Source organism: Pituophis catenifer, unplaced genomic scaffold, assembly GCF_029215685.1.
Source record: "Pituophis catenifer annectens isolate HBS135680 unplaced genomic scaffold, rPitCat1.0.hap2 SCAF_9, whole genome shotgun sequence".
Lineage (NCBI taxonomy): Eukaryota > Metazoa > Chordata > Lepidosauria > Squamata > Colubridae > Pituophis > Pituophis catenifer.
In genome coordinates this window covers 15,148,854-15,400,628 of record NW_027256889.1, presented here as the reverse complement: position 1 = coordinate 15,400,628, position 251,775 = coordinate 15,148,854, and the positions used below count along the sequence as shown (strand labels likewise).

Here is a 251,775-nt window from a genome sequence, read left to right as displayed (position 1 = left end):
AAACTTTTCTTTTCTTGGATTTATCCATGGTTAGCCTACTGGGGGTCGAAAAGCTCAATAAATCGCATGTCGGCAAGTGTCACACATTGGTGGTTGTAACGCACATTTTGAGCGACAGGGAGCCGCAGCAGAGGGATGAAAGAGCCACATGTGGCTCCAGAGCCGCAGGTTGCTGACCTCTGACCTAGGCAGAGGTGTAGCTTGATGGGAGTTTGATGGCAGACCATCACAAAATCCCAGGTGTGTGCAGACTAGACTGGGAAGTTAAAATACATCCCTGAAGCAGGAGCTCACTTCTGTATTGTTGCCAAGAAAGCTACATTGTCACACTCAGGTAATTAACAGGTATCTCAACTTAGGGACATTCTTACCTGTTTATACCTGTTCCTTGCCATATTAAGTGCAATGGTGCATCCTAACTGCAGGAAAGGGCAGGTAAGGTTTATGAGATTTGTTTTGGGTTTGGTTGTTTTGTTTGCTTTTGCTTTTTGTTTCTTTAAAAAAAAATAGACCCCTGGAATCTTTCTGTGGGAAGTTAGTGCAAATGGTTGATGCCTTAGAATTAAGGAGCTCTATTCTCACGAACAAAGATAAAAAATGTAGAAATAGAATGAAATAGATAAACAGGATTTTAAAGCACAATTTTAAGGAGAAATGCCAACATTTTAATTATTTCCAACAGTTCTGTTCAAAATATTTTACAGATGATGGCAATGGTTAATATAGCTAACAAAGGACAACCTTTGAATATAACGTATCCTTCATTGTAAGGTTTTCTAAACTTGTGGCTTGGTTACTTTTTTAGCAAGAACAATTTCATGATGTTTAAATACCTCTGAAAAATGTAGTTTAGCTTTCCAGTATTTTGTGAAGACAAAAAAAGTTGAACCATTTCTTATATTTATACGCTTAAGGAAATGTGGATAAAAAACCAAAATCAGAATTCGTAATGAAATGTTGGATGCTTGCTTGTTTTCACGGTTGCTTCAGGCTATTTCCATTTTGTTTTTACTATCACTAACACAGTCCAAAAAATAAATACACTTAAATGGAGCATTATGCCATTAATGGATTATTTCCTCACTTTTTGATGACGTACTGAAATAGAATTAAAAGGAATTCTATATTGCAAAGAGTTTGAGCAAGCCTCATTGGACTTCAGATCAGTGTCTCAGAGTTTTTTTTAAAGACTTTCAAGAGGATTTATCATTTTTAACTTATTATTTATCACTGATAAAGTTGGCATTAAATGAAGTTGATGTACATCATTGTTCAAATATTAATGGTCTTAATTGATGAGATTTAGAGAGCTTGTATAAGAATGACTGAACTTGGATTATCCGTAGCCAATTTAAAACTTGTGACCAATCCTTTCGCAAAGTATATTCAAAGTAACAGCATAATCTTCAGCTCTATGAAATTCCCATTCCTTGTGCTGAGTAAATTTATCCTCATAGTTGAGAAGAGAATAATTGGAGAATAAGAAAATATCAGGCACTATTAATAGATTCTATATTTCCAGACTTCTTAAATAATATTTGAGGATTTTGAGATAGTAGATAATTAATGTCTTTGTATTCAGGTGAAACAGTATCACTTTAATCAAATCCAGAGGGAGGAATGCATTTATCCTTTAATTATTATTTTAATATGTAATCATTTTTCATTTTAACTCCATAGCAACAAAATAATATTCCAAATTGGGTACGTCTAAGCCGCGCTCATGTTTTTATTAATATTCTGTGGTCAACCTAATCCGTTTATCACTGTATATAATTGAAGGAAACTTGCCAAATACGAAATCAAGTAGGTAATAAATTGGGATGCTTGGAATAACATAGAATTATAGATGAAAAGACATTTTAAGCTATTTTACCAAATAATGAGAGCGGAAAATATTGCCCTGACTTAAATCCTCTTTTAATCTTGTGCAGAAGAGAATCATTAATCATTAAAGCTTCTTTAGCTGGTGCCAGTTGTTTGAAAAATTATGCCTATTTAAATTCACATGAATTAACATAAAATCCAGTAACTTTTTAAAGCCCATTTTATGCTTGCTTAATGTTAATTGAATGGAATTGTTTGTTTATTCTGCTACTCTGTGCTAATCATTTTATAGTAATATTCAACAAAGTAGTCAGGTTCAACCAAATTTATTTGGAACTTTTATTTTTTTTATTAAAAAAACGGTATATACCATGTTTTCCTGAAAATAAGACAGGGTCTTATTTTCTTTTGCACCCTGAAATAAGTGCTTGGCCTTATTATTGGGGAGTCTTATTATTTTGGGGGTGCTCATGGTGGCTGCTTTTTGCCTGAGGCTGTGCCTGTGTCCTCACATCCCTGTTCCCAGCTCTTCAGGAGCCTGCTCGCAAGAGAGCAGCAGTCCGGCATCTCTTGCCACTTGGTGCCTACCCAATGGACACCGTCCGCTCTATGGTTCCAGGTCCGTGCGGCTGTCCTGGCTTCCGGAAGACTTGGCAGCAGATAGCTGGCCCGACTGGCCTCTTCTCTGCTTCCAGCCAGGGTTTGGAAGCCGCAGAGGAAGCCATCCTCAGTGCTGGGATGGCAGCGGTGCGGACTCCTCATGCGGGACTGTGGTTCCCTTCACCCTTCGCTGCCTCTCTGCCCCGGCTGCCGGAAGACATTCTGCCCTTGGCTCCTGAAGACTCGGCAGCAGGTGGCTGGCCCGACCAGCCTCTTCCCCGTTTCCAGTGGCTTCTAGCCAGGATTTGGAAGCCGCAGAGGAAGCCATCCTCAGTGCTGGGATGGTGCTGACGTGGACTCCTCAAGGACCTGGTGTTCACTGGCTTCGGCCACATCGTGATCCTGGGACACCGCTCAGTCAGTGAATGGCGCTCTGCCTGGCCAGGGGGGGGGAGGTGTCCACTGGGTGGGCACCAAGTGGCAAGAGGTGCTGGGCAGCTGCTCTCTTGCTAATGGGGTGTGAGTTTTCAGGCGAGGGGAATGGATGGATGGGAGGCAGGCGATCGCCAAGAATGCTGGGGAGAGATAGAACGAGAGGCAGCTCCCGATCAGCTCAGCTTATCCGCGGGTTGCCGTTAAGGAGCCCAGCTGCCATTAGCTGATCGGGGAAGGGAAGGGCTGCCTTCTGTGCTGCCCATGCCCAACCCTTCATTAGGGCTTATTTTTTGAGGAAGGAAATTTGTGCCCACCCCAAAAATCAGGCTTGGCCCTATTTTCAGGACATGTCATATTTTCAGGGAAACAGTAATCAATTGATGGTAATTGCTACTCTACTTAACATCTTCAGAACCTAGGAATTAGATCAAAGAACTACTAATTTAGTAGGGAGGGGAATCTATTCCTGATTAACTTCCTTCATCTCTGTAAGTTCTGAGCCAATAAAGCTACAGTTTCCCATCATGCCTGACCTGAGGTATACTCCTCTTCACCTGTCACACAGCTGGCAGCTCCCTGGCTCTCTCCTCCAGTGACAGGATGGGTTGCATTAGCCAGCAAGAGCTGGGTTTTTGTTATTGCTTAGCTTTGCAGTCTGTCCCATGCTATAGCAGGATTAGGGCAGTGAGCTCATTGGGAAAGGATGGCATGCATGTTAATAGCTGTCTGCTGGATACGCTTCCAACTGTACTATCTAGTAGCTGACTTGTCCTGTTACAAAGAAATGGTAAGTGTGAGAGTCATCCAGCAGATTAAAAAATATAGAGGGGTAATCATTAAAGGAATATAGTGCCCCTTAATTCTAGAGTGTGACCAAGCCGCATGGTGGCTTAGAAGTGGACCTCTCACCTCACAATCGGGAGGCTGTGAGTTTGGTCCTTGGGCAGCAGCAGATACTTCGCTGTGTGCAAAGAGAAAATATCTGCTGTGAACTCTGCCTAGGCATCAGGAAGAGCGTCCAGCCAGGAAACGCTCAGCTCCATTCAATGGCCTCAACTCCATCCCGATGCAAGGGATTATAGGGTCATTAAAAGAGAAAAAATTCTAGAGTGTGACCATTCTGCCCAATTCTGAGGTCTTAACTGGGCTTTTCAAGCTCTGAAGCAGGTCATCCTCTGAGATTGAAGGAAAGATCCAAGAAGAAGCAAAGGACGCCAGGGTACTGATTTCTATTCCCCATCTCTCGGGTCTTTCTTAAAATGGTCTGGAAAATAGACGTTCTTCAGAAGCTTTCACATTGGAACTGCATAAGATGCTTGTCCCACTGATGAGTCCAAACATTGTCCTTTCAAAGAGATGGGTGTTCTGCTTATGGGTAAGATTGCAATAAGCAAACTGGGCATACAGGTTAAAGAGAACAGAAATAACAAAATGTATTAAATCCTAAAACACCACCCTGGAGTTTTCATTTGCAGACTCTAATTGATGTTAATCTTGTATTATAGCTTGAATGCAAAAAACGGTTCCAAAGTAGCAAACTATCTAGAACAGGGGTGTTACACTCAAGGCCCTGGGGGCCGGATCCAGCCCTCGAGGTGCTTAGATCTGGCCCACGGGGCCGGCCTGGAAATAGTGAAGCATTGGCCTGCGGTGCTTCTGCCAGTGAAAACGGAGCTCAGGAGCCCGTTTTCGCTGGCAGAGCGCTTGGACCACAAACGGGCGCTTTTGACACGAGTGACATTGAGCTGGCCACGCCCACCCTGACCCCCCGAGGTCAAACACAACCCTGATGCAGCCCTCAATGAAATCGAGTTTGACACCCCCAATCTAGAAGTTACGCCTCCTTTTTTCTTTGCTGCCCTCTGAGAGAGTTCTCAAGGCCAAGAGGTGCTTAGCCAATGACCACTCCCTGGTTCTTGTTTCAAGTGAGTCACAACCTAGAGCTCGGAACTGAAATGATAAAAAACAGATGTTCTTGGACCATTCACAGCAAGATTATATAGAATAAAGTCTATAGGTACACACCTTATTAGGCATTGCACATATGCCACATGTATTCATTGCCAGCACTCGTCGTAGAAGTATTTTTTTTCAAAGGAAAGCTTGTATATTTTTAAGATACTAAATGGTCTGTTCCAGTTTCTCTGTTTGCATGATTGAGCCAAGAATTCACAGTGCAGAACATAATGAATTGATAAGGAAATTGAAGAAGACAATCGCAAAAAGAAATAAAAGTTTATCCCCCCCCCCACCTTCGTTTATTGTAGATGAGCCTCTCCAGAGCAAGGCCTGGAAACTTTTCCTGCAGTGTTTCCGTGTAGAGCAGAAAATAGCAACTATTCCATGGCTGAGTCCATGCAATATGTTCAGCTACTTAAAGCTGAGTTATAGATCTAGCAGCTGTTTTGCAGAAGCTAAGCTTGGTTAGATTTGTTTGTGGCTTAGTGCATTGTGCAAACCCTGTCTATCTGGACAGTGGTGTGAATACAAAACACGAATAGTTTGAGTAAGCAGATCAAAAGCATTTTGTGAATTCAGCCACTGTTTTTTTCCTAAGTAAGGCAGCTGTATGAACCACCAATACATGGTATCACCGTATGACAATTATGCATATTTCACCTAGCTTTATTTGGCACTCGGGATAGAATGATACTTAACACTTCGGATATTCCCCTTCTAACATTTTTTTTAATTTTGTTTGTTTGTTTTATGTTCATTATTTATACTCCCTCTTTAAGGTTCAACAACCCAAGTTGCTGTGTTATTTAAAAAAAAAACAATTGCAAGAGAGTGTAGTAAAAGGAACTTCCATTCTTCAAAATTTAGCTCCTTGCACAGAATTTCCAGAAGAAGCAAAATGTGCTGAACATGGACTTCCAACTCCCAAACTTCCCAGCCAAAAGCTAGCTGGGGTTTTTCTCTGTATGTGTGTGTGTGTGTGTGAGAGAGAGAGAGAGGGGGGGGGGTAACAGTAACAGTTGGAAGGGACCTTTGGAGGTCATCTAGTCCAACCCTCTGCTCACACAGGAGACCTATACTAGGGATTCGAACCGCTGACCTTTCTGATCGACGGGGGGGGGGGGGGAGATACCGGATCCTTAGGAAGGACCCGTCTCTGCAGGCCGATATATCCATTGTACAGAGCATGCTGACCCTGGAAGCAGAGGCCAGGACAAGATAGAAGGACCTGTATCAGATGCCTGTTTACTTGAATGAGCAGGATGGATGTGGAAATCAGATCATTCCTTTCCATTTTAGATGTGGGGCGTTTAACTTCTAGGAAGCTGATATTTATAACGGGCCAGTTCTTCTGTGAGGTGATGTCTCTTTTTAAACTTGATTCACATACGCAGTGTGTGGTAGGTAGTGGAGGAACTGTGAAGTGACAACAGTAAGCTTTTGTGCAGCTGGGCAGCTGAAATTTAATAAACTGCACTTTCCTTTAAAAGGAATATGTATGGTAATGTACTACCGACATAAATCTGTGCAAACATATTGATGTGCTCATCAATGTATAATCAACTGTTTAATTTTGAATTGGTTTCTGAAAATGGTTTGCTAAACCAGGAGTCTCCAACCTTGGCAACTTTAAGACTTGTGGACTTCAACTCCCAGAATTCCTCAGCCAGCAAAGAAATTCTGGGAGTTGAAGTCCACAAGTCTTAAAAGTTGCCAAGGTTGGAGACCTCTGTGCTAAACAGACTTCCCCAGTGTAGAGTCTTGAACATTGGAGTATCTCTAGTGAGCACCATCAGTGGGCATTACTAACTGCATGATGAGACCTGTCAAAGAGCCCCCCTGGAGGATACTAACCTAGAGGAAGCTGTTGTGACTTGGAACAGCCTGGCTGAAGATTATGGGAGCTGCTGAACATCATATATGGCATACATCTGGTCAAGAAAGGCTGCCTTATAAAGTTAGTGTTCCTCTTTCTGGATTCCTATATCAAGCTAAACCATAACCCACGGTTTACCAAATAAAAGAGCTGGTGTGAGAGAAATAGCTGGGCTTACAGACTGCTCAGAGTCAAAAACCAAAGAAACTATGGCTAAGCATAATGCACATTAATTAGAAGCCTTTGTGTTGGCATCCGCTTCTGCTTCTGGAGAGCTTGTGGTTAAGAGTTTCCACTCTCAAGCGGTCTCTGATAATTTCCTTGGTAAACCCTTGCTTGGTTCTTCCAAGGTGTTTGCAGTTTCTGTATACATCTGTATGTTTATGTGTGTGTATACATATGCACACACCTATCTCTTATTTAGTATCATATAACTCACTAAGTGATGTATCTTACATTTCATGATGAATGTATTTATGATGACTATGATCGTGTTTCATCACTTATATCTTTTATGGACACTGAGAGCTTATGCACCAAAGAAAAATTCTTTGTGTGTCCAATCACACTTGGCCAATAAAGCTATTCTACTCTACTCTACTCTACTCTACTCTACTCTACTCTACTCTACTCTACTCTACTCTACTCTACTCTACTCTACTCTACTCTACTCTACTCTACTCTACTCCACTCCACTCCACTCCACTCCACTCCACTCCACTCCACTCCACTCCACTCCACTCCACTCCACTCCACTCCGTATCAGGTGAAACCTGTCAAGCTGAACTTGGCCCCTAATAACTTTTTGGGTACATCCCTGTAGTTTCCTCAACAATCATATGGAAGTGATTTTCCATGGTTCCTTTTGACATATTTTTTTAATTTCTAGCCTTGGAATTTTTTTGTTGACTTCCATCCAAGTTGAAATCGGCTCCAATCCTCCTTCACTTTTTCAAGATCAGCCAAAGTGTTGGCTATCCCTTGCCCCCTGTGTGTTCGTATGCAATGCATCCATGTGTTTGCATCCAGTCAAAAGGTCCCACCAGAACGGCTCACTTAAAACAGCACAGTCAGGATAAATACCTAGTCCACAATCTTATCTGGTGCCAGAAGACCTCATTTCCTCCTTCTCCCCCTCCCCAACAATTCAACCTTGCTCGACGACAATCTCCCTGAGACAGTTCACAACAACAGCAACTGGTTCAACAAGTTCTTTTTCCAGCTATGTTGGTAAATCCTTATTGAGCCACTGTTGAGTAATGGTGAACTGTGGTTAAAAATAGCTCTTAGGTAGATGTGTGTGTGTGTGTGTGTGTGTGAGAGAGAGAGAGAGAGAGAGAGAGAGAGAGAGAGAGAGAAGGAGGGGGCCTTTTTTTCTGTCCTTGCAGCTACAGTAAGAATTCAAGGTGCATTGGGACAAGCCAGCTTCAGCTAAACCACAAATCCGTTTCCCTGCCCTTTTCTTTGTACCCAAAGGCACACACCACTCACTATCCCTTTGCAGTGCAATTTGCCCAGATTGGAGGAAAAGCCCATAGAGCTGGGGTCTTCCTCTGCCCCTCCTCTGCTTCCAACTGCTCACTCATTGGCTCTGCTGCAAAGCAGGAAGGCAAGATACAGAGGCATGTTGCTCTAATTGGCAGACTGGCTTGATTCATATATAGAGAAAGGCTGTTGCTGGGCAAAGCCAAAAAAAAAAAAAGGCACTGAAATACTAGTTACAGCTTCTGCTTTATGGACTGTGCTGCGTAGAGCTCTTAAAAATCACAAAGCAGAACTTGTTATGGGGCGTTGCCCTGATTAGAAATCCTTTTCTCCTGCTGAAATGAAGCGCAAGCTAAAATAGGGCGAACGGTGTCAAAGCTGCAACAATCCACATAACCATTAGGTGGCGCCAAAGAGAAAGAGCAAATTTTCATTCTTGGTGGCCATCTGGTGGTCATCTGGGATTTGGCAGCCCAGACATAACACTGTCAGAGTAGCTGGGAAAGGCAAAAGCCAAGTAGTAGCGTTTTATTATTGCTGCTGTTGCTTCTAACCATGATTTTCTGGAATCAAAATGGAACAGTTACACCCACCCTTATTTTGGAAAGAGACAAAATAGTTTTGCACTGCTTGCAGAGATTTGTGTAACTTACACTTCTGAGGAAATTCCTTGGGACTCTCAAGAAATAGCAGCCTGGCCAATGTACACTGATACAGTGATGGGCACAAGTTCCAAATGATCACAAGATATTACCAAAGAATTCATTTTATTTGATGCCATCTTGATCCTTGCAGCCTGTAGGTGAAAGCCCTACATTCTGGAATTTTATCCCACTGAAATATGTGGAGCTGACTTTGCAGTATTCTGACAAGGCTGTCAGTCAACTACAATCCTCTATGTTCACTTTTTATTTCACAAACATTGTCTGAACTGCTTTTCTCATTTTTTTAATTTTTTTTTTTTGAGCCCATCATGAATTTATTTAAAGGCCAGTTTCTAGTCCCGTCCCCCGTTTTATCTTTCTTTTCCTCTGCCTATACTCAAATCTTTCAATCCTCCTTCTTACTCGCTCTCCTTTACTGGCTTTTCACATATTTCTACTGCAAAAGTGCCATACGAAAACACACTTGGCCATTCCTCGACGAGGCTTCTGTGTTTCTAGCATCCTCAGCTGCTTGAAGATTTGTCCCTAATGTTTCGGGAACAGAATTTAATTATGAGAGGGGGCAAGGAGAAGGCCATGGTTGCTCTTATTTTCTGTTAACATTTCTTCCCATCACTTGAGAATCCTCTTCCTGCCTTCACATTCCAATTTCAACACACAAACCAGGATTTTGCTCCTGATGTTTTTCTTGGGATCCAAGGGGTGGAGAATTGTCTAATGAAGAAGAAGGCATTCACACACACACACACACACACACACACACACACACACACACAAAGGCCGTGACCACCTTGTTGTTAGGGAAATGCACGCCTATTGCTTTCCACTTCTGTGAATTTCACCGAAATTCTTTGCTCCTACAAAAGACATGTTTGAAACTAGATCTGGTGTAGGAGTGTAATGTGCCTTCAGGTGAAACCCAGCTCTTGTGTTCATGCCAGCCACTTAACAGTGATACTGTTGGAAGAAATATCCTTCTGGGTCCAGCTCCAAGTGGGGAAAAAGACACTGGAAACATGGAGACTGCTTGGAAAGATGGTTTAATGGTGGACAGGATCACATGGTTTGAGTTCCTGAACAGAAAAAGGGGCGAGATATAGCGAGTCCCCGGGTTTTATGCTCTCTCTGGCTTTGAACTTCCTGGGACCCAGAAAGAGTATCCTGATTGGTTGTCAGATTCCCAGGGGATGGGGGTCTTAGCTAGCCTTGCTGGCTGATGTAATCTTCCCAGGTGCCATGTGGTGAGTTTCTGTTGCTAGATGGGTTCTATTGTGTTGCAGATGATGGTCCTTTGACAAAGGATTGGGTTTCTGCCTCTGGCCCATTAACAAAGGGTGGGGGGCAGGAAGGTGGGAGCTGCTTTATCTTTAAAACATGCTTCTCCATTTCTCATCCAGGGAAACGTAATATTCTGCCTTTTGAATATTTCACAAAATATTTCATTCTTCTAGGAAAGGGGTGGGTGCTAACTTCCTACAATACCAATTTATTTTGCCACTAATTCAGAATGCATCCTCATCTTTCTAGTCTTAATTTACAGCCCTGTTTTTGTGGGATAACCCCCAACTCCCCCCTCCAAGTATTAACTAGGATCAACCCCTCTTATTCAAGGTCAGGTTGACCATCCCATCCCAACAGCGGGGTTGGGTGCCCCGCCCCATTCTCCTCCGCTGAGTACCCCACCGCAAATGCACCAGCATCTTCTATTAATTACTAAAGGGTGGGATGAGAGAGGATCAATCTTAAATTAGGTAATTTCCACATTGCACTTCTTTTCATTTAAACACATCCCCCTTGAGTACAGATGGTAACAAATTAAACATAGCTTCTCACTTATGGCTTCTTTGTGCCTTTTTAAAAAAAATGATGATTGATTTCTTAATCTCATTAGAAATGCCCAACTATACTTATCTGACTGTACCTTCTTGGAATTAAATTTGTTTTAGCAGCTCACAATTACCTTTTAATCTATCTGTAAATATCCACCTTCAGGAGAGTTTCAATCTGATGAGTCACGAGCTAATAAAAGCAGATGATTGCATTTTGTTTAATGTTGCCAATCCAGTTATATTTGGGGGGGACGACTTTAATCCAAGGTTGCCATTGATAAACAATATATTTAAACTGATTGAGATTAGAAAGTTAAAAAGTGGGGAGGTAGAAGAGGAAACCCAGCAAATATTAAAGTGATGTTATACCAGTGAAACACGGTTTTTAACCAGTGCTAAATCCAGAATTCATGGATTAGCTTCATAATACAGTAGTGCAAAATGTGGCACTCTCATAATGAAATTCAGGTCCGAAACATTAGGAATGAATCTTCAATACCACACCAGCATAACATACAGGTAGTTTATTTATTTATTTATTTATTTATTGGTTCGATTTATATGCCGCCCTTCTCCGGAGACTCAGAGCAGCTTACAATGCGTTAAGCAATAGCCTTCATACTTTTGTATATACCTGCTTAGTAGGGCTTTCGGGGGGGCCCCCAAAGCGGTGTTCTTTTTTTATACAAAGTCAGCTTATTGCCCCCATAAACCGGGTCCTCGTTTAACCTACCTCGAAAGGATGGAAGGCTGAGTCAACCTTCAGCCTGGTGAGATTTGAACTTGCAGTAATTGCAGGCAGCTGGTGCTACTTAATAGCACTTTAGTCTGCTACGCCACCAAGGCTCTTTTCTTGACTTACAACAGTTCATTTAGTGACCATTCAAAGTTATGTCATTGAGAAAAGTGACTTATGACTATTTTGCACATTTACAACCATTGCAGTATAGTCATGTGATCAAAATTCAGATGCTTGGCAACTGGCTTATATTTATGACGGTTGCAGTGTCCCAAGGTCATGTGATCACTTTTTGTGATTTTCTGACAAGCAAAATCAATGGGGAAGCCAGAATCACTTAACAAACATATTACTAACTTAACTGTAGTGATTCACTTAACAACTGCGGCAAAAAAGGTCATAAAATGGGGCAAAACTCACTCAACAAATGTCTCTCTTTTTTTTTTTTAGATTTAAAAACAAACTTTATTCAATATAAAAAGATAAAAATTATACAAAATGTTCTTAACTCAACAAATGTCTCAGTTAGCAACAGAAATGTTGGGCTCAATTGAGGTCTTAATCAAGGACTACCTGTAATCAGTGGTGGATTCCAACAGGTGTTATCACCAGTTCTCTTCTCGCACACGCTTTGCGCGTGATTGCCATGCGCATGCTTGCTTGGCTCGCATGCACAGCAAACTTGCGCTCCGCGCAAACGCGTTAGGTTTCTGCCCAGCTGATGCACAGCAATCCACTCTGCCGCACCTATCAGCTGGGCTAAAAAACAAGAAATAAAGGTAGGAATAACGCGGGGGTGGGTGAGAGGGCTCAGCTCCCAGTCAAAGAGAACTGGTTCAGTGACGTCACATCGTCACCACTACCGGCTCGAGTGAACCAGGAGAAACCCACCACTGCCTATAATCCCAATTCTTGAGATGCTAAATTGCTAATTCCACTAAACTTCCAAATCAATAAAATACAGCTCCAAGATATGCCACTTACTGCTAGGACTCAGCCATTTATTTACAAAAGACTTGTAAAAGGTCTCCTCCAGGGGTGGGTTCTACTTGCCTTTACTACCGGTTCACAACGGGATCGCATGCATGCACACGCGCCTTACTTCTGCGCAAGCGATCGCTTCTGATGACATCAGGGTCAGTGGGCGGAGCCTCCCACCGGTTTTACTACCGGTTCTATAGAACCAGTCCGAACCGGGGGCAACCCACCACTGGTCTCCTCCTTGTAAGGTTCATAGAGTATCGATCAACAACTAGCCTGTTAAAGCCATCTTCTCTGTAAAACATGCTCCCTGAAAATACAGATGGCTCAATCCTGCCTCAATATCACCAAAAGGTTAAGACCATCTTGACTAAGGATGCTTTTGGTTCTTCGTTGTTATTGGTGCCTTGTTAACATCTTTTACATTTTTCTTTTTTTTCTTTTTGTACTGTGTTGCTTTATCTTATTACTCACCCAGACATTTTTCAAGATAGAAATAAAATAAATACTGGACCTTTCCCCCCCCCCCCAACCATTTAATGGATTGTCCCACTCTCCTGGGCCTTCTTTATGGCATTCAGCACCACTGTGGTATTCCCTACATAAAAAGATTAACCAAACTTTTATCTTAGTTTCATTTCAGGCAGCCTGTGTAAAACATGTCTATTCCCACAGGACCTTAGAACGATTATAATATGAACAGGAATTCATTCCACCCTTTGTTTTTAAAGCTGGTCATCTCTTATCCTCAATTTATTCCTAAGAACTGGAACTGAAGACCATGAAACTTGTCCTTCTCCTGGAAGAACCTTTTTAAAGAACCAAACTGTGATCCATAAACAATGATAGATGTCAAGAACAAAACTTGTTTATAAGGTGATTTACTTGTTTCCTGGGATTGCAGAAATGTGGGTTTTTAAGCATTCCCTATCTTGAAGACAAAATTTATGAGTTGGAATTAGCACTCCCCATGAACAAATATTATTCGAGGAAAAGAACCTTTGGCCTCTCTCTTCATATCCTTTATCCCTTTAATCCCTCGCTGCACTTGTTTTTCACATTCCACAGACAAGACTGTCCCAACACATATACACATATGATCTGTCTATGTTTGTTTCCTTAGCATATCTCAGAAACAGAACGGAAGAAGAGACACCTATGTTGTTTGTCACTCACAAAAACATCTCTAGCCCCAGCTGAGTCATAGCAAAGCAATATGGGAAGATTCTTAAATCCATGTGTGGAGCAATAGCGGTAGCAGAGAGTGAGTTGCGGTTCAGGCTGTTACAATTCAGTTCAATTCAGTTCCTCTGCATGCTTACTCAGAAGTAAGCACCTTAGTTTAGGAAATGCTGATTGCTAAGTAAGAGTCTACTGAATTGTATCTCGGCTGAATAAAACAGCTGTTCTAATATGTCATTAATTAGGAGCCCATCCTACTCGGTTTACCTGAGGAGATACATGTTGGACCATAGAGCATTTCAAACCACTCAGAATTTCCGCAGGATGCAGTCTTGCATACCTCCACTTAAGATCAGGTTGTACAATTTAAGGCTTGAACATTTAGGTTTATTTTTATTTATTTCACCTGTCAAACAATGTTTGTCGCTGGAGTCTTTCAAAACAGTTTACCTAATAAAAGTAGGTACAATCCAATTGCTGCAAATTAAAGAAAAAATATTTTTAAAAGGCAGAAAATGGGAAGTGTGAACTCCCTCCCTGACAATTAAAATGGAAGGAAGGAAGGAAGGAAGGAAGGAAGGAAGGAAGGAAGGAAGGAAGGAAGGAATACTGGTGTTCCATTAAAAGAGAGAGGGAGAGAGAATGAACTCACTGAGCAATGACAATTACTAAAAAGGCCCTGTTTCTTCATTGCAAGCTATATTTCCAAGGGTGGCATGTCACAGAGAAAAAATCCAGTATGTGACATAGGCTTCCTATAGGATGAAGACAGATCTCCAAACACAATGATACCACACTCCGTAGGTTTTAAAGTATAGGGCAGCGTTTTCAATTCAGAGCAAGTCAGCAGCCAATGTAGACCAAGTGAGCATCCAATCCAACTTGGCCCTTGATATTAAGCCAGAAATGTCCACTTATCCTTTTCCAGGGTATTTATATGATGGAGTCTAGCTGAAGGTCATCAAGGCATGCACAGCAGGAACAGAATAGTCCACCTTACCTGCAATTCTTAAATTGATTTGTGAATCAATGTCATCAAAGCAAAAAGTGAAGACCAGATTCATGGGTTTGTGTGGTCTTCTCTGGAGATTACCATAATGGTAATTTTTGTGGTTTAGGCTGATTCTGTATTAAGAATAAGACTGCTCACACAGTGCCCCAAACCACAAATTTTCAAACAGATTGTCAACCCTATCAAGCACTCAGTCTGTGTGATTAATCTATTGTGCAAATCCAGACAAATTATTGAGCAAACTATGTTTAGATTATGCCATGGGTTGGCATGTTATCTGAATATAACCATAATAAACATTTTCTATATTATTCTGCATTTAAATTTTGAATCTTATAGCAGATACCTTGGAGGTGTATGTTTCTCCCCCAAATCTTGAAGATTACTATATTAAAAAATTTAATTGCCATACTATAACCTTTATTACAATCTTGAACCAGCATGCAATTAAATAATATGCATTTATTACAAATAAATTCTATCAAAATTAGCAAGGCTTGCCTTTTAAACACAGGTAAGTTTGTACTCATTAGGCAACTAATGTTATTTTATTTTTTTAAAAAAATAACTTAATGGCAGCTCACTGGCACATTTAAGCTTTGTTCTCTTTAAAAGCCTTTTGCTTCAAATGACATTTTAATATCTGTTGACCAGATTTTAAACTTGGCACAAATGACATACAGATGCCAGATTCTTCTTGCATGTGTCAATAACTTGGATCACTGCAAGAAATATTTCTATTTTTGTTTTCCTGCCCCAGAACAAATACATTGTGCAGTGAGATTCTTCCTTGTGTATTTATGATAGTGTTGCCTTATCTCTTCTAGTTTATTGGAGTAATAGCACAATCCTAGACATGTTTGATTTTTTAAAATCCTGATTTTATTATTTTAGTAATAACTCAAGGCAGCAAATATACATAACTCTCTTATTTTCCCCACAACAACGACAATGCTGTGAGATAGACTGGGCTGAGACAGAGGAACTGGTCCAAATCTATCCAACTGTTTTTCATGGGTTAGGCAGGACTAGACTCACCATCTCCTGATTTCTAGACGGGGGCCTTAACCACTAAACCAAGCTGGCTCTCTGTTATTCTATTAATACTGCATACATTTGCAAACATTTTGATTTCATACTATAGTATCCCTCCAAAGGCAAAATGGAAGTCTTATTGAATATAATCGCTCTTGCTTTTGAATTATGTTTCATTTACAAACCTGAAAGCTGACACTCTTAGGAATATTACCCCAAATTATAGTTGCAATCAAAGATACACTTATTAAAGTGTAAATCCATTATGCTAAATGGATCTCAATGTTGAGTAATTCCACATATTATTTTCCATTAAGATTTTAAGGATACCCTCTCTCTCCCTCCCTCCCTCTTTCCCCCTCCCTCTCTCTATAATGTTTTTCTATCGAAGCACCTGGTCTACCCCAATATGGGAGGGATCATACTGCTTCCCTTTTGCCTTTCAGCTCCAATCCAGGAGTCCTCAAGCAGTGCATGGGAAGCAGTATGCTCTCTCCTATTTTGGGGTAGACCAAGTGCTTCCATAGAAAAACACTTAATCTCTCCCCTGGCTCAAGCTGATAAAGGGAGGAGAACCTGTGGCTCAGAGGTTAATACAACTGCCTAATATGCAGGCAGCCTAAGTTCAAATCCGAATAAGGGTCTGGCTAGCTGATGAGAACTAAATAGTTTGAAATAGATCTTTACCAGTCTCCCTTTATTTCTTTATCAGCAAATATAAATTTGAAAAAAAGTGATTATGGTATCTAGTGGAGAACCAGCTTGATTTGCTCCACGTAATTGTTTTCCTTGATCTTGGATGACTTTGTCCAGCACATTTCCCCCTGGTGGTTTAAGTATGCAAGACTGCTTGCAGAATTAATCATGCCGCATCTTCTCTTTTTGATACGTACATTTTGCCAAACTGAATGAGATTCAGTATGCTCAATACACAATGAACCCATGTAGATTTCACTCCTGTACCAAAAATTTAATGTAGACATTTCGGTGGTATAAGAAATTTTGTGCTGAATTCATAACCAGATTGTTAGATCCTTTGAATAGACATAGTTGGATTGTATTTTATTGATTCATTGGATTTATTCCCCCATCACTACCACTTCTCTGGAGATGGAGAGCTCCAGGCAATCTGCATCAGTAGGACTATTACTTTTATCTCCACAACCACCAGGTGAGGTGGGTTGGCTGAGAAACCGTAATTGATCTAAAGTCCAATAAAGGAGAATATTTGTAGCTCAGGGTTGAAATGAGGGGTCCTGGGTGGTCTCTGAGCTTGGTTGTTTTCTTGCAGGCGTTTCATTATCCAAACTAGGTAACATGCAAGAAAACAACCAACCTTAAGAGAGCATCAAGGACCCTGATCTAAAGTCTTCTACTGAATTCCAGGTTAAAAAAATATTCCTATCCAACATTCTATTCCTAGTACATTCTAAATATGTCAGTCTGTGACTATGAATCCCCTTCTCTCCCGTTATGGTTTTCTCAGGATTAAACAAAAAAACCATAAAACAAAGCCTAAACACAAGCACAGTTTTTTTCCCCCTGAATGCCATCACTCTGCTTAACAACTAATTCCCGCAACGCTGTCAAATAATTTACTAAGACTGTATTACTATTATTCACCTCTTCCTTACTAGTATTTATCTCTTCCCACTTATTACTATAATTGCTTTCAATTATATTGTTTTTACTTGTTTCCTCGTACGATTTGATAGCTCTTTAGTAACCTTGACTATCACTAAGTTTTGCATCTTTTTATTCTTGATTAATGTTGCTAAGATTGACTCAGCCTTCCATCCTTTCTAAGGTAGGTAAAATGAGGACCCGGTTTGTGGGGGCAATAAGCTGACTTTGTATAAAATATACAAAGTATGAAGGCTATTGCTTAACGCCTTGTAAGCCGCCCTGAGTCTCCGGAGAAGGGTGGCATATAAATTAAAAAAAAAAAAAGTATTTTATTCTCCTTATGTACACTGAGAGCCTATGCACCAAAGACAAATTCCTTGTGTGTCCAATCACAGTCGGCCAATAAAGAATTCTATTCTATTCTATTCTATTCTATTCTATTCTATTCTATTCTATTCTATTCTATTCTATTCTATTCTATTCTATTCTTTCTTAAATTACACGGAAGATCCATTTCTTTGTTGAATAGCTCAACAAAGGCTAAGGAGGTTAAGCGAAGAGTTCTCTCCCTGCGAACCTTCATCGGACCTGCCCCTGAGGAAGCAAGCAGCACTCCCCACCCCCGCCGCTCCCACACACACACACATATTCCCTCCGCACCAGCATTCAGGGTACATGTGTGTGAATGCGCGCTCGAGAGAGAGCGAGAGACAGCCCTTGAAAGAGATCAACAATCAGGATGGGAACTACATTTCCCATGGCCCCCAAGCGTGCTGCCTTTCCCCCCATTGGTGGAGAAGGTCGGAGGGGCGACGCCTAACTAGAGAAAGGACTCCGCCTGCTCCGACGCGATTGGCTGGAGGGCGGGTGCCGAGGCTTCCTCGGAATGATCTCAGCGCCTCCCTGCCACTTCTCGACAGTATGAAAGAAGCGGCCGGAGAGAGCCGTCAGGGCGCTGGGCTCTTCTCCTCTCCCCCCTTCAAATCACCCCAACCCAATGCCGCTTTCTACTACAGTAGTTTGACTCCGGCCCGCCGAACAGCCGCCCGAGCGTTCTAGAGTCCCCCCCAGATGCAACTGGACGTTCTAGAACGTTGCAACTTCTTTCGGACGTTCTGTCTCTCGGCTGCCGACGCTGGACATCCCCCCCCCCTCCTCCTCCTCCTCCCAGGGACCTTCCTCTCCTTACCGCCGGAGCAAGTTTTAGGGGAGGTGGAAGAGAGAAGGGACGGGAGGCGACTGACCGACCGCTGCTTTTTTCCCCTCCGGTGCCTTTGCTCTCCGTTGATCGCGTTACAACGGGGACACCATGATCGTCGCCGATTCGGAGAGTTGCGACCCCGCCGGAGTCGAAGGCTATTTGCCCTGCCAAGGCTGCGAAACGTTGAGGCGTCAAAAGGTAATATATACATATATATTTATTTTCTTTTTTTTTTTTTTGTACGGTGTGTTTTAACGTTTGAAAATTGAATAAAGATTATTTTTTGAAAAAAGAAAAAAAAAGTGGAAGAGAAGAAAAGATGCACGCTGCTGGTCTCCCGATCTCGGACGTTTCGCCTTTTTTTATTATTATTATTGATTTTTTTTCCTCTTTTTTTTCCTCTTTAGTTGGCTATTTGGTCTTTTTTTTTTCCATTTTTCTCTTTATTTTTCTCTCTCCTTTTTTGATTTGATTTTAATTCAGTGTATTTTTGCTACCAGTGGAATTAATTAAAAAAATTATTTATTTATTTATTTGTTTGTTTGTCTTTTGCTTTTTGCTTTTTGCTTAAGTCTCCGGCTGCGATCCGGGTCTCTCTCTCCCTCCTCTCTCCCTGTGTGTCTGTGTCCCGCCGCGTTCTTTGCCATTTTCGGGGGAATGGGGCGAAGGAGGGCGGGCGCTCCAGTTGTTGCTTGCTCCCGCTGCAGAATTGCGTAAAAAAGGAGGGTTGGTGGTGGTAGCGCTTGGTGGTTGTCCTTGTCGAAGAAACATGCATCAGAATGTCGTAGTTGCATCAGCCGGAGAATGGGGGAATAGGAAATACAAGCGGGGGGGGGGGCGATGGAGTAAGGAGGGCTTGGTGGTGGTGTGGGGGGGGGGGTAAGGCTGGGAATGCAAGCGGGCCGGGCGCTTGCAGTGTGATGCAACTCGGTGGGAGCAGCGGATTCCCCCCAAGGCGCGAGAGTGGAGATCTATTGCTCAGGGTGGCAAAGGATTCAACTGTCAGCGGTTGACTTTGCAAAGGTTTAGAGCAGGGGTCTCCCACCTGGGCAACTTTAAGCCTTGGAGGACTTCAACTCCCAGAATTCTGGTTAGAGACCCCTGGTTTAGAGCCAGCCACAAGGATCTCCTAAGGATGAGGACCAACACTCCCACCCCCAACACCCCCGCACCCCGCTCCTATTTCCCTCCACCAAGTATTGGCTCTCCTTAAATTCCACTTTCTTTCGGGACCTCGAATCCTCCTTCCTCCAGTTCTGCCCCGCAAAACTCGCGCGTCCCTTTAATCCATCTTCCCCACGAGATGGGGACACGCACACACACAAAAAAGTCGCCCCCTCCCATCCACCCCTGATCCCGAATCAAAGTCGGCTCTTGGTGCCTGGCAGGGAACCTGGATCTGGGTCGGTCGATTGGGGATGGGGGTGGGGGATGCGATCCTAAACTCGACCGAGCGTTGTAAAGCGAATCGTTTTAGTAGTCGCTGGAAGACGCCAGAGAGAAGTTCAGGATCAGTTCCTCTTTGGGTAGGTCGGGGTTAGCGGGCGATCGCTGGGTCCCTTTACATGCACGGGCATGTCCGACACGCGCGGACCGTGTGTGTGTGTTTGCGCGCTGGATAAATCTAGCATTTAGAAACCCGGCGACCTTTTTCCCCAGTCGTTGCGCTGCGCTTCTTTGCCCCTTTGGGCGACCGATTTCCTTGGCTCGTGTAGGGCGCGCGCTCCCCGAAAGGGCTTTGTTGTTTCGCACGAATCCTGCTTTTTAAAACTCCCTGCTGGAGTTGCAGTTTAGTTTGTTTTTTTTTCTCCCCCACTTTGCTTACTTGTTCGTTGCATCATGTGCGGTGTGCGAAAACCCGGGCTCCGCGCGATGAGTTTACAGTTTTGATAGGATGGTGGAAAGCCAGGTAATGGATTTTAATTTAATCTCTTTTTTTTGTCTCTTGCCATCTTTTCTTTCTTTCTTTCTTTCTTTCTTTCTTTCTTTCTTTCTTTCTTTCTTTCTTTCTTTCTTTCTTTCTTTCTTTCTTTCTTTCTTTCTTTTCTTCCTTCCTTCCTTCCTTCCCTCCCTCCCCTCCCCTCCTCCTTCCTTCCTTCCTTCCTTCTCTTCCTTCCCTTCCTTCTCTTCCTTCCTTCCTTCCTTCCTTCCTTTCCTCTCCTTCCTTCCTGCCTTCCTTCCTGCCTTCCTTCCTTCCTTCCTTCCCTCCCTCCCTTCCCTCCCCTTCCCTCCTCCTTCCTTCCTTCCTTCTCTTTCTTCCCTTCCTTCCTGCCTTCCTTCCTTCCTTTCTTTCCTCTCCTTCTTTCCTGCCTTCCTGCCTTCCTTCCTGCCTTTCTTCCTTCCTCTTCCCTTCCCTTCCCTTCCCTTCCCTTCCCTTCCTTCCTTCTTTATTTGTCAAGCACGTATAAGATAACAGATATAAGTACAAACATGATTATGAATACAGGATAAGGATCAGGGGTGAAATCCAGCAGGTTCTGACAGGTTCTGGAGAACCAGTAGCGAAAATTGTGAAAATCAGTTCGGAGAACTGGCAAATACCACCTCTGGCTGGCTCCAGAGTGGGGTGGGAATGGAGATTTTGCAATATCCTTCCCCCAGGAGTGGGGAGGGAATGGGGATTTTGCAGTATCCTTTCCCTGGAGTGGAGTGGGAAGGGGGATTTTGCAATATCCTTCCCCCAGGAGTGGAGAGGGAATGGGGATTTTGCAGTATCCTTCCCCCAGGAGTGGGGTGGGAATGGAGATTTTGCAATATCCTTCCCCCAGGAGTGGAGCGGGAATGGGGATTTTGCAGTATCCTTCCCCTGGAGTGGGGTGGAAAGTGGGATTTTGCAGTATCCTTCCTCTAGTAATAGGGTGGGAATGGGGATTTTGCAGTATCCTTCCCCTGGAGTGGGGTGGGAATGGGGATTTTGCAGTATCTTTCCCATGGAGTGGGGTGGGAATGGGGATTTTGCAGTATCCTTCCCCCAGGAGTAGGGTGGGAATGGGGATTTTGCAGTATCCTTCTCCTGCCACACCTACCAAGCCACACCCACAGAACCGGTAGTAAAAAAAGATTTAGATTTCACCACTGATAAGGATACGAATAAATGGGGATAGTAGGACAGGGACGGTTAGGCACGTTGGTGTACTTACACACGCCCCTTACAGACCTCTTAATCTTTGTTCAAAATTTGTTGAAATTTCAAAATTCTTGTTGATTTTGTTTCAGTTCCCCACCCCCCCCACCCCATCTTTTTGTAAGCAGCCCGGAATTGCTTCTTTAGTGAGACAGGGTGCCATCTAAATTAAATAAATAAAGGGGGAAATTCAGTGAGTAGGTCAAGGAGGTGTTTAAAACATTGCTCCTGAGGCGGGAGGTAATCCTTTGAAACTGCTGTGTCAGCTCAATTTCAGAGGGAAGCTTTTCAAGCAATGATGCAACCAGATCACTTAATTGAGGTCCTTTTAATTAGTGCTTTTAAAGGAAGTCAACCCCACATGTCCATTCAATTAAGAAATATGCAACCGACTTGTAAAGACATTGGCTATCTTGCTGTTAGTTTTAAAAAAGCATTTTTATCCTTAACGTTTTATATTTTATTGTAGAAGTAGGAAGAAATGTTAATGAAATATCTAGCATCTCTCGGTGATCGTAAACTTGTGCATCCAAGCAGCCCTTGGTGGAAATAAGGAAAGCAAGCTTGACCCATGGTTTCTTTATATCAACTCAGATAATACAGGTAGTCCTCGACTTACAACAACTCATTTAGTGACCATCGAAAGTTACAACGACATTGAAAAAAGTGACTTAGGACCATTTTTCACAGTTACGACCTTTGCAGCATCCCCGTGGTCACGTGATCAATATTCAGATGCTTGACTCATATTTATGACCGTTGCTATGTCCCGGGGTCACATGATCCCCTTTTGCAATCTTTTGACAAGCAAAGTCAAGGGGGAAGCCAGATTCGCTTAACAACCGGATGACTAACTTATCAACAGCAATGATTTTTCTTAAGAACTGAGGCAAGAAAGTCGTAAAATGGGGGCAAGACTCACTTAACGAATGTCTCGCTTAACAACAGAAATGTTGGGCTCCATCGTGGTCGTAAATTGAGGACGACCTGTGTTTTGCCCATAATCTGTTACTCTTTGGATGTTTGTAACCTCCCCTGCTCCCTCCCAAGAACCAGAGATAGCAGTGTGGCTATTCTCTCAGCAAGCTTGAAAAAAAGGATATTAAAGAGTAGCAGGCAGGTGTCTCACCAATTGAAGTGTAGGCTTATGAGCCAATAGTAATAGTAAAGAAGGAAATATTCAGCACTTTTTGTACCAATTGCCAAGAGGGTCCCCTTGGCTTGGCTTCAGTCCCCTCCTGTGTAAGAGCTGAGAAGTGTGTTTGGCTTTTCTGTGGTATTTGTGCAACTGAGAGACACACCCCTCTGGATTGTGGTTTGGCCCGTTAGGCCCCAAGGGAGGGTGCCCTAGGCATTCTCCATGCCCCTTTTTCAGACTCCAAAGGGATGGAGAAGTTTCTGGGAAGCTCTCCCCATCATCACACAGCTGTAGGCACAGACTGGGGGCTCTTAATTTCTTCTCTTCCCCCTCCTCCATTGCTCTATACAGTAAATTCCCCTTGCACATATGTACTAGTCGTTCCCGACTCTAGGGGGCAGTGCTCATCTCCGTTTCAAAGCCAAAGAGCCAGTGCTGTCCAAAGACGTCTCCGTGGTCATGTGGCCGGCATGACTTTACACCAAAGGCGCACAGAACGCTGTTCCCTTCCCACCAAAGGTGGTCCCTATTTTTCTACTTGCATTTTTTACATGCTTTCGAACTGCTAGGTTGACAGAAGCTGGGACAAGTCATGGGAGCTCACTCCGTTACGTGGCAGGGATTCGAACCGCTGAACTGCCAACCTTTCGATCAACAAGCTCAGCATCTTAGCCACTGAGCCACCGCGTCCCTGTATTATGCAGTATTTATATATTAAATGGACAGCTTGCTTTTCCTTTGGTAGCTTCAGACAGCACAGTATGGACTTGTTCTTTTACAACAGCAGCAGTCAGGAGAGAGATGATGTTTAAAGAAAACGTGAGGGGCTCAAATTTACTCCCTGAGATCCAGGAATTTAACAGTTTTGGTCCAGCACTTTTAACAAACACACAAAACTGACTCCCCTTGGTTGAATTGCATAGGTAGTTATTTTTGTTGCTTCTCTTTGCATCCCAAGGTAAGAAGATGATATAAATAGCCTTAAACTCTCTTGGGCCTCCCCCAAGCCTCAAATTTTTGGTTGTTCTTGCTGAATAATTTCATTTCTCTCTTATCTTTTTTCTATCTGATTAGATAGTGTCATGGATTCACACAAAATAATTAGCCTGGTTTATTAAGCCATTTTCTGGCCTTCCTGAGCATAGAAGCATAAACCAACTAGATATCCTGTGTTGTACAATACGGCTATCTCAGATAATACAATCAACTGAGTTTATCTCTAAAAGAGCTTTACATTTGTGAAGCTTTACATTTGTGCACTCAGTTGCTGAGTTGATGGATGGTTTGGCTAAGTGCCTTGGTGGTGCAGCAGACTAAAGTGCTGTTAAATAGCACCAGCTGCCTGCAATTACTGCAAGTTCAAATCTCACCAGGCTCAAGGTTGACTCAGCCTTCCATCCTTTCGAGGAAGTAAAATGAGGACCCAGATTGTGGGGGCAATAAGCTGACTTTGTATAAAAAAGAACACCGCTGGGGGGGGGGGGCGAAAGCTCTACTAAGCAGGTATATACAAAAGTATGAAGGCTATTGCTTAACGCATTGTAAGCCGCCCTGAGTCTCCGGAGAAGGGCGGCATATAAATCGAACCAATAAATAAATAAATAAATAAAGTAAGTAAGTAAGTAAGTAAGTAAGTAAGTAAGTAAGTAAGTAAGTAAATATGTGCTGTGTGAACCCAGGCAACAAATACCGGTAACAAGGGTTAAAATCACACAGTACACATAATGTTGTTTTTTTCAGCAGTTGCGTCAGGACTGAAGCAGTTGTGTTACCAGGCCTGGAGATCAGGAGGTGTGGTTATGTTGACTTGCGATAGATGGGTGTTTTTATCCCGACTGCTATTTCTATCTGTGTTGTTTTTCTGTTTTTCTCAGTGTGGTGTTTTCTTTTTTTTTTTTAACGTTTTTATATTTTCTTTGAATATTGTTCGCTGCTCGGAGTCATGATTTTGAAACTGGCGGCCTTGCAAAAGCTAAGTAAATGATGGGATTGGTATCATGTGGATTTTAGAGCAGTAACAGAGTTGGAAGGGACCTTGGGGGTCATCTAGTCCAACCCCCTGCTCACCTGTACAGGAGACCTGTACTCGGGATTCGAACCACCGAACTGCCGATCTTTTTGATCGACAAGCTCAGTGTCTTAGCCAACTGAGCCACCATGTCATGATGTCATGTCTAACGATATAGGATGCAAATTAAGTGCCAGTAAATGCCTGTAAATCACTTACCAAAACAGACACTTGTGAAGAACAGGAAAGCGGGAAATTATGATCCTGCATAAACTGGAGACAGAGTTTAAAAAGAAAAAGAAAAAAACCCTTTGTAGCTGTGAGTCACCCAACTGCCAAATGCTTGTTTGGGGATGGATATGGACTCTTCTATGAACCAAGCAGTCATGATTTGCAAATCATAGTTTAGGGCAGGGGTATCAAACTCAAGGCCCAGGAGACAGATCCGGCCCATGGGGGGGCTTAGATCTGGCCTGTGGGGCCACCTGGAAACAGCAAAGGACCGGCCTGCACATGGTCCTCCCGAGCTCCATTTTTACTTGCAGTGGGTTGTAGGAGGCTGTCCTAGCCGAAAGCAGAGCTCGGGAGCCCATCTTCACTGGCAGAGCATGTGTGCCACCACACATGCCCCCCCACATGAGTGATGTCATACTGGCCATGCCCCCTCCCCCCCAGGTCAAACACAGTCCTGATGAAACCGAGTTTGACACCCCTGGTGTAAGGCTTAATTTTTAGGAGAATCTAGGCAACTGTGACCGAGTCTACCAAAATCATTACTTTTGTGTGTTATTCAAAGACAGCCACTGAATCTGCAGGTGTGTGTATGTGTGATGTGCTTTTTGGCTTGTGCAAATACATGCACGCAGAAGCAACGCAAAGCTCATGCATGCACACACGCACGCACGCACGCACGCACACACACAGGCACAGATTGCTCGCCCTGAGGAGATAAAATGCAACCTAAGGAAATAACAGAAGAAAGGGAAGGAAGTGTGGGTAAGAGTAAACAGGGAAACTTGCCTGTGCTTGTTTGCTTGAGTAAGACATGTATTAGCGTGTGCATGCACCAGATCACAGCAAGGCATTTCGGAATTAAGGCTTTGCACACACAAAAGGAAAAAACCACCAAGATTTTTGAAGAGGAATTGAAGGAAATAGAATGACAAAATGCCAGACTTGTGGATGAAAAGGGAAGAGTCTTCAGAAGATAGGAAGACGCCTCCCGTCCCTTGAGAGACTGATTGGCTTCTGCCATTGACTTCACTTGTCTGGAGCTGTCTGGGAAGGTCACAAATGACTCTGGGATGCTGCAACCATTGTAAATACATAGTGCCCAAATTTTGATCACATGACTATGGGGAGGGTGCAGTGGCCATACGTCACTTTTTTCAAGGTCCCCCTTGTAACTTTGGTCAGTAAACAAATAATTGTACATTGAGAATTGCCCACATCTCTGTTGCAATAGGTACTAGAAATACTTGTATCCCCAGCATCCTTGACTATTAATCTCACTAGCTAGTTTCGATGGAGATCAATACAGGTAGTCCTCGACCTTACAACAGTTCATTTAGTGACCATTTGAAGTTACAATGGCACTGAAAAAAGTGACTTGTGTATGACCGTTTTTCACACTTATGACAGTTGCAGCATCCCCAGGGTCACGTGATTAAAATCCGGATGCTTGGCACCTGACTCACAGTTATGACGGTGGCAGTGTCCCGGACTCATGTGATCCGCTTTTGTGACCTTCTGACAAGCAAAAGCAAGCCAGATTCACTTTAACAACTGTGTTATTAATTTAGGAAGTGCAGTGATTCACTTAACAAAAAGTCGTAAAATGGGGCAAAACTCGCTTAACAAATTTAGCAACATAAATTTTGGGCTCAATTGTGGTCAGGAGTCAAGGACTACTTTTTGGAAAGCCAGGGACTATTGTAAATTGTACATTTATTACAGAAGCTGGGTTTGCACGCATACTTTGGGTAATTGGTGGATACACTGTCATGTGAACGTACCAGAGTTTGGAATATGGTAGACTGACATTGTGACATTGAGGAAGATGCACCAGTTTCAAGTAATTTGGAGCTATTTGTTGGAGTGTCATTTAGAAGCTAGTTTCACAAATACATTAAGTCATCACATGATTTGCTTGTATTTTGGATTAGCATGTTGTTTGAGATCGACCACTGTGGTTTATGGCTTACCTTGTGTTACAAACCCAGCAGTTTATTGTTCGATCATAATCAAACATCTACCTAGGGGAGGATGAATAAATAACATTATTCAGTTTGCACTGGCTTTGCCAGGTTTTTTTTAGATGTCTTTCCATTGAAGGAGAGATTATCCTTTTTTTTTAAATCAAATTTTTATTATTATAACATAATATGACAATACAAAATGTACAACATATGTACATAAACTTTCTTCACAGCTATTTCATGATGGCCTCCTTTTGTTATTCACATTTCCCCTTAATTTCTCTTCACATTTATTCCGTTAACTGCTTGTTCCATTCATTCTTAATTACAATATATTTCTCATCATTCATGCCAATTTTCTAGTTTTTATCTTTTAATAAATTCTTACAATACTAGACAATACTACACAGTGTCAACAGTAGAGATCTTCACATTTCTAGGTTCTATCATATTGCAAAATCTATCATGGACAGCTAACATCAGAAACATCAACAAAAGAGCACAACGAAGAATTTGCTTTCTTTCTTTACTTTCTGGTCTTTCTATCTTTTCCCCCTATTATCCTTTTCTTTAAAATGTGTATCCAACTTGAACGTAGGAGCCTTGATAGTACAGTGGTTTACGCACCCTGTTATTAACACAGCTACCTGCAATTTCTGCTGGTTCGAATCTCTCCAAGGCTCAAGGTTGACTCAGCCTTCCATCCTTTCTAAGGTAAGTGAAATGAGGACCCAGTTGTGGGGGCAATAAGCTGACTTTGTATAAAATATACAAAAGAATGAAGGCTATTGCTTAACGCATTGTAAGCCGCCCTGAGTCTCCGGAGAAGGGCGGCATATAAATCAAATTAAAAAAAAAAAAAAAAACGTTCGTGCAGTGGTCCCTTCTGCATCATTAGAGTGACTTTCAAACCTTGATTGTTGAATCAGCAGTGGAGTTGATTGCCTAGTCTGGAAACATTGTAGGAGGAGAGCCATGTTAGTTGCTATGTTAGTCAAAAATCAGAAGCCGTCTTGTAGCACTAACAGATTAAAGTTATATAAGGTGCAGCTCACAAAAACGTATGCCTTTTAATAAAATTTGCTAGTCTGAAAAAGTGCCACGAGACTTCTCCTCCAGCAGTGGGTTTCTGATATTCTTACCACTGGTTCGCCCCGTGCGCTCCCGCTCTCTTCTGCACATGCACCCAGCCTTCCGTGCACGCACTTTGCTCGCTCGCATGCCTTCCATGCATGCGCCTGGCCTCAAAAATGTGCCTAAATATAGGACGTCATAGAGCCAGGGCGGATGGACGGGTCCACCCGCGATCTTTGCTACCAATTCACCCGAACCGGTACAAACTGGCCTGAATACCACCTCTGGTCTCCTCCTGATGTTGGCCTGGAAAGTAGGACAAATGCGGAATTAATCAGAGAAAGGAAGAAATTCTATGACAATATTATATATTGCACACCCCAAGATGTGCAATTTCAGAAGGCAGAATAAAGAAGAAATTTTTGGCAGTGTTTGGCTCTGGGAGAGGGGAGGAGGGAGAGATTGTAGCAATGTCTGTCTTAGAAGATTATTGTAGTTGCCTTTATCCATTATGATCTCCAAACATATTTACCGTGTATGTATTTTGGGGAAAAGGTGCTTTTGAGTCAATCTTCACTCCTGGAAACTGCCTAGACTAGTTCCTGCAAGATTTCACAAGTCATTTGTCATTGTCTCCTTCCTAGGGCTAAGAAAGAGTGACCGGCCCAAGGTCAACCAGTTGGCTTCATGCCTAAGGTGGGGCTAGAACTCACCGTCTCCCAGTTACTAGCCTGATTCCTTAACCACTACACCAAACTGGCTCTACAGTACTGTATGTCTTTTATGAAACAGATTTCTGTGCCACTGCAATCAAAACAACTCTTGATGGCTTAAACAGAAAAAGAAATACCATATAAAACATATCCAGTACAAAAATACAATCACATGACAGTAAAACAAAGAAGATAGTTTCAAAGAGATGGCAAGGTCAACTCAAATGAGAAGAAGGCTCTCAAAACAGTTTGTCTTCAAGCTGATAATATAAAGGGGCTTTGTTAGCTTGCATGCAACTGGATCTATTCTTCCAAAACAACACAAATTGGATTTCTTAGAAGATCCTTCAATGTAGAATTAGGGAATCAGTGTTTCAGACACACTGTTAGCATGCCTTGATATCTCTTACAAAATAAATGCAATTAAAATACCAGAAGTCATATGAGGATGTTAAATAATCAGACTTGAGTCAAGTAGGGAAAGCTCAAAACACATCAGAAACTGAAAAATAGAAAGCATAAAAACAAAACATAAATCTTCTTCTGCTCCAGTGTTTCTCAACCTTGGCAACTTTAGAATCTGTGGACTTCAACTTCCAGAATTCCCCAGCCAGAATTCTGAGAGTCGAGTCGAGTCGAGTCGAGTTGAGTCGAATTGAATCAAATCAAATCAAATCCTTATTGGCCAAGTGTAAAGCCAACACTTCTTAAAGTTGTCAAGGTTGAGAAGCACTGGTTTAGAGAGATATTTGACCCCAATTTATTTATTTCCAACACTGAGTAAACTTGTTAATAATAGCAACTGTGAATTCCTAAACCAGAGATTTTCAAATGTTCAGGCTGCATAACTTAATATTTAAAATAATAAATATAGTAAACCAGAGCCCCGATCAAGTATGTTCAACCTAGCTATGGGGTTGATTTTGTCCCTGATTACAGATATCTAATGTGAACTGCAGAAATCCAGGCAGTTATTAGATAGTATTAGATATCTAGGATATTATATATCCGGGCAGATATTAAATAGTAGCTTTTTCTCTGTATCTTTTTGTTGACATCTAATGGTGATCCAGATTACTACAGTCCAGAATTGATGGCTCTAGTTTTGAAACAAATAGAACAGATGTGATGGCTCCGTCTGTCATTTTGATGAGCAGTATGTTTACATGGTGAGAGATTTCATATCTGCCTTTAGCATTAGTCATTTTCTAGGATCTTTCTTTTCTTTTCTTTCTTTCTTTCTTTCTTTCTTTCTTTCTTTCTTTCTTTCTTTCTTTCTTTCTGTCTTTCTTTCTTTCTTTCTTTCTTTCTGTCTTTCTGTCTTTCAAGTTTCAGTAATGAAAATATAGATCTAAACAGCTGATTCATCAATATTTGGTTTGCTTGCATTGTCTCCAATAGGTTGGGTAAACTTCGGCCTTCAGAGTTGGTGACGATATAATAACCTTGTTTTGAAGCCTGGCTTGCAATTTGCTTAACCTTTCCTGACTTGCTTATCAGGAATGTGGGTGCCAAGTCCTGACTAAGTACAAGTGGCATCATCACCTCACTTAGTCAGCATCTTGGTACTTGCCTGGTTATGTGGTTACCTGATATCAGCTCTAGGAGGGGGGGAGGGGCGGGAGGGAGAATTAATTTTGCAGTCTGAGGTGGGAGATGGCCTGATGGCAGATTAGCTCTCTCTGAAATAATTCTTGTCTATTATTGGATAGATATTACTGCTGGAGGAAGTGGTTGTGATGGTAGATTAGTTTTATTAAGCCTTAATTATTCTGTAGGTGTATTTTCATAAACCTTGGGCCCCTTGCCAGACAATTTCTACATTGAAGGGGATTAGTTCAATTAGGCCATGTGTGGATCTCAATGCATTCATGGAATGGAATGGAATGGAATGGAATGGAATGGAATGGAATGGAATGGAATGGAATAGAATAGAATAGAATAGAATAGAATAGAATAGAATAGAATAGAATAGAATAGAATAGAATAGAATAGAAATTTTTATTGGCCAAGTATGATTGGACATACAAGGAATTTGTCTTGGAGCATATGCTCTCAGTGTACATAAAAGAGAAGATACGTTCATCAAGAATCATAAGGTACAACACTTAATGATAGCCATAGGGTACAAATAAGCAATCAGGAAACAATATCAATATAAATCGTAAGGATACAAGCAACAAAATTACAGTCATGATTCATTGCATTAAATCGTGATTTGTTTAAGTATGATTTGCTAATTAAACTTCCATTGCTAAGCCATAAACTTTGGTGTCCATCTCAGTGGGGTGGTTTACTTATTACGTAACATAACCTGTGAACCCAGCCTTTGTATAAATTAAGGCAGAAATAATATTTAGAACGTCGAATAATATGGTGGGAAGCAATGGTGGGATTCAGCCGGTTCGCACCACTTCGGGAGAACCGGTTGTTAACTTTCTGAGCAGTTTGGCAAACTGGTTGTTGGAAGAAATCATTAGGGCAGAAAACCGGTTGTTAAATTACTTGAATCTCACCACTGGTTGGAAGGGACCTTGGAGGTCTTCCAGTCCAGCCCCCTGCTTGAGCAGGAGACTCTTAATACCATTCTGGACAAGTCCAGTCTCTTCTTGAAAACCTCCAGTGATGGAACACCCACAAGTTCCAGAGGTAAGCCAGAAATTTAAATATTTAAATTTAGAAGACCATGTTTATGTCATTTTTCTCCTGTCAAAAGTGTCTAGATCGGGGGTGTCAAACTCAATTTCATTGAGGGCTGCATTAGGGTTGTGTTTGACCTCAGGGGTGTGTGTGTGTGGCCAGCTCGACATCACTTGTGTTGGGGGTGCCTGTGGTGGCTTAAGTGTTCTGCAAGCGAAAACAGGCTCCGTAGCTCCGTTTTTGGCTGCCACAGCCTCCTGCAACCCTCTGCCAGCGAAAACGGAGCTCCGGCAGCCGAAAACGGAGCTACGGAGCCCGTTTTCATTGGCAGAAGCATTGAGGGCTGGTCCATAGCTGTTTCCAGGGCGGCTTTGTGGGCCTGATCTAAGTACCCGGGGCCAGATCCAGCCCCCGGCCTTGAGTTTGACACCCCTGGTCTAGATCAACCTCTTTGTTTCTTAAAGGGGGGAGGGATGGAATAAACAATAGCTGGTTTGCCAGTTCTTTGAACCCGACCTGATAAATTGAAGTTTTAGGTTTTAGTGTTACCACCAAACTGCTAAAAATACAAGTACTGAGACTTGGGAAGATTTTGAACTCTGTTATCAAGGGTGCTGAAATCATTAAGAGTTCAGAGCAAGCTGAATGATGATCAACTCTGATGAATAATAGGTAGTCTTTGACTTACGACCGTAAGGGAGCCTACTGTTTAAGGGTCGTAAGTCGTGAGGTCATACAGTAGGTTACTCAACTCAACAGACCAACCTGATCGTATGACCTATTTTGTGGTGGCCATTAAGTGGCCATCATGATTGTGAAGTGGAACAATTGTTGGTTAGGGGCCAGTTTTGGTGAAAACTGGAAATAAACGCGGCTTTTTGGCAAAAACGTCGTAAAACATGGTCATGTGGCTGCAGGCTGCTCCAAACAGCCATAAATGTGGGCTGGTTGCCAAGTGCCCAAAATATGGTCACGGGGGGAGGGGGCCAGTGGAACTTCAGAACCAAGTCATAAGTTTTCCCGGGGAGATCCGTCATAACCTCAAGCAGCCACTAAATGATGGGTCATAAGGCAAGGACTACTTGAACACAAGTTTGTACTCATCTTGACTTGTATTCCATATTCCTCTCTAAGATCTTTATCTTGTTCTACATCTGCTTCAAAAAGAAAAAAAGCATAGCAATTAAAAGTATTGAAGCGGGCAAAAGATGAAGGATAGATAATTTTTCGTTTTTTGTGTTGTTTTGATTTGCCTTCCTTTTCCTCTCTCTTTCCTTTCTTTCTTTCTTTTTTTGTAGGTAGGTGACAGATTAGAAGTTAGGTAGGATAGAAAGAAAATGTTTTTTTTTAATGAAGGATGATATGATTAAAAGTTAGAATAAGAGATAGAAATAAGAAAATGGGAATATTAGTGTATACAGCTTTATATAACAAAATAAGAGTAGTAATAAAAGAAAACATGGAATAATTGAATAATGAAAGATTGCAACTTTATATAAATACGTATCACTATTAGAAATATATAAATTGGATTGAAAGTAATAACTATGACTAATACTATTAGTTCTATTTGTATTAGAATGTATGACACCCAGGCACCACATTGTTCACGCATTGATATGTTTGTAAAAAAAAATTAAAAACTTTTAAAAAAAAGTTTGCACTCATCTTCAGCAGGGGACAAAGAACAGAAGAGATCTCTCAGATATTTTGTTCTATATTGAAGAATAGCATGACATTTCTTCCCTGTTGAATGAAAACATTCCAGCTGGGCTGAGGGTAGAATCTTATTCCAGCCATAATGGCGGAATACATCTCCAATAGAGGCAAACCAGGGCAGGCTGTGTAACATTTATAACTGCCCTCCAACACTAAGACAACAACGGGGGAATTCTAGAGGAACAACTCGATACTACCCCTCTGTCCCTGAGCATCTGTAATTCATGGTAGTACTAGCCTGTGGTAGTTATGGGGAAGACATTATCCTTTCCTAAGAATTCAGGGTTAGCCTGTTAATGCATGTTTTGTGTTGACTGATATTTGTGAGAAGGAGTGATGAAGCGAATCATGGGAGCCTCCTACTCATGGTTATCTGAGGGGTTTTTTTGAGCCTTCTCTCTTTCCGTGTAACCCAGATTAAATCTCGGTTGTTTGGGAGATATTAAACCAGAGATCCCTGATTTTATGGCACTTTGAGAAATACTTATGAGTCTTTAGCTCAGGGAAGTTGAGGGATGTTGGATCTGCAAGTAGAGTTATCAGTGGAGGTTTTTCTTTGGTTTCAGTATTTCTACCAACTAAGGGATTGTCTTCTGTCAGGAGAATCATCTGGTGGGAAGTGGAATTATTTTGGAGTTAGACTGGATGCATTTCAACTTTTTTTTTTTAGCTCTTGATAGAAAGAAGTTGCATCATAAGGATGAGAAGCAACCATAGGCAGACACAGGACTTTTAAAGACTAGAGGAAGAATCTGAAAAGCAATGAAGATGGGAAGAGATCAAATTAGAAGCAATTGTTTTTCCAAAGTCGTGAGAAGCTGCTTCTACCTGCTTACCTTGAACTGGTTTGCAGACTTGAATATCAGTAATTGGGAGTCAGTCAACCAATTCTGCATATGTCTATGTTCTCCAATCTAATGTCCTCTAGAAAATTGACCTATATGCTAGGATGAGGATGATGGGGTTGCGGGCCAGTACGCCAAACTGAGGAAGACTGTCTTGACTTCTCAAGTTACTATTATGTACTGGTAAGTGATAGTATCTAATATCTTTAGATCTTGTCCATCCTTGAAGAAAAGGGTTGAATGGAAGGACTTGTGATTGTAATGCAGGATGCCAGTGTCTCCCTGTCCCAATCCAGTGAGATCAAGCACAATATAAGAGGTTAGCAACTAGTATCCCAAGATTGACATCTAGCTCAATATGGAGAGTGATTTGGCTCCATGAGTGATAACTTGATAGCCAAGTGGTTGGTTGAGATCTGAAATTATGAGGGCCACAAATCATATATCATCACACCTTTTGTGGATTGGGAGAGAAGAAATAATTCTTGTAGGATCCAATCTGGGCCATAACCAGGACCAGAGATTTCAATCTTCCAAGCTTTCAGTCTCGTGCTGAAGCTCATCCTCAGGAAACGTCTCTCAGAAGTTTGGTCTTCTGAGCTTCCGGACTTGTGCTGGAGCCCATCCTCAGGGACCTTCTCTCTCATCAACTTCTGTCTCTCTTCCTTGTGAGAGAGAAGTTCCCTCAGGGTGGGTTCCAAACAGAGGTGGGTTTCAGCAGGTTCTGACCAGTTCTGGAGAAATGGTAGTGGAAATTTTGAGTAGTTCGGAGAACCGGTAGTAAAAATTCTGACTGGCCCTGCCCCCATCTAGTCTCTGCCTTCCAAGTCCCAGCTGATCGAGAGGAAATGGGGATTTTGCAGTGCCCTCCCCCTGGAGTGGGGAGGGAATGGAGATTTTACAGTATCCTTTCCCTGGAGTGGGGTGGGAATGGAGATTTTACAGTATCCTTTCCCTGCCACGCCCACCAAGCCACGCCCACAGAACCGGTAGTAAAAAAAATTGAAACCCACCACTTGGTTTCAACATGAGTCTGAAAGCTCATCAGAAGATTAAACTTCTGGTTCTTGGTGACTGACCCAGATTGGATCCTGCAACATTATCCCGGGACATGTATATTTGCCTTCATTCGTGAAATAATTCTTATTGGTTGCGGTTGAAATACGTTTAAAACTGCCTATTTGGTGAAACCATTCTCATGAAGCTAGTGTATTAATAGGGGATCAGAAATTTGGAATATGGGGGTTGGACTGTGGGGGTTGGCCTTTGATTTTTTTTGCCTTAGGTACTGCAAATCTTGTTTTAGCAAATCCAAGCCGTGCAGGCAGATTTTAGCCTCGAGTGACTTGTGTGAAATCAACTGTTAACTGGCAGTAAAACATCAAGCATAAAACAACATCTTTGTGGTGTGAATTAATCAAAATTTAAAACATAAAGGAGCGGGGGAGGCAGTCTGCTGCCAAATTGAAATTAAGGTGCGGTGTCGTTGCATCTAAATCTAGCTGGAGAAAGAAGCCGCTTGCCAAATATTAAAATAATGTCGATTTAAGTATTCAGGATTCGAATATTTGCTGCTCTTGGCTAAAATACACTCTTAGTGCTGTACAGGTAGTCCTTGACTTACACAGTCGTAAATTGGGACTAGAATTTCTGTTGCCAAGCAAGGCAGTTGTAAGTTGAGGACTACCTGTATTACATTCATATAATAATATGCAGTCACAATGCAATATTGTGGATGCTCCATCACTGCAGGAGATTGAACAACTGTTTGTCTGAAATGGTATAGGGCAGTGATGGCTTATGTTTTCCAGACCGAGTGCCCAAAGCATGCGAATGTGTGCTCCCGTTCCCAAACCCCCAAAGTACAATGTGTGCATCTCCTGCCCCCTGCACATGCGCATGCCCCCCGCATGCCTCTTTCCCCCCATGCATGGATGCATGACCCCCCCTCCCCCTGCATGTGTGCTTACCCCCTCATGCACCCCCCCAACATATGTGTTGTGGCCTGCCAGCGGCCTGCGCAGATTGTAGCTGATTCCGACAACGAGGAGGCTGGTGTGGTGCTGCGCCAGCAGCCTGTGCAGATGGCGCTCAAGTCGGACAGTGAGGAGGCTGGAGAAGATGTGATGCCAGAGGCAGGGATTCAGCCAGGGCCTTCAGAACCTCCAGAAGCTCCTTTAAGTGAAGAGGATGAAGAGGAGGAGCCTCTTCTCAATACACGGGCATGCAGAGAGGCCAAAAGGCAGGAGTGATTCCTCAGGAGGAGGTCTCTTCGAGAGTAAGGCTTGGGGCTAATTGGCCACTCCCTTAGCCTATTTAAGGAGGAACGCTGATTGCAGCAAGCTGTACGGAACAACTTTAGTTCAATCTCCTTCGCGTCTGGATTCTCTGCAACATTGCTTCTGGGCTTTCTGCCAACCCTAGTAAGACTGTGATTACCTTATTTTAGGATTCTTGCAGGCTGTTAAGAAAGTTTATTAACAGCCTGCATTTGCAAAAGACTGAATTATTTGAGTAAAATAAGCTTTGTATAGACTTTATGTGTGCTGCTTTCTTTGGGGTCCGTAGCTTGGGCAGAACATATATGCGGCATAGACCCAAAGACCAGCTAGCTGGCGGGAGGCACAGACGCATGCACGATGGAGCTAAACGGGCGACGACTCATGTGCCCACAGAGAAGGTACTGCATGGCAGGGGAAGGATACTATAAAATCTCCATTCCCACCCCACTCCTCTCCAGGGAAAGGTTACTGCAAAATCCCCCTTCCTCCCGATCAGCTGGGACTCGGGAGGCAGAGAATAGATGGGGGCGGGACCAGTCAGAATTTTTACTACCAGTTCTCCGAAGTACTCAATATTTCTGCTACCGGTTCTCCAGAACTGGTCAGAACCTGCTGAAACCCACCTCTGGTCATAGGTCACTTTTTTTCAGCACCGTGGTAACTTTGAACCAGTGGTGGGATTCAATTTTTTTTACTACCGGTCCTGTGGGCGTGGCTTGGTGGGCGTGGCAGGGGAAGGATACTACAAAATCTCCATTCCTTCCCAACTCCAGGGGAAGGTTATTGCAAAATCCCCATTTCCTCCCAATCATCTGGGACTCGGGAGGCAGAGAATAGATGGGGGCGGGGCCAGTCAGAGGTGGTATTTACCAGTTCTCCAAACTACTCAAAATTTTCACAACCGGTTCTCCAGGACTGGTCAGAACCTGCTGAAACCCACCTCTGCTTTGAACCGTCACTAAATGATCTGATGTAAGCCGAGGACTACCTGTACTTGTTTTGAAATATAGTTACCCTTTTAGCCAAAGCACCTGGTGACAGAGGAATAGTCCTGAACTAGCAATTTGGCAACCTGTGCCAGCTGCTTGGCTGTTGCCCTGCTGTTTTCCTTTGATGGATCACGTGTGCGCTTGCTCTCGCTGGCTGGCTGGCTGGCTGGAAAAGACGCCTGCAGAGTCAGCAGTTCTGCAGGCTTTATTTTCCATCAGAGTCGTACTTGCTCACTTCAGATATGTGTGTTGCAGGGGGGCGGAGTGGGGCTGGGGGAGAGGAGGGCTGATGGTGGTGGGGGGAGAAGAGTGGTAAAAAGCTGGTCTTCCAGAAAACCTTGCTTGGGCTTCCAGCTGTGGGTTGCTGGCTTCTCTCCATTTTTTTTTTTCCTTTCAGATTCAGGAGTCAGCATTTCTATGAACTGTTGACTCAGATTGCTTTTATCTTCCTAGTGAACCATGAGTGGGTAAAATGTGGAGATCTTTGCTTCGTGAGAAGGGGAGGGGAAAAATGAGTCCTGTTCCATCCCTCAGTATCCAAAACAGCTTATTACTTATTATTACTTATGTTGTAATGTAACATCTCTAAGAGGAGAACAGTTTCACACATTACGTAGCTGACACGGATTCTGCCCGAACAAATGTATCTCTACTGCATTTTAGTTTGCAAGTAGACTTGTGTCTTTTGATTGCCAGTTTCCAAAAGTGTGTAACTATTTTAAACATCTTGCAGGCTGGATTCATGCGAAATATAGTTCTTCTTAAACATGATTCTATTTGTTAATGATTCTAATTGACTAAATCAGGAGCAGGGACCTACCTGCCCAATAGTCTAAGTCAGCGTTTCTTATTTTTTCTTTCTCTCTCTCTCTCTCTCAAGACCCCTTCCCACTTTTAAAAATTACGTAGCACCCCAAAAATCTTTTGTTTGTAACAGTGTGAGTTAATATTTATCAATATTTACTATATTAAACGTTGAAATTGATGTATTTACTGTTACCTCTTCTCAGAATTACAAGATGGGGGGATAGGATAGGATAGGATAGGATAGGATAGGATAGGATAGGATAGGATAGGATAGGATAGGATAGGATAGGATAGAGTGGGAAGGGACCTTGGAGGTCTTCTAGTCCAGCCCCCTGCTCAAATAAGAGAACCTATACAATCTCAGACAAGTGACTGTCAAATCTCTTCTTAAAAACCTCCAGTGGTGGAGCACCAGGGGTGAAATCCAGCAGGTTCTGACAGGTTCTGGAGAACCAGTAGCGGAAATTTTGAGCAGTTTGGAGAACCGGTAGTGGAAATTTGGAGTAGTTTGGAGAACTGGGAAATACCACCTCTGGCTGGCCCCAGAGTGGATTGGGAATGGAGATTTTGCAATATCCTTCCCCTGTCACGCCCACCAAGCCATGCCCACAGAACCTGTAGTAAAAAATATTGGATTTCATCACTGTGGAGCACCCATGATTTCTGGAGGCAAGCTGTTCCGCTGGTTAATTGTCCTCACTTAGAAGTTTCTCCTTAATTCCAGGTTGCTTCTCTCTTTGATCAGTTTCCAACCATTATTTCTTGTCCTGCCCTCAGATGCTTTGGAGAGTAATTCGACCTCCCCTTTTCTTTGTGGCAGCCCCTCAAATACTGAAATTTTAATAATATATTATTTTCCAACAAGGGCTGGATTTCAAGGATCCCCGAGAGGGTTTTGGGGGATTCCCAGGGCTCCTAGGACCATGCATTAAGAAACAGCATAGTAAGCGATAACCCCATAAATTACCAAACTCGGTTGCCTCATTGTACACGATGCACTAAAGCCAGTACCTCACATGCTGTAAAAACTGCTGGGACTGTTCACCTCTTTATAGTGCTGTAAGATTTTAAAAACAACTACAAGAGGAAAAAACAAACAAAGGATGAAGTTTGCCTAAGAAATCACAAGGCTGATTGTATCCCTTGATTTCGTGGCAAGGAGTGTGTTTGCTCCGGAGCCACATCAAAAGAGCCTTTAAAAAGCCCTCGATCGGCTTTACATCTCATGGCTGAGGATAATTTTCTTTGTGAAAGTTTCTCTGTGGTAAGAGATTGGAAGCTGCGGTTATTGAGCGCATAAAAACCCTCATTCTTGAAGAGACATGCTTAAGGGAAACAGATCTGTAAGAAAGGGCGGTTCTAGGGTGTGGTTAAGAAGATGTCAGCCAGTTCAAGTTTGCTTAGAACAGGGGTGTCAAACTCAAGGCCCGCAGGCCAGATCTGGCCCACGGGGCCTGGAAACAGTGAAGGACTGGCCGGCAATGCCTTTGCCAGCGAAAACGGGCTCCCGAGCTCCGTTTTTGGCTGCGACGGCCTCCTGCAACCCTCTGCTCCTCCTACCTGGAAAAACTCTCCACCGTTCAATAGGAACAGTGATGCCTGGCAGCTGCCTGAAAATAAAAGGAAAATATTGTAAAGGAACTCCCAAGGGCAACCTGCGAGGATCTAATGCAGAGCTGCAAAATATGCCCAAGTATCAGGGCAAGGGACACGGTGGCTCAGTGGCTAAGATGCTGAGCTTGTCGATCGAAAGGTCGGCAGTTCAGCAGTTCGAATCCCTAGTGCCGCGTAATGCGATGAGCTCCCGTTCCTTGTCCCAGCTTCTGCCAACCTAGCAGTTTGAAAGCACGTAAAAAATGCAAGTAGAAAAATAGGGGCCACCTTTGGTGGGAAGGTAACAGCGTTCCGTGCGCCTTTGGCGTTGAGTCATGCCGGCCACATGACCACGGAGACGTCTTCGGATAGCACCGGCTCTTGTCCCAAAGGTGCTTTTCCAAAAGGCAACTGGACTTCCTTGGTTTTTTTTCTTTTGAAAACATTTCGCTTCTCGTCCAAGAAGCGAACTGAAGAAACTTCTTGGATGAGAAACAAAACGTTTTCAAAGAAAAAAAAAAAAAACCCCAAGAAAAACGCAGGTTGACTTTTGGAAGAAGCCCCTTTGGGACATTCGGCTGACTCTCATCATGGCAATTGCTTCATGACCTGTCACATTTGGTTGCTGTGAAATTTTAATGAAGATTTTCTTTTTTAAAAAAATGTCTGAAGCAGAAAAATGAGCCATTCCTAACCCAGGCAGGTGATTGTTCTAGTGTAAATTTTCACCGGCAAATAGAAAGCATTTGAAAGCACAGAAGTGTTTCCGTCTGTATTTTTCCATAGGAGAAAAAATAAAAATTCCAGAGAAGTGGCTTACACCGTCAGAGCCCTCTTGTTACACACTGCGCTGAACCATACCTATGGGCTAACTCTGGTTTTTAAGTAGCTCCCGCCTTCTGTTTTGGGGTACCATATAAACCCACTTATGCAGAGAAGAATTTTGGCAGAGATGAGCCAGTTTAGTCTTAGTGGTTAAGGCAACCAGGTTAGAAAGCGGGAGATGGTGAGTTCAAGTCCTGCCTTAGCCATGAAAGCCAGCTGGGCCAGTCCCTCTCTCTTTCTCTCTCTCTCTGCCTGATCTACCTCACAGGGCTGTTGTTGTGGGGAAAATGGGGGGGGAGGCAGTGGTGAAATCCAAATATTTTTTATTACCAGTTCTGTGGGCTTGGCTTGGTAGGTGTGGTGTGGCTTGGTGGGTGTAGCTTGGTGGGCGTGGCAGGGGAAGGATACTGCAAAATCCCCATTCCCTCCCCACTCCTGGTGGAAGGATATTGCAAAATCTCCATTCCTACCCCACTCTGGGGCCAGCCAGAGGTGGTATTTGCCGGTTCACCGAACTACTCAAAATTTCCGCTACCGGTCAGTGGTGGGTTTCAAAATTTTTTACTACCAGTTCTGTGGGCGTGGCTTGGTGGACGTGGCATGGCTTGGTGGGCATGGCTTGGTGGGCGTGGCAGGGAAAGGATACTGCAAAATCTCCATTCCCTCCCCACTCCAGGGGAAGGTTATTGCAAAATCCCCATTTCCTCCTGATCAGCTGGGACTTGGGAGGCAGAGAATAGATGGGGGCGGGGCCAGTCATAATTTTTACTACCGGTTCTCCGAACTACTCAAAATTTCTGCTACCAGTTCTCCAGAACCTGCTGAAACCCACCTCTGCTACCAGTTCGTCAGAACCTGATGGATTTCACCCCTGGGGGGAAAGGTGTGTTGGATATGTTTGCTGCCTTATTTGTAAAAAATAATAATGGTGGGATACAAATAAATAAACTTTGTGCCTACAATATCCTGGAGCTGCTAGCCTGTATAGCCTAAGGTAGAATTGGTGCCACCTTGAGTTGGCGGAGGAAAGGCGTTTCAAAGAAAGAAACATCTGCTTGCTGTTTACTTAGTCATGGAATTCACCCAGCAATGGGTAGGATCAGCTGTCTTGATAGTCTAATAGCCTGGAGGTCTTTTTTTTTTTCCCCTTCTTCTTCTTTTCATTTGGCACCGTCAGCTGTGTGAAAGAAGAAAGGGAAACTGGGTTAAAGATCTCCAGCTTCTCCAGAGCGGGTGGAGGGGGAAGTGAAGTGAAATGATCAGCATCTCCGGCTGATGTAAGCCTGAGCTCCATTGCACAGCACGGATGTTTTACCCCATACCAAGGAAACCTGGTCCTTGGTGGTGGTGGTGATGGAGATTGGGGCAGCAGAGGTAATATTGGAGCTTGTTATTTGGGGGTTTGGTCCTCAGCCTCCCTGCCGTGCACCTGGCTGCCGTCTTAAAAGTGGGTCTTTCTGCTGGGCTAACCAGGTTTGGGCAGGTGCCGCTGATGCAGTTCCTGCAGGGGAGGACAAGGAACAATTTATCAACAAGCGGGTTTTTTTTCCTGAGAAATCAATATAAGGCTTGTGCTGGGCTAGGTGTGTGCCTCTCTGCCCCCCACCTTTGCTCTTTTGGCCTTGTGGCTTTGTCTTCCTCCTCTCCCCCCACCCCATATCGGATCCCGCCGTTTGATCCTGGCTCAAGAGAGCAGGGTGGGGAGCTTCCCCTTTGAAGCCTTGAGGACAACAGGGGTGTGTTCAGGATGGGAGTGTCTTGTAACATCCTTTCTTTTATTCCCAGGATAGAGGGATAAAAATCCCCCAGCAGCTGGGAAGAGGCCCCAGTTCTTTCATCCCAGTGGAAGAGGTAAGGGGATAAAGCACAGTTTCTCCTCTCCTTCTCTCCTCTCTTATGCCTCTCCTTCTTCTCTTCTCCCCATCATCCTCTTCTCCCCTCCCTCTCCTCTTCTCCCTCTCCCCTGCCTCCCTCTCATGCTCTCTCCCCTCTCTCCCCTTTGTCCTTCTCCTCCTTCTCTCCCCTTCATCCTCTTCTCCTTCCCTCTCTTCTCCCTCTCCTCTTCTTCCTCTCCCCTCCCTCCCTCTCTCCTCCCATCTCCCCTTCCCTCTCCCCTCTCTCCTGCCCTCTCCTCCTCTTCTTCTCTCTCCTCTCTTGTCCCTCTCCCTTCTTCTCTTCTCCCCTTCACCCTATTCTCCCCTCCCTCCCTCTCCCTCTCCTATCCCCTCTCTTATCCCTCCCCTTCTCCTCTCCCCCTCCCTCTCCCCTCTCCTCTCCATTCTTCCCTCCCCTCTTCCCTCTCTCCTCCCCTCTCCCCTCCCCTCTCCCCTCTCTCCAGCCCTCTCCTCCTCTTCTTCCCTCTCCTCTCTCCTCTCTTGTCCCTCTCCCTTCTTCTCTTCTCCCCTTACTCCTCTTCTCCCCTCCCTCACTCTCCTGCCCTCTCCTCTCCCTCCTCTCTTGTCCCTCTCCTTCTCTCCTTCCTTTCCCCTCTCCTCTTCTCCCCAGCCTGAATGCCAGGGTCATCTCTTCTAAGGCACACCTTTGACATGTTAACTTTGCTTGACCAGGCAGAGGTTGGGTGTGTGTGTGTGGGGTGCAATTGGTGGGAAAGGGGGATTCTCCATTGCTGGGAAGGAGTGGGCAGGGATGGCTTTGCAGAAAAAGAGCTCATCATTCAATTAAGGGTTTTTCCTGGCCGCTTAAAGTCCAGCCATGTCCTTCTCCTGGAGACTACAAACCACTCAGAGAAAAAACATTCTTTTTGTTCTGCCGTCTCACTTGTGCACCATAACTAAAGCACAGCTTGTGTAACCGTAGTTTGCAGAATGAATTCCAGTTTACGGCACGATACAAAGAGAGCATCTAGATCAGGGGTCCCCAAACTTGGCAGCTTTAAGACTTGTGGACTTCAACTCCCAGAATTCTCCAGCCAGCATAGCTGGGAGTTAAAGTCCACAAGTCTTTAAGCTGCCAAGTTTGAAGATCTCTGGTCTAGATTCACATAATACCCTAATCCTGGTTTAAGATTTTAATTGATTAATTTTATGGGTAAGGGGTTTTAAAATTGGGAAGCCAAATTGGATTTAATTATTTTTAAATTATTTTAATTTTCATATTGTATGTATTTTAACCCTGGCTGTTCACCGCCCTGAGTCCTTTGGGAGAAGAGCGGCATAAAAATTAAATAAATAAATAAATAAATAAATAAATAAATAAATAAATAAATAAATAAATAAATAAATAAATAATCCATGATTACTTCAGTCATGGCTTATTGACCGTGAAGGAGGAGATCCGTCCTAGACTCGGTTAGCCAACATCAGAAGGAGTTTGGTAGCACCTTTTATGACTGTCAGGTTTATTCAAAGGCATCTGCGTTCTTGAACTGCCGCTTGTTTGATCAAAAGCGGATAGTGGTTAAATCAATGTAGGATTTAAATTGGAAAGTGATGGGAAGGAGGGTAATGGGTGAGGAGCGGATTCCGTGTTTCTCCTGAGGGAGTGTTGGTTAACTGAGTGTTGGGTAAACTCAACTAGGGTGTTGGGCATTTAGAATTCACTGTTCTGTCCAGTTCCCAAGGACGCGGTGGCTCAGTGGCTAAGACGCTGAGCTTGTCGATCGAAAGGTCAGCAGTTCAGCGGTTCGAATCCCTAGTGCCGCGTAACGGGGGTGAGCTCCTATTCCTTGTCCCAGCTTCTGCCAACCTAGCAGTTTGAAAGCACGTAAAAAATGCAAGTAAAAAAATAGGGACCACCTTTGGTGGGACGGTAACAGCGTTCCGTGCCGCTTTGGCGTTGAGTCATGCCGGCCACATGACCACGGAGACATCTTCGGACAGCGCTGGCTCTTCGGCTTTGAAACAGAGATGAGTACCGCCCCCTAGAGTCAGGAATGACTAGCACATATGTGCGAGGGGAACCTTTACCTTGACCTTTTACCAGTTTCCCTGCAAATGTGTTTGCACTCCATCACCAAAGTCCTTTGGGGAGTGCCCCTCTTCCAAAGTCCTTGAGTGCAGGCCAGCAAACAGAAGCTCCCTTTGGAAAGGGAGGGTGAATAGCCAAGGCAGTGGTTTGCTTTGTTTCCCTTCCTTCTGTGAACCCATGCCAGTGTTGCAAGAAAGTGGCGGGCTGGGCACCGTTGGGAGGTGTTAATTCGCCAGTAAGCCGGGCATCTCGCAACATAGGATAGACGTGGTGTTTACTTATTGCAGCAGCTAAGACCTTGGCTTCCTCGTTATTTTTTTGGCTCGTGTGATGAGAGAGAGGTGATAGCATTGCCCCGAGGGTTTCGTCATCTCCGTATTTATCAAATGACCTTCCCTCCCTGTGTGCACAAACAACTTATCAGAAAGCCAGCCATGACTGCCTTTCCTCCTGGCTTGCTTGCTGGCTGGCTGGCTAGCTATCCTGCTCCTCTCCCCGTTTGCTGGATGCCACGGCTCCTTCCCTTTCCAACTCAAAGGACTTTCTCATCCAGTGGAATAGGGTTTTCCCCTCTGCCAGCTCTCTGGGAGAGCTGGTCCTCTCCCTCCCTGCTGGTGCAGGGCCAGGGCCTCTGCCCCCTTTCCTGCTGAATTTGTGGCTCTCGGCTGGAAAGGGGATCCTTGTGTGTTCCTGGACAGCTTCTTGGCAATGATAGTTGCAGAGAGTTTGGGGTTTTTTTTTTGTTTTTGAGAAATTTGCTGTAATCCGCTGGGGTTTGGGACACCCCTATCCTTTCCCCCAGTTTTATTTTGCAGACTGGGACTGAGCAGACAGCAGAAGGCTAAGCATCTGTGTTGTAAAGGGGGAAACGGCTAACTTTTTCTTTTAATTAGTTTTTTTTTTTCAAGCTGTCCTTTATTATTATTATTGATAAATAACTCAAATTAGTGACCATAGCTAAATACTCCTTCTTCCTCCAGTTTTCCCCACCATCACAACCCTGTTGAGAGGGACAGCCCCAAAATCACCCAGCTGGCTTTCATGCCTAAAGTAGGACTAGAACTCAGGGTCTCCTGGTGATTGGCCCAAAGTACCCTAGTTGGCGTCATTCCTAAGGTGGGACCAGAACTCACAGTCTCCTGGTGATTGGCCCAAAGTCACCCTAGCTGGCGTCATTCCTAAGGTGGGACCAGAACTCCCAGTCTCCTGGTGATTGGCCCAAAGTCACCCTAGTTGGTGTCATTCCTAAGGTGGGACCAGAAGTCACAATTCTCCTGGTTTCTAGCCTTTACCACTAGACCAAACTGGAGCTCTCTTTTTGGTTCTCTCCCTGTTCTTATAAGTTGTTTTAAATGATGCTCGCCCAAAGGGGGCGGGCTAACAGCTGACCTCTTGTCTGATTTCTAGGCAGCTGGCATAAGATCAGCAAGCATTTCTGATGTCCATAATATTTCTCGTGGCAGCAACGAAGTAACTTCTCTTGAAATTAAGTTCGGGGGGGGGGGCATGGCCAGAATTAGCCTTTAAACATTGTCTTTCTGCACCAACCAACCTTGACACTTAAAAAGACATTCCTGGGTTTCTGCATGTTGAGTTTGTGTCTTTTGTATGGGGCTTCAGCATCTGGATATTGGAGTTTCAAAAAATAATCAAGGAGGATGGTCTTGAATTCTGCCCATCCCTTCTTTTAGAACAGCAGTGGCAAATCGTGTCCGGTGGGGAGTGCTCCAAACAGGTGGATTTAATTTTAAATTAATTACACCCACGTTCCAATCATCATTTCATACAATTACTCCCAGGATATTTAATAACTTTTTCTTTTACAATAAACAACGACAGCTTCTTAGTCATGACTTTGGAGGGGCTCTGGGCAGCTATTATTGACTGGGCATTCATGCATGAAACGGATTGGATAGAGAGCATATCTTGTTTTTCAAAACAGGAAGAACAATTTCAGAGTCGGGCTAATCTTAGAACTGTTGACTAGTAGCATCCCAATTTTGGTAAATAGCCGATAGGCTATGGAAAGCTAGGGCTGCAGATAAATCAACTTCAGTTTGCAGATCTTTCCGAATAAAAACCTTCTTCTCCTGTTTTTTCTCTCCACCCCACCCTCTTCCGCTAATGTTTTATTTCTGCAACTTCACTTTGGTTGCTACTGTTAGATTAATTAGGAATAAGGCAAGTGGCAAATGATCCGAGAGAAATCCCTGAAGCCTGCTCTGCCTTGCATTCACCCCAAATTGAATATGTTCATTGTACATATTTGAATTGAATAGTAAGTAATACAGTATTAGTAAATAGTTTGACAGTGTTGTGAGAATTAGTTGTTTAGCAGAGTATGGCATGCGGGAAAAAAATTGACACGATGAGGGGAAAAACTTGACAAGAAATCTTGTTTCTTGACAAGATTTCAGAAGGGACAAGTGTGTGAGACTGGCCCACGGTTGCCCAGCTAGCTTTGTACCTAAGGCAGGACTAGAACTCACAGTCTCCTGGTTTGTACAACTAGTACGTTAATGGCTACACCAAACCTCACTGTTTTCTGCCTTTCCACCATTTGAGCTAGTAAAATTTATCCCAAGGGATCTTTGGACAAGCCAACTATTTTCCTCTCCTGCTCCTCCAGCAATAGAGAGTATGATGGTGTTCTACCTTACAGGGCCTTTTTTTTTTTACCAACTTGCTCATTCTCTGTACTGTAGATCCTACAAGAAGGAGTGGAAAGCGCCCAGCGACGGCTCTTCATAGAAGCCTTTGTTTCAACGGGCAGAGTGGATAACATTACCATGGTGATGGGACTACATCCAGAGTACCTGACAAGCTTCTGGAAGACTCAGTACCTCTTGTTGAGGATGGATGGGCCTCTGCCGTATCACAAGCGCCACTACATTGCAATCATGGTGAGTGGGGGAGCACCGCAGGGACCTAGATTCAAAGTCCCAGCAGGCAGGGACATGCAGCTCCATGGGAAACTGGGCAAGCGATGTTCTCAGCCCAACCCTCCTTTACTGGGTGGTTATTGTCAACGTCAATAGAACTTGCTGTCCACACCACCTTTTACCCCATGAATATCAGGTGTGAAGAATCAGGACCATACTTTATTTATTTATTTTTTATTTATTTTTAAATTTGTACACCGCCCTTCTCCCTGAGGACTCAGGGCGGTGAACAACCAAGTAAAAGCATAAACTACAAACATTAAAATACAATTAAAAAGATATATATAAATTTGGCCCCATGATTAAAAACAATAACAAACAATTAAAAACATTTTAAAAAGTGTTAGGCCAGCCCGGCTTGCTGGAAAAAAAAAGGTTTTAAGGGCATGGCAGAAGGCACCAAGGTCTTGGATTCTCCTTATCTCTGGGGGCAGCTGATTCCAGAGGGTGGGTGCCCCCACAGAGAAGGCCCTCCCCCTGGGGGTCATCAGCCTACATTGTTTGGCTGATGGCACTCCGAGGAGGCCCTCTCTGTGGGAGCGCACAGGTCGATGGGAGGCCGTCGGTAACAGCAGGCAGTCTCGAAGATAACTAGGTCCTATGCCATGGAGCGCTTTAAAGGTGATAACCAACACCTTGAAGTGCACCCGGAAGACCACTGGGAGCCAGTGCAGCTCACGCAGGAGAGGTGTTATATGGGAGCGCCATGCGGCTCCCGTGACTACTTGACTTTAAGTTGCAATGATTGCTCAAGCCTAGAGATCTAGCCAACTAAGGTTCAGTGCTAACTTGGCGCCAGATAAGGGTCAATGGAATTCAGGAGGGGTTGAACATGGACCATTTGTGGCAATGTAATGATTCCAGACCAGGGTGTCAAACTTGATTTCATTGCGGGCCGCATCACGGTTGTGTTTGACCTCTGGGGGGAAGTGGTGTGGCCAGGATGGGCATGACCAGCTTGACGCCACTTGTGTCAGGGGTGCCTGTGGTGGTCCGAGTGCTCTGCCGGAGAAAATGGGCTCCCGAGCTCCGTTTTCAGCTGGGACGGCCTCCTGCAACCCTCTGCCAGCGAAAATGGACCTCGAGAGGGCCGCCTCCCAAGCTCCGTTTTCGCTGGCAGCGGGTTGCAGGAGGCCGTCCCAGCCGAAAACGGAGATTGGGAGCCCTTTTTCACTGGCAGAGCCACCGTGGACCAGTCCTTCACTGTTTCCATGGTGGCCCCACAGGCCAGATCTAAGCATCCCGTGGGCCGGACCTGGGCCAGGGGCCTTGAGTTTGACACTCCCGTTCTAGACTGATGACTCACTTAACTCAGCCCACCCAGCTCTGTCTGCTCTTGTCCGTTTGCTACAAGGAGTGCCATGCTGGATGGGGAATTCTGGGAACTGAACTCTACCCATCCAAGTTGCCAAGGTGAAGAAACACTGCTAGGACTAAAATTACAAATAGAACTAAAAAAAAAAATAATAGACCCTCATTTTGATTCCCTGCTGTTGTTGTAGATACGGTAGCACCATGCTGGATGGATCAAAGTCAGTCTTGGTATAAAGTTGATTCCTAGACATCTTTCCCTTCTTCTGGAAATTACGTCTTGCCCACATGGGAATGTTCAAAGTAACAGGGCCTCTACCAGCCTCTGATTCCATGGTTGTCCTGATACTTGGGGATATTTTGCACCTCTGCATTAAGTCCTCGCAGGTTGCCCCTGAGAGTTCCTTTACAATATTTTCCTTCTATTTCAGGCAGCTGCCAGGCATCACTGTTCCTACCTGGTTGGCTTCCACATGGGAGAGTTTCTCCAGGTAGGAGGGGACCCAGCCTGGCTGCGAGGTTTGCAGTATGCCCCGCAGAAACTCAGGAACCTGAATGAAATCAACAAGATCCTAGCTCACCGGCCTTGGCTGATCACCAAGGAACACATTGAGGTGAGTGCCGAACTTGGTGGAAAGTGAGTTGGATCAAAGCATCTTGGAGCTATTTTGGTTTCCTGCAGTCGAAAGAAGGCAAACATTTCATTTTCCTATCATTTTTTTTTGTAAAACCAGTTTGTCCGGCAAGCACAGCAGCTTGGTTCTTTCCACACTAAGCCATAAACTATGATTTACAGTCCATAATGCCTGGGTTCATGTGACAACACTAAGACAAAACCAAATAAACTAATTTATAGCGTTGCACAAGGAAGGAGACATCTCAAGCCTTAGATTCTGGTTGAAGTGAATTCCTTTGGGGAATTTCCTTGGTCCATTACAATTTTGTAGATGGCTTTGTATCTTCCCTAATGAGACAAATAATGATTTAGGGTAGGCTGGGTAGTTCTGGGAGTTGAAGTCCACAAGCCTTAAAGTTGCCAAGGTTGGACACTCCTGCTTTACAGGAAAGCTGTTGTCTTATCCCTAAAATACAGAATAACAGAGTTGGAAGGGACCTTGGAGGTCTTCTAGTCCAACCTCCTGCTCAGGCAGGAAACCCTATACCATTTCAGACAAATGGTTATCCAATCTCTTCTAAAAAACTTCCAGTATTGGAGCATCCACGACTTCTGGAGGCAAGTCGTTCCACTGATTAATTGTTCTGTGTTTTCCCTGATAATAAGCCCTTCCCTGAAAATAAGCCCATCCTAAAAATATTTAAACACATGTGTAGCCGGTACCCACCATTTCCACTGGTTAGGGTTAGGGAGAGAGAGCTGGAAATCAGGTAGGACGGCAAGAGGAGCCCCGTCTTGCTCCACGCACCCCAAAATAGTAAGACCTCCCCGAAAATAAGGCCAAGCACTTATTTTGGGGTTCAAAAAAATATAAGACAGGGTCTTATTTTCGGGGAAACACGGTAACTGTCAGGAAATCTCTCCTTAGTTCTAGGTTGCTTCTTCCCTTGGTTAGTTTCCATCCTTTACTTCCTGTCCTGCCTTCAGGTGCTTTGGAGAGTAGATTGACTTGAGGCAGAGCGCTGAGAGATATTTTGGATTTGTTTCTTCCAGGCCCTGCTAAAAACTGGGGAAAACAGTTGGTCTCTAGCCGAGCTCATCCAGGCCTTGGTCCTGCTGACACACTACCACTCGTTGGCTTCCTTCGTGTTCGGCTGCGGCATCAATCTGGAGCTTGACCAGGAAGCTGGGCACATCTTCCGGCCACCTTCGCCACGCAGCTGCGACAGTAGCCCCAACTCGGAAGATGGGACAAACAGTTCCAGTGTAAGCCCATTATGGGGAGATGGATCCTCATTTTTTTTTTAAAAAAAAAATGCATTTAGGGAGCTCTTAAAATTGGAGAAAAACTGGCCCCAAAGTGGGTGGACTCTGGTAGGCACAGGGCAAGGGTGAAATGCTCCCGGATCAGCCCAATCCGGTAGCAATTTTTCTCTGTGGTTCGGCGATCCAGTAGCGATCGCCACCCGGGTGTCATTACTTCCTGGTTTTAACCAGGAAGTAATTTTTTTTACCTTCTGCACATGCACAGAAGGTTTTGCGCATGCGCAGAAGGTGTGCGCGCACACATGATATTGCGCGGTGCATGCGCTTCCGAACCACTAAGCAAGGTAAGTAGATTTCACCCCTGGCACAGGGGCCACAACATCTTATGAGGTAGGCAGTCCCACTGCCTTTGCCTGGGAATCCCAAAGGTGCTTTTTCAAGAGGCAACTGGACTTTTCCTTGAAGACGTTTTGCTTCCCATCCAAGAAGCTTCTTCAGTTCTACCGAAGAGAACTGAAGAAGCTTCTTGGATGAGCAGCGAAATGTCTTCAAAGAAAAAACAGAAAGTCCAGTTGCCTCTTGAAAAAGCACTTTTGGGACAACCATGACCTGGATGACTGAGAATCTCCATAGATGTTTTGCCTGGGAAGTTAGACAATACAGGTAGTCCTTGATTTGCCACCATTCATTTAGCGAACAATCTAAGTTACAACAGCACTGGAAAAAGGCGACTTAAGACCTGTCCTCAGACTTACAACTGTTGCAGCATCCCCATGGTCATATGATAAAGCTTCGAGGGCATGTATCTTTCTCCCCCTCCCCTCCCCTTCCTTCCCCTCCCCCTCTTCCTCCTCCCTGGATAATCCCAAAACAGACAATATAGTATAGTGATGGTGTGAAATTAACGACTGGGGAGATCAGAGGTGGGTTTCAGCAGGTTCTGACGAGTTCTGGAGAACCGATAGTGGAAATTTTGAGTAGTTTGGAGAACCGGTAGTAAAAGTTTTGACTGGCCCCGCCTCCATCTATTCTCTGCCTCCTGAGTCCCAGCTGATTGGGAGGAAATGGGGATTTTACGGTATCCTTCCCCTGGAGTAGGTGGGAATGAAGATTTTACAGTATCCTTCCCCTGCCACGCCCACCAAGCCGGTAGTAAAAAAAATTGAAACCTACCACTGGGGGAGACCCGGATTCAACTTAATTTTCAGCCACTGAATCCAGAATGAATTGAACAATCCTGGGTCCTTCTCCCATAACAACAATCTCTATCCCCAGAAAATAAATAATAAGATGCCACCAATGGAGAGGCATTTCCTGACTTCTGCTGTCTATGGGCCGGATTCAGCCGCAAGATTCAAGTTCACAAAACTCACACAGAATCCAGCAAATGAGGGCTTAGCCCAGCATGTAAACCCCACTTGCTGAGTTGCAGTGAAGGGACTCTTTTAATATTAGCAAAACCAAGATTAAGCAATCAACGGAAACTCGGTTGTTTACTATTGCCTGGCGGTTAGAGAGAAGGGGAACTCTTAAAAATTCTGGCTGGTCTTTGCTTAGGGTGTTGGGCAAACTTGCAAGAATTTCCTGGTGGTTTTTCTGTGGTTTTTCAGGGGGAGGTCCAAAAACCATGTCATCAGGTTTAGAGAAGATGGGTACCTTCTTGCAAAGCAGGCAAGAAGGTAGATTGTTGGGACCAGTTTTTAGAATAGAATAGAGCTGGAAGGGACCTTGGAGGTCTTCTAGTCCAGCCCCCTACTCAAGCAAGAGAACCTATACTATTTCAGATAAGTGACTGTCTCGTCTCTTCTTAAAAACCTCCAGTGATGGAGCACCCAAGGTTTCCTGAAGGCAAAGCTATTCCACTGATTAATTGTCCTCACTGTTAGGAAGTTTCTCCTTAATTCCAGGTTGCTTCTCTCTTTGATCAGTTTCCAACTATTGTTTCTTGTCCTGCCCTCCGGTGCTTTGGAGAATAATTTAACCCCCCCTCTTCTTTGCGGCAGCCCCTCAAATGCTGGAATACTGCTATCATGTCGCCCTAATTCTTCTTTCCCTTAGACTAGCCAGATACAAATCCTGCAGCCATTCTTCATAGGTTTTAGTCTCCATTAACTAATCATCTTAGTTGCTCTTCTCTGAACTTTTTCCAAGGTCTCACCATCTTTTTTGTAGCATGGTGACCAACATTGGTTGCAGTATTCCAGGTGTGCTCTTACTAGAGTTTGCTTGGTTCCCGGCTAGTCGTCCCCACCAGGCTTTCACCAGTGGTAGAAGAGTTCAACAGATAGTAAAGGCAAAGCATAGTAATGCAACACTGCCGCAGAATTGTGAAGCAAGGCCGGTGGATTGTTGCCCTGAAATGATCTTCCCTGTTCTCACTTTTTCTCAGAGCAACGATGCTATGGAGGATGTGGAAATGCTGATGGAGAGGATGAAACTGCTGCAGGAATGCCAGCTGGAGGAAGAAAGTGTCACCCAGGAAGAGATGGAGACCCGCTTTGAGATGGAAAAAAGAGAGAGCCTACTTGTGACTCCCTCAGGTGAGGCAGGGCCACATCTGAAGGGAGGCGAGACTTCCACCCATTCAGACAACCTGGTGGAGAATGGCTTGGAGACCTGGAATCTTTCGGTCTGCAAGCTTCATCCAACCCCTCAAAAATCCAACCAAACCTTTTGATGTATGGGGCCGTGATAGCGCAGTGGTTAGAATGCAATATTGCAGACTAATTATGCCGACTGCCAGCAGTTCGATCCTCACCGGCTCAAGGTTGACTCAGCCTTCCATCCTTCCGAGGTCGGTAAAATGAGGACCCAGATTGTTGGGGAGGCAATATGCTGACTCTGTAAACTAGCATCCCCCCAACCAGGGACCGGTTCCATGGAAAGAGGTTTTTCCACGGACTAGAGGGGGCATGGTCTTTTGTATTGCCTGCATCCCATGGCTGGGGCTTTGCTTGTTTGCGTGGCACGGTTTCTGGCATGCCACAGATCAGTGTCGGTCCATGGCCTGGGGGTTGGAGACCCCTGCTGTAAACTGCTTAGAGAGGGCTGTAAAGTACTACGAAGCGGTATATAAATCTTAAATGGTATTGCTAGTGCTAAGTGCTATCGATGGCATCACATTATGGTTTACGTGTGTTTGCTTTGGTACCTATCTCCAGCAGACATTGCTGAACACTCCCTGCCCCCCAACGTCCTGTGCTTTGTGGAGGATCCAGAGTTTGGCTACAAGGATTTCACCAGGAGAGGAGAGCAGACACCTCCCACTTTCCGAGCCCAGGTACCGTGAGTCATGCTTTGGATATATGCTTAATCCCCATCCCCAACCGAATGTCAAAAATCCCACAGCACACGCTAATCAAAAGGTGAATTGTTTGGTTTGGCTTAATTAATATGTTCTGTAAATCCACCCTTTGGCTGTATGAATTACGGTTCATATTTTAATACTAGATGTGAGCCAGGTTATAAATAGCTCAGCATGATAATTTTGTGCACTGATTTATGGTTTAGCTTTCGATATGAAGTCAGCTGTAGTGACTTCCTGGATGGCATTGGCTTGAAGGAGATGTCACCTTAGCTAACCCTAGTTTAGCGCAGACTGTAGATCCAACCTGTATTTCACCTTCTGCAGGACTATACGTGGGAAGATCATGGTTACTCGCTTATCAACCGTCTGTATCCTGATGTGGGTCAACTGTTGGATGAGAAATTCCAAGTAGTGTACAATCTGACTTATAACACCATAGCTATGCACAGTGGGGTGGACACATCCATGCTCCGAAGGGCTATCTGGAATTACGTCCACTGTGTCTTTGGCATTCGGTAAGTTGCTTCAGCTTCCTCTTTTTCCATCCCCCCCTGCAATTCTTTTTCTTCACGCTTGCCAGATTTGGGTAAACGGTATCCAGATTTTTCCTTCTGCCTTGCTTTTGATATGGACCAATTACCAACGTGCATCCTTTTTTTTCCTAACTGGCTGATTAATCATTGGAAAGAAGAAAATCGCCCAGCTACAGGTGGCTCTAAACTTACAACCACAACTGAGCCCAAAAATTTGTGTCGCTAAGCGAGACATTTGTTAAGCACGTCTTGCCTCCTTTTACAACCTATCTTGCCACAATTGTTAAGTGAATCGCTGCAGTTGTCAAGTTAGGTTGTTAAGTGAATTTGGCTTCCCCACTGATATGTTTGCCAGAAGTGATCCGGGACACTGCAGTTGTCATAAATATGAGCCACTTGCTAAGCATCTGAATTTTGATCACATGACCATGGGGATGCTGCAACGATTGTAAGTGTGAAAAGTGCTCATAAGTCTCTTCTTTCAGTGCTGTTGTAACTTCGAATGGTCACTAAACAAACTGTTGTACATCAAGAATGATCTAATGAAGCTGTTTTGCCTATTGTGGCAAGCCATGCTAACCAGCAATAGGAGTTTGGGCCTACTGTACTGCTTCCCTTCTCTTCTCCCCCTGATCTGTATAGCTAGTTACTTTCTGGTTTTTAATCATGCTGGTTCAGCCATCCTGGCTGAGCTATTGTTTGCCAGCATGTACAAAGCAGGAGAAGGTTTGCTTCTAAGCAGGGAATAACTGAGCAAGCCGAGTGCACCAGAGAAAGATGGAGGCTGTGAATCCAAAATTCAGTGTATAATTCAGAACACACGACCTGGCATTGCAGGTGAACAAGTGACTGAGCATCCTTGTCCCGTCAAACGAATTGCCTGAGGTAAAACAGTTGTATGTGGTTTGGCCAGGTGACTTTAGGATGGATGGCTATGCAGGAATGGCAACCATTGGTGTGACTAAAGGACGTGAATCATCTAATTTACAAGAAATAGGAAGTAACGCATGCTCAAAGCATGAGGGAGAACTTGTTTTCTTCTTGCCTGTGTGTAAACTGAGGAAACCTTTACAGCAAGGACTGGATCGGTCATGGATTTCACACAGTCTCCTTCTCCATTTTTAAAAAAGTTGTTTCAGAAGGCTTTCAAGACCAGCCCGCCAAAATGCAATAATGAATCGCTGATTTGTGAGCCATGATTTCCTTCTGAAATCAAATCTTTGCTAGTTTTTTATGAGTCTGTTTCTCTAGGAAGCCCCATGGACCAAACAATCAATCTCAGCCATTTCATTGATATCTTTGCACTACAGGTTATACAGTTCCTTAGATATCTAGTTTTTCTTTTTCAATTAAAAAAAACTCACACATGCCACTATTACCTACCAAACCCTTCCCCAATAATACTAAACAAAAAACAAAGAAAGAAAGGAAAGAAAGCGGGATGATGCAAATGTTGGCTTGCTGGGATTAAATTGGAGACAACTTCTCCATGCAAATTCTCCTGACCAGCTGCTTTTCATGGAGAAGTTCCCAGTTCAAGTTCTGGCACTGTAAAATTTTTTTAAAAAGCTTGGCAAGACCTCAGCTCTAGGGCTCTTGAACTAGATCCCTGGATTACTTTCAGAAATCCTCTAGCAGCAATTTTTCCATGCTTCCTGTGCAAGAAGATATATAAAGTGGCAGAGAGAAAAATGGAGGTGTAAATATAATTTAAAAAGTGGTATTATTACTGGTTTAGATTTGACTTTGTATTCATGGCCTGCTTTCAGTTGACCATTTCCAAGGAAGACAGTACAGGTAGTCCTGGACGTACAACAGTTCATTTAGTGACCATTTAAAGTTACAACAGCACTGAAAAAAAATGAGTTGTGCCCAATTTTACAACTTTTTTTTTTTTGGCCGGGATTGTTAAATGAATCACTGCAGTTGTTAAGTGGATCATGAGGTCATTAAGCAAATCCAGCTTCCCTCGTTGACTTTGCTTGTCAGAAGCTGGCTGGGGAGGTCACATATAGTGGTCATATGTGGATCTTGCAACCATCATGAAGACATGTCCAAATTTTGATCATGTGACCGTGGGGATGCTATAACGTTCATAAATGCGACAACCGGTCATAAGTCTCTTTTTTTCAATGCCATTATAATTTTGAATGGTCACTAAATAGCAATAGCAGACTTTACAGCCCTCTCTAAGCGGTTTACAGAGACAGCATCTTGCCCCAAAACAATCTGGGTCCTCATTTTACCCACCTTGGAAGGATAGAAGGCTGAGTCAACTTCGAGCCGGTCAGGATTGAACTCCTGGCAATGGGCAGAGTTAGCCTGCAATGCTGCATTCTAACCTGCCGCCATAGCTCTTGATATTGTTATAGCAATAGCAATAGCACTTAGACTTATATACCCCTTCACAGTGCTTTGCAGCCCCCTGTAAGCGGCTTACAGAGTCAGCGTATTGCCCCCAACAATCTGGGTCCTCATTTTACCGACCCGAAAGGATGGAAGGCTGAGTCAACCTTGAGCCAGTGAGAATCAAACTGCTGGCAGTCGGCAGAATTAGCCTGCAATACTGCATTCTAACTACTGCCCCATCACGTCTCATACATCAAAAGACTTGATTGGATTTTTGAGGGGTTGGGTGATGTTTGCAGACTGAAAGATTCCAGGTCTCCAAGCCATTCTCCGCCAGGTTGTTTGGCTAAAATTCTGAATGAGGACATTAAATGATCCCTGATTGCTGATTTAGGATTCTGATGTCCACCCAGCCTTCGCTAACCTGAAGGCAACAAGCTGGATTTTCCCATGCATCTTGGCCAATGATATAATTGTTTTGCCATTATAACCCATCATATCTAAAAAAAAGTATTTGGGGTGTTGGAAAGTTGATCATCTGTGCTGGCTGATATATTGTAAACCCCATATGTGGTCTCTTGTAGGTATGATGACTATGATTACAGGGAAGTGAACCAGCTTTTGGAACGTAGCCTGAAAATCTACATTAAAACTGTGGCCTGCTACCCGGAAAAAACCACTAAAAGAATGTACACTCATTTCTGGAGACATTTCAAACATTCGGAAAAGGTAAAGCGAGTTCTACTGGGTGATGGGTTGTTTGGCTTCCCTACTTGAATCGCTGATTGACCAACATTGGGGTTGCATGTCACATTTAGTGAGAATATGTTTCCTTTGATTTTGGCTTCACCTGTAGATTAACTCAGCCACTGCAGAATATAGATCCCAATTCATGGTTTAACACAGGGATCGGCAACCTGCGGCTCTGGAGCCGCATGTGGCTCTTTCACCCCTCTGCTGCAGTTCCCTGTTACTCAATCGGCACGTGATTTATTGAGCTTTTCAACCCCCAGTAGGCCAACCATGGATAAATCCAAGAAAAGTTTCAGAAAAAAACAGAGCATTTAGTTCAACTACATATGCTAGTTTTGTGGCCGCTCAAGAAATAGTCAGGCACTGGAAGGGTTTTGTGGCTCCCGGTGTTTTCTTTTCTGTGGGAAACGGGTGCAAATGGCTCTGAGTGTTTAAGGTTGCAGACCCCTGGTTTAGTACAATCTGTTTCAAACCTGGCGACTTTAAGATGTGTGGACTTCATGGCTGGCTGGGGAATTCTAGGAGTTAAGTCCACACATTTTAAAGTTGCCAAGTTTGAAAAACATTGTATGTTCTATGACTTCCACTCATGGTGGATTCAACAATCAAACTGTGGTTTAGCCAATGTAGGAAACTGTTCACTATGAAATAGGAACTGGCCAATTATCACCTAGTGAACTTTTGAGGTAAGCTGAGGACTTTGTTCCCTTTGGCGTCTATTTGTTGTGTTAGCATGACACCATTTCTTTATAGCTATATTAAGGACATTCCTACATTAATGATATCATATTGACTCTTGCCAAGAGTTCTGATTTATGGAGAGCAAAGGGGACACAGAACAGGCCTTGTTTTGGAGAAAGGAAAGAAGAAAGGAAGGAAAATTGTATCAGGAGGGGTGTGTTTCAGAGGTGGTATTCAGCAGGTTCTGACCAGTTCTGGAAAACCGGTAGCGGAAATTTTGAGTAGTTTGGAGAACCGGTAAATACCATCTCTGACTGGCCCCGCCCTCATCTATTCTCTGCCTCCCGAGTCCCAGCTGATTGGGAGGAAAGGGGATTTTGCAATAACCTTCCCCGGGAGTGGGTGGGAATGGAGATTTTACAGTATCCTTCCCCTGCCACGCCCACCAAGCCACACCACGCCCACCAAGCTGCGCCCACAGAACCAGTAGTAAATAATTTTGAATCCCACCACTGGTGTGTTTATATTAATTACCTTCTTCCTAATTAACCACAATAATATTCTGGGATGTGGGCAAAAGATCCCAATTGCTCAGAAGGGCCCGGTTTTCTGCTTTCATGATTTTCAGCTCTTTTGGGACAGGAAGCACATAACAACCGAAGCATAAGCCTAACGTACACATAAAGCAGCAGAAAAACAAAAACAGAATCTTTAAATTTCACCTGCAAACCCACGAAAATAAGCATCTGCACCCCCACCCATTAAGTTGCATCACCAACCTAATCCAGTATGATCTTTTGAGTTCCTCCCAGGTGTTAAGGGTGCAAATCCTCAACTGCCAAAATTTTGCCTTAGGGACATTTGAGAGTTGGAAATGAAGCTGCACAATACTCAGCTATAATCCTGAAAAGGAAGGAAAACAAGAACCAAACAAGGGACATACTAAGTAAAGAAGTGGTAGTGGATCTTTTTGATATCTAAGTGTTAGTAGTGGATCCCTTTGTGTGGTAGATTCACTGGCTGAAGGAGAAGGGGTTCCCTCTAGGGGGAGTAAAGAGACATTCCAGCTTGGGGTGGGTGGGGGGAAACATTGGAGGGCAAACCTTTAAGTCTATATCTGCCATTTCCCAGACAGTCTGGCAAGTTTCCTGTAATATAGGTGATCAACAATAAAGTATCTATTTAGGCCCGTTCATGGAGTGGTTCTGGTTGCTCGTGCCTATTATTTTGAGATCTAAGTAGTTTTCTGGGGTGTCAGGTTTTGGTGCCAGGCCTCTCTGCTTCAGTGGTGGGTTCCTCCCGGTTCGACCTGGTTCTCCCGAGCCGGTAGCGGTGACGATATGATGTCACTGAACCGGTTCTGGGGCCCCCTGCCCACCCCCCACCCCCTGCGTTATTCTTATCTTTTATTTGGCCCCACCCCCAATCTATTGCTGCCTCCTGAGTCCCAGCTGATGGCTAGAGGGAAAAAAACTGTTTAAACTCTTGCGGCAGGGCTTCAAAGGACCGCCCTACAGCTGATCAGTGTTAAAAGAAAACAAATGAGTAGACCAGTGCCTGAAAAAAATAAATGGGAAGATCGGTACAGCTCTGCAAGCTGTTAAAAGCCTGGTAGACCAGTACCTCTGCTAAATCCTAAATAATCGTCAGATGACCATCAAGCCATGCCCACAAAATAAGCCACGCCCACATAACCGGTAGTAAAAAAATTTAGAACCCACCCCTGCTCTGCTTGTTGCAAGTCTCACATTGCTTTCTATCAGGCCTCTTGTTGGGATGGAATGGAATGGAATGGAATGGAATGGAATGGAATAGAATAGAATAGAATAGAATAGAATAGAATAGAATAGAATAGAATAGAATAGAATAGAATAGAATAGAATAGAATAGAATAGAATTCTTTATTGGCCAAGTGTGATTGGACACAGAAGGAATTTGTCTTTGGTGCATAGGCTCTCAGTGTACATAAAAGGACAAGATACATTCATCATAAGGTACAACACATAATGATAGTCATAGGGTACAAATAAGCAATCGAATCAAACTAGGAAACAATCAATATTATCAAACAATCAAAACAATCAATTCTTGTCTTTTAGGTGCACGTCAACCTACTGCTTTTGGAGGCCCGCATGCAGGCAGCCCTACTGTACGCTCTGCGTGCCATCACCCGTTACATGACCTGACCGGATTTTATGGGCAAGGCAGCCTTGCTCCTGGGCAAGGGAGCTTTCTTCCAAAGACCTGTTTCTGGAATGTCTGGTGGAAAAAAAAAATCGAGTTACCTCACCTTCTACCTGTGGCTATTTTTGGAAGCGTTTTGTATGGGGATGGACTTTTCAGTCACTCTGCCAAAAAGCGACACTGTGAGGCAGAGGTGGTTTCAACATGAACTGTTCCCTTGATGTGTGAAGGAAACCGACCTGTTTCATCATCGTTACCTGGGGAGCCATCCACTGGTTTTGCCAATGGAGGCCAAGGTTTCGGAGTTCAATGCTGAGGTGGCCAGCTCCTGTTCAAAAATTCGAGCAGGTCTTGCCTCCCATGCTGATGTCTCTTGATGACTACCTTGGTGTGCACCAAAGTTGGAGACGGCAGCATTTTAATGAATTGTGCAATGAATACCCTCTGCCCTGTCTACATCTTCATCTTCTTCTCTTCTTTTTTTGCAATGAAGATGGTCCTGAACCAGCTGAAGCAAAGACCGCCAAAGAGATCCCCTCTGCCATGGATATGGCTTTACTCTTTCTCTTTGGTCTCAACTTGCTACAGAACACTGAATGTAGAACTTTGAACATTTCAAGCGGGTAACCCCTGAAGCTCTCTTAAGACTAGGGAGCAGTGATATGCCCTGGGTGTGTATGTGATGATGACAATGTACCGTGCTGAATTTATAACAAGCTGGCCACTGGCGTAACTGGTGATTACACACTACATTTCTTTTTTTCTTTTTTTTCCTAAGCTTCAGATCCCAAGATCTTTGTGTTTCAGATGTTCTCCTTGCGAATGTGGAAATCTCTCGGCCGCAGAGTGGGTGGTGGCTTGCAGACGAGGTCAAATTAGAAAAAGAATGTGGATTTGTTATTAGTTGGCTGGAATATTCTCTCCTCCTGTTGTTCCCACTACAAAACAAGACAGAAATAAGACTTATCTTAACATATGATTGATTTCTCAGATTAAAAAGGTAGCTTCAAGTTCACAAAACTCTCTTCCCAATCCCCCAGAACATTTGCTTCTGTCCTCTTTTTTTTTTCCTGGTCCTTTTCTAAGAAGATTTTTTTTTTCCTGATGTAAAGCTGTGTTGTTTGGCTATTAGGTCCCATTATCTCCTCTTGCTCAAGGCTTTGAGCTTTGGACATTGTGAAACTCTTATCTTCTTTACAGTCTGCTCCTTGCTATTCGGAAAGCTTATATTGATGGCTGTAGAAACTGGAGTTGTCGTCTCTCTCCATCTGTCAAGCCCATCTCCTTTTTGATGAAACAGTCATAAACATAGTCCAGACGACTTAGAAATCTGGGGGCTGGAAGAGAGAGATTGTTGAACGTCTGTGGAGATTCTCAATCGTCCAGGTCATGGTTGTCCTAAAGGTGCTTTTCAAAAGGCAACTGGACTTTCGTTTTGTTTTTTATCCCTTGAAATTCAAATTCAAGGGAAAAAAACCAAAGTCCATTTGCCTTTTGAAAAGCACCTTTGGGATCTTCACCTGATCTATTCCATGCAATGAAATGAGACTCTAGATTTAAGAAGTAGCCTGAATCATTTCAGATTATAGGCTCCAGAACTGCAGTTTAAACTTCTTTCTTATCATTTTTTTTTTAAAAAGTACCCTCTGTAATAAAATAATTTAGCATGAAAGTGTTGTGGTCCGCCAGCAGCTGTGGCGCTGGCAGCAGAGTCGGACAGTGAGGAGGCTGGGGAGGAACATGGGCCAGTCCTGGAGTCTGGGGAAGGCTCGGACGAGGGCTCTGCGTCGGAGGCAGAGAAAGGGCCATCTGGGAGGTATGTGCTGCCTCCGGAGCCTCCAGAGTCAGACCTCAGTGAGGCAGAGGAACAGGGGGAGCCTGTTCCCAGTGTGCGCATGCGCAGAGCTGCCAGAAGACAAGAACAGCTAAAACAAAAGGGACAACTCGGGAGTAGGGCTTGGAGATGTTTGGCCCATCCCATAAGACTTAAAAGAGGAGCAAAGGCATGTGGGCCTTCGCAGGAAGCAACATTGTTAATTCTGTGCAGTTTAAAGTCTGAAGCTCTGTTTGATTCTGGACTCCGTGTGGCTTTGCCAATTAAGTCTTCGGCAGCGTGTCAAGGGAGATAAAGGTGGGTGATTATCAGCCTTATCCCAAAGGACTCTTTACAACTATTTGGGACTCACCTGTGAATGAACAGAATTCACAGCTGTTAAAATAAAACAGGTTTTTGGGACTATTCATGTGTTTTACTGACTCAGGAAGCCTAGGTCAGAACAGAAAGAAGCTTGGCTTAGCTTCTCCCTTGTGCTAGGCTAGAATTTTATTTGCAGAGAATTTTAGACCTTGTTCCTAGAAGCCAGCCCGAGTTACCACTGCCTTGAGCGACTGACTCATCCCCTTGAGGTAGCAGTATGTGATGACTGAGGACATGGCCAGATGGGGAGTGGCCAAATTTGTTTTCTCCCTAACTACCACTGATATTTGCTGGCGGTGACCTCCCTAAAGGTTCAGTACTGCCCCAATCCAAATAAGAGTGAGCTTTATTTGTCTGCATCCCTTATCCTGCCCAGTTTGGAAGAGTGAGGGAAGAAATGAAGCACTAAGACTGTTTGTTTCTCAACCTTGGCAACTTTTAAGATGCTGACTCTGGAATTCTGGGAATTGAAGTCCACGCGTCTTAAACATTTGCTAAGGTTGAGAAACACGGCCTTAACCTTTGTCTGTTTTGTCAGCCAAATGGCAGACTGACCTTGCATCAACTCTCTTAGTGTTCACAGAACATAGCTTTGTGCTGGTTAACCTGATCATGTGAAGTCTCCGCTGAGCTGCCAGGTCCCTAAATCTGATTGATTGGATTCCACTGCTTCTTGAAGCGCTTGCCATGTGTGTGTGTGTGTCTGTGTGAGTGTGTGTGTGTGTGTGTGTGTGTGTGTGTGTAACAAGACCTTTGTTGGAATGCTCAGTTGCAAAATTATGATCCCCGAACCGTAGTACAGCAGATCATGGCTAGTATTGATGATACAGGGGTTTCTGTTACGGTCAAACGGATCTTCTAAACTTCATGCTCTCATTATCATCAGGTTATTGGCAACTAGAGAGTAGGATGGGGAGGATTTGAACTATGGGTCTTTTTGTTCCCCTGCTGTTCCCTTTCTACTACTGCTTCAAGCAATATTTACAGAAGTGCATGTTTTATTTAACTCATTTCGCTGTCAAAGCTAGCAGTCCCTCTAAAAAATAAAAGTTGCTCATTAGGCAGAACAAAAAGATGATTGAGCTTGTTACTTCTGTCAAGCAATTTCTCCTTCCTGCTATTACTCCCTCTTCCTACTCTGAGAAGGAATTAAACGTCCATCATTTCAAATGTTAGTACCTAGGAATGGGAGGGTTTAAAATATTTTTATCCCAACTCCCATAGACCCATTGAGGTCAGGAACTGGTAGGAGTTGGAGTCCAGCAGCTAGAAAACTATATGTCGGTTAGATTCTGGCCCTTGGCTCCCTTTTTCATTTTTCACCCTCAGTATTACATTTCAGTTTGGTCCCATGTGAGTTTTCTAAATCCTGGAAAATTTCAGCTCTGGCTTTTTGCTGTCTCTGCATGCTTATTATAGAAGATCGAAACTTCTTTAGGTATTATGGGTTGCTAAAACCCATCCACTTTAGCCCTTGTGGCCTAAAAGTTGGAGATTATAGAAACCATATGTCAACATCTAGAGAACCACAAGTTCCTCAGCCCTTGTTCCCAGTTCCTTTCTTTTTGAAATCTTGGGATTCAAATCTGAATTTTTAGACCGGTACTAAGCCCTCAGGTCATACAATGCAAAGCAAGCAACAGTCTGCCGCCTCCTTTCCCCCTTGGTAACTTACAGCCCAGCAATAACCAGCTTCAAATAGCAACTGTTATGAAGTTGGGTTCCCAGGAAAATGTGAAGCTTTCCAGGCATTTCTGAAATATACATAAAATTCAGTTTGGAGCAAACAACTCGGGTTACAAGAGCTAAATTTAACTATTGCAGGCCTAGTCAAAGGTTGCCCCAACTAGACTGTACAGTTGGAGAGGGAGGTGAATTTAGCAGCCAACACAACTTTGTGTGGTACCTCCCTGATGCAGAGTTTGGCTTAAAGACAAAACCTGCATTATTTTGTCCATTGGCCAGATTCCTACAGTAGACATAAGTTCATGAGAGAAGTCCAAATGGGATGATTTATGCTTGTTGTTACTCTCAGTGCCAGGAACAGTTATCCCTGAAGTTAAGGAAATCCAGAACATGTTTTAAGGCATTTTATTTTGTTTTAAACCAAAGAAAAGAAACCCAGGATTCATTTGTGGAACCCAGCTTATAAAACAGGATAATCAGATGCCACCCAACAAGATTTTTCAGACATTTTGAGAGCCAATTTGATTTAGTGGTTGAAGCACCAAGCTATAAAGCATAAGACTATGAGTTCTGGTCCCACCTTAGCTATGAAAGCCAGCTGGATGACTTTGGGGCCACTCACTTGCTCTTGGCCCAACTCACCTCACAGGGTGGTGGTTGTGGGGGCGGAGGGAGGAAAGGAGGAGGAAGACGTGTTGGATATGTTCGCCGCCTGACGTTATTTGTAAAAATAATAAATGCAAATAAGTAAATAAATAAATGTGGGGTACATATCGCAGGTTTCCTTTCAGGAATTCCTGTTTGGCATAGGGTCAATAATAGATTTACTTCAGGGGTGTCCAACTGTGGCAACTTTAAGATCTGTAGATCTTAACTCCCAGAATTCCTTAGCCAGTATGGCTGGCTGGGAAATTCTGGGAGTTGAACTCCAAGTTTTAAAGTTGCCAAGCCCTGATTTAGTATATTTTCTTGAAAACTCACAAGAACCATGGTCTAAAATTTGCAAATTTTCTGACAGACCTTCTCTGACTTGAGAAGATGGTCAGAGTATTTCCAACTAGTTGAAACTTCTTAGACTGAAACAAAAGTGCTTGGGATGGGGGATTATTATATTGTTTGATTGATTTTACTTCAGTTTTATTTGGATACCTGCACATTTAATGGTTGTTACCTGCCTTGAGCTGCAGAGCAAAACTTTAAAAATATCTTGCAGTCTGTGAAAAAAAAAATCACCATTTTTGCAGGTTCTTAAGGCTTTTATCTTGTCACTTCAGACTTAATGAAAGGCCTGTAACCCTGAGCATCCAACTGATAACTTTCTTTTGCCTCTTCCTGAGGGATGTTTGCCTTAAAATGGAACAATTCTGTGTGCGTGAGGCAGCGAGAACATAATGTCTGGAGCATTCGCCTGAGTGTGCCGATACATTTCACGTTGGTGCCGGCTTCAGTGAAATGATCCCTGACGGACACCTCACCATCTGGTAGCCTCTTTTCCTCCAGGCCTCCTCCCAGATGGTATCCTCTTCTTCCTCCCCTACTTATCACCCAGTAATCTACAGATCGGGCAGCCCTCAAATCTCCTGAATTCAATCTTTTGCTCTGCATTAAGTTATGTTTTTTTTAATGTATTTTCTTTATCGGCGCTGTGACTCTTGATTCAAAGTGTTTGTTTTTGGAAAAAAATAAAGTTGCCTTTTTGTTTACCAGATACCAGATTTCTTTTATGTACACTGAGAGCGTATGCACTAAGACAAATTCTTTGTGTGTCCAATCACACTTGGCCAATAAAGAATTCTATTCTATTCTATTCTATTCTATTCTATTCTATTCTATTCTATTCTATTCTATTCTATTCTATTCTATTCTATTCTATTCTATTCTATTCTATTCTATTCTATTCTATTCTAATGTTGCTGGTATCCTTAAGATTTATATTGACTGTTTCCCTTTGACTATCATTAAGTGTTGTACCTTATGATTCTTGACGAACGTATCTTTTCTTTTATGTACACAGAGAGCATATGCACCAAAGACAAATTCCTTGTATGTCCAATCGCACTTGGCCAATAAAGAATTCTATGCTATGCTATGCTATGCTATGCTATGCTATGCTATGCTATGCTATGCTATGCTATGCTATGCTATGCTATGCTATTGCTATCTTGCCAAACTAAAGCTGCAATATGCTAACCTACTAGATATATCTTGAGGGATTCTAGGGTATGGCTACCCTGAACCTCTTCCCCTCCTATCCCTTCCAGTTTGGGACTCTGCAGTTTCTCAATCTACGCCTCTTTCCAGGAAAGCTCTGTTGCCAAAAGCTGTGGCTGCTCCATCACTGGACAAAAATAGACTGGACAACCATTTCACTAGGATGGTATAGGGCAAGGGTGTCAAACCCAAGGCCTGTGGGTCGGATCCGGCCCGCGGGGTGCTTAGATCTGGCCTGCGGGGCCACCCTGGAAACCGCAAAGGAGCAGCTTGCGGTGCTTCTGCCAGAAGAATTGGGGGGGGGCATGCAGAGGGCTATCAAAACAAACTAAAAACAAAACAAAAGGAGAAATGTTTTCCCTTTTGCATTTGAGCATGCAAGAAGGGACAGGAAAGGAGAAAGGGAAAGAGGAAAGGCAAAGAAAAAGAAGGAAAGATGGGAAGAGAGCAAAGAAGGAAAAAATAAGAGTGGAAGGAAGAAGAGAGAATGAAGAGGGAAGGAAAAGGAAGGAAGGAAGGAAGGAAGAAAGGAAAAGAAAAAGGAAGGAAGGAAGGAAGGAAGGAAGGAAGGAAGGAAGGAAGGAAGGAAGGAAGGAAGGATATAATGAGAGTGAAGGAGGGTCTGAGGGAAGTCCTGCCTTGGCCACCACAGGTGCCCCCGACACGAGTGACGTTGAGCTGGCCATTATGCGGCCCACAATGAAATTGTTTGAGCTTTTAGTAATGTGCTTTGTCTGGAATTGATGAAAAATAGAGGTATAGCTTTTTCAGATCAGCAAAAGGGATCTTATCGGTTATGTGCAGAAGAGTAGAAGATCTCCCTTAGTCTTTGGGATCCATGAAGCAGGTTGCATTCCTATATAATTTGGTAATGCAAATCTCCATGTCAGCTTGGTGACCCATTTTGCTAAGACAACGTGAGTATAATTTCAACACATTCCTGGTTGTATTTGAGAAACTGGTATAACTCGGTGCTTGAACAAAATGCATGTGGAGAAGCTCCAGATTCATTCCCCGACTTCTTCTGGACTGGGGAATTCTGGGAGTTAGAGTCCATACATCTGAAAGTGCTATGGTGGAGAAACGCTGCTGTTGATAATATAAAGTTAGCTGCAGCTATCCTTCCCCTAAAGCAGCTTCTTATGTTTGCCAATCAGCGTATCTTGCAACTGACTGGATAATTTATCTCAACAAACTATTGCTGGAAGTCTTGCAAAGGCTCTTGAAAACAAAATCTTTGCCAAGCTTATCTTTTAACCTTCTGAAATTCCCTGAACAAACATTTCAGCTCTTTTAGTTAAAATCCACCAGTACTCAAAAGCAAACTTTTGAGAAGATAAAGTGCTGAAAGGAGTGGCCTAGATAGTTTATGGGCTCACATGTGAATGTTTCTCAGAAACGGTTGTTTGTGGCATTGAGCTGCCTAGCCCAGCCCAAAAGAGATTGCCGATTGGCCTTAAGATCACCTAAAATAAATCCCTGGTGTAGGCCAGTTTGGTGGTAGTGGTTACGGCAGCGGTCTAGAAACTAGGAGATTGTGAGTTCTAGTCCCACCGTAGGCATTAAAGTCAGATGGGTGACTCTGGGCCACTCTCTCTCTCTCAGCCCAGCTCGCCTCATAGGGTGGTTGTTGTGAGGAAAACAGGAAGAAGGAATACTAGGAATGTTTGCCACCTTGAGTTACTTAAGGAGTTACTTAAGGACCCTATCCAGTGGTGAAATCCAATTTTTTTTACTGCAGGTTCTGTGGTCGTGGCATGGTGTGGCTTGGTGGGCATGGCTTGGTGGGCATGGCAGGGGAAGGATACTGCAAAATCCCCATTCCCACCCCACTCTGGGGTGGTACTTGCCGGTTCTCTGAACTACTCAAAATTTCCACTACTGATTCTCCAGAACCTGTCAGAACCTGCTGGATTTCATCCCTGACCCTATCAGAAAATATTATACCTGTACGGGCAAGTAATAAAGATGGAATAAAAATAGGAGTGAAATTCACTTACTTTCCCTACTGGTTCGCCAATGTGCGCATACCATCGTCTGCGCATGCGCAAAGCCTTCTACGCATGCGCAGAGGCTTAAAATGTCGTAAAAAAGCAACATGATGTCCTCGCGGGTGGGCAGCCTCCCGCAGCTGCTGCTACCAGTTTGCCCGAACCGGCTGGATTTCACGTCTGGATAAAAATCTAAGAAATATTGATTCTCTACATAGGGTCAGCCCTATGGAGGAAGGTGAGAGGTGTCATTAGTTTGGTGTTAATGGATAACACTATATATGCCACAAAGTCCGTTCTTCACCGACACCAGTAGTGGTCTGCTACTACATATAAGTTTGAGGGAATGTATTGCTTAAAGGATATTTAATTTGTACTCCATGATGCTGGATGTGCAGTGGAAGTGATATGTCATCTTCTATCTCTGGCAGCTTAAATTACCAGTATGGGACCCTATCAGAAACTCTGATATCTGTATGGGCAATCCTGTTCTTGAGGGCTGCGTGCAGTTTGGTAAAACATGTTGGGAATGTAATGGATATGACCAGTGGTGAAATGTAAAATTTGTTACTACCGGTTCTGTGGGTGTGGCTTGGTAAGGGGGTAATGTGACTGAGTGGGCGTGGGCAACTTTTTTTTTCTTTTAAAAGCATTTTTTTCTACAACCTCTTTGGCCGAGGTAGAAAAAAATGCTTTTAAAAGCCTCTGACGATCCCAGCTGAGCTGCGCGATTATCAGAGGCTTTATTTTTTACTTTTAAAAGTATTTTTTCAGCCGAAGAGGTTGTAGAAAAAAATGCTTTTAAAAATAAAAAAAAAAGCCTCTGATGATCGTGCGGCTCAGCTGGGCATGGGTGGGAGGGCAGGGATTTTTGCTACCAGTTCTCCGAACCACCCGCTGCCATCGCTCCCGGATCGGGTGATCCGGTCCGAACTGGGAGCATTTCACCCTGGATATGACCAAGAGATTCATGTATGGAGTCAACCATGGAAAAAAGTTAAAACAACCCAGAAAAAAAAGGCAAGGGGTATTTTAATAATGTCCAAGAATGGATTCCATTGTGATTTTGAGGAATGTTACTGCCTAGCAAAGAACTTTTGCATGAATCAGGAATAATCCTTGAAATTTGGTCCTTTATATTCCAGTTGAAGTTTTCTGCTGCAGGTGATGGATGATCTTACATCAGGTCTTTGTGACACAGATGTAAGGTCAGTGTAAGGCCAACTCTTAAGCCTTTAGCAGTCTTGGTCAAGGAAGCATTGGAACTTTTCTCAGAACTACTTCAGGCTAGGAAACAGAAGTACAGAAGAAAGTCTTTGGGGTATGTAAATAAAGCTAAGCTTGATGTTCCTTCGTAAGAACATCCAGTGCTGGCCCTAGGATTTGGAGATGCTTCTCCCCTAAAACAAGTAGACATGCAGACTGAAAATTCTCTGGCCCTGTGGCCAAACATCTCTAGGATGTTATGCGGAAAGTATAAATAGTGTAGTAAAGTTGTTTTATCATCTTGAGGCCTTCTGCTAATCTTGAAGTCATGGCACATGTCCTGCCTTGTCAGCCTCTGAAACTTTATTACTTTATTAAGACCAAGGGTGGATATCAGCTCCATTTTATCCGCTTGGGAGTTATAGCCAAGCAAAAGTAAATATGTAGAACTGCTTTCTGGCAGTAGGAATCTTTATGACATGCAACTGCAGTGTTGCACTCACTTGTCCTTGCCAACTTTTGGGACTCGCTATGAATTGATGGATTCACAATAAATCAAATGACCTTACACTGACCATCACACACAAAAAATCCAAAGACAATATATTTACAGCCCCAAAGCTGATCTAAGCCCCAAAGCTCACTCTAACAGCATTGCCAAAAAGGCATTAAAAGTTGTTAACCTAATTTTGTGAAGCTTCTACTCTAGTAACATTGTACTGCTAATTAAGGCATACAAAACCTTTGCCAGACCAATTCTCGAATACAGCTTGTCTGCCTGGAATCCACACTGTATATCGGACATTAATACAATTAAGTGGGTTGACAGGTATTTCACGAGAAGAGTACTCCACTCCTCTGCTCACAATAGAATCCCTTATGCCATCAGACTCGAAATTTTGGCCCTGGAACTACGCCGCCTACGGTCTGACCTAAGCATAGTACACAACATTGTCTGCTACAATGTCCTACCTATCAACGACTACTTCAGCTTCAACCTCAATAATACTTGGGCAAACAATAAATACAAACTCAAGGTAAACCGCTCCAAACTCGATTGCAGAAAATACGACTTCAGCAACAGTGGTCAGTGCCTGGAATGCTCTACCTGACTCCGTTGTTACATCCTCAAACCCCCACAGCTTCAACCTTAAACTGTCTACCGTGGACCTCACCCCATTCCTAAGAGGTCCGTAAAGGGGGCATGCATAAGTGCACCAACATACCTACCGTCCCTATCCTACTGTCCCCATTTATTTGTATTCATTTCCTATGTTCATGTCCATGTTTATACTTATACCTGTTATCTTGTACATGCTTGACAAATAAATAAATAACAAATAACAGCATGGCATAAATTTAAGTTTACACATCTGACTTTTCAAGAACTCATGGGACAAGTTACCTAAATATCTGGAGATATAAAAAAGAAGCAGGGAAATAAAATGTGTCTGAGATTTAAGTTGCATTTATCCAAGGATATAGCCTGAGATTCAGTCCTGGAACAATCTGTATTTACTATGTTAAGGACACAAGGAGTGTTAACTTGTCCTTGTTCCTTCTGCATCTAACAGGCAAGCAAATAATAGTCGATCATCATCCCCACCTCTACATCTCAAAATAGATTCTAGCAGCTAAAGTTTAATCATTGGACCTTCTAATTCTATTATGGCTATATTAGGTTGCATTTGATAATAGGTCAGAAACCTGGAGCAATTTGATACGCTTATTTGGATGGCCCTTGACAAATCATTGCTTCTCTTGTGTTGCGAATACAAGAGATAAGAGTAGCAAACCTCCCCTTCTTCAAGGATTACTTTCAACCAGAGCGGCTCTTGTCTCTTGTTGACAACTACTGTTTACACATATTAGAAGGGCGAGTTGCTGACCGAGCCAGTACGTGATGGAAGTCTCAGATCTGATCCCACTGACCACATGATCACTCTGATCAGCATGTAGCTCTCCCATTAGTCTGCTGCATACGCTTTCCTGGGTGCCAAAGACGTGCGCTCTTCTGAATCAATAGGTTAATCACCCATTCTCCACCCCCAAGGCCTGTTTGCAAAGTGCGGTTGGAAGCCAAGAGAATATAATTGCTGCGAAATGGCTGTTTGTGCTTTCTAATTTTGGAAGATCTGAAATCATGCATAACGAAAGTGAATTTGGACACTAACTTTCCAAAACAGAAAGGGAGGGAATATGCAAGGATAACAGCTTGACATGTCAGATAAACACCCGAATGTACTTTTTGCTCCTTTCATTTTATTGCTCGGGTTAAATTTGGATCACACCCTGCTGCAGAGCATGGACTAAAATAACACATGCTGGTAGGTGAGGCTGCAAAATAGTAACTGAGTATTTATTACACATCCAAGCCAGCACCTGGTTTGGTTGGGTTTGAAAGAGCACATTCAATGGAGGAACAAAACCAAACCTTCATTACCGCAATTGTTTGCCATTGGTGAATACGCCATAAGAAAAGCATAGGGAGCACTGTACTGTGTATTTGTCATACATGCAACTGCATTACTGTGCTGCCTTAAGATACAGTGGTGGTTGCTGTCCTTTAACCCAGTGCTGGCTAGGGAATTCTGGGAGTTGAAGTCCATACAACTTAAAACTTTTGAGGCTGAGAAATACTGCCTTAGTCAGCTGACCTGTCTCCTCACTTACAAGAGATGTATTTATTAATTTTTATCCCACCTTTATTACTTTATTACTTTACTTTATTACTCAAGGCAGCAGACCAGTGGTGAAATCCAAATTTTTTTACTACCGGTTCTGTGGGTGTGGCTTGATGGGCATGGCTTGATGGACGTGGCAGGGGAAGGATACTGCAAAATCTCCATTCCCACTCCACTCCAGGGGAAGGATACTGTAAAATCTCCATTCCCTCCCCACTGCAGGGGAAGGTTACTGCAAAATCCCCATTTCCTCCTGATCAGCTGGGTCTCAGGAGGCAGAGAATAGATGGGGTCGGAGCCAGTCAGAGATGGTATTTACCGGTTCTCCGAACTACTCAAAATTTCTGCTACCAGTTCTCCAGAACCTGTCAGAACCTGCTGGATTTCATCCCTGCAGCAGACTTATGTAATACTCCTTTCTCCTCCTCGTTTACCCACAACTACCTTCTGAGATGGGTTGGGTTGAGAGAGAGTGACTGGCCCAGGGTCACCGAGATGGCTTTTGTCCTTAAGGGGACTAGAACTCACACTCTCCTGGTTTCTAGGCCAGCACCTTAACCGCGACATCAAAATGGCTCTCCAGCAGTTCTATCAAAGGAACTGTCTTCCCCACCTACCCAAACCTGTTGCATTTAGCTCAGTGGTGGGATTCAAAATTTTTGACTACCGGTTCTGTGCGCGTGGCTTGATGGGTGTGACGTTGTTGTAGAATGAAGAGACCAAACAACATTCCTGGGTCAGCCAGAGACAGTTTTTATTGAGCAAGGTTGAGAGCCAGATTTGTACCTGCAGCTCTGAACCAAGGAAAGAGAGCTAATACCCCTGTTTTATACTTTTCCAAGACAAAGGATTTTGCTAGCACAGCAGTTTTCCATATATGGTTAACATACATCCATTACATGATAATTGACATTTTCTAATTACTAAATTCCTGCCCTAATTTATAGTACATGAGATAATTTTTAGCTAAACATCCTCCTTAGTTCTGTATCCGCTGATGCTTCGATTTATGGCTTCCTTTGATAAAAAGTAACTTCTTGTTCCATATGGATGTCCTTACATTCTTGACAACTAGGTTCTTCAGAAGGTATATATATTTACTACCCAGGATGTAATTTAGCTGATTTAGTGTAATCTTCCAAACAAGTATTGTTCTTCCAAATCAGCACATTTCTTTCTTACAATAATGTGAATAAGGAGGGCCCTTCAGTGTTCATATAGCTGATCCTGCATCATTCACATTAACGTGGCTTGGTGGGCATGGCAAGGGAAGGTTACTGCAAAATCCCCATTTCCTCCCGATCAGCTGGGACTCGGGAGGCAGAGAATAGATGGGTGCGGGGCCTGTCAGAATTTTTACTACCGGTTCTCCAAACTACTCAAAATTTCTGCTACCGGTTCTCTAGAACTGGTCAGAACCTGCTAAATACCACCTCTGATTTAGCTCCGTGTTTCTCAACCTTGGCAACTTTTAAGATGCGTGGATTTCAACTCCCAGAATTCCCCAACCAGCAGACTTCCCAAGGTTGAAAAACATAGATTCAGCTGGATTGCTTTCATTTCCCCATCTGCCAGTCTGATGTTTAGAGGTTGGCTGTGCCAGTTTGTACCTGCATTCTAACCTAGTAGCTCTCAGGTACATAAATCTCTGTGTTAATGACAACACAGTTTTTAATAAAACTAAAGTTGTTTTTTAAAATATTATCTCCTTATTAAAACTCACATGAAATCCAAAACAAAAAGATACAACTTATCTCCCTGGCCTAGGAAGATGGCTCTGATGCCAAATCTTCTTGAAAATAGTGTATCTTTATGGAGAAAGGAAACAACTAAATTGTTTCAGCTATTTGTTTAATTGCCAGCTATAAGCTTCTCAAGGTTTTGGATTAGTAAAGCTGAGATAAGGAAGATGACACAACACTGGGTATGTAAGTTTTTATCTCTATCGGAGATAAAGTATTCTGTGTGACTCAAAGATTTGTCTATTTCTTTATAGACAGATTTTGCGCTAATAGAAAATATTCTTTTGCGTATTTCAGGACAATCTTTTTAGCTATTTGATAGATATGTGTTATCATTGGGAACTGAGTTTGAACTAGCACATCTATTAAACAAAACTTTCCAGGTTCATATTTTTCTTTTGTAGAATTTTTTTAAAATTAAGTTTCATTATAAAATAAAAATAAACAGGAAACAAAAGTCAGAAAAAGAAAGAAAAAGGAAAGAGAAAAGGGCAAAGACAAATGAAAGAAGTAATGATTTCCAACTTCCTTTGGTGCAGTAGATTACAAAAATAATATAATTTCAAGCTATTTCTATAATTATAAAGTCATTCTAATCGTGAATATCAGGTTCATGCTATCATATGAGCAACCTGTTCCAAGTCTAGCCATGCATTGACTGTAAATGTTAATACAGGGTAATTGCTTTTGAGATGGTCAAAGATTGCTAGCTGTAAAGCAATATAACAACTTTCTATCTTGCCATCCATATGATGAAGCGATGTCTGAGACAGATGGACTATGAACAAAACCTAGAAGCAGTTTACTGGGGCAAAGACCAAGAGTCATTTTAAAAATTGAAAACAGGAATATATAAATCAGTGTATCTGATAGCCTGTTAGAATAATAAAGAGAGAATTGCAGCACAACTTAGCACTTGCGTCACTGCAGCACAATTTAGCACTCTCGTCAGCCAGCTCCCCACTCAGAAAATTTTGTTCTGGTGCCAATGTCATTTCCCTTAATCCTGGAGCATAGAATAATAGGGCTGGGAGAGACTTTGGAGGTCTTTTAGTCCAACTTTCTGCCCATTGCAGGAGATCCTGAGCTGTGGTGGCACAGTGGTAAGAATGCAGTGATGCAGGCTAATTCAGCTCATTGCCAGGAGTTTGTATTCTCACTGGCTCAAGGTTGACTCAGCCTTCCATCCTTCTGAGGTCGATAAAATGAGGACCCAGATTGTTGGGGGCAAATATGCTGACTCTGTAAACCACTTAGAGAGGGCTATAGAGTGGTATATAAGTCCAAGTGTTCTTGTTGTGCTATTCTATACCATTTCGGACAAATGGATGTCCAATTTCTTCTTGAAAGCCTCCAGTGTTGCAGCCTTCACAATTTCTGGAGGCAAGCAGTTCCGCTGATTAATTGTTCTCGCTGTCAGGACATTTCTCCTTAGTTCTAGGTTGGATCCCTTTTTAATGATTTTCCACTCCTTATTTCTCATCCTGCCCTCAGGACAAAACTGTATAATATTTTCTTGTTTTCTCTCCTCTAATGCTTAGTCAGCATCCGGAGCCCACCAGGGTTTGTGGCAGTGTGAGGAATTCCTGACTCAGGAGGAGGTGGGTTGGGTTTTTCCCTCCTAAGGATATTTTTGGACTTCTGTAGAATTTGGGTTTTTCCCAATGCCGATTCCTGATACTGAAGGTCTGGATTTATACAACACACCAAGTTAAGGAAAGATTTAGCAGCAGTATGTTTACCAAGGGATAAACTTGCTTAGTTGTTATCTTGGTTCATTCTTTTTCAGATAAGTAGATTGTGTGAATCCGGGTTATTGGCTTAGTTTATAATCCAGAGTAATTTGTAAGGCCAGAAATTAGTTAATCAGAAACCAGGTTAAAGGTTATTGTGCAAATATTAAAAGTGTGTGTGAATACAGTAGTGTCTCAAGATTAAGTATATATATTGCAGACTTCAAATAACATTAATACAGGTAGACCTCACTTAGTGACTACAATTTTGACCAGTAACTCCCACACTAAACACTACAGACGCTAATGGAAAACCAGATGACTGTGACTTATATTACTTCCTATTCAGTCATTAAGTGAAACATCATGTGATTGCAACTTGCAATTTTATTGCCATGTTCTACATTAATTCCACTGGCCAGGTGCTGATTGGGAATCATGAGACAGTTGTAAATTCAAGGATTGGTCACAAAGCTTTTTTTTTTACACTATTGTAACTTCAAATGGTCACTAAATGAGGCAGTCAGTAAATGGGGCCAGGGACTGCCTGAAAACAGAGAAATGACATTATACAATCCAACAGATATTTTCCCCATAACACCACATGAGGTAGTTGTGCTGAGAGAGATGGACTGGCCCAGTCACCCAGCTAGCTTTCATGCCTAAGGTGAAACTAGAACTCACAGTCTCCTGGTTTCTAGTCCAGCACCTTCACCACCAAAGTGATTGTACATTAAGACATCATATAAAGCTATTATTTTCTTCCTCTCTTAATGAGAGCAGGGTGGGGGCTGAGGAGAAGAGAATTTGGCAATTAAATGTGGAAGAGGACAACTTCTGAATACCCTGGAAAAGGTCTATAAATAATGTAGACTGACTGTACAGTAAAAATTATCTTGGGGACCACTCAACTCCCTCCATCTGTCTGTCTCTGTGTGTGCATGCATGTGTGTGTATGCGTGCGTGCATAAAGTTTCTGTAGTTGCACTTGATGGAAGTTTCAACAAATCATAGTTCTTGTTTTGGTGCCTGTTGTGAGGTGCAGTGAAAAGTTAAAGACAGGTTCCACTATTTTTATTTTCTCAAGTGCTATCAGCAAGTCAGATATTCCTCACCCTGTTATCTGGGGTTTGATTTGTTTTCAAAATGAAAAACTTTGCATTTGTCTCTGAAATATCAAGTTAAACCTGCTTTTTTAACCTTGGTAACTTTAAGACTTATGGACTTCAATTCCCAGAACTCCACTGCAGATTTCTGGGAATTGAAGTCCACAACTCTTAGAGTTGCTGATGTTGGGAAACACTGCTCTTAACATATCAAATTTAATTTGAAGTATGCTTGTCTTTTAATGTATTAGCACTATGCAATTGTATGTTATCTAATTTCCTCTACACCTTCATCCAAATCATTAATAAAAATATTGAGCAGTAAAGAGCCCAACCTCAATTGTATGCCAAATCCCTGAATATCTCACTTGTTTCATGAACAAGTGAAAAGCAAGAGAAAACCCACATTTTTTTATCTTGACCAGTAGTTACTTTCCCTAGTCTTCCTCCTAAGCATAATTTATGGTGTTTCTGTTGCTCCCCTCTGAGAGGAGGTTTCGACGTACTTTAGGACTACCAGATTCTGTAATAGCTTTGTTCCCTATGCCAATCCGTCTAGTAAAGTCGCAAGATTCGTTTTTCTCGCCATATACATGAATACATCCAAACTAGACTGTGCTGTTTCTTTGTGTCATATATGTGGGCATATGCATAATTTTGTATTTATTTATTTTGTCATGTTTATGTAGTGTGTATTGGAGGTGATGACCCTTTGAGAGCTCTATGAAACGAAATTTCATTTTAATGCATGACAATTAGTGTACGTTCAAAGTGACAATAAAGTTTATTCTAACTTTATGATTTGAAATGGCCTCAATTCAAGATCTGGAGCATTTAATATCCTACTCCAGCATGCCTTGATCTCAGGGGTGAAATCCAGCAGGTTCTGACGAACCGGTACTGGAAACTTTGAGTAGTTCAGAGAACCAGCAAATACTACCTCTGGCTGGTCCCAGAGTGGGGTGGGAACGGGGATTTTGCAGTATCCTTCCCCTGGAGTGGGGTGGAAATGGAGATTGTGCAGTATCCTTCCCTTGGAGTGGGATGGGAATGGGGATTTTGCAATATCCTTCCCCTGCCACGCCCACCAAGCCACACCACGCCCACCAAGCCACGCCCACAGAACCGGTAGTTAAAAAATGTGAATTTCACCACTGCTTGATCTGAAGTAAAGCACATCAACGAAAGCGCAGAATCCAGCCTCTTTTGTACACCCATGTCTTCTGAGCGGCGCAAATATTAAACGTCACACAGAGCCAAGCCAGGCTTCCCCCGGGAGAACTCCGTTACTGTAAAGCACCATTTTCTTTTCTCCCTTTCAACCAGGCCGGGCACGGGCTGCAGCTTTCCGTACAATGACGTAATAAGTAAGATGGCGCCGCCCAGACCAGGCAGAGAGGAATACGCAGGCGTGAGCGTGGAGTGCTTTGCTGGGGTCCAGGCGGAGAGACTCTCCCGCTTTATCGGAGAATCTTTGACTGTGGGATTCACACGTGCATCGACAGAGGGTTGCTCCACCGGGCGGACAGGTGCGTGTTGGCTGACCCGGGAGCTTTACCCTTTAAGCGGAGACTTGGGGTCTGGGGGCCTGGGGGGGGGGTCTGGGACCCAGTTGCAGCTACATGCAAGTTTCCCCAAAGAAGAAGCAAGGCAAAACGTTTGCATCTGCCCCAGGATACTTGTCGCAGGATAATGACGCCTTGCTTCCTTGTTTTAATGTTATTGAGCCGAATTTCTTTCTTTCTTTCTTTCTTTCTTTCTTTCTTTCTTTCTTTCTTTCTTTCTTTCTTTCTTTCTCTTTCTGCTTTCTGTCTTTCTATCTTCCTTTCTCTTTCTTTCTGTTTTCTTTCTTTCCATCTTTCTTTCTTTCTTTCTTTCTTTCTTTCTTTCTTTCTTTCTTTCTTTCTTTCGTCTTTCTATCTTTCTTTGTTTTCCTTCTTTCTTTGTTTTCTGTCTGTCTTTTTGTCTTTCTGTTTTCTTTCTATCTTTTTCTCTGTTTTCTGTCTTTCTGTTTTCTTTCTTTCTATCTTTCTGTTTTCTCTCTGTCTTTCTGTTTTCTGTCTTTCTGTTTTCTTTCTTTTTTCTGTCTGTCTGTCTGTCTGTCTGTCTTGCTTTTTTGCTTTCTTTCTTTCTTTTTTTGCTGTTTTGATTTATGAAACGTCCGGAGTCACGAAAGTGGAAGGAATTAAAAAATAAAAAACTAGCAAAACAGTTCAGGGGAAAACAGTTGCCCTGGTTCAGACTTTGTTTCAAATCGTGCTTATTCTCCTCCTCTAGAGAAACTGGGCGCTACAGCAAATGCAGGAAGACTTTGATAGAAGTTTTGATGAAGTGGTGCATTGTGGAGCAAGGGCCTGGTGGAGTTTTACTTCGTGGTGGGTGGAGTCTTAGGCAGGTGGGATTTAAACTTGCATCAGGAAGGAGCCCACCATGCATGTTGGGTAGTAGCCAAGATAGACTGAATACATTCTATTGTCAGGATTCATATAGGTGGTCTAAGCCAGAGGTCTCCAACCTTGGCAAACTTTAAGCCTGGCGGACTTCAACTCCCAGAATTCCCCAGCCAAGTAGCTGGGGAATTCTGGGAGTTGAAGTCCACCAGGCTTAAAGTTGCCAACGTTGGAGACCTCTGGTCTAAGCAGTAAACTACACTTTGTAAAATATGCCCAACCCACTTCACAGAATAATGGGAAAAATAGGCACGTTTGCCTCCTTGAGTTTTTTTCTTATATATTTTTGTGTGTTGTGTGATTAAAATCTAATTTAATAATAATAATGCTGTCTGACTTCACACCACCCAAAAAAGCCAAAATATATTGGCTTAGCATGCATGACATATTAACCTAGCCACATTTCTGAATCACCTTTTAGTCTGCGACAGGCTCTTGTTTCTCATCTGAAGGCTAAGCTAGTCATTTTCAAGGGGTTATTTACAAGGGTTGCCTCTTTTCTTTACAAGAAAATGATCTGAGTGTCATCATTTGCCTTCAGATTGTATGACACCACAGCAATGTTATTAAATCTGTGATTCTATACATCATTTAAAAAAACACACCACCACCACAACCAAATGTTCATTCAACTTCTAATTGACTTTGAATTCCTAATTGACTATTAGACAGTAGAAGATGTACGGGCAAAAGTCATAAAAGGAGAAAGGCATATCAGCTATCTTTTCCTTGGATAAATCCTTCCTTTTTGTTTGCAGAGACAATATTGAAGCTTTGTATTTTGTTGACTAAGTTATCTTTCTCCCCTCTGTGTTGGAACTATAGATCCCACATTGCTTGGAAATTTTGGGAGTCAAAATTGTAACAGGAAAGAAAGGTATCACATAGGAGAGCCAGGACTAGATTTTTAAATATATGTTCTGGTATATGTTGTGTTCTTTGCTGTTATAGAATGGAGGCCCCACCTGTTACTATGATGCCAGTTACTGGCGGTACCATTAACATGATGGAACATTTGCTTCAAGGTGAGTTATAGGCAAGGATTTGCTTGATTAATTTTACAGTATATGTCAGTCCCTTAAAAGAGTACAAAGTTGTTTAATCATTCAAGTACCTTCCTTTTATAACTGCACTACTAAAAATATAGAAAGAAATATTATCTAGGATTTGAGCTGGCAACCCATGGGGCTGTTGGACACATTGCACATTTAAAAATACAGGTTGCTCTACAGTATATACCCGTGATGGCAAACCTATGGCACGCGTGCTACCTGTGGCATGCGGAGCCATATCAGTGGGCACGCGAGGATTGCCCTAGCTGAGCTCCAGCATGCATGCACGCGCTGGCCAGCTGGTTTTCGGGCCTTCTGGGCCCACTAGAAGTCAGGAAACAGGCCATTTCCGGCCTCTGGGAGGCTGGGGAAGGCCGTTTTTGCCCTCCCCAGGCTTCTAGAAAGACTCTGGAGCCTGGGAAGGGTGAGAAACGGGCCCACTGTGCCATCATGTGCCAAAAGCAGGGGGAGCATGTGGGGGGGGCGCATTGAATTATGGGTGTGGGCACGCAAGCATGCGACACACACACCCCCGTGCAACCCCCGCTTTTGGCACGCGACGGCAAAAAGGTTAGCCATCACTGGTATATACTCTACTGTGAACTATCCATGACTATCTGAATACAAATAGTCGTCGACTTACAACAGTTCATTTAGTGACTGTTCAAAGTTACAATGGCACTGAAAAAAGTGACTTAGGACCATTTTTCACACATGTGACCATTCCAGCATCCTCACGGTTACGTGATTTACATTTGGATGGTTGATAAATGGTTCATATTTATGATGACTGCAGAGTCCCGGGGTCATGTGATCACCTTTTGCGACCTTCTGACAAGCAAAGTCAATGGGGAAGCGAGATTCGCTTAACAACTGGGTGACTAATTTAAAAACTGCAGTGATTCACTTAACAAATGTGGCATGAAAAATTGTAAAATCAGTCAAAACTCACCTAACAAATTTCTCACTTAGCAACATAAATTCTGGGCTCAGTTGTGGTCGTAAGTCGAGGACTACCTGTACTTAATTTGGCACCCAACAACTACTTTACATTCAGATTCGCATATGTTTGGTATGTACATAGTATAATTTGTGATTAGGCTCCTTTGTTAAGAAGAATCATCATAGCTGTATCTTTTGTGAAGGATTGTAGCTTTTTCTACTCAGTACAGTTTCTAGAGACACCCTGGTACTATTTGTGGTTCTACATAGTTTTTAGAGGGGATGCAGTGGCTCAGTGGCTAAGACGCTGAGCTTATCAATCAGAAAGGTCGGCAGTTCAGTGGTTCGAATCCCTAGTGCCATGTAACGGGGTGAGCTCCCATTACTTGTCTCAGCTTTTCCTAGCAGTTCGAAAGCATGTAAAAATGCAAGTAGAAAAATAGGGACCACTTTGGTGGGAAGGTTCTGTGCGCCTTTGGCGTTTAGTCATGCCGGCCACATGACCATGGAATTGTCATCAGACAACGCTACCTCTTCAGCTTAGAATTTAATTTAATTTAATTAATTCAATTTATATACCGCCCCTCTTTGAAGACTCAAACAGAGATGAGCATTGCCCCCTAGAGTCAGGAACAACTAGCACATATGTGCGAGGGGAACCTTTACCTTTACAGTTTTTAGAAGATGGCAGATTGGTGGACAAGAAGAAACTTTGCTCGTGTCAGTAAAGACCAGTTAGCAATTCAGTGTTGCCTTTTCTCCAGGTAGCGTTTTGGATCAAAGCCTGGAAAGTCTTCTTCATCGACTCCGTGGCCTTTGTGACAACATGGAACCCGAGACTTTTGTAGATCACGAGATGGTCTTCCTTCTCAAAGGCCAACAGGCCAGCCCATTTGTCCTCCGTACGCGACGCTCCATGGACAAACCTGGTGCTCCTTGGCACTTGCGGTATCTCGGACAGCCGGAAATGGGAGACAAAAACCGCCATGCCTTGGTACGGAATTGTGTGGATATTGCCACCTCAGACAACCTGACAGACTTCCTGGTAGAAATGGGCTTCCGCATGGACCATGAATTTGTAGCCAAGGGGCACGTGTTCCGCAAAGGCATTATGAAGATTGTGGTCTACAAGATCTTCCGCATCCTTCTCCCAGGAAACACCGATAACATCGAGCCTTTATCTCTTTCCTACCTTGTGGAGCTCAACATCGTGGCCCCAGCGGGACAAGATATGGTTTCCGATGACATGAGGAGTTTTGCTGAGCAGCTAAAGCCCCTAGTCCATTTAGAGAAAATAGATCCTAAAAGATTGATGTGAGATGGATTGTAACGGCAGAGGTATTCCTTTTACAAAGATAGAAAGATTTCAGAAATTCATATATCCTAAAGAAAAATACATTAAGAGAGTCTGGTTGCCTGACGCTAATCTGACTGTAGGTTACTTTTTCAAACGATAAACAATAAAGAAGATAATTTTGCTGTTGGCTTCCTCTTTGGACAATAGTAGTCAAATCTTCTTTCAGCCAGATTAATTTGAAATGGTTTTGATTTTAAAATTGGTTCTTTTTGTTTGTTTTTACGTTCGCTGCAAATTCTGTGTGACTTAAAATAATGCCCTGTTTCCCTGAAAATAAGACATCCCCTGATAATAAGCCCCATCAGGCTTTTGAGTGCATGCCCTAAAATAAGCCCCTCCCCCCCCTTAGAAATAAGTCCTCTCCACATGTGCAGCCGATCCCTGCCATTTCCTCTGATTTTCTCCATGCTGGAACGCTGACAACGTGCCCCAAAATAATAAGACCTCCCCAAAAATAAGGCCAAACGCTTATTTTGGGGTTCAAAAAAATATAAGACAGGGTCTTATTTTCAGAGAAACACGGTACATATTCATTATTTTTGAAGTATTTGCTAACCTGCATTCAAGTTGCATTTATTAGGGAGACTTGTCTGAGTTTAGACTGATTCCTATTGATTAGGGTGTCAAACTCAAGGCCCTAGAAACAGTGAAGGACTGGCCCGCAGTGCCTCTGCCAGCGAAAACCAAGCTAGGAAGGGCCACATGCGGTCCCCCTAAGCTCCATTTTTGCTGGCAGAGGGCTGCAGGAAGCCATCACAGCTGAACATGGGGCTTGGGGGAGGGCTGAGTGCGGCCCCCTCAAACTCCGTTTTTGCTGGCAGAGGGCTGCAGGAGGCCGTTGCGGCCAAAAATGGAGCTTAGGAGCCCGTTTCACTGGCAAGAGTGCTCAGGCCACCACAGACGCCCCTGACACGAGTGACGTCAAGCTGGCCACGTCCCCCCTGCCCCCCACTCAGGGTCAAACAAACTCTGATGCGGCCCTTAATGAAACCGAGTTTGACACTCCTGCTATTGATCTTTCATCCACGGAGAATAATAGGTACAGGTAGAAGTAGTAAGTATTTTAATAATAGATGGACCTTATTGGTCCTGTGCAGAATATTTCCCATCACCTTCTGAGAGGAATTACTGTGGTTTCACAGAAATGTATAAAATGGCGATGGATAGAGAGGAAGCCCCTCGACTTATGACCATTCATTTAGTGACTATTCAAGTAGGTCACTATAGCACAGAAAAAAAGGAACGTGCCACCAGCCATCATACAACCATTGCAGCATCGTCTTGGTCACGTGATCACACAGCGGTTGCAACATACCAAACTCACCTGATGACGTTTTCCAATCTTCCCAGCCAGCTCCTGACAAGCCAAGTGTCAACATCTGAGACGGTGACATTGCGCTATTTCGGAGTTGCCACAGCCAGGAGGGGAAAGGGGGTTGCATCGGGTGCACTACTGGGTTTCGGGTACTGGGTGTTGTGACGGGTGCATGGAGGGGGGGAGGTGCAACAGACTCCGAGGGGCCCTGGAAGGGTGAAGTGGCCATGGCCAGAGAGCCTTTGCTGGAGCCTGGAGCGAGCCATTGGGGCCTGGGCTTGCTGTGCCCTCATAACCAGTTGGCAGGTGGAAGGAAGCCTGTAATGCTGGCTAGATTCCCATTTTACTGTGTGCCAAGTCGAGAGAGCAGTAAAGGGGAATTGCTCTACCAATGGTGTGGCCTCGGTTCTTACTGGCTACCTCGGAACCATGACAGGTAGCCAGCATTACCGTGACATAAAGTTAATGGGGAAACTGGCAAGGAAGGTTGCAATTTGTGTGTCAGGGTTCCAAGTAACACCCCCAACGCAAGAAGACTCAAAGGCTAGAAGTTCCTCAAAATTCCATTTTATTAGAGATGTCCTATTGTCACATCTGGGAAAAGCCGAATCTGAAAGCTTCCAGGTTTTCCCCACCCAAAGGGAACTCCAAGTCCCTTCTGCACCCACATATCCATCACATGGTCCAATCCATGCACTGTCCCAACTGGAGATGCCTCCCAGTCACACCCTTCCAGGTGCAGGGCAAGATGTCCTTGACTCTCAGAGAAAGGAATGTTGTTATGCCTAGATATCCCTGCAACTCCATGCAATCCCCCTTCCCAGTTTCCCACAGCACTAAGTGTGGCATCCCTGAAGATCCAAAGAAAAAGATGGCCTCCGGGGCTGACATTGTGATCACATGATGTCTCACTTAACAATTGAGGCAAGAAAGGTGGTAAAATCAGGTGGGGTTTCACTTAACAACTACACCACTTCAAGACAGATTGTCCGGTCCCAATTGTAGTGATACAGCAAGGACTACCTGAATAAGACACTTCTACATTAAAAGCATCATTACGCAGACTTAAGATATCCTGGCTTCAACTATGAAATAATTACGGTAGTCCTCAATTTATGACCACAATTGAGCCCAATGTTTCTGTTGCTAAGTGAGATATTCGTTAAGGGAGTTTTGTCCCGTTTTACAACCTTTATTGCCACAGATGTTAAGGGGATCACTGCGGTTGTTAAGTTAGCAGCACGGTTGGTAAGTGAATCTGGCTTCCCCATTAACTTTGCTGGTCAGAAGGTTGCAAAAGGGGAAGCCAGAAACATCAGTGGTGAAATGTAAAATTTGTTACTACCGGTTCTGTGGGCGTGGCTTGGGGGGTGTAATGTGACTGGGTGGGCATGGCCAACTTTTTTTTTAAAAAAAAACCTTTAAAAGCATTTTTTCTACAACCTCTTTGGCCGAAGAGGTTGTAGAAAAAAAATGCTTTTAAAAGGCTCTGACGATCCCAGCTGAGCCGCGCGATCATCAGAGGCTTTTTTTTTTTTTTACTTTTAAAAGCATTTGTAGAAAAAATGCTTTTAAAAGGCTGACAATCCCAGCTGAGCCACGCGATCATCAGAGGCTTTTTTGTAGAAAAAAATGCTTTTAAAAGTGAAAAAAAAAAAAGCCTCTGATGATCGCGCGGCTCAGCTGGGCATGAGGGGGGGCACCCACTGCCATCGCTACCGGATCAGGCGATCTGGTCCAAACCGGGAGCATTTCAGTTTCCTGTTCCCGGGACACTGCGACCATCATAAATTATGAGTCAGTTGACAAGTGTCTGAATTTTGGTCACATGGTCATATGACCCTGGGGATGCTGCAATGGTCTTAAGTGCTGAAAATGGCCATAAGTGGCTGTTTTCAATGTTGTAACTTCGAATGGTCACTAAATGAACTGTTGCAAGTCGAGGACTACCTGTAATTAATTAATTATTGACTCAGATTAAAATCCATCTAACGTGGGTCCTTGAAATAGGCTGCTCTAAATTCTTGCATATATAGGAGAGCCCCCACTGGAAAGCTGTCTCCCGGGCTTCGCCTCAGTTTTGGAACTGGCTCTCAGAAAAGCTGCCTCAGAATTGTTGGATATGAGATGGGCAGCATATAAATTTCATAATAAATAAAAGAATTGGCTCAACCAACAGAGGCTAAATTGGAAAACTGGCCCTTGCTTTCCGAAAAGAGATTTCCACGACTGTTTTCCTAGTATCAGTAATGAATAAGTACAGATTGAAGTACTGGTGAAAATTTAGCTGCTGCTTCAGTCATCGCGAGTCTGTAACCTTTTCAGATTTGAATTAATCCTCTCGTATGTCAGCAATAATTAACCTGCCCTTCCTCCTGATTGCTGCAATCTGATATCATGCCACCTGGTCAGTTACGGGACTGAGACAAGTGGGGTGGGGTGAACGTTGCGCCAGGAAGAGTCTCCTCAGCATGTGACTGATGCTACCTCGTACTCCAATCCCTCACCGAGAGCCACCGACAGTTCTTATCCTTTTTTCCATTATTGACCGTACATTGTTATGGGATGCGTAGAACATAAAGTGGTGTTGATGGAGCTCAAAGCAGTTGCGTAGACATGCTTGAGTGATACATCACCCCAGCCCTGCTTTATTTGAGGTGAGGTGCCGCTGTGCAGCATGGTAATGCGAACAAGGAACAGAATGTAACATAGCCTACAGCATTCTTTGTTCTTCTTCTTTGGAGAATGCAGCTCTTCTTTGTTATGTAATTGACATAACACTCACCCTTCTGAGCTGCATCTCACAAAGCCAGAAATAATTGTTCCGCTAAATACCTTCCAGGGTATAGATGCAAATCATAAAGATGTGTCTAATCATAACAATGTAGTGGGTAGTAGCATGCATTTAATTACTCCCCTGTTTTTTTTTTTCTAACTGTGATCTGGAATTACCAGAATGTTTTTCCAAGATTCTTTAAAAAAACAACCACAACAATCTATTGTGTCTTGTCTCTTGGGAAATTGTCAAGGGGTGGGGACCAGGAGATGGGCCTTCTCTGCCATAGCCCCTGCCCTCTGGAGCAGGGGTCTCCAACCTTGGCAACTTTAAGATGTGGATTTCAACTCCCAGCTTTGCTGGCTGAGGAATTCTGGGAGTTGAAGTCCACAAGTCTTAAAGTTGCCAAGGTTGGAGACCCCTGCTCCAGAGGGTATTCTCCCTTCAGAGATCAGGTTGACACTGTCTCTGATAGCTTTTTGTAAGGCCGTGAAGACTTGGTTAAGTGCTTGGACTGCCCAGGGTCACTTGTTGAGATAGGTGGCCATAGAAATTAAATAAACTGCAGGACTATCTGCATTGCAGATAGAATGCACCAAGGTGTAGAAGATTGATAAAGTTGCATTTGATTTCAAAAATCCTCAGTGCATAGCATGTTGTTGATGTTGACATGCGCCCCATCTTAAAAGTTGCCAAGGTTGAAAAATAGTGGCACATATTTTTATGTATTTATAGTATTTGTATCCTGCCTTTATTATTTTTACAAATAACTCAAGATGGGGAACATATCCAACACAACTGCCTCCTCTTCCCCACAATAATAACCCTGTGAGTCTGTAGAGATTCTCAGTCATCCAGGTCATGGTTGTCCCAAAGGTGCTTTTTCCTGAGGCAACTGGACTTTCTTATTTTTTTTCTTTTGAGGACGTTTTGCTTCTCATCGAAGAAGCTTCTTCAGCTCTGACAGGATAGTGGGGAATGGAAGGATTTATAGCCCTTGCAGACAGTTGGTCATTTGCCTCCTTTAGAGGGTCATTGAAGCACTTGGAGGTTTATCTGTGTCCTCAGGATCACCTGAGTGGTGCTCCTGGTTCCTGTCGTCTGCAATTTTTCTTCTGGAAATCCATTCCCACACCATTCAAAGGGTGTTCATCCCAAATTGTATAATTAAAAGTCTCTACAGGAGACCCTCTAAAAGGATGCAAATGGCCAGCTGTCTTCAAAAGAAAAAACAAGAAAGTCCAATTGCCTCCTGAAAAAGCACCTTTGAGACAACAACCCTGTGAGGTTGGTTAAGTTGAGAGAAAATGACTGGCCCAAGGTTGCCCAGCTGACTTTCAAAGCTAAGGTGGGACCTGAACTTAGGGTCTCATGCTTTCTAACCTGGTACCTTAACCACTAGACCAGGGGTCTCCAAATTTGGCAATTTTAAGACTTGTAGATTTCAATTCCCAGAATTCCTCAGCCAGCCAATTCTGGGAGTTGAACTCCACCAGTTTGGAGAGCCCTGCACTAGACCAAACTGGCTCTCATCATCAAATTTTTGTAGTATTCTTCAGTTAAAGAAACCCCTTTGAAATATTGGAACATTGCTATCATGACTAGGGGTGACATGGTAGCAGTGTTCCAATATCTCAGGGATTGTTACAAAGAAGAAGGAGTCAGGCTATTCTCTAAAGCACCTGAAGGCAGGACAAGAAGCAATGGGTGGAAACTAATCAAGGAGAGAAGCAACTTAGAACTAAGGAGAAATTTCCTGATGGTTAGAATGATTAATCAGTGGAACAATTTGCCTCCAGAAGTTGTGAATGTTCCAACACTGGAAGTTTTTAAGAAGATGTTGGATAACCATTTGTCTGAAGTGGTGTAGGGTTTCCTGCCTAAGCAGGCGGTTGGACTAGAAGACCTCCAAGGTCCCTTCCAACTCTGTTATTCTATTCTATTCTATTCTATTCTATTCTATTCTATTCTATTCTATTCTATTCTATTCTATTCTATTCTATTCTATTCTTACAATAAGGAAATATAACAAAGCAGTAGTGCTAAGGAAAAAAAGGTTGAATTGATCTACATTTCTGATGACTCTATAGACATGCTTACATTTACTTGCCAACTAATATAGAAGTGGTTTGCTCCTATCTTTCTGGGAAGTTTTTGAACTTCCTAATCTACAAGCTAAAATCTACTTTGAGTCAAGTCGGATTCTTCGTGACCTCATGGGTGTCAGTGCTTTTCTTAGCAAAAATAAGGAAATGCTTTGTCCTTCTGGAGTCCTTTCTGGACTTCCCAATCCAGCTACAGTCCTGGGATTCCACATGGCAGGAGAACCCAAAAACATTTTGTAGAATGTACCACTGCACACCTGGATACAGATATAGCAGCAGGTGAGCTGATCTGACTCACCTGAGCCAGTTGTCCATAATATCTAAAAATAAACAAAGTCAATCCTACACTACAAAGGAAACATAAATACACAAGAACGGCAAGTGCCAATACCAAATGTGTCATTGTTTCTGAATTTTACTCACAGGTAAATTACACAACACATGCATGTTTGCCAGCCTTTTTGCCACAAACAAGTAGCAGTCATCACAAGTCAATTCAGGATATGTTGATGCAGGAGAATATAAACAATGATAGCTGAGACCTCACCATCTAGGCAAGTTTCATAAATCTGTGATGTGAAACTAAAGTCCAATGAGTTTTTAATATGATTTATAAAGCAATCATGATTAGAAAAAAAATAGAAACACAGACCCAATAGGAATTTTAACAAAACTCTATTTTGATATTTGACAGATTGTGATGTGTAAATTCCTATAACAGAAATTTAATTGTGATCAAGTTCACACGTTGTATTTAATATTCATATTTTGATTTGGCTTCATGTGTAGTATGAACTCAGCTACTATAGTTTATAAATCTTTATGACTTAGGACTTTGAATATTGTGCAATTTCAGCTCTCAATTAAAAAGCCACGTTTTCAGTAGTAATGTCAAAAAAACAACCATGGAAAAAAATCTTCAGATCAAAAGATAGCTAATTTTTATCCTTAAACATTATGAATATATTTGTAAATGTGTACAAATATACATGTGTCCATTTCTGCCATTTTACTTACTAACAGTAATGTCATTCTCTTAAAATAGCTTGGCTACCCGCTTAAAACTAGCTGATTTGCCCATATAAATTATATCAAATTGCAGTAGAATCTTGACAGTTCAAAAAGTTCTAGCGATTTGAAACTGGAGGTAGTAAGAACCGAGAGAGATTGTAGAATATACACTCCTATTCTTGATTCCCAGAACTTCCAGCTATTCCATTGGCAATAACTACATTGGCTGGGAATTCTGGAAGGTGTAGCCCCATTGCAACCTAGGGGAACAGTTCTTCCAGTATTTCCATGAAAGTTGGCATTGGGAGTAGTTCAACATTTTCTTAACCATTTCCTTTCATTAAGATACTGATTGGGTGTGTGCTAAACCAAACTGTGGCTTAATTCTGGCTTAGAGACCTCGGGTATTTGATTTATAAGATTTAATACATGTTAATAATACATTTAATACATCACAGACCTATGTGATGTCATAGCTCAGTTAAAAATATATTCCTATCTTTTATTTTATCATGCATGCAGATGATATCTCTGCTAGTCAATTTAAGATGTTTACTAATGATATGGAAGCAGGGAAATGGTGCTTCCACAAAGTATGGGCCTGTGTGGAACTCCCTTTTAAAAGTTAGCTTCCTTCTAATTCAGCTTGACTCATGGTTGGGTTATGAAGTTTCCTTCATCATGATTCAGAAATGGTTGTCCACAGTTTGTTCTGCATACAACAGAATTGCCTATACCATTTCAGACAAATAGCTATCCAATCTCTTCTTAAAAACCTCCAGTGATGGAGCACCCCCAACTTCTGAAGGCAACCCTTTCCACTAATTAAATTGTTCTCACTGTCAGGAAATTTCTCTTTATTTCTAAGTTGGTTCTCTCCCTGATTAGTTTCCATCCATTGCTTCTTCTTCAGCTGCTTTGGAGAATAGGCTGATTCCCTCTTCTTTGTGGCAGCCCTTTAAATATTGGAGCACTGCTACCATGTCACCCCTAGTCCTTCTTTTCATTAAATTAGACATACCCAATTTCTGCAACCGTTCCTCATATATTTTATCCTCCTTAATCATCTTTGTTGCTCTTCTCTGTACTCTTTCTAGAGTCTCAACATATTTTGTATATCGTTGCACCCAAAACTGGATGCAATATTCTAAGTGTGGTCTTACCAAGGCAATATAAAGTGATATTAACACTTCACATGATCTTGATTTTATTCCTCTATTAATGCAGCCTAAGATTGCACTGGCTTTTTTTTTCTTCTTCATCTTCTAGCCCAGAGCCCTAGGATTCCCAAGTTGTCTCTGAATATTAACCAGACTTGGTGGTACTTAGCTTCTGAGTCCATCCAGGTTCAGCCAGATGCCACCACTTGCCAAGATGGGCCTCCTCTGAAAGAAAAAAAGCCATGGTTGGGTAGTCAGAGTTCAAAAGAGGACATTTTCCTGTCATTCTGCAAACGTGTAGATTCTACAATCTTCCGGATGTTGATCCCAGCAGCTTCTGTCAACCTGGCCAAAGGTAACGATTGTTGGAAACTGAACTGAGCAATGTCTGTGAGAGGACAGAGGTCTTCCTTCCCTGTTTGTGTTGTCTGGATGAAGACTGAATGGTGGAAGGGCATCTGAAGGCAACTGCAGGTCGTCCTCGACTTACGACCACAATTGAGCCGAAAATTTCTGTTGCTAAGTGGGACATTTGTGAAGTGAGGTTTGCCTCATTTTACGACCTTCCTTGCCACGCTCGTTAAGTGAATCGCTGCAGTTGTTAAGTTAGCAACACTGCTGTTGAGTGGATCTGGCTTCCCCATTGACTTTGCTCATCAGAAGGTCGCAAGAGGGGATTGCATGACCCCAGGACACTGCAAATGTCATAAATATGAGTCAGTTGCCAAGCGTTTGAATTCTGATCACCTGACCATGGGGATGCTGCAATGGTCGTAAATGTGAAAAATGGTCATAAGTCCCTTTTTCAGTGCTGTTGTAAGTTCGAACGGTCACCTTTAAAGCGCTCCATGGCATAGGACCCGGGTACCTTCGAGACCGTCTTCTGTCACCAGTAGCCTCCCACCGGCCAGTTCGCTCCCATAGAGAGGGTCTCCTCAGGGTGCCATCGGCCAAATTATGTTGGCTGGCGACACCCAGGGCGAGGGCCTTCTCTGTGGGAGCCCCTGCCCTTTGGAATGAACTGCCCCCAGAAATTCGTAAAATCTCTGATCTCCGTGTGTTTTGCTGTGCCCTCAAAACCATGCTGTTCCGCCAGGCTGGGCTATCAATGTAAAGATTTTAATTGGTTTTAAATGGGATTTTAAATTTGGGGTTTTATAAATTGGGCCTATTATTTAATAATTTTAATTATTTTTAAATTTTGTCTGTCTTTGTGTTTTTAATTAGGCTGTACACCGCCCTGAGTCCTTCGGGAAAAGGGCGATATAGAAATAAAATTAATAAATAAATAAATAAATAAAATAAAATAAACATTGAATGTAAGTCGAGGGCTATCTGTAGAGTGTTGTTTCTTTAGCAGTGGGGCCAAACAACACATTTTCAATCGTCTAAAAGCAGAGGAATCTATTAGTATCTTAAAGTAACCCTGAATTAAAGTTACTGTATACTTCTTGTATATTGATTCTATGGCACGGGAACATTTTAAGATTTCTTAGTTCAAGACAGCCACCTTCTGGATGTTTGCAGTACTAGTTATGGCATTTCTTAGACAGACAATGCTAATTATGAATATCATAATCAAGGACATGTTCATTTAAATGAGCTGTGGTGGCGCAGTGGTTAGAATGCAGTACTGCAGGGTTAACTCACTGCTCACTCCAGGAGTTCGATTCTGAGCGGCTCAGGGTTGACTCAGCCTTCCATCCTTCCGAGGTTGGTAAAATGAGGACCCAGATTGTTGGGGGGCAATATGATGACTCTGTAAACCGCTTAGAGAGGGCTGTAAAGCACTGTGGAGTGGTATATATTGTAAGTCTAAGTGCTATTGCTAGTGCTCTGAAACAGGTGGGTTCTACTTACCTTTACTACCGGTTCGCATTGCGCCTGCGCGCACTCTTCTGCGCATACGCAGATCACTTATGATGATGTCCGGGTCAGTGGGCGGAGCCTCCTGCCGGTTTTACTACCGGTTTTACTACCGGTTCTTGAGAACTGGTCTGAACCAGGGGCAACCCACCACTGCTCTGAAATCTCCAATGGTGTTTATTTCTCTCTCCATGACCCTGTAGCTAACTGCGCATGTTGAAAGTTAAGACAGGCTGAAAGAGAGAAGGTTGATACAGCATGCTACGACATCACCTATTGTTTGCAAACTACAGGTAGTCCCCGAGTTACAACAGCTCGTTTAGTGACTGTTCAAAGTTACAATGGCACTGAAAAAAGTGACTTATGAGCATTTTTCACACTTACGACCATTGCAATATCTCATGGTCAGTGATTAAAATTCAGACGCTTGGCAATTGACTCATATTTACGATCCTAGGGTCATGGGATCATCTTTTGCGACCTTCTGACAAACAAAGTCATTGGGGAAAGAAGATTCACTTAACAACCGTGTTACTAACTTGACAAGTGTAGTAATTCACTTAACAACTGAAGCAAGATGGATTGTAAAACGGGGGCAAAATTCACTTAGAAACTGTCTCACTTAGCAACAGAAATTTGGGGCCATAAATTGTGGTCATAAATCCAGGATTACCTGTACAGTGCCTGAGCTGATTTTATTTGCAATCCAGATTTCTAAGCCATCCAGTTTCACTCTGGCTCTTGGTGGCATCTCAAATTAAAAACCAAAGGAATAAAACAACATCCAATTGCAGAAAAGAAAGATGAGCATCCGGATGGAACAGACCTAAGAGTCCCTCCCAAAGAGAGCCCATATCTTCTGAAATGAAAATCTCTCTTCCACCCTCCTTCAGTACATGTAGTCCTCAACTTACAACACTTCATTGAGTGACCGTTTGTTTTTCAGGCACTGAAAAAAGTGACTTATGACCATTTTCCACACATGATCTTTGGCCACGTGATTTACATTCGGCTGCTTGACAACTGGTTCACATTTATGACAGTCGCAGTGTCCTTGTGTCATGCGATTACCTTTTGTGATCTTCTAACAAGCTTGTCGATCAAAAGATCGGCAGTTCAGCAGTTCGAGTGCCATGTAACGGGGTGAGCTCCCGTTCCTTGTCCCAGCTTCTGCCAACCTAGCAGTTCGAAAGCACATAAAAAATGCAAGTAGAAAAATAGGAACCACCTTTGGTGGGAAGGTAACAGCGTTCTGTGTGCCTTTGGCGTTTAGTCATGCCGACCACATGACCATGGAGACGTCTTTGGACAGCGCTGGCTCTTCGGCTTTGAAACAGAGATGAGCACCGCCCCCTAGAGTCAGGAACGACTAGTATATGTGCGAAGGGAACCCTTACCTTTACCTTTATTGAATAGAATGGGGGAACTGCACTGAGTCCCTTTCCTCCCCACCTCTCCAATTATATCTATCGGAAAAGCCCACTCAGAAAAGAGCAGAACTATAGTAATGTCAAACAGTCTGGTGTTTACAGCATTATTAATATAATTATTGTTTATTTTGAACACACCCACCTCATGTCGTGACACAACACACAAACTCTAAGTGATCCTGCAGCAATGGTGGGTTGCCCCCGGTTCGCACCGGTTCTATAGAACCGATAGTAAAACCGGTGGGAGGCTCCGCCCACTGAGTCCGATGTCATCAAAATGCTTCTGCACATGCGCAGAAGAGCGTGCGTGCGAATGAAGCAAGTGCACACGCGTGGCCCCGCGGCAAACCAGTAGTAAAGGTAAGTAGAACCCACCCCTGTCCTGCAGCCTAACAGATGGCAAATGGTGTTCAATAGCACAACTGTTTCCAGGAAATATTGTCAAGCTGCTGTTTTGGGGAATTGTACAATTGTAACCAGAACTGATTGAATTTTATCTGAAGTTATAAAGTCCAGGGCAGGGAAACTCCTCCTTCCTGTCCTTCATTCCCTTCACAACCCTGCAATTTTTTTGTTTTTGTTTTTCTACTTAGGTTCTCCCCACTTATGCCATTTTTCAATGTACGGAAATATTCTAAAACAATTATGTCATCATTGGACTATGGGCAGGGGTGGGCTTCAAAAATTTTAGCAAGGGTTTCTCTGCCTGGTTGCTGGGTGGGCGTGGCCATGGTGGGTGTGGCCTAGCCAGCCTCCTGCACCATGGGGGGGCATTTTTGCCCTCCCCAGGCTCCGGGGGCTTTCTTCGAGCCTCTGAGAGGGCAAAAATGGCCCTCCCCAGGCTCTGGGGGCCCTCTGAAGGCCGGAAACGGGCCCATTTCCAGCCTTCTTGAACTTCTGGTAGGCCCATTTTTCGCCTTCCCCGAGCCTCCATGCACGCCCTGCACTTACTTGCATCCAAAATGGGCCGTGTGGGGACTCCTGGGAGGGGTGGGGTGGACGGGGCCAGCCAGGAGTGGGATTTGGGGGTTCTCCAAACTGCACAGAATCTTAGCTAGAGATTCTCCCGAACCCCTGTGAACCCCCAGCAGCCTACCCCTGACTATAGGTATTCAGCTCTTGTTGCTTATAAATCCTGGTTTATCAAGGACTGTTGGATTCAGTTGGGGCTGAAACAAGTGCAAAATTAGAAATTTCTTGTATTTTTTTTTTCCTCTGCAAAAGAGGCTTCCGGTTTTGTGTCTTCTCAAGTCCTTGAGAAGGTTTGGCGGCTTCTTTTATGGTCAGACGATACTATGGTCCTGTTGCTGATGGGATTACTTTCCATTATCCGTATCTGCCAGTCTGAAAAAGTTCCATAAGGGAGGTTTTTTTGCCTCAAATCTTCCCTTGGGATTTAACAAAAACAAGCGAAGCTAGGAAATATGAACAACATGAAGGAATATTTTATTATGCTGGGTGAATAAAAAAAAAAACACTAAAAAACAATGGATTCAAATACATACATTGATACTAGTGTAAGAAGTTAGCACCCACCCCTCTCCTAGAAGAATGAAATATTCTAGGAAATATTAAAAAGGCAGAATATTATGTTTCCCTGAATGAGAAATGGAGAAACATGCCCTCACCCAAGATCCAACAAAGATCGGATTAGCCCTCTACCCATCTAGCAACAGAACTCATCACATGGCACCTGGGGAGATTGCATCACCCAGCAGGGCTCAACCAAGCCTGGGACTCGAAAGACAACCTACAAAGTTACCCCTGCAAGGCCCCATGGGAATTCTTTTCACGGATTTTCAAGGGTTTCTAGAGCAACTTCCCTCCGATGAACTCCAGTTTAAACAGCAACATAACTGTGACGCACTGATAGGAAATTCTTTGCAATGGTGCAGCATCCAAGTGTAGGACCATCTGGTTAATACCTCTCTGAAGTTTGCCAAAATATAAAATGTCTCAGAGGAAAAGATGATATATTGGAGGTATGATTCTGGAAAAACTCATGAAGACTGTTTCGCCTGCGTGTCCTGAAGGCGTGAGATGTGAGCTGTTAATGGAGGAAAAAGAAAAATGGCAGGGAGGGGAGGGGGGAAAAATAGAGGGTGTATCCTTGAAACATATCTTGGCTGAAACACTTGGTTTGAACATTGAACATGATTTTCACCAATGACATTAGGGAGACTGGGATCAGAAAAGATGGTAGCCACAACTTCATGACTGAAGGCTCTGTGGACATTTTCATTTATTTATTTAAAATATTTATATAGCCACCAGGGGTGGGTTCTACTTACCTTTACTACCGGTGCGCAGAAGCGTTTTGATGACGTCAGGGTTGGTGGGCGGAGCCTCCCGCCGGTTTTACTACCGGTTCTATAGAATTGGTGCGAACCGGGGGCAACCCATCACTGATAGCCACCCATCTTTCAACCAAGCCCCAATCAAAGATGAGACACAGTGGTCACTTATGATGAGAGCTCCCATCACAAATGACACATAAAAGGGCACATGTCTCTACAGGCAGTCCTCAACTTACAACAGTTTGTTTAGTGACTGTTCCAAGTCACAACGGCACTGAAAAAAGTGACTTATGACCATTTTCCATACTTACGACTAGTAATGGTTTTCACTTACCTTCACTACCAGTTCGCTCGCTTCGGTCACATGTGGCGCTTCTGTGCATGTGCAGAAGCTTCTGCGCATGCACAGAGCACCTGTGATGATGTCCAGGCGGGTGGGCGGAGCTGTCTGCTGCCACCACTATCGGTTCACTCAGACCGGGGTGAACCAATAGAAACCCACCACTGCTTAATCCCCATGGTCACATGATCAAAATTCAGACGTTTGGCAACTGACTTGTATTCATCACGGTTGCAGTTTCCTGACCTCATGCAGTTTCCTGACCCTTTTGCAACCTTCTGACAGGCGAAGTCAACGGGGAAGCCAGATTCACTTAACAACCATGTTACTAACTTAACAACCGCAGTGATTCCCTTAACAACGCGGGGCAAGAAAGATCGTAAAACGGGGCCAAAACTCACCTCACAAATGTCTCACTTAGCAACAGAAATTTTGGCCTCAGCTGAGGTTGTAAATCGAGGATTACCTGTATTGCGTGGTCACAGCTGCCATCTTCATATTTTTTATTCTCCCCCACCAACAGATGTTATTTTTGATTCCTATAAAGGGTGTAAAAAGTGTTTCTAAACTCTTTCTCAACATTATTCTCTGCTGATAACATAGGATTGAACAAAGTGCAATACCCATTGTATGCATTTCTTTGTTTTCCGTTGGGGGCTTAACCCAACAAAATAACCCCCCCCCTGCCTGGGGGGTTATTTTCCCCCCCAGGCAGGTCTTGCAAAAGTCATCTTACTGCTTTGTCAGTTGTCTGTTGCTGCACAACAGCATTCTCTTCCACGGGGACAAGGTCAAATGGATTTTGCTAAGAGCAGCAGGTTACTTATTTACTTTGTCCTGCAGTGAAAGGTCCTGAATTTTCTCTGTTCCCATCATTTATTTTTGTTTGTTCCCAGCCCAGGGAAAAAAATAAAAAATAAAGCCAGTTTAGTTGTTCTTAAAAAAATAATGTGTGTCAGAGCAGGCATCAAGCGAGCCAAGATTTTCATCCCCGGAGATAGAAAGGGGAACTTCTAGGCCAGGATTTTCTTTTTTTGGCTTCGTTTATTCCTTTGAATTATTTCTAGAAATAAATGGGATCCAATAGGCTGTGAAACAGTTTAGCCTCTGTTTGGGAACAAAATGGAAAACGTAGGACAAATCCATAATCCAAAATTCAAATTTGGATATTAATATTGCTATTATATTTAAATTAGGGGACCCGGTGGCTCAGTGGCTAAGACGCTGAGCTTGTAGATTGAAAGGTCGGCAGTTCAGCGGTTCGAATCCCTAGTGCCGCATAACGGGGTGAGCTCCTGTTACTTGTCCCAGCTTTTGCCAACCTAGCAGTTCAAAAGCACATAAAAAATGCAAGTAGAGAAATAGGGACCACCTTTGGTGAGAAGGTAACAGCGTTTCGTGCGCCTTCAGCGTTTAGTCCATGCTGCGGAGACGTCTTTGGACAGAGCTGGCTCAACGGAGATGAGTACCGCCCCCTAGAGTCGGGAATGACTAGCACATATGTGTGAGGGGAACCTTTACCTTTACTATTTAAATGAGATAATAAGTAGTTTTCTATTTGCCCATTTTGTTTAGTGACCATTCAAAATTACGACACTGAAAAAAGTCACTTATGGCTAGTCCTCACACATATGACCATTGCAATATCCCTGTAGTTACCTGATTGTGATTCAGGTGCTTGGCAATCAGCAGGTATTTATCATGGTTTCAGCATCCCACAGCCATGTTACCACTATTTTGCAAACTTCCCCAGCTGGCTTTTGAGAAGTAAAGTCAATGGGGAAACCAGCAGGAGGTTGTGGCGATTCCCAGTGATCCCAAATCATGGTTGTCCCAAAGGTGCTTTTTTTCAAGAGGCATCTAGACTGTCTGGTTTTTCTTTTAAGACTTTAAGGTCCAGGTGACCTTAATGACTCGCTAAAAGGATGCAAATGACCAGCTGTCTGCAAGGAGTATAAATCCTTCCATTCCCCAACCATCCAGTCAGAGCTGAAGAAGCTTCTTGGATGAGAAGTGAAATGTCTTCAAAGAAAAACCAGAAAGTCCAGTTGCCTCTTGAAAAAAAACACTTTTGGGATTCTGGCAAAAAAAAATGTGGCAACATTGGGTGCGGTCATATGATGCCTCACTTAATGACCATATATACAGTGCTTAACAAATTTTCCAGTCCAAATTGTGGTCATAAAGCTTGCGGGTGTAAAGCTTGGGGATAGGGAATTTATGATCCTTAAGTAGTTTTCCACTCGATTTCCAAATTACGCTGTAAGTAGTTAGTTCAGACACAGTGTCCACAGCAGTGTTGGGTTGCCCCTGGTTCGCACCGGTTCTATCGAACCAGTAGTAAAACTGGCGGGAGGCGCCGCCCACCGATCCCACCGTCACCAAAATGCTTCTGCGCATGCTTCTTTGCTTCATTCGCGCGCACGCGCGGCCCCGTTGCGAACTGGTAGTAAAGGTAAGTAGAACCCACCCCTGGTCCACAGGATGTGTGTTCAAAAAAAGTCAAGATGGTACCCTCCTCCCCCAAAAAACCTCATACACATAAAAATCAGGCAGAACGTGTGGGTGCAATCCAGGGGTGGGTTCTAAATTTTTTTACTACTGGTTCTGTGGGCGTGGCTTATTTTGTGGGTGTGGCTTGGAGGTCATGTGACTAGGTGGGCGTGGCTAGCTGGTCAGAGTCATTTCTGGAAAGTCCTCACACTTACGACCAGTCCTCGCACTTACGGACCGACTCATTTGTTTGCTTTTAACACTGATCAGCTGTAGGACGGCCCTTTGAAGCCCCGCGGCAAGAGTTTAAACAGTTTTTTTCCCTCTAATCATCAGCTGGGACTCAGGAGGCAGCAATAGATTGGGGGTGGGACCAAATAAAAGGTAAGAATAACGTGGGTGGGTAGGCGGGCGGGGTGGGGGAGAACCGGTTCGGTGATGTCATATCATCACCGCTACCGGCTCGGCCGAACCGGACTGAACCGGGAGGAACCCACCACTGGTGCAATCTTAACTTTTTTGACTGCACCCCATAGATACTCCTGAGTTCAGACCAGCGGTAAAATCCTTCTCACTTTCCCAAACAGCCTGCCAGCCTAGAAAAGTAGAGGAAACTGAAATGGTCGGAGAAAGAGAAGAGATGAAAGTACTAGCCAGTGAATGAAAGAGTATTGTTGGCTCCAACCTTACTGCTTCCTGGTATGTATTTCCTATTTTATCTTCAAGAAAACCCAATCCTTCCTAAGACAACTGTGTAGCCCTACTGTGCAGTGAACAGAAAGACCTTCAATAATAACCTAAGAATTCATACCTTCTCATAAAACACTGTTGGTCTAGGAATTTAAGCCACAATAGTTGGACAAACTCTGGGATCTGGTTCACACAGCACGATCACCAGCAGGCATGATAATCTATGGTTTTAGGACAATGTGTGATTGAGGTTTCTAAACTGAAGAAGGAATGGTTTCATATTGCTGAGGAACGAAAAAGCTTCTTGTCTTCACGTTTCAGTGAGCTGGAAATACTGGGACTATGTTACTTAAGTCCTTACATCTGGACAGCATTAATTAGGGGAAAACTTGTATATGTACATGCTTTGTTGTTGTTAGTTGCTAAGTAGTGTCCAACCCATCACGACTCCATAGACAACTTTCCTCCAGGCCTTGCTGTCCTCTACCATCCTCCAGAGACCATTTAAGCTCACGCCGACTGCTTCAGTGACTCCATCCAGCCACCTCGTTCTCTGCCGTCCCCTTCTTCTTTTGCCCTCAATCGTTCCCAACATTAGGCTCTTCTTCAGTGAGTCCTTCCTTCTCATTAGGTGGCCAAAGCATTTGAGTTTCATCTTCAGGATCTGGCCTTCTAAAGAGCAGTCAGGGTTGATCTCCTCTAGGACTGACCAGTTGGATTGCCTTGCAGTCTAAGGGGCTCGCAGGAGTCTTCTCCAGCAGCATAGTTCAAAGGCCTCAATTCTTTGACGCTCAGCCTTCCTTCTAGTCCAACTTTCACAGCCATATATTGCAACTGGGAAAACCATGTATATGCTTACCTGAAAGTAAATTCCAACTGCCTTTAATAAAAGGTATAATTCTTTTGACTCTATGTGGGTGAAAGTGTGTTAACTACAGCTAGTTCTTAGACAATTCTGGCATATAATTGAAGGCTGCAGCCTGAGTTACAAGCTCAATGATCTTATGGTTCAAAGAATATTAATATGTTTCTTGTGATCTTGAGATGAGATTTAATTATTCAAAAGAATCCTTTGAAGTGTATTTCAACTACAGTGCATGTTTAGGAAAAGTTGTGTGTGAACCTCTGTGTTGTAAAGATAATTGTGAGGAAGATGGGCGCTTGAGAAGTTTGATATATAAATAAATAATATTTGCAGAGACTTTGACACATATGATTTGGGCTTGTGCTATGGTTATTCCATTTTGGTTTAATATTCATGTTGTTGTTGAAAGGATTTGGGGAAGAAAAACACAGTTTAAAATATTAACGAAAGGTTGAGTTATATACCAAAAACCTGAGGAGAAAATGGAATACTTTGGATTTTTCAATGGTAGAATGTGGCTAAATGGAATTGCTTTGTTAAAAATCTGCTATTTCTGACTTCATATCCTGGATTGAAAACATGTATTTATCCTCAGCCTTTGAACTGGCTCTTTATTCACATAAATGGAAGGATTGTTTAATATGATTCTGGGTGGCAAGGTTTAATTTGTTTAAAAACGGATTGCTTTACTTTAATATCTTATACCATACATATAAGATGCAATATATTTCTTTGTTATTATTCTCTATTTGCGTCTCTGTATAAATGCCTGTGTATGTCTATGTTTTGTTGCACCAAATCTCTTTTTCTTACATTATTATACATAATTTAAAAACCCTAAGGTAAATAGCACATATGTTTTCCCCATTCCCCTTTCTGCTCTACGAAGATCTCCTGGGCAAATATATCTACAGTTGTAACTAATAGCTCACTTATTCCTCACTTTCTCTATGAAGGATGGCATTTTTATAGGCTAATAGCCAAATCCACCCAGGAGGGAATATAAAACAAAACGGAGGAAAAATTGACTTGCTGCTTGAAGTCTTTGCTCTGTACCGTATAACTCAGTAAAAATGTCTTTGCTCAGAGTGCGGTAGATTAAAATAATATTTCCTATGTGGTTTTTTTTCTTTACAACCACTGTACTAATTAATCCCCCAAGCTGTTAGAACTGGTAAAAGACTTGTGGTTGTTAAGAAGAGGCTGAATCTCCTTCGCTATCAGTTGTTGGTGAAGTGCAATGCATTGGTGTGAGTGTGTGTGTCTCTGTGTGTGTTCCCAGTTACCACCACCCACATGGACTGAGAAATAAACCACCTCAGGCTTCTCCATTCACTTTATTAAGCAAGTGATGCTGGGGCAGGGGTGAGATCCAAAATTTGTCCCTACTGGTTCTGTGGGTGTGGCTTGTTGGGCATGGCAGGGAAAGGATGTTGCAAAATCTCCCTTCCCATCCCACTCCAGGGGAAGGATACTGCAAAATCCCCATTCCCTCCCCATTCTGGGGCCAGCCAGAGGTGGTATTTGCTGGTTCTCCAAACTACTCAAAATTTCCGCTACCGGTTCTCCAGAACCTGTTAGAACCTGCTGGATTCCACCCCTGTGCTGAGGATTATAGGTATCAAAGTGCAACCGGTCTGAGGAAGGAGAGAGAATAACTATCTTGATTTTAGTAACAGTACAATAGCAGTAAAAAATATGAAGTGTCTTAGTGGGATGGGCAGGAACCACATTCTCTTTCCAAAGGTGCTTCTCGCCCCCCTCCTCAAAGAGGCAACTGGGCTTTTATTTTTCCTTGAAGATATTTCACTTCTCATCCAAGGAGCTTCTTCAGTTCAGAACTTCTTGGATGAGAAACGAAACGTCTTCAAGGAAATCCAGTTGCTTCGAGAAGAGGAGAAGGAGAAGGAGAAGGAGGAGGAGGAGGAGAAGAGGAGGAAGAAGAAGAAGAAGAAGAAGAAGAAGAAGAAGAAGAAGAGAAGAAGAGAAGAAGAGAAGAAGAGAAGAAGAGAAGAAAAGAAGAGAAGAAGAAGAGAAGAGAAGAGAAGAAGAGAAAGAGAAGAAGAAGAAGAGAAGAGGAAGAAGAAGGAGAAGGAGGAGGAGGAGGAGAAGGAGGAGGAGAAGGAGGAGGAGGAGAAGAAGAAGAAGAAGAAGAGGAGGAGGAGGAGGAGGAGGAGGAGGAGGAGGAGGAGGAAAAAAGCACCTTTGGGACAACCATGACCCTAGAATCTCCAGACACATCTCCGTCCTTCTTAGCAGCCAAACAGCCAAGAATCAAGCGGGCGCTTTGCTAGAGAACAGCGACATACCTATTACACCGCTTGCAACAACAACAACTTCCCAAAGTTTACAATAATAACAACGCGGTCATCATCATCATCATAAATTATAGTCCCACAAACCCCAGGTCACCTTCAAGCGGCTCAGTGAGATAATCGGTCCTCTTTATACAACAGCCCGCATAAGCTTAATGAATTCGCCATAACCTGGCACCCGCAGGTGCCTAGGATTGCATGGTCTTTATTTTGGTCTTTTTTGTGGCCGTTTCATTACACACCCACACCCACACACCCACAGTTCTTCTTAGGAAATAAATACAGCTAAAAGAAGAAAGAAAAAAAAGCCGTTTTAGAGGCCGCCCAACTCCCGGCCCGCAGCCAATAGCCAGCCACGCGCCCTTCAGCAACAAGCCGCCTCAACCTCGCCGGACCTCACCTGTCCGCCCGCCCCCCCACCTCGGGGGAAAGGGCGTGGCCTCCCCAGCCCCTTTCCCGCCGGACTACAAGTCCCGTCATGCCGTGCGCCGGCCGGCCTCCTCGCTCTCTTTCTCTCTCCCTCTCTCTCTGCCTCTCTCTCTCTCTCTCTCTGGCAGGAGAGCCGGGGCTTCCGGCGGCGAGGACCTTGAGCCTCCGAGGGACTGTGCGCGGCGGCGGTCTCGGGAGACGGAAGGAGGCGAGGCCGAGCCCGTCCGTCCGCCGGGAGTAGCCCAGGTGAGGCGGCTGCTCTCCGCCTTCTCAGGTGCGTGAAACAAGTTCGGTCCGGACTGACTCCAAACTCGCCCCTCCCAAGAGGGGAGGGGTCTTGCGGCGACCCCCCCCCCTCACCCTCCTCCACTTCAGCCCGTCTTGACTGGGCGAGGGTCCCCCTGCCCTCCCTTCCCTTTCTGCGACCCCCTCCCCCTCTGCCCTGTTTCCCCCCTCCCCCCCCCACACAACAACCCTGCCTTCCTCCTCCTCCTCTTCCTCTTCCTCCTCCTGCCTTCTTTCTGCCCATTCTCCAGCCTTCCCCGAATTCCTCCGATCGCCCCTTTCCCCCTTCCATTCTTTTGGAAGCTTCTCCACCTTCTTCTATCCTCTAGTCCCCCGCTTTTGCTTGCCCCCCACCCACCCACCCCCACCAGCAGTTGAAGGGCAGGAGGGCACCGATTCTTGGCTGTGGCTGGGTGCCTGATGGGCTCTGTAGTGCCAGGCATCTAAGAAAGCGTGGGGGGTGTGGGTGTGGATGTTTGTGTAGGGTTTGTACCCTGTTTCCCACCCAAAATAAGACATCCCCTGATAATAAGCCCAATTGGGCTTTTGAGCGCAATGCAATAAGGCCAAGCACTTATTTCAGGGTTCAAAAAAAATATAAAGACAGGGTCTTATTTTCGGGGAAACACGGTAGTCCATGTGGGAAATGTAATCCAAGGCAACCAGAAAGTGGTATGTGTATGGGGGGATGAATTGTAGCACAAAGCATCCAGAAAGTGAGATAGACAGACAGACAGACAGATATGGTCTACCCCTCCCATATTGGGGTACATCAGGTGCTTTGATAGAAAAACACTTTATATATATGTGTGTGTGTGTGTATGTATATATATGTATATGTATATGTGTGTGTGTGTGTGTGTATGTATATGTATGTGTTTTCTGAGGTATGTGTTTTCTGAGGTTATGTATATGTATGTGTGTATATATATATGTATGATTACAAACTATTCTTTACTAATACACACACACACACACCATATATATGTATATGTGTATGTGTATGTGTATATGTATATGTATATGTATATGTATGTATATGTATATGTATATCTATTGGGAGGAGACAATAGTGGGATTCAAATAATTTAACAACCGGTTCTCTGCCCTAATGATTTCTTCCAACAACCAGTTTGCCAAACTGCTCAGAAAGTTAACAACCAGTTCTCCCAAAGTGGGGCGAACTGGCTGAATCCCACCACTGGAAGGAGGGTAATGTAGCCCAAGGTATCCAGAAAGTTGAATGTGGGAAATATAGTTCAAGGCGTGGGGACAAGTGGCATCTGTATGTGGGGGTGGAGATGGGAAGAGACTGCTGGAGGGGATTTCTCCTTTGACTTCATAATTGTTCTTTGGGATTCACTGCCACAAGATGGTCACCCTTTTGGATGCTTTGCAAAGAGGGATCTGCATAGAGAGGGGAGGATTATGCCACCAAGTGGCACTGAGTCCCAGGGTCTGCATAGGGGAGGATCATGCTACCGCCAGTGGCACTGAGTCCCAGTGGTACTGAGTCCCAGGGTCCACATGCTATTTGCACACTCCTTTCTTAAGAGTGCATGTTAACATACCTGCTGGTCAGAAGGGGAAGCAAAATAAAGCGTCCCTCCCCCTCTCCCCCACCACATCTGCACTGCCAGGAGGAACCAAAATGTTATACTTCAAAGGCTGATGGCCTAATCCAGCCATCTCTTTATTGTCTTGCTCATGCCTTCTAGGCATGTATATCTAAAGATTAAGCTTCTGTATCTCTTTTTTTTTTCCCTAATGAGTCAATGCTTCTCCACCTTTTGTGCTTTTTGTGTAAGCAGCACAACATTGAATAATAGCAGTTGTTGGGAAATTATTAAACGTATAAAGGTATTTTTAAATTGTGTAAGACGTGGCTTGAAGGGAAGTTACACATTGGTTGTCAAATATCTGCACTGTATTGAATATACTGATTATATTTTTAAAAGTTATTGGAAAGGAATAGCCTAAGAGAAAAATTTTGAGGCACGCTAGAAATAAGCCCATGGCATGCCTGTGTGCTATGCCATTGAAAACTATTGTAGTAAGCGATCTACTATTAAATTAGGCAAAAATTCTAAATTTCTAAAAATGTGATCACTTACCTGGATGCTTTAAAGTGGAATTTCTAGGAGGATCTGTTATTACTTTTTAAAATTCTTGCAAGATTTGTCATTACAACCTTTGAACACATATCATTGCTGTTATCAGGGTCTCCCTCTTTCCCTTTTACCTTTATTGCTCTATTCCTGGTTGGCCGCAGCACAGGATTAGACTCCCTTGTCGTTCCTGTCTCCTTGTGCTGCAGGGGAAAATGCTTGAACTGTTAGGATGAATGAACACTTCATTTCAGGATAGTCCGCCATTAAATCTTCCCCATCCCAAATCCTTCAGTGATTTCCCATACCTTGCCAAAATATGGGAGGGGACCCAGAGGTGAGCTAATCTTTATCATTTTACCCTTGATCACTTTGTGGAGAAAGAATTACAGTAATGGATTTTGAGAAAATGAAGAACGTGCATGTTAACTAGGTCAAATGAAGAAGATATCTCCTGCTGTCTGGGTGCTGAAAATCAAGAATGAAAATAATTACAGTGATTAGGTAGGAGTAAGTGTAGCTTTCTATAGATTAGTTTTCTCTAACTTGGTGTCCTCTGTGTATCTTAAATTGTAGCTGTTATCTTCCCATATTGATAAGATGCTGATGGTTTTTTTTTTTTTAGTTGCCCGTTTTGGAAAATTCGTGATAGGTTGTATAAGAATTACAGACAATAGAGGAATAGTAGAGAAGAAATGTGGATTGTCACACAGAATCTAGCAGGGCTGTGTGTTGTGATTGTATCTTTTCATGGGTTCAGATTAGTAGCCTTTGATTACTCAGATTTTCCATTTAAGCTAGATAAATAATAAATAAATTCAAATCTGTGGAAAGCCAGTTTGGTGGTGTGATTAAGGCATCAGGCTTGAAACCAGGAGACTGTGAGTTCTAGTCCTGCCTAAGGCATAAAGCCAGCTGGGTATTTTGGGCCAGCCACTTTCTCTCAGTGCTACAAAGGAGACAATGCCAAACCACTTTTGAAAAGCCTTGCCAAAAAAGCCTAGGGACATATCCAGGCAGTCTCTGAGAATCAGAAATGATTGAATGGAAGGGGAAAAAAAATCTGTACTTTAATTGATAAAAGCAAAGGGCATTTATTGCGGTAAACAGAATTGTATGTTTGTCATACATAGCTCTTGTTAGGTTCTGGTCTTTGTATTCATTTGAACTATGATAAATAGGTGGCTCAGTGGCTAAGACACTGAGCTTGTCGATCAGAAAGGTCGGCAGTTCGAACCCTTAGTTACAGGTCTCTTGCATGAGCAGGAGGTTGGACTAGATGACCTCCAAGGTTCCTTCCAACTTTGTTACTGTTAAGTCATTTAAGTGAAGTTCTAGTGGGATAGCTAAGGAAAGTCTGTGGCATAACCAAAGCCAATTAAAGTATTGTGGCATAAACATACACTAATTCATTTTTTTTTAATGCAGAGAAAAGAAAGATGGGTTACAGGAAGGTTTCAGTGGATATCTGAAATGGTGAACTGTTCTTAAATAAGTGCAAAATAAATAAGTGAAATTGAGGTAAACAAGCCATGCAAGGATAAGTTTAAATATTAGAAATTTGGCAAGGCAAGGCAATGCAATTCAGTGTACATGGAAATAAAGTTTTCATTTGTAAGAGGAAGGATTTTTTTTAAAGGTCTGCAGCATACAATGAATGCTTAGTAAGCAAATCTGTGGGATATATAGACACCCCCCCCCCAAAATAAGAAAAAAATCTAACTTATTGTTGTAAAAGTTAACATTAAAAATACTGAACATTGTATAAGTGTATTGAAAATATATATGCACTTGAATAATATTTACATTAGATAAGTATATACAGAATTATAACTATGAACTCTTGTAACATCCTGTTGATTTTAGTTAGTGTGAAAGAGCGTGTAGGTGTAACTCTCCTGTTGAAATTGGTGGCACTTCACTTTGGCCAAATTGTGGCCTCTGATGGCTGCAGCTCTGTGTCGAATGTGGCAACCGTCTGTAAGACCAATTACCCTTTCTAATGCAAAGAAAAAAAAAGTTGGGGAATAAATATATTCTGAGATTGTAGCAGCCACATAGTGTGAAGAACTTGCTTTTCTAATGTTTATTTTTAACTGTTAGTCATAGTCACCGATTAGAGAGTCCCTTCTGATAAGGATGGTTGCTTAGTACTGTTGTTTGGAGCTAGTGGTAATGATGTCACAAATGCTTTTAAGCAGTGGACTTCAGCAGAAAAAGAAATTATTTCACTTCCCCAAAACTTGTTGCTGTATTTTGAGAAGCTACTGAAAGACTTCCCCCCCATGTCATTTATGACAAGAGGCCTCCCCTAAGTAATACGATGTTTGTATGTTAAGTTGGATTTTATGGCATGAATAAGGGATGGCAGTATGATGAAAGGGAATGGAGAGGTGTGACGACAATTTTGTGAGCGGACCTGCAGTGGTCATTTTGTGAATTCACCCCATTGTACACGTTGAAAATCCCAAATGCATCTCTGGTCCCCAAAAGTTGCCTTACTTTGGGTTTAGGTTTTCTGCAGGTATGAATTTTATGTTGACTTCAGTCTAGTTGGGAGGTCTAACTAAAGCTTCGCCCTGTGACCATGCTAAAAACTTTATTGACACAATGATCTTTGAATTGATGTCTCTGTTTGCTAAGTGTTTGCTGTTGGTCTCCTCTAGCCCTTCTCCTGAGCTGTGACTGAAAACAGCTCTCCCTCCCTCTCTCCCTCTCTCTCTCTGCCCCCCTCTCTTTTCTTTCAATAAAAGATTGGACTGCCATTTGTCAGAAATGATGTAGGGTCTCCTGCTTGAACGGGTGTGGGGTGGGGTGTTTGTACTAGATCAGGGGTCACCAACCTTTCGGACCTCAGGGACCACTAAATTCATAATTTTAAATCCCACAGACCACTAATATGATCTGCCTAATGATCAACTGGGTGGGCGTGGCCACATGGTCATGTGACTGGGTGGGCGTGGCCAACTCAATGTCACTCACGTCCAGGGGTGCCTTGCCAGTCTCTACTCGCTACTCCTTGCCTCCCCTCCCGGGCTCCTTAGGGCCTCAACAGGAAGCAGTTGTTGGAGCTAAGCAGCCACCACGAGAAAGAGTTGGCAAAAGAGCTCAGTTCAAATTGGATCTGACCGGGAAGGAGGCTTAGCAGAAGCATCTTACTGAGGACTACGAGCATAGGCTTTCCAAACAGAGGGAAGACCTGCAGGAGTGCAAGGCCAGGTACCGGTGCCTGGAGGCTCAGCAGGCTGAGATGGTCAACCAGTTCCAGGCAATGATGCAGTCCCACTGGAAGAAGGCCCTCCAGCTCCTTGCCACCAGCGGCGCTTCCCTCCAGCCTTTGCCCAAAGCCCAGCACCAGGAGGCTGAAGCAGACCCCAAGTCAGAATTTCTGCCCCCCTCCAACCCACACAAAAAGACCCCGAAGGGGGAGACTCTCTGCAGCAACACAAGCGTTCATTGCATGTATCTGGCCCAGGGGCCGTAGTTTGAGGACCCCTGATTTAGTGCAATATAAAAAATGCAAATAATTTTTCTGAGGATCACCAAAAATTTCTCATGGACCACCAATGGTCACTGCTGGATTAGATGACCCTTCCTATAAAGTCCCTTCCAACTCTGTTAATCTGTTAATCTCTCTCTGTCTCTCTCCCTCCCTCTCCCTCTCTCAAGAGCATTTTCTACTGATGTGAGCCAGATTGTGTACTAGAATCTGTGAAGTGCCTTAAACCAGGGGTAGGCAGTGTTCACTGAGATAGCAAAGCTAGGATTAAAAAAAAAAAGAAATTGTGGCTTAATGAATGAGTTTATGATAATTTATGGCTAGGTCCTTGGTACTTTCCTGATGTTTTGGATCATACAACTCCTTACCACATGTCATATTGGCTAGGATGGATGGGAGCTAAATCTCTGGAAAGCTTGGTTGTCTTCTCTCGCTTAGATTGGTTCAGATATTTCATTAGTTGATCAAAATATAAAACACAGAAATGAAAATAAAAATGAAGGTATCAGGAAAATAAGGGAAAAAAAGAGGAAGAGAGAAAAGTGTAGGGTGAAGGGGAAAAAGAAAAGTATTGACTTCCAAATGATGGAGTAGAATAACATAGCAAAATGAAACCTCGGCTTTTTACTTTTCTGTGATAATATACACTAGCCATTTCTATAACAACAAACCTATCTAATCAGCAAAACCCAAAAATCAAAGTTTGATTTTTTTTCTCCACTTCAAGCACAAGGTTTAAAAGCGACTTCCAAATAGAAACCAATTTAACTGTGTTCTTTTCTTTAATCAAAGCATCTTTGCTAACTAACTCCATCAGCCTTTGCAGCCATTCATTCATCCATTATGGGAATCAAAGTATCTTTCCGTTTTGTGTTCATAAAATATTTTTGCTGCCATCAACATACACCCCTCCCCATCAAAATTCCATTCCCCCCCCGAAGTTCTTTATCCATTAAACCTAAAAGGAAAGCCTCTAGTTTTATCTCTATATTCACTTTAAGTATCTTCTGCTTAGATTGGGTTAAATAGTGAACCTGGCCAGCATAAAAACAAATATTGCCAAGTATGGGAGATTCCCCCCCCCCTAGAATCTACCGTAAGCCAGGGAGTTCTCATCACCTGTTTCCTAAAAGATTTCTAGGAATGACTGTGTCAGAAATGCATTGTTCACATTGATTGATTGATTGATTGATTGAAATGTACTACTCTGGGTGGCTGTTCATGTTCATAGAATGGAGATGGGGGGGAGCAATCTATTTTGTAGCTAGATATTCCATTTCCAGGAATATAAAATTTTGTAGCTAGATATTATATTTCCAGGAATATAAAATGCGGCTCTTCTTGTGATGTCAGTGCAGAAGTGCAAAGGTAAATAAGAGAAATCGGGAATGAACTTAAAGAGAAGGTGCAGTTTTGAAGTGCACATACATACCTGATCTGTCTTCATTCTTGTTTGAGGATTGATGATGAAAAGGAAAGAGACGCAGCACAGTTTTGGTTAAAGTTGGTTAGGGCAGGGGTCTCCAACCTTGGCAACTTTAAGCCTGGAGGACGTCAACTCCCAGAATTCCCCAGCCAGCAAGGTTGGAGACCCCTGAGTTAGGGCATTGGACTAGGAGCAAGTAGACCCATATTGTAGTTGACGCTTAACCATAGAAACTCACTGGGTAACTTTGGATCTTTCTCTCTCCCTCTCTTCCCCTCTCTCTGTTTACTCTGCCTCCCAAGGCTTTTATTTTGTGCCTTCCAGCAATGGTCTGGACAAATCCCTGCAATTTTCTTGGCATTTTTTTTTTTTTTGAAATGGTTTGCCGTTGCCTTTTTCCTCCAACTAAGAGAGGAATGGCATTATTAAAGACCTTACAGTCTTCCAGTTTTTAGCCTGGTGCCTTAGCTATTACATCAAACTGGCTCTGTTTGAAAACTGACAGGGAGCAATATATTGTATATATCACTTGGCTCCAATTATAAGAAAGCAGGCAAGTAAACAAACAGGTTTGTTTGTTTATAAATAAATCTGTTTATTGCCAACTGCAGAAAAAACAATTACTACCAACCTGCCTTCCGTTGAGGACCTGTATACTGCACGAGTCAAAAAGAGGGCTGTGAAAATATTTACAGACCCCTCGCATCCTGGACATAAACGGTTTCAACTCCTACCCTCAAAACGACGCTATAGAGCACTGTACACCAGAACAACTAGGCACAAGAACAGTTTTTTCTCGAACGCCATCACTCTGCTAAACAAATAATTCCCTCAACACTGTCAAACTATTCACTAAGTCTGCATTGCTATTACTTTTAATCTCCTCATTGTTCCTATCACCCATCTCCTCCCACTTACGACTGTATGACTGTAACTTGTTGCTGTATCCTTACAATTTATATTGATTGTTTCCTAGTATGATTCGATTGCTTATTTGTGCCCTATGACTATCATTAAGTGTTGTACCTTACGATTCTTGACGAATGTATGTTCTTTTTTTATGTACACTGAGAGCATATGCACCAAAGACAAATTCCTTGTGTGTCCAATCACACTTGGCCAATAAAGAAGTCAGTCAGTCAGTCAGTCTGTCTGTCTGTCTGTCTGTCTGTCTGTCTGTCTGTCTGTCTATCAGATCTGTTTATTGTCAACTTACGTCTGGATAACTTTCATTCACTGTCTTGGGTAGGAAAGATTGGAATTATCATACTAATTTCATACAATTCCCCTGATGTAACTTTGTCCTGGAGTTTGTGGGAAAATGGCCTCAAGCTGCCTAGGGCTAATTGCAATCCTGCCATTACTACTAAAAGCATTTTAAAAAAGGAGTTTTTGAGACAGCTGTGTGTTTGATAGCCTGGGCTTATACACTACTAAAGCCAGGGGCCTCTGGACTTCCATTGGTTTATTCATGCAATTCAGTGGATATGATGCTGTTGCCTGACTTTCCTTATGCGATGCCAAGAATGCCCTTTTGCAAAAACGCTGTAGTCCTTTTATCCTTGTGTCAGTGGTATGCAAATTACAAAGTAGAATTTGCAGTTGCATAATTAAAACCGAGCTGTCATCAAGTTCTCAAGAGAGGAGGCAAGGCAGGACGGTCAAACACTGGAAGTTAGCTATGAAAGAAATCTTAACATCTTGACTGATTTGCCAATGTTGGTTAAAAAAAAAAAAAAACCTCATGCACAGAGACAGACTGTCACCTGAGATCCAAGTGGCACTGTAGTGCATTTCATAAATAAAATATAGAATAGGGAATTAGTGCAGACTAGTTGACAAATCAAATTACGAAGCTTTATGCCAATAAATTGTGCTACTGCCTGGTCTGGTTGCCGATTTGTTTGCCTTGCTTGACGGTGCTGGGCATGGTACCCTACCAAGTAGCCAGTAGTTTGAGGGCAAGAAATATTGTAATAAGTCATGGAAAGAATTCAGTGAATCAGCCATCCCTGCTCCTATCCAAACATGGACTCACTTCACAACACCTTTAGCTAAAACTGTAGTCCAGTCAAGACTCTTTTGGCTGAAGCCCAACTCCTGATGACTTCATGGGCGTGTCCACTTAGTTTTCTTGGCAGTTATACACAAGTAACTTGTTATTCCTTCCTGGTTCTGGGATATTATTTCTGACTTCACAGGGTCGCTTATATTCATTGTTAACCTTTACATAAAATCTCCTTTGGATCAAGATTGATGGTTTCATGGACACTTCCTGTAGTTTCAGTTTATAGGGCAAGACTTTAAAAAGTGGTTTGACATTTTCCCTCTTCAGGGTTTTTTTTTTTTTTTAAACAATCCAATGTATCTTAGATTGTTTGGTAATCTCCCAGCAAGTATTAATCAAACCTAATCCTTCTTAGTTTTTAAGCTCAGATAACTGAACCCATTTTCTGGATTCACATAAAAGATTGAATCGTATCCCGGTCAAATGGTGGATTGACACAGAAAAAAATTACATACACTTAGCATGTTGTCCAAATGCCAATGTTAACCGAGCAGGTTAAGGATGCTGTAGGAACCCAGCCTAAAGTGATAATGAGAATGTTGAAGATAGAAAAAAGCTGGCCGTTACCTCTTCCTATTCCCCCCCCTCCTCTTTTTGGTTAAGTCTAAATTGTGACGCTTGTGTTAATTTGTTGCTGAAATTGGATGCAGCTAGTGCAAAATTGCAAACTTGTAATACCTGTGTTCATTTTTAGCCTTAATTGTAACATGTCTGGAGATCATACAGTTTGAGCCTGGCTGTAGATTGGAGGAGCTTGGGATAAAAGTTAATCAAATGGGCGAAAATTACATTCACAGCCTGAGCGCCATTGTTAGGGAGCCATTCTAGCTATCTATTTGCATTATTATTTCTGGTTGGAAATAATTACAAAGCACTAGCACTAAGGCATATCTTTCATCTCTCTCTTGATGTCTGTGACTAGTGATAACACTGCAGCTTCTTAGAGAAAGGATTTTTTTAAAAAAATTTGATTTATATGCCGCCCTTCTCCGGAGACTCAGGGCGGCTTACAATGTGCTAAGCAATAGCCTTCATCCTTTTGTATATTTATACAAAGTCAGCTTATTGCCCCCACAACTGGGTCCTCAATTTACCTACCTTAGAAAGGATGGAAGGCTGAGTCAACCTTGAGCCTGGCGAGATTCGAACCTGCAGTAATTGCAGGCAGCTGGTCTTAATAACAGGGTTCTTTAGACCACTGTACTACAAAGGCTCCTTGGATTCTGGTCAAACCTGAGATTTGTAATTATTTATTTTAATTTTTATTCCACCTTTATTATTTTTATATTAAGGAGGCGAATATACCTCATATTCCTTCCTTCTCATCCTGTTTTCCCCAAGTGATAACCTGTGAGTCGGATTGGACTGAGAGAGAGAGATTGGTTCAAAGTTACCCATCTGACTTTCATGCCTAAAATGGGACTAGAACTCACAACCCTCTCTTGATGATTAGCCTAAAGTCACCTAGCTGGCTTTCATGCCTTAGGTGGGACTAGAACTCACAAACTCTTGATGATTGGCCCCAAATCACAAACCAGTTTTCATGTCTAAAGTGGGACTGGGTCTCACAGTCTCCTGGTTTCTAGCCTGATACTGTCACTTTGAGACCAAATTGGCTCTCTGTGTACTCTATTTGCACAACATTTGCGAGGGGCTATGGTCCAGAGGTGGGCTGCTGGGGGTTCGCAGGGGTTCGGGAGAACCTCTAGCTAAGATTCTATGCATTTCAGAGAACCCCCAAATCCCACTCCTGGCTGGCCCTGCCCACCCTGCCCCTCCCCTCCCCTCCCAAGAGTCCCCACATGGTCCATTTTGGATGCAGTTAAGTACAGGGAGCGCACGGAGGCTCTGGGAGGGTCAAAAACGGGCCTATCAGAAGTTTGGGAAAGCCAGAAACGGGCCAGTTTCTGACCTCCAGAGGGCCTCCGGAGCCCGGGGAGAGCAAAAAGCTCCCCCCCCCCCGCTGTGGTGCAGGAGGCCGACTAGGCCACACCCACCATGGCCACGCCCACCCAGCAACTGGGTAGAGAATGCCTTGCTAAAATTTTTGAAGCCCATCCCTGCTGTGGTCCTGTAGTCTGGACAGTGGATTTAACGTGCCAATTAACAGCATGTTTTCAGCAATGTAGGCTTTGGGAAAATGCAAAAACGGGGATGAAGCGAAGAGACAGAAGTGTTTTATTTTTGTAGTAGCTGAAAATCCACCTGAAATGTTGACATGTGGATGCATGCATGTTTCAAATATGAGTAGGCTATGGAAACTATAAAAAAATGGCGTTTAAATTAAGCTCCATCCATTCTCTTTTTGTGACTCAAGCGTGGAAAATATTTTGTTTCGCATGCCATAGCCAGCTAAATTTGCATAGAAAGTTGAGAAAAAGTTTAAAAAAGCATCCGCTTTCAAAGCACAGGAGTGTCGGCATGTGAGCGACTCTTAACATACCATATCAACCGGCATGAATCAACAAGTTTCACCTACTCAGTCTTGAACTTGGTGCTCATCTTGTTTACTGGCCTTGACTCTAAGGAATAGAAAGCGGCTTTTACACCACAATGGGCAGCCAATATGAGCTATTTTGATATTTATTTTATTTCTCAAATTTATATACTGTATTTTTCGGACTATAAGATACACCGGACTATAAGATGCACCTAAATTTACAGGAGGAAAACAAGTAAAAAATTAGGTTTTGGCCTCTGCACGTTGCGTTTTTGCCCTCCCAGGCCCCCAGAAGCACTCTGCAGTGCTGCGCATGGCCTGTTTTTTTCCAAAAATGCACCCGTTTATGGCCTGCAGAGTGCTTCTGGGGGTAGGGGAGAGCGAAAACTCGACAGGCAGAGGGTTCGGGAGGCCAAAAACGTCCGTATTCAATCTATAAGACGCACCTAAATTTTCACCCACTTTTAGGGGGAAAAAAGGTGCGTCATATACTCTGAAAAATACGATATGTTCCAAGTTTGAAACAAATGGAGAGTTTGTTTGAAGTCAGGATCCCTAACAAATCACACTTGCATCTCTGAGAAGCCTCATTTAGCAACTTGAATTGCAGATTAAAAAACTGGAAACCTTTGCGCATCTTCCTCTTTTGAAAGGATTTGTTCTGTTTTGACAGCGTTAATGGCTGTGAAATAATCATTTTTGAATGTTGGCTTTGTTGCCATTGATAGGCTGCAAAGCAGGGATCAGGTCTCCTCAGCTTTCTGACTTGGAAGCAGGCCACACGGTGCGTTATTTGTGATGAAGGTAGTTTAAACACTTGAATATAAAATCTGGGTTTGCACAGTGTCCCATGCTAGGCTGAACTGGGGCCGTGCAGTTTGTGACTCATTGTGATGTAGGAACCCAACCTTTGTTAAGTTACAATTGTGCTTTATTTTTTGGAGCATAGCCTAATTTTTTTTTTTTTGAACCATTACAATTCTGTTTTGCTAACGTGGCTTTAGGATTTAATGTGTTGTTAAAAAGTCATTGAAGTGGCTTATCCTAATTGCTGAGATGGACAAGGCTATGGGAAAGCGAACAAATGTTTGTCTTCTTTCTCTCTAGCTTGCGGACATTTTGTTTAATGTACCAAATCACTCAAACAAATGGCAAAGATACCTTTGGAGAATAGCCCACTAAATATAAGAGCTCTTTGGAAAAAAACAAACAAACAGAAATTACATTTCTAGTCTTTAAAATGCAGAGCGGGCATTGAAAGTATGAGGGGAACAACATTCGAGGAAGAGAAATTAGGAAGAGAAATAAAAAGGAAAACACAGATTCTCTATTTTAAAGTTTAGCCCATGTCAATATGTTCTTTGAAGTAGAGGTTTTAAATATAGAAACTGCCCAATTCCAAGCATCATATTGCCTCCCTAGATGCACTAAATCAGGGGTCTCCAACCTTGGCAACTTTAAGACTTGTGGACTTCAACTCCCAGAGTTCCTCAGCCAGCAAAGCTTTGCTGACTGAGGAACTCTGGGAGTTGAAGTCCACAAGTCTTACAGTTGCCAAGGTTGGAGACCCCTGCACTAAATCATTGCTGACGGCTTGGAGATAGATAGACAGCATCCTGATGCAATAAGTTGTTTCCATTTGAGGTTCTCCAATCATGAGTTAGATCAGGGGTCAGCAACCTTAAACACCCAAAGAGCCACAGAGGTCCTAACCGGAAGCCCCTGTTCAATTCTGGAGCCGACCGGAAGTCCAGTTCCCACATCATAGTCTCCTCCTAGCACGGTGTCCTTTTTCCTCTGTTGACCGGAAGTCAGTTCCCCCACCATAGAGTTGCCTCCTTTTTCCCCTACCTGTCCTAACCTAAAGCCCTATCAATTGTGGAGCTGACCAGCAACAAGGAGCCGCAGCAGAGGGATGAAAGAGCCACATGCGGCTCCAGAGCCGCGGGTTGCTGACCCCTGAGTTAAATAATGACATTGTGCAGCTTGTTGGTTTGTGGTGGATAGAAAATTGCACTTATATGTAAAATGTATTTCTAGTACAGGCAGTTCTCAACTTACGACCACAATTGAGCCCAAATTTTCTATTCTTAAGTGAGACGTTTGTTAAGTGAGTTTTGCTCCATTTTACAACCTTTCTTGCCACAATTGCTAAGTGAATCGCAGCAGTTAATAAGCTAGTAACCTGTTAGTTAAGTGAACCTGGCTTCCTCATTGACTCTGCTTGTCAGAAGGTCGCAAAACGTGATCTTACATAACCGTGGGACACAGCAGGAGTCATAAATATGAACCAGTTGCCAAGCGTCTGAATTTTGATCACGTGATCATACAGATGCTTCAAAGGTCGTAACTGTGCAAAACGGTCACCAGTCATTTTTTTCAGTGCCCTTGTAACTTCGAATGGTCTAAATGAACTGTTGTAAGTCGAGGACTACCTGTAAATTAAGAGAGGCAAACCAGCAAACTCATGCAAGCCCAAAATGCATTTCCTGGGAGGAATTATGATCATCATCAACTCTGAAAATCTGATGCATTTTTCATTCTGAGCTATTTAGAACTACTGTACAGTGACATCAAAATGAAGGCTGATACAATCAATATTTTATCTTGAATTAAAAGAGACCTCTGCTCTGTCCGCCTCATGATTAAATGGGCTCTCATGCTATTATTAAATTTGTAATCTGCAACAGTGGTTCTCAGCCTGTGTTCCATGGCACGATGTCATCACAGAGAGTCCATGAAGGCTTGAGGAAATGTTATGATTTAAATGTTGAATTAAGTCTTGGGGGGGGGGGTGTCCATGGCCACAAAAGGCATTTAAAGGGGGTCCATGGTGAAGAAAAGATTGAAAATCACTGATGGTGGACAGGACCACATGGCTTGAGGTCCTGGGCAAAAAAGGGAAGAGATGCTGAGACTGCCCCGGTTTTATTCCCCCTCTGGGCTTTTGAATTTGAGCTTGTATTCTGATTGGTTGTCAGACTCCCAAGGGGCCATGCAGGGACAACTCTGTAGGCTTTTCCTGAGTCCCAAGCTTGGTTGACTCTTGCTGGGTGATAATGTAATCGAAGGGCTTTGCGATTCCTATTAGGGCTCTGCCTGAAGGAAGTAGATCTTTGTTATGTAGAGTAGACTGGCCCAGGCCTTAAGGGCCCATTGACAAAGGTGTGTGTGTGGGGGTGGGGGGCTGAGTTTCTGCCTCCCTTTTGAGGGAAATATTCTGCCCTTTTAATATTTCCTAAAATATCTCATTTTCCTCACAGAGGTGTTAGCATCCTACACTACAATTTAGCATTTTCTTTTCCTCTGAAAAGAACCAACATTTGACATCTCACCACTCTTACTGCTGCATTTCAATGCTGTAATAAAAACACACACACCACAAAGCAAAACAAAGCCTAGTATTTTTTTAAATAATCTTTATTTACATTTCATTTAAAAAGAAAGAACAAACAACATAAAATTACAAACATAACAATACAACAATAAATATATATAGTACCATAGTAAACAAGTATTCGGTACTATAACTCTAAATTATATTCTGGAGAAGGCAGAACATCTTATATCTCTTAATGCATCACTTAGGTCTGTCCGACCACACTTATCTTATATAGTATAAATTTCTCTTCAAATACCAATCCTCAACTAATGTGGGTTATAGATTCCTCTTTTCTAACCATTTATAAAATTTGTCCCAAGCTAAACCTACTTGTGTTTGCTCTCTATCTTGTAATTTTTTAGTTAGCGTATCTGCTTCCGCACATTCCAAATTTTTTTTTTTTATAATAGCCTCCTCTGTTGGGATATTTTGATTCTTCCAAAATTGTGCGTATGTCAGTCTCGCCGCTGTAATGATATGTAATGCCAAATACCATAAGTCCAGTACTGTCGAAGATTGCAATTTCTTTATTCTTTGTTTATTTTTATCCTACCTTTATTGCTCTTATGAATAACTTAAGGCTGCAAACAAACCTGATACTCCTTCCTTTTTCTATTTTTCCCCTCAACAACATTCCTATGAGGTGGATTTACCTGAGAGAGAGGGGGGGGGGACTGGCCCAAAGTCACCTAGCCAGCCAACATTTATGTCTAAGGCAGGACTAATGTGGTGAAAACACACACGCACAATAAAACCTTCAGTCTCATTCCACGAAATCCCTCCTACTGTATGGCATAAAGGCAGTGTCTCACCTTCACCATTACAGCTGACATTTGGTGGTGTTTTATGCTTGAGCTCCCATGAATTGCATTGTTCAGTAAGGCACAGCATTGATACTCATTTGAGAGAGAGCGGCTGGCTATTGAGAAAACACTGTAACTTTCAGTTGCAGCTGCTGAATCATACATAGAATATCATAAACTGATTGCAAAAACTTTACTAAGAGGGTGGGGTTCATAGTTCACTGAAACCTGGTTTGAAACCTGTGTTTTATATCTAATTCTGATAAGGACTTTTAAGTAGGCAAGCTGGAGCAGACAGCTAGTATTTTCCCCCCTGATCTAAATGGTTTTCCTCTGAAAGCGTTGATACACACACACACACACACACACACACACACACACACACACACACACAAAATTTATATTTTGTTGAATTTGGTATAAAATGGTTTGTCGTGAATGTGACTGCTTGAGGGCTCCTGGATTGGAGCTGAAAAGCGAAAGAGATGCAGTACGCTCCGTCCCACATGCTGGGGTAGACCAGGTGCCTCGATAAAAAAACACTTTATATATATATCCCGCGTCAGAAAACAAACAAACAAACAAACATATATATATGTGTGTGTGTGTGTGTGTGTGTGTGTGTGTGTGTGTGTGTGTGTGTAGGTCTTTGGTTATTCAGGTTTTCTCCCACGTAAAATTGGAAGTGTGTTGGTGACGTTTCAACGAAGTCTCATTCGTCATCTTCAGGCTGGTGTTTTCAGCTTCGTGCTTCTAGGAGCAATGTGTGATCGCAGCTGTTTCTTCCTTTTAACTGCCAGTCGGGGTGTGAACTGATTGGGTGGGAGCTTGGCTGTGTTCTGATTGGCTGGGGGTGTGTTCTGTTTGGGTGGGGGTTTGGGTGGGAGAAATATATGTATTTCTCTTTAGCCAGGTTCTTCCTACATAAACCAAGATGTTTATGCAGCCCTAGTTCAGTGAAATCACAATCCACTGGTTTCTAGGCTTTTTTTCTGGCAGCCAGCAAACACTCTGCTGCCCATTGGGAGACTAAAGAGACAAAGACAGATCTATTTCCGACTTATAAGTCCTCATCAGTTAGCCATACCCTCATCCCATGTATCCTCCCTGTAAAGGTACAGTATTTGTTTTCCTTCCTTTTCGTAGGCTTTATGTGTATTTCTCTTTAGCCAGGTTCTTCCTACATAAACCAAGATTTTTATGTAGCCCTAGTTCAGTGAAATCACAATTCACTAGTTTCTAGGCTTTTTTTTCTGGCAGCCATACTTTACCTTTACAGGGAGGATACATGGGATGAGGGTTTAAAAATCAGGACTGGCATTTTGAATTGGGCCAAGAAATGATGTGTATGGATTGGTGTTTGTGTGTGTCACATACAGATAGTCCTTGACTTATGACTGCAATTGAGTCCTCCTTCCCTTCCCTTCCCTTCCCTTCCCTTCCCTTCCCTTCCCTTCCCTTCCCTTCCCTTCCCTTCCCTTCCCTTCCCTTCCCTTCCCTTCCCTTCCCTTCCCTTCCCTTTCCAATCCCCCCCTTCCTTTCCTTCCACATATTCCAATAATCAAGGATATTTTTCCATTTTAATTCAAGTCAGGAATCCATGGGTAACAATTTCAGGGTTTAAATCCAGTGTTATAGCTACAATTGTTCAAAAGCCAGAAACTATTCTCAAGTTTTGAATGAATTGGGAAACTCAAGTAACTGAAGCCTTGGCTTGTCTCCCAGCACACACAAGGGCAGAAACAGCGTGCTCTTAGTCTACCGAGAACACATGTTTTCAGCTTTAATAAGCTAAGTTATGATTGTCCAAGTGTCCATTTCCCTGCTTCCTCCCCCACTCCCCTCCCCAATGCTTTTGGAAAAACGAATGTTGGAAAGCACAATATGCATTTTTTTTTAAATTAAGCATTTTATTCCTTGGAATTTGAATAAAACTTCAGGTTGTTGGAGTGCAGAATCTGGTTTTGACTGGCAGGTTGACATTTTTTAAAATCACACAACAGATTCACAAATCAGTCCACTTTTGCCAGGAGAATAGGTTGTAGTTTGCTGTGGGCACAGTCAGCTGCAATTGTTTTGCCATATGTTCAACTGGGGGAATTAACTCTCCTTCGTACACCCTAATCATTTTAAGCATACACAAGCGGTACCTGGCAAGATTTTTGTGCCAGATACTGTGAATAAACACAAGCTCTGTGGAATGGCATCAAGGGCATATTTGGCGGCAGAGTTTTGAATAGTAGCAGTGTCTAGAATTTTTAAACACTTCCTTTGTGCGAGGGCTATTTGTGTGTCAAAGGCGTCACACTAACATTTATACAATTCTGACACGCTGTTCCAAATCTGGGTCTTTTTTTAGCCGTCTCATTTCTGTGTGTGACTTCGTTAGCAGTAGGCCAGTATAATTTTCATGTGAAAAGTTTAGAGCGCCTTTGTTTAAATATCTCCATTGCGAAAGTCTTGAGTAAATATTGTAAACCATTTGAAAATTTAAAAGTAAAGAGGCCCCATTCTTCCCAAATAACTGAAGACAGTTGCACAAATTAAAAGACATTTCCGTAAAAGAGAAGGGAGAACAAATCCCATCAGGTATCAAATGTCCCAGATATCAATAGTAATTGATATATAACAGTGATGGTTAACCTTTTCGGTGCCGAGTGCCCAAGTGTGTGCGGGAATGCACGTGCACATGCCAGAACCCCAAAATGCAATGCGAGCTCCCCCTGCGCATGCGCCCCACCCCGTGTATGTGTGCATGCCCCAGCACATGTGCCCTGCCCCCCCATGCATGCACCCTGCCCCCCCGTGCCCTGTTTTGCCTTCCAGGTTGGTGCAGGAAGCTTTCCAGCCCCAAAATGGGCACGGGGGGCATCACGCAGACCCCACTCCCCATTTTGGCTTCCAGGTTGGTGCAGGAGGCTTTCCAGGCCCAAAATGGGGCACGGGGGGGGCGTGCCAAGCATCCCCCGCATGCGCTCCCCCCGCTCCCCGCACATGTGCGTCAGAGACCTAAAGACAAGCTGGCCTGCAGGAGGCGCTGTGGAGCTGGGCTGGGGCAACAGCTATTGTTTTAAATGGTCTTTTAGAGATTTCTGAATAACACAACTGCTGCTTAGAACAGTGGATATGGTAACTCTCCATTGCCCCAGAAAGGAATACCCATTAAGTATGCATTAGAATATCAAAACTTTTGTCTTGAATATGGCAGAAGATTTTATTTGTATGCGAGAAATTATTACAGCTACTTCTCTGAACTTCCTTATTAGTAGCATCTGAAACGTTTCCTATTTTCTGCATTTTAAGGCCAGCTCCCTGGTGGAAAGCCGTTCTGTTTTCTTGCTCCTATTGCTGTTCTTCCTTTAGGCAATTGTGCGTAGCGAGCAAAGCACCAATTTTGCGGTTATGTAGGAAAATTGGTAATTGGCCTTTCTGCAAGTATGTCAAACTTTCTGGCGGAGACGATGATGCAGGAAGCTAAAATTCAACATAACATCCAAATCAATTCTGTCAGCTTTCTGAAGTGTAAGCTGAAAAGAATGTGGCCGATTCAGGACACATTAGTTCTGAACAAGTGGTAACTTGCAATGGTTGTTTTGCATGGCTTTATTGTAGACCAGTGTTTCCCAGCTCGTAGCCATTTTAAGATGTCTGGACTTCAGCTCCCAGAATTCCCTATAGCTCTTGCTTAATAAGCTAGATTTGGAGGTTCATGTAGCACATTTGCTGTGGTCATAGGATCCAGTTAAATGCCATGAAAAAAAAAATACAAAACAATAACTCTTGTCTATCTACATTGAATCTGAAACTGAGAAACTGCATTTCTTAGGTTAGATTCATCCTGGTAACCCAGCCTTAATTTTCCATTCTAACACTGAAACTAGTAATCCTCCTCAACTGAAACCACAAAGAAAAGTCCCTGCAAAGCAAAATAATAAGGACTAGGAGTGACATGATAGCAGTGTTCCAATATCTCAGGGGCTGCCACAAAGAAGAGAGACTCAGGCTATTCTCCAAATCACCTGAAGGCAGGACAAGAAGCAATGGGTGGAAATTAATCAAGGAGAGAAGCAACCTAGAACTAAGGGGAAATTTCCTGACAGTTAGAACAATTAATCAGTGGAACGACTTGCCTCCAGAACTTGTGAAGGCTCCAACACTGGAAATTATTAAGAAGAGATTGGACAACCATTTGTCTGAAATAGTACATAAGGTTTCCTGTCTGAGCAATTGGACTAGAAGACCTTCAAAGTCCCTTTCAACTCTTTTATTCTGTAGTAATCCCCCCGCCAACATGGGGAGTGGTTGATGGGAATTCTGGGCATTGAAGTCCACAGGTGTTAAAAGTTGCCAAGGTTGGACACCTCTGCCTTAAAATTCCATTTTCATTTCATTTGTCCCTAAAACATTAGTCTATTAGGCAGCTGGTTCATCCAGGGTGGCCTTTGGCAAACTTGAGATAGAGAGTACTGGTAATCCTCGATTTACGACCACAATTGAGCCCAAAATTTATGTGGCTAAATGAGACATATGTTAAGGGGGTTTTGCCCCATTTTGCAACTTTTCTTGCCGCCGTTGTTAAGTGAATCGCTGCAGCCGTTAAGTTAGTAACCCCGGTTGTTAAGTGAATCTGGTTTCCCCATTTGTCTTCGCTTGTCAGAAGGTTGCAAAAGTTGGTCACATGACTCCAGGACGCCACACCCGGTCATAAATACGAGTCAATTACCAAGCATCTCAATTTTGATCATACGACCATGGGGAATGCTGCAACGGCCGTAAGTGTGAAAAACGGTCATACGTTGTAACTTTGAACAGTCACCAAACGAACTGTTGTAAGTCGAGGACTACCTGGGAAGTGATTTCTGGAGAGGAATTGATTCCTTCTCGGTAGCCTCTCGCACGCACTTCTTTCTCTCAGCTTTCTTCTCGAAGAGTTCCTGGAGGGATTCATTTTCCAAGTATAGAAAAGCCTCTGGGTATGGTAGAAGCCGAACTGGGTAAACATCCTTTTTTCTTTTTTTTTTTTTGAAAAAAAGTTTTTTATTTGTATTTTTCATCAACATGTTTAAATGTACAGTCTTTTACCCATCCTTAACACATTGTTCGTTCATCTTCTTCTTTAACTTTCATTAGGTAATTAATTAATTATTTGTTCGGGTCTGTTCTTTTACCATTTCCTTCTTTTGTTTTGTGACAACCTTTCCTTTTTCCCTTCCCTTCTTTCTCCTCCTTTCTTTCTTCTTTCCTCATTCCTCCTCTCCTTTCCTTTCCTACTTCCTTTCTTCTTTCCCCTCTCCTCTCTTCTTCCTCCCCTTCTTGCCCTCTCTCCTGCTCTTCTTTCTCCTTCCTTCTTCCTCTCCTTTTCCCATTCTTCTTTTCTCTTCTTCTCACCTCCCAACTCCCCTTTGGGTAAACATCCTTAAAAAGGAAGTGAAATTGAGCTACTTTGGAAGCATAGAAACAGAATTGGAATGTGGGTCATAATGAAACCACAGCAAGGGTATTTAATGTGCCTTTTATTTTTTCTGGTTCATGGGTTTGTGTTTCTGGTTCAGAGTGTGATCCAGGATATGTGCCTTTCTCACAGTTCATGGGATTGTGGAGTTGGGACTGCAAGAATCATCTAGCCTGGGGTTTCTCAATCTTGGCAACTTGAAGATGAGTGGACTTCAACTCCCAGAATTCCCTAGCCAGCTGGCTGGGGAATTCTGGGAGTTGAAGTCCATTCATCTTCAAGTTGCCAAGGTTGAGAAACACTGGACTAGAGGTTTTTTTTTCTCCCTCTTTGCAAAATGTCCAGTTTTGGAAGTTCCCCAAGTTCACATTCAACATACTGTAATTGGACATTTTTTTTTCCTAATTGCTTTTTTCTTTTGTAGGACTGGCTCAGCTCCTCCTCGGAACTCAAGATGTCACAGGAAATGGAAGATACCATTGGTAGGTGCTCTTCGGGGAGTTGAGTTTCATTGTTTCTGATCATTGATTATCTAATGTTTGAATCGGGGGGTGGGGGGTTCAGCTCAGCTTTGAGAGTTTTTATTGTGCCGTGCAAATGGCATGGTTATGTTTTGAATAGGCTAGCAGCCCTTATTCAAAATAGGTGTGTTGTTGTTGGCGACTGAAGAATTGGATAGTTGCCCATGTAGCTCTGAAACATTAATTCTTTGCAAGAAAGTTGCTGTCGCCTTAATTTTATTACTCTCTTTACTTTTGCTTTTTATACTTTATAACTGATCCAGAAAAACAAATGTCCAGTGCTTTGCGTCTGTGTACAGACACAAAGGTCTGTGTACAAACCTTAGCTTTTAACATATTGCAATTATAAATTAACCAGGTATTATTACACAAAAGTCGTTAACTTTTTTCCTAATTGGCAGAAGAATGAAGCTGATCGTTAAATTTATTTGTGCCAAGAAAGCTTAAGTTTTAGATCTATCTGATTATTTGGTAAGTTTGAACAAATGCTATGAATCAAACCCCTGACCCTATACACGAATCTATATTAGTAATGGTTGTCCAGAGAAAATTAGATACTATATATTGTTTTAGAGCAGGGGTGTCAAACTCAAGGCCGGATCCAGCACGGGGCCACCCTGGAAACCATGAAGGACTGACCTGCAGCGTCTCTGCCAGCGAAAAAGGAGCTTGGGAGGGCTGTGTGTGGCCCTCCCAAGCTCCATTTTCATTGGCAGAGGATTGCAGGAGGCCATCACAGCCAAAACCGGAGCTTGGGAGCCTGTTTTTGCTGGCAGAGCCACTACAGGCACCCCTGACATGACGTGGAGCTGGCCACGGCCCCTGGTCAACCCCCCGTCACCCACCCCACCAAGGTCAAACACAACCCTGATGCGGCCCTCAATGAAATCAAGTTTGACACCCCTGCTTTAATGCTTTCGGATTTTGACTTTGAAAAGTCTGGAATAACTTTTCTCCTTTGGTTTGAAAAATATGTAACATACAATTTCAAAAACCTGTACAAATCCTAGATACAAGTCCCACTTGTTGATCACATGACCACAGGACACTATGACTATTATAAGTGCTAGGACTGATCATAGTTAACTCTTTCAATGCTGTTGTTGTGGCCTGTCGGCTGCCGGCTCCTCCAGCAGCTGAATCAGAGGAGGAGGAGGAGGAGGAGGAGGAGGAGGAGGAGGAGGAGGAGGAGGTGGAGGAGGCGTGGGAGTCAGGGTCAGCAGCAAGGCAACCTGAGAGCTCCGAGGGGGAAGAGGGAATGGAACTGGGAGAGAGAGAGAGAGAGAGAGAGAGGGAGGGAGGGAGGGAGGGACGGAGACGGAGCCTGGGCCATCCGTCAGCCCTCAGATGGAGAGAACGGCCCACAGGTCTGGAGGTGGCTGATGAGGAAGAGGAGGAACAGCTGGGTCCAGTGCCTGATGCTCAGAAAGCAGAGGAGAGGAGAGCAGTGGAAATCCATGGGCTGATCCTTGGGAAGGAAGAACCACCCTAGCTCTGGGGATAAAAGGCAGGGGGTGGAGATGAATAAATGTGGCAGACAACTATTCATCTTTCGGGCAGATGGACGTTAGCCTGCATTGAGAGAGAAACTTTTTCCCAGGGCTGCCGGTGCTCCTAATAAAGGAATTTTTGAGTTAACTTCAGAGGGTTTGTCATGTTTGGGGAGCTGGGTCAGAACAGCTGTCATAACTTTGAACATTCACTAAACAGAGTGATTGCTAAGCAAGGTTGTGACTTGCCTAGACGTTGCAGGCACAAATTCACAGTGTGGGTCTTTTGCTGTCCCCACTGAGGCTGCCATCTAGGGGGTTGGGAATCAGGAGGCGCTGCTCTGTGGGGCATCATCCCAAATCATCATAATGGCAGGGGGTGTTTTGAAAAAAAGGCCACCTTGGGACACCACAGCAGTTGGCCTCCAAAGCTCTAATGAACTGGTTGACGCCTCCTGTGGCTTCTTGCCTATTTTGGAGTCTGTAGACTGAAGTGTCTTCAGTTGATACAACAGATCTGCTATTATGTGCTGTGATTGTTCTTTTAATTGAACGTTCTGGTGGTTGATAATGTCCTCTTTCCTCTGGAGGTTTTCGGCAAGCCCTTCTGTGGCCGTGAGCTCTGTACGCGCTAAGCAACAGTGGCAGTTAGAACTGTCATCACTGGTTTATGTTTAAACTCTTCTCTAGAGTGCGGCAATGAAATAGCACAAAATTTTATCCTCTCTTGAGGATTTACAATCAATGCTCAAATCTCCACAGCTTTGGAATTGGACGTTTTGAAAAGGGCCGCTCAAGTAGTCCAACATGAGAGAGGTGGTAGCTCACTTTCAAGATTTGGTGATTTTTGCAAGGTTTTTTTTTTTTTTTTTTTTTTTTGCAAAAAAAAAAAGGTGTTTTCTTTTAAATTTAATTTGAAGGCCTGCAGAGGGCATCAGTTTGGTATTTTGCTGATGGGTAGCTGCTGTCTCCCGAGATATAGGTAGATGATAGATAGATAGATAGATAGATAGATAGATAGATAGATAGATAGATAGATAGATAGATAGATAGAAAAGAAGAAACAACCATGATCACACATTGCTCCTAGAAGCACAAGGCCGAAGACACCAGCCTGAAGATGACGAATGAGATTTCGTCGAAACATCGCCAAGATACTTCCAATTTTACGCGGGAGAAAACCCAAATAACCAAAGATCTACATAGATAGATAGATAGATAGATAGATAGATAGATAGATAGATAGAACGAAAGAAAGAAAGAAAGAGAGGAAGGAAGGAAGGAAGGAAGGAAGGAAGGAAGGAAGGAAAGAGAAAGAAAGAAAGAAAGAGAAAGAAAGAAAGAAAGAAAGAAAGAAAGAAAGAAAGAAAGAAAGAAAGAAAGAAAGAAAGAAAGAAAGAAAGAATTCTTTATTGGCCAAGTGTGATTGGACAATTAAGATAAGTTTAAGATATGCCATCAACTGCTACATTTCATACTAAATAATTTCATGTGCTTGCCAGTTTGACAAGCCACAAGTTGGCTTTTCATATCAGTGTTTCAAGTTTGTCCTGTTAAGGCATGGCTGGTTTATCTGGTGTTATTCTGCTATTGCATTATGTTATTGTGCTGTTATGTTCTCAAGGCACTAGAGGGCATACGTGACTTAATATTTTGTCCCAAAGGTGCTTTTCCAAATCTCCACTTTCTCGTTTTTTTCCTTGAAAATGTTCGGCTTCTCCTCCAAAGAGTTCTGACTGAATGGACTGGTTGCAAGTAAATGTATTGGTGAGGACGTGGTGGCTCAGTGGCTCAGATGCTGAGCTTGTTGATTGAAAGGTCGGCAGTTCAGCAGTTCAAATCCCTAGTGCCGCATAACGGGGTGAGCTCCCGTTACTTGTCCCAGCTTCTGCCAACCTAGCAGTTCGAAAGCCCGTAAAAAATGCAAGTAGAAAAATAGGGACCCCCTTTGGTGGGAAGGTAACAGTGTTCCGTGTGCCTTTGGCATTTAGTCATGCCGGCCACATGACCATGGAGATGTCTTTGGACAGTGCTGGCTCTTCGGCTTTGAAACAGAGATTAAATTAAATTAAATTAAATTAAATTAAATAATAAATTAAATTAAATTAAATTAAATTAAATTAAATTAAATTAATTACATTTATATGCTGCCCCTCTCCGAAGACTCATGAGCACTGCCCCCTAGAGTCAGGAATGACTAGGACATATGTGCGAAGGGAACCTTTACCTTTACCTTAAATGTATTAGTACTAAAAACATTAGTAAATTTGAATGACAATTTTTCTAGACAATCTTCCTTCCTTGGTCATTTTAACCAATTGTAAAGGGGCTTGGGTGATAAATCATTCTTTTGAAAGGCTGAGTATCTTAAGGCAGGAGTATCAAATAAATAAATAATGGCTCATTGCTATTTAGCTTCCTCTAGGACAGGGGTCTCCAATCTTCGCTACTTTAATACTTGTGGACTTCAACTCCCAGCTTTGCTGGCTGAGGAACTCTGGGAGTTGAAGTCCACAAGTCTTAAAGTGACCAAGGTTGGAGACCTCTGCTGTAGGAGTCACATCAATCAGTGCAAAATAAGAATCAAATTCCTTGTGTGTCCAATCACACTTGGCCAATAAAAAGATTACCCTACCCTACCCTACCCTACCCTACCCTACCCTACCCTACCCTACCCTACCCTACCCTACCCTACCCTACCCTACCCTACCCTACTCTACTCTATTCTATTCTATTCTATTCTATTCTATTCTATTCTATTCTATTCTATTCTATTCTATTCTATTCTCAGTGTGGTGCCTTCCATTACCAAAATGGAATGGGGATTTTAAAAGGTGAAAGTAGTGGTACATCCAGAGACATGAATAAATCTTCTGTATAAAGTCTCCATGTTTCTCTTGGAAAGTCTTGCTGAACAAGCATTTAGAAACTGCCAGAACTGGAAGGTTGTCATATACACATGCTAACCTTTTCCCTAATTAAATAATCAGGAACAGCCTCCTGGTATGCAAAGAATGAGCACTTGGAAACATGATTGCTGAGTCACTATTCCAATTAAGTTACCCAAGTTAGACTTTGCAGAAGACTGGTGAGAAAATGCTCCAGAAGAGACATCAAGTCGGTCATTAAGTATAGGGAAATTCCATCCGTTGTCTACAAAAGATCCGGTGGAGGCATGTACACAGCACAAGATGTATACCTCATACGATATAACTAACACTATGGTTACTTTACCAATGTTAGCACAATGAGCCTGGATAGCTCAAAAGACAGAGCTCTGTAATTTAACACCAGCTGCCTGCAATTACTGCAAGTTCAAATCTCACCAGGTTCAAGGTTGACTCAGCCTTCCATCCTTTCTAAGGTAGGTTAAATGAGGACCCAGTTTGTGGGGGCAATAAGCTGACTTTGTATAAATATACAAAAGTATGAAGGCTATTGCTTAACGCATTGTAAGCCGCCCTGAGTCTCCGGAGAAGGGCGGCATATAAATCACATTTAAAAAAAAAAAATGGCAGCATATTAAATCAGCAAATTAAACCATATTGTGTATTTTATTGCCTTCTTACTTGGCCATTGAAGATAATGGCATAATCCAAAACATAGAGTGGCCTTTTGGATGCATTCACACCCCATTAACCTCCCTTCTTTCTTCCTCCTTCAATTCTGATGCAATAGAGTACTACGGCAGAATTCTTTGTATCTCATTTTAGAGATTGCTCATTCTAAAACTTTTAGCTGAGAAGTTTCAAAGGAAAGCACGTGGCTGAGTATTCCTTAGGAGCAGGGGTGTGATCCAGCAGATTCTGACAGGTTCTGGAGAACCGGTAACGGAAATTTTGAGTAGTTCGGAGAACTGACAAATGTCACCTCTGGCTCGCCCCAGAGTGGGGTGGGAATGGTGATTTTGCAGTATCCTTCCCCTGGAGTAGGGAGGGAATGGAGATTTTGCAGTATCCTTCCCCCAGGAGTGAGGAGGGACTGGAGATTTTGCAGTATCCTTCCCCTGCCATGCCCACCAAGCTACGCCCACCAAGCCACGCCCACATAACCGGTAGAAAAAAAAAAATTGGATTTCACCACTGCTTAGGAGTCATGACTTGAGAAATATGATAAGAAACCCAGCTAAGAAGGGAAATTCAGAGCAAAGTTGTAGAGCCAGCATTATTCACAGCTACTGTGTAATGCCAGAGGTATATTTCTCCTATCATAAAATCATAGAAGAGACTTCAGAGGTCTTGTCGTCCAACCTCTGCCCTGGGCAGGAATCCTTATTCTATGGAAGACAAATGGTTGAACACCTCTAGTGATGGCAGAGTCTCTATGTCTTATGTGAAAACCAACCATTTGGGGTTAGATTGTCACACTAGGAAGACTTTTTGCCTGGGTTCCTTCTTCTGGGACCTGTAAAACTGATGAAATTATTGCTATCTGCCATGAAAAATGGCAGGGTTAGGAATCAGAATGGATGTCTCTACCTCGAATGTAACACTGTGATAGTGTTTAGCGCTCCAGAGAGCCTAAAGCTTTTCACACTTATTATCCAACTGTAGTAGAAACAGTGATTAAAAACAGTCACTAGATTCAGCCACCGGCATCTTCTGTGATAAGGTGGTAGGCGTGGGAAAAATAATTGGCCCGGGGATTTGGAGCGCAGTCAACGTAGACAATATGGACAACTGCCTAAAATGGTATGGCAACACCTGGTGTTCTTGTCTCTATATGGGGAGGGAAATCGTTAAGCAAGAGGGTGGCTGATCCTTAATAAGCTAATGAGATCATAACGGAGGTGAAATCCGATTGTTCACGTTCAGTTCTTAATTCAGCTCTGTTCCACATGGATCCTTTTGCAACGGATGAGCCTTTGTAGGTTTCATAAGGGTTGGAGATGTCACCTCTGTGGCTTTTCACGCTTTTCTTCTGTTTGTCTATCTCTCAAGCATAATAGATGGCGAGAGAATTTGTGGACATGGCATTACAATGAAAAACAGTCTCCGACTCTTAATTCAACTCCCTTGCATTCAGCTTGTGTTTTAATTAAAAAAAAATAAGACCTGCCTTAAGTGCTCTGGCACTAATTGCTTCTCTACTTCGGTCACAAGTTGATTGCTTAAAGCAAAATCTAAACAGCCAGAAAGGAGACTCCTCCAAACTTTGAAACCCAGGCGTGTGAATGCCGCTCTTAAAAATCAAAACGGAAGGTATGGTATTTAGAGGAAAAACAAAGAAGTCAGGAAGGATGGAAACTTGCATCTGGTGGAGGATAACCTCTTAAGCAGCCACTGTTCCCTTCACAAGAATGCAAATCCAGCAGTGCCCTGTTTACCTGTTTCAGTCACTGTTATCACTCGGGGCCAGTTTTCCTTTTGTTCTGCGGAATGCTCTTGACATTGGGAGCAGCTGTTATTTTATTGTCAGAAGGGCTGGATCCTCAGGGTGTAGGGCTCCCTCCTCCTCAACGTTTCCATCATGTTTGAGAGATGCAGATCCTCATTCATTTGAGTGAGGTGTCAGATTTCTTTAGGTGGTTCCAGCCTTTGCTCTCATTTTATAGCAATGGCTATTAAGCTGCTTTGCTTCTCGCACCTACAATTTGTGGGTGCTCCAACACCGGAGGCTTTTAAAAAGAGACTGAAATGGTGTAGGGTCTCCTGCTTCAGCAGGGGGTTGGACTAGAAGACCTCCAAGGTCTCTTCCATCCTGTTCCGTTCCACTCCACTCCACTCCACCCCACCCCATCCCACCCCACCCCACCCCATCCCATCCCATCCCATCCCATCCCATCCCATCCCATCCCATCCCGAGGTGGTATTCAGCCGGTTCATACCGATTCACCTGAATCGGTAGTGGTGACTGCGGGCCGCCTGCCCCGGCGTAATACCATCCTAATTAGCCATGTTTTCGAGGCCAGGCGCATGCACAGAAGGTGCTCGCGTGAGCAAAGCACATGCACGGAAGTCTTTTATTGAATAGCCCGAAGGCCTTTTCAAAAAAAAAAAAAAAAAAAGATAAAACAAACAGTTACAGAAATAATAGTCTAAAAATATGATATATGACATTAAAATTTAACAATATCAAAGTTCAATAACTAAATTTCCAAAACTAGATAACCCAAATAAGATAGCTCCTCTCTAACTCAGCTCATCTTTCTTACAATCAATGAAATTCTTTTCAATATAACTGGCTTGTATTGCTGTCATCCTTTTAAGATAGCGAGTGATAGCCCTTACCAGGGGAGGAGAGTCTGCCTTCAATAGAAATGATAATTATATTCCAGTGGGGAAATTTTATTTATAATTGGGGACAGATATTTCTTTCTTACATGCACGGAAGGTGCGTGTGGGCGGAAGGTGCACGTGGCGAACGGGTGGTAAGAATATGTGAAACCCACCACTGATTCCATCCCATTCCTATCCCCATCCCCATCCCCTTCTATATTCTATTCTAAAGAGTACTGTTGTTCTGTTCTGTTTTGTTCTGAACTGAGAGTAGTGCTTTCAGAAATCTGGAGGAAAATTTTCCACAAGTTCCACTTGCAAAATTCCCTACACTCCAGAAGAGTTTTTAGAGCATGTCAATTATGTTATAGCCACGCTTGATCACAATGGGAAGAATGAAGGAAGATTTGGGAGGATGCTGGGTGAGAAGAGCCACTATAGCTCTCAAGATCTTACCTCCTCAGAAAATATTGGCTGCCTTCTTTGTTCTGTAAAGCATAGCAACTGGGTAATATCAGCATTTTTCTGAAATATAAAGGAGCACTAAAGATGTCTGGAAGGGATGTGATGGCTCAATGGCTAAGACGCTGAGCTTGTCAATCAGAAAGGTTGGCAGTTCAGCGGTTCGAATCCTTAGTGCTGCGTAACAGGGTGAGCTCCCGTTCCTTGTCCCAGCTTCTGCCAACCTAGCAGTTCGAAAGCACGTAAAGAATGCAAGTAGAAAAATAGAGACCACCTTTGGTGGGAAGGGAACAGCATTCTGTGCGCCTTTGGCATCTAGTCATGCCGGCCACATGACCACGGAGACATCTTCGGACAGCACCAGCTCTTCGGCTTTGAAACAGAGATGAGTACCGCCTCCTAGAGTCGGGAACGACTAGCACAAATATGCGAGGGGAAACTTTACCTTTTAAAAGATGTCTGCACAGGTAAAAAAAACATCTGCAAGAAAACAGCCAAGCTCAAAGAGCATCAAGGATTCCATAATCCAGGGGAAATTTTGATCAAGGAGCTTCTATAACTCAGTACTCTGCTTTTTTTTTTCTTTTTTTCTTCTATGCTCAATTGGGTGGTTTTTCCCACAGTGGTTACTTCCATGCTATTTAACTGCTTTATAATAGTCTTTTCTTCTTTTTTTCATGTGACCCGCTTGAAGGCTGCTGGGTGGAAAACAAAAACAAATGATTTGCTAGGAATGTGTTAACTGGTGAAATTCAAAGATTCTTTTTCAAAACTCTCTGTGGGGTGGGGTGGGGTGGGGGGATTATTTTAAACCTGTTTAATTTTCTAAGATTTTATATTCTACACACACTGTCACCTTTCTGTGTTGCCATTCAGATGTTACAGTTAATCGCAATCATAATTGAGCCTGGAATTAACAGTCGTAAGTCATTGCAGTCATTAAGTGGGTGCCTACATAACCACAACTGATTGAAAGGCCTTTTTTGCGGTGGTCGTTAAGCCAGCGTTAAGCCAATTTTTAATTGGAAACTGGAAGTAAACTCCAGAACCCGGAAAAAAAAAAAATGAAAGTCACAATCATTTGACCAAAATGACTGTAAAGGTGAGCTAGTTGCAAAATGGCCCAAATATGGTCACATTAATGTCAAGGGCGTTGTATGTAGCTGTCAGAACTTCAAAATCGTGCCTAAGTACTTTTTGAAAAGTCCGTCAGAACTTAGAGCAGTTGCTAAGCGACACAGTCGTTGAGGACTACCATGTTTCCCCGAAAATAAGACCCTGTCTTACATTTTTTTGAACCCTGAAATAAGCATTTGGCCTTATTGCCATGTGCTCAAAAGCCTGATTGGCTTTATTATTAGGGGATGTCTTATTTTGGGGGAAAACAGGGTACCTGTACTGAGTCACAACTCCAGCATTGCTCCTACTGGCTAAAGTTTTGGAAGATGTATGCAGTTCAACATCTTCCAAGGCAACTGGTCCTTCAAGTAATGTTTTCCATTACTAATAAGTAAACTTACTGGTCCCTGTCTGCTTTTCTCAGAGCGGCTTCCTCATCACTTGCCATCTGATTCTTCAATTGGAAAAGGGAAGGTTTGAACACAGTGCCTTCCATGGACAACGGATGTGCTCTATCTCGGGATTGTGCCCCTCCCATGTGAACACAAAATATGCCCCAGAATGTCTGTCTATTTTCATCAATACCTGAATTGAGGAGGGAAATCTATAGGTGCCACCGCTACTCCTAGTTTTAATCAAATTATACTGTAGGAAGAAATATCCTTCAGGGTTCAGCTCCAAGTGGGGAAAAAGACACTGGAAACATGGAGACTGCTTCAAAATATGGTTTAATGGTGAACAGGATCACATGGTTTGAGTTCCTGAACAGAAAAGGGGCGAGATGCAGTGAGTCCCCGGGTTTTATGCCCTCTCTGGCTTTGAACTTCCTGGGGCCCAGAAAGAGTATCCTGATTGGTTGTCAGACTCCCAGGGGGTGGGGGTCTTAGCTAGCCTTGCTGGCTGATGTAATCTTCCCAGGTGCCATGTGGTGAGTTTCTGTTGCTAGATGGGTCCCATTGTGTTGCAGATGATGGTCCTTTGACAAAGATTGAGTTTCTGCCTCTGGCCCATTGACAAAGGATGGGGGCAGGAAGATGGGAGCTACTTCATCTTTAAAACGTGCTTCTCCATTTCTCATCTAGGGAAACATAATATTCTGCCTTTTTAATATTTCCTAAAATATTTCATTGTTCTAGGAAAGGGGTGGTGGGTGCTAACTTCCTACAATACACTTCTCTGTAGTTATCCGAAGGGCTTTATAAGCAGAAAGGTAAGAATACCTGTGTACATCTCAAACACTAAGGAAAGCACCTTTGGAAATTCTATCACTGCGTAGGAAGTACAATAGCATAGTATATTAGTGCCCGTGAGTGTGGGCAGATTACTGGATCTCAATAATTATTTTGGCAGGCATTCCATAATCATCTTTTGCAATTATTTTGTCTGGATCAGTTAGCAGCAGTAGGCATCGATAGACAGGAAGGGAACAGCTCCATGTTTTACCTGCAGCTTACAACATTTTTTTGTTCACGGACATAATGGGGGAAGCCTTTGTGGGGGTTGCTGTTTATGTTAGGATCTTGCAGCCCTGCTGGTTTTCAATCTAAAAGATGGATTGAAGCCCATCTTGTCACAGGTGTGACAAGGGCATATCATTAAAGAGAAAGCTGTGATGGGATCAGCCTATACAGCACTAGGTTTGTAAGGAGTGGAAGTTGGAGAATTGGGAGGAGTGGAGGGGGGTGGGATGATTCACAACATAAATAAGATTACAAGATCAGGCTTGAGATGGCAAAATCTAATAACCTTCATCATTTTTTTTGGCAGATATACTGGGGACTTGTAGTAACCTGAATGGAGAGGTTGTTAAACTGGAAGGATTTCTTCTGAACACTCCTGTCTTTGGGCAAATATTTATTCATAAATTGTTTCAGAAGGTATATTGATGCAATACACAATGAGGACAACCCTGTAATTATGTTTAGATTCATGTTAGGTGGGAACCCTTGGAAAAACATCTAAGTGAACTAGTGTGAAGTATATACTGTACCTTTAAAATCCATAATGAAATCTAAAAAGCCTTTTAATCCCTTCATTTTCCTCTTCCGTGTGAAAAAATTGTAATCAGTTGTTCTTTGAAAAATGCTTTGTAATTTTTTCTTTTATGTACACTGAGAGCATATGCACCAAGACAAATTCCTTGTGTGTCCAATTACACTTTGCCAATAAAAAATTCTATTCTATTCTATTCCAAATTAGTGACTGGTGGTGGCCAAAATCTTCTCAAGAAATCAGCTATTGACCTTATAACTTTGCGGTTGAACAAGTCATTTCTCGCCCAATTCCAAACTAAAATTAGACCCAATTCATTTCAATATGAAAAAAGACTTAAAAGATTTACATTTAAAACAGAGTAAAAGAGCAAACTTACCTTGCAGGATTCTCAAGATGTGAATCTGGATACGATATGAGAGAACTAATGAATTAAATTGGAATAGGGCTGCCATATTTGGAGTATCTGAAGCAATTGGTACCTAGTACAGATGCATTGATGGATTACAGTGAACAATACTTTAAAAAAAACATTACTTTGTAATCTTTCTCTTTTTCTCTTCCTTACAGAAATGCTTCCTTTTTCCATCTAATAACCCTTATTTCATATTAACCATGGTGTCACATATTAATTCAGTGCACAATGAGACTGGTCCTTTCTTCCTATCTGTTTAGAAACTATTGAAGTTCTAACTTCAATATTACATGATTAAAAATGAGACACCTATAAAAACCAGTTCTCTAGACACCTTTCCTATGTTCAACCTAACATGGGTACAATCATCTTTTTGCTTTATTTGGTAACTGACACTTAACTGATTTTAAAGAATTTGAGGTCTAGATGCCTTGCTGAAAGCCATTTCAAAAATGCCAGTTCTGGTTTTAACTCGCCTTGCAAAATAATATGAATCTGTGCCTTTTATTAGTTGCATCTCCATGACGGACTTATGTCTTTTAAAACTGGTCTTAAGAGGGCAGCCCAACTTTTCCTAGGGACTGCATTCTAATGTCCAAATTACATTTTCTGTGTTTTGATCTTTTGTTATTTCAAAACCCTTCTAGTATTGGGGCTTTTCTCAAAGTTGGATTTGCTTGCATTTTCTGCCATGTAGGTAATTCAGTCTGCTTGGCAACCAGCGACAGGGTTATTATGCTTGAAGTATTTCATATTGGCCTTCTTGACATTTTGAGGCTCACAAGTGCAATCAAAGTATTTATTTACAATTTGCTTGCAATGAATTAAAGAAAGTGGATATAAGACAGTATGCAGACTGGCCCTCCTTTGTCTCCAAAGTATAAATATTTATCTTTTATCAGGTTGAGAAGTATTCCTTTGTGTTGACTGGTGAAGTAAGTTGGGATTTGAAGAGGAAAAAAAAGGTGTTTGAGTGAACTGGAAATGAATCCGGTTCACCTCAATGCGGAATGGATTTTAAAATGTATTTATTGGGCTAAGGAAGCTGAATGTTAACACATTTGAATATTTGCATTTAAATTCATTGGCTTGGTATGAATGGTTTTAAGCAAGGCTTGTGCTGCTATTGAAACCAGATTTCTGGACCTGGAACTTACAGGGGGCTGATGGATCTTGATCTTGTTAGGGTTTTTTTGATGCCATTTTCAATTTATTGACAAATGTACCTTATGTCAAATTTAATGGGAAAATAGTTTTTTCTAAATCTCTAAATTCAACATTTTGGTGCTGCTCCTTGTTTCAGACTCCGGGGTGTGTGTGTGTGTGTGTGTGTGCTCTTTTGAGTTTTTGCAACATGAAAGTTTCTAAATGCAGTTGTTGTTTAGAAAATGCAAGTTTGGTAAGAAATTTTTAATAGAGGATTTTTTTCCCCATCAAAGGGAGAGGGAGAGCAAGTAGCTAAATCAGACTCTAAAATGCCACCAGTGGTGGTCATATAACGATTGGAAGACATGGTTTGCAGGCAGAAAACCCAAAATTCAATTTTCAAAACATTTAAATAGGACTGGCAATGCCTCTGCCGCCCATCAATGTTAACTATCTGACTGATGGACTGACTTTGTATAAAGCATTTCCTTAAATTCCTGTGGCACGTTCATGGACAGCTTATATGGAATTCAGTAACAACATTCTCACTTTTTAGCTCCATTATGCCTAAAGGAAGTTTCACTTATAGGGAATTGATTTTTTTAAGGTGCCACTCAACCTTTCCCCAGGGGCAAGTAACAACGTTTTTTTGATCTCATTTGTCATTTTAAGGAAACCATTGTTGCTTCTTCACATATTAGAATGGAATGCAGAAAATCACAGCGCCACTCTAGAAATCTCTATGTCTTAGTGTGGAATCCAGGTCTTCCAGATCAGAGTCCAATGAACTCTGTGTGACACAACTAGTTGGACTAAAATTGGCAGGTTGCTGCTCCTACTGATATTCTCTCTCCCCCCCTCTCTCTCTCTCCCTCCCTCCCTCCCTCTCTCTCTCTCTCTCTCTCTCTCTCTCTCTCTCAGAAGGAGGGGGGAGAGAGAGAAATAAGGAAATAGCCATTTTTTTCCTTGGTGGGTGTTTGTTTACATTGGGTTTGCATACTTCCTTTTCCAATCACTTTTGCAAATTGCTTCTTAACTGCATTTCAGTTATTAGCATCAATATGTTTTACAGCACCAGATGAGTTTCCTTCAATTCTTAGAGAAAGCAGCTTTAAAGAAGTTTTAAATACAAGTTTAAGGATTTAAAAACATAATCTTTTTGGAATAAACAACAAAAGAGTGATTTTGGAAAGTTACAATTGGGCTAATGGCCTAGATGAATTGGAAATAAAATGAAGAAACTCTTTAAATTCTTAAAAAAGTAGGAAATGCTATTCTTTTGAATTTAAACAAGAATGATAGGATAGGAATTTGAAGGTTGGACACTAGAAGGAACTAAATATTACAATTAAAGGAGAAGAACACTTAAATTTGACTTACAAATACAGAATGGAGCAAAATACTTCATTATTGTATTAAATAATATTTGTGAACAAAAGACCCAGAAGTTAATTTTAAGAGTGTCTGCCATTCTAGATAAACAGTTTAAAAGATGTTATGGAAGTAGAACAAGTTTTACCACATAAAAGTGAGGCTGATTTCAGAGTGGATTTAAAAATGACAAGCTACAAGGATGATATGGAAAGAGATGCTACACTGGATATACAAACAAAACCAGCTGATGACTTAATAAGTAAATGAAATATACAAATAACAAAGCAAAAAAAAAGCAACCTGGATAACTTTCCTGTGTTGGATTTATAAAAGAGACCTGTTAAAGCTCTGGAGAATTTTGAGAGCAGAATTTTGTGCGAAGAGGCAAAGAAAAAAAAATGAAAAGAAACCAAAGTTTTAAGACATTATTTGAAGGGATTAAAGACCAAGATTATTCAAACTACAAGGAAGGAATATAAAGTTGGCTTATTTGATCAAAGTTAAAATAGATAAATTGTTATCTCTGGTAACCTTTAATGGACTTTTGCTGACCAGGTGTGAACAACAAGGCTTTAAGAATTTTGTAGATAACGTGCACATAAATAATAATCAGAGTCCTCCCCCACTTCCATTAGGGAATATCCAGAAAAGTCAGATGTGTGGTTTTTGGGGTATACTGCATTTGTTGCATTCAGGGGAGATGCCCCTGCCTTATCTGGAGAAGGCCAGATAAGTGACCCACAACCTTGTTATGCGCAGCCTTTGGATTCCAGTAATGTTTTCTACTTAAAAGTGTTTTTTATTAGGAAACAGAATGTGGTATAAAGCCTGCACTGAGGAATCAAGTAGAGTGCATTATATAGCATTGGTATTTTTGATCTTGGTGCCATCAGAGTTTGTTGAAAGTCAGCTCTCAAAATTGCATAGGTAGCTAGATCACGCTGACTGGAATTTCTCTTGTTGAATCCAGAGGCCATCACTGGATAGAATTTCTTTGGAAAAGGCTACACCAGACACACCTACTTGCTAATCTCTCTCATCCGTCTTGGGTTTGGCTGAGAAGATGTCTCCCCCCCCCCCCAACACTTCCTCAAGCCAGGGAATTCTCTTATCTTTCTACTGAGATCCTGCAGTTTTGCCAGTCCTGGACTTTGTGTCCTTTTGAATGATTGTGTATTTAAAGGCTTTATCTGTGGGTCAGAAAAAAAACAACCTGGGTTTTAAGGGGAACTTTGTGAACGAAATGAGCAAGTCCCGTGTGTGGGGTCTTTGGTGCTCTCTGAGCTTGGTGGTTTTATTTATTTATTTATTTATTTATTTATTTATTTATTTATTTATTTATTTATTTATTTATTTATTTATTTATTCATTCATTCATTCATTCATTCATTCATTCATTTATTTTATTCACATTTATATGCCGCCTCTCTCCCGAAGGACTCTGGGCGGCTCACAACAATAAAACAATAAATCTGTTTCCCTGCAGATGTTTCATTACAAAACTAGGTTACGTTATCAGTGGAAGAAGGGAGTGGTGCTTGGGAGGAGGAGGAAGAGGAGAGGGAGGAGCAGCGGTGAAATCCGATTTTTTTTACTACCAGTTCTGTGGGCATGGCTTGGTGGGTGTGGTGTGGCATGGCAGGCATGGCAGGGGAAGGATACTGCAAAATCTCCATTCCCTCCCCACTCCTGGGGGAAGGATATTGCAAAATCCCCATTCCCACTGGGGCCAGCCAGAGGTGGTATTTGCCGGTTCTCCAAACTACTCAAAATTTCCGCTACCAGTTCTCCAGAACCTGTCAGAACCTGCTGGATTTCACCCCTGAGGAGGAGGTAGTGTGGGGTCTTTGGTGCTCTCTGAGCCCGGCTGTTTTCCTGCAGATGATTCATTATGAAACTAGGTTACATCGGTGCTCGCATGTCACATGTCTGTCGCACATTTACAAGTTTTGTGGAAGTGTAATCTAACTGAACGTATGTAGGAGGAGTGGCAGAACATAGGGTAGAGTGAAAAGAGAGGTCAGCCTAGAATCCCTACATAGCCATAAGTGAACTAAGTTTCCCCCCCCTTCCGTTGACCCATATCTAACTCAAAATGAAAAAGGTCTTCTGCAGTCATGACATAAGCCTAAGACTGAAAATCAGGCTTGTCAGATGTTACATCTTTTCTATCCTGCTCTACGGAATAGAGAGTTGGTGTATGACAGAAAACCACTTGAAGAGACTAGAAGCATTTGAAATGTGGATTTGCAGGCGGCTGTTAGGTATAAACTGGGTTAACAAAATCAGAAATGAGGAGGCAATAAGCCGCCTGGGAAAGCCAAGGGAAATCATCAAAACCATTAAAAAGCAAAAGTTAGAATATTTTGGACATGTGATGTAACGCCCGGAAAAATACAGCATCCTTCACTTAATCCTCCAGGGAAAGATTGAAGGCAAATGAGGCCCAGACAGAAGAAGAACGTCATGGCTTCAAAACCTAAGGGACTGGTTTGGACAAAACTCAGCAGCACTTTTTCATAAGGCTGTTGACAAAAATAGGATTGCCAACATGATCGCCAACGTCCGATGACGGATATGGCACAAGAAGAAGAAGAAGATATCTAACTCCAAGCAGGTGTGCATTAGTTGCGAATATTCCTGTCCATGGGTATGAGTACCTGTAAATCAGTTTAATTGGACCTTCATGTGTGGACCTAATCTTTCGGGTCTGACAATGTATGACTTTGCATTTCTTCTTAGATGAGATTTGAAAACTTGTCATTTAGACTTGAGTTTTGAAGTTCATGAATTTCTTCCTTTGTTCAAGGGCGTCTGGGTAGATCATAAAGATCACTTTAATAAAAAATATCTGCGGTGACATCTCATGGTTTCTAACAGTGCTTCAAAATAGCAGGAAAGAAATTATTGGTCCAGCTCATGGACAAAATAACAGGTCTAGAAATGCGTTAAGCGTAACATCTCTTCTTAACTTACACAGTTTTATTGATATGCTATTTTGAGGTAATCTAACAAAAGGGGAATTAAAAAGCAAATTACAGATTTGATGACACTGGTTGATTGCAGAAGTAATCCAAGAAATAGTGCAGTTCTTCCTAATAGCCAAATACTTAACATTTACCCAAATTTAGTTTTCCTTTCATGCAGAGTATTTTTCTATTTCTGTTAATATAGAAGTTGTAATCTTTTTCAAAAATTAAACTCTGTATAAAGCCATAATGTATATTTATGGGGCTCTAAAACTTTATGGAAAAAGAAACTATTAATGCTTTATTCTGGAACAGGATTGTTTCACAATTGCATGCATTATAAATGAGAAATTTTAATTTGGTGATAATTGGAGAGTTCTGAAGATACAGATAGGTTTAGTTTGAATCTCTTCCCTACTTGTGTTTATAAGATTAGTAAATTTAGCTTTTTCCTATGTGCAGCAATACAAATAAGGAAAAATAGGGATAATTCAATACATAGTTTACAAAAAAGATAGAATTTCAAGTTCTGACTCTAATTCTTAGCATGATCGTGTTATCTGGCAACGATGGGAATAAGCTAACAATAGGAAAGTTGATTTAGAAATAGAAGATAAAGAAATCCCATAGGTTTCTTGGACTTTGTTTTTCCTGGAAGACATTTCACTTCTCATCCCCAAGAAGCATCATCAGTTTTCAGAAAAAGCACCTTTGGGACAACCATGACCTGGATGACTGAGAATCTCCATGGACCGAAGATAAAAAAAAAAAAATCCCAATGAATGCTGCTTAAATACGCAGAATACATAACCCCTTAGATTCCCCTTTCTGGACTGAAAAAAATAATGATGTGAAGAACTGCATCTCTGCATCTACCAATATCCCCTCTGTGTTGACCGATCCAAAGAGCCACCTAATTATCAATTCTGTCCTTCCAATTGGTACCAGAGGATGAGAATCTTTCTCTGTGCCCCCCGCCCCGGCACAGATCCTTTTTAATCACCCCTTTTCCTTTCGTGATATGGAAGAAGTTGGAATCTCAGGGGTAGCTAATCCATTTCAGATGGTCTCCGTCTCTCTCCCCCCCCCTTTAAGAAAACCAGGGTGCTCAGATTTCTCCCTTCAAAGCAGAAGAATGACAATTAGTAGTGGCTTGTTTATAATCTGTTCGCCCGGCTGTTTGAAGTCTTCCAAACCCGTCTGCTTGTTCGTCCTCCTTCCAGCCTTTTAACTCCTGCCTTTAAAGAGCCCAGGGGATGTTGATTATTTGGCTTCTGTAGCTCTGACGTCTCCTCCTCCTCCTCCTCCTCCTCCTTCATGAGATCCACCCCTAAGCAGAATACGCACTGTGGAATGACAGGCATTCCGTTCCTCTTTGGAGGGAGCTGGCATGGGAGCGTATTTATGAGAATTACACCGTGCCCTGAACCAGGGATATAGGACATACCGTGGCAAGAGCTTGGACCCACAATCCTGGACTTTTTTCTGACTTGGGGGGTCATTCGACTTTTGGGGGGGGGATCTCAGAGTGAGTGGAGGGCAGCGGTGAAGTTTCTCCAACCCTGCGGAGTCTTGTCAACTTTCAGGGGCTGATGCCTGCTTCTCGAATCGGTTCGCCTTGTTCCTTCTCTCTGAGTCTAACTTGAAGAATAGAAGAATGGGACAGACGCGCTACTCAAGACCGGTATATCCAGCTCCCTTGGGTGAGTAATGGAGGGTCTCGTTGCAGCTGAAAGTGCAGCCAAGAATCAAATCAGGCCAAGTCAAAGCACATTTAAAAAGAGATGGCCAGGGTTGTGTAAGTCGGAAGGGCTTTGGGATTCTCAGAAGTGCTAAGGAGAGATTGTTTTCGTAATCCTTGCTTTAAAAACAAAACAAAAAAAAAAACAAAAAAAAAGAGAGAGAGAGAGAGAAAGAGAGAGAGAATTCCTCCTTTGGAACACCTATTGCTCTGTAACTTGTACCTGGTATACTTTAAAAATCAGGGTTTTTGATCTTTCGCTTGTTGTTGCCAGAGTGGTAAAAATTTTTTTTTTAAAAAGAGTAAAACTTGGTCATCAGAAAATACCTATCATGGATTTTGCTTGGAGTGAAATGCTTCAGACAGGGAGGATGTGCTGATTTGCTATTTCTCCTTTGTATGAATGATACTTCATTATTAAAAGATTCATTATTCTAATCACCTACCATCCTGAAGCCATTTACTCAGTCATCCTTTACAAGGAGATTTAAAAAAAAGAAAAAACACTGATTCATATTTCCTTCCATTTTCAATTTTAAAAAAAGCCATTCCCTCCACGATCTTACACTTTAGAATGAAAATTGACTTATTATCGAAGAAGAAAGAAAGGAAGGAAGAGAAATTTCAGGTTGAGGATTGCAGACATTATCCTTCCCGTCCCGTCCCAGGGGTTTTAGGCACTATTAATGCCACAATTGGAGTCGCTGCTGCTGTCCCTACCAAATCCCATAACTGTACATCTCTCGGGTTCTGATGAATTTTTTTGGCCAAGCAGAGAGTCAAAGAATTGGGGCAGATGCAGGGGAGACGTCTTGTGGTGCCTCAATTGAGGGCAGCCTTGGTGACTGTGAAGGCAATGTTCAGGACTGGGTAGGTTTTACATTTTAAAGAGTTAACATCAGAATCGTACAAAGAATTATTTTTTTTCCTTCTTCCTCTCCTATTTAACTGTGGACCCAATTAAATCGACTAGGAAGCCATCCAGAACCAGGAGCTGACTAAAGATGCTGACAGTTGAGGTTTTTAATGTACCTGCCATTAATACATTTTTTTCACAGTACTCCAAACTCGAGTTAAGAAACATTTCTTAGCCTGACTCTGTGCAGGGTTTATATTGCACAAATTGGGTGTGACTTCAGTAGAGACAGTCTTTGATTTGGGAAATGAGCTTTAAGAGTTAAATATATTGGCAGCTTGTCTTGTGGCCTCTATTATAAGTCGCATTTTAAATCTCCACCTTCCCATTTTTAAGAGGCGATTTCTAATTTTGTGTGTCTGTGCACTCCCTGCTAATTTAAATTGCTAAATGTGTTTAGCAATTCCCTTATTTGCAAAGGAGCAGATTAGATAATAGCAGACAAATCCTTATATTCTATTATCTTGTGTTCCCAGTGTTTAGAAGACTTAAACCAAAGCACTGATAGTTGAAATTAAAACAAAACAATTCTTAATAGCAGTTGATAAACCTTCAGTGTACTGTAGAAACCAAAAAAGCCCTGTGAGATGGTTAGTACAGTATTTAGGGTGCAACATAACTTGTACGTATGTATTGCCTGTTCCATCCACTGTGCTCACCCGGTGTTACCGAATGAAATCAACACACCTGTTTTTCACCTTAGTTTCTTATAGATCATATTCATTCACCAGAGACAGAATGTATATTTGCCCTTATTGCACATAGAGGTATATGTGGCATTTGTTGAGGTGGCCGACACAGGTTACAATATTGGAAATAGCCATTATTTTTCTGTAGCAGGTTGTTTTTCTTTTCAGGAAGATAGGTGGGGTGACCTTCCCCATACTTAAGCCCTGAGTGCACATAGTTTTGACTTCAGCAAACATATTGCAAGACAGTCTGGTGCTCTTGGGAAAGTGTGGGGAAACATGGAATTCGGTTCAAACTTTTAAAAAAAAAAAATCTTTTCCAGACAAGGGCTTTATCCAGCATTCTCTTGACTCGTCCGTGTGTGGGTTCCCGGTGACAGTATGTCCCATGCAAAGGATTATATCAAATGTGGATTTCATTATGCATATAATACATCATACAGTGTAAGAGACAGCTGTGGGTATACAACCTGTGGGTCCCAGGTTGTGTGGATGGGGAATCTCTCGAGATTCTCAGTCATCCAGGTCATGGTTGTCCCAAAGGTGCTTTTTTTCAGGAGGCAACTGGACTTTCTTTCTTTTTCTTTTTTGAAGACGTTTAGCTTCTCATCCAAGAAGCTTCTTCAGCTCTGGCTGGATTGTGAGGAATGGAAGGATTTATATTCCTTGCAGACAGCTGGTCATTTGCATCCTTTTAGAGCAGTGTTTCTCAACCTTGGAAACTTGAAGATGGGTGGACTTCAACTCCCAGAATCCCCCAGCCAGCAGCGCTGGCTGGAGGATTCTGGGAGTTGAAGTCCACCCATCTTCAAGCTACCAAGGTTGAGAAACACTGTTTTAGATGGTCTTTGAAGCACTTGGAGGTTTATCTCAGGTCCAACTGTGACCTGAGTGGTGCTCCTGATTCCTGTAGTCTGCAATTTTTTTCCTCTGGAAATCCATTCCTTATTCCCACACCATTCAAAGGTTGTTACGGGGAGGTTCAGTTTATTTTATTTCCTCCAAGAATTTGCTGCCACCACCAATATACTCTTGTTCCTGCTGAAGTAGAGCAGAGCTTGGGTTTTTTTTAAAACAACAACAACAACAGCAACAACAGGATCTGCAGCATTAGAGTCTTTAAGCTTATCAGCTGTAACTCTGGCTCTTTTTCACTCTTCAGTATCTAACTCTGGTTATGACGAGAAAAAAAATATGACAAAATATACTGTGTGACTTGCGTGATGCAAACCTCACTATTTTGAACTTGATACCGGATGCGAGTACACAAGTCACAAGGTTTTCCACAGTGATGCTATGATGTGTGTTTTGACACTCCTTCCATCCCCTGTTCACTTGACATTCATCTCAGGCAATTTACCCAAGCCGTTGGTTGAAAGGGAGAGTTAGCCAACCCCAATTACAACTTCTGCCAGGTTTCCACTCCTTTTTCCTCAATATGCAAATGTGCCGTGTATCTTCTCCATCGTGGTTCCTGGACAGTGAAAGTGTTTGCGTGGCGGATGTGTTATGTCCAAAAATACGGTTTGTGCCCAAATTAAGCAGATGTTTTGTGATACGGCGTTGAAATTTACGAAAGAGGAATAACCCGTTGTTTTTAATCAGAAAATATGCCAGCTTGAGAGCAAGAGATAACGCCTGTGCAGACTTCCTTAATGAAAAAGCAAAAATAGACATTTGGTCTACTTTTCGCTGGGTTGCTGCTACAATAGCGTGAAAAGCCTGCAGCCTGGGATTTTCTATCATAGCTGGGACTAGCTAGCTTTTATTCTTTTATCTATCTATCTATCTATCTATCTATCTATCTATCTATCTATCTATCTATCCCTATCTATCTATCTATCTATCTATCTATCTATCTATCTATCCCTCCCTCCCTCCCTCCCTCCCTCCCTCCCTCCCTCCCTCCCTCTTTATCTATCTATCTGAAGAAACACATGAGCTCCAATATTTGTACCAATCTATATAAATCTGTTAGGAAAGATGTACAAAGATAGCATTTCACGGCCTTGTGATTTTCAGTTGTTTTGTTGAATAATTTCAATGGTGACATTGTTTACCTCCAGAGAGTTTGCTCCTAGCCTTGGGTGATTACTATTGTATTAATGTGATGGTTGAAATACCAGGAAGAAGCCCCTTTGTACTGTTCAAGGGTCTATTGGATCACATCAGAGCCATCATGGCTTGTTCTTGGCATCGTGACATCAACCACCTTCCTGTTCTGCTTATCACGTGGTGCTTGGTGCAATGCAGGATACGCTAATACAATGCCATCAAATTTATTGAGTTATTATTGAGCAGCCTGGTGGATGCAAGACATTGGCATAGGAATATATGCATTTCTGCTAGCAAAGGGGGATTTTTTTTAATTTTTTTTTAAAAAAGCTTTAATTTGGTGGTATTTATGGCACTCCTTGACTGCTTTCTGGCTTTGTTGTTACGGGAAAAAGCTACCCTTTGGGAATATATAACTCAAATGAAGATGATAGTTAGCAATGGAAGAAATAGACAAGACAACTGTTGCATTAACCCAGAATTTTAAATATGTGTAAAGAACGATGGGACGTACTGTCTGTGTTAAAGCCAGAGGTTTTCTTTTTAAGACTGATGGGTGAACAGTTTGGAAGATTATTTCAATCTATGATTACTGCGGTGAGATTACTGTATGCTCAATGAGGTAAAGATTGGGCATTACCCACTATATGGAGGAATGGTTAGTGGAATTGACAGAATTTGCTGAGATGGGAAAATTGACCTATTTCAGTGTTTCTCAGGCATGGGAACTTTAAGAGGGGTGGACTTCAATTCTCAGGAAACTTGGAAGTTCCCAAGGTTGAGAAACAGTAGACTTATTTGATTAGACAGAAGTCATTATTGACATTCATCAATGACTTCAAAACACCTTACAGACTTTTTGCACAAGAAAGAAATGTTTTTGACATAGGCTTTTGATGATTAGAAAATGTAAATTATAAACCCACATTACCTGTTGATCCATCCATGGTTTTCACAATACAATCTTAGAATATTTATGAAGAAGAAAGTGAATATATTTTATTTGACTAAGATTAGCATACTTAACTTCATTGGGTTTTTGCATTTAACAGTTATTACTGTAGAATATTTGATCTGATTACAGGTGGTTGCGCTACAACACCCATTACTTCAGAGTGATTATATCCCAGTATATCACTGAATTACTCCTTTACAACCAATAATCAGTAGGATGAATTCTAGAACGTCATTGTTTTTTCCATGGTATTGGGAAGAATGGTGAATATTATAATTTGGGGATGCAAAAAATGTCATTAAAATAATGTTCCTACTGTGAACTTGGAGATGATCATTTCATCAAGTGAATGAATAAAATTAGACCTCTTATTAAAATACAACACATGAGTTAAGAGCTGCCCTTGGCATTTTCCTAAAGAGGAAGCAAATCTGCAAACACTTGGAATATTTAGCAATGTTGCTTTTGATGTCCAGAACTACATTTGCAAAAAAATCCTGAAATATTGGCTTTTGTGTTCATATTGTACAAAATATGAAGAATGATTTTTCAGAGTTACTCACCAAACATGGGGCCTCTTTTGGTCTATTTCAGAACCTTTAGATCTTACTCTTCTAGGTGAGCAGGTCATGGAGATCAAAATACATAATGTTCCCAACGATTTTCCTCTGGTTGCTGATCAAACCCAGACTTGCTTAGTTTTCAGAAACTATAATCTATACATTGTTCCTTTTATGGCAGTGATGGTTATACAGTAATGAGGATTAGGAAATAAATCCTGATTTAAAGTGAGTTTCCTTGAGTGGTGTTTTAAATCAGTTTAATGTCACAGTGAACCTAAGTGGATGAACTTGGGCATAATATACGAAATCTAAGGAATGACGTCTTGGTCATTCTTGAACTTCAAATTGATTGTGCCATTTTGGAAGTGAGTTCTGAGGCAATGAATCAGGTGTGATTCATCTTTTCCCTAAATTATTATTTTTTTTTGGAATTTTTTTTTGGCTTTGTTTGCAGTTTGTTCCTAAGGAGAACTGTTTACTGCATTGTCATATTTGTAGAAAGGGAAAGCTGCTGATCAGCATTCTTCATTGTGATACCCAGTTAGATGTTAGAAATGGCAACTTCCATATTTCCACGTAGAATACGTAACATAATTCTAAGAATTATACATTCTGGGGCATATGAAGCTTTTTTGTTGTTGTCAGTTGCGAAGTCGTGTCCCCATGGACAACGTTCCTTCAGGTCTTCCTGTCCTCTGCCATCCTCCGGAGTCCATTTAAACTCACGCCAACTGCTTCAGGGACTCCATCCAGCCACCTCGTTCTCTGCCCTCCCCTTTTTCTTTTGCCCTCAATCGTTCCCAGCATTAGGCTCTTCTCCAGTGAGTCCTTCCTTCTCATTAGGTGGCCAAAGAATTTGAGTTTCATCTTCAGGATCTGGCCTTCTAAAGAGCAGTCAGGGTTGATCTCCTCTAGGACTGACCGCTTTGATCACCTTGCAGTCCAAGGACTCGCAGGAGTCTCCTCCAGCACCATAGTTCAAAGGCCTCAATTCTTTGGCAATCAGCCTTCCTTATAGGTCCAACTTTCACAGCCATACATTGCAACTGGGAAAACCGTAGCCTTGACTATACGCACTTTTGTTGGCAGGGTGACGTCTCTGCTTTTTAGCATGCTGTCTAGGTTAGTAAACTCATTTACAAAATGCCATAGGTTAACTTTGAGCAGAGATTGGGTACATGTGGCCAAATGACCAAGTAGCTAAAAAGTTGGAAAGTTGCAATAGTCAAACTTTAGCAGTATTATTTTGGCAGATTGGACAGGCAATAACCATGGTGGGAAGCTGTGAGATGCATAGAGCGTTTTGATGATTTTTAAAATAAAATATTCCTGCTGATGTTCCCCCACCCCCACCCCAAATAAAATGTAAGTTTATGGAAATGACAAACTAAAGAAAAGAAGAAGTAGTATGAATTAAAAGTGACCCAGAGGCAGAATATTTATCAATGAATATGAAAAGGCTTCCTTTTGGCTAATGGAGCTTCTTGTAAATCATGCCAGTTGACTAATATTTTTCAAGGAAAACTCCATGTGCCATAAAATGTCTCGAAATGGTAAAGCCTAAATGGATTTTCCATATCTGACATCTGTTTGCTTCATAGAACAGCGTTGTACTTAGGCTGCAGGGATATTTTCCCACAGGCCCTTTCTCTTCCTCCTGCGCACTCTTTGTTTTTAAAAATGTTTGGGGAATGCCAGAACAGTAGGTGGAGTGGGAGGCTGTTATTGTGTTGATTTCCTGAGATTGTTAATTTTGGCGTGGGATGCTTTTTCTCCCCCCCCGTCTTTTAAAACAGGAAGTAAATCAAAGCCACCCAACCTCTCATAATTCTAGCTTGTTTTCTGTCTACCCATTTTATAGCAAATCTACACAACAGTGTGATGTACAGTATTTGTGTTACAGTGATACCGGTAAAGGATTGCTGAACCCTACCAAATGTTGCGTACAAGAACTACCGTACTTTTCGGAGTATATGATGCACTTTTTTTCCCCCTAAAAGAGGGTGGAAATGTTGGTGCGTCTTATACACCGAATACAGCCATTTTTGGCCTCCCGAAGCTTCGCAAAAACAGGACGCGCAGAGGCTGTGGGAGGCCTGCAGAGTGTTGCTGTGGGCTGGGGAGAGCAAAAATGTCCTCATTTTTGCAAAAAACGGGCCCATTTTCGCCAAAAACAGGGCCTGCAGAGGGTTTGGGAGGCCTGCAGAGTGCTCCTGGGGCCCGGGGAGGGCAAAAACTTTTTTCTTTCTTGCTTACTTCTTCGAAATCTTGGTGTGTCTTATAGTCTGAAAAATACAGTATTTTCCCTTTTTTTTTCCTGTGTATTTTCCTGCTGCGTAAGATTTTAAAAAAACAAACAAACAAAAAAAACCCCCTAAAAAAGTTATATTCCAACTACAGGTAGTCTACTACGTATGACCACAATTGTGTCCAAAATTTATGTTGTTAGGCGAGACAGTTGTTAAGTGAGTTTTGCTCCGTTTTATGACCTTTCTTGCCACAGTTGTTAAGTGAGTCACACAGTTGTTAAATGAATCTGGCTTGCCCATTGACTTTGCTTGCCAGAAGGTTGCAAAAGCTGATCACATGACCCCGGGACGTTGCAACCGTCATAAATATGAGTCCGTTGCCAAGCGTCTGAATTTTGATGACGTGACCATGGGGATGCTGCAATGGTCGTAGGTATGAAAATTGGTCGCAAGTCGCTTTGTTGTCACTTCAAACTGTCACTAAATGACTCACCGTTGTAAGTCCAGGTCTACTGTAGTCCCCTTCATCTGGAACGTGGTATCCTTGTGCCGATGTCTTCTTACAATGAATGTTCCTCTTTTCTCTTTCGTGTGCAGCTGAGGAGAGGGAGCAGCCGACACAGGATGCTGGGACGGTGGCTGAAGTTCTGGAATCTGGCGACACGACCCCCCCTTCCAAGAGAAAGAGCAAATTTGCTGGGTTTGGCAAGATCTTTAAGCCTTGGAAGTGGCGGAAAAAGAAAACCAGTGGAAAATTTAAGGAGACCTCAGAAGGTAACCTGCTAGACTCCAGTTCTGCTCCTTTCCCCTTACACCCTTGTGCATTCTTAGCCTGAGTTTGCTTGCTGCATTAAGTGGTAAAGTGGCTTGATTTTTTTTTTTTTTTTTTTGGAGGCTTTGAGTGGTAATGAGAGACCCTAGCCACTGTACTTCGAAAATCATGTTTTGTGGCTTAATTCAAAGGAAGGTTTAATTGACAAACTACCAGTAATAATCTGTGGCTTCCGGAAACCCCGGTCCTTGTTTTGGAAATGGTATTTATTCTTATGCCATTTTACCTCTCCTGACTACTTTTGGCCACAGTTCACGGCATCATCAGGCCTTCCAGATCAGAAATGATCTTGCCTAGATAGCGCTTTGCATTCTTAACCTGAAAATAGCAGATTCCAGACCTGCCTCCGCAGAGATGTTTTCAAATGTTTTTATTGCCTAATAATAATGATAGCCAACTGCAGCTATTTGCTGAAGTGGCCTGCAGTAGAATGCCAAACAGAATTTCAGACAAGGAGGTGGATAGTTAAAGTTCCATTGACTGTTTTCCAGTTGTAAAATACCGTATGCAATTTAGCTACCTCTTGCAACATGGATCGAGGGAAAAGAAATATTTACAAAAAGAATGTGTATGTAACCCTCGTCCTTAAAGCTATCCCAGTGAGCCACTTAACCATATCTTAAAAGTCTTTGCCCTTTATTCTGAGTGCTGGTTTTTTCTTTCCAATTTAATGTCAGTTTTAGAACGAAAGATTTCAATGCGAAAGCCAAGAGAGGAGCTCATTAAAAGAGGGGTTCTGTTGGAAGATGTTGAACAGGGTGAGTTTACCCATTGTCTTCCTCTGTGTATTGTATACATTTGCAGTTCCAGCTCTGATAAGCCTCATCTTTGGCATTTCATGCCTGGGTGCCCCCTCGTTTCCTCCCATCCCTTCCCCACTTCTGCTAAATGTAACTCTCTTGTCCTTGTCTGCCCTTTGAACATTTTTTGATATTATATGTTCCGGGGAGAGCAGGCGAAAGAACGGGTTTCATTTATTTCCTTCCTTTTCTCCAAGGAGACATTTTAGGTTGACAGATTACGAGTTTCTGAAGGTCAACTAGTGAGTAACTGAAAAGCTGACTTGGATTCCAAGGTAGCAATGAAAAGGAAGAGCAATAGCAATAGACTTATATACCCCTCCATACTGCTTTAGAGAACTCTTTGAACATTTTGCAAATGTCATTATTGCCCCCCCCCCAAAACAATCTGGGTCCTCATTTTACTGACCTTGGAAGGATGGAAGGCTGAGTCAACTTTGAGCCGGTCAGGATCGAACTCCAGATTGTGGGCAGAGTTAATCTGCAGTACTGCATTCTAACCACTGCACCATCATAGCTCATAATAGTGCAAGGATTAGAATAGAATAGAATAACAGAGTTGGAAGGGACCTTGGAGGTCTTCTAGTCCAACCCCCTGCCCAGGCAGGAAACCCTACACCACTTCAGACAAATGGTTATCCAACATCTTCTTAAAAACTTCCAGTGTTGGAGCATTCACAACTTCTGCAGGCAATTTGTTCCACTGTTTAATTGTTCTAACTGTCAGGAAATATCTCCTTAGTTCTAAGTTGCTTCTCTCCTTGATTAGTTTCCATCCATTGCTTCTTGTTCTACCCTCAGGTGCTTTGGAGAATAGTTTGACTCCCTCTTCTTTGTGGCAGCCCCTCAGATATTGGAACACTATCCAATTAAAGTTCAGCCTTCATATATATATATATAAATGACTTTGGTTCAATTCTTGATAATTGATGATGGGACTGGACAAGGCTTCATCTAAAATTGTGGGTGACTGGATGATTGACAGCCAAACTAGCAAAATTCTTAGCAGATGTGAGCTCATATCTGGATAATTCAAGACTGGAAAACTCAGTGATTTGGGACCATAATTTAGATTTGGGGGACCGTAAATGTAGACTTTTGAAGCATAGGCTGCTGTGGCATTGCCAGTCACAAACCCCTCATTTTCTGGAAAGTAACACATGAGGATCCTCACTTCCAACACTTTAGATTTCCAGGGTGTCCATCTTCCCCACTGCCCCCCCTTCCAGGTGGGCATGCTTTCCTAAAAGAATGCCTTAATACAAGAACCGTTTCTGTTGATAAAGAAAATATTAAAGACAGTCTCCTTTGCGGCAATCAGCTACTTCTTTCAAGTGTGAAGAGCTTGAAAGGAAGTTTTAAAAGTCAGGGGTTGCAATGGGTTTGGTGGGATTCAAGGAACCTATCAGTAGGTCTGTTGGTGCTTCACAGGGAAGACATTGGGGGATGCAGGCATGGAAAATTGTGAGTAAAATGGGCTGCAAATCTTGTCCCAAAGATTGCTTTTCCAAAAGGCAACTGGACTTTGTTTCTCCTTGAAGTTTTTTGCTTCTCATTCAAGAAGCGTCTTTAGTTCTGAGAACTGATGATGCTTCTTGGATGCGAAGCGAAATGTCTTCAAGGAAAAACAAAAGTCCAATTGTCTTTTGGAGAAGCACCTTTGGGACAACCATGACCTGGATGATTGAGAATCTCCATAGATGACTGCAAATCAGGCTTATTATAAGACAATTGCTTAGCTTCTAGCTAGCCCTACTTCACAAGATATCTTTACTTGAGGTGGAATGTTCTAAAGGCAGAAAAAGAATAGATAGACTTGACCTATAGCATCTTCACCAGAAAAAGACTTTACTGTTCCCCAACTGGATGAGGAACTGAATTCCTGAGCGAAAGTTGTCCTTTTGCGAACTTAGGAATGTTGCAAAGAGCAAAGTTGGTCATTCTCCCCTCCCCATTCAGTCAGATACTAAATGGAAACCGTAGATCTGGTGGCAGCGGGGACTGTTTTACAGAATGTTCCGTGAAATTGCTGATCTAGCCCTGCCTACAGGAAAAGGCAGAGGAGGAAATACCCTTCCCTTCTCAGTAGGACAAGAAATCCATGCCTCTCCCTTCCTATTCCTTACTTACTGTGAGTTAAAAATATTTGTGTTCCACTTGACAGCAGGATCTGGAGGCTCACTGTAAATGAACACAAGATAGGAGAAATCGGGAGAGGTAGTGATAGAAATGTAATTCCCCAAGTTTCTTCCTTTCTTCAACGTGATACATTGGAAAAGAAGAATCGTTCTGCTTCTGTTAGTTTGCTCACAGCGCTGTCTATATATCTGGGATGTGGTACGCATCTGTGGCATGCACATAACCTTTAGCTAGCCCTGAATTTTTCCAGTTGTACCACTGTACATCCTAAGAAGGAAGAACAGTAGCCCTCAAATGCCATGTCACACTTTTAACACCAGGCTGAGCAGACTCGGTGGCTATTTGTCGAATTTTCCTCACGCAGAGAATGAGGTGCATTATATTTATAACTAGCTGATAACTCGGCGTTGCCCAGTATTTATTTATCCAAATCCCTAGAGGGAGCCCCCTTGTGGAGTACTATGAAGCTGTTACCATGGCAACTTCACTGTGCTGTACAGTAGAAGCCATTTTAAGGCACAACAGGCTGTATCTTAACAGAACTTGAATCTAAAATGCACACTGTCACTGTCAGAAGCACTGTGATTTGACATTATAGATATAATTTATTCCTTTTCATTTCAACAGCCCAGGTGTTCCAGAGTTATACACACACACACACACACACACACACACACACACACACACACACACACAGGGGTGTCTTACCCCCACAGTATTTTTTTTCCCAGAGAGTAAGTCATCTGTGTACCAAGTTTGGTTGAAATTGCTCGAGGCGTTCCAGAGTTATGCTGGAACGTACACACACACACTCATTTATATATATATAGATTACATTGGAGCAATTTCTAAACATACACCTATAAATCAGCGTTTATAAGCTCATGCAGATTCTACGCAGCCTGCATGTGAGGTGATGTATCAGTCACCATCCGAGGAAAAGGGTGCGCACCTTGTGCTGAGTGGATCGAAAGCATTTGTTCTTCTCTCCTTAATTGCATCTCTCTCTTTTTGGGAGAGCGTAGGGTAGCTCCCAATTGGACATGAGTAAGCAGTTTGGATTGGTTTCTTATTTTGAGTTTATTTTCTAAACTGCCTTCCTGGCCACCATCACCTCTCTCTGTTCTCTTCCTTTTGGCCTGCAAAGAACACACAAACAATTCATCTCTCTCATCAGTTTTAGAAGTTCACAGAGATCAGAGATGTTTTTGCTCTTGAATCATATAGACCACGTGAGAAGCGGTTGCCTGTATATGAGCCAAGATAATTTACTCAGCCGCTGCCTTCATTTCCTCCTTAAACAGAAGCTGGAAATTCAGAAACACAGAACAATGTGCGTATTTTGTTGGGGCTGGTGAAAATGATACAGACATGTGATATATACAGCATTGAAGAATAAATAGTGTGTAACGTCACACTATAGTTACACTGTTAGAGAAAAATGAACAAGTACAAATAGAGGACTGCTTGGAGTTATAATGACTGAAGTGGCATATAAACATTTGGAAGAAAAGGAAGGGACAAATGAATAGATGTGTAAGTATTAAAAACATAAAAGCATAAACTTGCAGGTACAAGTTACAGCATGAAAGTGAACGTTGCTATGATAGGAGTTTCTTATTGATAACATGAACCTAAAAGAGGGCCTATTTATTTACAGTCTGAGACCAAGTTACAGAATTTAAAAATACAGCACACCGTTAATACATGCATGTGCGCATAAGTAACAGTACATCTATGTGCTGCTAAAACTCTTATCTGTAAACTTCAGTTGCGCAAATGGGAATATTGTAGGGCAACAGTTTCTGAATCAACATACCTGAAGTGAGTTAACTCAAATAATGCATCCTAATCTGGGGTCCCATGGCTTCTGTGGACTTGAAATTTGGCAAAATTGTGGCTGTTTCAGCATTGCTGCGCTGCCACACCACTGCCCTGCTGTGGTCAGTTGTGGTCTTGTGATCTTCATTTCCCCTGTCAACGTCCACAATGAAAGTCACTGGGGAAGCCAGCAGGAAGTCGGAGGTTGTTCCTCCTGCTTTTTACCTGCCCAGTTTCTCTGTTTAGGTAAGAAATAACTTTGAAACGATGACCCGACAGATTATGGATTGTCCAGTACATTTATTTAAAAAAAAAAAAAAGAAGCTGTCTAAAATTAACAATTCATTGAAGGCACTAACTGGTTTCTATAAGCAAAGGCTATAAATAAAAATGTTGCTCCTGCCTTCAAAACTCCGGGGTATGGATCATCTAGACCAGTGATGGCTAACCTTTTTGCCATCTTGTGCCAAAAGCGGGGAGAGCGCGGGTGGGTCGCGTGTGCGCACACCCATAATTCAATGTGGGTCACGCACAAATAAAAGGAAGTACCCAGATATCTAACAGGTAGCTGACATGTATATACATGACTTCCTAACAATGTTTCCAGAGCTGTTTTGTTCTGATTGATGCATTGAAAAGATATTTCATGGAGGCTGTTCCACATATGTGTGCACAGGAGCTAGGTTTCCTGAGTCATTAAAACACACGAGTAGTCCCAAAAACCTCTTTTATTGCAACAGTTGTGAATTCTGTTCATTCCCAGATGAGTCCCAATTAGTTATAAAGAGTCCTCCAGGAGAAGTCCTTCAGGATAATCACCCACCTTTATCTCCCTTGACACATTGCCAAAGACCTAATTGGCAAAGCCACACGGAGAATCAAACAGAGCTTCAGGCTTTAAGCTGAACCGAATGAACAAACGTTGCTTCCTGCAAAGGCCCATGTGCCTTTGCTACTCTTTTAAGTCTTATGGGAGGGGCCAATCACCTCCGAGCCCTACTCCTCAAGTCGTCCCTTTTGTTTTAGATGTTCTTGCCTTCTGGCAGCTCTGCGCATGCGCGCACTGGGAACAGGTTCCTCTTCCTCACTGAGGTCTGACTCTGGAGGCTCCGGAGGCAGCACATACCTCCCAGATGGCCCTTTTTCTGCCTCTGATGCAGAGTCCTTGTCCAAGTTTCCCCCAGACTCCAGGACTGGCCCATAGTCCTTCTCAGCCTCCTCACTGTCCGACTTTCCTGCCAGCTCCACAGGCTGCTGGCGGACCACAACACAAGGGGAAGGTTGTTCTCTGGACACTCTTGTGTTGATGCAGTGTGTTTGCAAATAATAAATTCTGATGTGCAGGTAACAGTTAAGAAAGTTTGTTTTTTCAAACCCAGAAGGGAATTTTCTGGTGCTTTTTTCCATAAAGAGACATAGTGTCCAATCTGTTTTGACATCTTGATTTACTTGCGCGTTGTGTTATGGACACACTTGGATGTTTCAAATCAAGATCATGCCTTCTGCTAGGTTTGTCTTTTAATTCTCACTGGACTGAAAGTTTCTGTAGCTGTCCAAGTACAGCTGATTCTTCCCTTTTGTCTTTTCAGATGAAGTTTTGATTAAGGTTGCTAACAGACCTGTATCCTTGTTTTTATAGATTACGTCATTGTAGTTGGGATTTTAATCTTTGTGTATTGCTCAGAGCCACAATGGGCAACTGTACAAATTGTCTAAACAATCAAACCAAGAAATGAATCCAGATCATGAATAAGAACCAATTGCTCTTGGAGTAGTGTTGAGCTTCAGGGTTTAGTGCCCATGGTCTAAACCAGACTTGGACATTTTATAGAATTCAGAGTAGAATAGAATAGAATAGAATAGAATAGAATAGAATAGAATAGAATAGAATAGAATAGAACTCAACTCTTTATTGGCCAAGTGTGATTGGACACACAAGGAATTTGTCTTGGTGCATACGCTCTCCATGTACATAAAAGAAAAGATACGTTCGTCAAGAATCATAAGGTACAACACTTAATGATAGTCATAGGGAAACAGTCAATATAAATCTTAAGGATACCAGCAACAAGGTTACAGTCATACAGTCATAAGTGGGAGGAGATGGGTGGTGGGAACAATGGGAAGATTAATAGTAATGCAGACTTAGTAACTAGTTTGACAGTGTTGAGGGAATTATTTGTTTAGCAGAGTGATGGCGTTCGTGATATGCTCCCAAGGACAACCTTTGGCTGTCCCTGTCCGGCCCATGTGAGGTCAGTCAGAAATTAGAAATCAAATGTAAATAAGACATAACATGTATTCTTATCAGTAGCAGCTAATCTAAATCATGTACTGTATTGCTTTTTATAAAGCAATAAAATAATATTGAGCAGAATTAAATTCAGCCTATTGGTTCGACCCTCCACAACAGTCCCAGTTTCTCATGTGGCTGCATGGGAAAATTAATTGCCCTCCCCTAGGCTAGACAGGGATGCTCCAGAAGAGTTTTTAGAGCATGTCAATTATGTTATAGCCACGCTTGATCACAATGGGAAGAATGGAGGAACATTTGGGAGGATGCTGGGTGAGAAGAGCCACTATAGCTCTCAAGATCTTACCTGGTCAGAAAATATTGGCTGCCTTCTTTGTTCTGTAAAGCATAGCAACTGGTTAATAGCAGCATTTTTCTGAAATATAAAGGAGCACTAAAGATGTCTGGAAGGGAAGCGATGGCTCAGTGGCTAAGACGCTGAGCTTGTCGATCAGAAAGGTCGGCAGTTCAGTGGTTCGAATCCCTAGTGCCCTGTAACAGGGTGAGCTCCTGTTACTTGTCCCAGCTTCTGCCAACCTAGCAGTTTGAAAGCACATAAAAAAATGCAAGTAGAAAAATAGGGACCACCTTTGGTGGGAAGGTAACAGTGTTCCATGCGCCTTTGGCATTTAGTCATGCCGGCCACATGACCATGGAGACGTCTTCAGACAGCGCTGTCTCTTCGGCTTTGAAACGGAGATGAGCACCGCCCCCTAGAGTCGGGAACGACTAGCACATATGTGCGAGGGGAACCTTTACCTTTACCTTTAGGCTAGACAGTTGATTTCCTGACATTTCACCAGTAACTGCGGTTGACATATTCAGATGCAAGGTAGCCTGTGGACCGCAGTCAGTCTTGTAGCTCAACACTCACACCTAACAATTTACTGGCTGTGAAAGACCACATTAGGATGCTGTTGATTTTTTGAATGCCACACATGACAAATTACATGGCAAGAGCCTGTAGTACAGTGGACTAAAGCACTGTTATTAACATCTGCTGCTTGCAATTACTGCAAGTTCAAATCTCACCAGGCTCAAGGTTGACTCAGCCTTCCATCCTTTCAAAGGTAGGTAAAATGAGGAGCCAGATTGTGGGGGCAATAAGCTGACTTTGTATAAATATACAAAAGTATGAAGGCTATTGCTTAGCGCATTGTAAGCCACCCTGAGTCTCCGGAGAAGGGCGGCATATAAATTAAAGCAAAAAAAAAAAAAATGTCATTAAGGAAAGAATCTGAAAAGCTACTTCTGTGTTCACTAAACTGTCTGACACTGGGTTTTATGGTTCAAAGAACCCAATGGGGGAAACTTGATTTTCTGCAGTAATCCTTTTTATAAAAACTCATAATCCTCCCCCATGTACTGAAATCAAGGTGCCCCTTTTATCACAAATCCCCCATGGGGTATTAAGAAGGCAAAGACATATATTTCACAAAAATATGGATATTTCTCTTTCTGGCTTTATTGAATCCCCTGACTCCTGTAGAATATTTCATGCTAAATTTCCATTTTGGCATAAGACAATAATAAGATTATAGAAATAGGTATTTCTTAAATTGGAATAATCAGCAATATTACACAACAAAATCTCCTTTGTTCCAGTTCCAACTCCCCCACCCCCACCCCCTGAATTTGAATGATAACCAATATTTCATAATAAGGGCATAATTCCATTAAATTCCACTGTTAGAAAGCTGGATAGGCTTTGCTCTAGTCTAGGCCAAACACAATGCAAGATTAATCAAGCTCTGTAGGTCTCCATATCCCATATTTCTCGTTTTGAGCTATTCTAGCTATTTTTAACTCAAGCTTATGCTGCATGGGTCGCCCCCTCTCCCCCCCCCCCCCCGTCTACTGTATTCCTGATTTTTTAACAACAAGCAGAAGTTAAACAGAGGGCAAAAGGCTATTTCAAACATTAAACACTTCAGTATAAATAATTTATTAACAATGATAAGACCTTCACAAGTTATGCATGTCATCCAAGTATGTGAGCTTGCTTAGCTAAACAAAGCAAGTATTTTAAGACATTTAATCCCTGCTATATGTTCTTTCTTTCTTTCTTTCTTTCTTTCTTTCTTTCTTTCTTTCTTTCTTTCTTTCTTTCTTTCTTTCTTTCTTTCCTTCCTTCCTTCCTTCCTTCCTTCCTTCCTTCCTTCCTTCCTTCCTTCCTTTCTTCCTCCTTCTCTCTCCTTCCTTCCTTCTTTCTTCTCTCTTTTCTTCTTTCTTTTTTCTTTTTCTTTCTTCTCTCTCCTCCCTCCTTCCCTTTCTTTCTTTCTTTCTTTCTTTCTTTCTTTCTTTCTTTCTTTCTTTCTTTCTTTCTTTCTCTCTCTCTCTCTCTCTCTCTCTCTCTCTCTCTCTCTCTCTCTCTCTCTCTCCTTCCTGCCTGCCTGCCTTCCTTCCTGCCTTCCTTCTTTCCTTCCTTCTTTCTTCTCCTTCCTTCCTTCCTTCCTTCCTCCCTCCCTCCCTCCTTCCATGAAATCCAGAATCACCTTCTAAATAGAATGTATCCCTTATTTTTGTTCTTTCTTCTCTCTCAGCAGCTTGGAAGAGATGTATAGAAACATTCACATCTAAGAGCATGCTCCCAAACACACACCTAGACAGACACACATCGGAGGCATGAAAAGTGGAGGATGACTTCATCTTTGGCCCCTGGGCTTAGTCAGGGAAGAAGAGCCCCCTTGCTTTCTCTCCCTTTTGTCAACCAGAAGTATCTTATTTTCTCGTCTGGGTTTTTTTTCTTTTTGGCAGATGTCCCAACTGTACTCATCTTTCTTTTAAAAACATTGAAATTTCACACTTGAGTGATCGCCCAGATCTTGGTATAACCTCGCTAGCTCTTCGTAAGTAAGGGTCTGCCACCATTTCTTGAAAAACAAGAAGGACTGGATTGCCCATCCCATATGCAGGGCATGCTGGATCATGTTGGGTTTGATAGTGAATATTCCTCGCTGTTAATCTTCCTCTGGATTTATCTCATAAATTATGTGCCCCGAGCACATTGGGGAGATCCTGTGCTTTGCATGACAAGCGATTGCTTAATTCTCCTACCCCTCCTACCCCCCACCCCCCCTTTCCAGATGGAGAAGAGCCAGAGAAGCTAATTCATGCTACTTTGAAAAATGGACACACCATTCCCGTTGACTATTCTGGAATCGTCAATCTTACACACTTGGAGGAAGAAACCGGAAAAAGATTGAGCCTTAAGAAATCCAGTCCACCTGAAGAGCCAAAGAAATATCAGGGTGAGAAATTAAGAAGTCGTATGTGTGTGTGTGTGGGGGGGGGGGGAGAGAGAGAGTGTGTGTGAGTGAGTGAGTGTGAGTAGAGGAAGTTGTCTCAGACATAAATGTTGTTATCTATCACTTCTTAATTGTGAATATAACCAGTTTTGGGTCTCGTCTCTGAGTCACTCCCACCCACAAGCTGTTATCATAGCAAGGCCTGGCCCTACCCAGTTTATCTCTTTCCATCTCTCCATTCACCAACCTTGATGCCTCTTGCCACCCACGCTTTGCAAGGGAATGCCAGCCTTGGAATTTGGGAAATGGCCCAGGCCTTCATACTTTCTTTTAGACTGTGGAAATAAATTTAATTCCCGCGGCTCTCCAGACGTACTCGCCTCCCCTCCTCTCTCTCTTTCAGCGGCAGGGTCATGGTTTAATGTAGCCATTCTCTTTTCTCGTGCACTAGTAGAAGATGTCAATTCCCAGCTAGCTAGCATACTGTGGAAGCAGTCTAGATAAGCACAAATCAGGTATATTGTAAGGTTTCTGTAACAGAATCTTGCAAGTCTGAAATCATTTCTCCCTTCCTTTACTTTTATGTCCTAAAACGGATCCTTTCTGAAATAGCAATAGCAATAGCATTTAGACTTACATACCGCTCCACAGTGTTTTACAGCCCTCTCTAAGCGGTTTACAGAATCGGCATATTGCCTCCAACAATCTAGGTCCTTTTTTTACCGGCTTCGGAAGGATGGAAGGCTGAGTCAACCTTGAACTGATCAGGATCGAACTGCTGGCAGTCGGCAGAATTAGCCTGCAGTACTGCATTCTAACCACTGAGCCACCACTGCTCTGTTCTTCCTACACCCCTTTTCGTATGATGGCTGTCTTGGCTGTGGCTCTTCCTTCTGTCTGTTAAGCTTATTCCCATATACTTGTCAGACACAAGAAACCAGGACAGAGGCCAAAAGTACTACAAGTTATTACATGCTACCTATACACAAGAATCTGATCTACTAACAACCAAAGCAAATTGGCCCTAGATAAGAGTCAACAAATTCACGGGGGACTGGACTTAGTTTCCTTGTTGGGAGTGTTGTGACTCCAAACTTATGATGCATTTGACCCCACCCTCCAGCTTTGCCTGGTCATCTCGAATAATACTATTACACATATCCCTGGCCTGCTCTCAAGTTGCCACAGTGGATGTATATTGAGTTGGGATGACCCAAGGGCATGCTGTAATGTGGAAGAGAAGGTTGGCTTGGTCCATATCTGGAATATTTGGAATGACTCACGTAGAACCAGATTTTGGGCTAAATTAGAGAATTTGGTTCCTTATTGGCGTCTTGTATATTTAATTCAGGCATCATATCAAGATAGTATGGATGCAGCGGAAAAAGTTTACTTACAGACAATATTAACAGTGAATTAAGGGATGATTCTTTCCAGCTCAGGGGATTAATCTTATTTTGAATGTTTCTTTACAGGACATTACAGCAATCACCCCAATTCAGAAACGGAGCCCCATCCTGTGCCCCCTGGTCCCAAGCAGCCACTGCTTCCTCCGAAGCGACCGTTGTCCTCTTCTTCGCAGGAGACGAGTGATCTGCAAACAAGGGAATTTGGCCTTGGCAACAGCAGCGCAAGGACAGTGTTTTACTCCACAGCTGCAGCTGCCACCAGCACAACAAAAGGGGGCACTGCTCCTACCCCTGCACCCCGGACTCTGCTCCCTGCTCCTACAAGTGGCCACGCTTCGGCCACCAATACTAGCAATGCCACCCCAACCAAGCAGCCCCCTGTGCCACCACCCAAGCCTATTAATAGGAATAGCAACCCCTTAATAGGTAAGTGGTCATTCTTTTCTCCCTAACCTTTTTTCTCCCCCTTCTGTTCAATTGTGTCCGATTCTCCTTGGCAAATCCTGGCAGTTTTCTTGGCAAGTTTTTTTCAAAGCCATTTGCCATTGCTTCCTTCCTAGGGCTGAAAAAAAGGGACTGGCCTGGTTTCTAACTTGGTGTCTTAACTGCTACACCAAACTGGCTTTTGTACCCTAAGTAAGATCTTGATTTGTTGACATTTGATTTTGCTTATCACTTTTTTTCCCCCAGTGATGCTGTTTTGAACTTCTGTGTCAGGGCTGTTGGTGCATAAGGTTGTCCCTTCTCTTTCAGTTCAGTGAGAAAGCTACCCCATGTTTGAATACAAATATCAATCCACTTTCCATTCGTGATGTTTATATCAGTTTAAAACCTTAGTATCGTACAATAGATTGCATTCCAGATGGACCTAGAGAAATGGAAAGATATCCTTTTTTTTAATAATTTTTTTTTTAGTTTATAAACAAACAAACATACAATATATAATCATTCAGTATATCATCTAGATGTTTCTATTGTGTCTTCATCCTTTTCTTCTTACTCCTCTGATCTTCATCATTTCTTTATTTTTCCCATTTCTTTATTATAACATTCTCCCCATACTTCATTTATTATAACATTTTCTTGTTTACTATTAATACATTTATCTATATCTCTTCTCTAACCAATTGTAAAATTGTCTCCATACCTTGCAATATTCCGAATCCTCTCTTTCTTTAATTATCAAAGTCAAGTCTGTTCATTTCTGCACAATCTAATATTTTCTTCATTACTTCGCCTTCTGAAGGGATTTTCTCTACTTTCCATCTTTGCGCAAATACGATCCTCGCTGCAGTTATTACATGTATAATAAAATATACCTTTTCTTTGCTAATTTTCTCTGGAAGGATACCCAGTAGGAACAGCTCAGGTTTTAAATCAATAGGTTGGAAAGATATCCTTGATGTTCCTTGTAGAAAAAAAAAAAAAAAATTGGCCACGCCCACCCAGTCACATTACACCTCCCCCCCGCCCCCCCGCCCACGGAACCGGGTAGTAACAAATTTTAGATTTCACCACTGGTTTGACTCCCCTGGTCTAGCGCACTGATCAAAATGTGATCCGAGCAAAAATATCTCTCGCATCCGAGTACAGATTTGTTCAGTTCCAATCTGTTTATTTTCTTCTGCTAATTTTCAGTATATATAAAGCCAGACCATCAGGTTGCTGGTAAATTTCATTGCATTGACGTCATGCCCAGAAATCAGCCTGGAGAACAGGAAGTCCAGTTCAAGAAAGCATCGGTTACTCAGACGGTCTCTGTTTCGTTCCCATTGCTTGCCATGTAAAAAGACTTTTTAGAGCCACCAAGCAGAGTGGCTTTCGTAGGCTAGCTGTTCACCTGGGCTGGTTGGAAACAGGACCCCAGTGGGGAGGGGGACGAGAGTGAAACAAGCAGGTAGCTAACGTAGCTTAGGGAAGGGCCTTGCAATACCTGTGGTTTGAGGGTGTGGAGAGAAAGAAGAGTGACATGTAAGACGATCTTGCAAATCTACACCTGTTCCTACTCACCTGCTAAGAATTCATTGTGGAAGTTGGGGGTGGAGGCTGATGGTGCAATTCAGCTCCGGATGCACACGGGGCTTTCGTTTCTTGACACACAAGGCAAGGACAGCAAAAACTTGTCCAATTGTGTAACTTGCAGAGTTTTACTACCTTGGATCTCTTATGGGATGGAACAACACAAATACGGAACAAGAAAAAGCTCATTGAGAAAAAAACAGCTGAGATTATATATAGGGAAGTCTTTTAGGTGAAATCCCTTCCATGTTCAGTCTTAAGATTGTGATTCTTAAACCATAAAACAGCTTGCTTGTCTTTGGCTTAGCACAAGGTGCAAACCAAGTCATTGTGGGTTGTAAACCAGGCTTATTGTTTGACACAATCTGGATTATTTAACAAATCAGAGTCACTGTGTGAGTTGGGCAGCTATATAAATTTGTTTAATAAATCATAGTTAAAACAAACCATGGTTTAATATAATGAGTGGAACAGTTTGCCACTGAATGCAAAGCTCGTAGCATCAACATAAATTTTTCTTCATCCTGGCCCCACAACTCATGAGTAACCTTGGGGAGGATGCTAAAATTTGAGGCTACAGACAGATAGTCCTTGACTTACAAACATTCATTTAGTGACAGAAGTTACAATGGCACTAAAAAAGGGGGACCTATGGGCATTTTTCGCACTTACGACCACTGCAGCATCCCCATGGTCACATGATCAAAATTTATACTCTTGACAACTGTCTTATACTTACGATGGGTGCAGAGTCCCAGGGTCATGGGATCCCCCTTTGCAACCTTCTGACAAGCAAAATCGGTGGGGAAGCCAGATTCACTTAACAACTGTATTCCTAACTTAGCAACTGCAGTGATTCACTTAACAACTGTAGCAAGAAAGGTCATAAAATGGGGCAAACCTTACTTTACAACTTACTTTCTTCTTCTTGTGCCATATCTGTCATCGGACATTGACGACCATGTTGGCAATCCTATTTTTATCAACAGCTGCACGAAAAAGTGCTGTTGAGTTTTGTCCAAACCAGTCCCTTAGATTTTGAAGCCATGATCTTCTTCTGACTGGACCTCGTTTGCCTTCAATCTTTCCCTGGAGGATTAAGTGAAGGATTTTTCCGGGTGTCGCATCACGTCCAAAATATTCTAACTTTCTCTTTTTTATGGTTTTGATGATGTTCCTTGGCTTTCCCAGGTGACTTATCACCTCCTCATTTGTGATTTTGTTAAACCATTTTATACATAACAGCTGCTTGTAAATCCATATTTCAAATGCTTCTAGTCTCTTCAAGTGGCTTTCTGTCAGAGACCAGCAACATTTCTTATTAACAGAAATTTTGGGCTCAATTGTGGTCGCGCATAACTGTGTTTCCCTGAAAATAAGACCGGGTCTTATTTTCTTTGGACCCCCGAAAAGACGGCTACGGCTTCTTTTCGGGGTGGTCTTTTTTTTTTTTTGAGGTGCAGGAGGCTGCAAGAAGCCATGAGGTGATCGGGGAAGGGAAGGGAAACCTCCTGTGCTGGCCATGTCCACCCACTTCACTAGGTCTTATTTTTGGCGTAGGGGGTATATTAGTCCCCTCAAAAATTGGGCTAGGCCTTACTTTTTGAATAGGTTGTATTTTCGGGGAAACACGGTACTACCGGTATGTATGTCTGATCAGACATCATTTCAGAAAATTTCCCAGACTTCACTGAGGTACATGAATGTACGAATGCATTTAAAGGTGCTTAGGACTGGCTGACTAAGTTCAGAATGAACAGCATCTGTCTAAATACCGTGTTTCCCTGAAAATAAGCCCTCCCTGAAAATATTTAAACGTATGCGCAGCCAGTCCCCGCCATTTCCTCTGGTTAGGGTTAGGGAGACAGAGCTGGAAAACAGGTAAGATGGCAAGAAGAGCCCCGTCTTGCTCCATGCACCTCAAAATAATACGACCTCAACGAAAATAAGGCCAAGCACTTTTTTGGGGGTTCAAAAAATATAAGACAGGGTCTTATTTTCGGGGAAAATAAAGGACCTGTATATGACAAGTCCTTTTTTGTTTTGGCGTTCTTTTATATGGAAAGGTAAAAATAGAAACTTTGCTTTTATCTTCAGAAAGCACCCTCTGCCCAAACTGGCATCTCTGACATCTCTGGACAACTTGTCCTGTCTAGCAAAACTGCTTCCTGTTATATTCAGGATTGATTTGCAAGGCAGGTAAAGAGACAATATCCAAAGTGAATTTTCCTTTCTCAGGCAAGTCTGACGAGGTTTACATTTATAAGAATTGCTTTCTTGTCTGATAACTTGCAAGACTACCAAAGAGTTGGTAACCATTTGTACAAAGGCAACAAAGTGAAGGAAGAAAGAAGCTGGTTCATTGCATAAACATGCTTGGGCAGGTTGTTGTTGATGATTATTGTGTGAAGTCAGAAACCTAGCCTGTAAAATCTTGGGCAAAAATCCAGTATGTAGGTGTAAGAACAACACCTAAAATTGTTCTTCTCCTCTTTTCAAACCTGGTTCAATTTTTCTTCAAATGTATTGTTGGGGGAACAATATCACAAATCTGTTCCACAGCATTTGTGGCTTGTGCCAGCTCCACATTTAATACCTTTCTTGATATATTTCAAGTATTTGTATCTTGTCTTGGGTGTGGTGGGGGGAATAAAAGCCTCACGAGATGATTCAGTATTGTTAATAAAACAGACTAAACTGGAAATCTTCGTTTAGGGCAAAATAATGAAACATTACATCCAGTAAAAGTGACGCGGCTCTAGTGAAATCAGGAGCGTCCAATCTTGCAACTACAAGGCTTGTGGACTTCAACTCCCAGGATTCCCCAGCCAGCTATACTATGTTAGCTAGGGGAATTCTGGGAGTTGAAGTCCACAGGTCTTAAAGCTGCCAAGGTTTGATACCCCTGAATTAAATGATGAAGGTATGCAAAGCAATTAGTTAGCAGCTGAGCTGTTAGGAGGGATTTTTTAAAAAAATGATCTTTGTGACTTAACTGTCAGACTGTGATGCTATCTCAAAATTAAATGAATTTCCAAACTGCCAATCTTTAAGGAAATCTTTCTTTAATTGAGCACAGCCACCGGATCATAACTCCGCGCAGACAAGACTGACCTTTTGCCTCCCAATCCCTCCCTTTCCGATCCCCAAATCTCTGCTTCTCATTGGCTGTCTTCCAAGTCATTCTTCAGACTTCTTTTTCTCATCATTTCCCAGGAATGTGCCCCCTCCCCTCACTTCCATGACAACCCGACTTCAAAGGGATTTAGCAGGCAAAAGTTTCAGAGTTTATCTCTCGCTCTCCTCTGCTCTCTATGCCTCTCTATGACATTAACAACTTAACAACAACTGATACTTACCCCATCTCTGTGAATGGTGTATACGTGCTTAACATATTAGCTTCTCATGCGTGTCTAAGGTTTACAAAGGTGTTCTGTGTTTGCAGAGCTGATCCGTCCTGTGATAAAGACTTTCGTTGTCACCCGATGTAATGACTTTCTCTTTCTTTCCAGCTGAATTATCTCAGGTGATTAACAGTGGCGGCCCATTGCTGAAGCCTTCACCGCCTCTGCCTCCCAAGAGGGGCCTTCCGCTGAATGTACCGTCCTTGCTAGAATCGGCCGTTGCTCCCAAATCCCCAACCGAGAGGGTCATGTCCTCATCCTATGCTTCCTCGCTACCTCCGCACATGATCTCGACTCTCCCGCCCGCTGTTCCTTCCCCTGCCCTGCCTTCTCACATTCCGTCGGAACCCCCCAGCGCTCCGTTGCCCGTCTCCCTCTACGGAGCGGAGGCTCCCTTTTCTACAGAACCACGGATGAATGGTCAACAAGAAGGTCCCTGCATGATGGATCCAACCAAGAGAGTGGCCGAGCTGGGATATGGAGAACCTCAAGGGCTTCCTCGGTTGTCTCAGGTCCCGCTGCACATCCGCATCCAGCAGGCGTTGAGTAGCCCTTTGCCAGCAACCCCGCCGGCCGAAGGCTCCCACAGGGCTCACTCGTTGCTCTTTGAGAACGACGGCACCGGCGAGGACAATGGAACAGTAGGCAGGGCCAGGTCTCTACCTGTGACTATCGAGCTGCTGAAAGTGTGAGTCACGCTTTGGTTCGCTAGTCAGAAGCCGGGTGTGGTCGGGTTGCTCCCCCCCCTTTTTTTTGTATTTGTGGTATGGTATTTTTCTGTGTATAAGACACCGCCATGTTTCATGTGGTTTCTTGTAGTAAGCACACTACAAGCCATCACTTTGCAGAAGCCATTTTGTAGAAGTGAGTAATACAACAAGAACAGGAAATGCATCACAGGAACAATAGAGATGAAACCTAAGAGTGGCGATGTGACACAGGAAACAACTACAATAGAGAGGAATGATAGAGCAGGGGTCTCCAACCTTGGCAACTTTAAGCCTGGCGGACTTCAATTCCCAGAATTCCCCAGCCCGCTTTGCAGGCTGGGGAATTCTGGGAGTTGAAGTCCTCCAAGCTTAAAGTTGCCAAGGTTGGAGACCCCTGCGATAGAGGCTCATCTGGCATGTGCGGCCTTCTCAGCCTCCTGTGTATTAAGGCGCACCTCAATTTTTAAGTAAATATTTCAAAGAAAAAGTAGCATCTTATACACAGGAAAATATGGTATTTCCTTTTCTTTTTTGTTAAAATTAGCGATAGGTGCAGATTTAAACCCCATGCAGGTAGTCAGTCCTCAACTTACAACCACAACTGAGCCCGACATTTATGTTGCCAAGTGAGAAATTTCCTAACGTGAGTTTTGCCCTGTTTTACGCCCCATTTGTCAAGTGAATCACTGCAGTTCTTCGTTTGTTAAGTGAACCGGAGTCATCCCCCATTGATTTTGCTCGTCAGAAGGGGACCGTGTGACTCCTGGATGCTGTGGCCACCATAAATGTGACTCATTTGTCAAGCATCCGAAGGTAAATCAGGTGATCATGGGGATGTTGCAAAACGGTCATAAGTGTGTGTGTGGGGGGGAAATGGTCATAAGTCACTTTTTTCAGTGCCGTTGTAACTTTGAATGGTCACTAAATGAACTGTTGTAAGTTGAGGACTATTTGTATAGGAGCGTTCTCAGTTGAGATCGATTCCTTTTGCTTCTTCTCTTTCACACCTCCTGAGTACACTTTGCGGAGATACTGTGTAAGCTTTGTGAAAAGCCGGCATTAAGGAAACCTCCCTGAGATCAATTATACTGTCTGGAAATTATTAATGGTGTAATCCAGGGCACTAGGCCGGGGAAGGATACCTAAAAGTATTTCCAAGTGATTGATTTGTTGGCTGGGGTCATGCAATATACCCAATCCTAAACTTGGGTCAATAAAAAAAAATTGCTATCTTCACATAATAAATATGCTGTAGCTAAACAAAGAAGGAGAGATGTGCAACTTGCTCTCCGCCCTGAGACACTGGCCCGGCCTCGCTGCGGCCAACACCACTGCTGTTGCCACCTCCATAGCCTGCCCGCTGCTCTTGCACCGCCATACTGACTTTGTATAAATATACAAAAGTGTGAAGGCTATTGCTTAACGCATTGTAAACCGCCCTGAGTCTCGGCATATAAATCAAATTTTAAAAAGAAAGAAAGAAAGAAAGAAAGAAAGAAGAAAGAAAGAAAGAAAGAAAGAAAAGGAAGGAAGGAAGGAAGGAAGGAAGGAAGGAAGGAAGGAAGGAAGGAAAGAAAGAAAGAAGAAAGAAAGAAAGAAAGAAAGAAAGAAAGAAAGAAAGAAAGAAAGAAAGAAAGAAAGAAAGAAAGAAAGAAAGAAAGAAAGAAAGAAAGAATCTCATTATCTTAAGTGAGAGACTTTTTCCAGGTCAGTGAGTAGACAATGGGGAGTTATCCTCATTGGGTCCTTGGCATGGGGAAGTTTTCTTGTGGGGGTTCTCAGGACGTACATTACTCCTGAGCCTCCAGTATTAATAGCTGGGAAAGGATCCTTTTCTTTCAGGAGAGAATTTAAAACAAGTAAATCTTTGGATTCTCCCGGCCAAACATTTTCCAATCTATTGCACTTCCTTATGGTTGGGATGATCGCTCCTAGAATTCATGAATGGCTTGCTAAACAAATTCTCGAATTTATAATCCCAGATTATCTTCTTTGTGGAGGGAACTCTCCTTATCACCTTTTAATATTACAAAACTGTTCATGCTTCGTGATACATTATGCTACTGTGCAGGCCACTCACTGCTCCTTTGGCTTTGCTTGGTAGCTCTATTCGATTTCATTCATGGGCCAGTCCTTCACTATTTCCAGATTGGCCCCTTGGGGGCCAGATCCGGCCCACGGGCCTTGAGTTTGACACCCCTGTTCTAGAGTTATTAATTAACATGTACACTCCTCACGATAGTAGTTGTTATTATATCATGGGAATAACTGTGTGCCTTTTATTTGTTAGTCCAGACGATGATGAAGAAGAAGAAGAGGAGGAGGAGGAAGATGGCTCAGGAGATGCCTGTCCTTCCAATCACCATGTGTACATTGGAGAGGCCCCAATGGTTGCAGTTATTCCCAGGCTGATCCTGCAAACGGTGCAGGATGAAGACGAGGGACCGAGTGATTCGGATTCTGAGGGACCCATTTTGTACAGGGAGGAAGAGGAGGAGGAGGAAGATGAAGACGAAAGCCACAACAGTAAGAGTCTCTCTCTTTCTCTCTCTCTTCCCTGACTTTAGGATCACATTTGCTCTACTTATGTCAGAATCGCGGACTGGCTGAGAACAACAACAAAAAGTGTGATTGTAGTTGAGCATTTTTTGCCCCAAGTAATGCAACCATCAGCCTTAATTTCCTACCGCATGTCATGAATGCAGAACTGGAACAGACACTTAGTGATTTAGGCATGGTTGGATGTGGAGGTAGTCCTCGATTTACGACCATCATTGAGTCCAAAATTTCTGTCGCTAAGTGAGACTTTTGTTAAGTGAGTTTTGCCCGTTTTACAACCTTTCTTGCCACAGTTGTTAAGCGAATAGCTGCAGTTGTTAACTTAATAGGATGGTTGTTAAGTGAATCTGACTTCCCCATTACCTTTGCTTGTCAGAAGGCCCGCAAAAGGGGATCATATGACCCTGGGACACTGCAGCCGTCATAAATATGAGTCAGTTGCCAGCCATCTGACTTTTGATCACGTGACCCTGGGGGCAATGATTGTGTGAAAAAACAAGTCATAAGTCCCTTTTTTCAGTGCCCTTGTCACTTCAAACGGTCGCTAAATGAACTGTTGTAAGTCAAGGGCTTCCTGTATAGGAGTTTCCTTTTTTTTCTACATGGTTTTCTTCTAGATCAGGGGTCAGCAACCTGTGGCTCTGGAGCCGCATGTGGCTCTTTCATCCCTCTGCTACAGCTCCCTGTGGCTGGTCGGCTCCACAATTGATAGGGCTTTCATTTAGGATAGGTAGAGGAAAAAGGATGCTGTGCTAGGAGGAGACACTATGATGGGGGAACCGGACTTCTGGTTGGCTCCAGAATTGAAACGGGGGGCTTCCAGTTAGGGCCTTCGTGGGTCTTTGAGTGCTTAAGGTTGCCAACCCCTGTTCTAGATGTACATCATTCTTTTTTTTTTTTTTTTTTTTGAAGGTTGCACATACCCAAGATTTATAGCATTGGTCAGTTCTCTGAATTTGATCAAGGAACACATCAATCGCTTTTTATTGTCTTGTGACCATTTGTTGTCTTGTTCTCCCTAGCGGCCCTGGCCAATAAAGTCAAGAGGAAAGACACCTTGGCTATGAAATTGGGAAACATGGCTCCCCGGCAGGAATTGCCAAGAGAGAGCACCTTTCCTCGGAAGAGCAAGGAAGAGTGGAATGAAATCCGACAGCAGATTGGGACGACGCTAATCAGGTAGGATGAATTAAAGTCAGGTTAAAGCTGTTCTGACCTAGGCTTCCCCAGCAGCACGAAGCCGAGCCCTCATCCCGATAAGCCCCTTTTATTTAATTTACAGTGAATTCCTCTCCAACAAACTCTTTCCTCTCTCACAGCCTTTCAAGATAGTTCACAATTACCGACCTTTATCAGGTTTGGAGAGTGGCCAAGCCAATATCTTTCAGACGCCGCAATATGCTCCTCTTTTATTCCCCTGGGAGGGGCCCATCATCGTCCACCTGTGGCCTTACTGCCAAGTCGACCCTTGTTCTTTAGCTGTTCCCTTCGTCTGGCAACTCTGCGCATGCGCACTCTGGGAAGAGGCTCCAGCTGTTCGTCTGCCTCACTGATGTCTGACTCCAAAGGCAGCTGATAACTGGCATGCGGTCCTGGCCCCCTCTCTGCCTCTGACGCAAAGCCCTCATCAGAGCCTTCCCCAGACTCCAGGACTGGCCCATGTTCCTCCCCAACCTCCTCACTGTCCGGATCAGCTGCCAGATCCGATGGCCGCTGGCAGGCCAAAACAAAAGCAAGCATTTGGATTACTTGTAACATGTTGATAAGAGGGTGCCAATAGAAGAGAATATTCGTAGCTCAGGGTTGAACCGTGGGGTCCTTGATACTCTCTGAACATGGTGATTTACTTGCAAATGTTTCATTACCCAAGTACCGATGATGTTACCTAGTATGGTAATGAAACGCTTGCAGGAAAACCACCGATCTCAAGAGAGCATCAAAGACACCACGATCATGGGTATGTTTGCCATCCAGACCATATTCCCCAGTTTTAAAGGTATGCAGTCCAGCTACCTGTTTAGGTCCTGGCAGTCTTATGGACAGGGTTTTCTGTTCATACGGCTGTTTTTGTTTGAGTCGTGGTGGCGCAGTGGTTAGAATATACAGTATTTGCCGACTGCCAGCAGCTCAGCGGCAGTTCAATTCTCACTGGTTCAAGGTTGACTCAGCCTTCCATCCTTCTGAAGTGGGTAAAATTAGGACCCAGATTGTTGGGGACAAGATGCTGACTCTGTGAACTGCTTAGAGAAGGCTGTAAAGCACTGTGAAGCAATATATAAGTCTTAAGTGCTACTGCTGTTGCTCTGGTCTGCCTGGGTAACTAAGGACATTTATCTTTAAAGAGTATTATTCATAGGCATCACAATTTCTGCAGAGCCATAAAATGTCTTTAGGGTTAGGGTAGTTCTCTTTTTAAAAAATAAGGTGCATGTGCAATCAGAAGTGGAAAATGGTGTCTTAAAGATCCATCTCATCCTGGGCACCCTTTTTTTGAACTATTACCCTCTGGCAGACGGTACAGGATAATAAAAACAAGGACAAATAGGCTGAAAAACAGTTTCTATCCCAGGGCAATAACCATATTGAATTCTACGGTATAGTACAGTATTAGGTTTTCAATTTCAATTATATAGAATGTAAAGGATGTATGTTTGTGTTTTATTTTTATAGTTATAATGTACACTGAAGACGGCATTTAATTTCGTTGTACCATGTGTAAACTAAACTAAACTAAACTAAACTAAACTAAACTAAACTAAACTAAACTAAACTAAACTAAACTAAACTAAACTAAACGACTATGGATTGCAATGAAGAGATTTAGGGAAATTCTAAAGTTGATATTCTGTTTAATGTTGTAATCAATCTATCCATCTATCTATCTATCTTTCTATCTATCTATCTTTCTATCTATCTATCTATCTATCTATCTATCTATCTATCTATTCACACGCGCACACACACACACACAGAGAGAGAGAGAGAGAGAGAGTAGACTGGGACCAGTTGATGAATTTCCATAAGCCAGCAAGTGTTTCTTTGCCCTCCAGTTGCTTAACCATAGCAACCAGAATAAAGTACTTTCTGTTTGCTTTTCTTTCTAAATTAGGCTGTTCAATGTTTGTATGAAAGGACCATAAATTCATTTCTGCTGATGTAAGCAAATCAGACTCTTAATTTCTTAACTTGAAGGGTTCGTCCTTGGCCAGCTGTGCCTGGTAGACCACGAGGCTCCAGGGTTTTGGCTCCAACAGCTCTTTGCACAACTGGAGCCTTCCCAGCCTTTCCTTTTACAGTGTTTTGTATCTATCACAGGGGAAAAGTTTCCTTCAGGAAAATAGGATTGTGCAGCATTTTGGCTTCCAGAGCAAAAAAAACAGTTTTGGAACAGGAGGTGGGCCCATGTAGCATCTGTCCGGCAGCTCTTACGGCAACCACGCCTTTCCCAGTTATTCTGCAGCTGGGCCCTACAACCCTCATATAATCCTAGAGAAGGCTTCCCCCGCATTGACTTTTCTTATTGGAAGCCAGCTGGATTGGAAGAATAGCAAACCAGTGCTGGGTTCATGACCCTACACTTTCCAGAGCATCATTTTTTGCCTTCAAAGCCAAAATACTTCTTTTAAAAAGATGACGTTTCTATTATGACTGCTACTATTACGAGAGCTTGCTTTTGTGTACTTGCCTTTGCCTAAAACAATGTTTTTCTTTTAAAAAAAACACCAAAAAGGCGATTAAGCCAGAGACCAACGGCAGAAGAACTGGAGCAAAGGAACATACTTCAGCGTAAGTAACGGCAACTCAAGACTTCCCTTATACTTGTCTACCAGATAGTTGATACTCCTGTTGTACAGATACTCCTCAACTTACGACCGCATTGGAGATGGGAATTTCCATTGCTTAGCAAAGCGGTTGTTCATTGAGCCATGCCTGATTTTTATGACCTTTTTTGCCGTGGTTGTTAAGCAAATCACTGCAGTCGTTAAGTGAATCACATTGTTGTTAAGCAAATCTGGCTCCCCCCCAACTTTGCTTGTTGGAAGCCAGCTTGACCCAGGGACACTGCAACCTTCATAAGTGCATCCTGGTTGCCAAAGCAATTGAATTTTGGTCATGTGACCAAATGCCGCATTGGATGCTGCATTGGTTGTAAGTGTGAGGACTGGTTATAAATCACTTTGTTCAATGTCGTGGTCATTTTGAACGACTGCTAAACGAATGGTAGTAAGTTGAGGGCTACCCGTAGACAGTGTAGAAACTGATGGGGAGTTTGTTGCATGATGCTCCAAGATGGCATGTCTCATTTTGATAAAGATAGAATAGAATAGAATAGAATAGAATAGAATAGAATAGAATAGAATAGAATAGAATAGAATAGAATAGAATAGAATAGAATAGAATAGAATAGAATAGCAGAGTTGGAAGGGACCTTGGAGGTCTTCTAGTCCAACCCCCTGCTTAGGCAGGAGACCCTACACCACTTCAGACAAATGGTTATCCAACATCTTCTTAAAAACTTCCAGTGTTGGAGCATTCACAACTTCTGGAGGCAAGTTGTTCCACTGATTGATTGTTCTAACTGTCAGGAAATTTCTCCTTAGTTCTAGGTTGTTTCTCTCCTTGATTAATTTCCATCCATTGCTTCTTGTCCTGCTCTCAGATGCTATGGAGAATAGCTTGGCTCCCTCTTCTTTGTGGCAGCCCCTGAGATATTGGAAGACTGCTATCATGTCTCCCCTAGTCCTTCTTTTCATTAAACTAGGCATACCCAGTTCCTGCAACCGTTCTTTATATGTTTTAGCCTATGTATTATGAGGCCTTCTGTGTTATATCTCCTCGACACAATTTCAAATATCTCCTGTGCACAAGACTAATGGAAACCATTTGCTCAACATGTGCAAACATACAGGGTTAATAATTCTGAGGCCTTATCTAATCATAGTTCGCATGAAACTAACCTGGAAAGAGATTTCAACATCTTTTTCTTTTCCTTCTCATTTGGCAGAAAAAAATGAGGCTGACCGTCAGGCTGAGAAGAGGGAAATAAAAAGGAGGCTCACTCGGAAGGTATGAGATACTTCAGGTGTTTTTCCCATTTGCACAGCAATCTGTAGGCGGTGACCCTACAGAGAAGTTCACCACCTGCAGGATTTATTCAGTATTGATCCTGAGGTGGTCATTCAGAGATTCTGTCCAGAACAGGGGTCACCAACCTTTCGGACCTCAGGGACCACTAAATTCATAATTTTAAATCCCGCGGACCACTAATATGATCTGCCTAATGACCGGCTGGGTGGGCGTGGCTAGGTGGTCATGTAATTGGGTGGGTGTGGCCAACTCAATGTCACTCACATCACGGCCTCTACTCGCCCCTCCCCTCCCAACCACTCTTTGTCTGCCCACCTGGGCTCCTTAGGGCCCCAACAGGAAGCAGTTGTTGGAGCTAAGCAGCCACCATGAGAAAGAGTTGGCAAAACAACTGGCTCAGTTCAAATTGGATCTGACTGAGAAGGAGGCTCAGCAGAAGCACCTCACTGAGGACTACGAGCATAGGCTTTCCAAGCAGAGGGAAGACCTGCGGGAGTTCAAGGCCAGGTACTGGCACCTGGAGGCTCAGCGGGCTGAGATGGTCAGCCAGTTCCAGGCCATGATGCAGTCCCACTGGAACAAGGCCCTCCGGCTCTTTGCCACCAGCAGCTCTTCCCTCCAGCCTTCGCCCAAAGCCCTGCACCAGGAGGTTGAAGCAGACCCCAAGTCGGAATTTCTTCCCCCTCTGCCCCGCACAAAAAGACCCCGAAGGGGGAGACTCTCTGCAGCAACACAAATGTTCATTGCACGTATCTGTCCCAGGGGCCGTAGTTTGAGGACCTCTGATTTAATGCAATATAAAAAATGCAAATAATTTTTCTGCGGACCACCCAAATATTCTCACGGACCACCAATGGTCCATGGACCATCAGTTGTTGACCCCTGGTCCAGAACACAGTGGTAAGAGCTTTAGACTCCGGGGGTTCAGCAGGTTATTGCCAAGTCTGTGCTCTAGATAAAAAGGATAGGAAAAAAAATCACATGATAAATGGTTTGACTTCATTCTGATATGCCTTATATACATGGCTGGCTGGGGAATTCTGGGAATTGAAGTACATCTTCAAGTTGCCAAGACAGAGAAGCAGTGCTTTAACCCAATGCCTGCTTTGAATTTTTTTTTGCAAAGATGGGCATGCCATTAAGTGTGAGCCCCAAATGGGTATATAAAGTACATCCCCCAAAGTCTCTCTATGTCTTTCCCTTTCTGGCTTTCACCACCTCACGTATTAGACTTTCAAAACCTTGAAATGAGGTTTTGCTCAATATATCTCCGCTTTCCTCAAACTGGTGCTCTCCAGAAGCATTCTGGAGTTTTCAAAAATCCCAACCAGTTGGTAATCCCAATATGTCTGAAGGCTGCTGGTTTGAGGAAATGAGACATGCAGAGACTTATTTTGAAAATTTAACCCTGAAGATTAAAGGAAATGGAAGTTAAGTGACACTCTTGCCTTATTATTGTAACACTGCTATTTGTACTAGTGTTAGCTAGTCACTACCATGTGAGAATGATGGGTTTGGCATACTCATGGCTTTCAAAGTCTTTGCAACTTAGTCTACCTTCCTGTGTTGCTGCTCCCCCCCCCACCTCGGTGCACTGCCCAGGAAGTGTGACATTGCACAGATATCAGGGCATTGTTGCAACTCTTCTACTTGTATAGCAGAGTATTGTGTGATGACTTTAGTACATTGATTTCTCTCTCTCTGCCTTTTAGCTTAGCCAAAGGCCTACAGTGGCTGAACTGCAGGCCAGAAAGATCCTGAGGTTTCATGAATATGTGGAGGTAACCGATGCCCATGACTATGACAGGAGAGCAGACAAGCCGTGGACAAAACTCACTCCTGCTGACAAGGTAAAAAAAAGGCAAAGTTACAGTTAAAATTACAAAGTTAAAAACTCTCTGCTCAGCTTCCCTCTAGTCCTGCTTTTGCCCTGTTCACATAATTAAACCTCCAATCTTGCCAACTTGGTTATTGAATCATTAATTGTTAAAACCTAGAGGCTGCCCAACTCCAAACAACACAGGGAAGTTTAAAGTTAAAAAATAAGAAGCAGACACATCACCACATGACTGTAATAACAAACCTCCAGATAGAGGCTCAGTGCCCACACTACTCCCAGGCCTGGGAGAAGACCCCAGTCTTCAAAGATGTTTGGCATGTCATCATGGGGAGCCATATAGATTTTGGGGAGGATGGTGTTCCAGACGGCAAGTGCTAAAATAAGGAAGGGGTGCTCCCTGGGTCCTGCTAGGTGGCATGGCTTACTCGAAGGAACCCAGAGCACATCTGCTCTACCTGATATCACTGCGGCGCCAAAACTATCAGAGATAGGTGGTCCATTAAATCGCCAGGCCTTTATAAGAGATAAGCAGCACCTTGAATGCAGAAGCAATTTAATTAATAGCAATAGCACTTAGACTTATATACCGCTTTCCAGTGCTTTCCAGCCCTCTCTAAGCGGTTTACAGAGTCAGCCTCTTGCCCCCAACAATTGGGTCCTCATTTTACCCACCTTGGAAGGATGGAAGGCTGAGTCAACCTCAAGCCAGTCAAGATTGAACTCCTGGCAATGGGCAGAATTAGCCTGCAATGCTGCATTCTAACCACTGTGCCACCATAGCTCTTGATATCGTTATAGCAATAGCAATAAGACTTATATACCCCTTCACAGTGCTGTGCAGAGGTATACAGAGGTTTACAGAGTCAGCATATTGCCCCAGCAATCTGCGTCCTCATTTTACCCACCTCGGAAGGATGGAAGGCTGAGTCAACCTTGAATCAACCTTAATACATGTTCTAGGTTTATACAACTTATTGAATCTTTCCCTTCTTCTTATCCTTATCCTTATCGTCATCCTCATCCCCCACCCTCATTCCCTACCCCATTATCCTGTCCTGTCCTTTTTCCTTTCTCTTCCCTATTTTCTTCTTTATACTCCCCCCCACCCATTAATTTACTTCCCTTACTTTTCCCTTTCAAAATCCGTATTGTTTTTATTCTTTTAAAAAATTTCTTTAATAAAAATTATATGCCCCCTTCCAAATTCCCTGATTTTTCCAAAACAAGCTGGGCCTAATTAACACTCAGACCCAACCCCAAAACATGTTGGATTTTCATTTAACCTAGCTTTCTGTATATTAACAGCTATTAGGTGTGTAAGTGAACTAGTTATACTTCTTTTGTGAACACCTGGCTGAGCCTTGCTCCACTACCACTTTTCTTCTCAGCTGTATTTTTTTTTTTTAAATTCCCAGGACGGTTTTCAAGACTGGACCTATTTTTAACAGCCTTTGATGCAATCCTGTAATCCTTTGCTCTAATGAAGCCAAGGGATGCATCAGAGAAAAAAGTTGTATCTTTTCTATCACTGGGGTGTACTAAGGGAGCTCAACCAATCTCATTGTACATATGTTATGCACTGACAATAAAGATTTGAATTGAAGCATTTATACTGGGATGGAAAATCTGAGTCTTCCCAAACATTTATAAATGTATAACTACCCACAACACCGGTGAGTGTAGCCAAGTGACAAAGGTTTGGAACTTAGTGTTCAGGCAGCAATATTTGGAGGACCCAAACTTGTTTATTGTTAATGTACATCTGTGTTGCTACGTTAATATTAATAGCTGGGCTAAATAAAGATATTTATCCATTTGCTCATCTCCGCTGAGTATCAAGAGCCCTTCTCCCCACCCGTTTCCTTTCTTGCCGCATCTCATGACCTTCCCAACCAGATACCCTCCCACTCCTGCAGACTGATACTTCCTGAGCTAGACCCAAAATGGGGAACTGCCTGCTATCCTGATCATAAAAAACTGTCTGTACGTACAGTATGCAGGGGAGGGTGTCTGTGGTGTGTACACATAGATACATTCATGTACGGGTAGTCCAGAGGTGGGTTTCAGCAGGTTCTGACCTGTTCTGGAGAACCGGTAGCGGAAATTTTGAGTAGTTCAGAGAACCGGTAGTAAAAATTCTGACTGGCCCCGCCCCCATCTATTCTCTGCCTCCCAAGTCCCAGCTGATCAGGAGGAAATGGGGATTTTGCAGTAACCTTCCCCTGGATTGGGGAGGGAATGGAGATTTTACAGTATCCTTCCCCTGGAGTGGGGTGGGAATGGAGATTTTACAGTATCTTTCCCCTGCCATGTCCACCAAGCCACGCCCACAGAACCGGTAGTAAAAAAATTTGAAACCCACCACTGGGGTAGTCCTCGATGTACGTCCACAATTGAGCCCAAAATTTCTCTTGCTTAAGCGAGATAGTTGCTGAGTTTTGCCCCATTGTACTTACTCATTTCTTGCCATAGTTGTTAAGCGAATCACTGCAGTTGGGCCGTGGTGGCGCAGTGGTTAGAAAGCAGTACTTGCAGTCTATTTCTGCTGACTGCCGGCTGCCTACAAATTTGGCAGTTCGAATCTCACCAGGCTCAAGGTTGACTCAGCCTTTCCATCCTTCCGAGGTGGGTAAAATGAGGACCCAGATTGTTGGGGGCAATAGGCTGACTCCGTAAACCGCGTAGAGAGGGCTGTGAAGCAGTATGTAAGTCTACGTGCTATTGCTATTGTTAAGTTGGTCACAAGGATGTTAAGTGAATCTGGTTTCCCCATTGATTTTGCTGGTTGTGACGGTGGACTGTTTTGAGAATGCCCAACAGCCATCGAACACCGGGAACTGATGGGATTTCTCTGCCCTTTTATATAGGCTGCCATTCGGAAGGAGCTGAACGAATTCAAGAGCTCGGAGATGGAAGTGCACGAAGAGAGCAAGCAGTTCACTCGGTACGTTAAAAGGCGGTTGCTCAGGTGGACTCTCTGGCCATTGCAGGAGGGTCAGGTTCACAGCACACCATGTGCAGAATTTAGCTTCTGACCTGCTGTAGCTCCTTTATATTTGGAATAACTTGTACTGCAAGCTGAACTATGGTCATGCCAGAGAGGGTAGCTGTAATCAGCACAACCTAGTTTTTGCAGATTTACTTGGAAGCAAGCCTGGAAGAGTCTTTTAAACTTCAGTTTTTTGACATGGGCATTTTGTGGAGAGCCAGCGCCACCTAGCATTGAGAATATCTCCTCTTATGGGACGCATAAACCATGTAGAAGTTGATCTGAACGTTCCCACTTCCAAATCTGGACTGACGTGTCTCAATTTCATTGACCGCCACATCAGGGTTGTGTTTGACTTTGGGGGGGCAAGGTGGGTGTGGCCAGCGACATCACTTGGGTTGGGGGCGCCTGTGGCGGCCTGAGTGCTCTGCCAGTGAAAACAGGCTCCCGAGCTCTGTTTCCGGCTACGACAGCCTCCTGTATTTATTTATTTATTTATTTATATATTTATTTATTAGTCGCATTTTTATGCTGCCCAACTCCCGAGGGACTCTGGGCAGCTAACAACGAAGAATAAAACAATGCGAACAATATCCCATACAAAAGTTTAAAAAGAAAACATTAAAAGACATACACTCCAATTCGTGGCCGGGTCTTGCAAGATCACAGTAGCGAGATCAACGGCCCCAGGCCTGCTGGAAGAGCCAGGTCTTCACCGCTTTCTGGAAGGCCAGTAGGGTGGGGGCAGTCCGGACCTCAGGGGGTAATTGGTTCCAGAGAGCCAGGGCAGCCACAGAGAAGGCCCTCCCCTGCGGGCCCGCCAGCCGACATTGTTTAGCTGACAGGACCCGGAGGAGACCGACTCTGTGGGATCTTACCGGTGGTTGGGAGCTATGCGGTAGAAGGCACTGTACACTTTGGGTCATTTATAAAAACAATAAAGTCGGGTTAAAAACAGCTAAAGAAAACCCTTCTAGAAATCTTGTAATCACACCTGGGATTGGCAAAGAAGCGAATATACAATAGTGGCCAAAATTGTGGAAACCTTTTGGGAAAAGTGTATTTTCTAAAACTAGCTAATAACACCACATTTTTGGGGGGAGTAGCTGTAGTACCATAAAATTATATATCAATGGGAAGATAATTTAATCAAGAATGTAATACAGTAACTTTTATGAAGGATTTGCTATTACTGTAGAATAGCAGTTATAAAGAAGAAAAGTAGAAAAAATGAGATATACAAAAATGATCACCATAGAAAAAACGAGATATACAAAAATGATCACCATGTCAGTTAATACTTAGTTGGGTAACCTTTAGCATGAATTACAACCTTACAACATCTTCCCATGGAGTGAACCAAGTCTTTTAGTTCTGCAGCTGTTATCATGTGAAACCAAGATTAAATGATGGCTTCTATTAACTGGGTTTTATTGCTGGGTCGCTTCTGACTAACAAGTTTCTTTAGTCGGCTCTATAGATTTTCAATTGGGTTAAAGTCTGGGCTATTCCCAGGCCATTCCAGCAGTGGAATAGGATTATCTTGAAACTCCAAAAAAACAAGTGGTGCTTTTAACCATCAAACTTCAAAAATACACTTTTCCCAAAAGGTTTTGGCCACTACTGTATGCTCAGATGGCTCCATTGCTAGGTGCTCATTCTTATCCACCTTTTGCCTAGAGTGGATACATTTGTTTTTATAATTTTTATTTTAATCTGGATTTTATCTTTTTATATTGCCTGTTTTTCTATGTGTTGTTAAGTGATTGTTGTAGCAGGGTCACGTTTTGTAAGATGTATGGCTATATAAATTAGGTAGGTAGGTAGGTAGGTAGGTAGGTAGGTAGGTAGATAGATAGATAGATAGATAGATAGATAGATAGATAGATAGATATGGATGGATGGATGGATGGATGGATGGATGGATGGATGGACGGACACATAAATGTTATATGATTTTTTTATACTTGTCTTGCAGATATCATCGGCCTTGAGGTTTTTTTTTTTTTTTAAAAAAAAGAAAAACAGCAAGAAGCATGATCAGTCACTGGAAGAGAAGTGAACTTGCCGTGTTTGTCATTTCCTGTCTCACAAGTTGAAGAGGAATCTTGAGGCTTGTTTGAGATTAGCCTTCATTCACATATCCAGAGGAAAAGTTTCTCTTCGCCAGGAAATGGGCCAGGGACGGGAACGCCCTTGTCCCAAAGTTAGCATTTCATTGAAAGGAAATTTGTCACAAGTGCCACGAGATCACACGGCGGGGCACGTCACGATCGAAAGCATTATACCTCAGATATACGGCAATACAAACGGATGATGCCCCTTTGGCTCCTTATCTTCTGCCTGATTCTGAACCGTTTCATGTTCCGGTTTCAACGAAAAGCGAGACTATCAGAGCAGACTTTGGAGCTGTGGAATGAGAAGTGTGCACGTACCTATATTATGCTGTACCCAGAAGAAACTTTGACTGACACTTTACTGGAGATTTGGGAAAGGTGCTTATGGGCTTCTTCTTCTTCTTCTTCTTTTTTTTGGGAGTTATTAATTTGCAGAATCACTACTGACCAATCATATGTTGTCTAGCGGAAGAATTTTTGAGCTCTAACATGGCACATGCTGCATATTGGGGGGGGGGGGGAAATGTAACATTAAAAAAAAAAAACAACGGACAGCAAGAAGTTCCCTTCGACACTCAAATTTGCTATAAAGCTAAGAGACCGAATTTTCTGTGGGGAGAGGATGCACCTTTAGGCCTGTTTAACAGGACACTGCAAAGCCTGAAATGAGTTGCCTTGAAGAAGCAGATGATGTGGAATATGCTGTATTTTTTAACAAATTGTGACTTTTTTTTTTAAAAAAAAAAGCAACTTCCTGAAATTAATGTGGAGCTTGCCTTTTTCTTAGATTTGTAGCAAAAACGTACTGAAATGTAAACGATTCGCAAAGGGCTTAAACCCAACTTTTAAGGAAAGGAAAGGAAAGATGGCATGGCATTAAGTAGATTTTGATGGAATGGTTCTGAACGTTGTATCACTGGCCACATCCGAGATGCGTGTCCTATGACGTTGGAGTGAAGAGATGGGGGGGGGGAATGCAAAAACGGGAATTTGGACATGTATTAGATGTTGGTTCTGTATTTGAGCATCGGTTTGGTGGCACATCTCTTCACACATCTGTAAAAGGTCACACGTGTAGAAGCTTATAGAGATGCATGTAGGCTGGAGGCTGATATTGCTGTGCTTCCTCAAATCCAGAACTTTTTTTTTTTTGCTGCTACTTTTGCAACTACACACCATTTTTGGGAGGAGGATGACCCAGACAAAAGAGGGCAGGATTCAGATATCTTAAAAACAGTGCGCAGGAGACGGAATCTGTGCAGTCAATTGGGTCCAATCTTCTTGAATAAACCCCCTTCTGACTGATTTCAGTGGCGATTAAGGGCAGCCCACAGTTTAGGCTGGATCCAGCCTCTTCTTATCTTTTCACAAGGATAAGATAAGCTTATGCATATTGGAGTTCTTTCTCTCCAAGAAATGGTCCTCCTAATGGGTGAGTCTGGGGGGAGTGCAAGGCATGGCAAACTTGCCTTCAACGCCCCCTAGTTTCATTCCAGCCGATGCCAGTTGCCTTTCTGGTGTTCCTGTGAAGGGAGGGGAATGTGGCCTTGTCTTTATAAGGAGCCATTTTTCTTACAATGCAAGGAGAAAAGCTTTTGGTGTGGATTGTGGGATAAGTGCCAGTGTACTCTTCATCGGAGCAATTTTTTTTCATGATGTATAAAATCTCTATTAAGGAAATCATTGTGTTGTCTTCCTATCAACAAGATTGTATGAAATAAATTTTTTTTAGGAAAAAAAACCCTTCTCTTTTTCATTCTGTTTCTTCTTCTCTACCATAATGCATATGATTTTTTTTTTTAATGAATAACATCAGGGGTGTTTACTTGCAGAGTGAAAGTGATTGAGTATCTCTGCAGGTAGACAGGAAATGGGAATGTGCATATTTTAATCACTTCTATTGACATGCTCGCAATCTCCGTTTCAATATCCAGGGGACTTTTTGTGTTCCCAATAATACCAGTGTACTCTGTTTTTGTGTTCTTCAAAACTTCATCATATTCTTAATGAAGTGCCCAATGATTTACGGTAGATATTAACCAAAAAAATATTTTAATTGGCTTCTGCAGGCAAGGTTCTTGAACTTTTGTCAACATAATTATTTTGCATGAACTTTGTAGTATGTAGCCCTCGTCACTTCCCGTCTGGACTACTGTAATGCTCTCTACATGGGGCTCCCCTTGAAGAGCACCCGGAGGCTCCCAACTGGTCCAGAATGCGGCTGCGCAGGTGATTATGGGAGCGACACCGCTCCCATGTAACACCTCTCCTGCGTGAGCTGCACTGGCTCCCTGTGGTCTTCAGGGTGCGATTCAAGGTATTGGTTACCATCTTTAGAGCGCTCCATGGCTTAGGACCTGGGTACTTACGAGATCGCCTTCTGCTACCGATAGCCTCCCACCGGCCAGTGCGCTCCCACAGAGAGGGACCTGTTTCCCTTGTTACCTTCTGGGAGGAGGCTTCGTGGTAGAAGCAGAACATCCAGATTCAGCCACAGTTTTGTTCCATAAAGTATCCACCTTATCGCTTCCTCTTTCTGATATGTATTCAAGATAGGCAGTGATTAATATTTATATGTATAGGTGTAGGTATATACATAAGTACGGTATAAATCCGAATAACCAAAGACCTACATACAAACACCCGCGAAAACCTCAGAAAACATAAGTACGGTATGTATATAGCATGTCTATATGTGTCTTACGTATGTCTGTTGTGACCTAGGCCCAAGTAGTTATTACCAGACACAACCAGTCCTAAACAAACATTTTATTAGAACAGCTGTGAATTCCTTCATTCTGAGCTTAGTCCAGTGTTTCTCAACCTTGGTAGCTTGAAGATGGGTGGACTTCAACTCCCAGAATCCCCTAGCCAGCCACGCTGGCTGGGGGATTCTGGGAGTTGAAGTCCACCCATCTTCAAGCTTCCAAGGTTGAGAAACACTGGCTTAGTCCAAATTAAGTCCAAAACAAGTCCTTCAGAAAAAGTCCTTTGGGCTTATCACAAACCTTTATCTTCTTTGGCACCCTGCCAAAGGCCATTCTTGGCAAAGCCCCACGAAGTTCAGAAACAAGAGACACCGACTGGAGGCTCTGGAGGCTCTGGAATCCATGCATAACTCTCAGATGGCCCTGGCCCCATCTCTACCTCCGACACAGAACCCTCATCCGGGCCTTCCCCTGACTCCAGGATTGGCCCATGCTCCTCCCCAGCCTCCTCATTGTCTGACTCTGCTGCTAGCTCTGCGGGCTGCTGGTGGACCACAACGTCTACACTTTTGACAGCGGGCAACAGAATTTCATTTTTAATGTGTGCCAGTGTGCCCACAATAAAAAATGACAATAAAGGTTATCTTAGTGGGAGTTGAAGTCCAGACATTTTAAACTTCCAAGGTTGAAAAACACTGCACTGAATTATGGTTTATGCCGAATGTATTGTGTGCAACGTTCTGCAATTGCATAATGTTGCTTGCACATAAAAGGAATGCCACGATGAATATATATATATACATGTATTGTGTAAGTCCAACCATTTGGGGCTTAATTTAAAAAATTCATGGTGAAGCCTATGGCCCTCATAGTATATTGGGGGATGTTGAAGCTGCTAATTTGGTGCTAGCTTCTTACCTATATTTAGTGTCTTTTAAATGAGGGATGTCATATAGCCCTGGACAGCTAGTGATGTGGCCCCACAAGATCATAAACCTTTAACATTATTATATTTTTAGAATAGAATAGAATAGAATAGAATAGAATAGAATAGAATAGAATAGAATAGAATAGAATAGAATAGAATTTTTTATTGGCCAAGTGTGATTGGACACAGAAGGAATTTGTCTTGGTGCATACACTCCCAGTGTACATAAAAGAAAAGATACGTTCATCAAGAATCATAAGATACAACACTTAAAGATAGTCATAGGGTACAAAAAAGCAATCAAATCATATTAGGAAATAATCAATATAAATCGTAAGGATACAGTCATAAGTGGAAGGAGATGGGTGGTGGGAACGATGAGAAAATTAACAATAGTGCAGACTTAGTAAATAGTTTGACAGTGTTGAGGGAATTATTTGTTCAGCAGTGATGGCGTTCAGGAAAACTGTTTGTGTCTAGTTGTTCTGGTGTGCAGTGCTCTATAGCATCGTTTTGAGGGTAGGAGTTGAATCAGTTTACTGATATTTATGTACATTAACTATATTATATATTTTATATGTGGCCCAAGACAATTCTTCTTCACTCAATGCAGCCCAGGGAAGTCAAAAGTTTGGACATGCCTGTTTTAAATGGAATGTTGGTTCAAGTTACAAAAAGAATTTCAACCATAATCATTTCCAAGGTGATATCTTTACTAGTCAGTCTTCAAATATCTAGATCAATAACAAGGCAGAATCTTTTTAAAGTTTCACTCCTTGAGCTAAGCAGGTCAAGCAACCCAGTCCCTTTTAACTCTAAAACTTTCAGCCACCTCTAGGAAGTATAGTGCAATACAAAGATAATTTGGGGGAAAGCCTTATTTTTGAGATTTGAAAAACAGTGCTTGCATTCTAAAATAATTAAGGAAAAATGCATAATGTTGTTCTAGCAATTCGATAGAAGATCTGAGAATATTAATGCAGGAAACTGAAAACTAGAGGGGAAAAAATCCTTTCTTGTTAAGGGAAGCTGCTAGTCTTTGGTCAATAGGGGGCGTACTTGCAATCGCAGAGTTTCCGCCTTGTTTTCACTTGAAATCTCGTTTCATCTTCGAGATTTTGGGCTCATCCCGTCTGGCTGCACCGAGTCGCCTGCCGCTGTTTTGCGCACGCGTACTGTTGCCCAAAGAGATGCCCTTTGTAGAAAACGTGCGGTTTCTAATTGCACCCGGTGGCATTTTCCGTTTGGCAAAGCAATAAAGCAGCGAACCAAGACTGCTTCAAGGAATTAGGATTCAAGGAATTAGGATTCCTTGAAAACCAATGCGGGAGGAGGCAAGCCTCGCCAGCTTGGGTGGTTTTGGCTATGATAATATTTTGTCCCGCACCTTGAGGCATCGCATGAGAACCGGAAGCGAAGGTTGCGTGAAACAAATCCAATCGAATCTCATTGGCTTTCGTTTGATCGCCTTCAACAGGATTTCTTCTGCGCATGCGACATTTGCTTTTCCCGGCATCCTCAGCGCACTATAAATACAAGCGTCGGGGCGTTTCGTTCTTTCTTTGGCACGAGGCGACGGGAGGTGAGTACATCTGATGGTAGCTCTCGCTAAATAGGGCGGTGGCGGCAATCCTATAGTTGGCATTTTATTAACCTGAAAGGTTAAGTAGGATTGCAAATGCAAGATTTCTTAAATGTCTTAATTATTATTAATTTATTTATTAATGTAAAATTTATTTATTTATTAACTTCATGTCCTTCCCGACCCATAGCGGTTCTGGGCGGCTTTAGATAGTCGTGCAACAATCGCAGTGGCGGTTGGAAATTGCACAAAAGAGGCTCGACCTTATAAGAGGCTTAAAAGGGTGTGAGATTTAAACACCCAAAAAAATTTATACTCTGATGTACAAACAAAGAGAATTTATTGGAAAGCGTTTGCAAAGGCCTCCCAAGTTGGATTGAGATCGCGGGAGCGCGCTTTTCAAAGTTTCAAACAATACTTGTAACTTTCCTACCAGTATACATCATACCTCCTTCCCACCCAGTTCCTGCCTGTTTACATCCTGCGTACGTGTCCTTTTGGTTATGGCTTCTTTTTATTTGCTGATTTTCCAATTTCCTGTGTTTTGCAGCGATTGCTCTTGCTTGGTTGAACATTTTGGTCAAGCTGACACAATAATAATTAACCTTTTTCCTGTGGCTTTTCCTTTGCCTTGTTACTGAGGCTTTGCAATAGTGCCCTTATAATTCCTTTTATGCAATTAATACATTCTATAAAAGAGTAACTTTTTTTCTTTTCATACAAGGGGCGGCAGTTAGAAATCCTCTTTATTTTTGGTAATATTTGTTTTGAACATTTTTCTTCATTTTGTATCACAATTTCAACTTTGCAACTGGTTATATCGGCAATTTTTTAACTCTTATTTCTACAATATCATGTTTTATCTATTGTTTCCATGATTCTAACGTAGATCTCTATATCATTCTATGTATTTTAATTTACACTTTTGTACAGTCTTGCCATAATATTGCTTACAATAAGTATTCTATCTATCATTATACTTGTATTTATTTCTGGTTCATTGATTTTCTAATCTTTGCATCTATTATCTAATCAAATATATCATACATCCCAGATTGAATAATATTCTGTTTCTCCTTTGTCTTTACATTTCCAATATCAACCTGTCCATTTGGGCACAATCTTTTATTACCATTTCCTTTGTGGGTATGTTTTCCTTTTTCCAATTTTGTATATAAATAATTCTAGCCGCTGTTATTACATGTAGCATTAAGTAGTGAATTTTTTAATTATATTTCCCTGTTAGTATGCCTAATAGAAATAACTCTGGCTTTGAGTCTTATTTGTTGTTTTACCATTTCCGCTAGCCATTTTTTTTATCTTTGCCCAGTATTTTTTCGCCGATGGACAGGTCTACCATTTATGGTAGTATGTTCCCTGTGTCTTGTTTGCATTTCTAACATTCTGGAAACATGTTTGCCAATCTTGCTGGCGGTAGATGCCATCTATAGAACATTTTATACAAGTTTTCTCTATATGCTGCTGACATCTTTCCCACAATTTTTTCCAATTACCCAGTTCTATAGTGTACCCAAAAAATTTCTGCCCTGTTATTAGTTTCCTTTACTATTTCTTCTTCCATTTAAAAACTCAATAAGTAATTGTAGGATTTTAAATCAATTTTTCATCTGACCCCTGTAGTATTTTATCGAATTCATGTTCACTATAGAATCTGTATTTTTCTGTGTCCTTATACCTCGCCTGTATTTGCATATAAGGCCACCAGTCCATATCAATTCCCTGATTTTTTAAATTCCTGTTTCATTTTTTAATTCCTTTGTTCATTTAATATATCTTTATGTTAGAATTTTATCTAGATATAACACATTTGGATATATTAGTGCTTTCATTGTAGATAGTCAGATTTTTCTATAGTGATTCTGTTTAATTTTTTTTCCATATTAATAACAGAGCATTTGTAACTTTGTGCCTTTGAAAGTAGCTGTGTGTTTTGTTTTTCCCGACCCATATAAATGCATGAAATCCTCTATTTTTAATTAAGGTAACTTAATGGAGTCTTTTGAAATAAAAGGCGAAGTGAATCTTTCAGATAAGGATGAATTGCCGCCTTTGTTCGTGCATCCCCGAATTATTAAAAATATATTCCCCCCCCACCTTCCCCCTGCGGAAGTGATGGGCAGAACAGATGATTAAGTCATTGAATTCTTAGTTGAATTAGCACTGCAAGTCTTTTTAAAGGGAATAATAGAAGATTCTGTAAATTATTTGAAACATAATCTGTTTGGTAATAGGGAAAGGATCCTGTTTATTGAGGCTTCGGTAATCTACCTAATTCATTAACCGTGACGTTAAAGCGAGTTGGATTATTTTCTTTACTCAAACTCTTTCGTGTGCCTCTTTGAATAAAAGAACAGGTCTCCTTATTCCGGAGGTTTGCTTAAAGTTGAGCTTTAATGTGCTCAGAAATTATGGTAGTGCACAACATTTATGTGCATGACTGGATCATGCATTAGGTTGAGTTAGAATCACTTACAATCGTCTCTAGTTTGCCCATTTTAAGCATAAAAGTATAGCTCCCAAACCAGCATGGCTGTGCATTATGTACATGTGTATATTACGACTGAACAAATGGCTTGCCATTGTTTACAGACTCCTTTCTAAAGTGCTATATCAATTGCTTAGTGCCAATGTTGGTTGCATTCATTTCTAATGTAAGTTTTATTGCAGGGAAGAACTTTCTTGGTTTTTGTTTGATGCTGCTGAAAATGCCGTTTAAATCAAAGAGTAAGATTCAGAAGCAAAAAGGTATTGATAAAATTTTTCTCTTTATTTTTAAAGTTTTGATGGACAAAACTTTCAAAACTCTTTCCAGCCTCCAACTCTGCTTATTTTGAAAAAAAAAAACCCTACCTGATCAGAATTAACTGCTAAAAAATCCTAACTGCTCCCACTTATGACTGCAACTTTGTTGCTTTTATCCAGGGTGGATTTGATTTAAATCGAGTTGATTTAAATCACGATTTAAATCATGATTTAAATCACTAGTAAAAAGGCTTGATTTAAATCAACTCAATTTAAATCATAATTTTTAAAGAGCAACTGTCATCTCTGCTACTCCTTTGATCCACTGTTGACTCACCGATAGTCCCAGTGTTGCAGAATATACAGCCTCATGCTACATAACTAAGCTCCATTTCATGCTGAATAAACTAAATTATTTATGTATCTTAAATAGAAAACTATCTTACGATAGATTTTTACCCCAAAAGTTTTTTATTAAAATAAATTAGATAAAAATCAAAAAAATCATTTGAGTTTTATCCACCCTGTTTGTATCCTTATGATTCATATTGATATTGATGGTTTCCTAGTATGATTTGATTGCTTATTGTAACCTATGACTATCACTAATTGTTGTAGCTATGTATCATGTTTTTTTATGTACACAGAATATATGCACCAAGGACAAATCCCTTGTGTGTCCAATCACACTTGGCCAATAAAGAATTCTATTCTTTTCTATTCTATTATAAACTTGTGCCTAAATAATCTCCAGATTGCAAAATTTAATTAAGGTAAATATGTTCCTTAGTTTAGGAACAAATGCATTCTTCCCTTGAATAATCACCCATAGTTCTAATTAAAATTATATAAATGGAGGGATGTATCAAACATAACAGGATCCAACAGGGACACCTGGAGAGTTTGCGCTCTCTTAGCTCTGTCCATGTGGCGTATGGGAGCGTAGGCTTCTTTCCTATGACGTATGGTCCCCTTCCACACTGTTGGAGAGCAAGCTGGACCTCCGTGGTCTGCAGCCTGCATATTCCTACTGCTTCTCTGAGTCTTATGGCTGTGACAGAGGAGATAAACCATGCAGGAGACAATTCTATTTGCATCTTCTCCTGTCCTTACTCTATGCCTGGGATGTCCAGCCTTGGCCATCTTTAAGAATTATGGATTTCTGGCAGTTGGAAGTCCACAAGTCTTAAAATTGTCAAAGTCGAACACTCCTGCTCTATGTTTTGCTTCGTGTTCCATGTTAATCTGTATTTTTTTTTAAAATTTTCCCTTGCTTTACCAGCCCAGCAGTTAAGCCGGCCAATCGATGAAGAGGAACAGATTCCACTGTGCTCTCAGTTTGGGTCACCAGATGGCGCCTTTTCACCAGAAGGCAATGAGGTTTTTGTTGAGCCACCTCCAAAGAGGATGAAAGCTGGACCAGAGGCCACCTTTACACCCACGGTGGCGGGACTTGAGAGTCAAGGGCCTGAAATGGATGACCAGATGAAAAGGATGATTTCAGAGGCCATAGCACAGGGCATCGCTGCAGGCCTACAACAGAAACGTCAGGCTGCTCCTGTGGCACCTGAAACTCCCCTACATCAAGACCAACATATGGCATCCCAGCATCAAAAAGATTTGGCGATGTTCCAAGGGTCCCCCTCAACCCCTTCCTCCATGCAGAGCAAGTTATCGCTCTCAGGAGATGAGGACTATGAGGGGACGGATCCACAGCCCAAGGCCTTCACACGTCTCTTTCGCCCAGCGCTCTTTAAATCTTTATTATTTAAGGCCAAAGCCTCAGCGCAACTGGGAACTGACCCAGCTACAAAGGAGTCGGCATTGGACCCGAGTAAGTTGCTCTTTTCAGAGCTAACCGCAGAGATTGAGGAAATCCCATCACCTAAACTATTTCAGGATGTGGTCCAAAGGCAATGGGTCCAACTAGGGGCATCCCCTTCCCCAAGCTTGGTGGACAAAACATTTTATAATATGGCCCAGGATTTCATGGAAACACTGGACCCACCAACTGTAGATGATCCAGTGGTGGCCTTAGCACCCTCCACCCTCCTGTCGAATGATGATGCTCTGAAGCCAGAGGATAAGAGGGGGGAATATGCCCTCCGCAATATGCATCAGGCAGCTGCCTGGGCAATCAAAGCATCTACAGCCGCCTCATTCTTCAACAGGGCCTCATTGCTCTGGCTCCGCCAGATGCAAGCGAGGGTTCCCCCTAGTGACCTCCACTTACACCAGGACATTAACAAACTGATAGCGGCTATGGAATTCTCGGCAGATGCCACCTTGGATACTGCCAAATTTGCTTCTAGGGCCATTTCCTCTTCGGTGGTGGCCCGTCGCCTACTGTGGCTTCACCAATGGCAGGCGGACATGAAGTATAAGTGGAAACTAGCCTCTGCTCCCTTCAAGGGTAGCAAGCTGTTTGGAGAGGCCCTGGAGCCCATTCTAGTGGAGACCAAGGACGGGAAAAAGGTCTTGCCTTCTCTATACAGACGGGATAACAGCCGCGTCTCGCCTTATTTCCGTAGGCCTTCCTTTCAGCCCACAGACACGGGGTTTGACACCCCTCAACCCCAGAGGGCATACGCCCCCAGACAAAACCAACAACCGGACAGATCCGGGTTCAGGAGCAGAAATAGACAACAATTCCAAGGCAAGCAACAATTTCATGGCACAGGCAACCGTCCCTTTTACCACTCCAAGTAATGGCAGATCCCAACCCTCCCATTGGCAGACCCGAGTTTCCTCACCTTCTGTCCTGGTAGCCCTCTCCATAAGAGAGGACCTTTGTATATTTCACCAAAATATGGTGGTCCTATAACTAGACTGATAGGGACGCGGTGGCTCATTGGCTAATAATTATTAATACATTAAATTTAATTGGAACTTGTGTTGTCTTGATCTTTCACGCCTGACAGAAACTAGCCTTGTGTTTGTCATCTGTGCTTCATAATATAGGTTGGTTTTGTATTGGTTTTTTTTTTGTTTACAAGCATTTTTAATAATTTGTAAGCCACCCAGAGCCCCTGGGAGTTGGGAGGTATAAAAATGATCATAGAAAATAGAATCGTAGTAATAGAAAATCTATGAACTGGCGACATTTTTTTGTCATATTACAAAAAAACCACACTGCTTGGAGGGGATGCGGTGGCTCAGTGGCTAAGACGCTGAGCTTGTCGATCGAAAGGTCGGCAGTTCAGCGGTTCGAATCCCTAGTGCCGCGTAACGGGGTGAGTTCCCGTTCCTTGTCCCAGCTTCTGCCAGCCTAGCAGTTCGAAAGCATGTTAAAAAAATGCAAGTAGAAAAATAGGGACCACCTTTGGTGGGAAGGTAACAGTGTTCCGTGCGCCTTTGGTGTTTAGTCATGCCGGCCAAATGACCACGGAGATGTCTTTGGACAGCACTGGCTCTTCTGGCTTTGAAACGGAGATGAGCCCCGCCCCCTAGAGTCGGGAACGATTAGCACATATGTGCAAGGGGAACCTTTACCTTATGGCTAGAGCCCACCTTTCTTCCCAAAGTGAACTGTTCATTCCACAGGGCACAGGAAATAGTCTTATCAGATTTCTGCCCAAACCCAAACCACAACCTGGAGAAAAAGTGGCACTTCTTGGACGTTAGGAGGGCTACCCGTATCTATTTAAAGAGGACAGCCTCTATTAGGAAAGACTGTCAGTCCGACCTAGCACATTGGGCAGCAAGATCACACCATCAACCATAGGCCGGTGGATACGTGTATGCATCGCCAAGGCTTATGAGATCCAGGCGCTCCAGTTGCCCAGGCGAGTGACAGCTCATTCAACTAGAAGCGCAGCCACGAAGGTTGCATGGAATACACAGGCCTCTCTTGACATTTGTAGGGCAGCGATGTGGTCTATGCCCATCCCCGTTCATATGACAGTACAAGTTGGATGTGTTGTGGTCTGCTGGTGGCATGTGGAGCTGGCAGCAGAGTCGGACAGTGAGGAGGCTGGGGAGGAACGGGGGCCAGTCCTGGAGTCGGGAAGGCCCGTACAAGGGCTCTGTTTCGGAGGCAGAGATGGGGCCAGGGCCATCTGGGAGTTATGTGCGGACTAGACATACTCAATTCCTGCAACATTTTAGCCTCCAGCCCCTAATCATCTTGGTTACTCTTTGCACTCTTTCCAGAGTCTCTTTTCACATCTCTAATGGAAATCTCCGAGGTGTCTTTTTCACATGTATAGCTGCCATCCAGCTCTTGCATGTATGTTCCATGGTGAACATACATGCAAGAGGAGGTGAGGAACTAGTAAATGAAAATGTTGGGAGGCCAAGGAGAAGTAGTTGTTATTAGTTGCAAAGTCGTGTCTGACCTATTGCGACCCCATAGACAACGTTCCTCCAGGCCTTTCTGTCCTCTACCATCCTCGAGTCCATTTAAGCTCACGCCAACTGCTTCAGTGACTCCATCCAGCTCCCTCATTCTCTGTCGTCCCATTCTTTTGCCCTCAATCGTTCCCGGCATTAGGCTCTTCTCCAGTGAGTCCCATAAGACATAAAGAAGGAGCGAAGGCAGGTGAGCCCTTTGCAGGAAGCAACTTTGTTCATTCTGGTTGGTTTAAATTTTGAAGCTCTGTTTTGACCCTGTGCTCCGTGTGGCCTTGCAAAGTTAATTGCCAATTAAGTCTTGGCAGTGTGTCAAGGGAGATAAAGGTGGGTGCTTATCACTATTATCACGAAGAACTGTGGCAGATTTCTGTTGGACTCTTTACAATTATTTGGGACTCCTGTGAATGGACAGACTGGGAATGAACAGGCTCTGAATGAGCAGAATTCGCAGCCGTGGAAATAAAAAGAGGTTTTTGGGACTCGTGTGCTTTTATTGTATCAGGAAGACTAGGTCGTCTCAGCTGAAGCAGCCTTTGGCAGATGAGTACTTCAAAAAAAAGTGCATACAGAATTGGGGACTTGGGACCAGACTGCTACCCACCCTTAGGACAGCCGGCTTTGGTGTGTCCCTTTCCTTGGATTCTCGACTCTTACCTGACACGCTCCTTTTCGGTGTGCTGAGAGAAAATACCAACACCACAACTCCAACCCCGCGCCCGGCGACCATCTGGTCTTAAGTCCAGGAGTGATCAGAATCGGCACCAAGAAAAACTTCCAAGTCAATCGCTACTACGCCTTCATCAAAACTGGGCATGCTCAGGCAGAGGAGGCGGGACCAAAGGCCTGATTGACTCTTCCTCCAGCACAGGAAGCAGCGTTAAGTTAAGGTGAGGAAACACCCCTGAGTTTTTCCATACGTTGCCCCATATCAAGAGTTAGGGTTTGGGTTTTTCTATTGAATTGCTGAGATCTGGATCTATCAAACTTCCAGATTCTGAAATGGTCATTTTTGTTTGCTCTGAAAGCATCAGCTGTTGCCAGTATTGCTGTGGAGGAGGAATAAAAAAGTTAGACCAAGCAGCATCAGATAGAAGTCTGGCATTAATGGAGCAGCCAGGGCACAGGACAACTCATAACCACAGAAGGCGTTGAGCATCCTGGCCCTTAGAACAGCCAAGAGTTTGACGTGATTGACACAAGATTGACTCTTGTGCAATGTAGACTGCAGCAGCAATTACAAACTTTTTGGTTTTTCTTAGTTGGCCATGAGAACCTGTCTTTATTTTGTAAATGATCATGTATAGTTGAACATCTATGAATTTACTAATTCACATTCAGCCCAGCTATACTTTTAACAAACATTGCTTAACCAAATTTTGGGGATTCTGCTTGATGCCACTGCTGTGGCTAGCAGGGCTCATGCTGAACAAAAGGTGTTGAGAAGAACTGTTATTTGAAGAACAGGATATGAGCTTCATCCTGAATTCCTCTGCCTTTGTCAATCCTATTATACCTTACTGGAACTTGATAATTGAGTATTTTGAGTTTTTCCCTCTTAACATTGGTTTATGGCTTTGCAAACCAATCGACACACATGTAGATTGTGTGTAGATTGATCAATACCGTTTAGGTCCGTGATAGTGAACCTATGGCATGCGTGCTACAGGTGGCCCGCAGCGCCCTCTGGGCAAGCAAGCTGTCATCCCAGTTCAGCTCTGCCGTGCATGCATGTGTGCCTCCTGCCAGCCAGCTGGTTATTGGGTCTCTGCCGTGCATGCATGGGTGTGTGTGTGCGCGTGCGCATTGCATTTGGGAGGTTTGGGTGTGCATGCACACTTCGGGCACTCGGTCTGGAAAAGGTTAGCCATCACTGGTTTAGGTAGCTGGTGGGAATACCCCGATTCAAAGGATAGCGGTATAAAAGAAATTGGGGAAAATTACAGACCTGTTCCAGTGAAGCTTCTTCAGTCATTGTCAAGTAAGTGTCTTAGATTTGAAAAGCTAATGATGACATCCACTCTGGTTTCTTTTCCATACACAGGCAGCCTTCTGGTTTGGCTGAATTATGCTGCTGCTGCTGGAACATCCTACGCATCTCCTGACCCTTGAGGACACATTGCTATTCTGACCAGTTTCAGATGATGGCCAGGATTCAATGCTGTGAATTTATAATCTGGTTCAAAAGCAGAAGGTATGAGTTTGCCTTGGGCTCTTTTAGCTGTACATGGGCAGTTTGGCATCCTTTTGAGTTGTATAGGTAACGTGGTCACTATTAGCTGAACTATCAGCAATAGGACCTTAGCACTATATTGCTTTCCTAGATGTCATAGGCCTCTAGCTAGACTGCAACAAACACACCTTAATTGTAGCCTGATCATTTATCTGACCTTCGCACTTTCCACCGCAAACTAAAGACATGGCTGTTTAAATTGCCCAGCCTGGACTGATGGGGTTTGATTATTTTAATGAATTTTAACATACGTTTAATTTTTATTTTAATACATTTTTATCTTGTTTTTTTAAAATTTGATTTATATGCCGCCCTTCTCCGGAGACTCAGGGCGGCTTACAATGTGCTCAGCAATAGCCTTCATCCTTTTGTATATTTATACAAAGTCAGCTTATTGCCCCCACAACTGGGTCCTCAATTTACCTACCTTAGAAAGGATGGAAGGCTGAGTCAACCTTGAGCCTGGCGAGATTCGAACCTGCAGTAATTGCAGGCAGCTGATCTTAACAGGGTGCTTTAGACCACTGTACTACCAAGGTTTGATTTTAATTGTTGTGAGCCACCCTGAGTCCTATGGAGATAGGGCGGAATACAAATCAAATTAAATAAATAAAAATAAACATCTCAGGTGTGTTGAAAGACCTTGACCAGGAACAAGCCTACAACAGTGGTGTTAAAGGCAAAGGCTTGCACACCTACACGTTGATCCTAGCACCAATACTTAAAAACCAAAGTCGAACTTGGAAGGATACAGTCTGTGGTGCTTTAGATTGGCCTGACTCATCCCTTGCCTATAGTTGCTGGTGAAAGTGGCTGAGAATTCTGATGTAACCATTTGGATCGGTGCAACGGTTTTTTCTCCCATTAGACAGTCTTGCAAATTCTATAATCGAAGTTACTTTTGTTGGAAATGCCTACCTGAAATAGCACGTGGGGCTTCCCAAAATGCTGATTTCTAGAATGGCTGTAAGAGCTGTGGTGGCGCAGTGGGTTAGAGCTGTGGTGGCGCAGTGGGTTAGAAAGCAGTCAGCAGAAGGCTACTTCTGCTGACTGCCAGCTGCCAACAGTTTGAGTCTCACCAGGCTCAAGGTTGACTCATCCTCCCATCCAGGTGGGTAAAATGAGGACCCAGATTGTTGGGGGCAATAGGCTGACTCTAAACCGCTTAGAGAGGACTGTGAAGCAGTATGTAAGTGCTATTGCTAATTGCAATAGCATTTAGACTTTTTAGATAACTGTGGGATGCTTATTTCTTTCTGTTCAGTTTTTATCTTGAGCCACAGTTATCTGAAATCATGAAGACTAGGCACACTTCCAGAAAGGCAGGAATTTGTGGTTCATGTAACAATCCAGCGGGGACACCTGGAGAGTTTGTGCTCTCTCAGCTCTGTCCGTGTGGCGTACGGGAGCGTAGGCTTCTGTCCTATGACGTATGGTCCCCTTCCACGCTGCTGGAGATCAAGTTGGGCCTCCGTAGTCTGCAGCCTGCATATTCCTACTGCTTCTCTGAGTCTTTGTGGACCGTGACAGAGGAGATAAACCATGCAGGAGACATTTCTGTTTTGTTTCCTTTGTGCCTGCCATTTCTGTATAATCCAATGTAACCTTCAAAAAATACCACGAGGGAGAGGGAGACACACAAACAACCCAACCAGAAATGTATAGCAAGAGCCACCGATTGAAGATGTTAACTTAATATTTTGTGTTTCTTAATTGTGTATTTCAGCAGGCTTTTGAAAGCCCAACCAGGAAGATGACCGTGGCAGCTCAGTCTTGAAATGGTGGGAGAACCCCCTGTCTCTCAGGTACTCTATATTAGGGGCCTCCAACCTTGGCAACTTTAAGACTTGTGGACTTCAACTCCCAGAATTCCTCAGCCAGCAAAGCAGCTCTATATTCTATTTTTTTTTCTGTGTCTTGCTTACATTGTAATAAGCCTTTGAAGGAAGGTGATTTTTCCAGAATATCTAGTGAACATTTTTTCCTCTGCTGATGATCAGACTACAGGTAGTCTGGTGGTTCTCGATTTATGACACAAAGGGACCAGAATTTCTCATGGTACGCAAGGTTGAAGAAATCGGCCTGTTTGTGCCATCTTTTTTTGGCCACATTAATGGAATCACTGGCCGTTAACGAACCCAACTCTTTCCCCCCCCCCTTCCCCCATTGACTTGGCTTGGTCTAAAGCCAGCTCAGAAGGCTGCAGCTGGTGATCACTTCACCCTGGGATGCCGCAACTATTAGAATGTTGGTTGCCAAGCACCCGAATTTTTCTCAGGGGATGCTGCAACTACCAGGACATTACTCACTTTTTCCCCTAGGGGTGTTGTAACTTTGAACAGTTGTAAATCAAGGACTATCTGTATATTGCTCCAGTGTCTTCCCCCCTCCTGAAGAAATGAGGGGTGGTCTCTGATGTGTTTCCCCCAACAGGGACACCTGGAGAGGTTGCCCTCTCTCAGCTCTGTCCATGTGGCGTACGGGAGCGTAGGCTTCTGTCCTATGACGTATGGTCCCCTTCCACGCTGTTGGAGAGCAAGTTGGACCTCCGTGGTCTGCAGCCTGCATATTCCTACTGCTTCTCTGAGTCTTATGGCTGTGACAGAGGAGATAAACCATGCAGGAGACAATTCTATTTGCATCCTCTCTCCTTTCCTCCTTGTTCTATGCCTTGGTCTTGTTTAAAGCATGTGGATTTCTGGGAGTTGGAAGACCACAAGACCTAAAATTGTCAAGGTCAAACACTCCTGCTTCCATGCTTTGCTTCATGCTCCATGTTAATGTGGTTTTTTTTCCCCCTTAGATGTGGGGTTTCAAGATTTTGAACTGGAGGACCTAATTCACAGTTCTTTGTGTGTTTTCATAAATTGAAAACAGATGTAGGATTTTATTTGTAAGTTGCCTCAAGTTGTCCAACCAGCTCTAGATGAAGTACATTTACTGAAAACAAGCAATAAACTGCAAAATCGTTTAAATGTATTTGTTAATTGGGATCATATTTTGCATGTTTCTCTGTCATATGTGTCCATCAACGTCCGATACAGCACAAGAAGAATGGTTTTATATATATAATGGTTATCTTTTGAGAGTTGAATGCAATGAAATTTCATTTTAACATATGCTGATTAGTGTACATTTAAAGTGACAAAGATATTCCTATGCTATTCTATTCTTGACTTGTCAACATACTGTACATTTAGTAGCTGGACAAGTTGTGAAGTTGTGAATGCTCCAACACTGGAAGTTGTTAAGAAGATGTTGGATAACCATTTGTCTGAAGTGTTGTAGGGTTTCCTGTCTAAGCAGGGGGTTGGACTAGAAGACCTCCAAGGTCCCTTCCTACTCTGTTTATTCTATTCTATTCTATTCTATTCTATTCTATTCTATTCTATTCTATTCTATTCTATTCTATTCTATTCTATTCTATTCTATTTATTCTATTCCATTCCATTCCATTCCATTCCATTCCATTCCATTCCATTCCATTCCTCAAGGAGATAAAATTCCTGCTTTTAGTTAATGGGTATTTTTCCATTGAAAAATTACAGTAATTCAATTCAAAAATTGAATTGAATTACTGAGATCTGGAGCTATCAAAAATCTACTTCCAGATTCTAAAACGGTCATTTTTGTTTGCTTTTCCTTGACAGGTTATTTGAAAGGAGGGAAAAACTCTGAAAGCACCAGCTGTTCTCAGTATTGCTGTGGAAGAGAAACTACTTGGACAGGCTTGGAGGAATGAAAATGTTAGACCAAGCAACATCAGATAGGAAGTCTGGCATTAAGGAACCAGCCAGAGCACAAGACAACGCAAAGCCACGCAAGATGGGAAGATGCAGAGAGTCCTGGCCCATAGAATGGCCAAGAGTTTGACATGACTGAATGGATAACATCAACTCTTGTGCAACGTAGACTGCAGCAGCATTTATAATGTTGGTTATAAAACAAAACTGCACCTGCGATTGGTATTTCTATTGGTAACTGTACAAACTTGGGAGTTATTGGGAGATTTTTTGGTTTGCCATGAGAACCTGTTCACTTTATTTTGTAAATGAACATCTATTATTGAACATCAGTGAACCTATAAATTTGAATTCAGCTGAGCTACGCTTTACCAAGCCCTGCTTAGCCAAATTTTGGGGATTCTGTTTGAGGCCACTGCTGTGGTTGGGGGCTTAAGGATGTTGAGAGGAGCTGTTAAATGAAGAACAGAGCAATAACCCTATTGAATTCTACGGTATAGTGCAATACCGGGTTTTCAATTTCAATTACACAGAATGTAAAGGATGTAGGTTTGTGTTTTTATTTTTATAGTTCTAATGTACACTGAAGGCGGCATTTAATTTCATTGTACCATGTGCAATGATAATAAAGTAAACTAAACTAAACTTTTAACAGGAGGAACATAATCCTGAATTCTTTTGCCTTTGTCAGTCCTTTTTATACAGTATATTATTGGAACTTGATAATTTGAGTATTTGCGTTTTCCCCTCTTAACATTAGTTTATGGTTTTGCAAATCTTTATGTATTTACACATGTATGTATTAAAGACTAGTACCAATCATTTTATGTGCACGTCTTCATGTAATTGATCAGTTCAACTATAATTGATTTTTAACACCATTATAGAAATAGTTCTCCAATGTTTTCATGATTGCTGATTTTGGCCAAAGTTCAGAATTTCCCAATTTACATGTTACTACATTTCTGTACATTCTGAGCAGCTTTGTAGTATTGGTATCGAGGTTAAAAACAAAAATTAGATAATTTTTTTTCATCCTTTCAATCTGATGTGGCACCATTTGAAATAACATGATGTTACTCACATCAGTGTTCCAAGTGTCCTATTTTTATGGTTTGCGAAGTTCACATATTAATGGATACTTCAATTGATGGTTTCCTGGCTTGCCAGTTAGCATTTGAGACTGCCGTGATCCATCTGTTTCCAAAGTGTGCTCTGAAATTTCTTACGCTTCCTCTGTATAAACTTACTGAGCAAAGTGCACAATCTTTTAAGAAAATGAGGAAGTGAATTTTTGGAAGCGATAGGATCCGCTTCCTCCAAGAATTATAAGTCTGATTTCTAAGCCTTTCTTTTTCTGGTTGTGTAGCAACCCTGTAAGATAAGGTGATAGCACCAGATTGTGAAGGATTGGTTTTCCAAAAATTACTCATTGAACCACCCTTTGTATCTATTGAAATACTAATTGGCGATGGATGAGTAAGCTGCAGACTTTGGAATGTCGTCTTCCTAGCGCAGGGATGGGCAAATGTGGCTCTTTTACAACCTGTGGACTTCAACTCCCAGAATTCCTGAGACAGCCAAGCTGGCTCAGGAATTCTGGGAGATGAAGTCCACAGGTTGTAAAAGCCACATTTGCCGACCCCTGTCCTGGCATATTCCTGCAGGTACAGGGTCCACTTTTCAGATCATTGAACACAGCTTGCATATCTTTGCTGATGGTGTCTTGCCATTTCTGTTTTGGATACCCACGAGGTTGCCGGCCATTGACTTCTAGTTGATCTTGGCCATGGTGGAAGGTGCTGGACATGCCCATACCAGCGAAGCCGGCCTTCTCATCTTCTCTATAATTGGTGCCACACCAAAATGACGAACGGTGTCATTTGTGATGTGGCCAAGAAGAGATGCCCAATATCCAACAGAGCATTCACATTTCCATGGCATGGGGATAGCTTTTGGTCCCTGTTGTTGCTGCCCGGCATTCAGTGCCATACAGTGCAACAGGGCAGATGGTGGTCTTGTAAATCTTAGATAAACCCACTCAAAGCGTCACACTTGGAGAAATCAAGTCCTAATTTTTACAGCCCGATGGAGAATTCTTAAATCAATGGAGATTTAAGACAGGTTGGCAAGTTGTCTGTCAAATAGCACAAGAGCTCTTGCCAATGTATCCAGGCCTGCATTCACCCTTCAAGGGGGCACCTGCACCTCCAATGAATTTGCAAGTTCCCAAGATGATAAGAGGCAATTTGATGTAGTGGTTAACTGGGAGATGGAGAGTTCTAGTCCTGCCTTTGAAAACAAGTCAATTGGATGACTTTCAACCCTAACAAGCAAGGAATGGCCAACCACTTATGGCAGTGTTTCTCAACCTTGGCCGCTGGACGATGTGTGGACTTCAACTCCCAGAATTCCCCAGCCAGCAAGCGGCCAAGGTTGAGTAACACTGACTTATGGGAAACCTTGCCAATATAATTGCAGGGATTTGTCCAGGCTGTGCCTGAGAATTGGACCCCAATTGAACAAAAAAAGGGGTCCCAAGTGCTTTTTAAAGGGCTTAACTAATTGTTTCTTGGTGGTCTTCCAAGAAACATTGTTTAAAAAAGAGGATATATTTATATGTTGTATGTTATGTGTTTGTCATATTGTGTTATAATACAATATTAAACATTTAAAATAAAATCCAGGAGCCTGGATAGCTCAACAGACTAAGCACTGTAATTTAACACCAGTTGTCTGCAATTAAAGTAAGATGAATCTCGCCAGGCTCAAGGTTGACTCAGCCTTCCATCCTTTCTAAGGTAGGTAAATTGAGGACCCAGTTTGTGGGGGCAATAAGCTGACTTTGTATAAAAATATACAAAAGTATGAAGGCTATTGCTTAACGCACTGTAAGCTGCCCTGAGTCTCCGGAGAAGGCCGGCATATAAATCAAATAAAAAAAAAAATAAAGGGCTTACTAATTAAGAACAAACACCTTGATTTTCCCCCTCGAAGTACCAGATTATGAGCCCAGTTTTTATCTGACCCGGTGAAGTATTTTTCCCATTTTATCCAGAGAAAATTAAAGATAATAGGGGCAAAAAAAGCTTGCAGGATTACTGCAAAGGTAGAGATTGTATAAAGGTTCTCTTCACACATATGTGCTAGTCGTTCCTGACTCTAGAGGGCGGTGCTGATCTCGGTTTCAAAGCCGAAGAATCAGTGCTGTCCGAAGACGTCTCCGTGGTCATGTGGCCAGCATGACTAAATGCCAAAGGCACACGGAATGCTGTGGTCCCTATTGTCTCTTCGGCTTTGAAATGGAGATGCGCCCCCTAAAGTCGGGAACGACTAGCACATGTGTGAGGGGAACTTTTACCTTTAGACATCATATACATTGGCAGTTTATAACTAGAATGCTAATGCAACCGAATAAAGGATCAACTGAAGAGCCTTGGTGGCGCAGCAGACTAAAGCACTGTTAAAGTAACACCAGCTGCCTGCAATTATTGCAAGTTCAAATCTTACCAGGCTCAAGGTTGACTCAGCCTTCCATCCTTTCAAGGTAGGTAAAATGAGGACCCGGATTGTGGAGGCAATAAGCTGACTTTGTATAAAATAGAACACCGCTTAGGGGGGGCCAAAAGCCCTACTAAGCAGGTATATACAAAAGTATGAAGGCTATTGCTTAACGCATTGTAAGCCGCCCTGAGTCTCTGGAGAAGGGCGGCATATAAATCGAACCAATAAATAAATAAATAAATAAACTGTCAGGCTGAATGAGGAACTTTGCAGGCTGGTTCTGCATCTCCTACAAGCCAGAGGCTTCTGGATGGATACGGATTGCGCTGGTAGAAAAGACGGCAATCAGCGGCTCCCGAAATTGCAGACGATTGTGCTAGCCAGGATCTAGCTTTGCGTAATACAATTGAGGATACGGATCAGCAGTCCCAATATGCTAAGCCACAAGGTAACCAGCATTCGCCAGCCCCCATCCGTGCCTGTATGCGAACGCAGGCAAGATTTGCAAACGGAGCGGCGGTGTTTAGTTCACCCATGTTGTAAATCCATCGCAGCATCTCCTCGAGATCTGCTTGCCCTTTCCTTTAGGATCGCGGGCCAACACGGCGCCTATTCATAAGCTTTCGGGAAGCCCACTTTTATCACAGGGGTTGAATTAAATTTCCAAGTCCGTTCAATTAAACCATGCAACTCTTCTTAATTTTTTTTTTTTTAATTTGATTTATATGCCGCCCTTCTCCGGAGACTCAGGGCGGCTTACAATGTGCTCAGCAATAGCCTTCATCCTTTTGTATATTTATACAAAGTCAGCTTATTGCCCCCACAAACTGGGTCCTCAATTTACCTACCTTAGAAAGGATGGAAGGCTGAGTCAACCTTGAGCCTGGCGAGATTCGATCTTACTTTAATTGCAGACAGCTGGTGTTAAATTTTAAGTGTCTTTGTATTCATGCTTTTACTGTTTGGAACGGGGGTGAAAACCAGCAGGTTCTGACAGGTTCTGGAGAACCGGTAGTGGAAATTTTGAGCAGTTCGGAGAAACAGTAGCAGATATTTTGAGTAGTTCGGAGAACCGGCAAATACCACCTCTGGCTGGCTCCAGAGTGGGGAGGGAATGGGGATTTTGCAATATCCTTCCCCTGCCACGCCCACCAAGCCACACCACGCCCACAGAACCGGTAGTAAAAAAATGTGGATTTCCCCACTGGTTTGGAAGCCACCTGGAGTCACCTTATGGGTGAGGGGGTAGTACATCCATTTAATCCCAAAGCGAAGAAACCTCTTTTGCAAAAGAACGACTAGAAGAAGCCCAGCCGCGTCTTTTCACTTTTTGCGCCTCGCTTCCAAACCGGGAGGTTTTCGGGAACGGTAGGGGGCGCTTTTTCCTCCTCCTTTTCACGGCCAATGTGGCCTCGGCGCCCAGTGCGCATGCGCCTCCGGATCAGGCCGGGGAAAGGGGAGGGGGGAAGTGGAGAAAGAGAGAGAGAGAGAGAGAGAGGAAGAGAGAGAAGCTTGGCCCGACTTAGAAGTGGAGGCGGCGAATGTAGGTAAAGAACGGAGGTGAGTTGATTGGGGGGGGGGGGGAGGACGGCGTGGGAAACACCGCAGGCATAAAGTGGGGGTGGGTGCGGGGGGAGGTAATATCTCCCCGTCCCTTCCCTTCAACCCCCCCTCTCTCCATCCCATAATTTACCGATCGCTCAAGTTACAAAAGGGCCCAGTCCCGGCCCACGTGGTTTTGGGAGAAAGTGCTGCAGGCGAACGTTCTAAGGATGGAACGCCAAGTAACAACTTCGCGTTCTAATCGGAGGGGGGCGGGGGGGGGGGAGCGAACGCGCTTCAAAGCAGCGCCGGGAAAAAGGGGAAAGGCAAAGGGGCCGCCGCGGCTGAGTCCGGCGCGTGGGTGACCGCTTGCTTGGCCTCCCTCCCTCTCTCTCTCTCTCTCTCTCGCCTCCCTTCCTTCCTTCTTTCCCGGGAAGGGAGGCCCAGGCGGGAAATTCAAAATGCAGGCAAGGCTTCCTTGACAGTTAGGAGGTGGGGGAGCAAAAAAAAAAAAAAAAAAAAAAGGAACCATTCCATACGACTTATTTTGATTCCTTATTTTATAATAATAATAAAAGAATGAGCGGAAAGCCGGGCAGGCTAATCTGGTAGGCTTTTTTTTTTTTAATTACTATTTTTTTTTTCTCGGAATTTTTTTTTTTTTTCTAAATTTGATTTATATGCCGCCCTTCTCCGGAGACTCAGGGCGGCTTACAATGTGCTAAGCAATAGCCTTCATCCTTTTGTATATTTATACAAAGTCAGCTTATTGTCCCCACAAACTGGGTCCTCAACGGATTCCGTAGTCTCTGTGCGGACTTCAACTCCCAGAATTCAACCTGTCTGGAAATTTCCAAGTTGGGAAAAACACTGCTGTAGAGAGGAAGGAGTGGGGGGTGGGAGTGGGGGGAAATTGATCTCCCAACTGGGCAGCTTTAAAACTTGAGAACTTCAACTCCCAGAATTCCTCAGCTGGCCGTGCTGGCTGGGGAATTGTGGGAGTTGAAATCGGCAAGTTTGGAGACACCCCCCCCGCTTTAAGAGGGGTTGATCTGGGGCTCCTATGACTCCCGTAGAGCAGGGATCCCCAAATTCCTCAGCTCCTTGACCTTCCTAATGAAGTTTCAGATTATTCATCAACCTTCCCCTTGCCCTTTATTATATGAGGATAATTTAATAAATGCTATTTTAACTACTTCAAAAGGACGTGGCAGCTCAGTGGCTAAGACACTGAGCTTGTTGATCGAAAGGTCGGCAGTTCAGCGGTTTGAATCCCTAGTGCCACGTAACGGGATGAGCTCCTGTTCCTTGTCCCAGCTTCTGCCAACCTAGCAGTTTGAAAGCATGTAAAAAATGCAAGTAGAAAAATAGGGACCACCTTTGGTGGGAAGGTAACAGCGATCGGTGCGCCTTTGGCATTTAGTCATGCTGGTCACATGACCACGGAGACATCTTTGGACAGCCATCACCCGTTGCTCTTCCGGGTTGCGGTGCACCGGCCAGCTGGTCTTCATACGTGTGGGAGTTGAGTTCCAGAATGCACGCAGCAGGCTGCTGCTCTTCCAGTTTCCAGCACACGCATGTGCACCGGCCACTTGGTCTTCTGGTTTCTGGTGCGCGTGCAAAGACCAGATGGTCGGTGCACATGTGCGCACCAGAAACCAGAAGATTATCTTCCCAGCGCACGCATGCGCACTGGGCGGCTGCTCTTTCACTCTCCAGCATGCGCGCACGCGCTCCCGTTTCGGGACTTTGGTGCCGAAAAGGTTCGCCAACACTGCTATACACCAAAGGAGCACGGAATGCTGTTACCTTCCCACCAAAGTGTTACCTCTTTATCTGCTTGCATGCTTTCGAATCGCTAGGTGGGCAGGAGCTGGAGCAAGGAACAGGAGCTCATCCTCTTACGCAGCACTCAGGTCTCGAACCTCAGTGTCTTATTAACCGTTGAGCCATCGCCCCCCCCCCCCCTTTGTTCCTATATAGGTCCCTTTATATAGGCTCAGCTATTTTCTCTGCTTGAGCTTAGCCTACCTAAGAGGATAAGCTGGGGATAAAATGGACGGTGTGGAAATGAAGATGGGTGATGTAATCACAATAATGTTTGTCAAATGGGAAGGGCTCATCCATTCAGAAGGACATTCCTTTGTATTAAAATAATATTTATTAAATTTCCAAAGTACACAGTACAAAAAGAAACATAATACACAAAAAAGGCAAGAAAACACATACACACACACAAAAACAAAAGATATAAACAAACATCAAAATTTCAATACTAATAACGACTTTTCTGCATCGGTATCTCTAACCTATTTAACCTCTTTACACAAATTCTACTTCTAAATACCTCTATCTTAAACTTACACCTTTATTTAAATTATCTTGATTTCTATTTACCATTCGATCTCATAACAAAACCATCCGTTAAATTTTATGTTTACTCTCCAGCCAGGAATACCATTTATTTCATATTAAATAGTACTCGGTGTTTCTCCCTCTCCTTCATTTCCATAGATAATCGGTCCATCTCTGCACATTTGAAGGACATTCCTGTGATTAACTAGACCAGCCATCCCTTTAACAAGAACATTGCTGTCCTTTCCAAGAATCTAAACTGCGCACCATAAAACGGTAGCCACGTTTATCCACCCAAGGTTGCACTGTGGTGTCCCATAGGGAAAAAAAAAAGTTATGCTTCTATCAGGCAAAGCTGACAAGAGAAGCTGGAGAAGAGAGATTTAAGAAGTTTGGCCTCTTAAGCCAAAGTTTGCCACATTTGCAGTTGACTCATTTTGTAGATAGAGAATAGCTTTGTTTCTTTCCTGGCAGAATCCCTTCCAACAACTGTGACAGGTGGCACTCAAGACGAGAATAAATTCTTTCTCCAGGGCTCATTACTCCTTTGATGCCAGGGTGGGTTGGAATTGAATTTTTTACGAGGCTTATTTGTGAACTAGAAATTAGACCAGGTAGTCCTCGACCACAAAATTTCTCTTATTAAGTGAGACATTGGTTAAGTGAGTTCTGCCCATTTCATGACATTTCTTGCCAAAAAGCTGTTAAGTGAATCACTGCAGTTGTTCAGTTAGCAACCCGGCTGTTAAGTGAATCTGGCTTCCCCATCGACTTGGCTTATCAGAAGGTTGCAAAAGGGGATCACATGACCCCGGACACTGCAACCGTCATAAATATGAAGCAGTGGCCAAGCATCTGAATTTTGACCAGGGGGATGCTGCAAAAGTCATAACTGTGAAAAATAGAATAGAATTCTTTATTGGCCAAGTATGATTGGAGACACAAGGAATTTGTCTTGTTCTCAGTGTACATAAATAGGATAGGATAGGATAGGAAAGGATAGGATAGGATAGGATAGGATAGGATAGGATAGGATAGGATAGAATTTTTTATTGGCCAAGTGGGATTGGACACACAAGGAATTTGTCTTGGTGCATACGCTCTCGGTGTACATAAAAGATACGTTCATTAAGAATCATAAGGTACAACACTTAACAATAGTCATAGGGTACAAATAAGCAATCAGGAAACAATATCAATATAAATCATAAGGATACAAGCAAGTGGGATTGGACACACAAGGAATTTGTCTTGGTGCATACGCTCTCGGTGTACATAAAAGATACGTTCACTAAGAATCATAAGGTACAACACTTAACAATAGTCATAGGGTACAAATAAGCAATCAGGAAACAATATCAATATAAATCATAAGGATACAAGCAACAAAATTACAGCCATAAGTCCCATTTTTTCAGTCCTGTTGTAACTTGGAACAGTCACTAAAATGAACTGTTGTAAGTCAAGGACTACCTGTATAAGGGAGACTTGTGTGTACAAGACTTTGGGGTCAGTCTTGCTCTGATCAGAAGTGACCCAAAGTATATCAAGCCAATTTCTTGGCTTGTGCCAGAATTGATGACTGTTTCTCTAAGTCAGTCAATGGCTTGTAAGGTCTATTCATAGATTTGGGAGTGTGAGACTACTAAGCTTAAGCTGCCACACCTAAAGATGAAGTAAGCAGGATAGACAGGAAAAACTTCCTTAGGGAAAATAGCTAAGAAGGAACCAAGTCCTTAATGAAATAAAGGGGGGGGGGGAAACCCCGGCACTTGAATCGGACAAAAGAAATTGGACCTGAGCATATGGGAACCCCCTCCCCAAGTCCCATCAACAGGAATCTGGGGGAATAAAAGGGGACCTGAAGCTCCCGTTGAAAGTGATTTGAGTGTGGGAAATCACACTCAAGGGCAAGTGGGTGTGTGAGCAGGGTGGATTTGATTTAAATCAAGTCGATTTAAATCACTGGTCAAAAGGCTTGATTTAAAAATCAACTCGATTTAAATCATAATTTTTAAAGAGCAACCGTCATCTCTGTCCCGCAGTGGCTCTTCCTCCGACCCGCTGTTGACTCACCGACCGTCCCAATATTGCAGAATATACAGCCTCATGCCACATAACTAAGCTCCATTTCATGCTGAATAAACCTAATTATTAATGTAGCTTAAATAGAAAACTATCTTTAGGTAGATTTTTTTTACTCCAAAAGCATTTTATTAAAATAAACCTGATTTAAGTAAAAAAAAAAATATATATCTGATTTAAATAAAAATTCAGGATTTTTTTGATTTTTTTTTTTAAAAAATAATCGACTTTTTCCACCCTGTGTGTGAATGAGTGACCGACTGTATGCTGAATCTGAGAGCACACGATGTATCGGGGTGTATCGGGGTGAGTTTGATGGTAAGCAGAATAATATTCTGATCTTCCTTTTATTTTAGGATTTTAAGAGTCCATGAGTTTTCCAAGCATAGCCAATCTCTTGAGAGGACTGAACAGGTGTCCCTAAGGCAGTGGCACACTGCAGTTGTGAGCGTGTGTGCGTGTAAGTAACAATGCTTTACTATATCCGAAGGCTCTTTGCAAATAGCCTCAGGAGGTGTAAAACAAGGGAAACCTTTGTCTACAGAAATGGCTTCTGTCCCTGAGCAATTTCGGTGTTGAGACACGGTGGCCATGTTTTTTTTCTCTCTATGCATGTCGTCTTCGGAATGTCGCTTGCTGTTCCTTGCTGCTGGAAAATGAAAAAAAAAAAAAACCCAACCATTTAGTGACAGACAGAATGAGTCAATTCACCATACCACCTTCGCAACCTGCACTGGTTACCCGTCTCTTTTCTGAGCACCCTGTTTCCCCCAAAATAAGACCTCCTCGGATCATGAGCCCAATTGGGCTTTTGAGCACATGCACTAAAATAAACCCTCCCCCCGAAAATAAGCCCTCCCCGAAAATATTTAAATGCACGCGCAGCTGGTCCCTGCTATTTCCTCTGGTTAGGGTTAGGGAGACAGACCTGGAAATCAGGTAAGATGGCAAGAGGAGCCCCGTCTTGCTCCACGTGCCCCAAAATAATAAGACCCCCCCCCCCCGAAAATAAGGCCAAGCGCTTATTTCAGGGTTCAAAAAATATAAGACAGGGTCAATGTCAGCGTTTCAGAAAACCCCCCAATTCCAAGTAAAACTCTGAAGCAAACATTTTTCAAAGTTCTCTTTACTAGAATAGGTAAACTGGCACATCTGGGAAAACCCGAATCTGAGAGGTCTGGGTTTTCCCTCAGTAAATCAAAACCCCCAAAACATCCCCTCACTCCTCAGTCGATCACATGCTCCAATCACCATCCGCCCCATCTCGAGACACCACTCCGACCACTCCTTCTCCAGATGCAGGATCTGCCTGACCTTGTCTGACAGGAAGAATGCTATTTTGTCTACAACCAACCCCTCTACTAAATCCCCCCTCCTACTTTCCCACACAGGAGAAGGTGGCAGCATGGAAGCTTCCGGCCTAATATGGCTTCCAAAGGGGAAACATGGTACAGATCAAGTTTGTTGGTTACACCAATAAACCAGGGATGCTATTCAGCAGGTTCTGACAGGTTCTGGAGAACCGGTAGCGGAAATTTTAAGTAGTTTGGAGAACCAGCAAATGCCACCTCTGGCTGGCCCCAGAATGGGGTAGGAATGGAGATTTTGCAGTATCCTTCCCCTGGAGTGGGGAGGGAATGGGGATTTTGCAGTATCCTTCCCCTGGAGTGGGGTGGGAATGGAGATTTTGCAGTATTCTTCCCCCCCAGGAGTGGGGCGGGATTGGGGATTTTGCAGTATCCTTCCCTTGGAGTGGGGTGGGAATGGAGATTTTGCAGTATCCTTCTCCCAGGAGTGGGGAGGGAATGGGGATTTTGCAGTATCCTTCCTCTGGAATGGGATGGGAATGGAGATTTTGCAGTATCCTGCCACGCCCACCAAGCCACACCCACACAGAACCGGTACTAAAAAAAATTTGAATTCCATCACTGCAATAAACCCTAACGCAGCATGCAACCTGGTTAGCAATAGCACTTGGATTTATATATCGCTCCATAGTGCTTTACGGCAGTGGCCCCCCCAACCTTTTGGGCACCAGGGACCGTTTTTGTGGAGAGAGGTTTTTCCGTGGACTGGGGGGGACCTGGTTTCGCATGCTGCCTGCATCCCGCGCATGGGGCTTCGCTTGTTTGTGCAGCCTGGTTTCTGGCATGCCTGGGACCTGTGGACTGATCCACGGACCAGGGGCTGTGGGCCTCTGCTTTATAGCCCTCTCTGAGCAGTTCAGAGTCAGCATATTGCCCCCCAACAATCTGGGTCCTCATTTTACCAACCTCGGAAGGATGGAAGGCTGTGTCAGGCTTGAGCTAGTCAGGATCGAACTCCTGGCAATGGGCATAGTTAGCCTACAATACTGCATTTTAACGACGTCACTACCGCAGTTCCTACGGTTATCCACGATTATTTTGAGGGACTGCTTATCTCTCTTGGGATACGCATAGCCAATATGAGCCCACGGGTCGAGTTAAACTTCCAAGTCTGTTCAATTATACTATGCAACTCTTCTTAATTTTATGTGTCTTTGTATTTAGCCTTTTACTGGGTTAGGATAATTGGGACGACTTGCTTGTGGGTGTGGATATTATTAGCAGGACTCACCATAAAATCTTGTTCTTTATTACTTTTCTGTTATAATTTTATTACATTGCATTTTTTGTTTTGTTTTGTTTGAGTTTATTACACGCTGTCCAGAATCAGATTGGAGTCGGGCAGCGTCTAAATTGAAAAAAATAAAATAAATCAAATTAAATGTGGCTTTTATGGTCAATTTTATAGTGATATTTTCAATTCTTTCTCACTCAAGCCAATTTAATTTGATTTTATTGCTTTCTGACAGTAATTATTTTATTACATAGCGTGTTGCCAAGCCTTTTTTGCAGCAGTGTTTAAAATTTGCAGGGTGCTATAGATAACAACCCTTCTATTAAAATACAGGTAGTAAACTCAATTGTATTTATACAGCTGCTATAAAAACGTCCTCCTTTGCTCTCTACTACCGTATTTCCCCAAAAATAAGACCCTGTTTTATATTTTTTGGAACCCCGAAATAAGCGCTTGGCCTTATTTTTGGGGAGGTCTTATTATTTTGGGGCGCGTGGAAGATGGGGCTCCTTTTGCCATCTTACCTAATTTCCAGCTCTGCATTTAAATATTTTCGGGGAGGGTTTATTTTCAGGGGGAGGCTTATTTTAGCACATGCACTCAAAAGCCTGATTGGGCTTATTATGAGGGGATGTCTTATTTTCGGGGCAACAGGGTAGTTGATAGATGCAACTTTTATTTAAGACCTTTCAGTCCTAACTTTTATCTTTTTTACATGGAACAATGTAAATGGAGCCTGAGTGGCACAGCAGACTAATGCTACTGTTAAAGGTAGTATTTAGCTTCCAGCTGCCTGCAATTACTGTGAGTTCAAATCTCGCCAGGCTCAAGGTTGACTCAGCCTTCCATCCTTTCTAAGGTGGGTAAAATGAGGACCCAGTTTGTGGGGGCAATAAGCTGACTTTGTATAAAATATACAAAAGTATGAAGGCTATTGCTTAACGCATTGTAAGCCGCCCTGAGTCTCCGGAGAAGGGCGGCATATAAATAAAAAAATAAATAAAAATAAATTAAGTTCTCAACTAGCAAAAGTTAAGAGCCCAATAAAATACAGGTAGTCCTTGACTTACAACGGTTCATTTAGTAACTGTTCAAAGTTATAACGGCATTGAAAAATGTGACTTACAACCGTTTTTCAGACTTACGACCGTTGCAGCATTCCCCACAGCCACGTGATCAAAATTCAGCCCCTTGGCAACTGACTCATATTTATGACGGTTGCAGCGTTGGGGGATCACGTGATCCCCTTTTGAGACTTCCTGACAAGCAGAGTCAATGGGGGAAGCCAGATTCACTTAACAACCATGTGATTAACTTAACAATTGCAGCGATTCACTTAACAACCGTGGTAAGAAAGGTCGTAAAATGGGGCAAAACTCACTTAACAAATTTCTTGCTTAGTCAATTGTGGTTATAAGTCGAGGACTACCTGTAGAATAAAATAATAAAATAAAATAAAATAAACTAGGAAGGTAATAGACTCTCCTGGTAAATATTTTCACATGTTTTCATGTTCCTTCAGTGATTTCATTTTTTTAATGTAAAGATTTCTTCACTTTTTATCTACAGTAGTGGCCAAAAAACGAGTTCATAACACCACTTTTTTTTTGAGTAGTACCGTAAAATTATATATCAATGGAAAGAGAATTTAATCAAGAATGTAATGCAAGAACTTTTAAGAAGGATTTTCTATTAGAATAGCAGTTACAGTATAAAGAAGAAAAGTGAAACAGGTAGAAAAGAGATATACAAAAATTATCACCATGTCAGCTAATACTTAGTTGGGTAACTTTTAGCATGAATGACGGCCTTACAACGTCTTCCCATGGAGTGAACCAAGTCTTTGAGTTCTGCAGCTGTTATAATATAAAACCAAGATTGAATGATGGCTTCTATTAACTGGGTTTTATTGCTGGGTCGCTTCTGACTAAGAAGTTTCTTTAGTCGGCTCCATAGATTTTCAATTGGGTTAAGGACTCTGGGCTATTCTCAGGCCATTCCAGCAGTGGAATGGGATTATCTTGAAACTCCAAAAAAAAAAAAAAAAAAAAAAAAGGGTGGTGTTATTAGCCATCAAACCTCAAAAATACACTTTTCCCAAAAGGTTTCCACAATTTTGGCCACTACTGTACTATTCCTATGCATTACATTATTATTTTACATGAGCATTATTTTGAATCCTATTATTACTTTCTCCCTTTGGGCTGTCCTGTGTAGCTTCTACCGTAATGAAATTTGATTTGAAGTTAACATATTGAGATTTATTTCATTGAGGAGATCTGTTGCCTTTTCCTTTCCCTCTTTTCTGTCCCGCAGCTTTAAAGAAACATGCCAAGAAAACGGGTATTAGAAAAAGATGACATTTTAAAAGCGAAACGGACAAAAGGTGAGATGCCCCTTGCTGGGAATATTGCTTAGATCCAAGCACTTTCAGTGCTTTGCCAACAAACATTTCAATCTTTACCCTATAGTTCTTGCTGTTTACCAAACCCTTGTTAACTATGATTGATGTCAGCATGTTTCTTTGGTCCAGTGTTTCTCAATCTTAGCTGCTTGAAGATATGTGGATTTCAACTCCCAGAATTCCCCAGCCAGCCCTGCTGGCTGGGGAATTCTGGGAATTGAAGTCCACATATCTTCAAGGGGCCAAGTTGAGAAACACTGAAAGTTTGGACTATGATTTATACTTGCTTCAAAGAGCCCATTTCCTCTGCATGATTGAATGTAGGTAAATTTGGCCATTATTGTGAGAATTAGCACATCCTTTTTTAAAATTCATTTATAATCTCAATGGGTATGCCGATCTCATGCTTTGCCCCAATAATGTTTCTCAACAGGTAGCCACCTCCTTGTCCAAAATACCATATTTTTCGGAGTATAAGACGCACTTTTTTTTCCTCCTAAAAGAGGCTAGAAATTTGGGCGCGTCTCCGAATGTAACCCTGCGCGGTGCCTAAAATGGCTACCTGGAACAGCTGCTGCCTTCTCTTACCTCTTCCGTGCTTTGCCTGCTTTAGTCACTGGAGCTCCCTCTAAAGATCAGCTGTGCTTTTGAAGCTGTTTTTCAGCTCCGAGGCGAGCGAAGCGATCTTCCGTGCTTTGCCTGCTTTTCTAACTGCTGCTCCCTCCGACAATCAGCTGTGCTTTAGAAGCACAGCCCCAACCTCAAAACCAGCGAGCGAACTAATGTGCTGGGACTAGCCAGATGAATACCTGGTAGGCAGAATTCCCCCCCACCCCCTATTTTCCTTCTCAAAAACTAAGGTGCGTCTTATACTCTGAAAAATAGATTTAGTACAATAGTGGGTGAACTGCTGTTTCCAGAAGTTTGGGATTTCCACCCCTTCTCCCCTTCTTTGGATTTCTCCCTAACTTTGGGTTCAGAAAATAGAATCTTTGGGGCAAGGGCCCATCGTTTGTGTCTTCTAGTTGTGCACTGCAACAACAGATTAACCTTTGTAGATTAGCCATAGGGCCAGTGTGTGTAGAGAATATTACAGCGTAGTACTCAATTTACGACCACAGTTGAGTTCGAAATTTCCCTTGCTAAGCGAGGCTTAGGTGAGCTGTGCCTCATTTTACACTCTTTTTGGCCACGGTTGTTAAGCGAATCACTGCAGTTGTTAAGTGAATCACGCAGTCATTAAACAAATCTGGCTTCCCGCATTGACTTTTGAAGGTTATAAACGGTGATCATGAGACCCCAGGACAATGCAACTGTCAATAAGTACAAGCCAGTTGCCAAGGGCTTGAATTTTGATCCTGTGACCATCGGGATACTGCAGTGGTCGTAGCTTCAAATGGTCACTGAATGAAAGATTGTAAATCGAGGATTACCTGTTCAAAGATGCTGCTCTTGGTTTAGGAAACCTCCGACTGAAATGTTTAATTTTAAGCTCTCCGATTGGATTATGATACGTTGCTTTCTCTTTCACCTTCCTTCCTCCTGCTCTTATCCAGTTAGCCATTCCTCACACCAAAGTGAGCCAGGATTGGTGTTGACTCTGGGGCAAGGTGATCTTGGACAGTTGGGCCTTGGACCAGATGTGCTGGCACGGAAGAGGCCCGCCGTGGTGAAGCTCCCTGAGAAAATTATCCAAGCTGAGGCAGGAGGGGTTCATACAGTGTGTCTGAGCGAAACAGGCAAGGTGAGTCCAAACCTACCTTGGGTTTCCTACAGCAGGAGTCACCAACCTTTCGGACATCAGGGACCACTAAATTCATAATTTTAAATCCCACGGATCACTAATATGATCTGTGTAATGACCGGCTGGGTGGGCGTGGTTAGGTGATCATGTGACTGGGTGGACATGGCCAACTCGATGTCACGCATGTCAAGGGGCACCTCGCCAGCCTCTACTTGCCCCTCCCCTCCCAGCCACTCCTTGCCTTCCCGCCCGGGCTCCTTAGGGCCCCAACAGGAAGCAGTTGTTGGAGCTAAGCAGCCACCATGAGAAAGAGTTGGCAAAACAGGTGGCTCATTTCAAATTGGATCTGACCGAGAAGGAGGTTCAGCAGAAGCACCTCACTGAGGACTACGAGCATAGGCTTTCCAAGCAGAGGGAAGACCTGCAGGAGTGCAAGGCCAGGTATAGGTGCCTGGAGGCTCAGCAGGCTGAGATGGTCAGCCAGTTCCAGGCCATGATGCAGTCCCACTGGAACGAGGCTCTCTTCTCTTTGCCACCAGCGGCACTTCTCTCCAGCCTTTGCCAAAGCTCCACACCAGGAAGCAGAAGCAGACCACAAGTCAAAATTTCTGTCCCCTTCCGACCCACCCGTGAAATTACCTTTAAGGCTCTTCTTCTCTTCGGGTTGATAGGTTGACTCATAACTGACAACCTGGAGAAGTTCTGGTCCCGGATGTCTTCTTTAATTTTACACCATGACCCTTGTCTTCTTCCAGATCTACACTTTCGGCTGCAATGACGAGGGGGCCCTGGGGAGGGACACTTCAGAGGAAGGGTCTGACGCTGTGCCGGGCTTGGTGGATCTGAAGGAGAAGGTGGTGCAGGTGTCAGCGGGGGACAGCCACACGGCAGCGTTGACGGAAGATGGACATGTCTTCATTTGGGGTGCTTTCCGGGTACGTTGTCTGTTTTGCTTGGGAGAAAAGCTGTCGTGTTTGGCTTCCTCTTTTGGGTTGCCCATTGGCTCTTTCTCTCACACATCTGCATCTTCTGTAGGATGAAAATGGTGTCATTGGGTTACTAGCCCCTCTGAAAGGCGAAGAGAATTTGGAGTCTATCAACGGCAGCTTATTCCCAGTAGAACTACAGTTGGACGTCCCAGTTGTTAAAATTGCCTCTGGTGAGTGACATTGGCTTGAGAGGTGCTTCTCACCAAACAGGTTTTTGAAAACCAAGTTGGTCTGTTTCACATGCAGTGTGCAACTCTGATGGGTGGCTTCAGCTTCAGCTAAATCAGCTGAATTCGCTTAGTAAATTCATGAACCTAGTCAGTGGCTCCGATCGTTCAGCTTGGAGGCTAAAGACGCAGCATGACCTTCTCCAATTCGAAGAGACACTTGTTCGGCAGGCTGAGGCAAAGAGGCAGTCCTGGAACCAGCGAAATCTGGGGGCTGGGCAGGGGACAGAATGCATCTGCCTTCAGTGTGGAAGGGATTGCCACTCTCGAATTGGCCTTTTTAGTCACACCAGATGCTGTTTTAGGACCTCTTTCCAGAGCACGATACCATAGTCCCTTGAGACTGAAGGTTGCCAATGATGAGTCAGTGGCTGATGTTTGAGTTGACTGTTTGATAACATAACCTGGATTTACTTTCCACTGAGTAAAGGTTTTTTGTTTTTTTTTTAAAGGCAGGTTTTTTTAAGGGGAGTTTTAATGGTTTTTAACATTTAATATTGATTTTATCTGTTTTTTTTATTGCTGTGAGCCACCCTGAGTCCTTTCCGGAGAGAGGGCGGCATATAAGCTTAATAAATAAATAAATTTCCACCCCGTGCTTTGAATTCCAAAAAGGATAGGAATCAACTTTCTAACTCAGCATCGCCCCTTGACAGTCTCTGTGGTCATGTGGCCGGCATGACTAAACGCCAAAGGCGCACGGAACGCTGTTACCTTCCCACCAAAGGTGGTCCCTATTTTTCTACTTGCATTTTTTACGTGCTTTCGAACTGCTAGGTTGGCAGAAGCTGGGACAAGTAATGGGAGCTCACCCCATTACGCGGCACTAGGGATTCGAACCGCTGAACTGCCAACCTTTCGATTGGCAAGCTCAGGGTCTTAGTCACTGAGCCATCACGTTCTTTAAATATATAGATAGTAGTCATTAAAATCATTTTTAAAAAGGATCATGTAATACCACTCCAATCTTTTAACCTATTAATAAGTCTACACCACGTGAGACCGTACTGCTCCAACTTCTCATTTTTACAGTAAGAAAACCCTTTCAAAAAATGATAGAAAACACTTCTGAATCAATTCTTTTAACTTCTGAAATATAGATTTCTTCCAGTCCACCTGAGAAAGCTCTCTTTCTGAGTGATAATGGAGTTCTTCATAAAAAGTCAGATTCCATATTTACACACACACACACACACAATTCAGCATCCCATCTGAATTGCATCTCCAGTACTCAGAAATAGAATCTTGGGGGGGATTCTTCAGCTACCCATAAAGCAACTTGTCCTCTTTTTAGGGAGCCATCACTTGGCTTTGGTGTCCAATACGGGCAACCTTTACACCTGTGGATGTGGAGACAATGGTCAGCTGGGACGCGTGCCCCAAATTTTTGTGGTCCGAGGAGGAAGACGGGGCTTGGGTGAGTTCAGCATTGAATTTAATTTAAATTTAATTTAATTCCTCTGATAACAGTGTTTGGTTCAGCAGCAGTTTATTTTATTGGATGGACCAGTTTTATCTACTGAATTTGTCCTGTTTGTTGCTTTTTTTTTTTTTTGGCCTTCTCTGAATGTGATTGTCAATATGTGTGTGTGTGTGTGTGTGTGTGTGTGTGTGTGTGTACAGTTAATATCTCAGGTTTCTTCCCATGTAATTGTAAACATATCCTTAAAAGGGTAGTAGCGACGTTTCGACGAAATCGCATTCGTCATCTTCTGGCTGATGTTCTCGGTTTGGTGCTTATGGGCAAACTGTGATCATAACTGACATTTTTCTATGAAAAGAGGCAAAGGTGTATTCTGATTGGTCGACAGTGTTGTTGTATTCTGATTGGCTGATGACGTAGCTGTATTTTGATTGGGTGGAAGCGCTGTTGCTTGGTTGTGGGTCAGTGGATAAGTTATGCTGGAACTGGTGGCAACACAGGCATTTTGATGAACCTTTGATCTATGGTTTATATTTTGTGTTAAGATTCGTCTGTCTATGAGAGCAGGTTTCCAAATAGTAGGCAGACGGGAAGTGTCATCACGTTTATTCATACAATATGGTCTTTTCTCTATTTCAATGGCCTCTCTGATTATTCTGCCATTGAGATGTTCTATTTTTGCAACTGTTTTTGTGTTATTAAAATTAATATTATGTCCTGTGGCATTTATGTGTTGTACTAATGATGATGTGTGTTCTTTCTTTTGTACTGAGTTTTTATGTTCTTCGATGCGCACACTCAGACTTCGACCTTTTGATCGACAAGCTCAGCATCTTAGCCACTGAGTCACCGCATCTCTTAATTAAATATAATGCATGAATATTAAGCTGATTCTTCCACTCTTCCACCAGAGCGGCTGTTGCTCCCTCAAGCGGTCACCATAAAGCAGAGAGGCTGTAAGACCAAAGGCAACATCAAGGATGTCTTCTGTGGCTCTTACTCCACCATTGCCATTACGCAGGAGGGGCACGTGGTTGGATTTGGCCTCTCCAATTATTACCAGTTGGGTGAGTTGATGTTCATCGTAGGACTTGAGATATACCCAGTGCCCTCATGGTAAAATGGACCTCTCTCCGAAGACCTTATGATCCCAAATCAGGGGAGGCTTTCTGTATCCTAGAGATGGGCTAGCTTTGCTTCTTATTTTGAGCTGCTCCAATCTTCAAGGATCTTAATGATCCCCAAAATAGTGGGGGAGAGCCTTGTTGTCATTCAGGTTGATGGGGATTCAGGAGGTGTCCAAAATAATCTGGCGAGGCAAGGAGATCTCTGAGGACCTTATCATCATCTTCACTTAACGACCCCATAATTCCTCGCGGGGCGGAGTCTGGGCGACTGAATGGAGCTAGCTGAGTGTTTTAAGGGCCAGATGCCTTTCCTGTCGCCAATACGGAGTATTGTTCAGCAGATTTATTCGCAGTGTACCCAGAGAGAGGATCTCCGAGGATTTTATGATCCTAAATAATTTGGGAGGAGGTTTTCCTCTACCTGATGAAGAACAGGGAAACAGAATGATACTATTGTTTATGAAATTTGTGATGGTTTTTTTTTTTTTTTTGTGATCATAATGTTGATGTTGTGCAGGGAGGCAGGAGTCTCAGTGCTAGAGGAAGAAAGGAGTGATTTGTTTTTCCTCTGACAAACATCTCGGGTTAGGACTAGTTCCACGTGCTTGTTGCTGATACTTAGTTTCTAATCACTTGTAGCAAAATGGCCGTAAATTGGTAATGGGCTGCTGGTATTGCATTCATCTCCATTAATCTACCATTTGCTTTTCTATCCCTCCCAGGTTCCCAAGAAATTACCACTTATTATTCTCCAAAGATTCTGACAGCATTTAAGAATTCCACCCGATCGTGGGTTGGATTCTCTGGTGGGCAGCATCACACTGTCTGTCTGGATTCAGAAGGTGGGTCACCTGGAAGTGTAGATTCATGGGAAGCTGTTGGTCACTGCTCTGCCCTGGTCAGGCACCACCTACAAGAGCAATAGCAATAGCAATAGCATTTAGGCTTAAAGGTAAAGGTAAAGGTTCCCCTCGCACATATGTGCTAGTCGTTCCTGACTCTAGGGGGCGGTGCTCATCTCCGTTTCAAAGTCGAAGAGCCAGCGCTGTCCGAAGACGTCTCCGTGGTCATGTGGCCGGCATGACTAAACGCCAAAGGTGCACACAATGCTGTTACCTTCCCACCAAAGGTGGTCCCTATTTTTCTACTTGCATTTTTTATGTTCTTTCGAACTGCTAGGTTGGCAGAAGCTGGGACAAGTAATGGGAACTCACCCTGTTACGCGGCACTCGAACCACTGAACTGCTGACCTTTCAATTGACTAGCTCAGCATCTTAGCCACTGAGCCACTGCATCCCTCATTTATTTTATTTATTTATTTGTCAGATTTATATGCCACCCTTCTCCCATAGGACTCGGGGTGGCTCACAACAATAAAACAACCCGACAATAGATAAAGATTAAATAATATTAAAAACCAATTTAAAATCCTCGAATCCCCAAGTTAAAATCCTTAGACTTATATATCACTTTATAGCATTTTACAGCCCTCTTTAGGCGGTCTATAGAGTAAGCATATTGCCCCCAACAACCCTCAGTTTACTCTCCTCGAAGGGATGGAAGGCTGAGTCAACCTTGAGCTCCACCAGGGTCGAACTCCAGACTGTGGGCAGAATTGATCTCCTTGGGTTGGGTTGATTTCTTTCTTTGCGTGAATCTCTGTTCATTTGGGGAGCTGAAGGGATCCTATATACCAGTGATGGCTAACCTTTTTGTTGCTGCGTGCCGAAAGTGCACGCACCCATAATGCAATGCGCCTGCAATCCCACCTCTGCACCCCGCCCCCCACGCAGACCCGCACAACCCCCACATGCACTGTGTGCATGCACCCCCACACTCCCCCTGCCCCCGTGCATAAGAACACGCCCCTGCACTCCCTCTGCGCATGCATATGTGACCCCCGCACTCCTGCTTCCCCATGCATGCGTGCTCAACCTGCATGCACCCCCTATGCATGCGCAGCAGAGACCCGAAAACCAGCTGGCTGGTGGGAGGCACACACGCATGTGCGGTGAAGCTGAACTAGGGCGATGGCTTGCATTCCAGTAGAGAGGGCTCTGCGGGCTACCTGTGGCACGTGTGCCATAGGTTCGCCATCACGGTTATATACAAATCCGGACACCGCGGTTGCTGTCCATAGAGTCTTTGAAGAGTTTGTATCACGGAGACTTGTGTATATCTTCATTGTTGGCTTTATTGGGGTTTCTCTTAACAAGACATTCTTTCTCTCTTCAATGGTTCCCACCTTCCAACAGGCACTGTGTATAGTCTTGGGCGTGCAGACTATGGTATGTTGGGCCTGGGAAAAGAAGTTGGCGAGAAGAACTCTCCCACCGCTGTCCCTGGTTTGCCCAAATCAACTTCGGTGGCCTGCGGGGAACGAGTTGGCTTTGCCGTGACGGCAGATGGTAAGCCTGAGCAAATATGGAGAACTAGATGTTGCTTCTGAAGCTTTGCACGGCAAATTGTGTCTGCTTCTTAAAAATAAACACTTGGTTTATTTTTAAGGGCTACATTTGCCCTTAAAAGATAAAGAGAAGGATGCCTCATTTTTCCGAGTGTCTCATCGCATGCCCAAAACATTCTAACTTTCGCTTTTTTATGGTTTTGATGATTTCCCTTGGCTTTCCCAGGCGGCTTGTCACCTCCTCATTTCGGATTTTGTCAACCCAATTTATACGTAACAGCTGCTTGTAAATCCACATTTCAAATGCTTCTAGTTTCTTCAAGTGGCTTTCTGTCAGAGACCAACTCTCCGCTCCGTAGAGCAAGATAGAAAAGATGTAGCATCTGACAAATCAATCTCTGACAAATCAATCTCTGATTTTCAATTTCTCATATACATGCAGAAATTAACCCGAGACAATCAGCTGTGCATGCCTTAACTAGGTAGGATATGGCTGCTCAGTGTTTTTAATCTTCATGCTCTACCTCCCTGTAGGTCACGCCTTTGCCTGGGGCATGGGGTCAAACCTCCAGCTTGCCACAGGAGATGAAGAGGACGTCTGGAGCCCTGTTGAGATGTCCGGCCAGCAGCTGGAGAACCGCAGAGTTCTTTCCGTGACAGCTGGAGGGCAGCACACCGTCTTGCTTGTCAAGGATCAACAGAGCTGACAATTTGTTCCTGCGGCCCCGTCAGGAACCCTCCAGGGGGCGCTCGCTGTCTGAAGCTTTTGGGGCCAGGTTTTGAAGACTTGCCCTTCTTGTGGGGAAAGGAAAAAAAACAAAAAAACTTTTCAAAGTTTCTTTGGAAAAGAAAATTAGCTGGAGATAAAAGATACTCTTCTGAATGCTGGAATTTTGTTGAAATCCAAAGCAGATTATCTTGTATCGAATGGGGGAACGGAGACCAGCCTTCCCCACCCTTAAAAAAAGGAAAAAGAATCAGTGTCTGAAAAATCTGTTTTACTACCATTTTTTGCTTTCACTAGCTGTTTTTCCATGCTTTTATCGATCGTTGAGTCACTTGGAATTTCCGCCGGTTCTGTGGGTTTTGGGGCTTCACCTCGGTTGCGTTCTTAGCTATTTATTCTTCCCTTTTAAACGTTTTTAATCCCTCGCAATGCTTGCAATTAACTGTTGGGAAGTGCGGTCTCTTCAATTTAAGAGCGAAAAAGCCTGCTGCTGCTGCTTTTCACCGGGTGTCGTCTTTTGCCTAAAGCAGCAGACCAAATTGGGATGGCACCAAGAGCCGTTTTATAGTTCATGGCATCGGTTGCTCTCACCGAGATCTCTTCTTCAAGATTTTCAGGGTTATGTAGGCAGAGTACATCATCACCTCCAGCCAGTGAACTCCAGGGGACAGGCTGCTTCAGAGGGAGGAACAGCGTAAATAAGCACATTTTCCAAATTGGATGCTTTAACAAAAGGATGCACATTGGTTCTACTTCCCCTTATTCCAGGAAAAGAAGGCCTTTATCCTAGTAGGAAATCTGAATTCCTCAATCCTTGTAATTGTGGTTGGGGGAGAAACATGGTTTCTAAGTGGAGAGCGGGTAAAAGGTTTCTCCTTTTTGGAGAAATTCTTGAGGGTTTCCTTATACAACCATTACTGTAACTCCCATTGATGTAGTTGCTAATCTCCCGAACAACTAAACCTGAACAGAGACTTCCAATGACCCAGGATTGCTCGGGGCATCCAACAAATCCTGTTTTTTTATATTTTTAAAGTGGCACCTCTGGTTATTTTTTTCCTGGAAAAGTTAGGCCCTTAAATTTAGGAGACCAGCTTCAAGTTCTCTCAGGTATTCCTTCGTTAGTTGCCTTGCATGAATAGCAGAGTGATTTTTTTCCCCCTCAACTTTTCCGTGTGGGGCCATGCTTTTAAACCATATTTTCAATTTAGTTTGACAGAGACAGGTAAAACGGCTTGTTCAAAGGAGCTGCTTGTCAGTCGATTCTTAACAAAGATGAAAGGAGCAAAACCAGCCCAAGAAAAACCATGGTTAGATCACAGAAAGTAAGCCAGACTGAGATGGAAACCTTTGTGCACGCCAGCCACGTTCTGTCATCTCCCACAGCTAAAATTTCTTGCAATTCTAGAAAAATTTTAGGTGCGTTTTTAAAATAACGGAGTTCCTGCGGATTCAGGAAACCAGGGGAAGGGGAAATTTGGAGAGGTAAAGAAATCAAATATATATATATATATATCTTTGGTAGCATTTTCAAGGAGGCGCAACACACACATCTGTGAAATCCTAACGTTTGAAATAAATTTGAGTTTTGATAGTTCTGTGTTCGTGTGTTATATAGGGCAGTTGAAAGCGCATTGACTAAAATAGAAGTAGGGGAACTCATCACCCTGAAGACACCACACTACAGGTTCCATCATCTGACTTGGTTTAGGCGGGTTTAGGCTGGAGGATGTTTGAGTTGCAGAAACCTCAAGGGGAACTCAGTTTACTCATACCTTCTGTTGGGAATTCTCTATATATATATCAGGGGTGAAATGCTCCCGGTTCGGACCAGATCATCTGATCTGGTAGCGATGGCAGTGGGTGGTTCGGAGAACTGGTAGTAAAAATCCCTCCCCCCCCTTGCCCAGCTAAACTGCGCGATCATCAGTTTTTTTAAAAAAACTTTTAAAAGCATTTTTTTACAACCTCTTCGGCTGGAAAAAATGCTTTTAAAAGAAAAAGAAAAAAAAAAGCCTCTGATGATTGCGCGGCTCAGCTGGAATCATCAGAGGCTTTTAAAAGCATTTTTTTTCTGCAACGTCTTAAGGTTGTAGAAAAAATGCTTTTAAAAGTTAAAAAAAAAAAAGTTGGCCACGCCTACCCAGTAGTCACATTACCACCACCACCCCAAGCCAAGCTCACAGAACCGGTAGTAACATCTTACATTTCACCACGGATATATATATATATATATATATATATTGTAGCTGAAATTGCAGCAAGAATGCATTCTAAAAAAAATGGGACAGCTCAATCAACAGTGCTGTGAAAAGCATCTGTATTTTTCCTTTGTGTGTGTGTGTACACAAGCACCTTTGAGTCAGCGTTGACTCCTGCCACCTGCCTTGACAAATCTCTACACAGTTTGCTTGGCGAGATCTCAGAAGTGGTTTGCCATTCCCTCTTTCCTAGGGCTGAGAGAAAATGACTGGCCCAAGATCACCCAATTGGCTTCATGTGTCAGGCAGGAATAGAACTCATGGTGATCTGGTTTCTAATTGGATGCTTTAACCACTGCAACCAAATGCTTTGTATATTTTTTTCCCCTCTCCTGGTTCTTATTTTGATGAAAGAATTTGCTTGTAGAATGTTATCCGAGAACAAGATTACAGGAAAAAAAAATTGCTAGATGGGTGCTCCAAAGCGAACAAGGGATGCATTTGTAGGTCATCTCTGTAGCCTCCTTCTCTTCCTAGCTCCATTAAATCCCAAGGAAAGGCATCAGGTAAGGCTTGTTGGAGAAGCATTTCTGATATTGGGCAGCTGATAGCAGAGCGACGTCTGGATATGCGAGAGGAAACTACTACAAGCAATAGCATGTCCTGCTACCCCCAAAGTTAAAAGCTTAAAAAAATGGAGAAATTCAAAACTTCTCTGAATTTCAAGTGAGCTGTGGATAACTATAATGTAGAACTTTAGAAGCTGCTCTGGCAGGGGAAACCTGGCACAATTAAATTAGGGATGGGGTGAGAAGAGCTGTCTCTATCAAACAAAGCTGTATAAAAAGGTGAATCTTTTTAATTATCATGGGATGCAAATATTCTACTTCTATGAACTGCTCACTAGATGGCAGCAGAAATCAGATGATGAGCATTTTAGCAATTTTAGGTCAAAAACAACCAACCTTTTAAAAAAACATTGATGAAGATCCACAGAGACTAATAGAAATACTAATGATGTAAAACACCGAGCAGAAAGAAATACAAGTTTGACTTTTCATAAGCCTGATGCAAACAACGCACTACAGATGGAGATTTTCTGGAAGGTGGCTTTTATTGATATATACCAGCTTCCCTCTCTCCCCAATTTTGGCAACTTTAGGATGTGTGGACTTACAGTAAGCTCCCACAATTCCCCAGCCAGTGTGAATTCTGGGAGTTGAAGTTCACACTTGCCTTTCTGGTGATGATAGGGTGCCAGTGCTAGACCCTTAATCCAAGGGTGTTAACCTTGGTGACTTTTAAATCCGGTGGAATTCATTTCCCAGGATTCCTCAGCCAACATCGCTGGCTGGGGAATCCGAGGGGGTGGGGTGGGGGGTTTGAAGTCCAGGAGTCTTAAAAGTGACCAAGGTTGGACACTCTTGTCTTAATCCCTAAGAAATAATTTAACAAAATAATCCCAACCATACAAAGAATATGGTCCTTGTTACACAGGAGCTTTTCTAGAGCTATGAAGATAATTTAAGGCAAGCCTTAATGGTATTCACTTGATGGTATTCACTGACTATCCATTGTCTCCTTTGAATGACCTCATAATCCCTTGTGGGGTGGAGTCTGGACAACTCTACGGAGCTGAGTGTTTGCTGGCCGGATGCCCTTCCTGTCACCAATGCGGAGTTTTGTTCAGCAGGTATAATATTCTCCAGTGTGCCCAGAGAAAGAGGAATAAGTGCCTCTACCTAGGATCAAACTCAAAGCCTCCTGATCGTGAGGCAAGAGCTCCACCTCTAGGCCACCGCACCACTCCACTGACTATCCATTATCCCTGTGCCAAAAAGTATGGCATAAAAACAAGACTTTCAACTGATGTGAATTGTCTAGGCAGTCGATCTATCAGTTTCAGTGCTCCAAAGGGGTTTTGTCAATGGCAAGAAGGACGCCTTGACTTTGATCCTTTATTGATGGAGCTTGGTTTAAAGCTTTTAAACCAATAAGACCTTAGAAACCAATTGTCTCTTTTAGAGCTTGCAAGGTTCAGGTCCCTTCTGCCTCTTTCATTTAGTGAAAGCATCAGTGCCTGTTCAATTGTCATCCCAATTACAAGGAATGCACGACCTCCACCCCCTTGGCTGATGGTAAAAGCCTGAAGTGTCCTCAAGAAACAGCCCACTCACGTAGTCTCCGTGCTGTAGCTGCGCTTCAGCTGATCATCTCAGCAGGACACCTGACGTGACGCTGATGTGCAAAGGAGAAGTAATAAGGAAGAAGGGCCTTTGCCATTCCAAACCTCAGGGCTTGCGTCCCTGTTGTCTGCCAGTTGTAATTTTACAACAGGGGTAAGAAGTCACCATCTCTGGCTGCCTTGCTCTGTTGGGGAAGACTGGTAAACATTAGGAGAGGATGTTAAAAGGGAGGTGGTGGAGATGGAGAAGAAGGAACTGAATTAAGAAAGGGTCTTTTTTTGGGGGGGGTGTAGTTCATGAAATAGGGGGAGAGCTTTAAATGAGGATGAAACGGAGCAGAAAAGATGGTTCTGGAGAACTGGTAGCGGAAATTTTGAGTAGTTTAAATGCTGACTGAGGAATTCTGGGAGTTGAAGTCCATAAGTCTTAAAGTTGTCCACTACTCCAGTTGGAGAGCCTTGGTCTAGAAGACCATGGTCACTAAACCTTGAAGCCCAACAGATCACGGCTATGAAAGCCAACACCAATAGCAAACAGTGATTGGTTGACTCTGTGTTCCAAAGTTTTTCCCAAGATTCTGTCAAGGGCATCATCCTGATCCAGGGAGAGAGGTCCATTGAAAGGATGAAGGGCAGTTTGTTCTTCGGCAACAGATGTGTTAAGAGCCGCGGTGGCACAGTGGTTAGAATGAAGTATTGCAGGCTATTTCTGCTGACTGCCAATTGCCTGCAATTTGGCAGTTCGAATCTCACCAGGCTCAAGGTTGACTCAGCCTTCCATCCTTCTGAGGTGGGTAAAATGAGGACCCAGATTGTTGGGGGCAATAGGCTGACTCTGTAAACCGCTTAGAGAGGGCTGTAAAGACCTTTGAAGCGGTATGCAAGTTTAAGTGCTATTGCTATTGCTATTGCTATTGCTACAGATTGTAAAAACTAGTTTATTATCTGTGTGAATGGATGACTCAGTCACCGGTCAGTTACCAAAGTTGGAATATTCTTATCTCATGGCTTCCAACAAGAGCTTTTCAAAGCATGATCATTATACGCTGAGTGTTAGATCCACTGGGGTAAAGAAATCAGGAAGCATTGCATTCTTATATATGCATCTTGTTCCTTGGTGTTCTAGCATCAAAGCACTCTGGAATTAAAGGAATGCTGATTAGCAAAAGCAAAGCTTGCAGGAGCTTAGAGAAGCTTATGTATGGCTTTGATAGCTATGCTCCTGAAAAAAAAAATCAATAGCTTTGTTGCCATTGTTTAGTTTCATTTTGAGAAACTGAATTTGATAAGATCAATATACACAGGCTTTAGAATTGTGCAAGCATTCAATTCCAATGTGAATAAATGGGAGTATTTAGATATCACTTCAGTGACTGCGCCCCTCATTCCTTATTTCTTAAAACTAGACAATCATTATTCCCATAATATGCATAAGCAAGTTAGTTCCATCCAAGCAGCTGTATTTGCCCAAAAACAGGCAAAGTTTGGTTACTAGTTTTTCTGTGGTTTTTCTAAAATGTGAATCCACTCCACTTGTTTTTAAGGCTTGGTGTAGTGTGCAAATCCAGAAAAAGATAAATGTGCTATGTGAATGCAGCCAAAGTGTTAGAGTGGAAGTGGGAATGGGAGTCTCCAAACAAAGCAACTTTAAGACTTGTGGACTTCAATTCCCAGAATTTTCCAGCCACCCTGGCTGACTGAGGAATTCTGGGAGTTGAAGTCCACAAGTCTTAAAGTTGCCAAGGTTGGAGACCTCTGATCTAAACCATCCGTGTTGACTAGGGAACTCTGGGAGTTGAGGTCCATATGTCTTAAAGTTGCCAGGTTTGAGAAACACTGATCTAAAAAGCTTCAGCTGCCATCAGTCTTGTTATGTTAACGATTGGATGGCTTACTAGTTCTCAACTACAGGATCCAACGATATCTTTAATTAGGTTCAGTGCTTTCATTTATCCAATTACCAGAAGTGTTCCCAAACTGGAGACTACCTATTCTACTTTGGGCAATACACATCGCTTTTTCTGAGCTAAGGGCCAAACATTTTTATGCAAGGCTGACTGAAACACAAACTTCCTGAAGTCAGGGTTGAGCCAGGACAACTGTTACATAGAGTTTTATTTTATTTGGATGCAAGGTAATTAAAATGAAGTAGAATAGAATACAATATTTTATTGGCTGACTATAGACACACAAGGAATTTGTCCCTGATGCAGAAGTCCTCAGTGTACGTTCAGCAAATATTCAGCAATATACTGCAGCTGCCAAAAAAAGCCAACACAATCCTAGGCTGCATCAACAGAGGGATAACATCAAGATCACAAGAAGTGATAATGCCACTTTAATACTGCACTAGTGAGGTGAGAGTTGAAAACTGCATCCATTTCTGGTCCCCATGAGACAAAAAAGATGCTGAGACCCTAAAAAGTGTGGAGGGAAGATTAACAAAGATGATAAAGGGTCTGAAGGTTGAATCATATTTATTTATTTATTTATTTATTTATTTATTTATTGGTTCGATTTATATGCCGCCCTTTTCCGGAGACTCAGGGCGGCTTACAATGCGTTAAGACACAGCCTTCATACTTTTGTATATACCTGCTTAGTAGGGCTTTTGCCCCCCCCCCACCAAAGCGGTGTTCTTTTTTATACAAAGTCAGCTTATTGCCCCCACAAACCGGATCCTCCTTTTACCTTCCTCGAAAGGATGGAAGGCTGAGTCAACCTTGAGCCTGGTGAGATTTGAACTTGCAGTAATTGCAGGCAGCTGGTGTTACTTAACAGTGCTTTATTCTGCTGTGCCACCAAGGCTCTTGATGAATGATGAATGGTTGAGGGAATGAAGTGTGTCTAGCCTATCAAAGATGAAGGACTGGCGGGGACACAATAACTGTGTTCTAGTAGTTGAGGGCAGCGGTGGGTTTACAATATTCTTACCACTGGTTCGCCACATGCACACAAGCTCACTTCGCGCGTGCGCCATCCACACATGTGCCCAGCCTTCCATGCATGTGCTTTGCTCACGCATGTCAGCCACATTGAAACGTGGCTAAATAGGATGGCATTACATTCAGGCGGGTGGCTGAATACCGCCTCTGGTTGAGGGGCTGTCACAGAAAAGAGAAGGTTGACTTATTCTCCAAAGCACCAGAGGACAGGACAAGAAGTGATGGTTAGAAGCTTGATTAAGAGAGATTCCAACCCAGAAGCAAGGAGAAATGTTCTGACAGTGAGAACAATTAATCAATGGGACAGCTTGCCTCTTTGAGTTGTTGGTGCTCCATCATTGGAGATTTTCCAAAACAGTCTGGACAACCATTTGCCTGGGATAGTTGGGTTAGAAGACCTCGGACTGTAGCCTCTTCTAGCCCTATGACCTATAATTCAATTATTTGAATCCCTATGTGGGATTCAAATAATTTAACAACCGGTTCTCTGCCCTAATGACTGGCTGGGTGGGCATGGCCATGGTGGGTGTAGCCAGGGGCTGTTACAGGCAGCACTCGGCCTCCTGAACCACCTGGGAGCAAAAATGGGCCATGGGGGGACGCACTGCCCCCCACATGCCCCATTTTGGGCCTAGTAGGCCTCCTTGCACTTACCTGGGAACCAAAATGGAGCACGTGGGGACTCCTGGAAGAGGTGGGGCAGGGTGGGGAGGGGAGGGGACACCCAGCAATTTAACTATCGGTTCTCCCGAACCGGCTGAATCCCACCACTGCCTATGACTCTATGTTCTATGTAAACTGACTTAAGCAATTATTTCCCCCGGCAGAGTGTGTAGTTGGGATTATTTGCACATTGTCTACAATGGCAGGTATGACCTCATAGCATGACCCATTGTACCTAACAGGGATAAGCAAGTTGGTTCCCTCCAGATCAGTGATTTTCAACCTGTGGTCCATGGACCCCTGGGTGGTGGTGGCCTGTAATGTCATCACAAGGGGTCCACGAAGGTTTGATGCAATCCAGTGCTTTAAATCTTAAGTCTTGGTGGTCGGTGGCCATAATCTGTGGCCACAAAAGGTATTTAAAGATGGTCCATGGTGAAGAAAAGGTTGGGAACCACTGCGCCAGATGTTTTAAACTACATCTCCCAGAACCCTTTGCTTCTTGGCTAAGGATGAGGATTCCCTAGCTCAGGGGTCAGCAACCTGCGGCTCTGGAGCCTCATGCGGCTCTTTCACCCCTCTGCTGCGGCTCCCTGTCACTCAAAATATGCATCGCAACTGCCAATGTGCGACACCCACCGGCATGCGATGTATTGAGCTTTTCAACCCCCGGTAGGCCAACCGTGGATAAATCCAAGAAAAGAAAAGTTTCAGAAGAAAACAGACCGTTTAGTTCAACTACATATGCTAGTTTTGTGGCCGCTCAAGAAATAATTAGGCACGGGAAGGGTTTTGTGACTCCCAGTTTCTTTTTTGTGGGAAACAGGTCCAAATGGCTCTTAAGGTGTTTAAGGTTGCAGACTCCTGCCCAACTGCAACTATCTTGACTGAGGTTGATGGAAATATTGAAAGAACACTAACTTTGCCTACCCTTGACATTTAATTTATCTTAGTAGGAGTGGAGAGCATCTTCTTAGCATGGGGTCAGAGACAGGTCCAAAGACCACTATAAAATTTGACAGCTGATCCATGGCTCGCAATCTCCAGTCCTTATGGGGGAGGTGCTGGGAGTCACAGACAAAATATCATCCGATTCTTGGCTCTTGATATCTTCATCTCTTTTAACAAGCAGAATGTCTTCTATTAGGAGCACCTACTGAGTTAGTCTTATCTAGACTCAAAACTCACCCACCCAGCATCTCCAAATGTAGGTCTTTCGTTAGATTTCTTCTTCTTCTTTTTTTTTTTTAGCAGTGCTAATGGTTGTTTTATAGCTCCGTTTCGTAACGTCATTCAAGATGAAAATAATTTAATTCATTTTTTTAAATCTCTCCAGGGTAGGTTATTATTTTTTCGCTTCTTGGCTCATGCAGAAATGCTTAAAGGGAATTGGAACAATGGAAAATCAAGCGATGTGACGGAGAAATTGGGATCAGTTAAAAAAAAAAAGAAGATGAAAAAAGCCTGCAGTGTCAGAGAGACTTATATATATTCTCTCTCACAAACATCCTTTGATTTGTCTCCCATTCGTTGCCTGTATTTAAGATGTCGTGCGAGGGCTGAATGCTTTATTGCAGGTATGAATGGAAAACTTCCCTGGGGAAGCTGTGAAGGTGGGCAGCAGTCCTTCCTTATTGACTGTTTACAGTTTCTGGATGATCATGTCTTCCTTTGTACCTCTCCCCTTCTTCCCTGCCCCTTTGCCAAAAAAGGTCACTCTTTTGAAGACAGCAAAGTCCCACGTTGTTGGAAATGAATTCAGCCAACAAACACTTGGGTCGATGAAAACAGATTTTATTAATAAGAAAATAATAAAAGCAATTTTGCAAAATAGGCACATAATTTGCTAGCTGTTGTGTTTTGTTCATGGCTCAGAATATTGCAGGCTCCAGATATGGTGGTCTATTCAATAAAACATGATTAAGCAATCATTGGTTTAATGTGGTGGAACCAGGTCGGTGCTTTTTGAGTTGTGCTGCTAAGAGTTTTTTGTGTGTGTGTGTCACACTGTTAATAGTTATTGTTGTTTTATTTATGGTAAAACAGAATTCCACTCCCTTCATGTTTAACCATGGAAAATTAATGATTTGTTAACAGGGCATTCTCAAGCTATCAACAGTAAAGAAAAGCCTTTGATGCTCCAGGAAAATAAAGGTTCCTTTTGTTTTTGGCTTCTCTTTCTCTGTATCTGGAGCCAAGTTAGTCAAGAGAGAAGACAGGGAACGATGGTCCTTGGCTAACAGTGGTGTGAGGTTGCCTTACCTTGGGGACTTCTTAAAGTGCCTCAGCTCATCCCATCTCATTTCTTATGAGAGGCACTTGGTCTTGTTACTTTACTACTGAAGACAGTAATGTGGGAGTGGATCTGTTTTTGGTGTTCACCATCACCTTCCATAAGGGACGCGGTGGCTCAGTGGCTAAGACGCTGAGCTTGTCGATCGAAAGGTCGGCAGTTCAGCGGTTCGAATCCTTAGTGCCACGTAATGGGGTGAGCTCCCGTGACTTGTCCCAGCTTCTGCCAACCTAGCAGTTCGAAAGCACGTCAAAAATGCAAGTAGAAAAATAGGGACCACCTTTGGTGGGAAGGTAACAGCGTTCGGTGCACCTTTGACATTTGGTCATGCCGGCCACATGACCACGGAGACGTCTTCGGACAGCGCTGGCTCTTCGGCTTTGAATCGGAGATGAGCACCGCCCCCTAGAGTCAGGAACGACTAGCATATATGTGCGAGGGGAACCTTTACCTTTACCTTTTATCACCTTCCATGGTCACTATACTAAATTTCACAAACTCGTTTTTTTAAAAAATAAGTAAGCATTGTTGCTACTTTCTCCTGCTGTTGCTTGTAGTCGGTCTGTGCAATCTTCTTGCAGCAGCTAAACAGGGGATCCACTATTTCTTCAGATTCTTTTGCATAGGCGGCACTTACTGTCTGTTGCTGTATGGTCATACCCAACCATTTGAGAAGGGGCTCCCAAGAATGCCTGTGAGTCCTCCCCAGCCTCCTCCTCCTCCCCTGCCCATTTTGTACCCATCTCTAAAATGAGAATTCCTCTAGCTGTTGGTTGCTAAGAACCAAGGCCACTTGGGCAGTGAAATGAGAGATCTGTAGACTTATAGGCTTTGCGGAGGATTTGAATTCAGTCTTCTGCCATACCGAAGTAGTGGCACGTGGCAGTGCCAAGATATTTCTATAAGCGGATCTGTCTAACTATCATCTTCCTAAGCTCACAATTCGGCTTCCCGAATAAACTCTGATGTAGTCATCATGAATAATGTAAATAGTGACCATTTTTATGTTTGTTAATTCAGGATGCTTCGGGCTTCAGTCCCGTCCTGGTGATATCATCGGGCACCAGCCAGCTGTCCTATGCAAATTTGAGCTGTTTAATTATATAAAAGAAGCTAGATCCTTCTTAGGAATCGGATCAAGACTGAAAAATCTCTGGATACTTCTCCCACGTTTGTTCAGATTCTGTAGCTCATTGTAGTGCTGGTAATACGTGGAGAGTGAATGGATCGGCCAACTGTTTCATCTTATGAAGAACTTCATGCAATAGGACAGCTGGGCAATTTAGTTTGGGGTTTAATAGTTGTGTGTGTATGTTTCTTAATCATAAGTATTCTTTCAAGATATGGTAAGCCAGATCTGTTACATCTGAGGACCTGGTTTTCCATTCTGCTGAACAGGACCTCATAAAAATGGTTACTATTGACATTATTCATGATGACTACATCAGCGTTTATTTTATTTCTTTTTTTAAAATTTGCATTTGGTCCCAGAGTTTTAAAAAATGCAAAGAGCTGATAAAATATTGCAAGTGCACGAGGGATAAATGAGGAAATGAATCAAGGGTGAAATCCAGCAGGTTCTGAAAGGTTCTGGAGAACCAGTAGTGGAAATTTTGAGCAGTTTGGAGAACTGGCAAATACTACCTCTGGCTGGCCCCAGAGTGGGGTGGGAATGGAGATTTTGCAATATCCTTCCCTCAGGAGTGGGGTGGGAATGGAGATTTTGCAGTATCCTTCCCCCAAGACAGGGGTGGGTTCTACTTACCTTTACTACCGGTTCACAACGGGGCCGCGCGTGTGCAGAATCTTCGCTCCCACACGCGTGCACTCTTCTGTGCAAGTGCAGAAGCATTTTCATGACGTCGAGGTCGGTGGGCGGAACCTCCCGCCGGTTTTACTACCGGTTCTACCAGTAGTTCAACCCACCACTGCCCCAGGAGTGGGGTGGGAATGGAGATTTTGCAATACCCTTCCCCCAGGAGTGGGGAGGGAATGGGGATTTTGCAGTATCCTTTCCCTGGAGTGGGGTGGGAATGGAGATTTTGCAATATCCTTCCCCCAGGAGTGGGGAGGGAATGGAGATTTTGCAGTATCCTTCCCCTGCCATGCCCACCAAGCCACATACCACGCCTACCAAGCCGCGCCCACAGAACTGGTAGTAAAAAAAAATTGGATTTCACCACTGAAATGAATCATTTTATCTGTTCCTCTAATATTGGTAGAAACTGACTTCTTCTCTTTATCAGAAAAAAAGAGAAGGAACTCTTCCCTTTTCCTTTTGCTAAATCTTACAGCACAAGATCTCAGTTAGGAAATGTCTTGGACTGTTTCTTGAAAATATTCAAGGTTCGTTATATAAGGTCTCCTTGGGAAAGAGCCCTGGTGGCGCAGCAGACTAAAGCAGTGTTATTAACATCAGCTGCCTGCAATTACTGCAAGTTCAAATCTCACCAGGCTCAAGGTTGACTCAGCCTTCCATCCTTTCTAAGGTAGGTAAAATGAGGACCCAGATTGTGGGGGCAATAAGCTGACTTTGTCTAAAATATACAAAAGGATGAAGGCTATTGCTTAATGCATTGTAAGCCGCCCCGAGTCTCCGGAGGAAGGGCAGCATATAAATAAATAAATAAATAAATAAAAAGACTAGAAGACCTTCAATGTCCCTTCTAGCTCTATTATTCTATTCCCATTCCCATTCCCATCCCATCCCATTCTTATTCCATTCCACCCTTTGACAAATGTAATTTTGTAGCAGAGAAGCAGCACAAGCACAGGTTTGCATAACCTGTCCCCTTCAATGAAGGGGAGGCAACTTCCATCATCCACAGTCAAAGAAGTTAAATGAAAGAGGAAATCGAAACCATTTCCATTTTGCAAAAAAATAAAAAATTCCTAGATAAAGGTAAAGGTAAAGGTTTCCCTCGCACATATATGCTGGTCATTCCTGACTCTAGGGGGCGGTGCTCATCTCCGTTTCAAAGCTGAAGACCCAGCGCTGTCCGAAGACGTCTTCGTGGTCATGTGGCCGGCATGACTAAACACCCAACGCTGTTTTCTTCCCACCAAAGGTGGTCCCTATTTTTCTACTTGCATTTTTTATGTGCTTTCGAACTGCTAGGTTGGCAGAAGCTGGGACAAGGAACGGGAGCTCACCCCATTACGCGGCACTAGGGATTTGAACCGCTGAACTGCCGACCTTTCAATCGACAAGCTCAGCATCTTAGCCGCTGAGCCACCATGTCCCTTGATTCCTAGAAGTGCAAATTGGAGTTATATTTTTTTTTACAGTGGATTGTCTTGGTGACCTGTAATGTGATGTTGATTAAGCCCATCAATATTGGGAAAATATTGGTCTTTTTTTTTTCCCATCCTGCTTCTTCTCCCATGCCTATATGGGAGAAATATCTTGCCACTCTGTGTTTGAGTTCTACTCTGTTGCAAGCCTTGGCACGAAAAGAGAAGCCTCCGGGTCTTGGAAACTCAGTTTATCCAAAGGACAATTGGAGTTTGTTGGCTGCTGCTCCTGCTTTGATCTTTTTGAAGGCTATCTAGGTGGCCGAGAGACAGGAAGTCCTCAATTTCATCTTGGCTAAAACACAATGTTGAATCAATCTTGAACTTTCTTCTTTGGGCAAAAGTCCTGTGTGAAAGGGAGGGTCTGTAGAGTTTTACTGAGGGATGTCATGTGATGTGATGGTCGTGTCAGGGATCATCACATCACATGAAATAGATGAAATAGACACGAAGGCACATTTAAAGCACTTGCTGAGCATACCTCGGTTGTATAAGCTCTTTGACAAGCTTATACAGCCAAGTTTGACAAGTTTGATAAGCTCTTTGGATAAGCCGTTTGACAAGAAGTGAGTTCACATGTTGTACTCAGCAAGAGTGTGATTTGTTTGTTGGAGTGTACAACCAGGCATTGTAGTTTCTAAGAAATGAAGTATGGAGTGTTTTTTTTTTTCAACCTTGGCAATTTAAAGATGTGTGGTCTTCAACTCCCAGAATTCCCCAGCCACCATAGGCTAGACTGAAAAATGAAAGGAAAAATTCTCCAAAGAAGGCAATGGAAATTATTTCCCTGGTTTCCAGAAATTTCTACAGCCATGCAGTCGACTGCCAGGAGATGAACTCGGCCTGTCAATTCTGTCAGGATGGGGAAGACGAGGAAAGCATCAAATCAAATCAAACAGCTCTTTGAGTCTCTTAACAACAAAGCACAAGAATTTCCAACTTGGATTCCTTTTGATCCTTCATCCCATAGTTTGCACCAAAAATAATTGACTAGAGGTGGGAGGCTTGCTGGATTAGATCCTACTGCTCTAAGGAGAAGACTTCAAGGAGGGTCTTAAGAAAGATATCAGACCCAAAGGGTAATGGGTGTGCTTTCTTCATGATTTTATTTTATTTATTTTATTATTCATATTTCTATGCCGCCCACTCTCTGAGGATTCTGGGCGGCTTACACCAAAATAGCATATTGCTCCCTAACAATCTGGGTCCTCATTTTACCCACCTCGGAAGGATGGAAGGCTGAGTCAACCTTGAGCCGGTGAGATTTGATCCGCTGATCTGCTGAACTAGCAGTCAGCTAAAGTTACTGCAGTACTACACTCTAACCACTGCGCCACCTCAGCTCTCCTTTGAATCTCTGTGTCAAGCCATCTTTTGCATTGGGCCTTCAGACCTGCCACATTTACTACTGTGGGAAATTGGGAGGGGGGATGGTATGGAGCATGGGTGATATATAGTCATAATAATATTCCTTTCTCAGAGTGTCAAGGACATCTTGCCCTGCACCTGGAAGGCCGGAACTGGGAGGCATCTCCAGTTGTGACAGTGCTTTGATTGGACCTTGTGATGGACTTGTGGGTATTGGTAGGGACTTGAATTTTTCTTTGGGTGGGGAAAACCTGGAAGCTTTCAGATTCGGATTTTCTCAGATGTGCCAATATGACATCTCTAATAAAATGTAACTTTGAGGAAACTCAAGCCTCGGAGTTTTCTTTCGTTGGGGGTGTTACTTGGAACCCTGACACTCTGATACTGTCCCAGTTGTACTTGCCTGTCAAGGTGACATGTGCAAGAAGGAAAAAGAAGAGTTTGCACGATAACCAAGCGATTGACTATAGCTTCCAAATTATAATAAGCAGTTTTAATACGTTTGACACACCATTGTTCTGTACAGCTGCAGACTGCTGGTGATTGAAGGCTTTGCATTCTGCTTCCCCTCCTGGCTCTACCCCCAAACCCCATAATTTCGTTTCTGACATTCCAGTCATTGTCAACCCTCACAATGGCTGTGCATCTCTGAATGACAAACAGGGGAAACGCCTGGATGTGATGAGAAAAGAAAACCAACTGAAATGTCTAATGTTGACAATGTTCTCCTTGGCAGCTGCCTCCAGTCTGGCATCAACAGTTGGCACCTTTGGGCAACTGCCAGAGGGCCTAGCATGGCCTACTGTTACAAGGTGTTCTGGGTAGCCTTAAAAAAAACAAACAAATCTTGTTGCAGCAGAAAACGGATGAAATCCACTAGAAGCTCCTCCTCCTCCTCGTCCTCGTCCTCATCCTCCTCCTCCTCCTCCCCCTTCTTCTTCTTCTTCCTCTCCCTCTCCCTCTCCCTCCTCCTCCTCCTTCTCTTCTTCTTCTTCTTCTTCTTCTTCTTCTTCTTCTTCTTCTTCTTCTTCTTCTTCTTCTTCTTCTTCTTCTTCTTCTTCATCTTCTTCTTCTTCTTCTCCTCCTCCTCCTCCTCCTCCTCCTCCTCCTCCTCCCCTTCCCCTTCCTCTTCCTCTTCCTCTTCCTCCTCCTCTTCCTCCCCCTTCTTCTTCTTCTCCCTCTCCCTCTCCCTCTTCCTCCTCTTCCTCCCCTCCTCCCTCTTTCTCCTCCTCCTCCTCCCTCTTCTACTCCCTCTCCCTCTCCCTCCTCCTCCTTCTTAGCATATTCCCACAAGTGCAGGGTCCACAGGATCATTGAACGCCACTTTGCACAGTCAGCTGCGTCTGCAGAGCGCAGGCCTGCGGCTTGCATATTTTTCTTGATGGTGTCTTGCCATCTCTGTTTTGGGCGCCTGCTAGGTCTTCGGCCATTGACTTCTAGTTGGTAGGCAGTCTTGGCTACGGTGGAAGCTGTTGCTCTCAGGACATGTCCATACCAGCAGAGCCGGCCTTCTCTCATCTTCTCTATAATTGGTGCCACACCAAAATGCTGTCGAATGGTGTCATTTGTGATGTGGTCAAGAAGGGAGATGCCCGATATCCAACAGAGCATTCCCTTTGAGATAGCTTTTGGTTCCTGTTGTTGCTGCCCAGGATTCAGTGCCATACAATGCAACAGGGTGGATGGTTGTTTTGTAAATCTTAGATAAACCCACTAGAAGCATCACACTGATGGAGAAATCAAGTCCTAATTTTTACAGTCCCAATGGAGAACTCTGCCCAGGTTAGAAGACAGCCCATCCAAGACCCTTCCCATTTCTCTTAGGAAAGCAAAGCCAAATGCACAGATACAGAATGGGGAATAGCCAACTTGAGAATATTGCATATGACAAGAGTCTTTTTTTTCCCCCAAATTTTTTTTATTTTTTTTTAACATAAAGCATAAAATACATCTTTTTAGAGCAGGGGTTTGGTCCGGCTTAAAATAAGTACAATTATTCACATTCCCTCAATCAATTTTGTTCCAAATTTTAAAATCTTTAAGAAAGAAAAAAAAAAAAAAGACAAAATTCTTATTCTAAACATTTATGATTCTACTATAACACCCAAAATTCTAAACAATAAACACCATTCTAAATCTTTATCATTTTAACAATTAATATTTCATATATATTCCTCAATCCTAAAACCCATTACCTCAAAACTATATTTTATCTCTCTTAAATGACAACAAATATCCAATTCTTGACAAAAAATATTTTCCTCCTCTCTTAAAATCATTTTGAAATAAATCAACATTTCTTTCTATATTTTATTACTTCCAAAATATTTTACCTTAATACTTCAAATTTATTCTCAAATTCTATTAGACCAGCTGTTTAACTGATTCCTGGTTTAAATATCTATTTCCCAGTTATAATTTCCAATATTCCTTTCTCCATTTATTTAACTGGTTCACAGTTCAATTACTATTCTCCAATAATGTCTCTTCCACTTCCTCCTAGGTTTATTTTTAAGCTGGTTCGCATCTTAATCGGCTGCTTTCCAGCAATACTTCCTCCACTCCTTACCTTAATTATTTTGACTGGTTCACAGTATAATTTTAACTGCATACCAACCTTCTCCTTTACTCCTCCTAGATGTAATGTAAAACTGGTTATGACAAGAGTCTTTTTATAGGAGCCCCATCGGGTTATGAGGCTGCCAAAAAGGTAAATAAGTTTTAGGCGGCATCAAGAGCCCTGTGCTCTCCAAAATTAGGCTGCTATTGATTCCATCCCACCTAGTAAAGGCAATGGCAGTGGTCTTGAGGGAGAATAGTCCAAAATATTTATAGTACATTAGTTATTTTTCATTAGACCTAGTTTTTTTTAGATTTCTTTTTATCCTGCCTATATTATTCTCATAAAAAAACTCCCGCTGGCAAACATACCCAATATTCCTTCCTCCTCCTTTTCCCCCCCACAACCAAAACCCTGCGAGGTGAGTTGGCTGAGAGAGAGGGTGTTGGATGCTTATCCTACAGTTGGGTAGGTAATATATAGAAAACTATGTTCTGTAACTTTAACTGCTACAAGATGACTAATTGGCTGTGCTAAGCAGACATAAAAGAAGGCAGGAAGTTCATTCACTTCTGCTCCTGCTATTAGAAGGTTGAACTGCTGAAAGGAACTGTGTCTGTGTTACTGAAGAGAACTGGAATTGTAAGCAAACTATGTTTTTGTGTTGAACCGTGATTATTTGAAGATGTGTTATCTTTGTTTTGAGAAGCCAAGAGGGATGAGACACCTCAAAGTCATCCAGCCGACTTTCATGGCTAAAGTGGGACCAGAAGTCACCATATCCTGCTTTCTAGCCAAATGCCTTAACCACTAGAGTCTCAATTGACTCTCAAAATGTCTGAAAAACCTTGTTGGGTGGCATCTGATTATCCTGTCTGATAAGCTGGGTTCCACAAATGAATCCTGGGTTTATTTTCTTTGGCCTAACCAGAGGTGCTATTCAGCCGGTTCTGGCCGGTTCTGGCGAACCGGTAGCAGAAATTTTGAGTAGTTCGGAGAACTGGGAAATACACCTCTGACTGGCCCCGCCCCCGATCTATTTGCTGCCTCCCGAGTCCCAGCTGATCGAGTCCCAGCTGATTGGCTGGGTCTTCTTTTGTTGCCCTGCACAGGAGAACGGAGCTGGAAAGCAGGTTAGTGGGGTGGGGTGGAAATGGAGATTTTACAGTATCCTTCCCCTGGAGTGGGGTGGAAATGGAGATTTTTCAGTATCCTTCCCCTGCCACGCCCACCAAGCCACACCCACCAAGCCATGCCCACAGAACCGTAGTAAAAAAAAAAATAATTCCACCATTGGGCTTAACTCTAACCCAACCAGCTTTCATGCCGAAGGCAGAAGTTGAACTCACAGTCTTCTAGCAATTGGCCCATAGGCAACCTAGCTGGCTTCATGCCTAAGGCAGGACTAGAACTCAGGATCTCCTGGTTTCTAGCCTGATGCCTTAACCGCTGGATCAAGTTGACTTTCACAGTTTTGAATCTCTGCAGGGTGTACTGTAATTCCTAAACAATACACCTGAAGAATAAAGGAGTGCATTACATACATTAGCACCACTCTGTGCCCTTGATGGAAACTCCTTTTGGTCTCTCTAATCATGTGGGGAGGGGAAATTGGACTGCTCAACAACCTTAATGCTGAAGCTTTGCGGGGCATCATCTTTTAAATACAGGAACACAGTTAATAGAGGCAGTAAGAATCCCAGAGCCCGGAGCTGAGGAGAAAGCGTTCAGTTCCTTATGTTGCTTTTGATGATGTTTGTGAAGAGATAATTATAGATAGGCAATGTGCAAAAACAAAAAGCTGTAGTAATGGCCTATAGAAAATCATTGAAAATCCATCTGCTGGGGAGCTTGATTGCTTCAGTGGTGGAGAACAATACCATCATCCTTTGCCGATAGCCTTGCGGTGGCATTTAGGAGCCTGTTTGTCTCCAACGGATCTTTTTCTGAATGGCTGGCTTAGCTTGCACAAGGCTATTTAATTTCATCAGAAGCCAACATTTCGCAGTGTCGCTCCGAAAGTCCTTGACTTACAACCCTTCAGTCATTTAGTGATTTGTTCAAAATTACAACAAAGAAGTGACGTACACCCGATCCTGGCACTTACAGCTGTCACATCATTCCCCATAAGTCACCTCATCAAACTTCTGGTGCTTGAAACCAGCACGTAATTATGATGGTTGCAGCGTCTTTCCCTTCTTGATTTGTCCTCCACCTTCCAATGCACCATCCTTGGCTTCCTATTTTGCAGACGTGCTGCCTTCCCCCCAAAAAAGTCCTTGCAATCGAAGAATACAAATGAGGGGGAAGAAAATAAAAGCGCGCAATAAAACCACCGTTCCACCATCCTATTAATTTTATCAGGAGTTAATTGGATTCTCTGGCCAGATGGAGCTGTGTTGAACTGCCACCAGGCAGACAATTTAGAACAGGGATCTACGAGGCTTTGAACTCAGCTGTGGCTCTCAAGCGTCTTAAATGTAGGCTCAGCCACTTTCCGACTAACATCAATAGAAGGGGACAACTTGGTGCAGCAAACTCACTGCAGCCCATTCATCATGGCCAACCTGCTTCAGGAAACTTGCCCTGGCCAACTCGCCATAGGACAATTCAAGGGTTCAGTTTAAGTATTTAAAATAATAATAAAAAAATATTTTCATTTGTGTCATTCGCATGTCATTTTCTCTCTCCTTTTGCATCCTTTTTAAAATCATTTTTTAAATTGTTCTATTCTACCATTTCTTCATTATTAGGGTAGCACTATGGGCAACTCACATTAGGTGAGTTGGCCATAGTGAGTTGGCCATAGCAAGTTGGCTGTGCCAAGTTGACTGCTCTGAGTTGTCCTAAACCAGGGGTGTCAAACTCGATTTCATTGAGGGTCGCATCAGGGTTGTGTTTGACCTTGGGGGGGGGCATGGGGGTCTGGCCCAGGGGTGGGTTCTACTTACCTTTACTACTGGTTCGCAATGGGGCCATGCGCATGAGCTCACTTTGCTCACGCAGAAGCTTCTACACATGCGCAGAAGCGTTCTATTGACGTTGGGGGCGGTGGGCAGAGCCTCCCACTGGTTTTACTACCAGTTCTATAGAATTGGTCCGAACCGGGAGCAACCCACCACTGGCGTGGCCGGTTTGGAGTGGCTGAGATGGGGTGGGTGTGGCCCTCTGCCAGCGAAAATGGAGCTTGGGGAGGCTGCGCGTGGTCCCTGGACTCTGTTTTCAGCTGGGACAGCCTCCTGCAGCCCTCTGCTAGTGAATATGGAGCTCAGGGGGGCACACATGTCCCCTCGAGCTCTGATTTCACTGGCAGAGGGCTGCAGGAGGCCATTCTGGCCAAAAATGAGGCCTAGAAGAGCCACTCATGGCCCTCCTGAGCTCTGTTTTCACTGGCAAAGGCACCATGGGCCGTTCCTTCACTGTTTCCAGGGCAGCCCCGTGGGCCAGATCTAAGCACCCCATGGACTGGATTCGGCCCGCGGGCCTTGAGTTTTACACACCTGTCTTAGACCCTTTTTGCTCCCCCCCTCCGGCTACTACATTTTCACAAGAGTTGCTGATGGTCAGGGATCAAGCGCAGGGATGGGTACGAATCTACATGGAGTGGATTTTTAATTGAGACAAATTTGTATTAGCTTCTCTAATTGCTGAGAGCAATGGAAAAGAAGTTGCCTTCAGAGGTTGTGGGAGCTTCATCAATAGAGGCTTTCAAGAAGAGACTGGACTGCCATCTGACAGAAATGGTGTAGGATCTCCTGCTTGAACGGGGAGTTGGACTAGATGACCTACAAGGCAGTGGTGGGTTTCAAAAATTTTTACTACTGGTTCTGTGGGTGTGACTTGGTGGGCATGGCAGGCCAAGGTTCCTTCCAACTCTGTTAATCTATTTATCTGAGTTGGAACTCAGCTTTTCCATGGTTCACACTTGTCTCTGGATGTTGCCATGCAGTGGGTGAGGAACAGATTGCATGCAACACTGTATAACTATTGGAGAAAATGAGTATCTGGGCATGTATGTTTCATATGCAAAACCCATAGACTATGGAAGTTGGACATGATAGACTTACAGTATGCAAAATTGGCACATTGGATATAACCCGATGGGTCATTGGATTTATTAAATTTGGAATTCATTCCCCAATGCCCCATTGTACTGAGAAGGCAATCATTCCTTTTCAACTGGTGTGCTTATCTCTAATAATAATAATAATAATAATAATAATAATAATAATAATAATAACAACAACAACAACAACAACAACAACAATAACAATAATAACAACAACAATTACTACTACTTTATTGTCGTACGTATATACACAGTATACCCATACAACGAAATTCACTTAACACCCAAAGACCAAGTCCAACACACATAACAATCCCCAAATACACCCCCATCCACCCCAAATTCCCCGCCCCTAAACCACCCAAACATCTACACAACAGACCAAGTAATCTCCAGTGGGTCTGAGATTGCTAATCCTATTGGTCACAGATCAGCAAAATGGAAATGAAGGTGAATAGTTCTCTTGTATCGCTCTGGATATTCTAGAATAATCAGATTTCTACTTATTGCAAGCAATGGAAGGAAAGGATTCAGATTGGCTCCATATATAAGCTTGAATAAAATCTAGGGTTCTTAAATTGAGATATTGTGGGAAGACCAAAATGCCATTTTCCTAGGGTCGCTCCCCAATTTTCCCCTTCTCCAATTGTAGGGATCAAGGCTTCTGCTTTGAATTTCACACTCTGAAGTCCTTATTTCCAGACTGGAATCCTAGTAGCAAAAATGCAGGTAGAATAACAGAGAGGCTGCCAGTCATAGAATGCAAAAGCAGACAAAGAAAGCATGTTTTTTTTTTAGGAAAAAAAAAAACACCAAATCCAGTTGAACTACCCACTTACATATTTTTGCAGAATAGAAAAATGCCATTCCCCAAATCTTAAATGCTGAGATTTCTGGCCCATTATAAAGACACATTTTCCTTTTCCAGGAAATAGAGCAAGAATGATGGTAGGGGATCGATGTAGCAACTCCACTGGGATACAATAACTAGATAATAGCCTCATCCTGGCCATTTCAACTTGGTTCCTATATGTTTGCTGTGTCTTTTCCTTCTAACAACATCTCCATCTGCCAGGGGAATTTTCCTTCAGTCTCTGAACGCTGCAAAGCTGTATATGAGTCCCTTTATTGTTGAGGGTTCATCCAGCTTCCCAAAAGATCAGAGCGGGGGCTGTGGATCATGGAGCTGAATAATGATATTAGTGTTCCAAGTAATGCACCCATAGAAAGCGAGGCAGGTAGATTCCTCAAGGAACGATTTATTGGATACATCATATTGGCACAACTGGTGAAAACCGACACTGAGAGTTTTACATTTCACCACTGACCCTGGGGTCGTGTGATTGCTATTTGCAGCCTTCCCAGCTGGGTTCCAGCAAGCAAAGTCAATGGGGGGGGGAGCCAGATTCACTTCATGACCACACGATTCACTTAACAACTGCAGTGATCACAAAGATCATAACATCTTTTTCTTGTGATCAAAAAATCAGGGGGGGGGACTCACTTAACAACAGTCCTACTTAGCAACAGAAAATTTGGTCCCAATTGTGGTTTAAGTCAAGGACTACCTCTAGTTTCAACCAACCCTTTTTTAAGCTCCTCACTGCATTTGGAGGAGTTATTATTCAATCGGTATCAACAACAGGCACGGAACGGAAGCAAACAGCTCCTGGCCCATAGGAATTTACAGCTGACATTTAGATTATGAAGATATAAAGACAATGGTAGAAAGGAGAGAGAGGGAGGAGGGAGGGAGGGCGAGAGAGACGTTATTGCGAAGGAAATAAATCTAAGCTAAATACAATTATGGTAGTTATTTCAACTGCCTCGAGTTATGAAAGTTTAAGTGCTCTAAGACAATCTGGATCCCTGCATAAGTGGATAACTGCGTTCCTGTCAAACAGGCAACAAATAGTCAAAATAGGGAGTTCCCTCTCAAATCTTGCACCAGTTAACAGCGGTGTCCTCCAACGCAGCGTTTTAGGACCCAAACTCTTTATACTTTACATAAATGACATTTGCGATCATATTATAAGCAACTGCGTTCTCTTCGCCGATGACGTAAAACTATTCAACACCACCGACAATGCTGCTGCCCTACAAAGAGACCTTGACTATGTGTCAGAATGGTCAAACAACTGGCAACTCCAAATCTCAACCAACAAATGCTCCGTCTTACACATTGGCAAAAAAAAATCAGAACACCAAATACAAGCTGGGCAGATACGACCTCATAGACGACTCTCACTCTGTCAAGGACCTTGGAGTACTCATCTCAAACCTAAGCGCCAGAGCTCACTGTAACAGCATTGTCAAAAAGGCATTAAGAGTTGTAAACCTAATCTTGCGAAGCTTCTTCTCCAGTAACATTGTACTGCAAACTAGGGTGTACAAAACCTTTGCTAGACCAATTCTCGAATACAGCTCAACTGTCTGGAATCCGCACTGTATATCGGACATTAATACAATTGAGCGAGTCCAGTGGTATTTCACGAGAAGAGTACTCCACTCCTCTGCTCTCAATAGAATACCTTATGCCACTAGGCTTGAAATTTTAGGCTTGGACAACCTAGAACTACGTCACCTACGGCCCGACCTAAGCGTAGTACACAAAATTATCCACTACAACGTACTACCTGTCAATGACTACTTCGGCTTCAGACACAATAATACACGAGCACATAAACATAGATAGAAACTCAAGGTAAACCGCTCTAAACTCAATTGCAGAAAATATGACTTCAGCAACAGGGTGGTCAATGCCTGGAATGCTCTACCTGACTCTGTTGTTACATCCTCAAACTCTCTCAGCTTCAACCTATCTATCTTCAGTACAAGATAGCAGGTATGAATATGAACATGGACATGAACGAGGGAAATGAATACAAATAAATGGTGACAGTAGGACAGGGACGGTAGGCACGCTGGTGCGCTTATGCATGCCCCCTTTACTCTTAAGAATGGGGTGAGGTCCACGGTAGACAGTTTGAGGTTGAAGCTGTGAAGTTTTGAGGATGTAACAACAGAGTCGGGTAGAGCATTCCAGGAGTTGACCACTCTGTTGCTGAAGTCGTATTTTCTACAATTGAGTTTGGAGCGGTTTACCTTGAGTTTTAATTGATTGTTTGCCCTTGTATTATGGAGGTTGAAGCTGAAGAAGTCGTTGATAGGTAAGACATTGTAGCAGACAATTTTGTGTATTATGCTTAGATCAGACTGCAGGCGTCGCAGTTCCAGATTGTCCAAGCCCAAAATTTCAAGCCTTGGTGGCATAAGGGATTCTATTGTGAGCAGAGGAATGGAGTACTCTTCTCGTGAGATACCTCTGGACCCGCTCAATCGTATTAATGTCCGATATACAGGGTGGATTCCAGGCAGATGAGCTGTATTCGAGAATTGGTCTGGCAAAGGTTTTACATGCC

At 42.9% G+C, this 251,775-nt stretch overlaps 5 protein-coding genes and 3 non-coding genes across 15 annotated transcripts; all 8 read left to right on the top strand.

The window, feature by feature from the left end:
* The first annotated feature begins 47,047 nt into the window (after positions 1 to 47,047).
* SESN2 (sestrin 2) lies at positions 47,048 to 61,715 on the top strand. 3 transcript variants are annotated; one of them, XM_070949304.1, is made up of 8 exons: positions 47,048 to 47,237; positions 49,019 to 49,201; positions 50,257 to 50,469; positions 52,859 to 53,009; positions 53,634 to 53,749; positions 54,101 to 54,291; positions 57,243 to 57,387; positions 60,192 to 61,715. In XM_070949304.1, exons 1-8 carry the CDS (start codon positions 47,124 to 47,126, stop codon positions 60,276 to 60,278), a joined length of 1,200 nt encoding a protein of 399 aa, XP_070805405.1. In that variant the 5' UTR covers positions 47,048 to 47,123; the 3' UTR covers positions 60,279 to 61,715. The 3 variants fall into 3 exon arrangements, with proteins under 3 accessions (XP_070805405.1, XP_070805404.1, XP_070805406.1); XM_070949303.1 differs by having other exon boundaries at positions 53,631 to 53,749; XM_070949305.1 differs by lacking the exon at positions 50,257 to 50,469 and having other exon boundaries at positions 53,631 to 53,749.
* Positions 61,716 to 78,203: 16,488 nt separating this feature from the next.
* Positions 78,204 to 82,754, top strand: MED18 (mediator complex subunit 18). Of its 2 annotated transcripts, XM_070949708.1 has the most exons (3): positions 78,277 to 78,361; positions 80,234 to 80,307; positions 82,041 to 82,754. In XM_070949708.1, exons 2-3 carry the CDS (start codon positions 80,235 to 80,237, stop codon positions 82,592 to 82,594), a joined length of 627 nt encoding a protein of 208 aa, XP_070805809.1. In that variant the 5' UTR covers positions 78,277 to 78,361; position 80,234; the 3' UTR covers positions 82,595 to 82,754. The 2 variants fall into 2 exon arrangements, with proteins under 2 accessions (XP_070805808.1, XP_070805809.1); XM_070949707.1 differs by lacking the exon at positions 80,234 to 80,307 and having other exon boundaries at positions 78,204 to 78,361.
* A 21,130-nt stretch (positions 82,755 to 103,884) lies between these two features.
* PHACTR4 (phosphatase and actin regulator 4) lies at positions 103,885 to 187,038 on the top strand. 3 transcript variants are annotated; one of them, XM_070949572.1, is made up of 14 exons: positions 103,885 to 103,999; positions 125,613 to 125,670; positions 152,660 to 152,836; positions 153,572 to 153,652; positions 163,034 to 163,198; positions 164,671 to 165,030; positions 170,136 to 170,715; positions 173,028 to 173,263; positions 174,319 to 174,475; positions 177,027 to 177,082; positions 178,302 to 178,363; positions 180,097 to 180,234; positions 183,092 to 183,168; positions 185,192 to 187,038. In XM_070949572.1, the coding sequence occupies exons 2-14, from the start codon at positions 125,643 to 125,645 to the stop codon at positions 185,205 to 185,207; spliced, it is 2,133 nt and encodes a 710-aa protein (XP_070805673.1). In that variant the 5' UTR covers positions 103,885 to 103,999; positions 125,613 to 125,642; the 3' UTR covers positions 185,208 to 187,038. The 3 variants fall into 3 exon arrangements, with proteins under 3 accessions (XP_070805673.1, XP_070805672.1, XP_070805674.1); XM_070949571.1 differs by lacking the exons at positions 103,885 to 103,999; positions 125,613 to 125,670 and adding an exon at positions 144,429 to 144,597; XM_070949573.1 differs by lacking the exons at positions 103,885 to 103,999; positions 125,613 to 125,670; positions 153,572 to 153,652 and adding an exon at positions 144,429 to 144,597.
* A 3,500-nt stretch (positions 187,039 to 190,538) lies between these two features.
* LOC139321466 (uncharacterized) lies at positions 190,539 to 204,459 on the top strand. The gene is made up of 6 exons (XM_070950190.1): positions 190,539 to 190,548; positions 193,237 to 193,314; positions 194,594 to 198,551; positions 199,706 to 199,855; positions 201,621 to 201,699; positions 203,545 to 204,459. Exons 2-3 carry the CDS (start codon positions 193,263 to 193,265, stop codon positions 196,018 to 196,020), a joined length of 1,479 nt encoding a protein of 492 aa, XP_070806291.1. The 5' UTR covers positions 190,539 to 190,548; positions 193,237 to 193,262; the 3' UTR covers positions 196,021 to 198,551; positions 199,706 to 199,855; positions 201,621 to 201,699; positions 203,545 to 204,459.
* LOC139321511 (small nucleolar RNA SNORA73 family) lies at positions 194,193 to 194,398 on the top strand. Its single transcript, XR_011600788.1, has one exon. It is a non-coding gene; the product is annotated as a small nucleolar RNA SNORA73 family (small nucleolar RNA).
* Positions 201,244 to 201,451, top strand: LOC139321512 (small nucleolar RNA SNORA73 family). Its single transcript, XR_011600789.1, has one exon. It is a non-coding gene; the product is annotated as a small nucleolar RNA SNORA73 family (small nucleolar RNA).
* LOC139321526 (small nucleolar RNA SNORA73 family) lies at positions 202,321 to 202,526 on the top strand. The gene has a single exon (XR_011600802.1). It is a non-coding gene; the product is annotated as a small nucleolar RNA SNORA73 family (small nucleolar RNA).
* A 4,140-nt stretch (positions 204,460 to 208,599) lies between the features above and the next one.
* RCC1 (regulator of chromosome condensation 1) lies at positions 208,600 to 228,311 on the top strand. Of its 3 annotated transcripts, XM_070949291.1 has the most exons (11): positions 208,600 to 208,701; positions 213,483 to 213,586; positions 218,044 to 218,113; positions 219,688 to 219,875; positions 220,631 to 220,810; positions 220,911 to 221,034; positions 222,386 to 222,508; positions 223,426 to 223,581; positions 224,364 to 224,483; positions 225,897 to 226,049; positions 226,583 to 228,311. In XM_070949291.1, the coding sequence occupies exons 3-11, from the start codon at positions 218,056 to 218,058 to the stop codon at positions 226,753 to 226,755; spliced, it is 1,275 nt and encodes a 424-aa protein (XP_070805392.1). In that variant the 5' UTR covers positions 208,600 to 208,701; positions 213,483 to 213,586; positions 218,044 to 218,055; the 3' UTR covers positions 226,756 to 228,311. The 3 variants fall into 3 exon arrangements, with proteins under 3 accessions (XP_070805392.1, XP_070805393.1, XP_070805394.1); XM_070949292.1 differs by lacking the exon at positions 213,483 to 213,586; XM_070949293.1 differs by lacking the exon at positions 223,426 to 223,581.
* Positions 228,312 to 251,775: the final 23,464 nt, after the last annotated feature.

Coding starts and splice junctions, on each gene's coding strand:
- SESN2 (XM_070949303.1), top strand. CDS start 47,124: ATGGTGATGGGACTACATCCAGAGTACCTGACAAGCTTCTGGAAGACT. Junction 49,202..50,256: donor TCACCAAGGAACACATTGAG/GTGAGTGCCGAA, acceptor TGTTTCTTCCAG/GCCCTGCTAAAAACTGGGGA. Junction 54,292..57,242: donor CACTGTGTCTTTGGCATTCG/GTAAGTTGCTTC, acceptor GGTCTCTTGTAG/GTATGATGACTATGATTACA.
- MED18 (XM_070949707.1), top strand. CDS start 78,205: ATGGCGCCGCCCAGACCAGGCAGAGAGGAATACGCAGGCGTGAGCGTG. Junction 78,362..82,040: donor TTGCTCCACCGGGCGGACAG/GTGCGTGTTGGC, acceptor CCTTTTCTCCAG/GTAGCGTTTTGGATCAAAGC.
- PHACTR4 (XM_070949571.1), top strand. CDS start 144,552: ATGGGACAGACGCGCTACTCAAGACCGGTATATCCAGCTCCCTTGG. Junction 170,716..173,027: donor ACTATCGAGCTGCTGAAAGT/GTGAGTCACGCT, acceptor TTTATTTGTTAG/TCCAGACGATGATGAAGAAG. Junction 180,235..183,091: donor AACTCACTCCTGCTGACAAG/GTAAAAAAAAGG, acceptor CCTTTTATATAG/GCTGCCATTCGGAAGGAGCT.
- LOC139321466 (XM_070950190.1), top strand. CDS start 193,263: ATGCTGCTGAAAATGCCGTTTAAATCAAAGAGTAAGATTCAGAAGCAA. Junction 193,315..194,593: donor TAAGATTCAGAAGCAAAAAG/GTATTGATAAAA, acceptor TTGCTTTACCAG/CCCAGCAGTTAAGCCGGCCA.
- RCC1 (XM_070949292.1), top strand. CDS start 218,056: ATGCCAAGAAAACGGGTATTAGAAAAAGATGACATTTTAAAAGCGAAA. Junction 221,035..222,385: donor AGTTGTTAAAATTGCCTCTG/GTGAGTGACATT, acceptor TCCTCTTTTTAG/GGAGCCATCACTTGGCTTTG. Junction 223,582..224,363: donor CTCCAATTATTACCAGTTGG/GTGAGTTGATGT, acceptor TATCCCTCCCAG/GTTCCCAAGAAATTACCACT.